At 45.7% G+C, this 288,358-nt stretch overlaps 1 protein-coding gene across 2 annotated transcripts; it reads left to right on the forward strand.

Annotated features, from left to right (window-relative positions):
• Positions 1-41,580: 41,580 nt before the first annotated feature.
• On the forward strand, positions 41,581-169,982 carry LOC146839071 (uncharacterized). Of its 2 annotated transcripts, XM_085603090.1 has the most exons (3): positions 41,581-41,797; positions 54,214-54,362; positions 166,288-169,982. In XM_085603090.1, exon 3 carries the CDS (start codon positions 167,206-167,208, stop codon positions 168,391-168,393), a length of 1,188 nt encoding a protein of 395 aa, XP_085459216.1. In that variant the 5' UTR covers positions 41,581-41,797; positions 54,214-54,362; positions 166,288-167,205; the 3' UTR covers positions 168,394-169,982. The 2 variants fall into 2 exon arrangements, with proteins under 2 accessions (XP_085459216.1, XP_085459217.1); XM_085603091.1 differs by lacking the exons at positions 41,581-41,797; positions 54,214-54,362 and adding an exon at positions 56,603-56,825.
• The last annotated feature ends 118,376 nt before the right edge of the window (positions 169,983-288,358 follow it).

The following is a 288,358-nucleotide window of genomic DNA, read 5'->3' on the forward strand; positions in this document are numbered from 1 at the left end:
CTCATATACCGTAAGACATCTGACCACACAAAGTTTCTCATTCAAAGGAAACGCATTGTAATCTATAGACCTGGAAAAAGTTTTAGTACGAGCAGTGATAACAAAGGACACTCCTTCAGGGGAAAAAATCCTACCCTCTAAATCAAGCACTCCAACATCCGACACCCTGCGGCAGGAAGATAAACATAACAAACATGGCTAGCTTAGCTGCCAATTGTTTACGAGATAATAATTCATTATTAGGCCATGCATCAAACAGATTCAAAACTTTTGAAACATCCCACAAGGAAGTATACTTAGCCTTAGGTGGATTGGAGACGCAAATTCCTTTCAAAAGCTTGCACACCACCGGATGCATGCTCACCAGCCTGCCATCCAGTTGCGAGTGCCTTGCTGAAATGGCTGAACGAAAGTTATTCACTGATCTATAAGATAAACCTTCGGCGGCCTTTTGAGAAGGAAAATTCAATATGTGAGAGATATCTGCTTCCACGGGATCCAGGTGTTTCTCCAAGCACCAACCCAACCAAGCCTTCCAGGCAGACCCGTATCTATTCCTGGTTGAAGGGGCCCAAGCTTGTTGAATAAAACTGGAAGCTTGCTCTGAAATTCCTGGCAACGACTACTGTTGCCGGAAAGCCTCCATGCCATCAGGGTTAGCTGACCCACTAGAACTAGCGGGTGGAGCTCTCCCTGAGGGTCCTGGAGCATCCGAGGGAAGCATGGGAGGCATGCCATTTCCAGAAGAACTGGGAACCACGGTTGCGATTTCCAAATCAGAGTAATCAGCACAATCTCCGCTTCTTCCCGAGAAACCTAATTCGCCACCCTGGGTATCAGAACAAAAGCGGGAAATGCGTAATGAAGACTCAGGGACCAATCCTGAGTGAATGCATCCGTTGCTCTCGCTAAGGGGTCCGGCCTCCAGCTGAAGAACGCCTCCAACTGAAAATTCAGTCTGGAGGCAAAAAGATCCCTGTGGAAGGGACCCCACAGAGATTGGATCTGGCGAAACAGGGGTGGATGAAGCTTCTAATCACTGTAATCCTTCAAATGGTGTGATTGCCAATCCGCCACCACATTGTCTCGCCTCGGAAGGTATTCCGCAATCACCGATATCTGATGCGCTAGGCAATAATGCCAAAAGTCTTTGGCGATCTCCGCCAACATCGGGGATCTGGTACCCCCCAGTTTGTTCAGATAGCATACAGCTGAAATGTTGTCCATTTGCAACAGAATATAGCATGAAACCTTCCTGGGGGAGAGGGTGCAAATGAGCCCGCCAGGAGCTCGAGACAATTGATATGAAGTTCCAACTCCTGGAGAGACCACCCGCCCCCAATAGTCACCTCTCCGCAGCGCGCTCCCCAGCCCGACCTGCTGGCATCCGACTCTATGATCACCTCGGGGTGAGATCCGAAGATCGCCCGACTGTTCTATGTCTCCACATGGGTCAACCACCATTGAATTTCCACTCGGGCTTCCTCCGTGAGTGGGACGAGGTCTGAATAAGAGAGGCCCTTCTGGAGATGTCTGATTTTTAGACACTGTAGGGCTCGATAGTGTAAAGGACCCGGGAATATCGCTTGTATGGATGATGCCAGTAGGCCCACCAGATGAGCGATCACCCTCAGTAACATCACCTGCGTGTCCAGAGTCTTTCTCAGTTCCTTCTTCAGGTCCCTGATTTTTTGTTTGGGCAGAAGCAATTGTCCTGACTGCGTATTGATCACAAACCCCAAGAACTCCAGGGATTGCGTCGGAGTGAGTACCGATTTCTCCTTGTTCACTACAAAGCCTAGACTCTCCAGTAGTGACATCGCTATCTGAAGATGAAGGGATGCTAGCTGCGCCGAGGGAGCCATAATCAGGATATCATCGAGATAGCTTATGAGACGAATACCCTGCTCACGGAGATGCGCTACCACCGGCTTCAGGAGTTTGGTGAAGCACCACGGAGCCGAGGAAAGACCAAAAGGTATCACCAAATATTCTAGGCGCCTGCCACGCCACAGAAATTGTAGAAATCTGCGATGGGGAGGAAAAATGGGCACTGTAAGGTATGCATACTTGAGGTCGAGGCAGACTAGCCAGTCCGCCTGCCTCAAGAGATCCGGCAGAAGATGGATACCCTCCATCTTGAAGTGACGGTAAAGAACAAAGCACGAGGAAGACGGTGCTGCAGAAGACCACCGGACCGTCGTCCTCGCAATAGGCCACCACGTGCTTCTGCAGCAACTCTTCTAATTCTTGATCTATAAAATGCACGTCTTGTTGGGAAAAATATAGAGGATGGGGAGGAGACTCTTGAAATGGAGTTTGGTAAAAGTCTATGTGAAAGCCCTGCACTGTTTGAAGAACCCAAGCGTCCTGAGTAATGGCCTGCCAATTGTGAAGGAAATGGCGAATCCGACCCCCCAGAGGATAAAGAGACAAAGGCATTGGGCTTACCTGATGTAATTTGAGGACGGGAGTTTCCTCTCTGGCCACCTCGGTGGAAACTACGACGGTTGGACCGTCTCGTGGGATAGAAGGTTCCGCCTCTGGTATAGTCCTGAAAGTCGCGTCGGCCGTAGCCACCTCTCGCGGGACCTTGGTGGTACTGGCAGCCTGGCGAGCGGCCCCTGCCTCGCCCGGCCCTTCCAAAAAGGCCAGTAGTGAATATTCTTTTGATATTCAATTGGGTCTTGTCTAAGCTAGTGAAAGTCCAAACGTATTTGGAGACGTCTTTCACAAAACGGTCCCCGAACAGCAAGCCATCCGCCAGGGGACCAGGTTCAGCCCCAGCCAACTCTGTCAGGTTAGTGTCCATGCGCATCAGGAGAGATTTCCTGCGCTCGGCTGAAATGGCGCAATTTGCATTGCCTAAGAAACAGATAGCGCATTGGGTCCAACCTGCGAGGATGTCAGGGTCAATCAATGCTCCAGACTCTTTGACCAGCAGAGCCATCTCCAAGATCTTAGACAACTGGCCGATGGTGTCTAATAACTTATCTTGGCACCCGCGCCAAGCGCGATCGATGCCTTTCTTAGGATCCTTCTGAAACTTTTTCAAGAAAGCCAACATATTGGCTTTCTGGTGGAGTCCGTTTCCGTGTCGGTATCTGTATCCGTGACCACCTTGGGCGCAGCGGGTAGAGGATTAGGAGCCCCTGAATATGGGTGATTTCTGGCCGACGGGGGGGGGGGTGGTTTAGTGTGGTGATAGTTTGGGCATGCGGCCAATTGGAAGCTTTAGAAGACTTAGATTTACCCCCAGAGGAAGTAGAAGCATGTGCGGTATCTTGCTGCAATAAGCCATGGCGCTTCGCAAAAGTTTCTAGCTGAGCCGTAATAGGCTTCAGAGCCGCAGCCAATGCTTTATTTATGGTCTTAGGGACCGCCACTTCCACCGCCTTCGTGACGGAGTCCTGGACAGAGGCGTCTAAAGCCTGCACTAGGTTGCCCTCGAGGAGGGGTGCATGCTCCTCCTCATAGTACCCATATTCGTCCTCCTCAAAGTAGGCCCAGTCTTCCAGGAGAAGGTGGCACATCAAGACCAATAAATATATATATATGAATCCCAAGGGGATTAGTCAAGGGGGAGCAACCCTGGTGCAAAATCACTTTCAAAGTAGAAACAACTGTGCTCCTCAGCAATGCTGTAATCAGAAAACCCCTAGGGCAATCAGAGCCTCAAAACTTTCCTACCAGCCTGAACACAGCTAGGGGCCTGCACTTTCTACAGCCTGGGCAAGGCGTCTGGCGAAGGGTAATGTGGAGGAACAACCTGTAGCTCTGACGCACGAGGTTATAAGCGCGCGGAGCGAGGAGGAAACGAAGTAGGCGTCGCGTAGCCCAAAAGAAGCCCAAAAGGAGCCCAATTGGGCAACGCGACGTGAGGCTCACTGGAATGCGGGCTTGAATGAGGAAAAGCACCGCCCGCCACCGGTAATGCGGCGAAACTGACCGGGCAGAGGGGAGACGGCAATCGGAAGGTGAGGAGCGTCTTATAAATGGAACCGCCACCTTCCGATCGGCCGCATAGGCGTGCGAGCGCAGCGCGCTGCATAAACCTAATCGAGCGCGCTGAATCAAGCCACAGAGGCAAAATGCAAAGTAGTACACAATAAAGGCGGCAAATATCAAAACACAAAAACACACTGAGCAAGAGACAAAGCAAGATATAAATCGAGCACTTATCTCTGTGAGGAGCAGCAAAGAAAGAGGAGGTGTTCCGGTTTGAGGACTGTTATATAGAGCTAGTCTCTATGGTTACTGTTTTCTTTCATACTAAGCATTCTGGGTATGTTGCGTTATGTTGTTATAATGGATCTGATTGGCTGCTATTTGTTTGTAGTAAATGAAAGAGAAGCATAATCTGAAGCCTTCGGTCCTGTGATAGAATTTGCATTCACGCGTCCTCTGCAGTTGCTGTGTGTGTTTATTCTTTTGAATATTCATGAGACCAACTGTCTCTTGGACACAAACTCGTGCACAACGTGTGAGAAAAGGTAATGAATAATCATAAGACTCACATTACCACAATAATTAGAATACAGGTGCAATGTAACTGTCAGTCTTATTGCTTTTTTTACATCCTTTTTAGACATGGTGCAATATACATGTACATGATTCCAGTTACAAGTTGTATTTACAAACCATACAAGCAATATTTAGAAATCAAATCAGATTATTCTGCACCATATTACTCTGGATTACCATGAAGGAGTCAAATCAAGGCGGACAAGGAAGGGGGCGGGCATGGGAAAGAATAACCATAACAGACACCAAAAAGGTTTCTAGGGACGCTCCTGAGAGGAAAAGAAACCCAGATGTAAGAGGCGCTGGGCCCTAGATCCAAACGATGCTGAGAAAGTGACAGGCTGCAGGGCTAGACCCTCAGGGCCGTGCCCTGTCTCTATTCAGGGGTATCCCCAGCTCTACTAGATCTGTGCCACACACACAAGGACTCCTCGGCCTGCCCTGTCTCTATTCAGGGTCATCCCCAGCTCTACTAGATCTGTGCCACACACAAGGACTCCACGGCCTGCCCTGTCTCTATTCAGGGTCATCCTGAGCTCTGCAAGATCTGTGCCACACACACAAGGACTCCTCGGCCTGCCCTATCTCTATTCAGGGGCATCCTGAGCTCTACTAGATCTGTGCCACACACACAAGGGCTCCTCGGACTGCCCTATCTCTATTCAGGGGCATCCTGAGCTCTACTAGATCTGTGCCACACACACAAGGGCTCCTCGGACTGCCCTATCTCTATTCAGGGGTATCCTGAGCTCGACTAGATCTGTGCCACACACACAAGGACTCCTCGGCCTGCCCTGTCTCTATTCAGGGGCATCCCCAGCTCTACTAGATCTGTGCCACACACAAGGGCTCCTCGGCCTGCCCTGTCTCTATTCAGGGGCATCCTGAGCTCTGCTAGATCGGTGCCACACTCACAAGGACTCCTCGGCCTGCCCAATCTCCATTCAGGGTCATCCTGAGCTCTACTAGATCTGTGCCACACGCAAGGGCTCCTCGGCCTGCCCTGTCTCTATTCAGGGTCATCCTGAGCTCTACTAGATCTGTGCCACACACACAAGGGCTCCTCGGACTGCCCTAGCTCTATTCAGGGGTATCCTGAGCTCGACTAGATCTGTGCCACACACACAAGGACTCCTCGGCCTGCCCTGTCTCTATTCAGGGGCATCCTGAGCTCTGCTAGATCTGTGCCACACACAAGGGCTCCTCGGCCTGCCCTGTCTCTATTCAGGGTCATCCTGAGCTCTACTAGATCTGTGCCACACACACAAGGGCTCCTCGGACTGCCCTATCTCTATTCAGGGGTATCCTGAGCTCTACTAGATCTGTGCCACACACAAGGGCTCCTCGGCCTGCCCTGTCTCTATTCAGGGTCATCCTGAGCTCTACTAGATCTGTGCCACACACACAAGGGCTCCTCGGACTGCCCTATCTCTATTCAGGGGTATCCTGAGCTCGACTAGATCTGTGCCACACACAAGGGCTCCTCGGCCTGCCCTGTCTCTATTCAGGGGCATCCTGAGCTCTGCTAGATCGGTGCCACACTCACAAGGACTCCTCGGCCTGCCCTATCTCTATTCAGGGTCATCCTGAGCTCTACTAGATCTGTGCCACACACAAGGGCTCCTCGGCCTGCCCTGTCTCTATTCAGGGTCATCCTGAGCTCTACTAGATCTGTGCCACACACACAAGGGCTCCTCGGACTGCCCTATCTCTATTCAGGGGTATCCTGAGCTCCACTAGATCTGTGCCACACACAAGGGCTCCTCGGCCTGCCCTGTCTCTATTCAGGGGCATCCTGAGCTCTGCTAGATCGGTGCCACACTCACAAGGACTCCTCGGCCTGCCCTGTCTCTATTCAGGGTCATCCTGAGCTCTACTAGATCTGTGCCACACACACAAGAGCTCCTCGGCCTGCCCTGTTTCAATTCAAGGGCATCTTGAGTTCTACCATTAGCTGAAGGTCCCCAGTAGCCGTCATGTCCCCTTTAACATGCACATAAATGGATTTCCCCCAATTTACCTGTAACCCAGAAGCTTCTCCATAAACCTGAAGGATCTCCATTAATCTATGTATAGTAATGTCAGGGTCTGGAATGTATACAAGTAAGTAATCCGGGTAAAGCACCATTCTATGATTGTCTCCCCAGTCCATATCCCTGACCTGTGCGTCTAAGCGGATCCACTCCACCAGAGGCTCAATAATAGGGGCGAACAATAGGGGCGTGAGAGGGCAACCAAGTCTGGTGTCCTTCTGTGTCAAGAATGGGGCCAATAATGTGTCATTTCATCTCACTTGTGCCCAATGGGAGGTATAAAGGGTATTGAAAAAACAAATGAAGTGTTGCCCAAAATTCGTTTTGGTAGTACAGGTAGCACAAATGGCCACTGTACAAGTCAAAAGTCCTCTATATATCTAGCAAACGAAGGGCAGTTGGGCCGTGGAGATCGTGCTCCTGGGAGGGTGTAATGTGAGGGGCCGGAGGCAATGACGACTGCTCTTATTAGCCATAAAGCCATGTTGTGCATCGTGCACTAGTGTTCGGACAACATTATTTAGTCTCAAGGCTATTACTTTTGTACGGGCTTTAGTTTTGATATCATTAATTACGGACATTGCATTATAAGAGGTACAGTGTTGTGGGGGCTTGTGCGGCTTTGGGGTACCTGAAACAGCTGCCCCTCGTAAGAAGTTAGAAAGCATGCAATTCACAAAGGCCTCTTGAAACATCAACTTTAAATGCAGAGTAACCAGGGAGGCCAATGCCTTGAAGAATTCAATAGGATACCCTTAGGGGCCTGGGTCCTCCTTCACGGTGCCCACCTTGGAAGATCTCTTAGGATGGGATTCTGAGGTTCAGCAGGAGGGGGATGTACACAAGAGAAGATGCTGAGACCTACAGTGACGGGCGGATCATGAAAGGCTGCGCCTTTGAGGAAATATGAATTTTGTGATCAGTTATGTCCCCTATCGTAGACCCCAACGGCTCCATGTACATGCTATACGTACATGTATGTTCCCTCCTGCTCCAGTTTTGAAGACGCAAATATATGTGCGTCCACCGTCAACATGTCCTCTTTCAGATCCACTATGAATGGGTCAGATATTCCTTTCCTAAGTATGAAAGGCCACCGACTTTATGTGGTTCACTTTCCACATTTTACAGATTCAGGCGAGTAGGCCCGAATTCTGTCATCAAGCCTTTTCCTGTCTTCTGCCTCTGAAAGCTCCAGTCTGAGCCTGCATCTGTGACCATGAACTTTGTCTTACTCCCTGCGCGGCTAACGGTGCCTGATCCAGCCCGTAGCCTGCCAAAAACTGTATTTCACCTTCAAGATTATCTCCTCCGCCCCTCATCCGATGCATTCCTGTCTAGCAGTTTAGGTAAACATTCCTCCAGCTACCGTGCAAAGGGCCAGGCCTCGCTGTCCTCATGCAAGTAATTCATAGCCCTGTTACCATGGAATATTCCTACCCCCTCGCATCTAGTGTAGACACTTAGACGCTTGTACACGCACTAACAGTCAGTATAGTCAGTATAGAATAAGATTCTATCCTAAGAGACCTCTCTTTTTGGATAACACAGTTCTTTAAACATAGGATATTAGATATGATTTGGGATTAGGTTGACATAACCTCAGACTTCTGTCTCCACATGTAGAGCTAAATGTCAAGTCCCTTTCTCCCTCTAGTTGCACGTCAATCACACGTCATGCGGCTGCGCACGCATCTCTGCCAAATATTTCTGCTGACATTGCAGGATTCTCTTATGAATCCACCCACTTATGACATCATGTATAAATGACGTTTTCTAGTTACGCCTATTCTAGTTACGCATGCATAGTTTATTCTGTCTTATCAGTTGTTACGCCTACTGCATCTGTTTCACTGTAATGCCTTTTCTATAAAAATGATTACCTGTCAATAATATATGCTTTTTCCTTCCTGAGCTTTCGTGGTGATGGAATAGAACGCCTACAATTCGAATTGTATTCCTTTGTATAGGAATAAAGCCTTTTTAAACCCTCTAATACCACGGATTCTGCCTCTCATTTTACTGAGTTATTCTTAATAGACTTTACCGCATAAAAAATAGTACCGGTAACGAAATATTTACCACATAAATTGGCGCCCGAACAGGGACACTTTCTCATCTCACGCGCCGGCGGTGCGTTGCAGGCCCGGTCTCCTGCCACAGCTGAACGGACAAAAACGCGTACCTGCAGGATTTCCTGTATCTCCCTCCGGCCAAGCGGGGACGACTGAGGCTGCGATCAACACCCAGACGAGGCGGTGAGAAGTGCGAAGTATCCCGACCAGAGCCTAGCTGAGAGAGCAAGATCCGAGGTATACAGAGACCCGCCAGGTTCCGAAGTTCCGAGTCCAGTCCGGTCCAGTCCAGTTTCAGTTCCGTTCCGAGGCCTTCCGTTCCGAGCTACCCGGTGAGTACCATTACCGGGGAGGCATTTAACGTGCACATAGTCTGTGCCGGTCAAGACGGGTTTGGGTACACAAATCCGGTCTGCACTGTTTTAGCAGTGTATCTGTACTGTTTAGCAGTATATATAGTATGTTTTGCACATAAATAAATATAAATAAGTATTATCTAGTGTCAGTATTATGTCAGTAACTAGTTTTCTATTAGTTATCATTGTTCGTAAAACTGTTAAGTGTTAAATGTTTTGAAATACGTTCTATATACTGTGGTGTGAATGACTGTTCATTATTGTGTTTTTATAAAGTGTGTTCTAGTAATAAGGTTTAAAAATGCCGCTCTTTTCGAAACTAAGACAGATCAAAACTAGAAAAGGTGTACTTGAAGAAGCTGTTCCCATCCCACCGAGGGACACTCCAGGGTACTTTATGTATCATAAGCATGGCCTAGATGCCGTATTATTTCTTGATTTATGGGTAGACTACACCAAAGAATTACCAGAGAGTCAGAGATGGCCCGCAGCGGGGACCTGGGATGCAGATTGCATCATGAGAGTAGAAGAAGAATTATGGAAAAAGAAAGCCAGACAGTCACAGAAAGATGCCATTGAATTATGGCGTAAAGAATCATATAGACGCACGGAAAAAGCACTCAGACAGGAAGAGAAAGGTAGAGAGAATTCAAATAAAACCCGAGAAAATCTATTACTTGAGGAAGGTACCCGAGTAAAATCAGAACAAATAGACAGACAAAGAAACGCCCTTATGAATGGTATGTATCCACTTCTGGCCGAAGGGTTACCTAAGGCTACTCCGGAAATACCAAAAGACTTGCCACCTCCATTGTTTCCGATAAAAGCACATCCCAAGGGGCATCCCAGAACCGCAGAAGATGTTTTCCTTTCCTCTTATTTAGATGACGCAGCTCCCGAGTATGCAAATACCGTACCACATAGACCGCTTGCCGACGATGCTCATCACCAAGATTCTCCGTCTGTACCTCCACAACAACAAGCTCTGACACACATTCCGACAAGCACATCTGTTTCTACAGCTTTTCCCGCAACGACGGTTGCTGTCTCGCCTTCAACAAATCCTTTCACGTCCAGCACCCTAGACGGTGCTACAGGAGGTACGACAGACATTTTTTCTACGCCACCCAGAGGAAATAAATTTTCCCTTAGAGAATTAGCACACCAACGTACGCCCAAACTAGCAACTCCCGACATGCTCAAGGAACTTCTAGTAGATTGTAGATATGATCCTGTGCCCGGTAAACGGGACGAAATGCTGCTGTCATCATTACGTATTCGACGAGCTGCAATATATTTAACGAAGCTACCAGGAATGGCTACACATTTAGAAAATATATATCACTTTGTCCAGTCAGGACGAGGTCCTGAAAGTATTAGCAGAGCTATGGAGTACCAGAAAGCGGAGGTACAGGGACAACTGTTACGTTTCCTCATAAACTGTGTAATCAGAAATCAAGACCGGCCTGGGGTAAATCCGGAAGAAATGCAAAAATTTGTCACTTGGGGCCAGAATATATCAGACGGAAGACATGATAAACAGTTATGTATAGTAGCTATGTACCGAAAGATCCGCAAAGAAGTAGAACGAATACACGAAGAAAGATTAGAGGTAGACGCCACTGACTTAAACAGAGAGGAGGGGGAGCAAGAATCAGACCAAGTAGATACAATAGCTTATGTAGGTAGAGGAAGATCCCATAATAATACCAGAGGTTTTAACGACCCAATACGTCCAATACGTCCAGAATGTAATAGACATCTTCCAAACCCTATGCTAAATTCGAAATCCCCTGAACACTTATTCCAAGCCGCTGATAAATTACTCCGAGATCGAAGGGGGTACCACGTGCTTGATTCCATGGACGAACAAGAATTAGCCAGGTCAGCAGTACAATGGGCTGACAGTCCCGGCGAATACAATGACGATGTACTTGCACACACGTTTCTGAATCTAGACCCATATGAACAGCGTTTAGCTAGTATATACATGATTCAACACCTCCTTATATTATATAAAGGCCAACACTCCGATCCAGGACCCTTACCTGACATATTGACAGAACTGCTCACGAATATATGGAGAGGGTCAGGTACTGATTTGATTAAGGAAATTCTAGAATCCCGAAACCAATATTTAAATTTCGTATGCCCAGAACACGTTCCAGTTCCCATTATGGGAAGAAAAATGTATCACATAGATAGACAGAATCCGTTACGCGAAGTGCACCCAATCAGAGGTGCCGGTGATAATTTTACACGCGTGTTTGTGTACACGCCTATAACTAAACTGGAATTATTAGAAATGAAGAAAGTAGTACCTAGTCATGACAAGGACCCAGCAGGTTTCCACCGTGAGATAAAAGACATGTTACTCATGGGAGAGTATACCTACCCCGACATTATGAAAATATTGAAAGTCCTATTACCCGCCGGTGTTTATGAGAAACTCAAAGAAAAGGAATGGGAGGTGGGAGACCAAAAGATAGATTGGACAGCATTAGAAAACGAAGAAAAGGCCCGAGCTGCAGGAGCAGGGCTTGGGGAAAAGACTACAGCACTAGCAGGATTACTAATACAGGTACTGCCACGTTTATTAACTACGAAAAAGGAAGACTGGGGTGCGATCTCAGCCTGTAAACAAAAACCAGATGAAGACACTAGTGATTTCTATTCCCGATTTGAAAAATGTTTTAGTATAAACAGTGGCATAAAAGCCAGTAGTGAGTCATATCCACATCTGTTTGTGACAAAATTAGTTGAAAATTCTCTGCTACAAGTCAAGAATAGAGTATTGAAATTCGAAAGTACCTGGCAAGGTAATACCCCATCACAGATGCTACAGATGTTACAATATCACCACAATAGAATTAGAGAAGAACAAGAACACGAACAAAGACGTATGAAAGATACAAAAATAGTACCGGTAACGAAATATTTACCACATAAATTGGCGCCCGAACAGGCCTGCAGGAAAATGAAAATGCTTGTTGCACAGTCAGTTCCAGCCGATAATCATCAAAAGGGTGATTCCGCAGGTCCTGCGAAAGGGACATGCAACTATTGTAAACAACCAGGTCATTATATACACGATTGTCCAGTCCTGAAACATAATATTGCCACAGGTAGAACGCATGAGAGACCACGTCCACCTAGACAGGATCAGAATCAACAACAGATCCCTCAGAATGCACAACCTAGGTTAGCTCCGCAACAATTAGCTCCGCAACAGGCAGCTCCACAACAGATCGTAGCACCACCACAAGCGCAGCCTGTTGCTGCAACTCAAGCAACAACACAACAGATGTATCAGTACGCACAAACAGATTATCCCGATTATCAGCGATACTCATGAGATAGCCTAGAGAGGGAAGTTGGCTTACCCCTTATAGAGGTTCCAGTAGACCAAGAGGGACCTTATGTACATAGTGAACTATTAGGGGAAGACAGAAAGTTTTTACTTGATACAGGGGCAAGCATAACAACTATAAGACGCAGTGAAGTTCCAGGGGCACCCCTCTCAGGCTCACAAAATATTTCTCTTGGATTTTCAGGAAAACCTATAATAAATGACGTAACACAACCTCTTCCACTTACAGTCGGTCCATTAACACGTACTACAGATTTATTGCTTACTAAATCATGTCCAGAAAACTTGTTAGGTATAAAAACATTGAAAGCTCTAGGAGCCATAATATGTTGTTCTCCGGAAGGAGTACGACTATTTTTACGTGACTTTAAAGGTCACTACGTATCCAGAGACATGGATCACCGACTGCAGAATTTACCTACACATTTATGGGCACAAGGCCCCACTGATGTTGGTTGCATGAACATTACACCATATCGAGTCACACTAAAGACAGGAGTGGTACTACCACGAATGCGACAATACAAGTTACCTCCAGATGCTGTAACGGCTTTACTGCAAATCATTGACGAGCTCATTGCACAAGGAGTGGTTGTCGAAACTGACTCCAATGTATGTAATTCCCCGATAATTCCGATTCTTAAAAGAACGGATCCAAAAGCTCCGCCAGTATACCGATTAGTTATTGATCTGCGCGAATTAAATAAATGCATTGTACCACAATACCCCGTGGTCCCAGACATCTCTTCATTATTGACAGCTATTGACTCAGAAGCAACGTTTTTCACTGTAATTGATCTCAAGAATGCTTTCTTTAGTGTCCCAATTGATCCAGAAAGTCAATATTTATTCGGTTTTAGTTTAAATGGACGAAGTTTTAAATTCACACGCGCACCTCAAGGATTTACAGAAAGCCCCAGCATCTATAGCCAAGCACTGAAACGAGAACTTGACAGTATCCACATGCCAGTTAACACTGCCTTGCTTCAATATGTCGATGATCTGCTGATCACCGCCCGAAGCGAACCTGAATGTGAAAAAGCGTCACTGACGGTTTTAAAATTTCTGGCCGACAAGGGGCACAAGGTGTCCCCTTCTAAGCTGCAATTCTGTGTCCCGCGAGTTGTTTACCTTGGGCACTCGCTGTCCAAGGAGGGAAGGCAGCTTACACCCGATCGCATCCAGTTAATTGCTAACATGCCACCACCCAAAACACAAAAGGAGGTGCGGGCTTTTATAGGCCTCACTTCATACTGTAGGCAGTGGATCCCTCAATATGCATTTCTAGCAAAACCACTCATCCAGTTGACAACACAGGAGGCAGCCACATCGACTGTCCTCCCTTGGACTCCAGAACATACACATGCCTTTGAAAGCTTAAAGAAAGCTTTATGCCAAGCACCTGTCCTAGCAACACCATGTTACAGTAAACAGTTTACACTCTTTGTTACAGAACGCGAAGGTACTGCTTTGTCAGTACTCACTCAGGAACAAGCAGGATCACACAAACCATGTGCTTATTTCTCTAGTACATTAGATCCAGTAGCTCAGGCACTTCCAGCGTGCCTGAAATCAGTGGCAGCAACAGCTTTAGCAATTAGACAAAGCGATGCCATAGTGTTAGGACATCAATTGACAGTACAAGTACCACACGCAGTAGAGGTTCTCTTGAACCGCACACAAACACAACACTTGACTATAGCAAGACTCACCGGTTACGAATTAACATTGTTTCAGCCACACATAGAAATCAGACGTTGTAATACGTTAAATCCTGCCACACTGTTACCAGTAGACGGAACAGATCCATTGGCACATGATTGTGTCGAAGTCATTACTATTACGACGAAACCCAGACAAGACTTGACAGATATCCCTTTGACAGATCCAGACTTGACATTATATGTAGATGGGTCATGTATGAGAACAAGTACAGGAGAGTTAGTGGCCGCTTACGCAGTCACAACAGACACTGAAGTCATTGAAACAAATTGTATTAGCACGTTGTCAGCTCAAGCAGCAGAGCTCACCGCTCTGACACAAGCCTGTATTCAAGCCACAAATAAAAAAGTCAACATATACACAGATTCACGTTATGCATTCGGAGTCGTCCATGACTTCGGCGTACTGTGGCGAGAGAGAGGTTAATTAACTTCTCACGGTGCCCACATCCAACACGGACCCCTCATTCAAGCTCTATTAGACGCCATTCATTTACCTACTGCAATATCGATTATGAAATGCAAAGCCCACACAAAAGTTACCGATATCATTTCTCAGGGTAATGACCTAGCTGACAGAACAGCTAAACAGACTGCTCAGAATCAGACTCACACAACTGACCTGACAAAGACAATAGTCCCGACACCAACAAATTGCATGACAGTTAAGGATCCCGCCCTTGATGTAATTGACATACAGACACATGCTACACCAGAAGAAATAAAGAAATGGACTGAATTAGGAGGGATCCAAACAGATCAAGGATGGATGACGAAGGAGAAATCTATATGGTTTCTTCCCGACTCAATGGTCCAAGTCATCATTAACACTATACATAGTCCAGCGCACCTAGGAGAAAAAGCTATGCTAGACAGCATTCAACACATTTGGTTTAACAAACACTTGCGAGTCGCAGCTAAACAAAAAGTTCGTACCTGTATGATATGTTGTCAGTTTAATCCAGGTAAAAGCATCCCCGTAGAGCAGGGTGGATTCCAAACTCCCAATCATGCTTTTGAAGTCCTCCAGATGGATTATATCCAGATGGAACGATGTCGAGGATTCAAATATGTTCTCGTAGTTGTCTGTGCTCTTTCCCGTTGGACAGAAGCATACCCGGTTTCAGATTACACTGCCCCGACTACTGCCAAACAGTTAGTTCGAGAATTCTTCCCACGGTACGGTTTACCACGTGTTGTCTACTCAGATAACGGCCAGCCGTTCTCGTCCGAACTAATGAAACACGTTTCCCTTCTATTAGGATACCAATGGAAATTCCACTGTGTCCGACATCCCGAGGCGGCAGGTCTCGTGGAACGTCATAATCAAACTCTGAAAATTAGATTGTCCAAAATATGTAGAGAGAAAGGAGTCGATTGGATAGTAGCCTTACCAGTTGCGCTCTTTTACATGAGAATGGTAGCACATTCTCGAACAGGGCTATCCCCGTATGAGGTGATCTTTGGTAGACCACCAAATATGTGGGGGACGCCTATACCTCGTAAAATCACTGATGTTGACTGTAATATGCTGACAGATTACCTGGCTTCCTTGATGTCTGCACTACAATTGTCGTTCACAGGTATCCGCAGCTTTTCCCGACAATACTGAGGTGAAACCCCATGACGTGGTTCCTGGGGACTTGGTGTTGGTCAGGAATTTTGACCGGAAGACCCAACTGGATCCTAGGTGGAAGTCACCGAAGTTGGTTCTACTTACCACAAGGACCGCTGTGAAAATCGAGGGAAGGAAAGGGTGGTTGCACTCGAGTCATATCAAGAAATTTTATGGACTACCATCCAGCGTAGAGACTCAACCCTGTATTCCCTCACAAACAGACTCAAAGCTCCCCTTGGCTGAATTAACACAACCAGAACTGTATAAACTAAAATTGAGATCCAGTTAGTCAGACAATTTGATTGTTTAAGTCCTCTCCAAGGTGAATCGGTTGAATTTGTCTCTGACATGTATCCTCTGGACCGGAATAGAGAAAGAAATAATCAAATGCTGCTCAAGAAGCATGCGTATTGTAAATCATTTCGTAGTCATTGTACAGTAACATTATTAATTTTGTTTTTTCTAAGTCTTCTGATCATCATTGTCAGCATCCTATTGCACATGTATTACCCTATTCCTAAGCGTGCTTATAATATAACTGCAGAACATTCTTTTAGTGAATTACCTCCACATGAATTGTCCTATAGATTTGCGCTGCGCAATAACACTTTCATTAGTATGCTACATCATTCCCATCAAACCAGCAATGCCACAAATTGTTGGAAATGTGGCCGACTCCCTCCCTATCAGAACTATAAAGGAGTTTTGCCCCTCTTTCCCTATCCGTTCACACACAATGGCTCCTGTGGAGCATGGTTTAGTTTGATTAATTCCCTAGATTCGAATTCTGCAGTTTATCAAGACAACTGGGTATGGGGAAACCTGAACTTAGTTTTGCTTAAAGTCTGCTACCCTAACAAGGAGGGACTTCCCAAAAGAACAGGAACTGATCTAGAAAATGAAGTATATGGATTAGGTAATTTTACACTTAACCTCATGATCCTGAACGTTGAATCTGAAGCTACACCAATCTTGCCCGCCATGTCCGTATTCCCAGTAAAAGGGGAACTATGTATAAGAAAGAATGGCTCCATACACATGGGCCATAGTAAATGCACCACTGTAATAAAATTCAGTGATCAAGGCAAGTCTACATTTAGAGCTTCTCGTCATTCCTACTTTATATGTGGCCAGACCGCATATATACGCCTACCTTTAGATTGGGATGGTACCTGTTACATAGCATTCCTCCTACCACCTGTTTTCCTAGCTCCTCCTGATTATCATAGAAATACTCATTTAGTACACAATAGACAGCAGAGAGATCTCCCAATTGTCGATTACACTGAAACAGCATGGGAAAAATACACAGATTTCAATAAAGGTTTCTTTCCCTATATAGGTACAGTCACTAATAGTAAACTGATACGTAGATTAACCAGAACCCTCGAAGCAGTAGTGAACGAAACTATTTCCGCCTTAGGCAATTTAACAGAAGAGCAGTCTGCTATGCGGATTGTTGTGCTTCAAAATCGTCTTGTCCTTGACGTCATCTTGGCCGATAGGGGCGGAGCTTGTAGGGTCATCGGATCAAGTTGCTGCATTTTCATACCAGAAAATTCGCCGTCAGTATATAAAGCCATAACTCGCCTTCATAAGATTGTAAGCCAGATACACCAGAGTCCAGGCACCTGGACTTGGTCCGGTTGGTTCTGGGGCGTGTTGTCAGCCTGGGGATGGAGAATGCTCTCCTTCCTAGGTATTGGCTTTCTCATACTATTCAGTTGCTGCTTATGTCTACAATGTGGGCCAGCGATTTGTGGTCTGTGTGCCACCTCGTGTATCCCACATCCAAGTTTTCGTTCGAGATCCCGGAAGAAGAAAGAAGAGCAAATGATGCTATATGAACAGATCGATGGATTGATGAAGATCGATATCTCCTAAGGGTCCGAAGGGGACAAGGAGGGAATGAGGAAATATGAATTTTGTGATCAGTTATGTCCCCTATCGTAGACCCCAACGGCTCCATGTACATGCTATACGTACATGTATGTTCCCTCCTGCTCCAGTTTTGAAGACGCAAATATATGTGCGTCCACCGTCAACATGTCCTCTTTCAGATCCACTATGAATGGGTCAGATATTCCTTTCCTAAGTATGAAAGGCCACCGACTTTATGTGGTTCACTTTCCACATTTTACAGATTCAGGCGAGTAGGCCCGAATTCTGTCATCAAGCCTTTTCCTGTCTTCTGCCTCTGAAAGCTCCAGTCTGAGCCTGCATCTGTGACCATGAACTTTGTCTTACTCCCTGCGCGGCTAACGGTGCCTGATCCAGCCCGTAGCCTGCCAAAAACTGTATTTCACCTTCAAGATTATCTCCTCCGCCCCTCATCCGATGCATTCCTGTCTAGCAGTTTAGGTAAACATTCCTCCAGCTACCGTGCAAAGGGCCAGGCCTCGCTGTCCTCATGCAAGTAATTCATAGCCCTGTTACCATGGAATATTCCTACCCCCTCCCATCTAGTGTAGACACTTAGACGCTTGTACACGCACTAACAGTCAGTATAGTCAGTATAGAATAAGATTCTATCCTAAGAGACCTCTCTTTTTGGATAACACAGTTCTTTAAACATAGGATATTAGATATGATTTGGGATTAGGTTGACATAACCTCAGACTTCTGTCTCCACATGTAGAGCTAAATGTCAAGTCCCTTTCTCCCTCTAGTTGCACGTCAATCACACGTCATGCGGCTGCGCACGCATCTCTGCCAAATATTTCTGCTGACATTGCAGGATTCTCTTATGAATCCACCCACTTATGACATCATGTATAAATGACGTTTTCTAGTTACGCCTATTCTAGTTACGCATGCATAGTTTATTCTGTCTTATCAGTTGTTACGCCTACTGCATCTGTTTCACTGTAATGCCTTTTCTATAAAAATGATTACCTGTCAATAATATATGCTTTTTCCTTCCTGAGCTTTCGTGGTGATGGAATAGAACGCCTACAATTCGAATTGTATTCCTTTGTATAGGAATAAAGCCTTTTTAAACCCTCTAATACCACGGATTCTGCCTCTCATTTTACTGAGTTATTCTTAATAGACTTTACCGCATAAAAAATAGTACCGGTAACGAAATATTTACCACACCTTCATCGAGTGCTTCACGGGAGTGAGTACCTGATGATCTCTTGATCCACCTCGGGTGAACTACAGTCATTCCTCTCACGGTTGGAGAGCGCATGGTGGATCTGACCTCACTAACCTTGGACAGAAGCTTAACTTTCCAAAGCACTTCAAGGTGCGACTTTGTGGGGACCTCACATGCACATCACAGTGGCGACGAGGCTGTGGATGACAATAGATGCCCGAACACCGATTGAAAGACAAAAAACGCTGCCTCCGCTTGCTTTTGCCGTCCTTGCCGCCAGTTGGGGGGAGTACCTTGCCCACAATCCTGTGCTCTCCCAGGAGGGAGGAGCAAGCCAGCATCAACGCGCTTCAAAGTGTGCCCATGACCCCGCAGCGTGGGGCGCGCACGGGCCGCGCCCGCGAAGCCTGGGCCAAGGGCGGACATGTCTGTCCTTGCCCGTCATTGACAGGAAGAGGCAGGGCAGGGCCACCCCCCTTGAAGTTGACTCTTTCTCTATATGGATCCGTGAGTAAGACCTTCTGAGTCCTTTAACTGCCCCTTCTGTGTTGTAAACTACTTTTTATCAGTACTGTACTCCTGCTATTACCCATCTTTACACACCCGGGGCCTCAGGGAACCACATGTAGAACTTGGCAGGAGTACTGGGGTCACTTTCGATTACCAAGGACTACTGTGCAAGTTGGCACACAATTTTACCGAACTGGGGACTTAAAGTGATAGCTTGTATTTTGCTATTGGCCATTGAACATTTCATCCTTTTTGTCAAGTGTGCTGTCTTGTTCTTTGCTGGTTTTCCACTTTTTCATTGTTTCCATAATCTTTACTGTTTTAAGTTTACATAGGCTTTTTTGCTTGATCCTCAATGGGGTGGATTTTTCTGTAGTCTGATAGTAGGATTTTAAAATGGGGAAATGAACATGCATTGCCAAACTACAGCCTCGTCGCCAATCGCTCATTCCACTCTCATTTCCACAAACCTCAAAGGATAGGGCGCTTCAGAGGGCTATAGGGGTGGTATCAAATTAAATAGAATTGAGAGGTGCGTTCAATTACCCTAGACCTTTTCCCTCCGGTGCCTGAGATCTCCACTTTCCCAGTTGTCTCTCCCGTATCCACTACCAGTATCGTAGAGTCCTCTCCATCACCTCGCCAAGAAGAGCCACCTAAGCGTGGAACTTGAAACGGTGGATTTGTTCGCAGTAATTCAAAGAAAGGAAAGTAAAAGCTAACTAGTGGATCTGGACCCAATCAAATGAAAAATGTTGAGTTAATTCCTAGTGATGACGAGCTCGACAACCAAGAGACTTCAGCAGGATTCCCTAATAATCCCCAGTCTGACGCTCTCTGTCCATCCTGGGTGCAGAATCTGTTAGTGGACCTTCAAATCCAATTGAGTGCAATTGTAAAGGAAGAACTTGTATCCATTGTTGACTGTATAGATAAAGTGGCCCGGGAGAGAGCTAATAGTTCCACCAACATTAGCACTAACAATTCCCAGGGACTAGGGCGGGGGATAGACTGCAGCTCTCAGACAGACAGCGTTTGCCCGATTTTCTTAGACAAGCGCAATGCTTCAGGGGAGGTAGCCCCTAATTTCATCCTGGGTCCCAGTAAGGCAGATCATCATAATAATAAGGCAGTCAATTCTACTCTCCCTCCTTTGGATAAGACAGCCAATCAGCAGCCCCAAGAACCCAGGGCTTCCATTGACCCCAGGAGATTAGGTAACAGCACCGGAAATAACAATCCGGCTCCTCTGTTGAGGGGTCAGAATAAAATGAACCCTACTCAGTTAGGGCCTAGGGAAAGCTGCAAAGGGTTGGGCACCGTGGAGGGCGTCTGAGGTGGGATGAAGCAATGACTCTCCCAATTATAAATGTACCCCCAGCATCACTTCCATATGTCAACGTACTGACCGGAGTGCCAGGAATTAACAATGGACAGACGGAAACTCAATTGAACCTTAGGAACAAATGCCTTTTCTGGCGGGCCAGGCACAGGCAGTTCAGTTATGATAGGGTAGGAGAGATCATAATGGTCCGTAGAGTTGGCTGGGCGGGTAAGAGACAAAAATCCACGCAAGAGGATTGTGTAGTTATCAACTTTAGTAACCCCCTGACTGTGCATTTCTTATTAGCCCAAACCCCTTACCTTCAGGCACCATACACCAGAGTTAGGGCATACCCATTGAAGTACTTTTATTCCCACTATCATAGTGACCCTAGGGCTTATAATGGTAACACCCCAGTAAATTGGCCTTTGGAATGTCTCACAATGGGTCCTTCCACCAGACCCCTGTTATTCAACCTTCCAGTACCGATTATATTTGGGGCTCTAGAAGAGGTGCATTGACTGGCAATGACCGGGCGCCCATCCCCTGGTCCTATGTGCTACGGGTCTCGAAGGGATACTAGTGAGCTTAATAGTGCCCAGCCGAGCCAGTCCACTTATAGTGGGGTTGGGGAGGTTTTGCTGGACGCAGAAAGTGTAATGCAATCAGCGAATAGTGGCGCAGGTGGGGAGCGAGACCAGCTACTTGATACTCCACTCGCTGCGCTGCCTCCCCTTCTGGTTGCATCAAGTCCAGGCTCGGTGCCCCTTTGGAAGCATGTGTACCCACTCCCCTGGACCAGCTGGAGGCACGTCAACCCCCTAACATCCATATGATCAATGACCCTTCTGACAACTGTAACACAGAAAATAGGCTGAGGGTGTTATCCTGGAACATTGCCCTCTTAAAAAACAAACTCCACTGCCCTGATTGGGGACTTTTTGTGGAATAATTTGAAGTGTGCATGTTTCAGGAAACGTGGGCAAGGGAAGATATTGCGAGGTTGGGGTATCTTATGTTCAATCTCCAGTGAAGAGGATCTCTCATGGCTAATTCCCGACCCTCAAATTTCACCGATTAAGGCTTGGTCCCCGTTGGCACTGCAGATTTACTCTGTCACTCTGACCTACTCATTGAGAGCATGTAATGGCCGCACGAACTCAGACAGACCAGGGAAGGAAACATTTAACAGAATAGGCCAATCCTTAGAGACAAGACTTAGGAAAAGGGTTGTTGACTTCACGGTTCTGCCGCGACAGGACAGTGATCATAACGCCTTGGCCCTGGTAATGGAACTCCCGGACCTTATTAATCCAATGAGCAGCGATATCCCCGCAGCCAATAATCTAACACTTTCTAATAATAGAAGGAAAATAAGGTGGGGGTATTTGGGCACTCACCATATAAGCTAGCCACACTGTATTCTGTAGCTATCCCGTTTTTATCAGAACTGGGGGAGGTTGCAAGTCAATGGATTCTTCCATTGACAATGACATAATAGCGACATTGCACGCAGAATTGACTTCAATCTGACCAACATATTTATCTCAGGGCACCTGTTAAGGTGAAAAAGAGGGCCAAACAAACCTGGTTTAATGATTCTTGTCAAAAGTCTAAACGAGCCTTGTTAGAAGCTATCAAACTTAAGGATAGGCAATTAATAAAACAAACAAGGCTGCTTTACTGAGCTAACATCCAAAGAGCCAAGAAGAGCTGGGAATTGGAAAGATGGGAGGCCCTCAAAATTGTCCTAGCCAACAAGGACATGAAGGTGTTCTGGGCAATAGTCTGTACAGAAAGCTCTGAAGGGAAACCAGCAGTAGATCAGAACATTGCAGCAGCAGTGTGGAAGACTCATTTCCATGCCTTATACACCACAGAGGATGCCCCACCCCCAATGAATGTAACACCTTTAATATTCTCTGCGACCACCTACGAAGAGCCCCACGAGTATTCTGACAGAAGTTCTTAACACCATCAGAAAGCTTCCCTTTGGAAAAGCCTGGACAAGTTACCAGGTGACTTATTCCGGTCAGAACTAGAAATATGGGGTCCTTATTTATGGGTAATATTCAATGCCATTATGAGAGGCATGGCAATCCCGGAAACTTGGGCTGGGGCAGAAATCTTCCCAGTATTCAAAAAGGGTTCACCCCTCTTGCCTACCAATTACGGGCCGATCAGTTTGATCGATGTTATCCAGAAACTGTTTGCTAGGATCCTCCTCGACCGCATGCTTGTGTGGATGGAGGAGTTTGAAATTCTGAGTCCATTTCAAGTAGGTTTCAGAAAAAAACATCTCTACCATCGACCAATCTTCAGACTCCAAGTGTCAGGTCGGTTTGGGATGTGCACCAAACCACAGAACTTCCACAGAAGTGAAGACCTCGTCCCCCAAACTTCCAGAAAACAACCCTCGGAGAAGAGCAGAAAACCTCCTCCTGAGTGACTGTTCCCTAAAAGTGAGGGGAATAACCAAATGAGTGACCACCACTCTTCCCCTGAGGTTTGTGTCAGGAAGCGTTGATTGTGGATCAGTAGATTGCTAAAACAAAAAATGCATACGATGGTTATAACTGTTCTTAAGAAGTGCACAGAGAGTCTCTACCATTAATGCATGTCCACCTTTTCTCATGACGTTCACTTACCAATAGCGCGTATTAGAGTGGCCCAATAATGTCTCTTCCGTAGAAGGTAGCACCGGTCAGGAAACCTTCTCTGGAGGCCAGGAGTTGAAGTGCCTCTACTGACAGAGTTTCTTAAGGAAGGGCGAGGAATGACACACTCACACCTGCAATCATACCGGGTCACAGAACTGAATGCGAGGGAAGACTAAGGAACGTGACAGAGCATAGTGCTTCAGGGACCCAGGAATGAAAGGAAACGTGTCGTGTTGGCCGTCTCAAAGGGGGGGAACGATGTGAGCGGAGCAATCACGAACACGGTTGTGTCCAAGGAGGCTAAATGAGGGACGTCGTGCTGGCCGGCTCTTAGGGAATTGTGGAGAGCCGAGCAGCCACGAACATACCCTGGGCTAGGACAATATGAGAGGTACCGTGCTGGCCGGCTCTTGAGGGGAGTGAAGAGAGCGGAGCAGACACGGATTCTCATTAACTAATTTTAGGAAGGTTGTTCAGCGCTGGCCGACTCTCGAAAAGAGGAAATGAGCGGAGCAGCAACAATGTCCTCTTCAACCTAGCAACGCGCCGCGCTGGCCGGCTCCGGGTTGTGGAAAGGAGCGGAGCAGCAACGGTCGCTTGCCTTTTGAAAGAGGGCGTGTCCCGCTGACCGGCTCCGGTTTTGGAGAATGGAGGCAGCAGAACAAACACTCACGTTTAGCCGGTTCCGAATTAACGGAAGGGAGCGGAGCAGCGACGACCAATCCCTTAGAAGACAGGTGTGCCGCGCTGGCCGGCTCCGGGGAAGGGAAGGAGCAGAGCAACGCCGGTCACAACTCAAGGCGTCTAAGGTATACGATCGTGAAAGGCAGCAGGTACAAGACAAGGGCAAATCGTAGATTCAGGATTCAAAGTTAGTCACTAGGAATGGGGCGTGGTCACCAGTCGGAAGCAAGATCAGTAAGCCAAGCATTGATTTGTGAATGAGACGTCCACTTATACACGGAAGGGGATGTCTCTAAAGTGCCTTGTACCTTGCTTCTTAGGGATCGTCTAAAAAGTATGCGTTTTCATGAACGAGCATGAGGGTGGATCATGTCTTAAGGTTTCGACTTCCTATTCATGATGTTTTGCTGAGAAAAGGGATCTTAACACCAAGTACTATATTGGAAAACGGTGCTATTAGAGGATGGCAGCCTCTACCTAATTTTTGTAGAAGATGGCTTTTGATTTGGTCCCTAGAGAAAAACTGTGGGCTGTTCTTAAAGATCTGGCCATTACTGCCTACCTCTTGAGTCTGCTCATGAGACTGCACAAGGGTAATTCTGCCCAAGTAAGATTTGGAAAGTTTGGTGAACTAACCCCCGCTTACCTGTAAACAGAGGAGTAAGGCAGGGGTGCATGCTTGCACCTACCCTGTTTTGCCTCCTTATTAATGCTCTGGTTGCCCACGTTAACGAGGCCGATAACAACGATGCCCCAAAGCTGGCACGTACTAAGGTACCAGCAATGATGTTTGCAGATGACACATTGTTACTCTCTAAGTCGCCCATGGGCATCCAGAGGGTTCTTGACAGTTTCGCCACCTTCTGCAAAATCAGGGGGCTGGAAATAAATACCCTAAAGAACAAATTTATGGTCTTCAACCCAGCCAAAGCATCCTGCCCAAATCCCTCCCTAAACGGCACTCTGCTTGAGAGGGTGTCAGTCTTTGATTACCTAGGTGTCACACTGTCAGAAATGTTTGAATGGGGCACGCAGATGGCCAAAGCAAGCCTGAAGTTAGCCCAGATAGTGGGAGGAAACGCAAAAATGTATAGGAACTCCTCTTACAAACCAGTTGGCCCTGTAGTGGAGATATACAAGGTCCAAGCAAGGGGTGCTACATTGTATGGGGCTGAGTTATGGGGTCATCGTCCCTCGGATAGACTGACCAAAATAGAGAATACCTTTATTAGGCAAATGCTAGGTCTCCCGATTAATACCCCTCTCTTCTCTTTATGCATGCACTTAGGAATTAGACCAATAGTGGATGAGACTGGACTGTGGGCGACCCTGGAGCTAGCAGCTTACCAAAAAGAACTAAAGGAGCTACTGAGTCTTCCGGGTCTGGACAAAATATCTTGGCTCATGTATATTAAGGACCTATGTTGCAGACTGGGTAAATCTAGCTTATGGAGTAACCCTTAAGATTCGTGCCCCACAACATCACGTCTAGAGCTAGTCAAAGCCTACAGGTTGTCCAAGCTAGCAGATGTTCAGGGGGATGCGGCCTTAGGACATCTGACAGCTGACTTCCTAAGGATTAAAGATTATTACCGGACCGAGCCCTTTCTGGATGATATACAGCCCTTCTCTGCAAGGAAAACTATACATCCAGTTCAGACTGGGGTCTTTGCCGCATTGTGCTTTTACTAATAAATGGATAAAAGTTACTCCACTTGGGTGCCCAGCTTGTAGTTGTGGGGATGAGTCAGAGCTCCATGTCTTCTTTTCTGTCTTGGTTATAAGCCAGCCAGACAGCGTTGGCTCATCACACTCTGCTGGAACTTAGGGTTCAAGCACTGTGTGGAGGCGTTTAGAGTCCTGAAATATGCCCCCCACCCACCCATTGTCTTTGCCGTATCCCGTTTTCTTAATTCAATGTGGCATACCTGCAGGAGGTTGATTAACTTGGCTCCTCAGTTTTAAAAAAAAAGTTAATAGTGCACGCAGCCTCTCTCTTTTTTTAACCTTTTAAACTCTTTTAACGTTTTTCCATGTTTTAACAATCAAGAATAGCGATGAATCGTAAATATGTATTGATAACACTCTATATGTAGTGTTTATGGCTCTAATGGCTTTTTAAAGGGAAATTGGCAGGGTTGCTGCATGAGGTTGGGTTGAAGGGCTGGACCCCTTGTTTCTCCCACCCGTGTCTATTTTGATATATTTTAATGTTGCTAAGTTTCCAAATCTCATCTGCATGTTTTTCCCGTATTTCTTTTATTTTATGTGTTTTTATCTGTGCAAACCATCTTTTATCTTGTACTTTTTATGGACTATACTGACCGAAATAAAGTTTGCTGGAATGGAATGGAATATTTCATAGTAGAGGGCGAATGTCTCTGTAATATCTGTGTTCGCCATTTGGACTTGATCCTCAGCAGGTAAAAGTGTAGGGACAATTCTTGAGATATGGCCTTTGCTTGGACGCCAGTACAAAGTTTCCCAGCGTTGCCACCCAATTCATATACTCTGCTTTGTGAATATAACAGACCTGTGCATCCAGTAATGGGAGTATTCTACTCTCGTGTGATTCTGGGATGTTGAAGGAGTCGAGCTGTGTCGGTATGATGTGCATTCACCTCCCTCTTTTCAAGCTGAATATTCTGGTCTTGGTCAGTAATCTCTCTGTTAGAAATGGGGGTCTCTAGGTGGCAACAGTTTGCACCTTTGTCCAAGTAGGGACCCTTCTTCCTAGTCATGGTAAGGGGGTACACTCCTGAAATAACCCGTGCTCACCCCTTTGGTCGCTTGGCACGAGCAGACAGGCTTATCTCAGCAGCAGTGTGTAAAGCATTTGTGCACACATACAGTAATACAGTGAAGACACTTCAAATGGACACCACTCCCGCTTAGGAAAAGAAGTAATGTTTATCTAAACCAAACAAGACCAAAACGACCAAAATCCACAATACAGTAATACAAATATGACTCTCGAAAGGTAGAAATAGTTCTGTTCAAAGCAAATTGCAGAGGCGACACTTTTCACACGCGTACAAACTAAAACTGTCACTGGGAAGGTGATGCGTCGGTTCCTTACTCCAGGGGAGGTGATGCATCAGTGCCTTACTCCAGGGAAGGTGATGCGTCGGTGCCTTACTCCAGGGGAGGTGATGCATCAGTGCCTTACTGCCACGCAGGGGCGGTGATGCATCTGTTTCTTACTGTGCAGGGAGGTGATGCATCTGTTTCTTACTGTGCTGGGAGGTGATGCGTCGGTTTCTTATTGCGGCCCCGGTGTTCTTGCAGGTGTTACTCCCAGATGTGATGCGTGAGGATCGGGTAGGAGTCATTTCTCCCTGCAGCGATGACACTGCATTGCTTTCTCCAGCAGCGGTCCCACGATGTGTTGGTTCATGCAGCCGCACAGCAGGGCCTGCGTCAGAATCGGTGCGGTGATCTCGGACTTCGGAGATCGGTGCATGGGATTCGTCGTGTGGTGATTTCTCGAGCCTGGGGCAGGCGCTGTGTCAGTTTCTTCGGCGATGCGTCCGAAACAGGTGCGGATGCGTCGCGCTTCTTGAAGTTGCACTACTTTTCCAGCTCCAAGTGGCAAAACAACCTCCAGAGGCCCAATACAGCCACAGGCACCTCTTGGCAGGCCGGAACTTCCAGCAAGGAAGTTCAGGGAAGCTAGTGGTGAAGTCTTTGTATCCCTGAGACTTCAAAACAGGAGGCAAGCTCTACTTCAAGCCCTTGGAGATCGTCCTCAAGCAGGAAACACAGCAAAGTCTTTATCCTCGCCTTGGCAGAAACAGCCACTGCAGGCCAACCCCAGACAGCTCACAGCAAAGGGGCAGTACTTCTCCTTCAGTCTTCTCAGCTCTTTTCCTTGGCAGAGGTTCCTCTTGAATTCCAGAAATGATCTAAAGATCTGGGATCTCAGCCCCACTTCTTATAGCACAAAGTCCTTTGTTCTCTGGTGGCAGAGAAGCTCTTCGCCCAGCCAAAACCAGTTCTGTCCTCGCTGGTGCAGCTTCCTGGCAGGAGGTGGCGACAGCATTGTCCAAGGCAGACCACGCCCATTCAGGTGTGAAAGAAATCTCCTCCCCCTACTCTGAATGCAGCCCAGGTCTATTCAGCCCAGCTCTGACTCACCCTGGAATGGAAGGACACACCTGACCCCCCCCCCCCCAAGTGGCTGTCTGAACAGAATACACATTCAAAGCCCTGTCACTCCAAAGCCAGACAGCCAATACAGAAACCTAGAGGAGGCACACTGGATGGCTAAGCAAAAAAATATCCACCTTCTAAAAGTGGTATTTCAAACCCAGTATTCAAAATCATACTTACTAAAAGATGCATCTTTATATTCAGTTCAGGCATACCAAACTCTATTTTCCTATCTTGTTCCCATAGGCAGTTATACTTATAAGGCATTATAAGTAAACTCCCCATTCTATCCTTTGAGACAGATAGCCTTTCAATAGTAAAAAACAAAATTGGCAGTATTTCATTATCAGGACATGCCACACACACCAGGGCATGTCCTACCCTTCACATACACTGCACCCTGCCCACAGGGGTACCTTGGGCCTACCTTAAGGGTGACTCACATGTAAGAAAAGGGAAGGTTAGGGCCTGGCAAGTGGGTGCACATGCGGGGTTGACATGGCAGCACTAGCCTGCACACAGGCAATGCAATTGCAGTCCTGAGACCCTTTTGCAAAGCTGCTTGTGTGGGTGGCACAATCAGTGCTGCAAACCTACTAGCAGCATTTGGTTTACAGGCCCTGGACACACACAGCACTGTACCAGGGACTAAACAGTAAACCAAATAAACCAAATATGAAAACATTAATCCATTATAATTTACAGAGGGAGCACTTGCACTTTGGCACTGAAAAGCAGTGACAAAGTCCCAAAGCATCTAGACCAGCAAAAACAAAATCCAACACACAGTAAAAGACAGGAGACAAAGGCAAAAAAATGCCTTTGTTCGGTCATCCCAGTGGAGCCCGATGATGAAGCATGTCACCAACCAGGTTGGCGAGTGAGGGCTTTTATACCAAATGGGTAATATTCATTGAGGTCTACACTCTTCTCAACAACATATCGGCTTGTTCGGAATTTGTGGACCAGTGCTCCTCTTATTAGTAGTGCCCCCTTTATTGACTTGATTTACACTGACTTTGTTGTTTTTGGTCTAGGCCCTCCTCATTTTGTTGTGAGAGCACAGCTCCCACGCCATACTCTGAAGCATCTGACCAAGAATTCCTGTGAGAAGTTGGGTGCCTTGAGCATTGGCGCCGTGCACATGGCAGATTTCAGGGCATCAAAAGCTTCCTGACAGGCGTCAGTCCAGTTCACTTTCCTGGGCAGCTTCCTGGAAGTCACCTAGGTCAAGGGAGCAACAATGGTGCCATAATTCTTGACAAATCTCTTTTAATACCCGGTGAGTCCTAAGAAGACTCTAACCTCTGTCTGGGTCTTGGGGGGTTCCCAAGCCAGAATGGTATTAATCTTGGGTTGTAGGGGCGCCACCTGGCCTTTCCCTATCTGGTGTCCCAAGTACACCACTGATCCCTACCCGATCTGGCACTTGTTGGCCTTGATCGTGAGGTCTGCCCTCTGCAGAGCATTCAACACTTCCCAGAGGTGACGCAGATATTCCTCCCAAGGGGCACTGAACACTGCGATGTCATCCAGGTAGGCGGCACTGAAATTCTCCAGCCCTGCCAACACCTGATTGACCAGTCTCTGAAAGGTGGCAGGGGCATTCTTTAACCCAAAGCGCATTACTCGGAACTGGTAGTGCCCCTCTGGTGTTGAAAATGCAGACCTCTCCTTTGCCCTATCAGTAAGGCAATCTACCAGACGTTAAGTCAAACGTACTGAGGTACTTGGCAGCTCCTAACTGATCTATGAGCTCATCAACTCTGGGGATGGGGTGTGCGTCAGTCCTGGTGAAGGCATTGGGCCCTCTAAAGTCCACACAGAACCGTAGTTCTGGTGTGGCACCGGGTGTGGCAACCTTTGGGAACAAGACCACTGGGCTGGACCAAGGGCTGTTGGAGGGCTCAATAACCCCTTGAGCCAACATCTTAGAGACTTCCTCCTTGATGCTAGCTTTGACCATGTCAGTCAATCTGTAAATGTTGTGCTTTACAGGAGGACTGTCCCCAGTGTCAACATCATGGACACACCACTGAGTGATACCAGGGGTCAAGAACATTGCAGCAAACTGTCCCAACAGTTAGTGGCAGCCACTCTGCTATTCATGAGTCAGGACAGGGGTGAGGTTTACACTGTCCACTGACCCATTGTGCTCCTTAGCTGACAGGAGGTTAGGGAGAGGCTCAGCCTCCTCTTGCATTCCATCATCTGTCGCTAGGAGCATGCCCACTTCAGACCTCTCCAAGTGGGGCTGGAGGCGGTTCACATGTAGGACCCGCAAAGGGTTCCTGGGAGACCTCAAGTTTACCAGATGGGTGACTTTACTCTTGCGCTCCACCACCTCAAATGGTCCAGTCCATTTATCCTGGAGCGCACAAGGATCCACTGGGGCCATGACCCACACTTTCTGGCCAGACTGAAACTCGATCTAAGTGGCATTCTGATTGTACCACTGCTTCATCTCTTCCTGGCTGGCTTCCAGATTCGCCTGAGCGAGTTGTCTGAAGTGCTTAGTCTGGTTCCTGAAGGCCAGCATGTAGCTATATACATCTTGGGGAGGTTTACCGGGAGCTTTTTCCCAGCCTTCTTTGACCAGACTCAGGGTCCTCTTACATGATGCCCATAGAGGAGTTCAAAGGGACTGAACCCTAAGGCCTTCTGCAGTACCTCCCTGTAAAAGACATGGTAAGAGGACATCCCACTTACGCCTCATGGATTCACCAGGACCCATAATCATGCCCTTCAAGGTCCGTTTGAATCTCTCAGCCAGCCCATTTCTCTGGGGTGGGGGTGGTAAGGCGGGCTAAACTTATAGGTAACACTGCACTCCTGCCACAGAGATTTCATATGCCTAGATATGAAATTGGTCCCCCAGTCAGACACCACCTCTCTGGGGAATCCCACACGGGAGAAGATCGCCATCAATGCCTGACTGACCACAGGGCTGTCACAGTCCGGAGGAGGATGGCTTCCAGGTACAGGGTGGCATGGTCCACCGAGACCAGGATGTACATGTTGCCCATGTCCTGAGGCCCCACAATATCAATACCCACCATCTCAAAGGGTGTGCTGACGACAGGGAGAGGTTGTAGAGGAGCCTTACACTTCCTCTCACTCTTACCACTTGCCTGGCAAGTCTGACAGGTCCTGCAATGAATATCTGAACTCTTGTACATTTAGGGCCAGAAAAAGTGGGTGACAAGCCTCTCAAAGGTCTTGTCCTGCCCCAAATGTCCTGCTAAAGGCACATCATGAGCCAAACCCAGTAGGAAGGCTCTGAAGCGCTTGGGTACCTCCAGCACACGGGCTGACCCAGGATCAGTAACCTTAGGCTCGCTATACAGGAGACCATTCTCCCAGTAAATCCAGTGTGACCAAGACTGATCACCTGCTGCCTGGTTTGCAGCCTGCTGCCACAAACCAACAAGACAGGGGCATTCCTGCTGCTCCTTGCAGAAATCCTCCCTGGAGGGGCCCCCTTCCCGCTGCCAATGGGTCAGCTCAGGCAGGTCCCCCAGTTCGGCCACTTGCTCCCCTGTAGGAACCAGGCCATTCTCCTCAGGTTCTGCCTACTTCTGGACCGTGGAAACATCGGGCCGGTTTCCTGCACCCCCTGCCTCCTCTCTTTTTGGCAGGCACCTGGGCCATTCTTCCAGGCTCCTGGTCCTCTTGATTGCCCTTACCAGTTGCCGTAGACCGAGTGGTCACACACGCCCACTCAGGCAAACCCGACATCTCCAAATTAGACCTATGTTTCACCTTCTCCCAAGGAGAACTCTCCAGATCGTTTCCTAGCAGACAGTCACCAGGCATGGCTGGCCTCATAACTACTTTCAAGGTACCTGAGACCTCCCCCACTCAAAGGGAACCAATGCCACTTTGCTGAGGTACTCTGAGTTGTCAGCTGTAACTACTAGATAGAGTACATTGGGGACCACCTGCTCTTCAGACACTGGCCAACAACTGACAGCTGTCACACTAGCTTCAGTGTCTCTCAGAGCCTGCACCCTATGTTCATTGATGGTTACCCACTGTCTGTATTTCTTGGTGTTAGCGGGCAGATGGGTTCTAGGGACAATCTCATTGTCTCCTAGTGAGTAAGCCTGGGCAAAGCACTATGCTACGCTCGCGTAGTTTGCGAAGTTTGTGCTACTTCGCACTACGCGAATTGCACGTAGCACAGTGCAAACACGCGTAGCGTAGCGTAGTGCAGTGGTCATTTTTTGCTTGCTCGCAGTCCTCAACGTCAAGTTGGCGACTGCGAGCAAGCAAAATGACATCCCGGCGAGACTTTTTCCTCGTTCGCGATCAGCAACATCAAGTTGCCGATCGCGAGCGTGGAAAATAAACCTCCCGGTGAGATTCTCAATGCAGGGAGGTCAGGTTTCTCATTGCGAGTGGTCGCGTATGCTCGCGACCGCTCGTGATGAGAAACCACCAGTTCGTGTTGAGAAAGCTGCCGCTCGAGTAAAAATCTACTCGAGCGGCAGAAAACTACAGCTCGCACTGTGCAAGATGCCGTTTTCAATGATTGCACAGTGCCCGATGCTTGTCCGCACTGTGCAATCATTGAAAACGGCATCTTGCACAGTGCGAACAAGGTACTACGCAGTTCGCGAAGTGCTGCGCGTAGCTCGCGTAGTGCGAAGTGCACTTTGCGTAGCTACGCATAGCGCTACTTCGCGAACCACGCCCAGGGTTACTAGTGAGGCCAAGGTCAACTCTGCGGGCTGCCACTGCACCTGGGACTCCAACTCCTCCCCAAGGCTACACCAGTCAACCCACGGGGTGGTGCACCAGTGGGTTCAGGGGTCGATTGGGGACAACTGGAATCCCCTCTATAGTGACCCACCTGATTGCACGCATAACAATGGTGGGGACCCTTTTCTGTAGGCTTACCTGAAGGGCCCCCTTGTTTCTTATCACATGGAGGCTGGGAACCTTTCCCTTGGTTCCCTTGGGAATTACTTTGGGGCCCTTTTTGAAACTCCTTCTGTCTAACCTTGTCCCCCCACTCTCCTGCTGGGGACCCTGCCCACACTTGGCAGAGTCTCCCACATGACCTTTGTGGACCCTGGTACTGACCCAGCGGTCCACCTCCACAGCAAGCTTCCTGAGGTCAGTCAGCTTGCTGACAATCAAATGCTGGCATAACTACCAGACAAGTGCTCCCATGCCATTAAATCATAGAGCCCCCAAAAAGGATTTATCTGGGTACCCCTTACTCAACCATCCAGTGCTCTGGCAAAATAAGGCACATACTCCACCCAAGTGCTTGACTCAAGCTTCGTACAGGCCCTAAACGTCTGCCTGTACAGTTCTGGGGTTAAGCCATATCTCCTAACTAAGGCTTCCTTCATAGGAGCATAACCCATTTGCTCCTCACTAGGTAAGGCTAGCAAGGTCTTCCTCCCTTAAATCGGCTCCACAGCCCCACCTCCCAATCTCTCTCAGGGATTCTGTGGGACCTCATTGCTACCTCATCCCCCTGAACCACTGCCCAATGTCATCACTTTTAACGTAATCCTTGATTACCTCCATGGGGATGTACACTCTCCCTTCTCCAGGCACTGATGACAAGCTGCCACTATTGGAACTGGACTCCACACTCTTGGCTTTTATGTCCAGCTCCTTCAAACCTCGTTCATGCTCTAAGAGCATCCTATTTTCTTCTAGAGCCAGTTACTGCCTCTCTAACTCTAATCTCTAATCCTTCATGTCACCCTCTTTCCCCAGCTTGAGCTTTGCAAGCTTCAATTCACGCACTCTGCTTCTCTCCCTGTCCTCCAGCTCCTCTGGAGACAGACCTCTTGAAGATACTCTGCTGCCCTCCCTGGAAAGCACCCTCTATCCAGGCAGAACCAATGGCCCACCCTGCTGCCCATCTAAATTATCTGCCTCCTCCATAGGCTTGTCAGTATGCCCACTGGCATTCTTTGATTACAACCAGTCCCTCAGCACCTTTTGGTATTCCTCCTTCCTGGAGAGGCCTCTTACTGAGATTTTAAATTTCTTGCAGATGGATTTCAGTTGTGGCACAGTGTAGGTTTCCACCCTATCCTCTTCAAACTCAATATCCACCGATGCAAGTGATGCTGGTTTTGTCACGGTGAAAAACAGCAGTTCTCAAGTAGCAAATAGAAAGTCCAAAAGAAAAAGTTCCATCAATTGTATGTGGTTGTGTAATGACCTACACTACACTAGTAATGTACACCAATCACTGTATGTAAGGCACAAATGTAAGTCCAGATCCTCACCGCTGACCACCAATGTTAGAAATGAGGGTCTCTAGTTGGCAATGGTTTGCACCTTTGTCCAAGTAGGGACCCTTCTTCCCAGTCAGGGTAAGGGAGATACACTTCTAAAATAACCCCTGCTCACCCCCTTGGTAGTGAAAACCAGTGCTTGATTTTTAAAATATTAAGTGCCAGGACCCTGACCAGGAGGCCACTGCAGCTTGCTCCACCCACCGCCCTTGTCATCTCTGCCAAAACAACTACTAACCATCTCTCTCGCATGTAAATGCAACAGTTCAGATTATTCCAGGTCCCCAAAGCTAAAGGAATGGCTGGGGAGGCAGGGATTCGTAATTTTTTTTAATGTATATTGTATTCCTAAACAACCATTATACTGCTCATCTCTAAATTACATGAGCAGCGCCACCTTGTGACAGACTGCCCTAAGTGTGGTGTTGACAATTAGGTGCTGGTGCCGAGCACCGGAAACCAATTAAGTGCCGGTGCTCAGCACCGGAAAGCTCGGGCTCAAATTAAGCACTGGGGAAAACCCTACAAATGGACACCACACCAGTTTAGAAAAATAAGTATTCTTTATCTAAACCAAACAAGACCAAAATGACAAAAATCCACAATACAGTAATAAAAATATGACTCTCAAAAGGGTAGAAATAGTTCTGTTCAAAACAAATTTCAGATGCAACACTTTTCACACAAAGTACCTTTGGTACGTCACGCACACAAACAAAAACTGTTGCAGGGAAGGTGAAGCATCGATTCCTTATGGCCAGGTAACGTGATGCATTGGTTCGTTACTCCAGGGGAGTTGATGCGTCGCTGCCTTATTACCACGCAGGGGCGGTGATGCGTTGGTTCCTTACTGAAGGCGAGGTGATGCATTGGTTTCTTACTGTGCGGGGAGTTGATGCATCGGTTTCTTACTGCGGCCCGGCGTTTGGCGTGGCGCCGAGATGCGATGTGTGAGGATCAGGGATGCATCGGCTCTTGCTGCGGCGGCGGTGACAGCACTGCGTTGCCTTCTTCAGCCGCGGTCCCACGATGCGTTTGTTCTTGCAGCCGCACAGCAGGGCCTGCGTCGGAATTGGTGTGGTGATCTCGGACTTCAGAGATTGGTGCACGGGATTCGGCGTGTGGTGATTTCTCGAGCCGTGGGCATGCGCTGTGCCAGTTTCTTCAGCGATGCATCGGAAACAGGTGCGGATGAGTCACGCTTCTTGAAGTTGCATTACTTTTCCAGCTCCCATCGGCAAAACAACCTCCAGAGGCCCAAAACAACCACAGGCACCTCTTGGCAGGTCAGAACTCCCAGCAAGGAAGTTCAGGTGAGCTGGTGGTGAAGTATTTGTATCCCTGTGACTTCACAACACGAGGCAAGCTCTACTTCAAGTCCTTGGAGATCTTCCTCAAGCAGGAGACACAGCACACAGCAAATTCTTTATCTTCCCCTTGGCAGAAACAGCCACTGCAGGCCAACCACAGACAGCACACAGCAAAGGGGCAGAACTTCTCTTTCAGTCTTCTCAGCTCTTCTCCTTGGCAGAGGTTCCTCTTGAATTACAGAAGTGATCTGAAAGTCTCAGGTCTCAGCCCCACTTCTTACAGCACAAATTCCTTTGCTCTCTGGTGCTTTGCCCATCCCAAACTAGTTATGTCCTCTCTGGTACAGCTTTCTGGCAGGAGGCGAAAACAGCATTGCCCAAGGCAGACCATGCCCATTCAGGTGTGAAAGAAATCTTCTCCCCCACTCTGAATGCAGCCAGTCAGGCATACCAAAATATTTCCTATCTTGTTTCCATGGGCGGTTATACTTATGAAGTGTTATAAGTAAACTTCCCATTCCATCCTATGGGACAGATAGCCTTTCAATAGTGAAAAACTAAATTGGCAGTATTTCACTATCAGGACATGCCACACACATCAGGGCATGTCCTACCTTTCACATACACTGCACCCTACCCACAGGGGTACCTTGGGCCTACTGAGGGGTGATTCAAATGTAAGAAAAGGGAAAATTAGGGCCTGGCAAGTGGGTGCATTTGCGGGGTTGATATGGCAGTAAAAGACTGCACACAAGCACTGCAATGGCAGGCCTGAGACACTTTTGCAAAGCTGCTTGTGTGGGTGGCACAATCAGTGCTGTAAACCTACTAGCAGCATTTGGTTTACAGGCCCTGGGCACACACAGTGCACTGTACTAGGGACTTAACAGTAAACCAAATATGGAAACACTAATCCATGATAACAATTTACAGAGGGTGCACTTGCACTTTGGCACTGAACAGCAGTGGCAAAGTGCCCAAAACATCTAGACTAGCAAAAACAAAATCCAACACACAGTAAAACACAGGAGGCAAAGGCAAAAAATGCAGGGGAAACCCACGCTAAGGATGCCAGGTCTAACACTCCCTCTTCCAATTTTCGAGCTTGCTCCTAATCTGAGCCATGGTATATCCTCTAGGTACTACCTTGAATGCTTCCCAGACTGTAACTGCTGAGGAGGCTGAATGAATGACTGGATGAAAGAGCATTTATAGAGGGCAGAGCCACTCAGAATGAGTGTCCTGGCGCTGAAAAGACTCTATCAGATCCACTACTGCCCCACGGGGCGAGAGACCAGGAGTTAGTTATGGAAAACCCAGGTTTTAAGCATTTTCCTGAAAATGGTTACATTGGACAGCTTTCTGAGAGTCAAAGGTAGGAGGTGCCAGGCACGAGCTCCATGCAACCGAAAGGAACGGCCGCCGGAACGGGCGCAGTGTATCCCGGGGACGGATGCCAGGTTCAGCGTGGAGTACCTCAGTGTTCTTGGAGGCACATAGTGTGTGACTCTTCTTCTGAGATACTCCGCCCTGTTTCCCTCAAGGGCCTTGAAGAAGAGTACCAAGGCCTTAAAACTGATCCTTTTTTTTTTGCAGGAAGCCAGTGTAAGGCCTTGAGGTGAGTAGAGATATGAGTCCTGGGCTTGAGCAAAAGGACCGCTCTTGCGGCTGCATTCTGGACCACCTGTAAGCGGTTAAGCGAATATTCAGGGAGGCCTAGGTACAGGACGTTGACGTAGTCCAGTCTGGAAATGAGTAATGCCTGGACTACGGTCTTCCTATGTTCAAGAGGCAAGAGGGGGAGAAATTTTCTAAGCATTCGTAGAAGTACAAAACAGGAGCCTGCAACAGACTGGACCTGAGATCTCATTGAGAGGGTGCTGTCCATCATGATGCGCAGATTTTTGACAGTGCTTAGAGCGAAGGGAGGCGGTGACATATCCGATGGCCACCAGAGTTTCCACTGCGCGTGGGGGAGCCAAAGAAGATGACCTCAGATTTCTCAGGATCACATTTTAACTGGTTCTTTCTCAACAAAGAGAACACCTTTGAGAGACAGGAGTTAATCTATTCACCTTCATAGTCAGCTCCCTTGTCGCAGTTAAACAGGAGCTGCGTGTCATCCGCGTAAGAGATAATTTTAGCTCCCCACGCTTCTGCCAGTGGAGACAGGGGGGACATATATAGTTTGAAAAGAGTGGGACTCAGTATAGAGCCCTGAGGAACTCCCACTTTCAGGCTGGGGATGGGGGTCATGAATGGGGGGATCCAGACTTCCTGGCATCTATCCTCAAGGAAGGAGGAAAACCAATTCAGAACGGTGACGCCTATTCCACATTCCTGTAGCCTGTTCAGGAATCTAGAGTGTGGCACGGTATCAAAGGCCGCAGAAAGGTTTAATAAAATCAGAATGGCTTTCCCCCCCTGATCTAGCTTCTCCATAATAAAGTCAGAAACTTCGAGTACGGCAGTCTCTGTACTATAGTTGGTTCTGAAACCCGACTGGCTCTGGTGTAGGAGATAATTTTTTTCAGCGTAGTCAGAGATCACTGAATTGACATATTTCTCAAGGGCCTTGGAGAAAAATGGTAATAGTGAGATAGGTCTGTAATTTGCTGACACTGAGGGGTCAGCAGAGGGCTTCTTGAGTGTTTCCAAATACCAGGCACGTGGCCGGCCGTAAGGGAGGAATTAAGTACCTTGTTTGCCACAGGGTTTACAGACGTGAACCCGCAATAATGTAAAGAATAATGTAAAAATAGTCTATGATCTCATCCTGCAGATGTCTCACAAGAGTATTATCTAACAGCCACCAGGCCTTCAAACACAATATACCCTTCAACTCCCATTGTCGAGGTCAGAGGGTTAATTGGACTGGCGAATGATTGGAAAGCCCTTGGGAGAGAATGACATTTCTACCTATGTCATCTACATGAACTGTCTGTACTGAAAATGGGAAGGACCTACGGAGGCAAATTGAGAATGGGGACCCCTGTGGACCACTGAGTAAATACTGCATGATAGAAACAGGTGTATATGTACGACCCAGGAACATACATTTGTTACCTAGTAAATGAGTCTCTTGAAGTAACAGGATATCAGGGGTGTGATGTTCAACAAACAACATAACTGCCCCCTCTTAATTTTAGTATTCAAACTGTTATCAGTCCATGACTTTATACTATATCCCATCTCACTCTCTGACAACAATTCGTTAGTTATTAGAAACAAAGCGATCCTGTACAACTTGCAGGAGCATGTGTCTGGTAAACCGAACAAAATTAAACCTTAAAGAATCTAAACTAAAATCCATCCCCCAAACATCCCCACCCTATATTTCCATCCTAGAAGCATCAGTCACCCCAAATCATATGTAATAATCAACTGTGAAACTCAATGGCAAAAAGTGAAAAAAGAAACAAGCAAGCAAAAGGAGTGATGCACTCTGAATGAAGAGTCCTTTTTCTTTTCTCTTTCAGGGGCTTTGTATTGTGCAGAAAAGCTGAACATGAAGTCAGTCTTTTCATAAATGGTCTCTGCTGCCACATGCGTGTTATTTCCCCTGAACCCATGGGTATGGTGAAGACTGTCTTCAGCAGGAGCAACTGCTACCCTCCAATGACTTACGGTATGCTAGATTTATTTATTTATTTATTTAGAAGGTTTTATATAGAGCTGGCTAGACCCAGAGGTATCAGAGCACTTTACAAGATAAGGATAGTATAAGGCACATAGGGTATAAAAACACATGAAAGGTAGTGCAAGAGAAATTTGAAATATTCAATGTACAAACAACATGAGTCTTTGATGTCTCCTCGGTTTATGTAGTGTTGTTTGTGGGATGTAAATATTTCATCAGACACCCTTTCAATCTGCCTTATGTGTCGGTGTTAACTGAAGGAAGTTCAAAGGCAATATCTTGTGTGCCAGACACAGCCCAGTGGAGCAGAGGTCCTATCCTCCATATCTTAGCCAAGGCACTGAGAGCGTCAATGTAAATTTGGAAGGGCTTCTCTTAGTGAACCCACCTCAACACAGAATTTGTAACTCACTTTAATCAAATCCAGGAATAAGCAGAAAGGTAGACAGTGCCTTTAACCACTTTCTCTAGGAAACATAAGTTTCACTTCTCTCTCAGAAAAGACAGTATGCTCTTTAAGGGACAATTTCAAGCAGAAACAGCACAGTGTGAAAGTCAGGAGACTGAAGGTACTCATAGGAACTCAAGCAAGGGACCACTTTGTGACCCTTGTAAAGTTGACCAACACTGACATGAAGTGCAATTAAACTGAAACATACATTTCATATCTTTTTGCTGAGATCATCAGTCTTCTGGTCTGAATGCTGATAGCATAGCTTGGCAGGAACGTGTCAGGGTAGCGCCTGCACTGCTTCCAGACGCTTTCGTCTCTGAGCAAAGAGCATGCTCCTCCCCCTTACTCCAGATGAGTGCACATGTATGTGCATCAGAGAGCTCAAGGTTTTGAGATTCTTAGGCGCCAAAATAAACTATCCTACTGATGACCTCACAGGAAGTGATGTCACATAACATTTGACTTTGATAATGTCGGAGGAAGAGACATTAGTGAAATTATAGGAATGATGAGTACACATGTAACATCCAAATCATTAACACAGACATCAAAATTAACATTACACCGAAAGTATAATCTGTGCAGCCGTCAAGGTGAAAGTGGGTTTGCTGAACTCTATGAAATAAATAGTATCTCTCTTTTTGGCTGTAGAAGGCTACTCTGCACACAGTAGAAGTGCGGGCTAAGTCACATATGGAGTTCTAGTTCTAGCCCTCCCCCATCTCGGAGTTATAAGATTCAGCTAGGTGTGAGTGAGACTGCTGCACCGTTCTCTAAATGTGTGATTGTCACTCATGATGAGTGAGACTTGAAGGCTCTGTGTGTGGATGTCGGATCGGATGTCACTGCCAAGGCAAGGAATGCAACTTGCCTGACAGTGCTACGATGCCCTCCTGAACTTGTACATCGATGGTGTGCCGGAGTGTCTTATGATAGGAGAGAGGGTTACCACCTGGCCAGTCTTTTATAGGCATGGCCAGTATTTTAATGTTCCTGGCAGTACAAAAGTAGGAATATTACTTAAAGCTGGTATTGTTTCCTCCAATCAGTGCAAATTTAAAATATCAAATATAAGCAGAAATCACTTTAAAATGTGTTCTGGAGCTCCCTTAATGAATCACGGCTGATTGTTAAAGTAAACAAAGACAGCAAAGCCATGTTAAAAATGAATACAAACACTTTTATACAAAGTCTTATTGAAGAATAATATCCGGGCCATTGCAAAATCTTAAAACATGACCAAAAGGTGGCAACTCTAATAAGAGCCTGTATGAAGGAGTCCGACATTTGTTAGTGCTGGAATACCCTTCAGACCCGGCACCGTTCACTCATTGCCATGGTACCATCCACTGAGAGAGAAATCTGTGTGAGTCAAACCTGATTGTTCTGTCTAATGAATTTATTGATACTGCAATCTACTTTATTTTGTTTTGTAAGTGAAACTTTGGGGGGAGTGAGCGGGTAAAAAATGCAGACAAATGCAAAACTTAATTTGGAGCAAATCGTTGGAAAGTTGTTCGAAAATACACAGCCCTATCAAATATAAAGAATTGAACACAGAGAGAGGAAAAATAGAAAAACGCTGTCCAGTTTAATTCTAGGAGTTTCTTACATTTTCATATATTTAATGAAATACAGGCTGTCATTTCCAATTCACTCTTAGAGACGGGAGGCGGCGGTTGCGTCAGTGGCCAGTAGAGGGCGCCCCTCGCCTGCTGATGAAACCCACGGGGAACGCTTTGTATGAAAAGAGAAGGGTTTCCTCTTCCGGGTCAGCGGCGGCAGAGACAGCAGCAGCAGCGGCTGCTGACATCACTTCCAGCCTCTCCTGGTGTGTCCAGCCTGCTGCAGAGGAGGAAGGACCCCTGTCTGCTGGGCAGTTACCTTCATCTTTAGACACTCACAGACCCCTCCTTCCCACCTCAGGCCCCAGATCTGCCCCCACAGCCCCAGGAGGAGAAGAGAGCCTGGACATGTCTGCACAGGTTTCTGCTCAGGTCGGAGATTGTCAGCACCTTCTGCTGTGTTTGTAGAAATAGAATGAATAATCCTGGAGGGAATCTCTGCAGGAGCCGGGCTGGGCTCTTCTATCCGGGGGGCTCTGGGGGGCTTTCCTTCCGGGCCTGGGGGTGTTTGTGGGCATCATGTGTGTTAAAGAGGGGATCTGTGCACTGCTTCTAACTGCATTGTGAGAAATCTGTGCACACTGCACCTCATCATACTGCACTGTGAGGGATCTTTGCACTGCACCTTACTGCACTATGAGATATGCACTATAAGATAGATGTGCACTGCACTGCAACTTACTGCACTATGAGATAACCACTGCATCTTACTGCACTGTGAGGAGTCTGTGCACTGCATAATACTGCACTGTGAGGAATCTGTGCACTGCATCTTACTGCACTATATGGGATCTGTGCATTGCATCTTACTGCACTGTGAGGAATCTGTGCACTGCATTTTACTGCACTATGAGGAATCTGTACACACTGGCTGGATCTTACTGCACTATGAGGAATTTGTGCACTGCACTGTAACATACTGCGCTGTAAGGAATCTTTGTCACTGCACTGCATCTTATGGAACTATGATAAGTTACTGCCAGGAGCTGGACTGAGCTGGGCTCATCTTTCTGGGGACCTCTGGGAGGGAGTGGGGGCTTTCCTTCTGGCCCTGGTGGTCTTTGTGGTCATCATTTGTGTTTAAGGGGGAATCTATGCACACTGCACTGCATCTTACTGCACTACGAGAAACCTGTGCACACCACTGCATCTTACTGCACCATGAGAAACCTGTCCCACTGTACTGCTTTTAACTGCACTGTGAAAAATCTGCACACTGCACTTTATCTTACTGCTCTCTGAGGAATTTGTGCACACTGCACTGCATTTTACTGCACTACGAAGAATCTGTTCACACTACCCTGCATCGTACTGCACTATGAGTAATCTGTGAACACTGCCATGCATCGTACCTCACTATGAGGACTCTGTACACATTGCTCATCTTTTTACTGCACTTTGTGGGACATTGACAGAAGAGGGTGTCTGTGAAAATGGCACTGCTTTTTGCTACTTTGTGAGAAATTTGTGCTCTGCTATATTACTAATCTCTGTGAACCGTTTATCAGAGAAAATCTGAATGTTGCATTGCTTTTCCCTGCTCTATGAGGGCTGTTGACAGGAAAGCTAATGTGTGCAAACTGCACTGCTTTTTGTTACACTGTGAGGGGGGTTTAAAATAAAAGAGGAAATCTGTGTAGACTCCTCTGCCTTTGACTATTCTGTGAAGGGTGTTTAGAGCACATCTGTAGTCTGCAAACGGAATCACTTTTTATAACCGTTCGAGGGGTGTTTAATAAAGAGAAAATCTGGGCTCACTGCACTGCTCCTTTCTCTTCACTGTGAAAAATCTGTCCATACTGCACTTTCTTTTACTACACTTAGGGGCACATTTATTAAAAAGACATGCAGCGCAGAAAGTCACTTTGCTGCACTGCATGATAGGGAGAGAGCAGGAATGCGCCGTATCTAACATTCTACAGCGCATTCCTGTTTTTCTCTGCGCTGGCGTACAATGTGCTACCTAGCGCCAAAGCAGCTACCTTTGCAACATGGTGCAAGCGTGCGTGCGTTGTAAACAGGATTGTTTTTGGACTGCTGTGTGAAAAATTATTTACAGTGAAAAATCTGCCAAAAAGTATATATAATGGGGGAGAGGAACGAGTTTATTAAAGAGGCCAATCCGTTTGATGCCTCAAGGATCCCGGGAGGGGGGTGGGAGTAAAATGGCACACCGCCCTTGCTGCTCAGCACCCGTGTGTCACCTATACAGCCTCTAGCTGCCGGTGGCGGATTTTTCACTGTAAATAATTTTTCACACAGCAGTCCACGGTAGGGTGAACCTTAGCGCGTTCATACCACCGGGGCTCCGCACATCCACTCTGGTCCTGATGAAAGCCTGACGAACACTCACAGAGGCAGAAACATGTTGACCGCCGTGGAGTGAAACAGGTCTTCTATTTTTTGACCTTCACTCCCTTTTAGTCTTTTCCAATTAGCAAAATTATTAAAGTTTTATTTTTGACTTAATTGGATATTTTAAATTCACTATCACCACACAAGAACCCCGCTCTGCAGTAACCTGGCGTTGTAGCACACTGGGATGACATTCGGTCATCCCAGTGGAGCCCGATGATGAAGCATGTCACCAACCAGGTTGGCGAGTGAGGGCTTTTATACCAAATGGGTAATATTCATTGAGGTCTACACTCTTCTCAACAACATATCGGCTTGTTCGGAATTTGTGGACCAGTGCTCCTCTTATTAGTAGTGCCCCCTTTATTGACTTGATTTACACTGACTTTGTTGTTTTTGGTCTAGGCCCTCCTCATTTTGTTGTGAGAGCACAGCTCCCACGCCATACTCTGAAGCATCTGACCAAGAATTCCTGTGAGAAGTTGGGTGCCTTGAGCATTGGCGCCGTGCACATGGCAGATTTCAGGGCATCAAAAGCTTCCTGACAGGCGTCAGTCCAGTTCACTTTCCTGGGCAGCTTCCTGGAAGTCACCTAGGTCAAGGGAGCAACAATGGTGCCATAATTCTTGACAAATCTCTTTTAATACCCGGTGAGTCCTAAGAAGACTCTAACCTCTGTCTGGGTCTTGGGGGGTTCCCAAGCCAGAATGGTATTAATCTTGGGTTGTAGGGGCGCCACCTGGCCTTTCCCTATCTGGTGTCCCAAGTACACCACTGATCCCTACCCGATCTGGCACTTGTTGGCCTTGATCGTGAGGTCTGCCCTCTGCAGAGCATTCAACACTTCCCAGAGGTGACGCAGATATTCCTCCCAAGGGGCACTGAACACTGCGATGTCATCCAGGTAGGCGGCACTGAAATTCTCCAGCCCTGCCAACACCTGATTGACCAGTCTCTGAAAGGTGGCAGGGGCATTCTTTAACCCAAAGCGCATTACTCGGAACTGGTAGTGCCCCTCTGGTGTTGAAAATGCAGACCTCTCCTTTGCCCTATCAGTAAGGCAATCTACCAGACGTTAAGTCAAACGTACTGAGGTACTTGGCAGCTCCTAACTGATCTATGAGCTCATCAACTCTGGGGATGGGGTGTGCGTCAGTCCTGGTGAAGGCATTGGGCCCTCTAAAGTCCACACAGAACCGTAGTTCTGGTGTGGCACCGGGTGTGGCAACCTTTGGGAACAAGACCACTGGGCTGGACCAAGGGCTGTTGGAGGGCTCAATAACCCCTTGAGCCAACATCTTAGAGACTTCCTCCTTGATGCTAGCTTTGACCATGTCAGTCAATCTGTAAATGTTGTGCTTTACAGGAGGACTGTCCCCAGTGTCAACATCATGGACACACCACTGAGTGATACCAGGGGTCAAGAACATTGCAGCAAACTGTCCCAACAGTTGGTGGCAGCCACTCTGCTGTTCATGAGTCAGGACAGGGGTGAGGTTTACACTGTCCACTGACCCATTGTGCTCCTTAGCTGACAGGAGGTTAGGGAGAGGCTCAGCCTCCTCTTGCATTCCATCATCTGTCGCTAGGAGCATGCCCACTTCAGACCTCTCCAAGTGGGGCTGGAGGCGGTTCACATGTAGGACCCGCAAAGGGTTCCTGGGAGACCTCAAGTTTACCAGATGGGTGACTTTACTCTTGCGCTCCACCACCTCAAATGGTCCAGTCCATTTATCCTGGAGCGCACAAGGATCCACTGGGGCCATGACCCACACTTTCTGGCCAGACTGAAACTCGATCTAAGTGGCATTCTGATTGTACCACTGCTTCATCTCTTCCTGGCTGGCTTCCAGATTCGCCTGAGCGAGTTGTCTGAAGTGCTTAGTCTGGTTCCTGAAGGCCAGCATGTAGCTATATACATCTCGGGGAGGTTTACCGGGAGCTTTTTCCCAGCCTTCTTTGACCAGACTCAGGGTCCTCTTACATGATGCCCATAGAGGAGTTCAAAGGGACTGAACCCTAAGGCCTTCTGCAGTACCTCCCTGTAAAAAACAAAAGACATGGTAAGAGGACATCCCACTTACGCCTCATGGGTTCACCAGGACCCATAATCATGCCCTTCAAGGTCCGTTTGAATCTCTCAGCCAGCCCATTTCTCTGGGGTGGGGGTGGTAAGGCGGGCTAAACTTATAGGTAACACTGCACTCCTGCCACAGAGATTTCATATGCCTAGATATGAAATTGGTCCCCCAGTCAGACACCACCTCTCTGGGGAATCCCACACGGGAGAAGATCGCCATCAATGCCTGACTGACCACAGGGCTGTCACAGTCCGGAGGAGGATGGCTTCCAGGTACAGGGTGGCATGGTCCACCGAGACCAGGATGTACATGTTGCCCATGTCCTGAGGCCCCACAATATCAATACCCACCATCTCAAAGGGTGTGCTGACGACAGGGAGAGGTTGTAGAGGAGCCTTACACTTCCTCTCACTCTTACCACTTGCCTGGCAAGTCTGACAGGTCCTGCAATGAATATCTGAACTCTTGTACATTTAGGGCCAGAAAAAGTGGGTGACAAGCCTCTCAAAGGTCTTGTCCTGCCCCAAATGTCCTGCTAAAGGCACATCATGAGCCAAACCCAGTAGGAAGGCTCTGAAGCGCTTGGGTACCTCCAGCACACGGGCTGACCCAGGATCAGTAACCTTAGGCTCGCTATACAGGAGACCATTCTCCCAGTAAATCCAGTGTGACCAAGACTGATCACCTGCTGCCTGGTTTGCAGCCTGCTGCCACAAACCAACAAGACAGGGGCATTCCTGCTGCTCCTTGCAGAAATCCTCCCTGGAGGGGCCCCCTTCCCGCTGCCAATGGGTCAGCTCAGGCAGGTCCCCCAGTTCGGCCACTTGCTCCCCTGTAGGAACCAGGCCATTCTCCTCAGGTTCTGCCTACTTCTGGACCGTGGAAACATCGGGCCGGTTTCCTGCACCCCCTGCCTCCTCTCTTTTTGGCAGGCACCTGGGCCATTCTTCCAGGCTCCTGGTCCTCTTGATTGCCCTTACCAGTTGCCGTAGACCGAGTGGTCACACACGCCCACTCAGGCAAACCCGACATCTCCAAATTAGACCTATGTTTCACCTTCTCCCAAGGAGAACTCTCCAGATCGTTTTCTAGCAGACAGTCACCAGGTATGGCTGGCCTCATAACTACTTTCAAGGTACCTGAGACCTCCCCCACTCAAAGGGAACCAATGCCACTTTGCTGAGGCACTCTGAGTTGTCAGCTGTAACTACTAGATAGAGTACATTGGGGACCACCTGCTCTTCAGACACTGGCCAACAACTGACAGCTGTCACACTAGCTTCAGTGTCTCTCAGAGCCTGCACCCTATGTTCATTGATGGTTACCCACTGTCTGTATTTCTTGGTGTTAGCGGGCAGATGGGTCCTAGGGACCATCTCATTGTCTCCTAGTGAGTAAGCCTGGGCAAAGCACTACGCTACGCTCGCGTAGTTTGCGAAGTTTGTGCTACTTCGCACTACGCGAATTGCACGTAGCACAGTGCAAACACGCGTAGCGTAGCGTAGTGCAGTGGTCATTTTTTGCTTGCTCGCAGTCCTCAACGTCAAGTTGGCGACTGCGAGCAAGCAAAATGACATCCCGGCGAGACTTTTTCCTCGTTCGCGATCAGCAACATCAAGTTGCCGATCGCGAGCGTGGAAAATAAACCTCCCGGTGAGATTCTCAATGCAGGGAGGTCAGGTTTCTCATTGCGAGTGGTCGCGTATGCTCGCGACCGCTCGTGATGAGAAACCACCAGTTCGTGTTGAGAAAGCTGCCGCTCGAGTAAAAATCTACTCGAGCGGCAGAAAACTACAGCTCGCACTGTGCAAGATGCTGTTTTCAATGATTGCACAGTGCCCGATGCTTGTCCGCACTGTGCAATCATTGAAAACGGCATCTTGCACAGTGCGAACAAGGTACTACGCAGTTCGCGAAGTGCTGCGCGTAGCTCGCGTAGTGCGAAGTGCACTTTGCGTAGCTACGCATAGCGCTACTTCGCGAACCACGCCCAGGGTTACTAATGAGGCCAAGGTCAACTCTGCGGGCTCCCACTGCACCTGGGACTCCAACTCCTCCCCAAGGCTACACCAGTCAACCCACGGGGTGGTGCACCAGTGGGTTCAGGGGTCGATTGGGGACAACTGGAATCCCCTCTATAGTGACCCACCTGATTGCACGCATAACAATGGTGGGGACCCTTTTCTGTAGGCTTACCTGAAGGGCCCCCTTGTTTCTTATCACATGGAGGCTGGGAACCTTTCCCTTGGTTCCCTTGGGAATTACTTTGGGGCCCTTTTTGAAACTCCTTCTGTCTAACCTTGTCCCCCCACTCTCCTGCTGGGGACCCTGCCCACACTTGGCAGAGTCTCCCACATGACCTTTGTGGACCCTGGTACTGACCCAGCGGTCCACCTCCACAGCAAGCTTCCTGAGGTCATTCAGCTTGCTGACAATCAAATGCTGGCATAACTACCAGACAAGTGCTCCCATGCCATTAAATCATAGAGCCCCCAAAAAGGATTTATCTGGGTACCCCTTACTCAACCATCCAGTGCTCTGGCAAAATAAGGCACATACTCCACCCAAGTGCTTGACTCAAGCTTCGTACAGGCCCTAAACGTCTGCCTGTACAGTTCTGGGGTTAAGCCATATCTCCTAACTAAGGCTTCCTTCATAGGAGCATAACCCATTTGCTCCTCACTAGGTAAGGCTAGCAAGGTCTTCCTCCCTTAAATCGGCTCCACAGCCCCACCTCCCAATCTCTCTCAGGGATTCTGTGGGACCTCATTGCTACCTCATCCCCCTGAACCACTGCCCAATGTCATCACTTTTAACGTAATCCTTGATTACCTCCATGGGGATGTACACTCTCCCTTCTCCAGGCACTGATGACAAGCTGCCACTATTGGAACTGGACTCCACACTCTTGGCTTTTATGTCCAGCTCCTTCAAACCTCATTCATGCTCTAAGAGCATCCTATTTTCTTCTAGAGCCAGTTACTGCCTCTCTAACTCCAATCTCTAATCCTTCATGTCACCCTCTTTCCCCAGCTTGAGCTTTGCAAGCTTCAATTCACGCACTCTGCTTCTCTCCCTGTCCTCCAGCTCCTCTGGAGACAGACCTCTTGAAGATACTCTGCTGCCCTCCCTGGAAAGCACCCTCTATCCAGGCAGAACCAATGGCCCACCCTGCTGCCCATCTAAATTATCTGCCTCCTCCATAGGCTTGTCAGTATGCCCACTGGCATTCTTTGATTACAACCAGTCCCTCAGCACCTTTTGGTATTCCTCCTTCCTGGAGAGGCCTCTTACTGAGATTTTAAATTTCTTGCAGATGGATTTCAATTGTGGCACAGTGTAGGTTTCCACCCTATCCTCTTCAAACTCAATATCCACAGATGCAAGTGATGCTGGTTTTGTCACGGTGAAAAACAGCAGTTCTCAAGTAGCAAATAGAAAGTCCAAAAGAAAAAGTTCCATCAATTGTATGTGGTTGTGTAATGACCTACACTACACTAGTAATGTACACCAATCACTGTATGTAAGGCACAAATGTAAGTCCAGATCCTCACCGCTGACCACCAATGTTAGAAATGGGGGTCTCTAGTTGGCAATGGTTTGCACCTTTGTCCAAGTAGGGACCCTTCTTCCCAGTCAGGGTAAGGGAGATACACTTCTAAAATAACCCCTGCTCACCCCCTTGGTAGTGAAAACCAGTGCTTGATTTTTAAAATATTAAGTGCCAGGGCCCTGACCAGGAGGCCACTGCAGCTTGCTCCACCCACCGCCCTTGTCATCTCTGCCAAAACAACTACTAACCATCTCTCTCGCATGTAAATGCAACAGTTCAGATTATTCCAGGTCCCCAAAGCTAAAGGAATGGCTGGGGAGGCAGGGATTCGTAATTTTTTTTAATGTATATTGTATTCCTAAACAACCATTATACTGCTCATCTCTAAATTACATGAGCAGCGCCACCTTGTGACAGACTGCCCTAAGTGTGGTGTTGACAATTAGGTGCTGGTGCCGAGCACCGGAAACCAATTAAGTGCCGGTGCTCAGCACCGGAAAGCTCGGGCTCAAATTAAGCACTGGGGAAAACCCTACAAATGGACACCACACCAGTTTAGAAAAATAAGTATTCTTTATCTAAACCAAACAAGACCAAAATGACAAAAATCCACAATACAGTAATAAAAATATGACTCTCAAAAGGGTAGAAATAGTTCTGTTCAAAACAAATTTCAGATGCAACACTTTTCACACAAAGTACCTTTGGTACGTCACGCACACAAACAAAAACTGTTGCAGGGAAGGTGAAGCATCGATTCCTTATGGCCAGGTAACGTGATGCATTGGTTCGTTACTCCAGGGGAGTTGATGCGTCGATGCCTTATTACCACGCAGGGGCGGTGATGCGTTGGTTCCTTACTGAAGGCGAGGTGATGCATTGGTTTCTTACTGTGCGGGGAGTTGATGCATCGGTTTCTTACTGCGGCCCGGCGTTTGGCGTGGCGCCGAGATGCGATGTGTGAGGATCAGGGATGCATCGGCTCTTGCTGCGGCGGCGGTGACGGCACTGCGTTGCCTTCTTCAGCCGCGGTCCCACGATGCGTTTGTTCTTGCAGCCGCACAGCAGGGCCTGCGTCGGAATTGGTGTGGTGATCTCGGACTTCAGAGATTGGTGCACGGGATTCGGCGTGTGGTGATTTCTCGAGCCGTGGGCATGCGCTGTGCCAGTTTCTTCAGCGATGCATCGGAAACAGGTGCGGATGAGTCACGCTTCTTGAAGTTGCATTACTTTTCCAGCTCCCATCGGCAAAACAACCTCCAGAGGCCCAAAACAACCACAGGCAACTCTTGGCAGGTCAGAACTCCCAGCAAGGAAGTTCAGGTGAGCTGGTGGTGAAGTATTTGTATCCCTGTGACTTCACAACACGAGGCAAGCTCTACTTCAAGTCCTTGGAGATCTTCCTCAAGCAGGAGACACAGCACACAGCAAATTCTTTATCTTCCCCTTGGCAGAAACAGCCACTGCAGGCCAACCACAGACAGCACACAGCAAAGGGGCAGAACTTCTCTTTCAGTCTTCTCAGCTCTTCTCCTTGGCAGAGGTTCCTCTTGAATTACAGAAGTGATCTGAAAGTCTCAGGTCTCAGCCCCACTTCTTACAGCACAAATTCCTTTGCTCTCTGGTGCTTTGCCCATCCCAAACTAGTTATGTCCTCTCTGGTACAGCTTTCTGGCAGGAGGCGAAAACAGCATTGCCCAAGGCAGACCATGCCCATTCAGGTGTGAAAGAAATCTTCTCCCCCACTCTGAATGCAGCCAGTCAGGCATACCAAAATATTTCCTATCTTGTTTCCATGGGCGGTTATACTTATGAAGTGTTATAAGTAAACTTCCCATTCCATCCTATGGGACAGATAGCCTTTCAATAGTGAAAAACTAAATTGGCAGTATTTCACTATCAGGACATGCCACACACATCAGGGCATGTCCTACCTTTCACATACACTGCACCCTACCCACAGGGGTACCTTGGGCCTACTGAGGGGTGATTCAAATGTAAGAAAAGGGAAAATTAGGGCCTGGCAAGTGGGTGCATTTGCGGGGTTGACATGGCAGTAAAAGACTGCACACAAGCACTGCAATGGCAGGCCTGAGACACTTTTGCAAAGCTGCTTGTGTGGGTGGCACAATCAGTGCTGTAAACCTACTAGCAGCATTTGGTTTACAGGCCCTGGGCACACACAGTGCACTGTACTAGGGACTTAACAGTAAACCAAATATGGAAACACTAATCCATGATAACAATTTACAGAGGGTGCACTTGCACTTTGGCACTGAACAGCAGTGGCAAAGTGCCCAAAACATCTAGACTAGCAAAAACAAAATCCAACACACAGTAAAACACAGGAGGCAAAGGCAAAAAATGCAGGGGAAACCCACGCTAAGGCTGCCAGGTCTAACACTCCCTCTTCCAATTTTCGAGCTTGCTTCTAATCTGATCCATGGTATATCCTCTAGGTACTACCTTGAATGCTTCCCAGACTGTAACTGCTGAGGAGGCAGAATGAATGACTGGATGAAAGAGCATTTATAGAGCGCACAGCCACTCAGAAAGAGTGTCCTGGCGCTGAAAAGACTCTATCAGATCCACTACTGCCCCACGGGGCGAGAGACCAGGAGTTAGTTACGGAAAAGCCAGGTTTTAAGCATTTTCCTGAAAATGGTTACATTGGACAGCTTTCTGAGAGTCAAAGGTAGGAGGTGCCAGGCACGAGCTCCATGCAACCGAAAGGAACGGCCGCCGGAACGGGCGCAGTGTATCCCGGGGACGGATGCCAGGTTCAGCGTGGAGTACCTCAGTGTTCTTGGAGGCACATAGTGTGTGACTCTTCTTCTGAGATACTCCGCCCTGTTTCCCTCAAGGGCCTTGAAGAAGAGTACCAAGGCCTTAAAACTGATCCTTTTTTTTTTGCAGGAAGCCAGTGTAAGGCCTTGAGGTGAGTAGAGATATGAGTCCTGGGCTTGAGCAGAAGGACCGCTCTTGCGGCTGCATTCTGGACCACCTGTAAGCGGTTATGCGAATATTCAGGGAGGCCTAGGTACAGGACGTTGACGTAGTCCAGTCTGGAAATGAGTAATGCCTGGACTACGGTCTTCCTATGTTCAAGAGGCAAGAGGGGGAGAAATTTTCTAAGCATTCGTAGAAGTACAAAACAGGAGCCTGCAACAGACTGGACCTGAGATCTCATTGAGAGGGTGCTGTCCATCATGATGCGCAGATTTTTGACAGTGCTTAGAGCGAAGGGAGGCGGTGACATATCCGATGGCCACCAGAGTTTCCACTGCGCGTGGGGGAGCCAAAGAAGATGACCTCAGATTTCTCAGGATCACATTTTAACTGGTTCTTTCTCAACAAAGAGAACACCTTTGAGAGACAGGAGTTAATCTATTCACCTTCATAGTCAGCTCCCTTGTCGCAGTTAAACAGGAGCTGCGTGTCATCCGCGTAAGAGATAATTTTAGCTCCCCACGCTTCTGCCAGTGGAGACAGGGGGGACATATATAGTTTGAAAAGAGTGGGACTCAGTATAGAGCCCTGAGGAACTCCCACTTTCAGGCTGGGGATGGGGGTCATGAATGGGGGGATCCAGACTATCTGGCATCTATCCTCAAGGAAGGAGGAAAACCAATTCAGAACGGTGACGCCTATTCCACATTCCTGTAGCCTGTTCAGGAATCTAGAGTGTGGCACGGTATCAAAGGCCGCAGAAAGGTTTAATAAAATCAGAATGGCGTTCCCCCCCTGATCTAGCTTCTCCTTAATAAGGTCAGAAACTTCGAGTACGGCAGTCTCTGTACTATAGTTGGTTCTGAAACCCGACTGGCTCTGGTGTAGGAGATAATTTTTTTCAGCGTAGTCAGAGATCACTGAATTGACATATTTCTCAAGGGCCTTGGAGAAAAATGGTAATAGTGAGATAGGTCTGTAATTTGCTGACACTGAGGGGTCAGCAGAGGGCTTCTTGAGTGTTTCCAAATACCAGGCACGTGGCCGGCCGTAAGGGAGGAATTAAGTACCTTGTTTGCCACAGGGTTTACAGACGTGAACCCGCAATAATGTAAAGAATAATGTAAAAATAGTCTATGATCTCATCCTGCAGATGTCTCACAAGAGTATTATCTAACAGCCACCAGGCCTTCAAACACAATATACCCTTCAACTCCCATTGTCGAGGTCAGAGGGTTAATTGGACTGGCGAATGATTGGAAAGCCCTTTGGAGAGAATGACATTTCTACCTATGTCATCTACATGAACTGTCTGTACTGAAAATGGGAAGGACCTACGGAGGCAAATTGAGAATGGGGACCCCTGTGGACCACTGAGTAAATACTGCATGATAGAAACAGGTGTATATGTACGACCCAGGAACATACATTTGTTACCTAGTAAATGAGTCTCTTGAAGTAACAGGATATCAGGGGTGTGATGTTCAACAAACAACATAACTGCCCCCTCTTAATTTTAGTATTCAAACTGTTATCAGTCCATGACTTTATACTATATCCCATCTCACTCTCTGACAACAATTCGTTAGTTATTAGAAACAAAGCGATCCTGTACAACTTGCAGGAGCATGTGTCTGGTAAACCGAACAAAATTAAACCTTAAAGAATCTAAACTAAAATCCATCCCCCAAACATCCCCACCCTATATTTCCATCCTAGAAGCATCAGTCACCCCAAATCATATGTAATAATCAACTGTGAAACTCAATGGCAAAAAGTGAAAAAAGAAACAAGCAAGCAAAAGGAGTGATGCACTCTGAATGAAGAGTCCTTTTTCTTTTCTCTTTCAGGGGCTTTGTATTGTGCAGAAAAGCTGAACATGAAGTCAGTCTTTTCATAAATGGTCTCTGCTGCCACATGCGTGTTATTTCCCCTGAACCCATGGGTATGGTGAAGACTGTCTTCAGCAGGAGCAACTGCTACCCTCCAATGACTTACGGTATGCTAGATTTATTTATTTATTTATTTAGAAGGTTTTATATAGAGCTGGCTAGACCCAGAGGTATCAGAGCACTTTACAAGATAAGGATAGTATAAGGCACATAGGGTATAAAAACACATGAAAGGTAGTGCAAGAGAAATTTGAAATATTCAATGTACAAACAACATGAGTCTTTGATGTCTCCTCGGTTTATGTAGTGTTGTTTGTGGGATGTAAATATTTCATCAGACACCCTTTCAATCTGCCTTATGTGTCGGTGTTAACTGAAGGAAGTTCAAAGGCAATATCTTGTGTGCCAGACACAGCCCAGTGGAGCAGAGGTCCTATCCTCCATATCTTAGCCAAGGCACTGAGAGCGTCAATGTAAATTTGGAAGGGCTTCTCTTAGTGAACCCACCTCAACACAGAATTTGTAACTCACTTTAATCAAATCCAGGAATAAGCAGAAAGGTAGACAGTGCCTTTAACCACTTTCTCTAGGAAACATAAGTTTCACTTCTCTCTCAGAAAAGACAGTATGCTCTTTAAGGGACAATTTCAAGCAGAAACAGCACAGTGTGAAAGTCAGGAGACTGAAGGTACTCATAGGAACTCAAGCAAGGGACCACTTTGTGACCCTTGTAAAGTTGACCAACACTGACATGAAGTGCAATTAAACTGAAACATACATTTCATATCTTTTTGCTGAGATCATCAGTCTTCTGGTCTGAATGCTGATAGCATAGCTTGGCAGGAACGTGTCAGGGTAGCGCCTGCACTGCTTCCAGACGCTTTCGTCTCTGAGCAAAGAGCATGCTCCTCCCCCTTACTCCAGATGAGTGCACATGTATGTGCATCAGAGAGCTCAAGGTTTTGAGATTCTTAGGCGCCAAAATAAACTATCCTACTGATGACCTCACAGGAAGTGATGTCACATAACATTTGACTTTGATAATGTCGGAGGAAGAGACATTAGTGAAATTATAGGAATGATGAGTACACATGTAACATCCAAATCATTAACACAGACATCCAAATTAACATTACACCGAAAGTATAATCTGTGCAGCCGTCAAGGTGAAAGTGGGTTTGCTGAACTCTATGAAATAAATAGTATCTCTCTTTTTGGCTGTAGAAGGCTACTCTGCACACAGTAGAAGTGCGGGCTAAGTCACATATGGAGTTCTAGTTCTAGCCCTCCCCCATCTCGGAGTTATAAGATTCAGCTAGGTGTGAGTGAGACTGCTGCACCGTTCTCTAAATGTGTGATTGTCACTCATGATGAGTGAGACTTGAAGGCTCTGTGTGTGGATGTCGGATCGGATGTCACTGCCAAGGCAAGGAATGCAACTTGCCTGACAGTGCTACGATGCCCTCCTGAACTTGTACATCGATGGTGTGCCGGAGTGTCTTATGATAGGAGAGAGGGTTACCACCTGGCCAGTCTTTTATAGGCATGGCCAGTATTTTAATGTTCCTGGCAGTACAAAAGTAGGAATATTACTTAAAGCTGGTATTGTTTCCTCCAATCAGTGCAAATTTAAAATATCAAATATAAGCAGAAATCACTTTAAAATGTGTTCTGGAGCTCCCTTAATGAATCACGGCTGATTGTTAAAGTAAACAAAGACAGCAAAGCCATGTTAAAAATGAATACAAACACTTTTATACAAAGTCTTATTGAAGAATAATATCCGGGCCATTGCAAAATCTTAAAACATGACCAAAAGGTGGCAACTCTAATAAGAGCCTGTATGAAGGAGTCCGACATTTGTTAGTGCTGGAATACCCTTCAGACCCGGCACCGTTCACTCATTGCCATGGTACCATCCACTGAGAGAGAAATCTGTGTGAGTCAAACCTGATTGTTCTGTCTAATGGATTTATTGATACTGCAATCTACTTTATTTTGTTTTGTAAGTGAAACTTTGGGGGGAGTGAGCGGGTAAAAAATGCAGACAAATGCAAAACTTAATTTGGAGCAAATCGTTGGAAAGTTGTTCGAAAATACACAGCCCTATCAAATATAAAGAATTGAACCCAGAGAGAGGAAAAATAGAAAAACGCTGTCCAGTTTAATTCTAGGAGTTTCTTACATTTTCATATATTTAATGAAATACAGGCTGTCATTTCCAATTCACTCTTAGAGACGGGAGGCGGCGGTTGCGTCAGTGGCCAGTAGAGGGCGCCCCTCGCCTGCTGATGAAACCCACGGGGAACGCTTTGTATGAAAAGAGAAGGGTTTCCTCTTCCGGGTCAGCGGCGGCAGAGACAGCAGCAGCAGCGGCTGCTGACATCACTTCCAGCCTCTCCTGGTGTGTCCAGCCTGCTGCAGAGGAGGAAGGACCCCTGTCTGCTGGGCAGTTACCTTCATCTTTAGACACTCACAGACCCCTCCTTCCCACCTCAGGCCCCAGATCTGCCCCCACAGCCCCAGGAGGAGAAGAGAGCCTGGACATGTCTGCACAGGTTTCTGCTCAGGTCGGAGATTGTCAGCACCTTCTGCTGTGTTTGTAGAAATAGAATGAATAATCCTGGAGGGAATCTCTGCAGGAGCCGGGCTGGGCTCTTCTATCCGGGGGGCTCTGGGGGGCTTTCCTTCCGGGCCTGGGGGTGTTTGTGGGCATCATGTGTGTTAAAGAGGGGATCTGTGCACTGCTTCTAACTGCATTGTGAGAAATCTGTGCACACTGCACCTCATCATACTGCACTGTGAGGGATCTTTGCACTGCACCTTACTGCACTATGAGATATGCACTATAAGATAGATGTGCACTGCACTGCAACTTACTGCACTATGAGATAACCACTGCATCTTACTGCACTGTGAGGAGTCTGTGCACTGCATAATACTGCACTGTGAGGAATCTGTGCACTGCATCTTACTGCACTATATGGGATCTGTGCATTGCATCTTACTGCACTGTGAGGAATCTGTGCACTGCATTTTACTGCACTATGAGGAATCTGTACACACTGACTGGATCTTACTGCACTATGAGGAATTTGTGCACTGCACTGTAACATACTGCGCTGTAAGGAATCTTTGTCACTGCACTGCATCTTATGGAACTATGATAAGTTACTGCCAGGAGCTGGACTGAGCTGGGCTCATCTTTCTGGGGACCTCTGGGAGGGAGTGGGGGCTTTCCTTCTGGCCCTGGTGGTCTTTGTGGTCATCATTTGTGTTTAAGGGGGAATCTATGCACACTGCACTGCATCTTACTGCACTACGAGAAACCTGTGCACACCACTGCATCTTACTGCACCATGAGAAACCTGTCCCACTGTACTGCTTTTAACTGCACTGTGAAAAATCTGCACACTGCACTTTATCTTACTGCTCTCTGAGGAATTTGTGCACACTGCACTGCATTTTACTGCACTACGAAGAATCTGTTCACACTACCCTGCATCGTACTGCACTATGAGTAATCTGTGAACACTGCCATGCATCGTACCTCACTATGAGGACTCTGTACACATTGCTCATCTTTTTACTGCACTTTGTGGGACATTGACAGAAGAGGGTGTCTGTGAAAATGGCACTGCTTTTTGCTACTTTGTGAGAAATTTGTGCTCTGCTATATTACTAATCTCTGTGAACCGTTTATCAGAGAAAATCTGAATGTTGCATTGCTTTTCCCTGCTCTATGAGGGCTGTTGACAGGAAAGCTAATGTGTGCAAACTGCACTGCTTTTTGTTACACTGTGAGGGGGGTTTAAAATAAAAGAGGAAATCTGTGTAGACTCCTCTGCCTTTGACTATTCTGTGAAGGGTGTTTAGAGCACATCTGTAATCTGCAAACGGAATCACTTTTTATAACCGTTCGAGGGGTGTTTAATAAAGAGAAAATCTGGGCTCACTGCACTGCTCCTTTCTCTTCGCTGTGAAAAATCTGTCCATACTGCACTTTCTTTTACTACACTTAGGGGCACATTTATTAAAAAGACATGCAGCGCAGAAAGTCACTTTGCTGCACTGCATGATAGGGAGAGAGCAGGAATGCGCCGTATCTAACATTCTACAGCGCATTCCTGTTTTTCACTGCGCTGGCGTACAATGTGCTACCTAGCGCCAAAGCAGCTACCTTTGCAACATGGTGCAAGCGTGCGTGCAATGTAAACAGGATTGTTTTTGTGCAACAAGGGGCACCTTCTTGCACAAAAGCAATCCCCTGAAGAATTTTCCTCTTTCCATGTGTGCTGCAGAATCCAGCAAACGTAGAAAGGAAGGAACAGGGAGAAATAAAGATATTTATCCTCGTTACACCTTTCATGGGGATGCATACCATTTTGACGCACTCCCAGGTCTACCAATGTTGGTAAATCTGGGAATGCGCCAAAATCTATGGGGTGATGCTTGGGAACACCGCTGCCCCATGCAACACCTCACTAGGCCAGATTAACGCAACGCAGCGATTTGCTCTGCTTTGCTTACTGTAGATTTATCAGGCCACACAGGGCCATGCAAGGTGGGCTTGCGTGGCATGATAAATCTAACTTAAGAGTTGTGTTGCTCTTGCGCTTCATTGTGTGGCTCAAGGGCGGCGCAACTCTTTGATATGCCCCTAAGTGTGGTATTTTCAGAAGAGATGATCTGTGCGCATTGCTTTGTTCTTTACTACATCACCAGGGGCGTTTACAGAAGAGGAAATCTGAGCACTGCACTATTTTCTAACTGCACTAGAAGCAGTGTTAGGACTACAGGAAGAAATCTATTTTACAACAGAATGAGGGGTGGTTATAAAAGAGTTAATCTCTTCACACTGAACTGCTGTTTACTACATTACGAGGGGGTTTACAAAAGAGAAAAGTTGCACTATGCTGTCTTTTAACTGCTCTAGAAGCAGTGTTTACTGCTAAAGGATGAAATCTATTTTACTACAGAATGAGGGGTGTATAGAGAAGTGTAAATCTGTACACTCTGTACTGCTGTTTACGAACACTTTGAGGTGCTTTTACAGAGCGAATCTGTAAGTACTGCACTGCTTTTACCTATACTATGAGGGTCAGTAACAGTAGGAAAAATGTGTACAGTGCATTGCTGTTTATTACAATGTCAGGGACATTTACAGAGAAAAACACAATGAGGGGTGTTTTAAAAAGAGGAAATCTGTGTTCAAAGCACTGCTTTTCACTATATTATGAGGGGTACTTATCGATCTGTAAGGTGCATGAATGTTTATTTACACTTCGAGAAGTGTTTAGAGTAGAGAATATCTGTGCGCTGCTTTTTACTAACCCTGGAAGTAGTTTGCGTGCGAGTACAGCTGATAGCACTGTGTGTTTCTCTGCTCTGAGCAGTAATTGCAAACAGCATCTTGCACACTGCAAGGTATGATTCAATAAGAATTTCTGTCTTTATATGCTAAAATGCATATAGTCATTTCACAAAAGTGAAAATGATAAATTAGCAAGCAGTGAGAGAGGTGATGATTTTGGGATCCTCCCTAACCTAGGGAGAGAACCAAGCAGATGCCTTGAAAACAAAAAGCATATCTTCAACGATTCGGTGGTGGTCCCATCCTCTGAGGACCACCCCAAGCACAGTTATTGGCAAAAATACAATCCCAACCAAAGGCCCTGCAAAATTTGCAGCGGGCAGTGAATATTATAGTATCCAATATCAAAATAATTCTACAAAGAGCTGCAGTTACTAGATGTCCCTCATGAGTCAAATGCAAAAGCATTGAAATTATTGTTACATCAGCTGCAGTTCCACTCGTCGTTACTAGATGTCCCTCACGAGTCAAATGCAAAAGCTTCATGAACGGGTTTCAATGCTTTTGCATTTGACTCGTGAGGGACATCTAGTAATGACTAGTGGAACTGCAGCTTGATGTAATAATAATTTCAATGCTTTTGCATTTGACTCGTGAGGGACATATAGTAACAACTAGTTGAACTGCAGCTCTTTGTAGAATTATTTTGATATTGAACACTATAATATTCACTGCCCACTGCTAATCTCGTCCCATAATGCTTTGCAGGGCCTTTGGTTGGGATTGTATTTTTGCCCATAACTGTGCTTGGGGTGGTCCTAGGAGGAAGGGACCACCATGGAATCGTTCACCAGCATGATATGCTCTTTGTGTTCAAGGCATCTGCTTGGTCCTCCCCCTAGGTTAGGGGGGACCCCAAAATCATCACCTCTCTCATTGCCTAAAATTTTCATTCAGTTCATGTTTGTGAATTGGTTATAAGCTTCTTAGCATGTAAAATCGCTTTATCAAAGCATTTGTGGGTATTGTTGATATTGCTGCTACGCTACGTGTTGTAGCACAGTTTTTACACTGTGCTATGTGCATTTAGTGTACTGCGTACTCCTTAGTACTATGTCCAGGGTTACTTTTTACTCGCACTACAAGGGACATTTACTGTGGAAACCTTTATAAACTGCACCACTTATTACTGACACTCATGGGCTTTAAACAAACAAGTGAATCTGTGCACATTGCACTGCATTTTACTCACACTGTAAGGATTGCAGAAGTCAATATTGCTACACTGCACTACTTTTTACTTTACTTCACGGAGGCATTTGCAGAAGTAATCTTTCCACCTCGCGCTGCTTTTTACTGTGACAGTGGATGAGAAATAAGGACATGAATAATCTCTGTTAGATCTAGATTTATTCTGATATCCAGTCTTTCTGTTACACAGACTATTACCAAACTGCTTGTTTCTGGAGATTCACTTTGTATATATTCCCTTCTATAAACACTAGGCTGATTCACTATAATTCCACCAAAGGTTTCCAGACTCACCTGTGCTGAATGCTTCAATCTGTGTGACTCAGAACCTCGTTTATCTTGTGAACGTCTGAGAGGAAGAGGACAGTAGATTAGTTCCCTACTTAAGGGTCTGTCTCTGTTTATGTGGCCTGCTTCAGAGCAACCCCTGGTAGCTTCCCTGAGGAACCCCCTTGTTGTTTACTAGATGTCTGGTGTAGGGTGTGGAATACACATCCGGCCTCCTGTAGCCTGTTCCAACCCATTTGCCTCCACGTCAGAGCCGAAAGCCCAGCAGAAGTGAAACAAAAATATCCTCTTTTCTTATTGGCGACTGCTCCAAATTACAAAAAAGCTCCCTTGCTGATTGGAAACTGGTTGAAAGGCAAATTCAAGAAAGGCCCTCTGGTTTAGCTTATTGTAGAATCCTGCCTGTTGCACCTTGTGTGACGATGGGAGAGGGTGTGACGGACATAATTTCACAGAAGAGCTCAGATCGGCAAGTCCAGTGCTTGGTATCTGAAGAACCCATTTGAGCCCTGAGCAGAGGCATCCTTTTTGACGCAGTGAACTAGTGCCATGTCTCACCTAATGCCCATCACAATAGAGTCTGTAAGACCTACAGTCGAGTGGAGCAGAAAACTTGGTGGCTTAAACTATGTAAAAATACGATGACTTGGTTTGAATCTGTACCTATAATATACAGTGCTAGCCTCTGCACCGGAAATTACATTGTTTGCGTCAGTTCCTCCTAGTGCCTGGGCTGTGTTATTGCATTGTCTGTATCAGTTTCTCCCAGTACACGGCCTGTGTTATTGCATTGTTTGCATCAGATTCTCCTAGTAAACGGCCTGTGTTATTGCATTGTTTGCCTCAGATTCTCCTAGTGCCTGACCTGTGTTATTGCATTATTTTCATATTTTTCTCCTAGTACCTGGCCTGTGTTATAGCATTGTTTGTATCAGTTTCTCCTAGGACACAGCCTGTGTTATTGCATTGTTTGCGTCAGATTCTCCTAGTGGCTGGCCTGTGTTATTGCATTGTTTGCATCAGATTCTCCTAGTAAAAGGCCCTTGTTATTGCATTGTTTGTGTCAGATTTTCCTAGTACCTGGTTTGTGTTTTTGCATTGTTCGCATGAAATTCTCCTAGTGTCTGGCCTGTGTTATTGCATTGTTTGCATCAGATTGTCCTAGTACACGGCCTGTGTTATTGCATTTTTTGCATCAGATTCTTCTAGTACATGGCCCCTGTTATTGCATTGTTGCGTCAGATTCTCCTAGTGCCTGGCCTGTGTTATTGCATTGTTTACGTTAGAGTCTATGGCAGGACCAGAGACTTGGATTATGCTCAACTCTTTCCATTTCTTTTGCTCAGCAGCTTTATACAGTAAGACAACAGAAAAAGACTACAAATCCCATGAGTCTTTTCACAAACAAGTGACCATAGAGGAAGTCCCATATAAACAGAATCAGGGAACAGCACTTCCTCTTTCTTCGCTGCTCAGCAGCCAGATAAGTGCCTTTCCTTGATTCTGTTTATGTGTAGAGCATCATTTAAGGCTTCTGGTATTAGAGTTCGCTGATTTACTTACTCTGTATGGAACGGTAATAGACGTTCAATTGTGGGTCCTCGACTCGCCTGGGGTGGTTCGGCGATCCTGGGGAATTCTAATTTCACTTATAATGTATTTCTTTCACCTGAGGTGAGCGCATGGGTTTGCCATGTTGGTTGTTGTGCCGTTCTTTCAGCTCTTCCGCGCCCTGTGAAGCTTCTACATTACTGCAGTCTTACGTGCGACAGAGCTGCTCTCGGCCAGTGTGGTGCTCCATTCACTCCGTTCACCACCTCAGCCTGGGACGACTCCTGGTGGCCGACCGCGCTGGGAGCAGCACCAACACCCACCGACCACACATGCAACCTGGAGTTCATCCTCGACTCAACACTCTCCATGACCAAGCAAGTCAATGCCCTCTGATCCTCCTGCTTCAACACCCTCCGCATGGTCCGCAAGATCTACATGTGGATCCCCACCGAAACAAGAAGAACGGTCACCCAGGCACTCGTCAGCAGCAGGCTGGACTACGGAAACGCCCTCTATGCAGGAGCCTCGGCCAAACTCCTGAAACGACTTTAACGCATACAGAACCCCTCTGCACGCCTGATCCTCGACATCCCTCGCTATAGCCACATCACACCCCACCTGAGAGACCTGCACTGGCTACCCGTCAACAAGAGGATCACCTTCAAGCTTCTCACCCACGCACAGAAGGCCTTCCACAACACCGGACTGGCATACCTCAACAGACGACTCACCTTCTACACCCAGAACCGCCAGCTCCTCTCCGCCGACCTCGCCCTCGCCACCGTCCCCCGCATCCGAAGAGCGACCACCGGTGGCAGATCGTTCTCCCGCATCGCCGCCAAGACCTGGAACACCCTCCCCATCCTCCCACGGACCCAGGACCTGCTAACTTTCAGGAGGCTACTCAAGACCTGACTATTCGATCAGTAGCAGCTTGCCCCCCCCCACCTCCAGCGCCTTGAGACCCTCACGGGTGAGTAGTGCGCTTTACAAATGTTCTGATTGATTGATTGATTGATTGAGGGCGTGGCGTGTGTGCGCTTGCTGAAGGAGGGAGGAGACGCTCCTCTGCATTCTTGACATCCCTCGGTGCGCGATGACCGCTTCCTGCTGAGAAGTCAGTTCCTCGCGCTCGAGAGATTCAAATCCTTGGCAGTTTTTGAGCTTTAGTCCTCGCAAGTTCTCATATTTGGAGAGCTTCAGGTCCTTGGCTGTTCTTTCAGTTTTAGTCCTTTCGTCCTTGGCAGTTCTCATATTTTGGTGATTTGCTCCAGCAGTGCGGTTTTCCCTGCGCAGCCTTGTGTTCAGGTTGTCTGTGTTTAACAAGCATTAGCACAACCAATTGCTCTCAGGGACCGTTTGTAGTTCGTCCCAGAGCTCTAGTACTTTCCTTTTCCGCATTGGCCATTTGGTTTCACAAGTCTGATATGGCAGGTGAATTTCATCCATGGGAGCCGGAGGAGGAAGACCAGTCACTGCTCCCCACTGCTCCCCATTCACTTGGGGCTGGTGGATTCAATAGATGCATCACTGGAAAGGGCGATTTCATCAGCCCTTGAACCCCTGTGCCGCCATATTTTCGAACTTCCAGTCTGGCGCAGGGTGGTTTACTCTACTGAGGATGACTGGTTGGAGGCTGTTCCTCCCAATACTAGGGAACCGTCCAAGGATAAGGACAAGGCTAAAGCCCCGGGTAAGGCTACCCAGGGTCACACCTTTTCCGACGCCTTTGAGAGGTTGTGCCAGGCTGTCCTTAAGGGACCACTGGATGCTTTGGAACAGCCTGAGGATTCCCAACCGGAGGGGACCCTCAATGACGATTCCTGCTCCTCTGCTGGGGCAGATGGAGATACCTGGGACGACTCAGACGCCCCTAACGGTGAGTCAGATGAGGAACCGGGTCAAGAGCAGACCCTGGCATCCGGAAGGGGGCGCAAAGAAATCCCGGTTGGCGGATTCATAAGCCGATGGACCAGGAGGTCCAAGGCCGTGTTAAAGGGGAATTTCCCCAGCCTTCCCTCCCAAGTAAGGTGGTGTGTACTCCTGAAATTGAAGCCAAGATGGCCACCTTCATTGGCAAGTTTATTAAGGACCCTAAAAAGGGTCTGGACCGATCCTGGCATTCCTGCCAGGATGAGATCCTAGATATTTTAGGCCCGCTTACCAAGATCATGGATATGGCGGAGGATGCCAAAGTGAAAGGGCACATGATAGATCCCGAGAACCTCTCGAGCTGGGTGCAGAGAGCCCTTTGTTTTCTTGGCAATGCCAATTGTGCATTACCGACTGAGCAGAGACGCTCATTGCTCATAAAAATTGAATCAAGACTGGGCGAACCGTGACCAATGGGGGTGTCTTTGAAGAACCTATTATTAAAGAGTTATCCCATTTTGTCAACACTGTTTCTTCGCTGGATAAAGCACAACAGTCTATCAAAATGGTATTCAGCCAGCATATTTTTGGAGAGGCCGGAAGAGGGAGGAGAGTTCGTCCGGCCGTCCGTATACCAACAACCCCCATAAGCTCCAGACCAAAAGATCCATGCAGTGGCAGGACCAAAAGTAGTTTGGAGGGTTCTACCCCTCAAGAGGACGCGGCAAAGGCCATGGGGGAAAGGCGAACCCCGAGGCAGCAAACAAAGCACCTTGTGGACCCACCGGTAAGGCCTATCCCTTTTTTCCAACCAGAGGTGGGGAGAAGGTTGCAATGGTTTTGTCACAACTGGGCGGCAATTACAGGGGACACTTGGGTGGTGCAAACGGTGGGAGGTTTCCACATCGAGTGTCATGGGGTTCCCCAGCAAATCTCTCGTTCCAGGCCACTGACCTCTCACGAGAGCACCCAGAAATAGATGAGGAGGTTCGCAAACTCCTAAACAAAAAGGCCATTGTCCAAACTTCTCTAAATCCCCACGGGTTCTTGAGCAATATCTTCCTCGTCGAAAAGAAAGACAAAGGGTTCCATACGGTTATCAATCTCTGAGATTTCAATCAATGGGTGGTATACCTTCATTTCTAGATGGAAGGCATCCATCTTCTCAGAGATGTGTTACTCTCCAACGATTGGCTCGTACCGCTCGACGTAAAGCATGCCTACCTTACCATACCCATCTTTCCACCCCACAGACGGTTTCTATAATTCCAGTGGGGTAGCCTCATCTACAAGTTTACGTGCCTGCTCTTCAGGCTATCTTCAGCTCCTTGGTGTTTTACCAAGGTCTTACGTCCAGCCATGAAATGGCTCAGTGCGTGAGGGTTTTGTCTCATCGTGTACCTGGACGACATCCTTTTGATGCACCAGGAGAAGCACACCCTGATCTCGCAACTTGGTATGGCCTAGAATGTTCTGCAGAATCTGGGGTTTGTCTTGAACGATCAGAAATCAGTTTATACTCTAGCCCAACAAATGTCTTTTTTGGGTTTCGAGGTCGATACGGTCCGGCAGTGCCTCCGTTTACCCCAACAGAAAATGCGCATGATACGCAGGGAGCTATGCCTGACTCTAGAGAGCGAGAAATTCTCGTTTCGTCATCTAGCCTGGATCGTCGGGCTTCTTTTGTCCTCAATACAAGCGATCTTCCCAGGTCCATTGCACTATCGGGCTTTACAAAGCCTGAAGACCCAACACCTGCATTGCGGTCTCTCGTATTTGCAGGAGATCTCCCTCTCGCAAGAGGCATGCACAGAGCTCCTTTGGCGGCTTGAACACATGGAAGCCTGGAATGGGAGGGCCATATTCGGATCAGCTCCGGACTTAGTGATCGAGTCAGACGTCAGTCGTCTCGGCTGGAGCGCCCGCTGTGGAGACATTACTACAGGCAGGCATTGGTCTGAGCACGAGCAATCGTTGCACATCAATTGGTTTGAGCTTCTGGCTGGATCCTTTGCGATTCGCAGCCTAGCGGCTGACAATGTCACCTGCGCCATCTTACTAAAGATGGACAATATCTCGGCGGTGAGATATATCAATCGTCTAGGGGGCACTCGTTCCAAACCTTTGGCGGACTTGGCCAAAGAATGCTGGGAACACTGCCTGACTCACAATCTGTCGGTCACGGCAGATTACCTGCCGGGTTCCCTGAACCAGACGGCGGACTGGTTTTTCAGGCATCTACAGGACTACAGTGCTTGGAAGCTGGATCTGGCCGTCTTCCGCAGGCTGATGGCTCGGTGGGGCCCATGTCAAGTGGATCTTTTTGGGTCACATCTCAACTTTCAGATTCCCCGCTTCTTCAGCTGGTGCCCAGATCCTCTGGCGGAGGCGACGGATGCCTTCTTACAAGATTGGACCCTGTTATGTGGTTATGCCTTTCCCCCATTCGCCATGATCCCCAGGCTCACGGCTTTAATCCGTAGGCAGAAGGCGGAAGTAATTTTAGTGACATCGCACTGGAGATCTCAAGTCTGATATCCAGTTCTTCTGGAACTTTCTATGGATTCTCCAATCCTACTTCCCCAGATGCCTCTTCTTCTGACAGATGCTCAGGGCAACTTGCACCCTCTAGTTGTAGAGGGAAGCCTTCATCTCATGGGCTGGAGGATTACAGGGGACGCTGGGATGTCCCGGGCCTATCGGCAAGAGCGTCGTCCCTTATGAGGAAGGCATGGGCAGAATCTACGGTCAAACGCTCCCGATCATCGTGGAGAAAGTGGCTTCGCTAGTGTGTGCGAAGGGGGTTGGATCCTGTGGGAGATGATGTGATTCACGTAGTAAACTATCTATTGGAGTTAGTGGATCAATGCTTAGCCTACCGCTCGATTAATGCGAGTAGATCTGCCATTTCGGTGAGCCACCTGCCCATTCACCAGGTCCCAGTAGGGAAATACCCCTCAGTTTCCAGATTACTGAGAGGCGTACGCCTGTCGTTTCCTCCTCGTCAGAAGTATTCCTTGTTGTGGGATGTTGATACGGTACTCCGTTTCTTACAATCTTAGCAGGATAATCAATACTTTTCCCGTAAGGAGCTGACAGGTAAGTTGGCGATGTTGCTCTGCCTGATCTCTGGTAAGCAAATATCGGATGGCCGAGCTTTGGAGGTATCGGCGCACGTGTTCACACCGGATGGGGTGTCGTTCACGGTGGCGCAACATACTAAGTCTATCAGCAGAGTGGTTCATTATCCGGCCTTCCCCGGCCATTCCAAGTTGTGTGTCGTGCGATGCCTGAGGGCATATGAGATGATGACGGAGAAATACAGACCTTCTAGAGTATCACAACTTTTTTTGTCTCTCAAGAAACTGTTCAAAGCAGTGAAAGCCACCACCATTGCCCATCGGGTAAGATGGGTGCTCCAGGAAGCAGGAGTTGATACCTTGGCTTTTAGAACCCATTCAGCAAGGGGAGCCATGGCTTTGAAAGCCTTTGCCCTTGGAGGGCGCTTGAAGGGCATGCTTAGAGCTGCTGATTGGTCCTCGGATTCCACCTTCAAAACATTCTATTTTAAACCTATATCTATGGTTGTCGATCAGCTTTGAACTAGCATAATCCGAGCCTCCTGTCCTGCCATAGAATGAAAGATTTCCTAGCTACCGTGAAGGAAAGTTTCAATTCTATTAAGGACGCGGAGGCGAGGATTATCCCACCCAGCGTACTGTCTTACTCCTACCCTCCCTTGTTGTGGTAAAAGGCTTTGAGTTGGCTTAATATTGATTCTTTAGAGCGTTCTGTGGAAATGCTGGTGGTGGTATTGTATGTGACTTTTTTATTATTGATTTTGATTGGCATGTTTAATACACCTGTTGCAGGGATAATGTTAGTTTTTGAATGGGCTGACACTGTTCCTTTTATTTCAGGATTGGATCAGAAACGAGAATATTGATGCACGCTGAATCATGTGGTTCGCCCAAAGAAAGAGGAAGTGCTTTTCCCTGATTCTGTTTATATGGGACTGCCTCTATGGTCACATGTTTGTGAAAAGACTCATGGGATTTGTAGTCTTTTTCTGTTGTCTTACTGTTTAAAGCTGCTGAGCAATAAAAATGGAAAGAGTTGAGCATAATCCTCGCCTCCGCGTCCTTAATAGAATTGAAACTTTCCTTCACGGTAGCTAGGAAATTTTTCATTCTCCTAGTGTATGAAACTGGCTCTATATATACTACGCCAAAATGAGGTATAGTGTGTATAGAGTCCAGGTGACCCCAGAGATGGGCAGAGGTCAAAGTTAGATAGAGCCTTACTCTCTATTTGTGGTAGAGTGGTCAAGCAGTAAGGCAGTATCAGAGGACAGTGTTAAGCATTTGATGTACACACTCAGTCAGCAAATGAATTTACACACTCAAAAACTGAACTCTAGGCCAATTGTTTCTGTATAAAAAATATACTGTTGTTTATTTTTAGAACCAAGCAAGCCTGGTACAGGTAAGCATAAAATACTTTTCAGTTATAAGTTGCTGAATATAGAACAGTTTGAAAATGCAATAGAACTTGTACTTTGATTCATTTACAGGGAATGCAGTAGGTTGCAACTCTTAGCAAATACAGTACATTGGAATGAATAGGCTTCTTCAGTAAATTACAGGTAAGTTTCTTTTTACGTTGCTTTTCTAACTCAGTGCTGGATACCTAGATTCAGCACTGGGACATTTCCTGTAAACACGTTAGTAATTACGTTTTGGTTCTTCGCATGATTTTTAAAGAATATCTTTAGATTTCAAACCTCCACACTTAAAAACTTTTTGGAAGAAAATTGTCAATGTTATCCTATAGAGGAAAACAGGTTATCGGTTCACATGTTAGTAATCGACTGTGGGAGTTAAGGTTCTGGGGTTAGACTCAGGGGTCCCCCAGGGTCAGTGATGTAATCTTGTTACACCCTCAGCAGCACTAGGGCAGCCGGGTGCAGAGTGTTGAGGCCCAATGTTATCTAATGGGGGATAGGGGGCCTCCGGTTGGTGGCTGCTGGCAAGCAGGCCACTGGGTTGTAGGAGCAAAGCTCCTAGGGTTAAGGTCAGGTCAGATGGGGAAAGGAAGTAGCACAAAAGGTGCACCCTCAGCGGCACTGGGGCGGCCGGGTGCAAAGTGCTGTTTCGACGACGGGCGCCCTGTTATTTTCTAAAGAGAACCTCCGGTTTGCAAGAGCACTACAGGAACGGAGACGAAGGACTTCTGTATGCGACCACCACTTGGAGAGGTAAGTTGGGAAGTTAAGGGTTGGTTAGGCACCGTAGGTTTGGGCACACAAGGCCGTGGGGCGTTGGGTGCAGGGGTGCCTTTTGGGTTCGGATCTTCTTTCCAGCTCCTGGTCGCAGTTAGGGGGGGCCTTCTGGATTTAGGCTGTAATCATCAGCTGGAGGATTGAGGCAGGTCAGGGGTCACCGTATCTCGGGTCAGGATCACCAGGGTGACCACCTCGTGGTGTTTTTCCACACCAGCTCGGGCCGGTATTGGCGGGTGCAGAGTGGGCTGGATTTGCGGTCTCTGGCTGCTGCCAGAGGTTGCAGTTGAACAAATCCGGTGTTCACGGGAGAAGCAGTCTTTGGAAGTGAAGGCAGGCAGGTCCTCCGGGGTTTTTGAGGTTGCTGGCTGCAGGACATACCGGGATTTCGCAGGGGCAGGTTCGAGGGGAGACAGGCAGGTAGGGCTGGGGCCAAGTCAGTGGGCGTCTTCCTCTTGTTAGCTGGCTGCACGGCTGTTCGGTCCTTCTTCTATCATTCTTCTTGTTGTCAGGCTGGATCTGAGGAAGCAAGGTTCAGGGTGCCCCCTAAATTCTAGATTTAGGGGTGTTACAGGTAGGTAAAGGGCAGTGACCTCCAGTGGGAAGGGCGCAGGAGCCTGTCCCTGGTTGGTTGGGTCTCCCATCCTCAAGATGGCAGGGACTCAGAGTTGTGCTTCACCTCGCCTCCCCCACCTGAGGGATGGAGATGGCAGAGGTGGGCACACCTCTTTCTCTCACTTGTTTTTCCCGCCGGCTCTACTGCACAATGTGGGGGGTAGAACTAGTGGGGACCATTTGCTGAAAGCAGCAGATGGTCTGGGGAGGCTCACGAAGGCGGCATGCCTTTGAAGCTTCCCGTTCGTGAACCCTGCCCATCCTGGTGGAGGAGGCGTGGCACCTCGTCTCAGGCTATGCATTGTTTCAGGCACCCAAGAGCAGCAGGCCCTCGACCCAGGGGTCTAGAAACATGTCTGGTGGTGGCAGCTGCAAGCAGCCACTCAGCCTGGACTCTAGTGGTGGGTTAGATTTCAGGGGGCATCTCTGAGATGCCCTCTGTGTACATTTTTCATTAAATCCCACACTGGCATCAGTGTGGATTTAATGTGCTGAGAAGTTTGATACCAAACTTCTCAGTTTTCAGTGTAGCCATTATGGTGGTGGGGAGTTCGTAATGACAAGCTCCCAGCACCATATACTCTTAATGGCAGCAAAACACTTACAATGTCTAAGAATGGACTTAGCCACTGTAGGGGTACAGAGCTCATGCACCTGTACCCTCACCACTGGCATAGGGCACCCAGCTAGAGGGGTGACTGATCTATACCAGGGCAGTGGGTTGTAGGCATGACACACAGGGATATGTGCCATGTCGACTCTTTACTTTGTTCTGCACCAAAACACGCAGCCTGCAATGGCAGTGTGTGTGTGTGTGTGTGTGTGTGTGTGTAAAGGTACCGGGCCTCTAAGGTTGGCACAATAAGTGCTGCAGCCCTTTGAGGTCTTCCCTGGTCACAGTGCCATGGGTACCTGTGGTACCATTTGCCAGGGGCTGACCTGTGACCAGAGATGCCAATTGGGTTTGTTTTGGGTAAATAACTCAGGCCCTGGGGATCTGATTGTCAGGGACCCAGGGCACACCAAGAACATGCATTAAAAATGCAACAGGTCTCGGCTTTGTAAAAGTTAAAGCAATTCTGTTTGTAATTAGGTAGCTTTTTAGCTTTGGTTTTATTAGTGTTTTTCAAACTTTCATGTACATAACATGCATATGTATGCATATATGTATATGTATGCATGCATTTATATTTGTATTTATATAGCTATGCAGATTATATATGTTTATATATGTATGAATGTATGTATATATACATACATACATATATAAATGCATATGCATATATATACATATATATATTTGCATATGTGTGCGGGTAGAGTCAGGTAGAGGTGTAGAGAGGTGGAGTGAGAGGTATAGAGAGGCAGAGAGAGAGGTGTAGAGAGGTACAGAGTAGGGAGTGAGTAGTAGAGAGTAGTAGTGAGTGAGTAGAGAGTAGTAGAGAGAGAGTAGGAGAGAGTACTAGAGAGTAGTAGAGAGTGAGTAGTAGAGAGTGAGTAGTAGAGAGTGAGTAGTAGTAGAGAGTAGCAGAGAGCATAGTAGTGAGTGTAGCAAAGAGTAGTAGAGAGAGAAGTAGTGAGTAGTAGAGAGTGAGTAGTAGAGTAGTAGAGAGTGAGTAGAGAGTGAGTAGAGACTAGTAGAGAGTGAGTAGTAGAGAGTGAGTAGTAGAGAGTGTTTAGTAGAGAGTGAGTAGTAGAGAGTAGCAGAGAGAGTAGTAGAGAGAGTAGTAGAGAGAGTAGTAGAGAGTGAGTAGTAAAGAGTAGTAGAGAGAGAGTAGTAGAGAGAGTATTAGAGAGTAGTAAAGAGAGAGTAGTAGAGAGTGAGTAGTACAGAGTAGAGATTATGAGAGAGTAGTAGAGAGTGAGTAGTAGAGAGTGAGTGAGTAGTAGAGTAGTAGAGATTGAGTAGTAGAGTAGTAGAGAGTAGTAGTGAGTGAGTAGTACAGAGTAGAGAGTAGTAGAGAGTAGGAGAGAGTAGTAGAGAGTGAGTAGTAGAGAGTGAGTAGTAGATTAGTAGAGAGTGAGTAGTAGAGAGTGAGTAGAAAGTGAGTAGAGACTAGTAGAGAGTGAGTAGTAGCAAATAGAGAGTGAGTAGTAGAGAAAGTAGGTAGAGAGTAGCAGAGAGAGTAGAGAGAGTAGTAGAGAGAGTAGTAGAGAGAGTAGTAGAGAGAGAGTAGTAGAGAGAGAGAGTAGTAGAGAGTAGTAGAGAGAGAGAGTAGTAGAGAGAGTATTAGAGAGTAGTAAAGAGAGAGTAGTAGACAGTGAGTAGTACAGAGTAGAGATTATGAGAGAGTAGTAGAGAGTGAGTAGTAGAGTAGTAGAGAGTGAGTAGTAGAGTAGTAGAGAGTAGAAGTGAGTGAGTAGTTCAGAGTAGAGAGTAGGAGTGAGTAATAGAGAGTAGTAGAGAGTGAGTAGTAGAGTAGTAGTGAGTAGAGAGTAGTGGAGAGTATCAGAGAGTAGTAGAGAGTGTAGCAAAGAGTGTAGCAAAGAGTAGTAGAGAGAGAGTAGTAGTGAGTAGTAGAGTGAGTAGAGACTAGTAGAGAGTGAGTATTAGCAAATAGAGTGAATAGTTGAGTAGTAGAGAGAGTAGTAGAGAGAGAGTAGTACAGAGTAGAGAGTATGAGAGAGTAGTAGAGAGTGAGTAGTAGAGAGTAGTAGAGAGTGAGGAGTAGAGAGTAGTAGAGAGTGAGTAGAGAGTAGTATAGAACGAGTAGTAGAGAGTTAGTAGAGAGTGAGTAGAAGAGAGAGTAGGAGAGTAGAAGAGTAGGAGAGTAGGAGAGTAGGACAGAGTAGGAGAGAGTAGTAGAGAGTGAGTAGTAGAGAGTAGTAGTGAGTGAATAGTACAGAGTAGAGTAGTAGAGAGCGAGTAGTAGAGAGTGTAGTAGTAAAGAGAGTAGTATAGTAGAGAGTAGTATAGTAGAAAGTAGTAGCGAGTAGTAGAGAGTGAGTAGTAGAGAGAGAGTAGAGTAGAGAGTAGTAGAGAGAGAGTAGTAGAGAGAGTAGTCCAGAGGAGTAGAAAGTAGTAGAGAGAGTAGTATGTCGTTTTTTTCTTTATTGTGTTTCACTGTGCGCTATATATAGTAGAGAGAGAGAGAGTAGTAGAGAGAGAGTAGTAGAGAGAGTATTAGAGAGTAGTAAAGAGAGAGTAGTAGACAGTGAGTAGTACAGAGGAGAGATTATGAGAGAGTAGTAGAGAGTGAGTAGTAGAGTAGTAGAGTAGTAGAGAGTGAGTAGTAGAGTAGTAGAGAGTAGTAGTGAGTGAGTAGTTCAGAGTAGAGAGTAGGAGTGAGTAATAGAGAGTAGTAGAGCAGTAGTGAGTAGAGAGTAGTGGAGAGTAGCAAAGAGTAGCAGAGAGTGTAGCAAAGAGTGTAGCAAAGAGTAGTAGAGAGAGAGTAGTAGTTAGTAGAGACTAGTAGAGAGTGAGTAGTAGCAAATAGAGTGAATAGTTGAGTAGTAGAGAGAGTAGTAGAGAGAGAGTAGTACAGAGTAGAGAGTATGAGAGAGTAGTAGAGAGTTAGTAGTAGAGAGTAGTAGAGAGTGAGGAGTAGAGCGTAGTAGAGAGTAGTAGTGAGTGAGTAGAGAGCGAGTAGTAGAGAGTTAGTAGAGAGTGAGTAGAAGAGAGAGTTGGGGAGTAGGAGAGTAGTAGAGAGAGAGTAGGAGAGTAGGACAGAGTAGGAGAGAGTAGTAGAGAGTGAGTAGTAGAGAGTAGTAGTGAGTGAATAGTATAGAGTAGAGTAGTAGAGAGCGAGTAGTAGAGAGTGTAGTAGAGAGTGTAGTAGAGAGTAGTATAGTAGAGAGTAGTATAGTAGAAAGTAGTAGAGAGTAGAAGTGAGTAGAGAGTAGTAGAGTAGTAGAGAGTGAGTAGTAGCGGGTAGTAGAGAGAGAGTAGAGAGAGAGTAGTAGATAGAGAGTAGTAGAGAGAGTAGTCCAGAGTAGTAGAAAGTAGTAGAGAGAGTAGTAGAGAGTAGAAGTGAGTAGAGAGTAGTAGAGTAGTAGAGAGTGAGTAGTAGCGAGTAGTAGAGAGAGAGTAGTAGAGAGTAGTAGAGAGTAGAGAGAGAGTAGTAGATAGAGAGTAGTAGAGAGAGTAGTTCAGAGTAGTAGAAAGTAGTAGAGAGAGTAGTATGTCGTTTTTTTCTTTATTGTGTTTCACTGTGCGCTATATGATTAGGTGGGATGTGTGTGCCTCGTAGAGGTTTTAAAGGGCTGTGGGATGGTTGGTGTTATCTAAATTGTGTATCTGACATGCTGTATTTACCCCATGTTGTGTGATGTCTCTGTGGGCTGAAGGGCATCCTATATTTTTTGACTGTGCCATCTGAATTTACAGTGCGTAGTGTGGCTTTTCTGACCGGTCTGCGTTTCGTCGCGCGGTAAGTGTTCTTATAGTGTCACTGGACCAAGAAGATCTTGCTGCAGAACTCCTGGAAGTCCCTCTCCATGAACTGCTCACTTTCCAGAACATCGTCTTCGGAGGGGAAATACTGCATGCTGCTGTCCTCCTGCATGAGCAGCTCAGGCACCAGGAAGCTTCCAAAGCAGAGGTCAATCTGCTGGTCCGTAGTCCTGTGGGGGCTAGGTGGCACCTCCTCCTCGCGCTGCCGCCTTCTGCCCTGCCGGGGAGGAGAGTCCTCGCCCAGCAGGGCCCCGTGCGTGTCCTCCAGCACGTACAGGTACTGGTCCATGTCCAGCGGGTCCATCTCGCAGTCTGAGCCGTCGCCGCTCTCAGTGCTGCCCACCAAGTCGGATCGCAGGTGCATGAGCTGGTACTTCTCCTTCATCAGGAACTGGTTGGTGTTGAGCGACGCCTGCATGTCCTGCAGATTGATGGGGCGCAGGTGGGGCACCCGTCACAAAGGGCCGGACACCATTGCAGGGTACGGCTGGTGCGGTGGCATGGACCGGCCCCCACCCCATTTGCGGCCTCCGACTCTCCTCTGACAGCGGAAGCCTCGACCGGTCCCCCTGGGCGGCAGCTTCGCCCACTGTGTACCCTGCGCCTCCAGCGGTGCGACCTCCCACAGGCAGAGCGCTGCAATGCCGCGCCCGCACATGATGGGCTCCACTCCTCAGCATGAGCCGATGCGCCTCTCGCGCTCGGCCTCCCTGGCAGGGGTCCACGCCCCCTTGCTCCTTTGTTCAGGTCTACCTTTCCCGCTCTGTGGGTCACAACACATGGTAGCAGCTAAACTCACTAGGCGCTATGCTCGAGCTGTTACTTGTAATTTCTGCAACCCTCGGCAATGTAGGTTGATACTGGCTGACGCTATACAGGCTCCCAGCACCTAGTCCTGGTTTGTTGGGAAACAGAGCTCAGCATTCTGGGCCTTGTAGCTTCATTTTCCATTCCAACTATTGATCAAACACCTGCCAGCATTCAGACCAATATGGAATAAAACAACTGGCTAAAAGTCACTCATGATGGTTAGAGGCTATGCTACGCATGGTGGGTGCTATGCACGGCACAGCACAGGTGACACGTCTGTATTCATAGCACTGTCGACTTAGGTAACTGAGGCACAGGGGTTCATTTACTCAGGACCAACCAACACGTAAACATCATGTAAAGCGATCCAATATTTTTGGGTCGAGTTCGCGCTATATAAATCTGCACAAAAAAAACACCCTGGTGGGTAAGCCGGGATCATGACCCAGGCCTACCAGGTTCCATGACCCAAGTTTTTACATTTTTAGACCTCCGTGAACAAGAGGGGAAGGCTTTACTAATGCTATGCTGTGTATGTGTCCAAGTAAGCAAAGAAGGTCAAAGGGCATACTGGGTAAGAAAGAAATTGTTTAATCCAAATGAGGACTGTCTCGCATTTACTGGAACGCTTCTGGTCTCCTTGGGGTACTCTCTGTGACCCAAGACAGGAATGTCCGAACCACTGAGGGGGTAAAACCACCGCCAGCCGCTTCCCGCCTCCAGAGCTCGAGCGCCGGAGGTTTCTGACAGGGGGATGGATCTCTGTTCCTGCCCAGGTCGGTTCAACAATTAACAGAGACTGTGATCTTATCTCTTCTCCTGGTTACCCTTTCACTTCAAGATCGAGCCCTCGGCTTTAAAGCGCTTTGCCGACTCCTTCCTCATGAGAGAAAGGCGCTGGACGTGCTCACGCGCCTTCTGCATTCTGTTGAGGCGTAAACCGCAAACTACAAACCCGTGGGAGAGGAGTGACGGCGCCAATATTACAAGTCCCTTGCTCCTCTGTTCGGGTCTACCCTTCCCGCTCTGTGGGCTCCCTTACCCCCGGTCTCCTCACCCTCTCTTGTTTCGGTTCCAGCGGCTCGGCCGCCTCAGCTCCCCGCCTCTACCTTCTCACAATGCGGTCAGTTTTTTTCTTGACCAGGGCTCCCGACCGCAGAGGCTGGGGGCTGCCAGTCTTCTGCAGCTGGCGGGTTAGCGGAGACGGTGGCTGGTACTAGTTGCTAAGAGCAAATAGCAAGCGGGTGGGTCTGGAGGGCTTGCGCGGTCCCGAAAGTGAAAGAAGACCGCGCTGACGGACGATCTCTTGTCTTTATGGGGCCGTGTGTTTAATCATGGCCCCATAAATATAAGGAACCATTTGCGACAAACGGAAATCAGGCGAGCCCGTCCAAGTGGGCCGTCTGAAAAATGGAAAAGTCTACGTCACAAAGTGCTCTTTCCCAATGGCTGGCCACCAATTAGCATAAACGGTGACGCCAGCCACTGGGAAAGAGGGGCGGGGCTTGAAGCCCTTTACAGAATTCCCTCAGAATCATTAAATCTCGCCAAGCGAGCTGTGCATGTGCGCAGCCACGCTAGCCGAGACCTAAAAAGTGCATCAGTAGTCTGGCAAAAAGTGGGGGGGGATTACAGCAACAGAAACCCACTTACCTACACCTAGTGCCTGGCCTGTGTTATTGCATTGTTTGTGTCAGATTCTCCTAGTGCCTGTGTTATTGCATTGTTTGCGTCCCATTCTCCTTGTGCCTGGCCTGTGTTATTGCATTGTTTGCATCAGATTGTCCTGGTTCACTGCCCATGTTATTGCATTGTTTGCGTTAGATTCTCTTAGTGCCTGGCCTGTGTTATTGCATTGTTTGCGTCCCATTCTCCTAGTTCCTGGCCTGTGTTATTGCATTGTTTGCATCAGATTCTCCTAGTGCCTGGCCTGTGTTATTGCATTGTTTGCGTCACATTCTCCTAGTGCCTGGCCTGTGTTATTCCACAGTCTGCGTCAGATTCTTCTAGTGCCTGGCCTGTGTTATTCCACCATCTGCGTCGGATTCTTCTAGTGCCTGGCCTGTGTTATTGCTTTGTTTGAATCAGATTCTTCTTGTGCCTGGCCTGTGTCATTGCATTGTTTGCATCAGATTCTCCTAGTGCCTGGCCTGTGTTATTGCATTGTTTGCGTCACATTCTCCTAGTGCCTGGCCTGTGTTATTCCACAGTCTGCGTCAGATTCTTCTAGTGCCTGGCCTGTGTTATTCCACCATCTGCGTCGGATTCTTCTAGTGCCTGGCCTGTGTTATTGCTTTGTTTGAATCAGATTCTTCTTGTGCCTGGCCTGTGTCATTGCATTGTTTGCATCAGATTCTCCTAGTGCCTGGCCTGTGTTATTGCATTGTTTGCATCACATTCTCCTAGTGCCTGGCCTGTGTTATTCCATAGTTTGCGTCACATTCTCCTAGTGCCTGGCATGTGTATTCCATAGTGTGGGACAGATTCTCCTAGTGCCTGGCCTGTGTTATTGCATTGTTTGCGTCAGATCCTTCTAGTGCTTGGGCTGTGGTATTGCATTGTTTGTGTCAGTTTCTCCTATTACTTGGCCTGTGTTATTGCATTGTTTGCATGAGATTCTCCTAGTTTCTGGCCTGTGCTATTGCATTGTTTGCGTCGGATTCTCCTAGTACACGGCCCTTGTTATTGCATTGTTCACGTCAGATTCTCCTAGTGCCTGGCCTGTGTTATTGCATTGTTTGCGTCAGATCCTTCTAGTGCTTGGGCTGTGGTATTGCATTGTTTGTGTCAGTTTCTCCTATTACTTGGCCTGTGTTATTGCATTGTTTGCATGAGATTCTCCTAGTTTCTGGCCTGTGCTATTGCATTGTTTGCGTCGGATTCTCCTAGTACACGGCCCTTGTTATTGCATTGTTCACGTCAGATTCTCCTAGTGCCTGGCCTGTGTTATTGCATTGTTTGCGTCAGATTCTCCTAGTACACGGCCTGTGTTTTAGCATTGTTTGCGTCGGATTCTCCTAGTACACGGCCCGTGTTATCGCAGTGTTCGCATCAGATTCGCCTAGTACACAGCCTGTGTTATTTCATTGCTTGCATCAGTTTCTCCTAGTGCCTTCCTGTGTTATTGAATTGTTTGTGTCACATTTTCCTAGTGCCTGGCCTGTGTTATTCTATATTTTGGGTCACATTCTCCTAGTGCCTGGCCTGTGTTATTCCATAGTTTGCATCAGATTTTTCTAGTGCCTGGCCTGTGTCACTGCATTGTGTGCATCAGATTCTCCTAGTACACAGCCCATGTTATTGCATTGTTTGCATCAGATTCTTCTAGTGCCTGGCCTGTGTTATTCCATAGTTTGCGTCACATTCTCCAATGCCTGGCCTGTGTTATTCCATAGTTTGCGTCACATTTTCCTAGTACCTGGCCTGTGTTATTGTTTAGTTTGTGTCAGATTCTCCTCGTGCCTGGCCTGTGTTATTGCATTGTTTGCATCAGATTCTCCTAGTACACTGCCTGTGTTATTGCATTGTTTGCATCAGATTCTCCTAGTACACAACCTGTGTTATTGCATTGTTTGTGTCACACTCTCCTAGTGCCTGGCCTGTGTTATTGCATTGTTTGCATCAGATTCTCCTAGTACCTGGTCTGTGTTGTTGCAGTGTGTGCTCTGCGTTTGTTATGTTAATATTCTAGTGGTTGCAGCGTTTCTAACAAAGTACCTTTTATACCAATAAAGTGTATCTCACTGCAAGGATACTGCATGGTTCCTGCAGCAGTAATCCATGACCTATTTATGTAGCAACAGGCAGCACAACATGTCTACAAGATATTTCTTAAGGTCAGAAACAGTAAAAAGCTAAGTAGGTGTGATGTAAAACAAACTGTTGAGTGAGGTTTCAAATAAAGAAGCTGTTGTGATAAACAGACAGCACAATGTCCATGTTGAAACAACAGAGAGTAAGACAATGGTACATGTAATGAAAAAATGGTTGATTAATATACAGTTCTGTGCGGTGTCTCATTATTTGTTCTTGTCTTCCAGTCTATTGGGATTTTACGAACTAACTTTGAGCGTGGAGCCTGTACGAATCTCACAGACAGGCAGTTTCAAAGATGGTAACAGAGAACGTTGAAAGATTTGAGTCTGGATGGTGGTAGATGGTTTTAAAGATTGGAGTCTGGATTGGATTACCAAGTGCTGGTAGATCGATTGGTAACTCCTGGAGGGTGTTTAGTTGGTCTGTGTGTTGACACAGCTGTCCAGGGGGTGTAAGATAATTTCAGCAATTTGCAGAGGGCTGGCTGAGGACTAAGACCACCCAGCTTTATGCAATATGGACTTGAGGGTGTGTGTCTGGGCAGGATTAGATTCTGATGGCAAAATGTATGACCCTGTCCTAAGAGGATAGATGTTACCAAGGATCACCATCTTCAGTTACAACAGATAGAAAAAGTCAATGTACCTCGAGGTTCTTGAAAAGCTCTCTGCACTGTGCTGGTACAGCCGGTATGTTCACTAGTTGCCATTTTCAAGGGACTGTTCAAAAAGGGTAGTTGAATTCATCCTTGGAATTGTATTTCTTTTTTTATTTTTTTATTTTTTTTTTAATCTTTTTATTTCATTAACCTTAACATCATCAAGGCGAAGCTCTTCCATATGACATATGTACATAGTGAAAATCAGCAGAGCACATTCCCAGTACATGCTACCATGGCCGTGTCCATATCCTTACACCATGCGGTGAGTGATGGTACTTCCGCCGCCCCCCATTTTTGCGCTATGTTGCGTTTAGCCACCATTATCCCCAGTGTAGCCCAGTCTTGCGCCGAATGTGTAAGGTCATTTGGTTCCCATACATTTAATAGGCATCTCTTGGGCTCTAGTAATAGGGACACCCCCTCTGTTTGCGAAATCGTTCTCATCACTTTCGCCCAGTAAGCCCAAATCTTCGGGCATTGCCACATGGTATGATAAAAGGTGCCCTCCTCCCCACAGCGCCTAAGACAATACGGGTGAGAAGTTCTACCTATCTTAAACATGGTATGTCTTGTGTAATAGGTTCGATGCAGAACTTTGAGCTGTACCAATTTAAGTCTCGAGGGTATACCCACCTCCCTCGGCGAGGGCAATGCCTCCTGCCACGCTGTATCATCCAGGTCCCCTACATCGCGAGTCCATTGGTCCCTGAGTGGCATCGTGGGGTCCGGCAGGTTGTTAACTAACTTCCGATAAGTGAATGACGTAGCCCGCTTATGCATGCAGTCTGTCAGTAACCTGTCCTCAAGGGGAGAAGCTTCCGGGACCATAGTACCAGGCGGTAGCGCCGCTGTGAGTGCATGTTTTATCTGCGTGTACCAATAGATTTCAGAGGCCGCTAACTCATACTGTTGCTGGAGGCGCTCAAAGGCAATTACTTCCCCCTTATTCCACATGTCCCCCACCGTGGATATGCCAATGGCTTCCCATTGATCAAAGCCCTTACTGTTCCTGAGTCTTCCCAGCTTCCTCGTGTCCCATAGAGGAGTGAGTTGGGTTATGATCCCGTGCCAGCCCAGTTTTACATGTGCTGCGTGCCATATGGTAACTGTATGTTTCGTAGGCCCAATTAATGTACGAGTTTGCTTCTTATTGTGGAGGGCAGACAGCATACTTCCTGTTCCTAATACAAATCTGTCAGCCTTAAATGCAGGGTCTGCTTGCGATACGTGTATCCACTGGTTAATCACCTTTAATTGCGCCGCCCAGTAATATAATTGTATATTCGGAAGCGCTATCCCCCCCATCGTACCACCCCCGAACCAGCTTGGCCTGCGCTATGCGTGCCGGTTTGTTTCCCCACAGTAGGTTGGAAATCTGGGCTGCAATTGCTTTAAAATAGCTTGGGAGTACCGGGAACGGGGCATTTTCCAGCACATATGAGAAGCGAGGAAGCGCCATCATTTTAAAAAGTGCTGCTTTTCCTAAAAGAGTCAACGGTAACAACCCCCAATGCACTGTATCCCTTTTTAGACGCTCCAGCGGGGGCAGCAGGTTTCTTTTGAAGAAGTCATCCGAGTTTGCCGTGACATAGATACCTAAATATTTAAACGTGTCGACGGTGATCTGAAGCGGACACTCTTTAGGAAGCTGTGGTGGGGGGCCGTACAGTACATATAGGGTAGGTTTGGACCAATTAATAGTGTCATTTATTGAGGAGAACCAGTATGGAGCGCCCGGGAGAGGCCATATATAATAAAATGTCGTCCGCGTACAGAGAGATGCGGTCTTCCCACCCTTCCGCCCATCTGAGTCCTCTTATCATTGGCTCCCATCTGATCCATGCCGCCAATGGCTCCCGCGCTAGAGGAAAGTCATTGGAGATGTGCCCATTAGCCGTAACATGCGCTACCGGTTTAGTATATAAAAGACGAACCCATGCACGGAATTGTATTTCTAGCATCAGCTCTCGGAGTCTTGCGGTATGTGGTGGATGCGGTAGAAATGTCTCAATTTTCCACGGAGCTCAGAAAATCCAGATTGTCCTTCATCTTACAGCTTGAGCTCTGAGGCTTGACCAGTAGAATTGCAATAAAGAAGGTGACCTAGACCAGTTGTACCTCACCCGACCTTTGAACTGATCATTGACGAAAGAAGCCCCTGTCTGGTAGAAAGATCTGCACAAGGCACAGCTGACAGAAGTCCTTGCTGGCGGTGGCCTCAAAGCAGTGAGTGACCCACAAACCACAAGATCCTTCAAGCCCAGCTGGCCACAGTCTCCAAAGCAACAACAAGCTTGATCTAGGGCCCTGGAGCTGTAGTAACACGTTACCAGCAGAGCGTACCTTTGTCAGAGTGGTCATGGCCCTGGGGGACCAAGAATAGACTGAAAGAATTAAAACAGGCAGACAAAGTACAAGCTAACAGAACATCACATCAGCGGAATAAATATGTTGTCAAGTCGTTCCTGAAGCCACTATGACTTTAATGAGGGAAGGGTTGAGTCGAGGGACAAAAAATAGAACATTCAGTTTGTGATACCAGCTCTCACGGAAGGTCCTCCACCCTCATCCAGTCCTTTGTAAGCGAGGACAATAGTTGAAGCCTCAGGTCACTGAAGGTCCTCCACACTCATCCAGCCCTCTGGAAGTGAGGACAATAGTTGAAGCCTCAGGTCACTGAAGGTCCTCTACCCTCATCCAGCCCTCTGGACACGAAGACAATAGGTGATGCCTCCGGTCACTGAAGGCCATCCACCCCCACCCAGCCCTCTGGAAGCAAGGACAATAGGTAATGCCTCTGCTCACTGAAGGTTCTCTACCCACATCCAGCCCTCTGGAAGCGAGGAATATGATTTAGGACCTAGGCGATGGGTCTTAGAAGTCATGTAGGAGTAGTGTGCGGGCACTAACACATCAGGCTAGGAGGTTGGACCACCTTTGTACTTTGTAAGACGTCTGATGAATAAGACAGAGGAGTTTGAAGTTGACCTGTTTTTCATCAAGGAGGCAGTGATAGGACATGATGATATTTCTGCACCCTAACTCTATAATTGCCAGCATATTCTGAACAGCATATTCTGAAAGTGCAGCTGTCTTCCCAGTGCAGCCTTCCACAAGCTGAGGTAAGTAGTCTAGCCAAGAGAGAAAAAGAAGCTCTTACCCCCTAAACTCTTTTAGGAGTGGGTAGTAGTTTTGTTGAATCATTCCAGTAATCCTGTTGTAAAACTCAAGAAGACCAACCGTTTTTGAATTTGAGGAAGAAACCAGACATTTCGGTCAAATGTACTTCCAAGGTTTTTAACCTATTCAGGCTCAACTGGTGTGGGACAAAGCTCTGGCTTTCCTGTTGAGAGTGCTCTAGCAATGAGAAGAACTTCCGTTTTAACTCTATCCATCTTTATACATTTAGTAGTCATCAGGAAGTACATGGCTGTCAAGCGTGCGCTGCTCTGCGAGGCATTTAGTAAGGGCTTTTGACCTCTGAACACACGGTCGTGCGTGTGCTTTTTTTTAATCAACCCGCAATTGACCTGTGCATGCGTCTTTCTAAAAAAGACAGCACGCAATTGGTCCAAGGTGGGTGCATGTTCCGCCTTCTTTGTTCCCTGGCCTATGGTGCTCGGGAGCGAGCATCAATGCCATCTGTTTCCAATTATCGCGTTCGCGTTAATTGAGAACACATGGCGGTCAGCACTGATCGCACTGGTTATCTTGCTTTATTTGATCATACAAACTTGTTTTAATTTGGACTTTCGCCGTCCCTCGCCAGTGCTTGTTTTTGGGTTGCAGGTGTGTTGGTGCATGTATGATTTTATTAGCACGGCGCCTGCATCATGGCTGCCGGGCTATACAATGTAGTTAAGTAAACTTTTAACTGTGTTTTAAAATCTGATGTTATGACCGTTATTTCACATACCTTGCCTCGGGCGGATTGTGCCCTTGAGCGGTTATTTCTTCAAATAAATTTGTTATTCACCATGAAATAGTTGGATATCCAAGAGCCCTGATGAAGTTCCCTTTTTGGCACTATTGGGAATGAAACGCGTTGGCTGTGTACCAGTTTTAAAGACTGATCGAATAAAGGAAATAATTTTGGAAATACTGCTTATGTGTCTGACTTCGCTACGAGTGCTCCTTCCGCTTTCTCTTAAAAAACTCCGACCACCTGAGCAACTGGGCACCCGTGAATGTGGTTTGTGGTTCTCCATGCGGCAACCCCACCAGGGGTAGCATTTCGCACTATGTTGTCGACCACTGCAGCATCTCCTCCATGCCAGGAAGGCAGTGTCCGGGAGTAGGGGGCTGGAGGGGATGGGGACGGCCGGTAGCAGGAGTTTTGAAATTATCAACCCACAACTCAGCACTGGGTCAGTCAGGCCAGGGCCGGACTGGCCGTAGCGTGCACCGGGCAATCCCCCGGTGCGCCGCATGGGTGGGGGCCGGTTTTGGGCCCCTGGGGGCCGTTTTTGCTACAGTGCCGTTTTTGCAGCATAGCTTCAAAATCGGCCCTGTAATAAAATCGGCCGAAAACCGGCCCTGGCAAAGAGCTCGGCGGCACCCCCAAGCCCCGGGGAGGCCGGACGAGAACTTTGCCAGGGCCGGTTTTGGTTCCCAGTCCGGCCCTGAGTCAGGCATGTTCCTTTCCCGTTTACCCCTTCCATCCACTGCGCTAACCATTGTAATTTGAGCGCCAGCATGTAATACTCAAAGTTAAGTACCCCGGGACCCCCCTCAGACATGGGGCGCTGTGAGGTTTGCAGGGCCACTCTCGGGCGTCCATCTCCCCAGACCAGGTGCAGCAGAAGCGAATGCAGGGGTCGGAACCAGCTTCTCGGCATAAAGACCGGCAGGTTTGTGAAGAAATACAGCAGCCGGGGCAGCATAACCATTTTGGAGAGTGTGATCCTGGCCATTATAGGTAGTTGCAATGTTCACCAGAACTGAACACAGGAGCAGAGAGAGCGCAATGCTTGACCCATGTTTCCGTCCCTCAGATCTTCCAGGTCGTGAACAATGTTAATGCACAAGTATTTGAAAGTGCTCTGCGCCGAGAGTGTATCATTCGGCAATGCCTCCGGCCTGGGAAGGGGTCCAGCGACAGGGAACAGGAAGGTTTTGGTTCTGTTAATCCTAAGGCCCGAGAGGAGGGTGAAATCGCCCAAAATCCACGGCCCTCTCGACAGCCTCCGCGAGATACAGCAGTAAATAATCCGCATATAATGAGATGTGGTGCTGCCGCCCGCCCAGCGCCAATACGTGCCCTCTCCCCCCCAAGCGAAACCATTCAGCCAATGGTTCCACCGCCAACGTGAAAAGGAGCAGGGAGAGGGGGCATCCCTGCCGGAATCCCCAGGAGATCTTTTATGCCCCAGATATGGTTCAGTCCGTCTTGACTCTCGCCGTAGGCGTAGCATAAAGGAGTCGCACACACTGCCCCCAGTCCTCTCCGAGCCCTAAGCGGTGCATCACTGCAAAGAGGTATTTCCAAGACACTGTGTTGAAAGCCTTCTCCAGGTCGACCGAGAGCACTGCCGCTTGCTGGAGCGCGGGCGCTTCCGTATGGTAGAGCACCGAGTAGAGCCTGCGAAGATTGGAAGAGGTGCTACGCGAGGGGATGAACCTGTTCTGATCTGGGTGGATCAGGGTCTTCATGTGCGGGGGTAGCCTGCCCGCCAACACTTTACTCAAGATCTTGAAATCCAGATTAAGCATGGAGAGGGGACGATAGTCCCTGACTCCCGTGTCAGGCTGCTTGGACTTGGGAAGCGTAATCACAAGTGCCAATTGGGTGGAATCCGGCAAGCCCCCACCCCCCTCAAACGCTTCCGCATAGAGAGTGACCAGATGTGGGGACAGTGTATCAGTAAATCGCTTGTAGAACTCAGCCGGTAGGCCATAGGGCCCAGGAGTCTTACCAGACGCCAATGCTGCTACTTGCGCCTTGACTTCATGAACAAAGATGGGGCCCCCTAGGGCTTCCCTTTCCTCTTCCTCCAGCGTACAGAGCTGCAGAGGGGCCAAGAAGCGCTGTATCTGTGGCAGGGGGGCCTCCATCGGGGCGCTATATAGTTGTTCATAGTAGCGTAGGGAGAGGTCATTAATGACCTCAGGGTCATGCATCACCTCGCCCGTGTCCAGGCCCAGCCGTGTGATAGGTGTTCCCCCGACTCAGGCTGAATAAGTTGTGCAAGCAATCGACCCGCCCACCCCTCCTCCCGCTGCACCCTGTCCAGGTAATCTTTGCAACTGTAGCACCGTAGTCTACCCAACACGTCATTGAATTAAGGTGCTCGGCCTGAGTCATCTATACCTTGCAAGTTGTCCAGCCTGCGGATTGTCCCTTCTATGTCCATAAGTTCATTATTCAGTTCCCTGTGTGCCCCACACACCTGGGACATACAGTGACCTCTCACCACCACTTTAAACGCCTCCCACTCTACCTGCACTGAGGAGGCGGTCCCGGCATTGGCAAGGAAATACGTCTCCGTTAACGAGGACAGAGAAGCGCGAAAGGGGCCGTCGTCAAGCAGTGCCGGGTTCAGCCTCCAAGTGGGTATCGGAGGGCGACGACCCATTGGTCGGAGTACGAGAAGCAAAGGGATGTGATCCAATAGCGTCCGCCCTAGGTATTCAGTGTGCGAGACCAGGCCGTTAATGGTGGGGGAGCAAAGGAACGTATCCAAATGAGTATGGACCTGGTGGACCGGTGAGAAAAAGGAATATTCACTATCTGCCCTGTGCTGCAGTCTCCAGGTGTCCTTCAATCCCCAATCAGATATCCAGGACTGAAAGCCAGATGCTGTGCGATGTGGCTGCATCCCCGGCAGGGGAGGGTATGAGTGATCCGCTGTGACGTCAGCCACGCAATTGAAGTCAGCCCCCAATATTAGGGAACCTGTGTGACATTGAGCCAAAGAGGCAGAGAACGTCTCCAGAAAGCCAATTTGATCCTGATTAGGAACATAGATAGTACCCAAGGTCACCTCCCGCCCTGCTAATCGCCCCTTGAGCAGGACGTACCGCCCAGCTGTATCAATCCATGAGCGGTCGAGGGTAAAGGGGAACCCCAGGCCTCACCCAAATCAGCACCCCCCTGGCGAAGGCCGAGTAGGTGGTTGCAAATATCTGGCACCACCACCGCTTCTTCAACCGCCCAGCCTCCCCCACATTCAAATGCGTCTCTTGGAGAAACGCAATGTGGACATCCCTGTGCCTCAGGTAGGAATATATATTGTGCCGTTTGGACATCGATCCCATCCCCCGGATGTTCCGTGTGAGGAGCCTCAGACCACTAGGTGTACCCTCCATTCCTGCAAAAATGCTCCCTGTGGCGCCCATAGGGTGTACTCACCATTCTCCGCCCGCACACACACTCGCCCTCCCCTGCAATCAAACAAAAAATAAAAAGGAAAAACAATTGAACCCCCAACGGCAAACAACTCCCCGAACCCAGGGCATCCTGACAACGGTCAGTCGCCCAAACAGCGTACAGAACATTTCTCATAGGGGAAACCCTACACTAGTAAGGTGCCCAGGTAGGGGTGGGCAAAAGAGCTAGACTAAGAAAGAAACCCAAATAGAAAAGACACACAAACTGTTCTGGGCGCGCCGGCCCCTTCGGATTCTGTCGGCCCAAGTCCCGGGTTGCGCATCCGCAGGCCAGCCACGACTGAGGCAACAGGCTGAGGTCCCAGCTGGATCAAATAACTTCATCCGCAGTACCTGGGGTCACCACCGGCATTTTCACGCTGCCACTGCCAGAGGAATCTGAGTTATTGTCCCCAGTGCCTCTCGACGTGCAGGACCCAGCCTCTGGGGAGGGGCTCCTGCTCCTCATAATTGCTGCCACAGCCTGCAGGGCATCCGCCCTCTCCCGTTCAGTTTGAGACACAGTCGGTTTCTTGGGGGCCCCTCTGCAAGTGCAGCGCCGCAATCGCCTCCTTGGTTCCACTTTGTGTTGCTCCTGAGGTCGAGGACCCACTGGACGGGAGGCTCCAGCCCTGTAGGTTTCGATCCAGTCCCAGGCTTCTTCCGGGCTATTACAGAAATGGATGCTGGCATCAAGCTCAATCCTCAACCGGGCCGGGAACATCAGTGAGTACTTAAGGCCCTCATCCCTCAACACTTTCTTGGCCTCTAGGAACGAGGCTAATTTTCGCTGGACCTCCAAGGTATAGTCAGGATATAGGGAGACCTTGCTGTTGTCTACGGAGTAGGGGCCATCCATCCGCGCTCTCCGCAGGAGTAGGTCCCTAACCCTGAAGTGTAGTAGGCGGGCCACCACCGGGCACGGTTGACGCCCCGGTGCCGGAGGCCTGGCCGGTGCCCAGTGGGCTCTCTCCAAAGTGTAGAAGGCGGACAAGCCTTCAGGCGCCACCACCTCTCGCAGCCAGCGCTCCAGGTAGGACACCATGTCGTTATCTTCAACTCCTTCCGGTAGGCCCAGGACTCGGACGTTGTTCCCCCGATTAGGGCCTTCTGCATCTTTGGCCCGCCTTTCCAGCACTCCCACCCTATCCGCGAGGGTTCCCATCAGCTGCGCCAGGGCTATTTGGGTAGGGGCTATGGTTTCGATGGTGGTCTCGGTCTCCTTTACCCGCTCTGACAGCTTCTTATGGTCCTCTCGCAGGAGACCCAGCCCTACCGCCACTGTGGTGATGTCCTGATGGAGGGTGGACTTTGTATCTGCTATGGCTGCCAGGATCTTGCCCACCTGTTGTTGCAGCGAAGCCTCCGGCGCGAGCTGCAATTGTTCTTGGACACCATCCTCAGGGTCGTGAGAGGCACCAGCCTGCCGGCCCCATGATTTGCCCATGCTAAGTAGCGGCCCACCAGTTATCGGTACGTGTCCGGGAAGGGGGTCAGGCCGGCAGCCGATGCCCCAAAACCGCCACTCACTCCAAGGCTCCTGGGTGGGGGCCCAACACTCCAGTCACGGCGCCTATTCCCCCGCCGCTGGACTCACAGCGGTGTAATCAAGTGTGCACACTCCGCGACTGGGAACAACCTGCAATGCTGGGAAGCGCCTGGCGGAGTACAGCCTCCTGACGTCTAGGGCCGCCAGGGCTATGCGTGCCTTGTTCTCCACCAACGTAGTCCAGTCCTACATGTGCAGGGCCGCAATGATATACACGGTTCTATGCCAGTGCACTCAGGCGATGAGGGAGGGGGGAGGAACGGTCCAGCAAGCCGCGAGCCGTCTGTCGTCGTCACTGCAACCCCCTCACCTCCACACGCCCTCTCCTCTTTAGTGTCACCGCTGCATGTCCCAGCTCGCTCCGATTTGAACAAGCTTACTGGGGTCCACAGCGCCACATGCAGCACCTGGCAGGCACAGGCGGAGGCACTGTGTCGACCGCGACCACACAGTCCAGACAGCTCCCACACCTCACCTCCGCCCGCTGCGGGCCTCCGTGGACGTGCTCCCAGGCTCCGCACAAGCCACAGAAGAGGTTGGGGCTCCTCACTGCGCAGCTAGATAAAAACACCCCGGGCCGCCATCTTGGATCGGCTCCGTTACCAACGGCCGGCATGGATTTGGCTGCCTCGCCACCTTTCCACCACCGGCGCGGGCGTCAGGAGCAGCCTCCAGGAATACTGGTAACGCCCGGTCCTCGCTGGCGCTTTCCCGGACTCGGGCACCTCCAGGGAAGGCTAATAAGTGTTGGGCCGGCGCGGAGCTCCTAGCTCACACGTCCACCATGCAGGAAGGTTTTGGTTCTGTTAATCCTAAGGCCCGAGAGGAGGGTGAAATCGCCCAAAATCCACGGCCCTCTCGACAGCCTCCGCGAGATACAGCAGTAAATAATCCGCATATAATGAGATGTGGTGCTGCCGCCCGCCCAGCGCCAATACGTGCCCTCTCCCCCCCAAGCGAAACCATTCAGCCAATGGTTCCACCGCCAACGTGAAAAGGAGCAGGGAGAGGGGGCATCCCTGCCGGAATCCCCAGGAGATCTTTTATGCCCCAGATATGGTTCAGTCCGTCTTGACTCTCGCCGTAGGCGTAGCATAAAGGAGTCGCACACACTGCCCCCAGTCCTCTCCGAGCCCTAAGCGGTGCATCACTGCAAAGAGGTATTTCCAAGACACTGTGTTGAAAGCCTTCTCCAGGTCGACCGAGAGCACTGCCGCTTGCTGGAGCGCGGGCGCTTCCGTATGGTAGAGCACCGAGTAGAGCCTGCGAAGATTGGAAGAGGTGCTACGCGAGGGGATGAACCTGTTCTGATCTGGGTGGATCAGGGTCTTCATGTGCGGGGGTAGCCTGCCCGCCAACACTTTACTCAAGATCTTGAAATCCAGATTAAGCATGGAGAGGGGACGATAGTCCCTGACTCCCGTGTCAGGCTGCTTGGACTTGGGAAGCGTAATCACAAGTGCCAATTGGGTGGAATCCGGCAAGCCCCCACCCCCCTCAAACGCTTCCGCATAGAGAGTGACCAGATGTGGGGACAGTGTATCAGTAAATCGCTTGTAGAACTCAGCCGGTAGGCCATAGGGCCCAGGAGTCTTACCAGACGCCAATGCTGCTACTTGCGCCTTGACTTCATGAACAAAGATGGGGCCCCCTAGGGCTTCCCTTTCCTCTTCCTCCAGCGTACAGAGCTGCAGAGGGGCCAAGAAGCGCTGTATCTGTGGCAGGGGGGCCTCCATCGGGGCGCTATATAGTTGTTCATAGTAGCGTAGGGAGAGGTCATTAATGACCTCAGGGTCATGCATCACCTCGCCCGTGTCCAGGCCCAGCCGTGTGATAGGTGTTCCCCCGACTCAGGCTGAATAAGTTGTGCAAGCAATCGACCCGCCCACCCCTCCTCCCGCTGCACCCTGTCCAGGTAATCTTTGCAACTGTAGCACCGTAGTCTACCCAACACGTCATTGAATTAAGGTGCTCGGCCTGAGTCATCTATACCTTGCAAGTTGTCCAGCCTGCGGATTGTCCCTTCTATGTCCATAAGTTCATTATTCAGTTCCCTGTGTGCCCCACACACCTGGGACATACAGTGACCTCTCACCACCACTTTAAACGCCTCCCACTCTACCTGCACTGAGGAGGCGGTCCCGGCATTGGCAAGGAAATACGTCTCCGTTAACGAGGACAGAGAAGCGCGAAAGGGGCCGTCGTCAAGCAGTGCCGGGTTCAGCCTCCAAGTGGGTATCGGAGGGCGACGACCCATTGGTCGGAGTACGAGAAGCAAAGGGATGTGATCCAATAGCGTCCGCCCTAGGTATTCAGTGTGCGAGACCAGGCCGTTAATGGTGGGGGAGCAAAGGAACGTATCCAAATGAGTATGGACCTGGTGGACCGGTGAGAAAAAGGAATATTCACTATCTGCCCTGTGCTGCAGTCTCCAGGTGTCCTTCAATCCCCAATCAGATATCCAGGACTGAAAGCCAGATGCTGTGCGATGTGGCTGCATCCCCGGCAGGGGAGGGTATGAGTGATCCGCTGTGACGTCAGCCACGCAATTGAAGTCAGCCCCCAATATTAGGGAACCTGTGTGACATTGAGCCAAAGAGGCAGAGAACGTCTCCAGAAAGCCAATTTGATCCTGATTAGGAACATAGATAGTACCCAAGGTCACCTCCCGCCCTGCTAATCGCCCCTTGAGCAGGACGTACCGCCCAGCTGTATCAATCCATGAGCGGTCGAGGGTAAAGGGGAACCCCAGGCCTCACCCAAATCAGCACCCCCCTGGCGAAGGCCGAGTAGGTGGTTGCAAATATCTGGCACCACCACCGCTTCTTCAACCGCCCAGCCTCCCCCACATTCAAATGCGTCTCTTGGAGAAACGCAATGTGGACATCCCTGTGCCTCAGGTAGGAATATATATTGTGCCGTTTGGACATCGATCCCATCCCCCGGATGTTCCGTGTGAGGAGCCTCAGACCACTAGGTGTACCCTCCATTCCTGCAAAAATGCTCCCTGTGGCGCCCATAGGGTGTACTCACCATTCTCCGCCCGCACACACACTCGCCCTCCCCTGCAATCAAACAAAAAATAAAAAGGAAAAACAATTGAACCCCCAACGGCAAACAACTCCCCGAACCCAGGGCATCCTGACAACGGTCAGTCGCCCAAACAGCGTACAGAACATTTCTCATAGGGGAAACCCTACACTAGTAAGGTGCCCAGGTAGGGGTGGGCAAAAGAGCTAGACTAAGAAAGAAACCCAAATAGAAAAGACACACAAACTGTTCTGGGCGCGCCGGCCCCTTCGGATTCTGTCGGCCCAAGTCCCGGGTTGCGCATCCGCAGGCCAGCCACGACTGAGGCAACAGGCTGAGGTCCCAGCTGGATCAAATAACTTCATCCGCAGTACCTGGGGTCACCACCGGCATTTTCACGCTGCCACTGCCAGAGGAATCTGAGTTATTGTCCCCAGTGCCTCTCGACGTGCAGGACCCAGCCTCTGGGGAGGGGCTCCTGCTCCTCATAATTGCTGCCACAGCCTGCAGGGCATCCGCCCTCTCCCGTTCAGTTTGAGACACAGTCGGTTTCTTGGGGGCCCCTCTGCAAGTGCAGCGCCGCAATCGCCTCCTTGGTTCCACTTTGTGTTGCTCCTGAGGTCGAGGACCCACTGGACGGGAGGCTCCAGCCCTGTAGGTTTCGATCCAGTCCCAGGCTTCTTCCGGGCTATTACAGAAATGGGTGCTGGCATCAAGCTCAATCCTCAACCGGGCCGGGAACATCAGTGAGTACTTAAGGCCCTCATCCCTCAACACTTTCTTGGCCTCTAGGAACGAGGCTAATTTTCGCTGGACCTCCAAGGTATAGTCAGGATAAAGGGAGACCTTGCTGTTGTCTACGGAGTAGGGGCCATCCATCCGCGCTCTCCGCAGGAGTAGGTCCCTAACCCTGAAGTGTAGTAGGCGGGCCACCACCGGGCACGGTTGACGCCCCGGTGCCGGAGGCCTGGCCGGTGCCCAGTGGGCTCTCTCCAAAGTGTAGAAGGCGGACAAGCCTTCAGGCGCCACCACCTCTCGCAGCCAGCGCTCCAGGTAGGACACCATGTCGTTATCTTCAACTCCTTCCGGTAGGCCCAGGACTCGGACGTTGTTCCCCCGATTAGGGCCTTCTGCATCTTTGGCCCGCCTTTCCAGCACTCCCACCCTATCCGCGAGGGTTCCCATCAGCTGCGCCAGGGCTATTTGGGTAGGGGCTATGGTTTCGATGGTGGTCTCGGTCTCCTTTACCCGCTCTGACAGCTTCTTATGGTCCTCTCGCAGGAGACCCAGCCCTACCGCCACTGTGGTGATGTCCTGATGGAGGGTGGACTTTGTATCTGCTATGGCTGCCAGGATCTTGCCCACCTGTTGTTGCAGCGAAGCCTCCGGCGCGAGCTGCAATTGTTCTTGGACACCATCCTCAGGGTCGTGAGAGGCACCAGCCTGCCGGCCCCATGATTTGCCCATGCTAAGTAGCGGCCCACCAGTTATCGGTACGTGTCCGGGAAGGGGGTCAGGCCGGCAGCCGATGCCCCAAAACCGCCACTCACTCCAAGGCTCCTGGGTGGGGGCCCAACACTCCAGTCACGGCGCCTATTCCCCCGCCGCTGGACTCACAGCGGTGTAATCAAGTGTGCACACTCCGCGACTGGGAACAACCTGCAATGCTGGGAAGCGCCTGGCGGAGTACAGCCTCCTGACGTCTAGGGCCGCCAGGGCTATGCGTGCCTTGTTCTCCACCAACGTAGTCCAGTCCTACATGTGCAGGGCCGCAATGATATACACGGTTCTATGCCAGTGCACTCAGGCGATGAGGGAGGGGGGAGGAACGGTCCAGCAAGCCGCGAGCCGTCTGTCGTCGTCACTGCAACCCCCTCACCTCCACACGCCCTCTCCTCTTTAGTGTCACCGCTGCATGTCCCAGCTCGCTCCGATTTGAACAAGCTTACTGGGGTCCACAGTGCCACATGCAGCACCTGGCAGGCACAGGCGGAGGCACTGTGTCGACCGCGACCACACAGTCCAGACAGCTCCCACACCTCACCTCCGCCCGCTGCGGGCCTCCGTGGACGTGCTCCCAGGCTCCGCGCAAGCCACAGAAGAGGTTGGGGCTCCTCACTGCGCAGCTAGATAAAAACACCCCGGGCCGCCATCTTGGATCGGCTCCGTTACCAACGGCCGGCATGGATTTGGCTGCCTCGCCACCTTTCCACCACCGGCGCGGGCGTCAGGAGCAGCCTCCAGGAATACTGGTAACGCCCGGTCCTCGCTGGCGCTTTCCCGGACTCGGGCACCTCCAGGGAAGGCTAATAAGTGTTGGGCCGGCGCGGAGCTCCTAGCTCACACGTCCACCATGCACGGCTCTTTAGCCACGCCCCCAGGCTATTGTAACGTTTTTAACCATCCCGGCACACATTAGGAGCACTGCAACTCACTCTGCAGGCTCGTATAGCGCAAACTCAACCCAAAGGTATTACTGTGCCTTACACTCAGCCTAATCGCTCTACAGGCTATTGTAGCGCTTTTAACCATCCCGGCACACATTAGGAGCGCTACAGCTCACACTGCAGGCTCGTATAGCGCAAACTCAAGCCAACGGTATTACTGTGCCTTACACTAAGCCTAATCGCTCTACAGGCTATTGTAGCGCTTTTAGCCATCCCAGCACACATTAGGAGTGCTGCAGCTCACTCTGCAGGCTCGTATAGCGAAAACTCAACCCAAAGGTATTTCTGTGCCTTACACTCAGCCTAATCGCTCTACAGGCTATTGTAGCGCTTTTAACTATCCCGGCACACATTAGGAGCGCTGCAGCTCACACTGCAGGCTCGTATAGCGCAAACTCAACCCACAGGTATTACTGTGCCTTACACTCAGCCTAATCGCTCTACAGGCTATTGTAGCGCTTTTAACCATCCCGGCACACATTAGGAGTGCTGCAGCTCACTCTGCAGGCTCGTATAGCGAAAACTCAACCCAAAGGTATTTCTGTGCCTTACACTCAGCCTAATCGCTCTACAGGCTATTGTAGCGCTTTTAACTATCCCGGCACACATTAGGAGCGCTGCAGCTCACACTGCAGGCTCGTATAGCGCAAACTCAACCCACAGGTATTACTGTGCCTTACACTCAGCCTAATCGCTCTACAGGCTATTGTAGCGCTTTTAACCATCCCGGCACACATTAGGAGTGCTGCAGCTCACTCTGCAGGCTCGTATATCGCAAACTCAACCCAAAGGTATTACTGTGCCTTACACTCAGCCTAATTTCTGTACAGGCTATTGTAGCATTTTTAACCGTCCCGGCACATATTAGGAGCGCTGCAGCTCACTCTGCAGGCTCGTATAGTGCAAACTCAACCCAAAGGTATTTCTGTGCCTTACACTCAGCCTAATTTCTGTACAGGCTATTGTAGCGCTTTTAACTATCCCGGCACACATTAGGAGCGCTGCAGCTCACACTGCAGGCTCGTATATCGCAAACTCAACCCAAAGGTATTACTGTGCCTTACACTCAGCCTAATTGCTCTACAGGCTATTGTTGCATTTTTAACCGTCCCGGCACATATTAGGAGCGCTGCAGCTCACACTGCAGGCTCGTATATCGCAAACTCAACCCAAAGGTATTACTGTGCCTTACACTCAGCCTAATTTCTGTACAGGCTATTGTAGCGCTTTTAACTATCCCGGCACACATTAGGAGCGCTGCAGCTCACACTGCAGGCTCGTATATCGCAAACTCAACCCAAAGGTATTACTGTGCCTTACACTCAGCCTAATTTCTGTACAGGCTATTGTAGCATTTTTAACCGTCCCGGCACATATTAGGAGCGCTGCAGCTCACGCTGCAGGCTCGAATAGCGCAAACTCAACCCAAAGGTATTACTGTGCCTTACACTCAGCCTATTCGCTCTACAGGCTATTGTAGCGCTTTTAACCATCCCGGCACACATTAGGAGCGCTGCAGCTCATGCTGCAGGCTCGTATAGCAGAAACTCAACCCAAAGGTATTACTGTGCCTTACACTCAGCCTAATCGCTCTACAGGCTCTTTTTGCTTCATTTTTATTTACATGTTTTTCTATTTTAACCATATGCAGCAGGCCATTGCGTGGTAGTTTCAGGACTCTTGTAATGTATGCTAGCCTCTCCATTTGGACAGATATGCTGTTTAACGTAATGCACAACACCACCACCCGGTCAAAAATCTTGAGATCAGGAGGCCCCTCCTGCCCGACTCACTTTATTACACCCTCTAGTATCATTTGAACAGCACTGAACACACACATGATTTTCTGTTGCAGGGTAGTTGTAGAAATGCACGCAGGGTTTTGTGTGTTGTAGTTATTGCAATAAGTATGAGTTTGGGTAAACAGAATAATTTTACGAGTTCACATAATATTTTTATGAAAAGAACAAATCAAAGCTCTTCATTTTTCAACTTGATTACTATTGAATTTGCAAGGAACGGTTTAGTCAGTCAACCTTTTGAAAATATTATTTAGTCCTAAACCTTCAAGCTACAGAAGTGCAGCTTTAATAACACAAGCATTTGCAATGCAATAGGTCTCACATTTGTGAGAGTTTAAGCATTGTAAATGACCATGCCTTTTTATTTATGATTTTTTAAAACAAACACATAAATAAAAGACTGCCAATACCTCAAACTCACGTAAATGCGAGACCTAATGCATTGCAAATGCTTGTTTTGTTAGTCACCTTCAGATAAAACCTGGTAGCGATGGACAAAAAAGAAAATAATGATCCACACTCCCTGTGAAAAAACTCCCAGTGTGTTTTTCAGAAACAAACTCCCACTTTGTAAACATTTGGTGGATGGCCATCAAAATCTAATGTGGGCGTCCACCACATTTGTGTGCCCTGAAAAGAACCCCTGTCAATCTACAAAGATGACCACTGAGTCAGCAGTCTTCTCTAAATTTAAATTTGAAGTTTCAACTGGACTGGTCAAGCCTTTCGTTCGATGGTGAACCAAATACCAAAACTGCCTCAGCACTAAAAAAAAGCGTAAGTGCTACTGGATGCTTTCAAGACACTGGTAGCAAAGGCCCATTGAAGTGAACTCCGTAGATGGCATTGACTCAGTATTAGTTTTATGTCCCATTGAGTACAATGATGCTATGAGACCAATTGGGGTCTTAATTAGTCTAATCCTGCACTATCTCTTGATGTGATACTAAATCCTAGGCCTAGGCCTTGATAAACTGGACTTAGAGGGAAATAGTATTTACAATGCACCATTTAACAAACAATGCCTTTACCACGCATGCCTTTACAACAAAATGGCAAGTATATATCAGATGTGTGTGCGTGTGTGCGTTATATTACCTACTGGCGGTCGCCAGTAGGTAGTTATAGTTAGGACCTATTATCCATAGGAAATCCGCAACATTCTATTTAGAATAACTTTGGTGCCGGATAACAAATCTTCGCGAAATTTTCAAAACTCGTGGCCCGCTCCGGTCTGCTCCTATCCTGAAAGTCTCAGGGTAATTTGTCAAGCGGGGGCCGAGAAAAAAGGGGGGTCCCAAAACGTTTTTTCCCCATGCAATTTTCCATAGGGACCTTTAGTCGCAGCTACAGCCCGAACTGCCGAACGGAATTACACCATATGTGGCAGAAAGGTAGACCTTGGTTCAGAGTCATGCCTTTTGCATAAATGGTGTAAATCCGTTCAGTAGTTCCAGAGAAAATCAAAAGTAAAATCACATATATATCTGGGCGGAGCCTAACCACACATCTCATCGTAAGATCTGATTGGCTGTCAGCACTTCATCCAAGAAGTGTTGGCAGCCATTTTGGAACCAATATACATGATAGCACCTCATTAAAAAGCATTGCAGTTAATGGAAGGTTTTAAGACTTTAGTTACATTATAAATCCTTTGTTGATGGTACCATACTCATTTTAGGAATTGTGGTATGTTCTAAGGTGATTTTACCATGTGAAAAAGCCTTCTGCTGGGATATCATGAATCATGTTTGAGAGAAAACTATTTTCACATGCTTTTCCCACAGAGGTTTGGAAGGTGATCTATAAGCTAAACTGAGAGCATATTTTCTGTAAATTCACATTATCTTTCTCAGTCATGTGAGAATGAAGTCTGGCATTCTAAGTAAAACATGTACATCCAACAAGGGCAGTCTCTGTCAGTTGATTCCTTTGTGTTCTACTGCAGCTTCCCAGAGTGTTCCAAAGAACAACTAGAGCGCTAACAGTCCTAGTTATGACAAACGTATGGCACACCTGAAGCCATCTTGATTGGAATAAAGTGGTAACTCTTAAAACATTTAATTTAAAAAGGAACAAAATGAGGGGGTTCGTTTTGCCATAGAAAGTATGATTAGTGCTGCAGAAAGAAAAATTATGGCACATTTTGAGTGACTTCTCAAATCCTCTTCTATTTCATTAAAAAATGTTGACATGCAGACTGAAACATGCACTTTCAATACCAGCAGCAGACTTCCCTGGTGAGCAGTAGCTTTACTACAGTGATCTAATGAGCAACTAGAGTGCTAACATTCTGAATTTATGGCAAATGTGTGACACATCTGAATGCCTTCCTGGAATCAAAGTCAAAAACTGAAAGTATTCCTACTGAGGACACTGTAGTAAATAAGGAAATTAAGAAACTTCATAACAAATAATTCTCTCAAGATGGCCACCAGAGACAAAAGAGCCAAAATGTAGCACAACTATCACCCAGATGTAGCCCAAGTATAGCCCAATGACAGAATGTTCCAGAGTGTTCTAAAGAACAACTAGAGCACTAACAGTCTTACTTATGACAAAACTATGGCACACCTGAAGCCATCTTGATTGGAATAAAGGGGTAACACTTAAAACATTTAATTTGCAAAGGAACTAAATGAGGGCGTTCATTTTGCCATTGAAATTATGATTAGTGCTGCAGAAAGGAAAATTAGGGCACATTTTGACTTCTCAAATCCTCTTCTATTTCATAAAAAAATTCTGACATGCCGACTGAAACATGCACTTTGAATACCAGCAGCAGACTTCCCTGGTGAGCACTAGCTTTACTTCAGTGATCTAATGAGCAACTAGAGTGCTACCATTCAGAATTTATGGCAAATGTGTGACACATCTGAATGCCTTCTTGATGGAACCAAAGTAAACAAGCATTGAAAATGCAATAGGTCTCGCCCTCGTTTAAGTTAAAGCAATTCTGTTTGTAATTAGGTGGCTTTTTAGCTTTGCTTTTATTAGTGTTTTTCAAACATTCATGTACATAACATGCATATGCATGCATATATGTATGCATGCATTTATATTTGTATTTATATAGATATGCAGATTATATATATATGTTTATATATGTATGTATATATTACCTACTGGCGGTCGCCAGTAGGTAGTTATAGTTAGGACCACGTTTCCATAGGAAATCCGCAACATTCTATTTTGAATAACTTTGGCGCCGGTCGACGAATCCTCGCAAATTTTTCAAAATAGGTGGGGCGCTACGCTACGCTCCTACCCTGAAAGTCTCGGGGGGATTCGTCAAGCGGGGGCTGAGATAAAAGGGGGGTCCCAAAACGCGTTTTTCCCATGCATTTTTCCATAGGACCTTTAGACAGGGCTACAGCCCGAACGGCTGAACAGAATTTAATGAAATTTGGCAGAGAGGTAGTCCCCAGGTCAAGGAAGTGCCTTTTGTAGGTTTGGTGTAAATCTGTTCAGTAGATTCTGAGAAAATAGCCTTTAAATCAATATATATATCTGTGGCAGCTTACGGTGCGCTTACCGTGCGCTTACCGTAAGCTTACCGTACGCGTACGGTGGCGTGCGCGAGCGCGATTCTGATTGGCTCTTAGATCTTAGTAAACATTCGAGTCGGTCGAAACCAGGAAGCGGCGGCCGAACTGCGTTAACTGGGCGCGCACGCCACGAATGGCGTAAAGTAACTTAGCATTTAAAAAACCTTGCAAATTCACTGAAAAAACCATAGGTTTCACACATGTTATAGTTAGCTGGACATTTTACTGATAAAAAACCAATGAAATTCCCCCGTTATAGTTACTGCAGGCAACTATAACTCACGCGACCGCAATCTTCTGCTGATGACATATGTGTCTTTATGAAAAAAAAATATTGGTAATATATGTAAAGCTAAAATTTAATGGAAGAAGACATGGGCAAATAAGTGTCTAAATACAGTATTAGCATCAGCAGAGGATTGCGGTCGCGTGAGTTATAGTTGCCTGCAGTAACTATAACGGGGGAATTTCATTGGTTTTTTATCAGTAAAATGTCCAGCTAACTATAACATGTGTGAAACCTATGGTTTTTTCAGTGAATTTGCATATATACACACACATACATATATAAATGCATATGCATATATATATGTGCATATGTGTGCGTGTAGAGAGAGGTGTAGAGGTAGAGAGGTAGAAAGGTAGAGAGAGAGGTAGAGAGTAGAGAGTGTATAATAGAGAGTAGAGTGAGTAGTAGAGAGTAGTAGAGAGAGTAGCAGAGAGTAAGTAGTAGAGAGTAGTAGAGAGTGAGTAGTAGAGAGTGAGTAGTAGCGTGAGTAGTAGAGAGTGAGTAGTAGAGAGTGAGAAGTAGAGAGTGAGTAGCAAAGAGTGAGTAGTAGAGAGTAGTAGAGAGTGAGTAGTAGAGTGAGTAATAGAGAGTAGTAGAGAGTAGTAGAGTGAGTAGTAGAGAGTAGTAGAGAGAGAGTAGTAGGGAGTAGTAGAGGAGTAGAGAGTGAGAAGTAGACAGTAGTGAAGTAGTAGAGAGAGAGAGTAGTAGAGAGTGAGTAGTAGAGAGAAAGTAGTAGAGTGTGTAGTAGAGTGTGAGTAGTTGAGAGTAATAGAGAGTGAGTAGTAGAGAGAGGAGTAGAGAGTAGTAGAGTAGTAGAGAGTGAGTAGTAGAGAGTAGTAGAGAGTGAGTAGTGGAGAGTGAGTAGTAGCGAGTAATAGAGTGAGTAGTAGAGAGTGAGTAGTAGAGAGTAGTAGAGAGTGAGTAGTAGAGAGTAGTAGAGTGAGTAGTAGAGAGAGTAGTAGCGAGTGAGTAGTAGAGTAGTAGAGAGTGAGTGGTAGAGAGTAGTAGAGTGAGTAGTAGAGAGAGTAGTAGAGAGTAGTAGAGAGTGAGTAGTAGAGAGTGGGTAGTAGAGAGAGTAGTAGAGAGTAGTAGAGTAGTAGAGAGTGAGTAGTGGAGAGTGAGTAGTAGAGAGTCGTAGAGAGTGAGTAGTAGAGAGTAGTAGAGTGAGTAGTAGAGAGAGAGTAGTAGAGAATAGTAGAGAGTGAGTAGTAGAGTAGTAGAGAGTGAGTGGTAGAGAGTAGTAGAGAGAAGTAGAGTGAGTAGTAGAGAGTTAGTAATAGAGAGTGAGTAGTAGAGAGTAGTAGTAGAGAGCAGTAGAGAGTGAGTAGTAGAGAGTGAGTAGTTTAATTTAAAAGGAACACAATGAGGGGGTTCGTTTTGCCATAGAAATTATGATTAGTGCCGAAAAAAGAAAAATTAGGGCACATTTTGAGTGACTTCTCAAATCCTCTTCTATTTCATTAAAAAATTCTGACATGCAGACTGAAACATGCACTTTCAATACCAGCAGCAGACTTCCCTGGTGAGCAGTAGCTTTACTACAGTGATCTAATAAGCAACTAGAGTGCTAACATTCCGAATTGATTGCAAATGTGTGACACATCAGAATGCCTTCTTGATGGAATCAAAGTAAAAAACCTGAAAGAATTTCCTACTGAGGAGACTGTAGTAAATGAGGAAATTAGGAAACTGCATAACAAATAAGTCTCCCAAGATGGCCACCAGAGACAAAAGAGCCCAAATATAGCACAAATATCACCCAGATGTAGCCCAAGTATAGCCCAATGACAGAATGTCCCAGAGGGTTCTAAAGAACAACTAGAGCGCTAACAGTCTTACTTATGACAAAAGTATGGTACACCTGAAGCCATCTTGATTGGAATAAAGTGGTAACACTTAAAACATTTAATTTGCAAAGGAACAAAATGAGGGGGTTCATTTTGCCATTGAAATTATGATTAGTGCTGCAGAAAGGAAAATTAGGGCTCATTTTGACTTCTCAAATCCTCTTCTATTTCATAAAAAAATTCTGACATGCCAACTGAAACATGCACTTTGAATACCAGCAGCAGACTTCCCTGGTGAGCAGTAGCTTTACTACAGTGATCTAATGAGCAACTAGAGTGCTACCATTCAGAATTTATGGCAAATGTGTGACACATCTGAATGCCTTCTTGATGGAACCAAAGTAAACAAGCATTGAAAATGCAATAGGTCTCGCCCTCGTTTAAGTTAAAGCAATTCTGTTTGTAATTAGGTGGCTTTTTAGCTTTGCTTTTATTTATTTATTTATTTATTTATTTTTTTTAGAAAATTTTATTGAACAATAAATCAATTACAAGCATGGGCCTACAACCACCAGGGCCGGCCGCTAGATTCAGAAAGGATCATACAGTTGTTAAGGCAATAGTCGACTCCCGGGGCCCGGCCCCGTACATGGCTACGGATAGTCCTAGGGAAGCAGGATACATAGGTTTAACATAAATAACAAATAAAAAACAAAAGGCGAGGCATAGGGGCAAAAAGTGTGGGTCAGGCTACATCCGGGGGACTCTACTTCAGACCTTCAAATAGCTATCAAGAGGAAGGAGTACTGATAGGTCGGGGGGGGTCACGGGAGAGGAACGTCTATATTCGGTTATTCCAAAAGTCGCAAGGAACCATCAAGGGTCAGGGGGACAAAGCAATATCGGTGTCCACTAGGGGGGGAGTACAGATACCCCCACGATACGTGTTCCATTGCCCCCAGATTCTACCCCATGCCCCCGGTTTACCACGAGCCACATACACAGTCTTCTCCCTGAACATGCACCAGTCCATGTTCTCCTTCCATACGGACACGGTGGGAGGCCGCTGGGAACCCCAAAGCTGCGCTATATCTCTCTTGGCAATCATGTTCCCCAGGGCCGCCCACCGAGTCTGAGCCGCGTTATAATCATTGGGCTCCCACACATTCAGGACACAGCGACGCACCTCCGGCAGCAGTGCAACCCCGGTGACTTGTCCCATGACCACATGAACCCGGCGCCAGTATTCCGCCACCTCGCGGCACTCCCAAAGGATATGGAGAAAGGTGGCACTGAGCCCACATCCCCGCTTACAGAGCCCGTCTTCAGAAAATCCCATCGAGACCAAACGGGGACCCGTCACATACACCCGGTGGAGAATCTTAAGCTGGACCAGGCGGAGACGGGCTGGAATGGCCACTTCCTTGGGGGACGACAGTGCGGACTGCCAGTCCTCGTCGTCCAGTTCCACCCCATCCCCCGTCCACGCCTCCCGGAGGCGCACCAAGAGGTCAGCCCGATTATTGATAAGTTTTTTATAGATTAAAGAGATAGTACTGTCGGGGACATGACCATCGAGTATGCGGTCCTCGAGGGGCGAAGAAGCCGGGATCTTGGTCCCCTCTCCAAAAACAGAGAGCAGGGCATGCCGAACCTGGGCGTAGCGGAAGAACTCCCTTTCCGTAAGTTCGTATTCGCTCTGGAGCGCCGCGAATGTTTTAACCGCTCCCTTAGTCCATAAGTCTCCCACTCTACTAATACCAATCGTGTCCCAACGTTCAAACCCCTTCGTTGTCCAGAGGCTTCCCAGTCGGTCGGAGGCAAACAGGGGAGTAGCACATGTTAATCGCTCACTCCAGCCCATGGCTACATTGGCCGCCTTCCAGATCCGTACCGCAATTTTAGTAGGGCCCGTAAGGGCCCGTCCAGCCGAGCTGGAGTAAAGTGCCCTGTTATAGTTTCCGCCGGGAAGCAGGAATTTATCCATCTCATACGCCGGATTCAAGCCAGGCGCATACGTGGCATGGTTAATGGCCGATAGCTGTGAGGCCCAATAATACCTGCGAATGTCGGGAAGCGCGATGCCCCCGTCGTACCAGGGGAGAGTAAGCTTTGCCAGAGCGATACGCGCCCGTCCGTCCCACACCAGTCTCCTCTGCAGGCTCTCCACCTCCCGAAAGTAGGACACAGGAATGACATCGAAGGAGTTCTGAAGTGCATAGAGGAATCTGGGAAGGGACATCATTTTAAACAGTGCTGCCCGACCCAGCGGGGACAAGGGCAGCTTACACCACCGAGCCGTGTCCTCCCTCAAACGCCGAAGTGGAAGCAGGAGATTCTGCTCATAGCGAGCCACCGGGTCCATCGAGACGTATATTCCCAGGTATTTAAAGCCGGACAGAGATAATTGAATCGGAAGCCGAGGTGGCAAGAGAGGAGGGTCACCGGAGATAGGATAGACACAGGATTTAGACCAGTTGATCGTTAGACCCGAATTTCTCCCAAAGGAAGTCAGAACATCAAAGAGAACATTAAGCGACTGCCGCGGCGAGGTGAGATACAGGAGAATATCGTCCGCATACAACGAGACCCGATCCTCGAAGCCCGGGGCCCACCGGATCCCTCTGATCGAGGGCTCCCAGCGGAGCCAAGCAGCGAGCGGCTCCAGGGCAAGAGCAAAGAGCAGAGGGGACAACGGGCACCCCTGCCTCGTACCCCTACCGAGAGCGAAGGGCCGAGAGACCCGCCCATTAACCACCACCTGAGCCATGGGTCCCGTGTAAAGAAGCTTCACCCAGCCAAGAAATCCTTCCCCAAAGCCGAATTTGGTCAAGACAGCCCAGAGGAATGGCCATTCGATGGTGTCAAAGGCCATCGTGGCGTCTAAAGAAACCAGCACGTCTGGTTCGGAGAGGTACTCCGCCCTGGCGAGGGCGCCGTGAAGACGCCGCAAGTTAAGAGCGGTGTTACGGTGAGGGATGAAGCCGCATTGATCAGGATGAATCAGATCGCAGATGACGCTCAACAAACGATTGGCAAGGACTTTAGCCAGGATTTTAGGCTCTGCGTTTAGCAGTGAAATAGGCCTGTAGGAGGCACAGCGGTCTCGTGGCTTACCGTCCTTGGGGATCACGACTATCGTAGCCAGACGCTGGTCGTCAGGAAGGGAGCCTGCCTCAAGGGACTCCTGAAACATACGACGGAGGAAGGGCGCGAGTTGATCCGGGCGCAACTTATATAATTCAATAGGCAGACCGTTGGGACCCATCGCCTTGCCCGAACGAAGGGACCGAATCGCAGTTGCAATTTCATCTACAGACAAGGAGGCGTCCAGCTGCTCACGGTCTTCGACGGACAGGCAGGGCAAAGCAATATCCCTCAGCAGAAGGCAAGAGTCTTCTTCATCCCTATCAGTCACCGGGGAGTACACGGCCCGGAGGTGGTCAGCGAAACATTCCACAATCTCACCAGGCTCAGTCACACACACTCCATCCGAGACACGCAGCTCCGGGACCACACGATTCACTCTCTCCTTCTTATCCAGCCACGCAATCAACTTTCCCGCCTTGTCCCCGGCATCATACAATCGACCCTGCTGCTCCCTATACATCGTTTTGGCAGCGTCAGTGACAAGAGACCTGTATTCAAACTGTTTCAGGCTGAGGGCATGGAGCCCGTCCGGAGTGACACCCGTCTCCAAGGCCGACTCCAGCCCCGAGATGTCAGTCTCCAGCTTCACCACTGCCTCACTCTTGAGCTTCTTAGCCACCACTATCTGGGAGAGGGCGTGTCCGCGGATTACGGTTTTAAAGGCTTCCCACAGGGACATTGCGGATGACACCGACCCCTCGTTTTCAAGGAAGTATTGGTCCATAGCCTTAACCAGGCTGTCGCGAGTCGTAGGGTCTCGCAGGTACCACGGGTTAATGGGAGCGATCCGCCCTGCAGACCGCGACTCGGTGTCAAAGAGCAGCCACAGCGGGGAATGATCGGAGATACCCCGCGCCAGGTGCCTAACCTCTCGAATCCGACCAGTCTGTGCCGCGGGCATAAGGAAATAGTCTAACCTAGAAAGACTCCCATGCGCCCCAGAGTGAAAGGTGTACTGACATTGGGTCGGATGCATTAATCTCCAACTATCTACCAGGCCGAAGGTCTCCAGCAGTCCACCAAGCCATGCCTGGGCAGCGAGGAGGGCCCTGGGTGGGTGACGATCCAGGTCACCCGAAACCACCGAATTAAAGTCCCCGCCCATAAGCAAAAGACTATCCGGAAGTTCAAGCAGCATTCGACCCAAGTCCGCGAAGGTGGAGTTCTGGAGGCCCGGGGGGACGTAAACTGAGACCAGGGAAAGGGGCTGCCCCTCCCACCTCCCAGTCAGACACACATAGCGCCCTCTGTCATCCGAGACTACCCTAGTGATATCCAACGGAAGTGAGGATCGCAGGAGAATGCCCACCCCCCTGGAACCAGTTGTGAAACCAGAATGGGCCACGAGGCGGTATCCCCCCCTGTTCATTGCATGACAAACATTACCAACCAGATGCGTCTCCTGGATAAACACCACATCAGGAGTCAGACGACGCAAATACTGCAGTACTACACCCCGTTTGATACGGTCCCCCAACCCATTGACGTTCCATGACATCAGCCTCAACCCGCCCCCCCCCATCCCCTCCAATAGATCAAAGGCCCCCCAGTCAGTAGCACAGTTCCCGAATCTGGACAAAAATCAATACCTCGCCCTGCAAACAGAAAACACACAGCAAAACAACCCCTCCCTCCCCCCAACCCCCCCCCAAATCCAACTCCCCCCACCCTGCACCCCTGCGGGCCAAAAAACCCCCCCAACTTGCAGTGTGCCTGTCGCCCTACTAACCCCATTCTACGAAAAGACCCCGGAGGAGGAAAGGGACCCGTCCCCGCCCGCCCCCCACACAGGTCCTAGTGAGACAAAATGAACAAAAGAAGTAAAACCCAGCTGAACTGTGCAAAATGGCAAAATCAAGGACCAAAAGTCACTCCAAAGGGGACCCGTCGCCTTCGGTGCCTGCAGAGGGCCCGGGACGGCCACCTCTGTCCGGCAGCGAGTCCAGCCAGTCACTCACGGCCACAGGAGAGTCAAAAAAGGCAGTCCGATCCTCATGTTCCACTCGGAGTTTTGCAGGGTAGAGCATAGAGTACTTTAGGCCCAGTTCACGGAGACGACGCTTCACCCCCTGGAATCCCATCCGCTGTTTCTGGACAAGTTGGGTAAAGTCCGGATAAAAGTTAATGGATGAGTTCTCATGACGAACCGGGCCGTGGACCCGTGAGGCCTGCAGAATCGCATCTCCGTCTCTATAGTGGAACAGTTTGGCCACGATAGGCCTCGGGGGGGCCCCCGGCCGTGGCCGACCGCCCGGAACTCGATGGGCCCGCTCCACGGCAAAGAACTTACTTAGGCCTGCAGGGGTCAACTGTTGGAGGATGAGTTCCTCGACCAGGAGGTCAACCGGGCGGTTGTCGGAGGACTCCGGTACACCTATGACACGGATGTTGTTGCGTCGGGCCCGTCCCTCGAAGTCCTCCAGCCGCCGGGCCATCTGATCGTTGACCGCCTTGATGTCACCAAGCGCGGCCTGCAGGTCCGACACATCCGCACCAAGGGTGGTGGTCCGCGCATCGAGAGCCTGAACCCTCTCGTTAGTTTTGGAGAGATCTGCCCGAATTAAGGTGACATCGATTGCCACCATGTCGATTTTACGGGCCAGGGCCTCGTATTGCGTGGCGATGGTTTCCCTGATGCCATCAATGGCGCCCATGATGTCCTGCAGGGAAAGCTCCGGAGAGACGGTCGTGCCACCACCGGCGGCATCCAGGGGGGGGGGGCGGTCGCTCCAGGGGACCCTCTGCCCTGAGTGTAGCGGTCCATGTTGTTGGCCTGGACCGGCCCCCCGCGGAGGGAGGCCTTAGTCTTACGCCCCTCGGGGCCCCCCTTGCCCCCCATGTGGTCACGGACACCGAAGGGGACCGCCGATCAAGAGTCGTAGGGGCACCGGCACCGCAGACCAGCGCCTCACCAGGGACCACAATATAGCGGTGCGGGGGGACCCGAGGCGATGGGCACACTAGTGGCAGGTGGAGACAAGGCCTCGCGCAGAGGCCAAGGAAACATCCCGCCACATCAAGTGCGTTCGCAGGCCAGCCCCCTGAAGTCCGAAAGTGAAACCGAAAGTGGTAGAGCGGCCACTGGCACCGCACTGCAGCCGCTGTTGTTCAATTACGACACGGCTCCACGGTTCACCCTCGCCCCGGGCACCTCCGTCGGGTGGGTCCCAAAAGTTCGAACAACGACAACTCAGGATTCCCAGGTCCGATTCGAGTTCTGAAAAGAGATACGTGCTCAGCCGGTCTTCATCTGCCAGATTCCATAAACCACATCAGGATATTCTCAGGATAAATTCCGAGGAGCAGCAAGGGTCCGGGGAGCCCTGTGCTCACGCGACCATCTTGGATGCGCGCTAGGCTCCTCCCCAGCTTTGCTTTTATTAATGTTTTTCAAACGTTCATGTACATAACATGCATATGCATGCATATATGTATGCATGCATTTATATTTGTATTTATATAGATATGCAGATTATATATGTTTATATATGTATGTATATATATATACACACACATACATATATAAATGCATATGCATATATATGCATATATATATGTGCATATGTGTGCGTGTAGAGAGAGGTGTAGAGGTAGAGAGGTAGAAAGTTAGAGAGTAGTAGAGAGAGCGGTAGAGAGTAGAGAGTGAGTAATAGAGAGTAGAGTGAGTAGTAGAGAGTAGTAGAGAGTAGTAGAGAGAGTAGCAGAGAGTGAGTAGTAGAGAGTAGTAGAGAGAGAGTAGTTGAGTGAGTAGTAGAGTGAGTAGTAGAGAGTGAGTAGTAGAGAGTGAGTAGTAGAGTGAGTAGTGGAGAGTGAGTAGTAGAGAGTAGTAGAGAGTGAGTAGTAGAGAGTAGTAGAGTGAGTAGTAGAGAGAGAGTAGTAGAGAATAGTAGAGAGTGAGTAGTAGAGTAGTAGAGAGTGAGTGGTAGAGAGTAGTAGAGAGAAGTAGAGTGAGTAGTAGAGAGTTAGTAATAGAGAGTGAGTAGTAGAGAGTAGTAGTAGAGAGCAGTAGAGAGTGAGTAGTAGAGAGTGAGTAGTTTAATTTAAAAGGAACACAATGAGGGGGTTCGTTTTGCCATAGAAATTATGATTAGTGCCGAAAAAAGAAAAATTAGGGCACATTTTGAGTGACTTCTCAAATCCTCTTCTATTTCATTAAAAAATTCTGACATGCAGACTGAAACATGCACTTTCAATACCAGCAGCAGACTTCCCTGGTGAGCAGTAGCTTTACTACAGTGATCTAATAAGCAACTAGAGTGCTAACATTCCGAATTGATTGCAAATGTGTGACACATCAGAATGCCTTCTTGATGGAATCAAAGTAAAAAACCTGAAAGTATTTCCTACTGAGGAGACTGTAGTAAATGAGGAAATTAGGAAACTTCATAACAAATAAGTCTCCCAAGATGGCCACCAGAGACAAAAGAGCCCAAATATAGCACAAATATCATCCAGATGTAGCCCAAGTATAGCCCAATGACAGAATGTCCCAGAGGGTTCTAAAGAACAACTAGAGCGCTAACAGTCTTACTTATGACAAAAGTATGGTACACCTGAAGCCATCTTGATTGGAATAAAGTGGTAACACTTAAAACATTTAATTTGCAAAGGAACAAAATGAGGGGGTTCATTTTGCCATTGAAATTATGATTAGTGCTGCAGAAAGGAAAATTAGGGCTCATTTTGACTTCTCAAATCCTCTTCTATTTCATAAAAAAATTCTGACATGCCAACTGAAACATGCACTTTGAATACCAGCAGCAGACTTCCCTGGTGAGCAGTAGCTTTACTACAGTGATCTAATGAGCAACTAGAGTGCTACCATTCAGAATTTATGGCAAATGTGTGACACATCTGAATGCCTTCTTGATGGAACCAAAGTAAACAAGCATTGAAAATGCAATAGGTCTCGCCCTCGTTTAAGTTAAAGCAATTCTGTTTGTAATTAGGTGGCTTTTTAGCTTTGCTTTTATTAATGTTTTTCAAACGTTCATGTACATAACATGCATATGCATGCATATATGTATGCATGCATTTATATTTGTATTTATATAGATATGCAGATTATATATGTTTATATATGTATGTATATATATATACACACACATACATATATAAATGCATATGCATATATATGCATATATATATGTGCATATGTGTGCGTGTAGAGAGAGGTGTAGAGGTAGAGAGGTAGAAAGTTAGAGAGTAGTAGAGAGAGCGGTAGAGAGTAGAGAGTGAGTAATAGAGAGTAGAGTGAGTAGTAGAGAGTAGTAGAGAGTAGTAGAGAGAGTAGCAGAGAGTGAGTAGTAGAGAGTAGTAGAGAGTGAGTAGTAGAGAGTAGTTGAGAGTGAGTAGTAGAGTGAGTAGTAGAGTGAGTAGTAGAGAGTGAGTAGTAGAGTGAGTAGTAGAGAGTGAGTAGTAGAGAGAGTAGTAGAGAGTAAGTAGTGGAGTGAGTAGTAGAATGAGTAATAGAGAGTAGTAGAGAGTAGTAGAGAGAGTAGTAGAGTGAGTAGTAGAGAGTAGTAGAGAGTGAGTAGTAGCGAGTAGTAGAGAGAGAGTAGTAGGGAGTAGTAGAGTAGTAAAGAGTGAGTAGTAGAGAGTAGTGAAGTAGTAGAGAGAGAGTAGTAGAGAGTGAGTAGTAGAGTGAGTAGTAGGGAGTAGTAGAGAGTGAGTAGTAGAGAGAAAGTAGTAGAGAATGTGTAGTAGAGAGTGAGTAGTAGGGAGTAATAGAGAGTGAGTAGTAGAGAGAGTAGTAGAGAGTGAGTAGTTGAGAGAGTAGTAGAGTAGTAGTAGAGAGTGAGTGGTAGAGAGTAGTAGAGTGAGTAGTAGAGAGAGTAGTAGAGTAGTAGAGAGTGAGTAGTAGAGAGTGGGTAGTAGAGAGAGTAGTAGGGAGTAGTAGAGTAGTAGACAGTGAATAGTAGAGAGTGAGTAGTGGAGAGTGAGTAGAGAGTGAGTAGTAAAGAGAGTAGTAGAGAGTGAGTAGTAGAGTGAGTAGTAGAGAGAGAGTAGTAGAGAGTGAGTAGTAGAGTAGTAGAGAGTGAGTGGTAGAGAGTAGTAGAGAGAAGTAGAGTGAGTAGTAGAGAGTTAGTAATAGAGAGTGAGTAGTAGAGAGCAGTAGAGAGTGAGTAGTAGAGAGTGAGTAGTTTAATTTAAAAGGAACACAATGAGGGGGTTCGTTTTGCCATAGTAATTATGATTAGTGCCGGAAAAAGAAAAATTAGGGCACATTTTGAGTGACTTCTCAAATCCTTTTCTATTTCATTAAAAAATTCTGACATGCAGACTGAAACATGCACTTTCAATACCAGCAGCAGACTTCAATCAAAGTAAAAAACCTGAAAGTATTTTCCTACTGAGGAGTCTGTAGTAAATGAGGAAATTAGGAAACTTCATAACAAATAAGTCTCCCAAGACGGCCACCAAAGACAAAAGAGCCCAAATATAGCAGAAATATCACCCAGATGTAGCCCAAATATAGCCCAATGACAGAATGTCCCAGAGGGTTCTAAAGAACAACTAGAGCGCTAACAGTCTTACTTATGACAAAAGTATGGTACACCTGAAGCCATCTTGATTGGAATAAAGTGGTAACACTTAAAACATTTAATTTGCAAAGGAACAAAATGAGGGGGTTCATTTTGCCATAGAAATTATGATTAGTGCTGCAGAAAGAAAAATTAGGGCACATTTTGACTTCTCAAATCCTCTTCTATTTCATTAAAAAATTCTGACATGCAGACTGAAACATTCACTTTGAATACCAGCAGCAGACTTCCCTGGTGAGCAATAGCTTTACTACAGTGATCTAATGAGCAACTAGAGTGCTACCATTCAGAATTTATGGCAAATGTGTGACACATCTGAATGCCTTCTTGATGGAACCAAAGTAAACAAGCATTGAAAATGCAATAGTTCTCTCCCTCATGTAAGTGAAAGCAATTCTGTTTGCAATTAGGTGGCTTTTTAGCTTTGCTTGTATTAGTGTTTTTCAAGCTTTCATGTACATAACATGCATATGTATGCATATATGTATATGTATGCATGCATTTATATTTGTATTTATATAGATATGCAGATTATATATATGTTTATATATGTATGTATGTATATATATATATATATATATATATATATCACAGAAAAAAACATAGGTTTCAGAGACGTTATAGTTAGAAATTAGCATTTGAAAAATCTTAGAAATTCACAGAAAAAAACATAGGTTTCAGGGGTGTTATAGTTAGCTGGCTATTTCACTCGTACAAAACCATAGAAATTCCTCTGTTCTAGTTAGTTTTGCTAACTATAACTCGCGCGCCCGCAATGCACTGCTGATGATGTCACATATTGCATCATTCATGACATGGTCAGTGACATCACTGATGACATGATTGATGACATCGCAAATGACATCACTGATGACATCTCTGATGACATAATCCAGTGAATGTGGTTTAGTTAGAAATTTAAATATGTATTATATATATACCAATCTTTATTGAAGATTGAGTGGATATATAACTGTCTGGATGGAGGATTTAGTAGCTGTCTGACTGTCTGTTTAAGTGAGTAATTAAAAGTGTCTCGCTTAATACATGGATTAGAACTAAACTGTGTGAATATGTGCAGCACTGTCTCTGTTGTTGTATAACATGCTGCATCAGTTGGTCACTAACTACATGAGTGTGTATGTTAGTTATTGATCAGTTGGGTGAGTATTTGTATGGTACACTGAGTTTGTGTGTGGTTGATGGGTGTGTGTAACTCTATGCATAGATGTGTGAATGGTTGATTGACTAGGTGTATAGGTTTAAGAGTGCATGTGGAAACAGTTGTTTGGGTGACGGAGTATATTTATTTGTGTGTTGGTGAGCAAATATATGTTTTAGTTGTACATCTTCAGCAAAGTAACAAAAGTAAAAGGTATTGAATGTGAGAGTTGGTGTATATAAATAAGTATGTGTAAGTCAGTGATTATGAGAGTAACTATATAAATGAGTGTATAATTGTAATGGTGATTTTTTAACATATTAACTATGAGTTACTATGTGTTTGAATAAATGAGGTGTTGGATAATTGTGTAAGTGAGTAAATGTAAGTGTGATATAGTTTTTTTCATGAGTGAGTAGGATGACTGCATAACCGACTAAGATGACTGCTGATGTGTCAATGTCTATATATGTGTATAAGTGCATTTGATAGTGTTCTATTAATTTGTGACTGCATGTATAAATGATTCTGTTGTTGAATGGGTAGTTGTGTGTGTAGACTTAGGAATCAGTGAGTGGGTATGTAGTAACTCGTATTGGTGTGTCAATGGTTTCAAATATGGTACTCTGTATTTTACAGTGAGTGATGAAAGGTTATACTAGTGTATGATGAGGTGTATCAGATTGTCACGTGGATGATGTCATTTGAGATGTCATCATTGATGTCATCAGTGATGTCACTGACCATGTCATGAATGATGCAATATTTGACATCATCAGCAGTGCATTGCGGGCGCACGAGTTATAGTTAGCAGAACTAACTATAACGGAGGAATTTCTATGGCTTTGTACGAGTGAAATGGCCAGCTAACTATAACACCCCTGAAAGCTATGTTTTTTTCTGTGAAAATATATATATTATCTACTGACGGTCGCCAGTAGATAGTTATAGTTAGGACCGTGTTTCCATAGGAAATCCGCAACATTCTATTTGGAATAACTTTGGCGCCGATTGACGAATCCTCGCGAAATTTTCAAAATAGGTGGGGCGCTCCGCTCCGCTCCTTCCCTGAAAGTCTCGGGGGGATTCGTCAATCGGGGGCTGAGAAAAAGGGGGGGTCCCAAAACGCGTTTTCCCCATGCATTTTTCCATAGGACCTTTAGTCCAAGCTACAGCCCGAACGGCTGAACAGAATTACTTGAAATTTGGCAGAGAGGTAGTCCTCAGTTCAGGGATGTGCCTTTTGCAGGTCTGGTGTAAATCTGTTCATTAGTTCCTGAGAAAATTGCAGTTAAAAGCATATATATATCTATAGGCGCGCACCGTGCGCGTACGGTAAGCATACCGTACGCGCACGGTGACGTGCGCGAGCGCAATTCTGATTGGTTGTTAGATGTCAGTAAACATTCGAATCGGTCGAAATCAGGAAGTGTCGGCCGCCATTTTGTCTCTCGCAATCTGAGGCAATGAAAAACAAAGGGGGAAAACGTGAGAAGGGGGCAGGATGGACAGGTCCTGACCCCCTAGCCTTTGTCAGGGGGTCACTGAAGGACCCCCAAGGGTAAAAAAATAAATATTTTTTTTTGCGAAAAATCACGGGGTGCGCGCACCGTACGCGCACGGCACGAACAACGCATCGTGGGCGCGCACGGTGAAAAAACTTTAAAAAAAAAAAAAATACATAACTTAGCATTTAAAAAACCATACAAATTCACTGAAAAAGCCATAGGTTTCACACACGTTATAGTTAGGAATTAGCATTTAAAAAACCTTGCAAATTCACTTAAAAAACCATAGGTTTCACACATGTTATAGTTAGCTGGACATTTCACTCGTGAAAAACCATTGAAATTCCCCCGTTATAGTTAGTGCAGGCAACTATAACTCACGCGACCGCAATCCTCTGCTGATGATGTCAGATATTACATCACTGTATTTAGACATTTATTTACCCATGTCTTCTTCCATTAAGTTTTAGCTATACATATATTACAAATATTTTTTTTTCAGAAAGACACATATGTCATCAGTGATGTAATATCTGACGTCATCAGCAGAGGATTGCGGTCGCGTGAGTTATAGTTGCATGCTTTGTCAATCTGCGGACAAAATTGGTTGGACCAGTTCCACTTTTGCCTTTGGCATATGTTAGAATATACAAAGGCAGTTTGTGGAAAAAGCGTCATCAATTGCACAAAGGTGTCCTTAATAAGCATTTCCAGACCTACCCCAGTTAAAGTGCCTAGGTCATTACCACCACAGTGCACAATAATAAGGTTAGGCTGTGGGAGATGTAGAAAGGTTTTCACCAAAGGCATTAATTGGTGCCACTTTAACCCTCTCTGACCAATCCATTTAATGTCTACATTTGGCAAAGCAAGGTCTCTCACCATACCTCTTTTTTCTGCAAATTTTTCACTCCAGAAGACATAGCTGTGACCTACAATCCACACTGTGAACATCTTCCAAGGAGATGTGGATGCACTCAGGAGGTGTCTTTCAGTAGAAAGGCAATATGAAATGAAAGACAGTTGAAAAATGGAGGCAAACATAGTTTTTTTAATAAAAAGAACTCATTGGCTATTTCAAACCATTCTACACTAAAAACTAGGCTGTATGTTTAAATTTTAAAAAGCATGTTTTGTATTGGTTCAGAAAAATGTGTTACCAAAGAACATTACTATGGATTTGCTGTTAGGTTTGAAAAGTCAAGCCCTCTTGCTCTTTGGATATGAAACATTGTCTGCTGAACTTCTGACCTCTCTCCTCACAGCAGTGTTCCATGACCTGTTGCTATGGTAGCAGGCAGGAGACAAGTTGGGGGAAGGGTACATTTGGAAAGGGGTTGAAGTTTTCAACCAATAGAAATGTGTGATTTCATTTGAAAAAAAGTGGGAAGCACTGAGATTTGAAATTAACATGTATATGTGTGAAAAAAGAGAGGGAAACATTGCCATTTACTGGTTCTGGAGAGAGGAGAGAGGTGTGGAGCTCTGATATTCTGACTCTGATAGTCTGCTGTTTGAGTGGCACATTTCTTTCTCAACTAACTATTTTAAAAGGTGAGTTATGAGTTTGAGAGGGGATGTATGTGGTGATTTTTGAGATAAATATTAGAATTGTGAATCTTCTTCAAAAGTTATGTTTTACATTTTGAGGTTTGCGAGATATTTAACTGTTTTGAACTTGTAAGATATTATGGAGTATGTTTTCACAATAAGTTTATGTGTACTGGTAAGAATGAGGAATACTGTTTTGTGCCTACCATCAAACCATGAGTCTGTGTGCAGAGAAGAATTGTTGACAGAGATTTAATTTGCGTTGCTGTTGAAAAGTAAGACTTGCAGTTGAAAGGAAAGGACAGCTTGTTTTTAATTGTGATGGTTAGGATTTATCAGAAATCACTTTGAAAGAAAAGAGAGGAAAATGTCAGCACATTTGAAATTAGCATTAGTTCTGTAAGAATTGCTGACCCAGGAAAGGGGCAGCCTGTGTTTTGTGCCTACCAACACAGCATGAGTCTGTGTGCATATAGGAATTGTTGTCTGAGATTTAATTTGTGAAGTTGTTGTTCTGTAAGGATTGCAGACCCAGGAAAGGGGCAGCCTGTGTTTTGTGCCTACCAACACAGCATGAGTCTGTGTGAATATAGGAATTGTGGCCAGAGATGTATTTTGTGTTGCAGTTGTTTTGTAAAACATGCACTTGCAGGAAAGGGACAGCTTGTTTTCTTCAAATGTGGTGGTTAGCAGTCAGCAGAAATCACTTAATCGCAAATGAGAGGCAAAAGCTAAAACATTTGAAACCAACAGGGTAGATTTCCCTTTCAAAATAGCAAAGGCACAGGTAGTTGCCATATGTTCAAAACTGAAAATAACCCTTAGCACACATGCACTGTTACATACATCCCAGCAGTCTTCATGCAGTTTTGGAAGTCTCTTTGCTCATCTGTCTTGCACCAGACAATACACAGTCTCCAGAAACACACTCTTGGCACACACGCAGCAGCTTCTCCCACACTCCCATGTGTAGTACTCAGGTCTGTGTGGTGTTTCAGATAGCACTGTGTAACTCAAACACATTCAACGTTATCAAGGCACATTTCCTTTGCTCTAGTGTAGTCACTCACCCAGATTGCACATTCTCATGGTTTGATGTAGCTGTTAGGACATGTGGTCTTTTCTGCCTCTGTGATCTAGAAGGAAAATGTGTCAGGCTGTAACAGTAATTATCACTTGCTCTACCACAGTAGTAAATGTGCTTTGAAATTGCAAATCAAATTCTGTTTTCTGCTTAGAAGCACACTATGAGGCTGTGTGCGCACAGGAATTGTGGCCAGAGATGTAATTTGTGTTGCAGTTGTTTTGTAAAACATGCACTTGCAGGAAAGGGACAGCTTGTTTTCTTCAAATGTGGTGGTTAGCAGTTAGCAGAAATCACTTAATCGCAAATGAGAGGCAAAAGCTAAAACATTTGAAACCAACAGGGTAGATTTCCCTTTCAAAATAGCAAAGGCACAGGTAGTTGCCATATGTTCAAAACTGAAAATAACCCTTAGCACACATGCACTGTTACATACATCCCAGCAGTCTTCATGCAGTTTTGGAAGTCTCTTTGCTCATCTGTCTTGCACCAGACAATACACAGTCTCCAGAAACACACTCTTGGCACATACGCAGCAGCTTCTCCCACACTCCCATGTGTAGTACTCAGGTCTGTGTGGTGTTTCAGATAGCACTGTGTAACGCAAACACATTCAACGTCAACAAGGCTCATTTCCTTTGCTCTAGTGTAGTCACTCACCCAGAATGCACATGCTCATGGTCTCAAGGAGCTGTTAGGACATGTGCTCTTTTCTGCCTCTGTGATCTAGAAGGAAAATGTGTCAGGCTGTAACACTAATTATCACTTGCTCTACCATAGTAGTAAATGTGCTTTGAAATTGCACATCAAATTCTGTTTTCTGCTTAGAAGCACACTATGAGGCTGTGTGCATATAGGAATTGTGGCCAGAGATGTAATTTGTGTTGCAGTTGTTCTGTAAAACATGCACTTGCAGGAAAGGGACAGCTTGTTTTCTTCAAATGTGGTGGTTAGCACTCAGCAGAAATCACTTAATCGCAAATGAGAGGCAAAAGCTAAAACATTTGAAACCAAAAGGGTAGATTTCTCTTTCTAAATAGCAAAGGCACAGGTAGTTGCCATATGTTCAAAACTGAAACTAACCTTTCGCACACATGCACTGTTACATACATCCCAGCAGTCTTCATGCAGTTTTGAAGTCTCTTTGCTCATCTGTCTTGCACCAGACAATACACAGTCTCCAGAAACACACTCTTGGCACACACGCAGCAGCTTCTCCAACACTCTCATGTGTAGTACTCAGCTCTGTGTGATGTTTCAGATAGCATTGTGTAATGCAAACACATTCAACGTCACCAAGGCCTCATTTTCATTGATCTAGTCTAATCACTCACCCTGTAACACATGGTCATGGTCTCAAGGAGCTGTTAGGACATGTGCTGTTTTCTGCCTCTGTAAATGATAAGGAAAATGTGTCAGGCTGTAACAGTAATTTGGTACTATTCAGGAACACTGTTTTGTTCAAAAAAACATAGCATGAGTCTGTGTGTATACAGGAATTGTGGGCAGAGATTTAATTTGTGAAGTTGTTGTTCTGAAAGAAATGCAGTCCCAGGAAAGGGGCAGCCTGTGTTATGTGCCTAAAATGACGATATGAGTCTGTGTGCACACAGGAATTGTGGGCAGAGATTTAATTTATGAAGTTGTTGTTCAGTAAGAATTGCAGTCCCAGGAAAGGGGCAGCCTGTGTTATGTTCCTAAAATGATGGCATGAGTCTGTGTGCGCACAGGAATTGTGGGCAGAGATGTAATTTGTGAAGTTGTTGTTCAGTAAGAATTGCAGTCCCAGGAAAGGGGCAGCCTGTTGTCTTTACACAAATTATCCCTTAGCTCACATGCACTGTTACAAACATCCCTGCAGTCTTCATGCAGTTCTGGAAGTCTCCTTGCTCATCTCTCTTGCAGCTGACAATACATAGTCTCCAGAAACACACTCTTGGCACACATGCAGCAGCTTCTCCAACACTCCCATGCGTAGTACTTAGCTCTGTGTGATGTTTCAGAAAGCAGTGTATAACGCAAACACATAAAAACATCATCAAGGCCTCATTTTCTTTGCTCTACTCTAATCACTCACCCAGGTTGCAGATGCTTATGGTATGAAGTAGCTGTTAGGAAATGTGCTCTTTTCTGTCTCTGTAAGCTATAAGGAAAATGTGTCAGGCTGTAACAGCAATTATCAGTTGCTCTACCACAGTAGTAAATGTGCATTTAAATTGCCAATCAAATATTGTTTTCTGCCTAGAATCACACCTTGAGGCTGTGTGCACACAGGAATTGTGGGCAGAGATTTAAAGTCTGTTGCAGTTGTTCTGAAAGACTTGCAGTTGTAGGAAAGGGGCAGCTTGTTTTTTTTCAACTGTGGTGGTTAGCACTCTGCACAAATTAGTAAATTACAAATGAGAGGCAAATGGTAAAACATTTGAAATTAATGAAAAGCTTAAAAAATATTTTAATGAATTATAATTACAAAAAAGATTTTTTTTTAAGTTTCTTGCACGTATTGCTGAGCAACAGTGTAAAAATTAAAAAATGCCTTTAAGGACAAGAAAGAGGAAAGAAAAGCAACAACAAGTATATCTGGACAAAACTGGGAAAAAAAAAATAGGAGGAGAAGCATGTGATGGAAAAAAGAAAAACTCTACTGGTAAGAAAACTAAAGTTTTCTTTAAAAATATCTTCAAAAAAAAAGAAAATGGCAAAAATAAATGTAAAACAAACAGTGTTTTATGTACAAAGCAACAACAGAGTCAACAGCAAAAAACAAAAGCTAATGTACAATCAGAAGTATGTAAAACTGATTTAACACGAAAATTAGATTTTAAAAACATTCGTCGAAAAATGTTTCAGAGAAGAGTGATGTTAAATTTGCTAAAGGATGTGAAAAAATATAAGAAAAAATCAAAATTTATTAAGAAAAAAAATTTTATAGAAAATATTGTAAGTAAGGCTTTGGAAATAAAAAGAAAACTTTTTATTCTAATTTTGAATAGGATGCGTAGATTAGATAAATTAGTCAATGCAATGAAGTCACAAAGCAAAAGGAAAAGAGAAGTGAAAAAAAGTAACTTTTGTAAAGTGTTTTTGGGAGAATGGAAACACAGTTCAAGTACTGAACCATTTTTTAATGAAGAGAGTTATCTTCAAAGTAATAGTTTGTTGCATGCAGTTGACACCAATGGTAGAGCATATGAAGTTAAGGATGGTTGTGTGATGGAAAAAGAGAAAATGGTCCCAAGAAATGAGGAAGAAGTAATGGCTGCTGAGGCTATGGGGAGACGTCCAAAAGCCCCAGTGTACACTTGGAACTGTAGTAGTATTTGTACTGTGCGTCAGGAATCTATTGATAAATTACGTGACTTTCTAAGAGAATATAGTAAAAAGAGTGTAAAACAGAAGATGAAGGTGCTTCAAACACTAGATCCATGCAGAGTGAGAGAGAATACTGGTTTGCAAGGACATTCTCTGGCTTGTCTATCTAGAAAAGTGTGTAAAAGTGTTTTTCATCATTTTAGGATGCTGGCTGTTCATCATACTGAAATGAGAAAGTTTGTGAGAACATTGTATTTTGCTAAAAGTCCAGCAGTAAAGTTGAATGAGTTGAATAATGCTCTGTTCCGTGGATCTGTATCAGATGTAGTGAAGGTTACTGATGAGATTCGGTTTTGTTACTTTGGTCCAGAACAAGAAAGTGCAGAAAAGGACACAGTTAATGAGGAAAATGAGGAACAGAATGTAGAACTCATTATTACTAAAAATTTTGAGGATGAAATGACAAAATTTACTATCATCTCTAATGTAAGACCAAATATTACTTGTATTTGTTGCCGCAGAAGCCATTATAAAATTCAAACAAGGAATGTTGATCTGTATAAAAAAAGTGAAAATGAAGATAATTATAAGTGGAAGGATTTTGCAACATATATATTTCTGGAAAATTGTTTTGAATTGGGTGAAGATCAGCGTATTTGTAAATACTGTTATAACAAGTTAGAAGAAAATAGAATGCCGACCAGAGCTGTACATAATAATTTAGAATTGGATGCTATTCCTGCCGAACTTTCTGATTTAAATACATATGAGTCTATACTCATTCAATGTGTTCATCCGTTCCAGACCATAGTACGTATGGAGCCCAAAACTGGTAAATTACCTCCTTCAGATTTACTGAGAGGTTTAAAAGAAAGAGTGGTGTATTTGCCCTTGGATTTGAAAAAAAATATGGAAACTATTGATGCAGATACTTTGGAAACTGAACCATTAGTTATTCTGGTTAATGGTGTACCTACAAAGAATAAGAAGATTTGGCAGGAGCTGGTAGATGTACGGAAAGTACAAAGAGCAAATTTATATTTGAAAAGGAATAATAAATGGTATGAATCAATTTATATAGATGAAGAAGAAGAAGATTTACAAGAAGACACAGAAACACCAACTGGACAAATTGAAAAAGTGGACAAGTCAAAGGAAGAAGAAATTTATGAACATTTTAGCATACATCCTCTTCATTCAAAAGAAGTTATGGGAGACACTATTGATCTGTTTCAGATGAAGAAAGCAAAAGGAACTCCCGTGAGTGTATGGGAGAAGAGCTTGGAAGCTCAATGTTTTCCTCAGCTGTTTCCTACAGGAAAAGGTGGACGATACGATGAACGCCCAGAACAGATTCCAGCTTCTGAGTATCGGACTACAAGACTATATGCTGAAGATTCAAGATTTCGTCAAAGTATTCCTTGTTTGTTTCATCTTTTATTTGAAAGCGACTTGTCTGCATTATCTTATGCAGTAAATCACATTTTAAAAAGTGGAGTACATCTACATAATGTGTCTGCTAAGGATTTTATGGAGAAAGTGCAGCACCGAGATGATCATTTGGAAACACAACTGATCAATCTGATGGCTTGTCAGCGTGGGACAAATTAATATTGGTACCGACGCCATGGTGAATTAAAATGCATGTTACGGAATTTAGGAACTCCTACATGGTTTGTAACCCTAAACTGTGCCGAGTACGCTTGGGATGATTGATTGGATTTTCTATGAGAGGCAAATTAAAAACATTGAATACAAGACAGCAGGAGAACTGTGCTCATTGGATCCGGTTAATGTTTGCAGATGTTTCAATCATAGATTTGAGGCTATGATGTCCTTCATCTGCAATAAAAAAAATCCACCTCTTGGAGAAGTAGTGGATTTCTTTTGGAGAAAAGAGTACCAGGCAAGAGGTGCTCCTCATATTCATATGCTGTTGTGGATCAAGGATGCCCCAAAATTTGGAACAGATGCTGATGAAGCAGTGTTATCTTTCATTGAAGAATATGCAACATGTGCTATACCAAAAAGCACAGAAGAGAAAAAGTTAAAAGAACAAGTTTTACGTTTCCAAAGTCATCGGTGTGGAAAATACTGTCGACGGAAGTACAAGACCAAAGATAAATTCTACACAAAGTGTCGATTTGGATTTCCTAGACCTGTTCTTTCAAAAGGAAGAGTCAACAGTTTTATGTCAGCTGTGCGACATACTATAACCAGAAAATCTCCCAAAAATACATACAACCTAAGAAGAAAAGCAGAGTCAAAATTTATAAATGACTTCAACCCAGTCATTTTATCCATGTGGAATGCTAACATGGATATTCAGTATGTGGCAGACAATTCTATTGCTGTTGCTCGGTATGTCACATCTTACATCACTAAATCTGAGAAAACAGAATTGAAGGAAATGTGGGAAGAGATTTCTCACGAGAAGACTGTCAGTAAGAAGCTGTACAGTTTCAGTTTAAAGATGTTATCGCATCGAGAAATTGGATCCTACGAATGCTCAGATAGGTTATCATCTGCAAGTCTTTACTCGAAATCCAGAAGAATAATTTGGGTAAGCTTAGGCCTTGCAGGAATGAGAAATCGGGTACTGAAATCTGTTGGAGAAATTGAATATTTGGCCGAGAATGTACCAGAAAGTACAGATATTTTGACAACAAACATGTTGGACACATATTACCCAAAAAGAAGTCATCATCTTGAGAACATGTGTCTCTATGAAGTGCTGCAGAACTACATTTTTTCACGGAAAGCCACAGAAGACATCAACAATGGAAAATATAAAGTCATTGGTGAGGAAGGATGTTTGGTGAAGCAAACATAAGGAAGTTTGATAAATCACAGGAAGCTGAGTTGCGACACTACTGACAAAAAGGAATTTTACTACTTGGCTCTTTTACAGCTGTTTAAACCATGGCGTTCAGAGGACGAACTACTGGGAGAATTTCAAAGCTATGAAGATTCTTTTAATGCTAGCAAAGATAGCATAGAATGCAGTACTTTCACAACTTATGTCCAAATGTTAAATGAAGAAAATGAACAGGAAGCAAAAATTGCAGCTGAAGTAGCTAGAGACAGTTCTCAAGACAGCCAAAGTTCAGGAACACTTAGTCAAGATCCCCTAGGACAACCAATCATAGAAAATGAAGCTGCAGAAGCCATGACTGAAGTAGAAACGGCTATGAATCAAGCACAGGAAGATTCAATCGACTTACTAAATCTGGAACAACAACTGAATGAAGAACAAAAACAAATTTATGAAGAAGTCACCAAAAAAATTGATCATGGATTACTACATGAAAAACAACAGTGCTCATGCACATCATTTGAACCAATCAGGATGTATGTGAGTGGACAAGCTGGAACTGGTAAAAGTTTCTTAATAAAAATCATCAGAAGCTACCTACAGCAAAAACAGCTTCAAATTTGTCTTGTGTGGTAACTGCTCCAACTGGGTTAGCAGCCTATAACATAAAAGGAATTACCTTACATCGCTTGCTAATGTTACCAGTGGAGCATGAGAACAAAATAGAATACCACAAGCTAACTGGAGAAGCATGCTTCGAGGTTTCAAGAGTGTTGAAGAAGATGCAAGTTCTCATTATTGATGAGGTGAGCATGGTTTCAAACTTAATGCTTGCCTTTGTGCATTTAAGAATGCAACAAATTCTTAAGAGAGACTATGACGTGTTATTTGGAGGTAAACATGTCATAGTTTTTGGAGATCTTTTACAGCTCACTCCAGTTAAAGGACAACCAGTGTTTAATACTGTGACACATGAAGACACGAAGAAGTCATTAGGAAGCATTGGTAATGCGAATATTTGGTCGTTCTTTGAGTACAAAGAACTCACTACCAATATGAGACAAGCAAACGACGAAGATTATGCAAGTATTCTGAAAGATATCAGAATTGGACTACTCACAGAAGTTGGCAAAAAAGCATTACAGAGTAGGATGCTACATAATTTATTTCCAAATGAAGAAATAGTTGCAGAGAAAATATACAAGAACATTGCTGAAAAAAATACTGTAATCTGCTTAATGCCAACACTACGTGAGTGCTCAATATTCAATTAGGAACTTTTGAAATTGGAAAAGGAAGAGATTAAGAAAATGGAAGCAGAGGACAAAATTCAGCATGAAAGAATTACTTTTACATTAACAGGCAAACTGAAAAATAAATTGGATTCACTAGAGAAGAACATTTCCAAAACAGCTGGATTAGAAAAAAATCTATATGTTTGCATGAATTGTCGAGTGATTTTAAGGAGAAATTTGGATGTAGAAAAAGGTTTAGTGAATGGAGCTATGGGAAGAGTTGTGGGTTTTATTAATTATCAGAAAAAAGAAGGAATTGAATGTTTAAAAATAAAATTTGATCAGATAGAAGAAGTTAAAGACATTTGTCGTTGTTCAGTTCGTTTCATGCTTGTGAAAGACTTATATGTGCGTAGAAAGCAGTTTCCATTTTCTCTAGCATATGCTGTAACTATTCACAAGTCTCAAGGATTGACTGTAGATAGTGCTTTTGTAAACATTGGTTCTACTGTGTTCAAAGAAGGTATGGCATATGTTGCTCTGTCACGAGTAAAAACATTATCTGGTTTATTTATGATAGACTTTGATGACTCAAAAGTTAGTGCTGATACAAACTGTGTAAAGGAGTATAATAGATTAAGAAGAACCTATGCTCCTCATTTAGGACAGTATCCTGTGATTGAAAAACATGTTGTTTCTCGGAAAAGGAGATTTGAAAATATCTGTAATGTGGATGAACAGAACAAAAAAAAAAAGGACAGTGATGTGATAGCAAGGAAAAAGAAAAAGGACAGTGTTGAAGAGGTTGTTGGTTGCCATTTTGAAAATAGCTCTGGTGTCAACTGCTATGCAAATGTAGTGCTGAATGTTGTATTTTATCTTGAAAAGTTGCTAGAACAGATAATAGTAAATCATGGAAAAAGATTGTGTTCTCTGCTGAGTCTCCTTTATGAGAAGCTGAGTACTGATAAAACTGAAATAGAAAGTGCTACTGATGTTAGAAATCTTTTAGATGTATGTTGTGGTTCTACACAGTTTAAAGAAAATGTCCAGCAAGATGCACAGGAATTCTTAATATATATTTTGAGTGTACTTGAAGATGAAGGAGTAGAAGTAGAAAACTTATTTGGTGTCTCTTACAAATGGGAACATTGCTGTGAAAACTGTATGAACACATGTAGTAGTAATGTTGATTCAGAAAGGTTCATATTTTTACCATTACCACAAAGTAAATCAGTGACTTTTAGTAAATTAGTTAAAGATGCCAATCACAACATGGAATGTTCTGAATGTAAATCTGACATGTTTTCCACGTTATTTTTACAGAAATATGGTCAGTATGTAATTTTAATGATGCAATGTTGCAGAGCTGATGGTTCAAAATTGGATACTTTAATAAAGAAGTTTACAGGACAACAATTATCAATTTCTGGAAAAACTTTTGTTACAGTTGCAATAATTTTTCATGAAGGACCTACTGTAACTTCTGGACATTACACAGTTTATCTTAAATGTGAAAAAGGCTGGACACTGTGTAATGATTCCCAATTGATTTTCAAGCAACGTTTGCCTTATGATTTACCCAATTCTTACTTAATCTTTCTGAAACCTAAATTTTGAAAAATAAAAACTGCATCTGAAGAAAGCATTTTTTGTAATTTTAAAGGATTATAATTGAAGATATCACTTAAAAAGAATTTTGAAATTACTATTTGGCCTAAAGGAAAAGTAATAAAAACAATTGTGGACTCCTTTGACAGAAATTATTTTGGCATGTGTGCTTTTGCGACAAGGTTTAAAGACGGTTTATGTGAAAATTTTTATTCATCTAGAAAAGTACTTGTAATATATATGTAATATTTCTAACAAGATATATTTTAGTGAGGATAGTTTTTGGGCTTTTTTTAAACAATCTTTTAGATTGTTTTTTTTTGCCCGCTGTTAAATGATGAATACAATTGTTTTCACTATTTTAAGTGAAAATTAAAAAATTCTGAAAACAGCAAAAAAAGGGCAAAAAATTGCTTTGTAAAATATGTAAAAACATGTAATGCTTTTTGTAATGTATGATTAAATATTAATACCTTTTTCTTTTTTTGCACAACTAGAAAGAAAAAAATTCTGTTTCCTTGCAAAATACAAAAAAATTATTTTTTACTAATAAGTTATTTTTTTTAAAAGATAAGTGAAAAATATTTGTATTTCTCAATCCTCCCTTTTCATGCTTCCATTTCTTGACCTCTTTTTGTACATTAAATTTTTAAAAAATTTTTTTTAAAAAACATCCTTGGGTGCGCGCACCCCAAAAAAAAAATTTTTTGAAAAAATCCCCCAAAAAATTTTGGGGGTTTAGTTTTTAAGTGGCTCTTAAAAGAGCCCTTGAGTTAATGGAGGGAAACAGGAAGAGAAAAACGAAAAAAAATTAAAAACATCTATGGCCTACTGCACTCATGCGCATCAAATTTTCTCTGAATGAGATCAAGACTGGTCTCACCCACAGAAATAAGTCGACCGCAATCAGTGCAGCGTGTGGACAACCTCGCAAAACAAGGTGGTCCAAAAAGAGGTGTGGAAGAAGGCAAAGGCACCACTGCAGAAGAAGTGCTCGCCTGAGCTGCCGAAGATGTGCTCGGCTGAGCTGCTGCAGATGTCGTCGGTTGAGCAGGTGGAGGGTTTGCTCCAGAAGCTCGACGAAAAGTCACTGGATGCATTTTGTCAACATGCCTCAACATAGTGTGAATGCTAAAAGAATACTTCTTGTTAGGATTCCCACGTGACAAGACTTTTTGACAAAGTACACAAGTAACTTTAGGTGCATTTACCTTTTTTTGTCCCTCTGGAAAAGTGAAAAACTGCCATATAAAGCTGTCTTTCTGCTTCCTGTTCCTCTGCCTCTCAAGAGTGTCCTGGTCACTGTCTGAAGATGGTTGCTGTTGAGCCATTGTCTCTCAACAACAGAATAGCTCCTTCTCCAAAGGAATCAGAACTAATAATGAGGGGAGTAGGTGTGGTTTGGGAAGAATCTAGAACTGAAAGTACTTCAAACCAATCAAAAGTGATGATTCATGATCACATGACTTGCCATGAGGGGATTGGGTGTGGTGTTGAAACAATCAGAAACTGAAAGTAATGATAACCAATTAGAAGTGTTGTTTTATTAAGCATATAACCCGAGGTGCGCGCACTGCGCAAGCTCCGAGCGCGCACCTTGTGATTACGCATGCGCGAACGCGTAGGACCGCATGTGCATACGTCATATGCGCGTACGTAACGCGCATACGTTGAACACGCGTATACGCGAACGTTAATGCGTGTAATTTAAGCGTATGCGGAAGTGAACCGCGTGGAGCTCGTACGACGCACGCACGCATGCGTACGTACGTACGCATACGTACTGGGTGCGCGCTCCCAGCGCGCACTATAACGTATGTATGCATACGTAAATAACGTCCGACGGTATTCATAAAAAACTTACGAAAACGTACTAGGTGCGCGCTCAGAGCGCGCACCCCAAGAATTTATATAAAAAAAAAAAAGTGGAGAAAAATTAATTGCAAAAATAAAATAAACTGTTCAACTTTATCCTAATTGAAAGTTAAAAAAAAGAGCAAAAACAAATAAAAGGATACAGATAATATATAAATGAATACATAGGAATTTTATTTTAATAAAAAAAAAAAATATTTAATTTAATAATTCAAAAATTAGCATTTAAAAAACCGTACAAATTCACTGAAAAAACCAAAGGTTTCACACACGTTATAGTTAGGAATTAGCATTTAAAAAACCTTGCAAATTCACTGAAAAAACCATAGGTTTCACACACGTTATAGTTAGCTGGACATTTCTCTCATACAAAACCAATGAAATTCCCCCGTTATAGTTAGTTCAGCTAACTATAACTCGCGCGCCCGCAATGCACTGCTGATGACGTCACATATTACATCACTCATGACATCGTCAGTGACATCACTCATGACATCACTGATGACATCTCAAATGACATCACTCATGACATCACTGATGACATCATCTTTGTGATAGAGTGGCAGACCTCCTCTCACCCTAATATAACCTTTGATACACACATTCAAAAATAGAGACTAAAATTTTCAAAACAATGGACATACCAATACCAGTTACAACAACCTCTTCAGTAATTCTAAGATCCACATACACATCCCCTCATTCACCAACAGTCCTATACAGTCACTCATACATGTACTCACTCATCATATGTACTCATACACCTATACATCCTGTTACACAATGCCACTCATCCATAGAGTTACTCACACACATAGTCACTCATGCTAATAAAGAATCAAACATACATTTACTTGCATATACAGTTATACACACACCACCACACTTACTTCTACAGAAACTTACACATACTTAGTCTTTTAAACAATCACTTATAGAAACACATACTTATTCATACAGGAACTCTTTCAATCTCTCACTCTCACATATACTTACTTATATACACCAATAGTCACATATACTAGTTTAAAACATATGTAGTTACTCATAAAGACACTATTGAGACAGTCATTGACTCACTAACACACCCATGCACACACTCATCCACCCATACAGTCCTGCACACATGCTGTCTTCAACACATACAAACAGTGAGTCACTCATTCATGCACCTATGCACTACGTAATACCCCCACCGAACCATACAGACAATCAGACACTCATACTGATACTCAAAAAACCAACTAATAACCTATATAACACTCATGTAGCTACTCACCAACCCATGCAGCCACTTATACACAAAGTGAGAGACTGATACAGATATTTACATATTTAAACATTACTCACTAAGCCATGTATTCACTAAGATACACTTAATCAGTCAGTTATACAATCAATTTTTCAAAAACAAATCATCCATTTAGACACTTATATACCCATTTATTCTTCCATCGACCTTGAGATATACATATATAAAACAAATTTAATTTTCAGAAAAACAGACATTCACTGGATGATGTCATCAGTGATGTCATCAGTGATGTAATTTGAGATGTCATCAGTGATGTCATGAGTGATGTCACTGACCATGTCATGAGTGATGTAATATGTGACGTCATCAGCAGTGCATGAGGGGAACAGGGCAAACCAAACTACCAAGCCAATTCTTATACTGGGAAGGAAACAAGCTTGGTAAGAGTATTCTGCATCATTCAGAAACTCTGTCCATCACCACCCCCTTTTTCCCAAATCGTTTTTAACCACACTCAGTGTGGGAGGGTATGCTCAGACGTGAGTCCCTTGCTCATTGCACCATCAGGATTCAGGCAAGCCGGGCCGATGAAGGCTGTGATGCCAGAAACCGGTCCCCGGAAGCTTGTTTCCTTCCCAGTATAAGAATTGGCTTGGTAGTTTGGTTTGCCCTGTTCCCATCATGCACTGGGACAGGTACAGACTAATTTGCATGTGGCCAGGTTCTGAGCTGGGATGGTGCAGTGAGCTAAAAAACAGTGATGGATTAAAACCATGATCTCTTGACTTGGTAAGAGTATTCTGCATCATTCAGAAACTCTGTCCATCACCACCCCCTTTTTCCCAAATCGTGATCTTAGCTAACGACAGCTTGAAGCCAACCAAATTAAGACGTCACTTTGAAACGAAACATGGGTCTCTAGCAGGAAAAAGCAGAGATTTTTTGTTGCCAGGAAGTTGCAAGAGATAACTCGGCAGAAAGAAGCGGTGAAACATGTGGCAAATACTCCTACAAATGCATTAAAAGCCTCATACCAAGTAGCATACCACATTGCCAAAAACAAAAGGCCCTTTGTAGATGGAGAAAGGGTGATTCTCCCAGCATTTCTCGACATAGCTAGGACAATGCTTGGTGAAAAAGCAGCAGAGAAGTTCAAAAGTATACCCCTTTCAGACAGAACAGCTCGCCGCCGCATCTTTGACATGTCAGAAGATATCCAGGGACAGCTCATAGCCCGGCTGAAATCAAGTTTGTTTGCTTTGCAGCTGGATGAAGCAACTGATGTGTCAAAGGATGCCTATTTAATTGCTTATGTTCGTTACTGTCATGAAACACTAGTATTAGAAGATTTTTTATTTTGCAAGCCAATCAAGGGGCGGGCAACAGGATCCGATTTGTTTGCCATTTTCAATGACTTCCTGAATATCCATGGCTTAACATGGGAAAACTGTGTTGGAATTTGCACAGATGGTGCTCCTTCAATGTGTGGTGCTAGGGCTGGCCTAAAAGCTAACGTATTGAGAGTGGCTCCACATATTCTGTGGACTCACTGTATGATACACCGGGAAGCCCTTGCTGTTTGAAACATGGACAGCGAACTAGAGGATGTGCTGAATTCTGCTATAAAAATAGTAAATTTTATAAAGACCCATCCCACAAGAGCTCGTCTATTTGCAATTTTATGTGCAGAAATGGAAGCTGAGCATGATGGCTTGCTGTTTCATACAGAAGTGCGGTGGTTATCCCGGGGGAAAGTGCTGTCTCGCATCTTTGAATTAAGGAATGAAGTACGGCAGTTTCTTCTGTGTTTGGACCCCTGCAAAGCAGAACAACTATGCAATCCCCACTGGCTTGTGCTTTTAGCATACCTTGCTGACATTTTTGAGAAATTAAATTCCCTGAATCTGTCGCTGTAAGGAGCGGATGTCTTCTTTTACCATGAATAAAAGAATAACTGCATTCAAGAAGAAGCTTGAATTATGGAGAAGACTAGTTGAAGGTGGGCTGTTTGAGCAGTTTCCATGTTTAGTAGATGCTCTTGCAGAGACTGAATATGAACTTCCAAGTGTTGCTGAGATACTAAAAAATCACCTGACGTCTCTCAGGGAGAGTTTGCAAAAGTATTTTCCTGAGGACAACGATCACTTCAATGACTGGGTCTTTCAACCATTTCTGGCAGAGGTGGCAAGCAATCTCCTGATTCGTATGCAGGAAGAACTCGTTGATCTCCAAAGTGACCACACTCTGTAGATGCATTTCAGCAAAGTCTCACTGGGAGAGTTTTGGCTGAAAATGTCTGCAGAATATTCAGCTTTGAGAGAAACTGCTATCAAAACTCTCTTGCCTTTCAGCTCGTCGTATTTATGTGAGATTGGGTTCTCAGCAATTGCGGTATTAAAGACTAAGTACCGTTCAAGACTGGATGTGGAGCACAACCTGAGGATGGCAGTAGCAAATATCCATCCACAGATTGACCGTCTCTGTGGCGAAAAACAGGCACACCCGTCACATTAATGTCGGTGGTGTTAGTATCAATCTGTCATGTGTAAAACAAAGCATCCTAGTAAAAACAATTTGCACACATTTTATCTTGGAACATTTTGTTTTGAACTGTGTAATAAGCCTCTGTCATTAACCACACCCACTCACAAACCTACAGTTTACTAAACTCCTATTGCGTTGAACATTATTTGCTGGATATGGCCCGGGATATACGGGTGGCGGTCAATTATGTAGTGTATCAGGTGGTGGGGGGGCCCGACATTTCAATAAATTCAGTTGGGGGGCTCATCCTACAAAAGTTTGAAGACCTCTGGTCTATAGTCTCATGCTGCTAAGCTGAGCTGCTGCCGGACTCGCGGATGAAAGCGTGAGTCCAAACTGTGTGTCATATGCTGTGAAGTCATGTGCTCTGGCTGCTGTGCCACCTCTGTGCAAGTAGTGTCAGCATGTAGTTATACCTACTCGGAGGAACTTTTGTTTCGAATATTGTAAGTTGTGTATGATGTTTAGGGGGTGTTATACAGTGAGTGTGAAGGTAAATTTGCACGTATCAAATCAATTCGGTATTTGGAAAGTGCAAATTACTCACTTGTACGGGTCTGATGGCGCTGGGGGCATAAGCTGAGCTACTGCCGGACTCGGGGATAAAGGCGCTGAACTACTGAACCCAACCGGTCTGTAAGTGCGGGGTACGGAAATTAAGTCAGGTATTGCCTAGAGTGTTATGCTGCTAAATTGAGCTGTCGCTAGACTCTGGGTTGAAACTGTGATCCCAAACTGTGTGTCCTATGCTGTGAAGTCATGTACTCTGGGCGCTGTGCCACACCTGTCCAAGTAGTGTCAGCAATATTTTATACGTAGTAGGAGGAAGTTTTGTTTGGAACAGGGTAACTTGTATATGGTGCTGGTAAGTGATCCGCAGCACTTGCAAAGGCAGTGCACCCAGGACATGCAGCAGACGTGCAAGGTATAGGTGGACGTGAATGGAGTCGACCATGTGTTCGGGATGCCCTGCTGTGCGTCAGTGGCTCTGCTTGTAGCTGCACTGGCTTGCCGTGTACCAGTCTTGTGGATGAAATGGCACAGCTTGGTGCAATGAGCCAGGTCTGTGTGCAATGGGTGCAGGGCAGGGTTGTGGTGGGAGTACGTGTGAAGGCTATTTCACGCACGCTAACTACGACGAAGGACTTTTGAGTGTGGGATGTCCACTCGTTGTTCTCAAATCGGGCAGTGGGTAGTGTGGGAGACAGATGCAAATATTATCGTATATGTCAGGGGGGCTGGCTACTTGCAAGTTCCTTCTCGGAGCAGCAGATGTGTTAGCGCAAGATAGCTCAGACAAAGAACCTTTCATCCTTACAGTAACTTCTCCAGGTGCATTCATACAGGATTTGTAAAAAGGCCGGTCGTGGGTGTTGTGGGATGTCTGCGACCCTGGTCATCATGGATGAGATGCCCAGTACCTGGCACATGGGCGGGTTCACTGTGTGTTACCTTGCCAAACAGCTGCTCCTCCCTCCTACGAGCCCCCACACTTTTGTGCGCTGTGCTGTTGTATCCCGTGCACTCCTACGGCACACCTTTGTAATGCCTATTGGTGCATGTCCTGCGGCATTCCAATCACACCATGACACTGCCGTTTGGAGGTGGTGCATGCCACTTTACAACATCGACTGCTGCGGCCCTTGAGACACACTTACCGCACTTCTTGGACAGGGACATGTGTGAGACACCCCGTTCTCTTTGCCGCTTGTGCATGCAGGAGGATGCGTGCGTAGCTACATCCCCAGGCTCACTGCCAACGCTGAGGTGACATGGTAACGTCCGCAGAAGAAAGCACACTGTGATGTTGCAGGGCCGGTGCCTATCATGCTAACACAATGACCGCACGGACATACTTGCTCAGATGCGAGTTTGGGGGGCGTTGGTGGTCCTGGGGTTGTTGCGAGGAGTGTTATGGCCCACATGGGTATCCGTGTATCATGCTCATTGACTCTATAGCTCCTGTGGGTGTTCACGTGTGGCTCTTGGCTGTGTTCCTTTTCATGCTGCAGGTAGACGTCCTGCTTAACACCAGCAGAAAGCAGGTGTAAAATCTCTGGTGCTAACGCGGCTTATCGCCGGAATTTGTTTCTCTTCGTACTTTTTGGCTTTCGTTCTGAAAGTTGTTATGTGGTTTTTTCGTGTACAGAAAAATAAACGAACTGGGCAGTGTATCCTGTCAAGATTCAGCACCTGACCCACTATTCCCAATCAATATAAATACAATGAGATTTCTTTATTGATTTTTTGTGTACACTGTAAATGTACCCACCACCACAGTACAATTCAATACAGGATTTTAGTAATTAGAATAGATCGCAAAGGTGCACCTCGTATGTTTTTGCACGGGAACACCTACTCTACATCTCATTATCAGCACTTTAATGCAACTAAAGTTGAGATAAATCCCTATTCAGAAGCTGGTGCAAATTGCAGACATCACCAGTATTCCCGCGATAACTGCCCCAAAATTTATCAACAAGGTGAACACCACCAAATAACAGTAATAAGAACGAGAAAGAGTGACACAGCACTTAAGTAACAACCAAAAACTTTATTGAAATTAAAAAAACTCAACACAAAACCACAAGGCGGAAGACTCCTGTGGGGTCCATCAATGTCGACGACACAGCCTGGAAAATAAAGCACAAAGTAAGGACGTGTGTAATGTGCATATCAGAGGAGTGAGACACAGAGAAAGAGAGAAGGAAAAAAAAGCCAGACAGAAAAAGAGAGGGAAGGAAAGAAAGGGAGTGAGAAAGTGGGAAGAGAGAGAGAGAGATAGAAGGAAAGGAAGGAAGAGAGTGAGAGAGAGTGTGAAGAGAGGGAAGTGAGAGAGAGAGAGAGAGAGAGACACTGCCACCCCTGCGCAGCCATGACCAAATAATTACCTGCTGCCACCGGAGTGTCTACCAGTGGGCACTCCACATGCCCGTCAAAACTCCGCGGCCCGGCAGATCTCACAGATGTCGCTGAGTCATGAATAGCGGAGACCACATCAGCTTCTCCGCAGCCCAGCAGATCTCACACATGTCGCTGAGTCCTGAGTCATCAATGGCGGAGACCACATCAGCTTTTGTGGCCGCTAACCCTGTGCAACGCAAGTCAGCGCCACGTGGTGGTAGGCTGCTGACGGCCATACAACTTAGGGTGCGACTAACCCTCTGAGCAACTCTTCATGGACTCTTCATGATTCAGACCCGTGGAGCGTCCACCAACCAGTCACCACCAGCAATAAAGGATGTGACGTCGATGCATTATATTTGCATGGTCACATGGCCTGTGACGCATGTGCCGGATGGGTGTAGTGTGTGTGCAAACCTGCCCTCAGGGAGTGGCCGTGACATGTTGACAACTAGAGCACTGACCTGCACACCAACAGCGAGTACGCCTGCGTCAGGTCGCTATGTGGGGGTGTGAAAACGTGTTTTCTCAATAGATTTTCCATAGGAAACTTTAGACAAGGCTACAGGTCAAACTGCTGAACGGAATTACGCCAAATTTGGCAGGGAGCAAGGTCTTGGTCCAGAAAGCGGGCTTTCTCGCATCGAGTGAAAATATAAAAGAAAAGGTCTCGGGGCAATTTAGTATACCGGAGCTCTGTTTCTGCAAGATAACTCTTTCATGCTGCCTCTGCCCAACATCACCACTTTGCAGCTATGCCGGGAGAATGCAAGTCCGTCGGCTTCTAGCTCTCTATACCTTTGCGAGCTAGTACGCTACTGTACCTATACCTCTGCGAAGCTACTACGGTGCTGTTTCTTTGGGAGCAGACGGCTCGTAATACTGCGTCTGTTAGTCGAGTCGACGGACCGCAGTTGTCCCTCTGTGAGTCTGGGTGCGAACTGTTCATAACTCGCACTACATAAGCATTGAAAAACCATTTTGTGATTCAGTCTGTCAGCTGGTATCTGTCTGAGTCATTTCTGAAAACATATCGGAGTTCTTTCTGTGAGAGATACCCCTTTCATGCTGCCTCTCCCCACATCAGCAGGTTACGCACCCTCTTCCCACATTACCAACATACGCCCAACAACCTTCTTGGGCCCGGAAATGTCCCTGTGCGATTGTATACGTTTACATATGAAACATTTTATTTAAAGAAAACAACAAATAAAACTGAAGGGATTCTGGTGCTGTGGTCGCTGCCACGAAGTTGAGGTCACAGCCATTCAGGACTCAGGACACAGGTCCACATGTGAAATTGGCTTGTGTTGAAGAGGGTTAGTGGCACCACGTGTCGCCGGCTTGTGTTGAACAGGGTTAGTGGCACCTCGTGTCGCCGGCCTTGCATATGGAAATATGCTAAATAGATCGAAGGGAGTCTGGTGCTGTGGTCGCTGCCACGGACTTGGGGTCACTGCCATTCAGGACTCAGGACACAGTTGCACATGTGGGATCAGCTTGTGTTGAACAGGGTTAGTGGCACCACGTGTCGAGGCTTGTGTTGAACAGGGTTAGTGGCACCATGTGTCAAAATTTCTAATTGCAAGCTCTGTTGCCCGTAGTCTTCCTGTTGTTGAGTGTTTGTTTGCACTTGAAGATGAATTTGTTGATTGTACTAAAGGTATAACTGATATAAAAGAAGTTCTTGAAGCAAGGATACTAAAAGGATATTGTGTAGGTTTTAGGCCTGTGATAGTTATTTGCCTAGTGGACTCTGTAATTAATGAATCAAGATTTAATTTTAATTGTGAGCCCTACTGACCGCAGTGTAGGCGTATCATAAAAAGATGAAATATGCATAGAATACACTGTCGAAGTGTATGAGCCTTTGATGCTGCTTGGTGCGGACTTGGGGTCACTGCCATTCAGGACACAGTTACACATGTGGGATCGGCTTGTGTTGAACAGGGTTAGTGGCACCACGTGTCGCCGGCCTTGCATATGGAAATATGCCTAACTGATCAAAGGGAGTATGCTGCTTTGGTTGCTGCCACGGACTTGGGGTCACTGCCATTCAGTACTCAGGACACAGTTACACATGTGGGATTGGCTTGTGTTGAACAGGGTTAGTGGCACCACGTGCCGCTGGCCTAGCATATGGAAATATGCCTAACTGATCAAAGGGAGTATGCTGCTGTGGTCGCTGCCACGACTTGGGGTCACTGCCATTCAGGACTCAGGACACAGTTACACATGTGGGATCAGCTGGTGTTGAACATGGTTAGTGGCACCACGTGTCGCTGGCCTTGCATATGGAAATATGCCTAACTGAGCAAAGGGAGTATGCTGCTGTGATCGATGCCACGGACTTGGGGTCACTGCCATTCAGGAATCAGGACACAGTTACACATGTGGGATCGTCTTGTGTTGAACAGGATTAGTGGCTCCACGTGCCGCCGGCCTTGCATATGAAAATATGCCTAACTGATCAAAGGGAGTATGCTGCTGTGGTCGCTGCCACAGACTTGGGGTCACTGCCATTCAGGACTCAGGACACAGCTACACATGTGGGATCGGCTTGGGTTGAACAGGGTTAGTGACACCATGTGTCGCTGGCCTTGCATATGGGAATAAGCGTAACTGATCAAAGGGAGTATGCTGCTGTGGTCGCTGCCACGGACTTGGGGTCACTGCCATTCAGGACACAGTTACACTTGTGAGATCGGCTTGTGTTGAACAGGGCTAGTGGCACCACGTGTCGCTGGCCTTGCATATGGAAATATGCCTAACTGATCAAAGGGAGTATGCTGCTTTGGTCGCTGCCACGGACTCGGGGTCACTGCCATTCAGGACACAGTTACACATGTGGGATCGGCTTGTGTTGAACAGGGTTGGTGGCACCACATGCCGCCGGCCTTGCATATGGAAATATGCCTAACTGATCAAAGGGAGTATGCTGCTGTGGTCGCTGCCACGGACTTGGGGTCACTGCCATTCAGGACTCAGGACACAGTTACACATGTGGGATCGGCTTGTGTTGAACATGTTTAGTAGCACCACGTGTCGCTGGCCTTGCATATGGAAATATGCCTAACTGATCAAAGGGAGTATGCTGCTGTGGTCGCTGCCACGGACTTGGGGTCACTGACATTCAGGACTCAGGACACAGTTACACATGTGGGATCGGCTTGTGTTAAACAGGGTTAGTGGCACCAAGTGTCGCCGGCCTTGCATATGGAAATATGCCTAACTGATCAAAGGGAGTATGCTGCTTTGGTCGCTGCCACGGACTTGGGGTCACTGCCATTCAGGACTCAGGACACAGTTACACATGTGGGATCAGCTGGTGTTGAACATGGTTAGTGGCACCACGTGTCGCTGGCCTTGCATATGGAAATATGCCTAACTGAGCAAAGGGAGTATGCTGCTGTGATCGATGCCACGGACTTGGGGTCACTGCCATTCAGGAATCAGGACACAGTTACACATGTGGGATCGTCTTGTGTTGAACAGGATTAGTGGCACCACGTGCCGCCGGCCTTGCATATGAAAATATGCCTAACTGATCAAAGGGAGTATGCTGCTGTGGTCGCTGCCACAGACTTGGGGTCACTGCCATTCAGGACTCAGGACACAGCTACACATGTGGGATCGGCTTGGGTTGAACAGGGTTAGTGTCACCATGTGTCGCTGGCCTTGCATATGGGAATAAGCGTAACTGATCAAAGGGAGTATGCTGCTGTGGTCGCTGCCACGGACTTGGGGTCACTGCCATTCAGGACACAGTTACACTTGTGAGATCGGCTTGTGTTGAACAGGGCTAGTGGCACCACGTGTCGCTGGCCTTGCATATGGAAATATGCCTAACTGATCAAAGGGAGTATGCTGCTTTGGTCGCTGCCACGGACTCGGGGTCACTGCCATTCAGGACACAGTTACACATGTGGGATCGGCTTGTGTTGAACAGGATTACTGGCACCACATGCCGCCGGCCTTGCATATGAAAATATGCCTAACTGATCAAAGGGAGTATGCTGCTGTGGTCGCTGCCACAGACTTGGGGTCACTGCCTTTCAGGACTCAGGACACAGTTACACATGTGGGATCGTCTTGTGTTGAACAGAATTAGTGGCACCACATGCCGCCGGCCTTGCATATGAAAATATGCCTAACTGATCAAAGGGAGTATGCTGCTGTGGTCGCTGCCACAGACTTGGGGTCACTGCCATTCAGGACTCAGGACACAGTTACACATGTGGAATCAGCTTGTGTTGAACAGGGTTAGTGACACCAAGTGTCGTGCCTTGTGTTGTACGGGGTTAGTGGCACCACGTGTCGCCGGCCTTGCATATGGAAATATGCCTAACTAATCAGAGGGAGTCTGGTGCTGTGGTCCTGCCAGGGACTTGGGGTCACTGCCATTCAGGACTCAGGACACAGTTACACATGTGTGATCGTTCGGCTTGTGTTGAACAGGGTTAGTGGCACCACGTGTCACTGGCTTGTGTTGAAAAGGGTTAGTGGAACCATGTGTTGCGGCTTGCGTTGAATTCTGCCTGAATAAGTCCAGGTGGTGATAACTCGTGGTGCAGTGAGTTCGTGGCACCTGAAGCACTCAGCGTGTGCACACACTGCGATGATGCGTGGTCCGGGCGGGCCTGGTAGCAATGTCTTTACATGCTTTGAAAGAATCTTCATAGCAGTTAAAATCTCCAAGTAATTCCATTTCAGTCCTCCAAGGTTTGAAGAGTTGGAGAAGAGCTAAATAGAAAAACTCTCTCTTATCTGGAGTATCACAACTTAATTTCCTGTGATTAATCAAATTTCCTTTGGCATTCTTTAAGAAACATCCATCAGATCCAATTACAGCATATTTCACTTTATTTATTTTCTCTGTAACATTTTTTCTAAAACTATAATGTTGCTGTATTTCATATAGACATATGTTTTCCAGGTATGGACTTCTATTTGGATAGTATGCGAGGAACAGGAATTGAGTTATCTGCAACATATTGTATGTCGATATTTGCATTCCACATCTTCAAAATTACTGGATTGTAATCATTAATGTAGTTTGATTCTTCTGTTCTTTTCATATTATCATATTATAAGTATTTTTGGGTGATTATCGAGTGATAGTATGCCTCACTGCTGACATAAAACTGTTCACTCTTCCTTGCGATGACTTATGGTGCACTGAGTTAGTAGTACCTTTGGCGCTCAGCGTATACGTACCCTGAGATGATGCATTGTCCGGGATGGCCGCATTCGGAGCAATGTCTTTTGTCTATTGAATTCTGCCTCAGTAAGGCAACGAGTTGATGTCTTGTGGTGTACTGAGTTAGTAGTACCTTTTGCACTCACAGCGTGTACGTACCCTGCGATGATGCATTGTCCAGGAGGGCCGCATTCGGAGCAATGTCTTTTGTCTATTGTATTCTGCCTCAGTAAGGCGACGTGTCGATGTCTTGTAGTGCACTGAGTTTGTAGTACCTTTGGCGCTCAGCGTGTACGTACCCTGCGATGATGCGTTGTCCGGGGGTCTGCACTTGGACCAATGTCTTTTGTCTATTGAATTCTGCCCCAGTAAGGCCACTTGGCGATGGCTTGTGGTGCACTGAGTTAGTGGCATCTGAAGTACTCAGCGTGGGCGCACCCTGCGATGATGCGTGGTCTGAGAGGGCCGCACTGGTAGCAATGTATTTGCGTACTGCACTGCGTCATCTGCAATCGCTACTCCATCTGAAATGTGAGGCCTGCTGTCCGCAGTGTAGATCGAAGACAGTAGTCTGTACAGACATAAGTCTGCGGTGCTGTGCTACTGGGTTCACAGGGGGCCTGTGTCGAGGAGGCAGGATGAGGCCCGCCGCTCTGGCTCAGTCGTTGGTCTTCACAGTTCACAAGTGAACCACGCCCAGAGCCCCGGCCTATTTATTCACACTCCTATGCTGAAGTGGCGTACGTCGGACCAGCCCACTCCGGTTACCCTTATGCTTACAGGGGGGGACGATACAGCTACATGACTGAGATCGTCCCTAGTGTTTGACGTAACATGGTTGGGTCCACTGTCCACAACACTACAAGCACCAGTAGTATTTGTGCACATGGAGAGGTGTGTGTTCTGCATACTGAGATGTGTCCAGCACATCACCGCTACACTTTGCATTGTGTGCATTGTTATTCATGAGTGAATTGCTTCCTTCACATATAGTTTGTTCACACCTGTCCCAATATTCAGCTATTGTGTGGCTGAGGGGCCATGCCATTTCCGGAAAGTTCGCTGTCTTGTTCTGCGCTGCCTCGGTGGTAGGGGGGGGTGTCCTGGGGGTGGTGGTGGGTGTTGTGGCGTTCTTGGGTGTCGGAGCTGCTTCATCAGTAGGTCTATGACATGTGGGTCTTCAGATGTGGCTCTGGGCTGGGCTCCCTTTCATACTGTATGTAGTTGTTCAATATGTAAAAAAACAAGAAGACATTAAATAATAAATACAAAAACAATTTTTAGGATATTAAAGTTACAAAATATCACTTTTTTTCAAAATTACTGAGAAAAACATAGGTTTTATGAACATTATAATTAGAAATTAGCATTTAAAAAACTTTTGAAATTCACTGAAAAAAACCATAGGTTTCAGGCACGTTATAGTTAGAAATTAGCATTTAAAAAACCTTAGAAATTCACTGACCATGTCATGAGTGATGTAATATGTGACGACGTCAACAGTGCATTGCGGGCGCGCGAGCTATAGTTAGCTCAACTAACTATAACTGGCGAATTTCTATGGTTTTATATGAGTCAAATGGCCAACTAACTACAACGTCCCTGAAACCTATGGTTTTTTCTGTGAATTTCTAAGGTTTTTTAAATGCTAATTCCTAACTATAACGTCTGTAAAACCTATGGTTTTTTTCAGTGAATTTCAAAGGTTTTTCAAATGTTAATTTCATATTTTAATATTAATAAAACCTATATTTTTTCTAATTGTTTTTTAATATTTAGCAAATCTATTATCCTTTTTTTAACTTTAAAAATTATGTAATGTTTTATATCTTCCCCAAAAAATATGCATATCAAACTTTTTATTTTCTTGAGAAAACTATAGTCCCGTACCGGTACTCTACCAACCTCGATCAGCACGCGAATCCTATCCATCACATTTAAATGATGCGCATTTCGTATCCAACAGGTTTGTGACACCACGTCCCGCGTAACAACATGTACATATGAGGTCGCACCAGCTGCTACTTTATTATGTGACGGTTACGCACTACCAAGCCGTGCGTTACGTCATGTACGTATGGGGTCGTGTCCGCTGCGCATTGCGAATGCGACGAGTGCACACTGCCACACCCTGTGTTACATCATAAACGTACGGTGTTGTGCCGCGTACGCCATTCCCTCATTTTTTTTGTCTCAAAACTATATCTAAATAACTTTAAAGTGTATATGAGAGCAAGCGATAATCTAACATATTTTAAACATTTATATATTTCTAACTGTAATAAACTTATATTTTACCAATTATATTTTCTCAAAATCACGTTGGGTGTGGTCTCCTTGCGCACTAGGTGCGCAATTGCCATGTGACCCTTAAAAAAAGCACTTCATTAGTTCATAACATTTCCCATTGTAACAGTTGGAAAACGCCACCCATTTTAGCCAATCACTGTACTGCATTTGATGAGAGACACCTCTTCTGCTTAGAGAGTATTTTTCTAAACTTTTTGCAATGTACACATATCTTACACTACACACAACATGCAGCCATCATCTTCATCAATATTCATGGTCTGTAAAGTAGCCTTCCACCTGTGATAGCCATACACCTACAAGTTACATAACCAAAGTTTTCCCCACTACCAGAGGTAACATAGTTACATACACTGCCCACAGCACAATATAATATCATGCGGCCCAGGGGCACTATCATGCATAGATAATGAACACACGGACACAGATAGATAGTGGAAGTGGGTATGAGCACATGCGCTCAACACCTTTTTATTACCAGGATCACATATCCAGTAACGTCTGTGGTGGATGCGTGTGGAGTCAGTGTAAACCATTCCTCAAGGAATAGTTGCTGTTATCATCTACTACAACAGTAATCATTGGATCACACACAGACATTCAATAATAAAAGAATCAATAGTTTGTACTGCAGTAAGGTAGGGACGGTAGATGTGAAGTAATATAGAAACATATTCTATCGTAAAAGAAAGACAACTTATGGTATACTGAGATACAATTAATACATCAGAAATATTACACAAAAAGATTTTATCATAAAGGGTCCATCAGTTTTAGTGCACTCAGAAAGCCACATTCAGCATGTCAACAACCAGCAATGATGTGTGCTGTAGACGGGCAGGCCGTACTTGGAGTAATATCTGTTGCCATCAACAGAACATCATCAGCAATAGCAACTCAATCTAAATTGTGAACACTGCTGTCTACAGTGTAGGCCAGAGAGAGCGGTCAGCAAGGGCCCACAGCTACGTAAGGTGGAATTCAGCTGCACAGTTTGTCGTACGTGAAGCAACAAAAGCGTGTCTGGAGCCTGTAATAATACGTATTCATGGTGTAGACAGAGCACACTGGAGCAATGTCTTTTCCGACAGCCCTGCGTCATCTACAAGACCAACTCGATCCGAATTGTGAACACTGCTATCTGCAGTGTTAATTGTAAACAGTACTCACACAGACATTCATGAATACTTTATCTCACTTCCTCTTAACAAAAGACAACATCAATTGCAGAAAAATCTGCAATAAATAAAACAAAACAATTCAAATACCATTTCTGCTGTCTACAGTGTAGACTATTCAGTATTCCTTTGCACTTGCAAATTACATTTGGTCATTGTACTAAACCTATAAGTCATTTCAAAAAATGTCTTCAGAGAAGTATACTAAAAACATAATATGTATATTCCAATAGACGTTGTAGTTACTTGACTACTGGATTCTATAATTAAACAATCAGCACTCGATCTGAATTGGGAACACTTCTGTCTGCATTGTAGGCCAGACTCACTATTCATTAACACCTGACATCCATGTGCCATTTAATTCGGAAGCATGGACTTGCTTGCAGCAGATCAGAAGGGGTACACAGAAATAATATCAAACTTCAACTTCTGACATCCTCAATCATACAAGCAGGACCCCATTTCACTGTTCGGACCTGCTGTACCACAGTGTACTCCACCGACTAGTGTCAACCAAGCACAATAATAATGTGCAACAGTTAGCTACGGAAACACTGAGTCTGATGCACCTCAACAGAGGGAGTTCTATGAAAACCAAGCAACAAGTAATATCGGACATCTCCCACTGTGAAATCAAGACAACGTTCCACTGTTGGGACCTACAGTTGCTTGCACCTGGTCGAAGGAAGTACCTTCATCTCCACTCTCAGATGAAGTTCTAATATCCTCCATTGTCAAATCAAGACACCGTTCCACTGTGGGACCTAGAGTTTGATGCACCTCATCAGAGGGGATACCACAAATCATCACAAACTGTAACTTCTGACATCCTCAATTATAGAATCAAGACCCCGTTCCACTGTTCGGACCTGCTGTACCGTGGTGTACTCCACCAACTACAGTCAACCAAGGCCATTAATCATGTGCAGCAGTTAACTACGGAAGCACAAAGTCTGATGCACCTCAACAGAAGAACCTCTGAAAATTCACCTGCACGTTATATCGGACATCATCCATTGTGGGATCAAGACACCGTTCCACTGTTGGGACCTTGAGTTGGTTGCTCCTGGTCAAAAGGAGTACCTTTATCTCCACTCTCAGATGCAGTTCTAACACCATCCATTGTGGGATCAAAAGACCGTTCCACTGTTGGAACCTACAGTTCGTTGCACCTGATCAGAGGGGGTACACAAAAATCATCACACACTTTAAATTCTCACATTCTTAATCACAGAATCAAGACCCCGTTTCACTGTTCGAACCTGCTGTACCACGGTGTACTCCACTGACTGGTGTAAACTAAGCACAATAATCATGTGCAACAGTTAACTACGGAAGCACAGTGTCTGATGCACCTCAACGGAGGAAGTTCTATGAAAACCAAGCAACAAGTAATATTGGACATCTTCCATTCTGGGATCAAGACACCGTTCCACTATTAGGACCTAGAGCTGGTTGCACCTGGTCGAAGGTGTTACACAGAAATAAACACAGACTTTAACTTCTGACATCCTCATTAATAGAATCAAGACCCCGTTTCAGTATTCGGACCTGCTGTACCGCGGTGTACTCCAGTGACTACACTCAACCAACCCCAATAATCCAGTACAGCAGTTAGCTACGGAAGCACAGAGTCTGATGCACCTCAACAGAGTGAGTTCTGAGAAATACAAGCAGCAGGTAATATCGGACATCATCCATGGTGGAATCAAGAGACCGTTCCACTGTTGGGACCTAGAGTTAGTTGCACCTGCTCGAAGGGAGTCCCTTCATCTCCACTCTCAGATACAGTTGTAACATTGTCCATTGTGGGATAAAGACGCTATTCCACTGTTGGGACCTAGAGATGATTGCACCTGGTCAGAGGGGGTACACAGAAATTATCACAGACTTTAACTTCCGACATCCTCAATCATAGAATCAAGACCCCGTTTCACTGTTTGGACCTGCTGTACCGCATTGCAATTTCAACTTCATGCGTAGCACTGGCTGATTCATTTTCCAGTATTGCTCGTCCAAGAAGATCGTGACTACATGGACCACTACTTTCACTATCTTGAGAACTTTCATTACTAATTCCAGCTGTAATATTTTTTTCTGTTCAACTTCATCATTCAACATTTTTAAATATATAGCAAAAATTGTACATGCAACGCTACTTTTACATGTATTACAAGAATCTTCGTAACAGTCAAAGACTCCAAATAATTCACTTTCACTACACCATGAATTAAACAGTTGCAGAAGTGCTAAATAGTAAAATTCTCCCTTATCTAAACTTTCACAACTATCTTTCTTGTGGTTTATGAGATTACAATTTTTCATGTTTTACTAAACAACTATGACATCCAACTACTGCATATTTTCCTTCTTTTACATTCTCTTTAACATTTCAAGCTGTAATGTTGAAGTACTTCATACAGACATAGCTGTTCCAGATGTTGACTCCTTTTCGGTTAGTACGTGTCCAACATATTAGTTTTAAGATTGCCTGTACTGTCTGCTTCATTTACTGCTAATTCTTCAATTTCTTCAAATCATTTCAAGACTCCATTTCGTTTGCAGGCAAGACCTAAATTTACCCAAATGATTCCTCGTGACTTTGAATTTAAACTTGAAGAGCACAATCAATCTGAACATCCATACAATCCAATTTCTCACTGGGAAAGCATTTTCAAAGTAAAACTGTACAATTCTTTACTAAGGCTTTTCTCTTGTGTAATTTCTTCCCACAGTTCTGTTATGTACGATGTAACGTAGCATGCAACAGCAATTGAGTTATCTGCAACATACTGAATGTCCATGTTCGCATTCCACATTTTTAAAATGACTGGATTGTAATCATTGATATACTTTGACACTTCTCTTCTTTTTAACTTGTAGTTATTCTTTTGATATTTCCGAGTTATTGTGTGCCTTACAGAAGGAAAAAAAATGTACTCTTCTTTTACAAATGACTGGACAGGAGAAACCAAACCAACATCTGGTGTAAAATTTTCCTTTAAAGTTGTAGTTTCTTCTGCAATACTTTCAACAACTGTGACTTTGGAAACGTAAAACTTGCTATCTCAAGCTTCTATCTCCTTCTTCTCTTTGTATCTCACATGTCACATACTAGTCAATGAAAGACAATACTGTTTCATCAGAATTATTTCCAAATTTAGGTTCATCCTTGATCCATAGTAGCATATGTATATGAGGTGCACCTCTTGCTTGATACTCCTTTCTCCAAAAGAAATTGGTAACCTCTCCAAGAGCTGTATTCTTTTTATTGCAGATAAAAGACATTATAGGTTGAAACCTATCATTACAATATCTGCACACATATACAGGATCCAATGAACACAGTTCACCACAAGACTTTATTTCAAAAAAATTTATATTGGAATTTGCTTCTCTTAGAAAGTCAAACAAATCTTCCCATGCATACTTTGCACAGCTAAGTGAGACAAACCATGTTCTTGTACCTACGTTCTGTAACATACACTTGAGTTCTTCATGACGACAATATCAGTACTCATTTGTTCCACGTTGACATGCCATCAAATTGATTGAGTGTCCTTGTAAGTTTTCATCTCTTTCTTGAAGTTTCTCCACAAATTCTTTCGCAGAAAGAACTTATTGATGAACTTTAGTTTTAAGTATGTGGTTCACTGCATACAACAAAGAAAACAGATCACTTTCAAACAAAAAGGTGAAATATGTATAAAATGCACTGTCGAAATCTAGGAGCTTCAGAATATAATCTGAAATTTCAAATGGTCAAGTAGAGAAAGTGGACAAGTCAAGGAATGAAGATATTTATGAAAATTACACAATATGTCCTTTGCATTCAAAAGAAGTAATAGGAAACAGCATTGAGTTATTTGAAATGCAAAAATCACAGGGAACTCCAATAAGTGTATGGGAGAAAACCTTGGAAGGTCATTATTTTCCACAGCTGTTTCCTACAGGAGAAGGTGGACGGTATAATGATCCACCTGTACCGATTGCAGCTTCAGAATATCGATCAACAAGATTCATCTTCAAATCGTATTACTTGTTCACCCACATTTACAGTTTTGTAATAAATTTTGTTCTCTACAAGATATAAGGTAGCCTTTTCAACTTTATTAACACCCACAAAATCTTTCCATATTTTCCGACTTTTTGTTACTACAACATTTACTAGAATGACTACTGCCTAATTTTCCTCTTTCACTCTAGAAATAGTTTCAATATTTTTCTTAAAATCCAAAGGTAAGTACACCACTCTTCCTTCAAACCTCTTTGCAAGTCTGTTGGTGACAGTTTACATGTTTTAGGCTCCATCCGAATTATAGTTTGAAAAGAATTAACACATTGAATTAGAACAGACTCATATGCATTAAATTCTGCCAGTTCCTCCGGAATAGCTACTAATTCTAAGTTATTATGTACTGCTCTAAAAGGCATTTTGTTCTCTTCTAATTTGTTATAACAATATTTATATATACGTTGATCACTACCTAACTCAAATTGACCTTCCACCAACAAGTAAATTGTAAATTCTACCCACTTACCATTGTTCTCCTGTTCACTTTTCAAATGCATATCAACATTCCTACTTTGACTTTTATATTCAGTACGTCGACAACAAACGCAAACATAGTCTCGTATTTCACACCACGCTACATTAAACTTTCCAATTTCTTCTTCAAACTGATCAGTGCTAATCACTTTCCCATTCTATGAACTGCTCCTCTGAACCAAAATATCGCATTTCAATATCATCACACGTTTTTTGACCAACTGATAAAGAAGCATATAAAAGACTTGTACTCAGTTCACTTAAAAATAATGCAGAACTTTTTACATAGTACACTTTCCTCACAAACTTCCGCATTTCTGAATAACATACTGCTAACATCATCAACTGATAAAAAACACTTTTACAAACTTTTCTTCAAAGACAAGCCAGAGAATGACCATACTTCTCAGTATATTTTCTTACGTGACATAGATCTTGTCTTTGTAACAACTTAACATTTTGTTTAATACTTTCTCTTCAAAATCACAATGAATAACTTCTGTTTTAAATTGAAAGCACTATCCGCTATACTTTCAATACGCTGTTTCTCTTTCAATTCAAAAACATTCTTTTTATTTTTAAAGCATTCTTTCATTGAATTCTGAATCACTCTAGATCGAAAAAGTCTCTGACGATTTTCATGAAACTCCTTTTGTCTCCGAGTAACAGATACTATTTCTTTATCATCTTTCCTTTTCCTGGTATTTGAAATTGAACTCTGCTTCACCTTTCTTGAAAAATTCCTATTTTTCTTCTTGTGTGATCCTTTTTTCATCTTGTACTTATAGTAGAACAAAGTTTTTCTGAACTACTCCCATTTTTTTCCAAATACAAACCTTTGCCTTTTGCACAAATATATATTTTTCTTCTCTTCTCTTTTCTTTTTTTTTTTTTACTTCTTGGCATTCCAAATTTTAATCCAAACAAAATAATTTTCTGAAAAAAAATAAATAGATTCAATTATTTTTCACATTTGTTCACTGTGTTAAAATTATAACATGCAATTACAAAACTTCCACTAATGACTCCCACACCCAGTGCTGCAACGTGATTGAACACAACAGAGCAGCACAAACATGACAAGAAGTGCCATAGAACATACAGCAAGTATTTATTTAATTATTTACAAACACTTTTACAATTTATATGTAACTGCACTACCTCGTACTTTTCACCTCTCCGCCGCACCCCACACCCCACACCACTCTCTCTGCAACCCACCACAGACAACTTTTCTAGATAGTATTTTTTTTCATTTTAATCTATGTACTTATGATGATATTATCAACCAAAAAGCACACACAAAAATTACCATTATTAGCCTACAATTTTATCTACAACTTTCCAAACATAACACTGCCCCCCACCCCGGTTTTAAGTGCGGGGGAGGGGTGTCTGTGGGTGTCTGAGCAACAGCACTTTATTTTAGGTGGCCTCGAAACAGGTCTTTATGGGGGTCTACTTTCGGGCCTCGCAAACCTCATCCTTTTTTTTTTCTTTATTGCAATGCAGTGAGACTGTGAGAGCCTGCACATTCCTCACTACTTAGAAGTGCAGACATCATGCCAGGTGACTCGCATTGTAGGAGAAGGGAAATCCTTTAAAAAGACACTTTTTCTCTCAGAATTTCCCTTCTCATTTTGCAATGCAGGAGCAACATCATCGTGGGGTAATTAGCAAACACACCACCAGGCACGCATCGCCCATTGCCCCGGACTCTCTCAAACAGCTTCCCGAGCGCACACACAGCCGCACCCGAGTACTTCACAGGTTTTCAAAAGATCATTTTTTGGTAAAGAAGACTGTTCTTTTTCACCCCTTTTTACAGCCCCTACATCCTCACTCTGCCTATTGCTGAAAAAATTAGGCTCCCCCGAAATTTTGCTCTGGTTGCGCCTCTTGAAACGATCACAAGCAAGCAACTCCAGCACAAACCTGCTCTGACCTTACACATTCTCTTGTTTTAGGGCTACAAAAACACACGCTTTGCCTGCCTCACTTAGTTCTCACACCCCCTCTTTAATATGAACATAAAAGCTTTCCACTTACTTTTATATTCCAATACTGTACTTCACATGGAAATATAGAAATCAAGGTTCTCACCACCCCAAATTACCTCTCTGGTATACTTTCTCAAATGTAAGAAATACAGGTATTCAGTATCTGTCAGTCACTGCCACTTTTAAACAGAGGACCTATATACAACTAGACAAAACGTTATGTTTCTAAATTAACGTCTTACACTTAAAAGCTCCTTTAACATTTCTTTCGCCATATGTACCTTTCTTTAAAACACCACCAGAGAAGGAGGGTGAAGTATGCTCCACAAAGAGCAACTCAAAGCTTTGTTATTCTTTATAAAATAATCTGCCTATCAATGCTTTTCGCAAACCTTTTCGACCCCTTAACAGGCTAGATGGATGAGTATAATACGTCCTATTTAGGTTCGGGGGGGCGGTCGATGCCCGAAAATAAGAACGTATAGTTGAATAAAAGGCGAGTGGATGCATGGCCAGATGCATCAATGCATATATACATAGATGGATGTATCAATGTATGAATGGAAGGATAAATTAATACAGGGACCAGTACTTACGATAGACTGGTGGACTAATAGATGCTTAGGATTGGTTATGGGACAGATGTATCTATGGATATGTAGGTGTATGGCTGCATGAATGGCACAGTGCTTACAATAGGCGAGTGCGCTCATAGATGCTTAAGATAAGTGAAGGAACAGATGTATGTATGTATATAAGTAGGAATGCATGCATCAATTAAAAGATGGTTGGATGGCGCAGTGCTTAGGATAGATGAATGCTGGGTTTTAATTGGGCCGGGTCTGAGGACCAGCACTTATTTTCAAGGAGCCTCCAAAAGGGTCTATATCAGGCTCTATTTTTAGCCCTCGCAAACATAGTCAATTTTATTTTCGGCCCTCGCAAATATAGTCAATTTTTGATTTTTTTTTTATTGCACTGCAGTGAGAGCATGCACTTCGATGTACGCATGCTTATTTTGCTCACTTCTGAGAACTGGAGACATTGCGCTACGTTACCCTCTTTGTAGAAGGAAGGGAAATCCTTTACAGAATGTTTTTTTCCAAACGTAGGATAATTGGAGAGGACTTTCTAAAGCACACAATGATACGTTTCTTAATTTAGACCCCGGCCCAACTTGCATAGCCCACACCGCTTTAAGAGCTTTGCCCCCCGCCCTTTTAGAGCACCCCCACTTTCTGAGACGCTCATAAGCAAAGCGTATTAAAACATGCAAATTTGCAAGTAAAACATATACCATGCCTTAGGGCACTTTTAAGTGCTCCCAGTGGTACTACATCACCTTTATTAGCTCGACATCTGCACGTTACTATATTCTGTGTTTTAATCAGAAACATACCCACCTCCCCCACACCCACAACCACCCACGCCCTTCCTTAACTGTACAAAATAAAAAAGAAACCCCCACCATTCCTAGTAGCGCCACTATACCCAAACACAGGCATAATTGTAACAGGTGTGTGCCGGAACACTTATCAACAAAAAGTATTCAAACATGCAAATTTGCGGGAAAAACATAAACAATACCATAGCACGTTAATAAATGGGCCCAGTGAAACTACATTACCTTTAATAACAACACATACCCACGTTACAAATGTCCGTCTTATAATCAGCAACATACGCACATCCCCCACCCCCAACCATACCATGTTTAACCTTACGAAATCAAACCACGAGCCCCTGCACTCCCGTTACCGCCACTGTAGCCATAGATAGACTTAATGTCAACAGGCTTCTGCCGGAACGCTCATCAGCAAAAGCTATTAAAACTTACAATTTTGCAACTCAAACATACACCATACCATAAGACGGTTTATAAATAGTCACAGTACCACTACACCACCTCCACACCCGCCCTTCCTTAACTTTACGCAATAAAAGAAAGAGCCCAAGCAAACGTAGAAGCGCCACTATAGCCATACACAGCCTTAACTTCAACAGATGTCTCCTGGAAAGCTCATCAGCAAACCGTATTAAAACATGCAAATTTGCGGGTAAACCATATACCATGCCATAGGGCGCTTTATAAGTGCTCCCAGTGGTACTACATCACCTTTAGTAGCTCCACATCTCCACGTTACTATATTCTGTATTTCAAACAGCAACATAACTACCTCCCCCACACCCACCCCCGCCATTGGTTAACAGTACGAAATCAAACAGAAACCCCCCATTCCTAGCAGCGCCACTATACCCATACACAGGCTTAATTTTAACATGTGTCTACCGGAACACTTATCAGCAAAAACTATTAAAACGTGCAAATTTGCGGGTAAAACATAAATCATCCCATAGCACTGTTTATAAACGGGCCCAGTGAAACTACATTACCTTTAGTAACTACACATGCCCACGTTACAAATATTCATTTTATAATCAGCAACATACGCACTTCCCCCACCCCACCCATCCCTTGCTTAACCTTACGAAATCAAACAACGAGCCCCAGCAGTCATACCGTCACTATAGCCATTCATGGACTTAATGACAACAGGTGTCTGCCGGAACGCTCATCAGCAAAAGCTATTAAAACCTGCAATTTTGCAACTCACACATACACCATACCATAAGACGGTTTGCAAATAGGCACAGTAACACTACACCACCTCAACACCCGCCCTTGCTTAACTTTACGCAATAAAAGAAAGAGCCCCACAAACGTAGAAGCGCCACTATATCCATGCAGAGGCTTAATTTCAACAGATGTCTCCTGAAAAGCTGATCAGCAAAACGTATTAAAACATGCAAATTTGAGGGTAAAACATATACCATGCCATATGGCACTTTATAAGTGCTCCCAGTGGTACTACATCACCTATAGTACCTCCACATCTCCACGTTATTATATTCTGTGTTTCAAACAGCAACACAACTACCTCCCCCACACCCACCCCCGCCCTTGCTTAACCGTACAAAATCAAACAGAAACCCCCACCATTCCCAGTAGCGCCACTTTACCCATATATGACGTTAATTTTAACAGGTGTCTGCCGGAACACTTATCAGCAAAAAGTATGCAAACATGCAAATTGGCGGGTAAAACATAAACCATCCCATAGCATGGTTTATAAATGGGCCCAGTCGAACTACACCACCTTTACTCGCTAGACATCTATATGTTACGAAAGTCGTTTAAACACTCTGTACAGTGTATAGCAGGGAATGGGAAGAGTAAACAAAGTTCTAGTTCCCAAACTTTTGATATACAGTCCCTTTACTGTATCTACATTAAAGATATTAAATGGAATGAATACATTGACGAGTGTCTCAAAAGGGATAGTGAAGCTCGCCATCAGTAAAACACGAACCACTTCAACACCTACATATATCCGCCACAGCGACACAGCCTGACAAATAGTATCACTTATAATCACATGTAGTTCTCTAATGTCAACAAAGTCATACAGAAAATATACCGCACATTAAAAAGATTTTTTATCTCTCACACATTTATAAAACATCTCTTCTAAAGAAGCACTCCCCAACTACTTCTCTTCCATAAGAACAGACAATAATTAATACGTTTACTACCATATATTTTAGTATATCTACCTTTTTATTATTCACTAGTCAGAAACTACAAAAACTATTCACTATACCCAAATGCAAACCAGAAACCATATTCATATTTAACTCAACTAAGGATCACATGATTCAAACTATGCGTACATATAAAAGGAACGTATCACTTTTCCTATCTCCATCTCCTCTCCATGTAATCTCAAAACACTATACACGGCCCCACTGTACAACAACCTACCCTCACTTACATTCAAACCTACCTCTCAGTGTCAAAAACAAGACCACAACCTGCCCACATAACATTTCTGCATTTCGTTTTATCGCTTTTAACTTAATAACACAAACGTCTCCTACCACCACCCTCACACCCCACTATTTCCACAAAAAGTATCAGTTGCAAATGTGCAACAATTTTCTTTATCTCCCCAAATACATTACAAACTCAAATTAACGCTGTACCTCATTTTCAAAACAATGCAGTCCTATAAAGATGACAAACTACACTTCTTCTCTGTGAAAAATTCCTAAACATATATAAAATACTTATATAACAACAACTCAAATTTTATGCGTATTTCATAACCAATATCAAACACCACACTTTACTAACACTATATTACTTTGAAATAAAAAATACTTTCAAAATTAAAAACATCACCTCAAATACTTAATCAATACTATAAAACACATAACACACCTTGTTCATTTCTAACTCACCTGTAGTTGTTATCCAGATTTCAAATGACACACGCATACAATTCTCTCTTTCTCACATAGTACATGTAAAGCGCCGACTTCATCAAGAATAAAATCAGGAATGGCACAATTTCTCTGTCGCTCCACACATAACTACATATAAAGAACAAATCAGAATACTTCATTCCTTCAACGACATTCCAAAACTTACCTCCACTGGTTAATTTAGAATTTTCCTTCCGAAAAGCTACTTATTATTCCGCGCCACATACAGGTAACAAGTTCAACCTATTTTATCACCACACTTTCTGGAACCTTCTGCGACACCTGCAGGTTAAAAGTTCATCTTTTTTTTTTTAACCTAACGGTATACTTTTGCAACATTTTATCGAACATTCAACGGCACATGCATGTTAAAACTTCACAATAGGGGTCAGTAGTTCATCAGCTTTATTCCCAACTCCAGCAGCACCTCACCTTATGCCCCGGGCACCATCAAACCCATAGGAGTCAGTGCTTTCCACTTTCCAAATACCAAATTCATTTCATACACACGAATTTACCTTCGCACTCCCTAAAATACTTGCACAGATGTGGCACAGCGCCCAGAGCACATGACTTCACAGCATTTGACACACAACTTGGGCTCATGCTTTCATCCCCGAGTCCGGCAGCAGCTCAGTTTAGCAGCATGAGACTCTACACACTACCTCACATATTTTCCGTACCCCCGAACTTTCAGACCAGTACGGGTCAGTAGTTCGTCCTAGTAGTTATAAACACATGCTGACACTACTTCCACAGCTGTACTGCAGCGGCCACGGCACATTACTTCACAGCATAAGACACACAATTTAGACTTGCGCTCTAATCCCCGAGTCCCGCACCACCTCACCTTAGCAGCATCACACTCTAGGCAATACCTCACTTAATTTTCGTAGCCTAGCACTTTCACACCAGTAGGTATGATTAGTTCACTTCGCACCCCCTCTATAGCACACCTTAAACACCCCACAGAGGCTACAGTGCTCCTACCCTCCTATTTCCCACTTTTTTCGCCCTTTTTTCCCCTTACTCGCTTCAACGGAATCACAAAATGGCGGCCAACACTTCCTCCTTCCATGAGACTCTAGACAATACCTCACATATTTTCCGTACCCAGGACTTTCACACCACTACGGGTCAGTAGTTCATCCTAGTAGGTATAAACACATGCTGACACTACTTCCACAACTGTACTGCAGCGGCCAGGGCAAATGACTTCACAGCATAAGACACACAGTGTGGGCTCACGCTTTAATCCTCGAGTTGCGCACAAGCTCACCTTAGAAACATCACACACTAGCCAATACCTCACTTAATTTTCATAGCCTAGAACTTTCACACTGGTAGGTATGATTAGTTCACTTCGCACCCCCTCTATAGCACACCCTAAACACCCCACAAAGGTTACAGTGCTCCTACCCTCCTCTTTCCCACATTTTTCGCCCTTTTTCCCCCTTACTCGCTTCAACGGAATCACAAAATGGCGGCCAACACTTCCTAGTTGCAAACGCTCGCAGCGCTCGCAGCCAATCAGCAACAAGCTCGTGCTCGTAACGCCTCAGCCAATCAGATGGCAGAATTTCCAGATATCGATATCTGTAAATTTCGATATTTCTCCAAAACTACTGAATGGATTTACACCAAATTAACAAAAGCGTGCTTTCTAGACCAAGGGCCATATGTATGAAGCCAAATTGCGATCGCAAATGCTGAAATTCACAGAAAGCGTTTGCATTTAAGGAATCCCAAATTGCGATTCCTTAAATGCAATGTTGGAAGCACCCAAGTTGTGCGATTTTGGCTTAAGGAATCGCAAATTACCACTAACTTCAGGTTGGTGGTAATTTGCGATTTTTTTGAAAAATGCACTTTTTTGCATTTTTCAAAGTGCCATGTGGCGCACATACATGCCCTTAGCGCATGGATGTGCGCCACATGTGCACACATGTTTATTTCAGGGGTGCAAAAGGGTGTCCTATTGACACCCTTGCACCCTTGAAATTTCATTCTCAATTTGCGATTCTCTAATTGGGAATCGCAAATTGAGAATGTCTTCCCATTCATTCCTATGGGCATTCTAGCCCATAGGAATGAATGGCAAGGTATTCCTTATTTGCGAATCTCAATTTGCGATTCGCAAATAAGGAATATGTGGGATTCGCTACATTGCGTTTTGCGATTCTCTAATTACGATTCCCTAAAAATCGCAATTTGAGAATCGCAAAACACGTTTTACCTACATATGGCCCCAAGACCCTTCTCCCTGCCAAATTTGGGGTAATTCCGTTCACCCGTTCCACCTGTAGCCTTGTCTAAAGTTTCCTATGGAAATTAACATTGAAAAAACACGTTTTGGGACCCCCCTTTTTTATCGGCCCCCCCTTGACGAATCAAACTTTCAACATAGGAGCTGATCTCAACAAAGAATTAGTTTTGAAACTTTCACGAGGATTAATCAATCGGCGCCAAAGTTATTACGAATAGAATGTTGCCATTTTCCTATAGTAACTAGGTCCTAACTATAACTACCTACTGGCGACCGCCAGTAGGTAATATATATATATATATATATATATATATATATATATATATATATATACATATAAAAGTAGAGTGACTTGATCTTTGACTTTACATTGATGCTGAATGACTCTACCGTAAATGAAATTGTATCCTGTGAAAGCACGTTATTGGTATGTTGGTTTATAGAACCAAAAAGAGATTGAGTAACTGGACATTTTACTCAGACAATCGCAAAGCATTATGGTTGTTGTGGTCTCTGAAAAACCAGCTTAACATGTGAAGTGAATACAGTGAAAAAAACTGTTGAGAGTGAAGAAATATTTTGTCATTGGATTAACAACTACATAAAATATTGAAAAGTTGACACTTTTCACGCTGAAATTCATATGTAATATTTTAACAACTGATCCACTACCACTCTAACATTGACGTGGAATGCTGGAACATCGAAGTTCTACCTCAATGTTTGGTTAAATTACGTTTAAAAATAGCAAACGGATATACACACTTACTAGCTGTATGTGATTAAAACTCGCAAGAGTCGAAACGCGTTATGCCAGGAGACTTGCCTAAATCAAGGATTATCGCTTATGCACGTTTGGATATGCCTGTTTGCACGGACAGAGGAGTACATGTTTTCTTTGTGGAATATATGGGTGTGACGTGCCCTATATGCCCCGACCCAAGAGGCTGGGTGTCCCTAACGTTGCTGGCTTTTGGATATAAATGTATATATTTTACCAAGTGGCGGTCACCAGTAAGTAGTATAGTTAGGACCTAGTTTCCATAAAAAAATCATTTTTGGTTTTGTTAATAACTTTGGCTCCATTTGACAAATCTTTATGAAAGGTTCAAAACTATTTTGCCACTCACTTCAGCTGCTCTGTGGTAAGTTTTAGGGGGCGTCTAGCGTGGGCCAAGAAACAGGGAGTTCCCAAAACACTTTTTCCCCCATGCAATTTCTCATAGGGATTTTAGACACGACTACAGCCCGAACCGCTGAACGGATTTCCACCACATTTAGCAAAAAACTAGACCTTAGTCCAGAAAGATCTTTTTGAAATTTGTTGTATCTGTTCAGTAGTTATGGAGTTATTAAGATTTATCTATATCTAGGGAGGCATAGGGTCCGCAGATCGGACAGATCTCTTGCTGCGATTTGATTGGTTGCCACCACTTCAACTAGGAAGTGGTGACACCCATTTTGGGACTCGACCCGAGCTCCAAAAAAACACCATGTAGCAGGGTAGCAATACCCCGCCACCCTAGGCCTGGTGTGGGGTCCAGTAGGGACCCACCTAAAGCCAAAAATGATTTTCTTTTTGATTTTGCAGCAAATTTGCGGATGACCCAGGACAAAATGTTAAAAAAACTCGGGCTCCCATGCTTGGTTTTTTTAATTATGCTCCCGGGTGGGCCACGTCCTGGGGGGATTAATGGAGTAATCTAAATATTTGGGGGAGAGGGTTCGTGTGGCCTCACTTCCCCATCCCCCAGGAGACGGGCATGCAGGCATTTTGGTCCCGGGGTGACCAGCCGTAGTTGAAAAGAGGGAAGGGAGCATGCAGCCTTCCTCCCACTATATTTATGGAGGAGGGGAGCACGCACCCACCCTCCCTGGGCTGAGTTTGGCCCCGGGGACCCCATCACCTGTAGCTTGACCATATTAGTAAAGGGGAGAGGTGCCGGAGGGGGGCTGCATGCCCCGTCTCAATTTTAAAATGTGTTGGGCCCCGGGATGGGATCCCGGGGCTGAAAACAGACCAGAGGGGTGTGTTGCATGCCCTCTCCCCCTTTAGAAAATCAGCCCAGGGAGGGGTCTATGTGCCCCCCTCCTCCATAAATATAGTGGTGGGCCACCAGGGATGGAGTATCTGGGGGCAAAACCGGCCCAGGCAGGGGTCCACATAACCTTCTCCCTTGCTAAAAAAACACTGAGCCCTGGGGGATGGGGTCCCTAGGGCCAAAGTTGGCCCAAGGAGAGGGACATGTGCCACCCCTCCCTCAAAAAATATGTTGGGCTCCAGGTGATGGGGTCCCCGGGCACAATTTTGGCCCAGGCAGGGGAGCTGCGTTCCTCCTCCCCATTAAATATAGTGCTGGGCCCCCGTGGATGGGGACCCCTGGGCCAAATCGGCCTGGGGAAGCGGGCCGTGTGCACACACACACTTTTCTCATTGTATTTTGAAAGTCTTCAACAATGTTGGTTGGATTACAAAGTAATGTGTTTTCTCTCACTCTGTGTTTGTCTTCCTTTCCATTGCCTCTTTAGAGCCCCTCTCATGCGCCCTGCTTGTGGTATAATGTGTTTTAACATTAAATGTCAGCACCATTCTTGGAAAATCTGCAGCTCAGCCCCCCCAATCTTACGGACCAAGCTACGATCCTGCATGCCAGTGTCTCATTATTACCTATTTACTTCAGTGTTAATGAGGTGTGTGTTTGCTTATGTATGCATTTTTGTGTGCGTCTATTTGAATATCTGTTAGTAGTTATGTGTTTATATGCACCATTGTGGGTGGTTAGTTGCCTGTGTGTTCCTATTTTGTGTGTGTGTTTGTATGTGTTTGCGGATCTGTGCATCTCTTTGTATGTGTATTTCTTTGTGGGCGTATAATCAAGGGGGGGACGAAAGAGCTGGTTATTTAAAGAGGTCCTGTTCCTGTGCTCCTAGAAGTATACTTGGTTCACATGAAGGAGACAGTTCCTCTCCTAAGGCTGAGGTGATGAGGATCACTAACTGCCTGCAATTTTGTGGTCTCGGTGGATCTGTATTTCAGATCTTAATGCCCTCACACACCTGTTAGGGTGTCATGCTTCATCATTGGGCGCTCCTCGTCGGACCGGCGCTGCAATGTCCAACGGGCCTGGTGGCATCTTTCGCTGAGATCTTCTGATCTGAGAACGCCATTTGTGAAGGGTTACAGAGACGTGCCCGCACCCGCACTAGGTGGGCCCGTTCCAGTGGTCGGGTCATCTTTCCTTCAACTATGAGGCCTCCAGTCCTACTTTTCTGAGGTGGAGCCTCTCTATCACAACCCTGAATTAGGGTATTGTGCTTATTTTGGGGTAGATCCCATTTCTTAACCGACCGACAGAGGTTGTTACATATATAGATCTACCTTTGGTCCTGATGAAGTGTCGCTCTATCTCGGAGCAACATAGACACGAAACATGTTGACCTCAGTCAACGATAGGCTACCCAGATACCTTGACTCATTGCAGTAGCCCCTCTGATTTTACTTAGTCCCAGCCCCGACGCCTTTATTAAAGAATCAACAGGGCCAGGGCCTATTTTAATCACCTTCATACACAAACTAGGAACCACTGACCTCCTTCACTCACACACACCCTTCACAAACGGCGTTCTCAGATCAGAAGATCTCCGCTAAAGATGCCACCAGGCCCGTTGGACATTGCAGCGCCGGTCCGACGAGGAGCACCCAATGATGAAGCATGACACCCTAACAGGTGTGTGAGGGCATTAAGATCTGAAATACAGATCCCCCCCCCCCCCCCCCCCCGAGACCACAAAACTGCAGGCAGTTAGTGATCCTCATCACCTCGGCCTTAAGAGAGGAACTGTCTCCTTCATGTGAATCAAGTATATTTCTTTGTGGATACACCCTTTTCTGCCTTGGAAGATAGAAAGCCTCTTTTAATTAGGTATTCCCCAAGCCTGCCCTACAAATTAAAAAACATATTAAATGACATTAGCACACCCGCAATTTTCTATGTATTCACAATCACATTTATCCCAAACATGGATTGTTTATCCTCCACTCCTACTTTCAAACACAATGCGTAAACTAGAGGCGTGGCTTTCATTGGCGCCACAGGTGCAGTGGCACCAGGGCCCACTAAATTCTAATTATTGCTGCATTTCACAGTTTAACACGCGCCAAAGAGGGAATTTCTTTCTTGGACTAGAGCACTTGACACACTGGCTACTGCTGTAACCTAGCCTTGCTGGAGAACACATGTTATTTGCGAGAGGGATGCTGTATGAAAGAGTAAAGACTCGTTGGATATTGTTCTACTCGTGAAATACATCTGCTTTAGAGTTGGAAATGATTATCAGCCCGTCAGTGGCGGGAAGTTCCATCGGGGAGCATGGCAGTGCTTAACAGGACTGAATGTGAACACAGCTAAGTACGGAAGGCTGCCCAGCGCATTACCTTCGCTTGTGTTCTAGGCCTTGTCATAAAGTTTGGACAACTTAATTAGATATGGTGAACTCCTGTATGTGCTTTAAGCAAGTAAACCATCCCGCCGAGATATTAAGGCGTTAAGAGCCCTGTTCGTTGGGGAAGGTTACTTGCGAACCATAGATACTCAAAGGTGGAGCAGTCATAAAGACACGCCCCAGGGCACTCTGGAGGTCAGCCAGCCTGTAATCCTCGTTACGTATAATCTCTTTAGTTCGGATGGGGCTGGTAAAAGCAGTTATCTGCCCCACCGTAAATATGAAATCTGGAAATACAGAGAATCTATTTACTTTAACACTGAAAACTGAAAACTTTTCTGTGTGAAAATGTAGGCGAAATGAGGAATTACAAGGGGAATTGAAACAGTATATCACAAAACGTGTAATAGGTGATTAGGTGACAGCTGCGTTGGAGACCGTAAATGTGTAGTGATCATGTGTTGTTTGTTTTAAAAACACTGTGGTTCTGGGACACTGGGTTGCTCGGTTGAAGGCGCAAGCCGAAACATGTAGGCATCCTGTGTTGGGTGTTGCTGCATTATAGAATTAATAAAACAGTAGTGAGCGCTTGGACAATGGTGTGTCGTGTTTGTTGGACACGAAGTGAGAGTGCGGCTGATCATCCTTTGAATGAAGGCATTTTGAGGTGGTTTATGGCAGGGCCATTGTTGTAAATCATTATGCGTGGTTAATGCATATGCATGGTAAAGACTTGCGTGGTAAAGTTGGTGCATGGTAAAGGCATTGCGTGGTAAAGGCATTTGTTGGAATGAATGATATTATAATTAGTCTAATCCTGCACTATCTCTTGACTTGAAACTAAACCCTGGGCCTTGATAAACTGGACACAGACAGCCCAAAAAAAAAGTGTAAAAGCAAGTGTAGTGGAAATGTCATGTCACATTGTCATCACATGTTATTTTCCCAGTGCATTGTACCATTTCCCCAGTTTTGCCTGGAGAAATGGTACTATGTTCTTTATAGCACTACTCGCCAGCAAGTTTAGAGGGTGATCCATTTCTCCTCCTACCCTGGAAAGAGAGTTACTCCCGCATTTTGTTGAAGTAAAACTCTAACTGTTTCCAGTGTCAGAAAGTGTCAGATTGGAGTCTGTGAATGCTCACTTACTCACAAGTAAGTAGTCATTCACAAACTGACAAGGCGAAGCATGCGTGCGCTACATTTACTAGGGTGATTCTACACATGCAAAACATTTGCACCTGGCAGCTATGATCTGACTAGTTTTCTATTCAAACATTGTAAAAAGAGTTGCTGAATCCTCAAAACTCCAACTCTTTGTGCATAAATAAGATGAGCTATAAACAACTCTTCTGGGGACACAGACAAGCTCACTGACACCAAGAGAGAAACAGTAATAACAGTTATGGGAAAACCCCTAGTCCTGCTCATCATACAGACCCGTCTCCCTCCTAAACGTTCATGCTAAACTATTCACAGGCATTCTGGACAAAAACGTAGACCGTTCATAATTGCCTTATGACTGCAAGCCACAGCAGTGGTGAGATAATACTATGCCGTTAATAAAATGGATTCTTTCCGACACTGAAAAGACACTGGACACAATGTCTGCCAATGGCCCGATTTATATTGGATGGTTTATTCTGTCATAAATGTGGCAGGTATCCCGTCCACCCTATTAAAAGTGCATTATATCCTGTGGCAATTGTAATAGGATCTGTCATGTTTGAGGCAATAGCCTGTCCGATAAACTCTAAATCAGGCCCCATGTCTGCTGCAAGTGTTGTAGAAGGAGCAAGAGCCAGCATTATAGGAAGAGGGCCTACAAGCAGATATAGTCCCAGAGTCACTGAAGCACCTACCTGTTCACTTCCTCTGTTTATACCTCATAAGCACCTACCAGTGCACCTGCTCCGTTTGTACCTCATAGGTGCCTATATGTGCACCTCATCTGTTTATACTGCACAAGCACACACCTGTGCAACTTCTCTGTTTATAGCTAATAGGTCCCTTCCGGTGCACCTCCTCAGTTTGTACCTCTCAGGCGAGCTTCTGAAATGAAGCTTGTGAGCCCCGTACTGCCAACCATGGCCTCTTCACTATCAGGCCATTATCTGACATCTGCTGTGTGCATGCCTCAAGTGTGTCCCCCTGCCACATCTAACAGTGAACCCTGTGGAGTGAGTACACAGGCAGAGGGGCATAGGGGAGCTGAAGGACATGGTATGAGGTAATCCTGGATAAAAGAAATATGGGAAGGGAGAAATGTTACTTCACCTGTGGACAACAGATACCTCCTCCTGCTCTACCAAAGCCCTGTTGAGTCACAAAGTAGCATCCTGGCCTTCAGACAGACCACAATAAGTCAAATATCATGGAAAACAGGAACATGGAAAGCAATTATTAATATGCACACATCTGTTGGATGCTTGATATTTCAGATAAATTATTGCTTGTGATGGATTCTCTATAAGGAATACATGACTGATATCGTTGAATAATAAATTTCATGAATTAATATTTGTTTGCTTTATCTGTGTGCACAATATAGAGATGCCATTGTAATAAATCCCTCATTCTGTTTTATAGAAAACCATGGAAGGAGCTAAGGATTGAAATACAACAGGATCTTAACTTTAAATACTATAGGAAGAACTAAAGTCTTACTTTTTAGGTCAAGCCTAGCGCAGCGCACATGCGCTGCACTATGAGAGGCATCTTGTGAGCACTTTAAACTTCTCCATGTGGGTCTGACCTCCCACAAATTGGATTGGCCTTTGCGTGTGTCTCTCAATAATGAAAGCACGCAAATGGCCAAAGGCGGGTGCATTTCCCGCCTCTTCTCCAAAGGTTCACTCTCATGGCGTTTTGCTCTCGTGAGCGAGCAGCGGAGCGCAGGGTGGCAGCTGCATTCCTCGTCGTGGATCAGGTTACTAATTAAACCCAGCGCGGTCACTTTCACTTTAGCCGCAGTGCTTGTTTAATTTCCTGTTGCTTTGCTCCCGCCCCCACCCGTTGTCTTTGTTCACAATGCAGGTCCGCATTCCCTTTGTACCCACCCCTACCCCCTTGCGGCAACCCATGAGGTAACCACCCTCCCCCTCCCGTTGTCTATGTTCACCAGGCTCCCGCCACCCCCGCTGTCTGCATACCCTTTGCTCCCACCCCCCTCCATTGTCCGTGTTAGACATGCTCCCGCCCTCCTCCCGTTGTCTGTATTTTTTTTGTTTCTGTCCCCTCCCCACTTGTGGTGGCCCGTGAGGTGCTTCCCCACCCCTGCCCCCTGCGGCACACCACTGTTTGATAAAAGGCTGAACAGAGTCAGCAAAAAGCATTGGCATAGCCAAAAGGCGGGACCTATTGGCTTTGCCAGTGTTTGTCTGCCAAGCCGATACACGAGGGGCGTCAGTGGTGGGGTAACAGAGCCGGTGAGCAGCAGGAGGTGGGAGGGGAAGGACTGGGAAAAGGGATGTCAGAAATTGCCGACTCTTCTGCAGGACCCATCTCTCTCTTTCTTCCCTTAAGGGAGACCGGGCCTCTTTGTTTCAGCACGAGATTTGTCACCGTTGCTGTAAAAGCCTTCCCATGACGTGCCTGGCATGGCGATCTCTCCCCGGCATAGGCACTGGTTGCCAGTTTAGCAATTTGCAACATTCATTTAAAAAAGAAAAAAAAAAGTCAAGCTGGAACAAAATCTTGCCAATTCTTGTCTTTCTCATCACAACAACGCCCAACCCCTCACTAAAGCCCAGATTGTCATGTCCAGTGCCCCCCTGCCCTTCACCCTTGAACATTAGGACACGGCTGGCATTCTGTTAAACCCGGCAACAAAACACACTGCCTGGGGACCTACATTGTCTTCCCAGTTGGCACCTTTTTAAAAATATTTTTCTTTTTGTATCTTTTTTTGTTGTTTTTGTTTAAAGAGACGTGCTTTTTTAAAAAAAGCTTTATTTATTATTTTCCACCAGTAACATTACAATTAACAGTGCCACAGTGCTTGCTGTCACAGTATCCATGATATCTTCGATTTAGACACTCCGGATAATAAGAGACGTGCCTACGGCATCTGGTGAAGTGTGCGGGGGGCTCTGCTTGGGCATCAAGAGAAGCTGGGGACAGACTCTGGCTGGCAGATCAGGTGCCCGTATGCTCCTTCTTCACTGCCTACTTGCATGAGTGTGTAGGCTTGTACGTGTGCGTGGATATGCTTGGTTCTGTTTGTGTTTTGCACCAGCATGACCTCACATACGGTATCTTCAAAGATTAGTGCTAGTCTAAGCAAACCCACCCCCTGCCCCAAACCCTTTTCTCCTGCATGGCTAAACACTTATTTGGTCCCGTCGGCAAGACCTATTGGCTATGCCAATGCTTTTTTAAGTTGTCATTCAGTTCAGAATCAGGCACTAGTTTAAGGGAGATTGATATATATTATGCCGATAGAAAATCCACCACCTCAACTCAGGATAATGCTTTAGTCTTCCAGGTTAGAATGATCCAGGAATGCTTGAACCAGGAGGGCTGTGGAAAGTGTTGAAGGTGACTTAAGGCCTAATTACAAGTTTGGCGGTCTTCCAATGGGACAGGAAGATCGCCAAGCCCTTGTTGAGCCCACCCATCAGATTATGACTTTAATCCAGGGCGGGTGGTGCAGCGGCAGTCTCATGGCAGCGGCTGTGTTAGGTTCATAGGAGAGCCTAAACAGCATACCACAGCCTAGAGAGGGCCTGCAGCACGTTCCTGCACTGTATGGCATGCACCATGTTGTGCATGCTACACCATGCAGCAACGAGGGTGCAGTTCCGGGAAGGCACAACATGTGCACCCAGCATGCAACCCCAGGCTCAGAATTGTCAGGAGGCCCTGCTAGGGCCCCTTTACCTGCATATCTGCCGCTATTTTCAAGGCGGTGTCCTCACCATGAAAAGGGCAGTTGATATGCAGGTCGTAATAGGCTCAACAGTGCCGGCATCTGTACCGCCCGCATATTCAGGCCATTTGCAGACCACCGCAGATGCAGGATACTTCATTCAGGCGGAGGTAGGGGTCTTGTTGCGGTTCCACCACCACACTCATATTACGGCAGTCAGACCACCAGGGTGGTGTCAGTCAGACCGCCACCGCGAGTAAGGCAGTCCTGAGGACCCTTTGGTAGATACTTCCTGAAACTGACGTAACTGCAATGCTTCCTGCTTCCTCTCTTTTTCAAAATCTGATCTTGTTTAACTTAAATGTTGTCCATGTGTATCTAGCTAAAACTGCATCTGTAGTACATGAGTGCTCAGTGGCTGCCCTTTCATTAGTAAGTTGCTCTGTGAACAATGGTAAATCGCTGTCTTTTCAGAAGTAAATAAGCTGTGACCTGCTCAACAAAACCTTTAGTGAAATATCCATGTATGGTGAAATATTCCTTGCTAAGTTTCAAATATGGTAAAGAAGAGATGTCTTTCTTCTACAGCCAGATAAATATTGTGTATTCACATTCCATTACATTTGCATTTAGTAATTTTAAATTTCTTTACATCCAACAGAAACTAAGCCTTAAATGCACGGATTGATTATGAATAATGAAGATAACACAGCAAATCAGCAAAAATAGTCAAAAATAAGGAGATCAAAAAATATCAGTGAAATCAGAGACAGAGGACATATCCAGGAAGAAACAGTCAAAGACAATTCAGTGAATGTACGAGTCTGAGCTCTGCTCTTCCACACCACAAGACGAAGAAATTTCCTCTACAAAATTAAGGCAACAACACTGACAAACCACCTCCTGTATAAACATACGTCCAACACCAGCTTTGATCATGAGGTCGGTATGAGAGTTGGAGGAAGGTCTCGTGTCTATTTGGGATCCATAGCTTGGAACAAACTCCCTCTTGAGCTTTGCGCTGTTGCCAACATGACAATGTTTAAAAAAAGATTGAAAACTTGGCTATTTGTCCATGTTTGAAACAACTAGATTTACTTTCTCTTCAGACCTGTGCTTGGCCCCGGGACACTCTTCGGAGTAGCTGTACACATTACAAGTTGCTTCATCATCATGATATGGCTAGACCAGTGATCCGCTATCTAAACTGGCAACAGACCACCATTTAGTGCTCTAGGTGTATTGTAAACTCTTTCTAGCCAAACCACAGGAACCAGGGAAAAGCACAACGAAGTGGCGCCAAACAACTGAAGGCAAAGGAAAGAGGGGTTCTACTCTCTAAAATACAGCGTATTGTCCCAATTTGTACCGACCAGAAGGAAGACGAATCTTTACCCACAAGCTCGCAAAGCCATTATCCAATGTATGGACGCAGTCACCCAAAAAGACGCCTTACTTATATTATGAATGTGATAGGTATTTAGTGAGTGTTGTATTTTATTGTTAAATCAGAAATCAAGCATCCAAAATACCACACACATAAAGGGAATGAGAGAATAACAAAAGTGGTTTATCAACCATGTTGGCCCTTCAGGAAACACGGTCATGTGATGTAGACAAATATATATCCATCCCAAAGACACTAAGCAAGAAAAAAGAATCATGCACATACAGCGAGAACTTGAGTTTGTCATCACTACCAAGGCACCATCAGCAAACACACACAGGAGAAAAATCATGCAATTGCACTGAATGTGTGAAGAACTTTAATCAGTTAGCAATCCTAAAAGAGCATCAGCGAACACACACAGGGGAAAAAACATACCATTGCACTGAATGTGTGAAGAGCTTTAGTCAATCATCAGTCCTACATAGACATCAGCGAACACACACAGGGGAAAAACCATACCATTGCACTGAATGTGTAAATAGCTTCAGTCAATTATCAAATCTCCAAATACATCAGAAAACACATACAGGGGAAAAACCATACCGCTGCACTGAATGTGTGAAGAGCTTCAGTCGGTTATCACACCTCCAAACACATCAGCGAACACACACAGGGGAAAAACCATACGATTGCAGTGAATGTGTAGAGAGCTTCAGTCAATTAACACAACTCCACAGACATCAGAGAATACACACAGGGGAAAAACCATACCATTGCAATGAATGTGTAGAGAGCTTCAGTCAATTATCACACCTCCGCAGACATCATAGAATACACACAGGGGAAAAACCATACCATTGTAGTGAATGTATGAAGAGCTTCAGTCGGTTAGCAAACCTCAGAAGACATCAGCGAACACACACAGGGGAAAAACCATACAATTGTAGCGAATGTGTGAAGAGCTTCCGTCAGTTATCACACCTCCAAACACATCAGCGAACACACACAGGGGAAAAACCTTTTCATTGTAATGAATGTGTAGAGAGCTTCAGTCAATTATCATACCTCCGCAGACATCAGAGAATACACACAGGAGAAAAACCATACCATTGTAGTGAATGTGTGAAGAGCTTCAATCGGTTAGCAGACCTCCAAACACATCAGCGAACACACACAGGGGAAAAACCATACAATTGCGGTGAATGTGTGAAGAGCTTCAGTCGGTTAGCAGACCTCCAAACACATCAGCGAACACACACAGGGGAAAAAGTATACAATTGCAGTGAATGTGTGAAGAGCTTCAGTCGGTTATCACATCTCCAAACACATCCGCGAACACATACAGGAAAAAAACGTGCCATTGTAGTGAATGTGTGAAGAGCTTCAGTCGGTTAGCAAACCTCCGACGACATCAGTGAATACACTCAGGGGGCGAAACCATACCATTGCAGTGAATGTGTGAAGAGCTTCAGTTGTTTCTCACACCTCCATACACATCGGCGAACACACACAGGGGAAATACCATACGATTGCAGTGAATGTGTAGTGAGCATCAGCCAATTATCACAGCTCCACAGACATCAGCGAACACACACAGGGGAAATACCATACCATTGTAGTGAATGTGTGAAGAGCTTCAGTCGGTTAGCAGACCTCCGAAGACATCAGCGAACACACACAGGGGAAATACCATACCAATGTAGTGAATGTGTGAAGAGCTTCAGTCGGTTAGCAAACCTTCAAAGACATCAGTGAATGTGGAAGTAGATTTAGTGATTCCTCAAATATCATGATTCATCAACAAACACACACACAGGAAAAAAACATTCAAGTACAATGAATGTGGGACGAGCTTTAGTCAATTATCAAATCTCCGAAGACATCAGCAAACAATCACAAGGGAAAAAACATACAAGTGCAGTGAATGTTGAAATAGTTTTAGGCTATTTTCAAACCTACAAAGCCATCAGCAAACACACACGGGGAAAAACCATTTAAGTGCATTGAATGTGGAAGTAGATTTAGTGATTCTTCAAATCTCATGATTCATCAACAAACACACAGGCGAAAACTCATTCAAGTGCAGTGAATGTGTGAAGAGCTTTAGTCAATTATCAAACCTACAAAGACAGTGAACACACACAGGAGAAAAACCATACAATTGCAATGAATGTAGCAGTAGTTTTACTGACTCTTCAGCATTAAGGAATCATCAGCGAGCTCAGAAGTGGGATAACCTTTTAAATGCACTGAATGTGTGAAAAGCTTTAGTCAATTATCAATCATACACATCCATCATCGAACACACACAGGACAAAAGCCTTTCAAGTGCAGTGAATGTGTGAAGAGCTTCAGTCAATTATCAAGCCCATATAGACATCAGCGTACACACATTCGGTAAAAACCATACAACTGTAGTGAATGTAGAACAATCTTAAGTGCATCTTCTGGATTCATCAGTTAACACACACAGAGGAAAAGCCTTTCAGTTGCTGTGAATGTGTGAATATCTTTTGTCAGTTGTTAAACCTACGAATACATCAACTAACACACACAGAGGAAAAATGATATTGCATTAAATGTCTTAAGAGATTTTGTCAATTATCAGGTCTCCAGAGTCATCAGCAAAAACACAAGGGGAGGACCTTACAAGTGCACTGAAAGTGTGACGAGCGTTTGTCAATTTTCAATCCTACACAGCCCTCCGTGAACACACACCTTCATTTAACTCACTTAGAAATAATCCTAGAGATGCAGTGAATCCTAAAAGCACTTGATTAAATTAACAATATTAGTGACCCATCTAAGGACATAGACAGGAGCAAAACATTGCAGTTATTGTGAGATGAAGGAATTACAGAAAAGAGATAATTATAATTATGAGGTATATTCAAATTCCTGATGATGGAAGACTCGACTAAAAGGAAATAAATAAAACAAATAGCAATATTTGTAGAATTATAAAACTGTCTTTTCCCAGTGATTGCTCACTTTTGTACACACAGCAAAACAACATGATATATTAGGAAATCCACTGGGAGACTAGCACAATGTGGCATTAAAGAAAAGAAACACTTGTGGTTTTTATTTGATGAAGAAGAAAAACATCCAAGGGTTCCTGTTCATGCTATAACAACAGTACATTTTGAACGGAGGGTCAAAGGGAAATTTATTTACCGACCCTGTGGTTACCAATCCCTTTACCTTAATGCAATATCAACAAACGGAAACCAGGGTCAAAATTCAGGAGCCAATGCTTTCTATATAAGCATCGCCTAAGTTAGGAATAAAGCACAAATGTGAGCAGTATCATTGATATTGAATCCCATCAGCCACTAAAAGTAGCGCATATCATCATTTAGGATTCAGCCACTCAACGCCAATTCAGGAGAACCATGTGGTGTATGAAACCAGAGGAAGCAATGAAATTCACAACCCCGGGTCTACTATGATGTCGCTAAAGTACAATTAGATGTGGTAGATGGTGTTGAAGCAGTGCAGAAAAACAAAATTAGTGAGTGCAAAGGTTAAAAACAACTACTGGGTCAGTAGAACCATTTTATTCATAACTGACCGAGTGATGCAACTAAAAACAGTGCAAAAGCAGTTTGAAAGAATAACTGCTATTGTCCTAAAGCTGGTCTACATGTTTCATCCTATCGATTGAGTGCCAATCAGGCTTTCGTCAGGACCAGATTAAACATGCTACTGCTGTATGGTGCTAGTATCCAGAAAGAAATGAAAATACAAAACCTACTTGAGTGCAGGTTCTGAAGCACTCCCGAGTATTCGTGAAGTAATACTCAAATCCCCTCAATGTAGGGGGTCTCGCCTCACCCCACCTGGCATCCGCTCAGATGAATGAGGCCCCGCTCTATCCGTCGGTACCTCCGGCTGTGTAGAGGTGGACGGGGAGGCATCACTCGGTCATCACTAGTTGCATCACTCGGTCAGTTATGAATAAAATGGTTGTACTGACCCAGTAGTTGTTTTTAACCTTTGCACTCACTAATTTTGTTTTTCTGCACTGCTTCAACACCATCTACCACATCTAATTGTACTTTAGCGACATCATAGTAGACCCGGGGTTGTGAATTTCATTGCTTCCTCTGGTTTCATACACCACATGGTTCTCCTGAACTGGAGTTGAGTGTATGGCTGAATCCTAAATGATGATATGCGCTACTTTTAGTGGCTGATGGGATTCAATATCAATGATACTGCTCACATTTGTGCTTTATTCCTAACTTAGGCGATGCTTATATAGAAAGCATTGGCTCCTGAATTTTGACCCTGGTTTCCGTTTGTTGATATTCCTGTTCATGCTACCTATAAAAGCAGCACTAGGAACAATGCTTGGACTAAGAAGGGTATTTTCAGGTAACTGGAAGAATTAGTGCTAAAACCTATAATCTCAACACACTCGGACTGACTCCCTGCAGGAAGAACTAATTTAATAAGCACACTGCTGAATATTCACAGCTGATTGTGGTGTTTGGTTGTTTCATACAACAGTGATGATTCAGTGACAGCGACCAGAAAACAGTGTTCAAAAGCACAGAAGTGAAAGGAGCATAATGTGAGCTCTAACTCTCAGGGTTAACGCTATGTAAACGATTCACGGTTAGATTAATTGTATAAATATATGTTATGAGTTTCTTATTTACAGAGAATCATTAAACCAAATCCTAAGTGGTTATCGGACAGATTCAGTGCATGACAGCAAAATTATTGTTAGGAATTATTGTGTAATGGAAGAGCCTAGTACAAAGAGTTTGTCATAAAACTACAAGCACCATGTAAGGGTGAAGGGTCAGCAGTTATAAAGTAAGGTATTTGAGGTTTTGATTTTTGTTGAAACGCTCCTGCCAAGGTCATATCCAGAATGTTGGTCTAACTAAGTCTCAGACTAACTCAGCGTTTACCTTTTTTCTCATAATATGGGAGGCTGTTCTTCTGAGCCCCTGTAGGTACGTACAGTGTTAAAAGTCTAGCAAAGGCAATCTATGGAGCTACTCTACTGGCATACTGAATAGGACCTGCTTAAGCTGTTGCCGTTTGTTACCTGTAAAAGAGAATTTTTTGGGTTAGTCTGCAGGCTAGTAATTCCATAGTCCTATAGGTGCTTAACTATATATATATATATATATATATATATATTTTATAGCGCCAGGACACCTACGGGTAACAGTAGCACTTTATAAATGTTGTAATAATAATAATAATATATATATAATATCATATATTTATATGTATATGTACATATATGATACTGAAGGTGTAGGCTGCCAGACTGCCGCGGGTGCATGTTGGCATCTGTCCCTGGACGTATAATATAAAACTGCTCCTGAAATTTTTTCCCAGATATGGCATTCCCGTGGTGTGTAATCAAGGCTAGTGTAGCCGAAACGTGTAAACGTTGTCTGCGTTATTTGTAATTTTGAATAATTTTTCCGCACCATGGCAGTGCGTCTCTGGGATATTTGTTCAGGAGCATTTATTATTATATATATATATTACCTACTGGCGGTCGCCAGTAGGTAGTTATAGTTAGGACCTATTTTCCATAGGAAATCCGCAACATTCTATTCCCAATAACTCTGGTGCCGATTGACGTATCTTCGCAAAATTTTCCAAGCTGTTGGCCAGCTCCGGTCCGCTCCTATCCTGAAAGTTTCGTGGTGATTTGTAAAGCGGGGGCTGAGAAAAAAGGGGGGTCCCAAAATGCTTTTTCCCCATGCAATTTCCCATAGGATCTGTTGACGCAACTACAACCCGAACTGCTGAACGGAATTACACCAAATTTGGCAGAAAAGTAGACCTTGTTTCAGAGTCGTGCCTTTTGCTTAAATGGTGTAAATCCGTTCAGCAGTTCCTGAGAAAATCAAAAGTAAAATCAAATATATATCTGGGCGGAGCCTAACCACACATCTCATCGTGAGATCTGATTGGCTGTCAGCACTTCATCCAAGAAGTGTTGGCAGCCATCTTGGGACCAATATACATGATAGCACCTCATTAAAAAGCATTACAGTTAATAGAAGGTTTTAAGACTTTAGTTACATTATAAATCATTTATTGATGGTACCATACTCATTTTAGGAATTGTGGTATGTTCTAAGGTGATTTTACCATGTGAAAAAGCCTTCTGCTGGGATATCATGAATCATGTTTGAGAGAAAACTATTTTCACATGCTTTTCCCACAGAGGTTTGGAAGGTGATCTATAAGCTAAACTGAGAGCATATTTTCTGTAAATTCACATTATCTTTCTTAGTCATGTGAGAATGAAGTCTGACATTCTCAGTAAAACATGTACATCCAACAAGGGCAGAGACTGTCAGTTGATTCCTTTTTGTTCTACTGCAGCTTCCCAGAGTGTTCCAAAGAACAACTAGAGTGCTAACACTCCTACTTATGATAAACTTATGGCACACCTGAAGCCATCTTGATTGGAATAAAGTGGTAACTCTTAAAACATTTAATTTAAAAAGGAACAAAATGAGGGGGTTCATTTTGCCATAGAATGTATGATTAGTGCTGTAGAAAGAAAATATATGGCACATTTTGAGAGACTTCTCAAATCCTCTTCTATTTCATTAAAGAATTCTGACATGCAGACTGAAACATGCACTTTCAATACCAGCAGCAGACTTCCGTGGTGAGCAGTAGCTTTACTACAGTGATCTAATGAGCAACTAGAGTGCTAACATTCTGAATTTATGGCAAATGTGTGACACATCTGAATGCCTTCTTCATTGAATCAAAGTTATAAAACTGACAGTATGCCTACTGAGGAGACTGTAGTAAATGAGGAAATTAGGAAAATTCATAACCAGTCTCCCAAGATGGCCACCAAAGGCAAAAGAGCCCAATTGTGCCACAAATATCACCGAGATGTAGCCCAAGTATAACCCAATGACATAAATCCCAGAGTGTTTTAAAGAACAACTAGAGCGCTAACTGACTTACTTATGACAAAAGTATGGCACACCTGAAGCCATCTTGATTGGAATAAAGTGGTAACACTTAAAACATTTAATTTGCAAAGGAACACAATGAGGGGGTTCATTTTGCCATAGAAATTATGATTAGTGCTGCAGAAAGAAAGATTAGGGCACATTTTGACTTCTCAAATCCTCTTCCATTTCATTAAAAAATTCTGACATGCAGACTGAAATATGCACTTTGAATACCAGCAGCAGACTTCCCTGGTGAGCAGTAGCTTTACTACAGTGATCTAATGAGGAACTAGAGTGCTACCATTCAGAATTTATGGCAAATGTGTCACATCTGAATGCCTTCTTGATGGAACTAAAGTAAACAAGCATTGAAAATGCAATAGGTCTCGCCCTCGTTTAAGTTAAAGCAATTCTGTTTGTAATTAGGTGGCTTTTTAGCTTTGCTTTTATTAGTGTTTTTCAAAATTTCATGTACATAACATGCATATATGTATGCATGCATTTATATTTGTATTTATATATATATGCAGATTATATATATGTTTATATATGTATGTATATATATACTCACATACATATATATAAATGCATATGCATTTATGTGCATATGTGTGCGTGTAGAGAGAGGTAGAGAGGTAGAGGTGTAGAGGTAGAGACGTAGAGGTAGAGAGGTAGAGGTAGAGAGTACTAGAGAGAGAGGTAGAGAGAGGTAGAGAGTAGAGGATGAGTAATAGAGAGTAGAGAGTAGAGAGAGAGTAGTAGATAGTAGAGAGAGTAGCAGAGAGTGAGTAGGAGAGAGTAGTTGAGTAGTAGAGAGTGAGTAGTAGAGAGTAATAGAGAGTGAGAAGTAGAGAGTAGTAGAGAGTAGTAAAGAGTGAGTAGTAGAGTGAGTAGTAGAGAGTAGTAGAGAGTGAGTAGTAGAGAGTAGTAGAGAGTGAGTATTAGAGAGTGAGTAGTAGAGAGTGAGTAGTAGAGAGTAGTAGAGAGTGAGTAGTGGAGACTGAGTAGCAGAGAGAGAGTAGTAGAGAATGAGTAGTAGAGTGAGTAGTAGAGAGTAGTAGAGAGAGAGTAGTAGAGAGTGAGTAGTAGAGAGTAGTAGAGAGTGAGTAGTAGAGAGTAGTAGAGAGAGATTAGTAGAGAGTGAGTACTAGAGAGTGAGTAGTAGAGAGAGAGTAGTAGAGAGTGAGTAGTAGAGAGTAGTAGAGAGTGAGTAGTAGAGAGTGATTAGTAGAGAGTAGTGGAGTAGTAGAGAGTGAGTAGTAGGGAGTAGTAGAGAGTGAGTAGTAGAGTGAGTAGTAGAGTGAGTAGTAGAGAGCAAGTAGTAGAGGGTGTGTAGTAGAGAGAGAGTAGTGGAGAGTAGTAGAGCGTGAGTAGTAGAGAGTGAGTAGTAGAGAGAGTAGTAGAGAGTAGTAGAGTAGTAGAGAGTGAGTCGCAGAGAGAATAGTAGAGAGTAGTAGAGTAGTAGAGAGTGAGTAGTAGAGAGATAGTAGAGAGTGAGTAGTAGAGAGCGAGTAGTAGAGAGTGAGTAGTAGAGAGATAGTAGAGAGTAGTAGAGAGTAGTAGAGAGTGAGTAGTAGAGTAGTAGAGAGTGAGTGGTAGAGAGTAGTAGAGTGAGTAGTAGAGAGAGTAGTAGTTGAGAGTGAGTAGTAGAGAGTATCAGAGAGTAGTAGAGTAGTAGAGAGTAGTAGAGTGAGTAGTAGAGAGGGAGTAGTAGAGAGAGAGTAGTAGAGAGTGAGTAGTAGAGTAGTAGAGAGTGAGTGGTAGAGAGTAGTAGAGAGCAGTAGAGAGTAGTAGAGAGTGAGTAGTAGAGAGTAGTGGAGAGTGAGTAGCAGAGAGAGAGTAGTAGAGAGTAGTACAGTGAGTAGTAGAGAGTGAGTAGTAGAGTGGTAGAAAGTAGCAGAGTGAGTAGTAGAGAGTGAGTAGTTGAGAGTGAGTAGTAGAGAGGGAGTAGTAGAAAGTAGTAGAGAGTTGTAGAGAGAGGATAGTAGAGAGTGAGTAGTAGATAGTAGTAGCGAGTGAGTAGTAGAGAGTGAGTAGTTTAATTTAAAAGGAACACAATGAGGAGGTTCATTTTGCCATAGAAATTATGATTAGTGCGGAAAAAAGAAAATTAGGGCACATTTTGAGTGACTTCTCAAATCCTCTTCTATTTCATTAAAGAATTCTGACATGCAGACTGAAACATGCACTTTCAATACCAGCAGCAGACTTCCGTGGTGAGCAGTAGCTTTACTACAGTGATCTAATGAGCAACTAGAGTGCTAACATTCTGAATTTATGGCAAATGTGTGACACATCTGAATGCCTTCTTCATTGAATCAAAGTTATAAAACTGACAGTATGCCTACTGAGGAGACTGTAGTAAATGAGGAAATTAGGAAAATTCATAACTAGTCTCCCAAGATGGCCACCAAAGGCAAAAGAGCCCAAATGTGCCACAAATATCACCGAGATGTAGCCCAAGTATAACCCAATGACATAAATCCCAGAGTGTTTTAAAGAACAACTAGAGCGCTAACTGTCTTACTTATGACAAAAGTATGGCACACCTGAAGCCATCTTGATTGGAATAAAGTGGTAACACTTAAAACATTTAATTTGCAAAGGAACACAATGAGGGGGTTCATTTTGCCATAGAAATTATGATTAGTGCTGCAGAAAGAAAGATTAGGGCACATTTTGACTTCTCAAATCCTCTTCCATTTCATTAAAAAATTCTGACATGCAGACTGAAATATGCACTTTGAATACCAGCAGCAGACTTCCCTGGTGAGCAGTAGCTTTACTACAGTGATCTAATGAGGAACTAGAGTGCTACCATTCAGAATTTATGGCAAATGTGTCACATCTGAATGCCTTCTTGATGGAACTAAAGTAAACAAGCATTGAAAATGCAATAGGTCTCGCCCTCGTTTAAGTTAAAGCAATTCTGTTTGTAATTAGGTGGCTTTTTAGCTTTGCTTTTATTAGTGTTTTTCAAAATTTCATGTACATAACATGCATATATGTATGCATGCATTTATATTTGTATTTATATATATATGCAGATTATATATATGTTTATATATGTATGTATATATACACACATACATATATATAAATGCATATGCATTTATGTGCATATGTGTGCGTGTAGAGAGAGGTAGAGAGGTAGAGGTGTAGAGGTAGAGACGTAGAGGTAGAGAGGTAGAGGTAGAGAGAGGTAGAGAGTAGAGGATGAGTAATAGAGAGTAGAGAGAGAGTAGTAGATAGTAGAGAGAGTAGCAGAGAGTGAGTAGGAGAGAGTAGTTGAGTAGTAGAGAGTGAGTAGTAGAGAGTAATAGAGAGTGAGAAGTAGAGAGTAGTAAAGAGTGAGTAGTAGAGTTAGTAGTAGAGAGTAGTAGAGAGTGAGTAGTAGAGAGTATTAGAGAGTGAGTAGTAGAGAGTAGTAGAGAGTGAGTAGTGGAGACTGAGTAGCAGAGAGAGAGTAGTAGAGAATGAGTAGTAGAGTGAGTAGTAGAGAGTAGTAGAGAGAGAGTAGTAGAGAGTGAGTAGTAGAGAGTAGTAGAGAGTGAGTAGTAGAGAGTAGTAGAGAGAGATTAGTAGAGAGTGAGTACTAGAGAGTGAGTAGTAGAGAGAGAGTAGTAGAGAGTGAGTAGTAGAGAGTAGTAGAGAGTGAGTAGTAGAGAGTGATTAGTAGAGAGTAGTGGAGTAGTAGAGAGTGAGTAGTAGAGAGTAGTAAAGAGTGAGTAGTAGAGAGAGAGTAGTGGAGAGTAGTAGAGAGTGAGTAGTAGAGAGTGAGTAGTAGAGAGAGTAGTAGAGAGTAGTAGAGTAGTAGAGAGTGAGTAGTAGAGAGTGAGTCGCAGAGAGAGTAGTAGAGAGTAGTAGAGTAGTAGAGAGTGAGTAGTAGAGAGATAGTAGAGAGTAGTAGAGAGCGAGTAGTAGAGAGTGAGTAGTAGAGAGATAGTAGAGAGTAGTAGAGAGTGAGTAGTAGAGTAGTAGAGAGTGAGTGGTAGAGAGTAGTAGAGTGAGTAGTAGAGAGAGTAGTTGAGAGTGAGTAGTAGAGAGTATCAGAGAGTAGTAGAGTAGTAGAGAGTAGTAGAGTGAGTAGTAGAGAGGGAGTAGTGGAGAGAGAGTAGTAGAGAGTGAGTAGTAGAGTAGTAGAGAGTGAGTGGTAGAGAGTAGTAGAGAGCAGTAGAGAGTAGTAGAGAGTGAGTAGTAGAGAGTAGTGGAGAGTGAGTAGCAGAGAGTAGTAGAGAGTGAGTAGTAGAGAGAGAGTAGTAGAGAGTAGTACAGTGAGTAGTAGAGAGTGAGTAGTAGAGTAGTAGAGAGTGAGTGGTAGAAAGTAGCAGAGTGAGTAGTAGAGAGTGAGTAGTTGAGAGTGAGTAGTAGAGAGGGAGTAGTAGAGCGTAGTATTAGAGAGTAGTAGAGAGTTGTAGAGAGAGAGTAGTAGAGAGTGAGTAGTAGAAAGTAGTAGCGAGTGAGTAGTAGAGAGTGAGTAGTTTAATTTAAAAGGAACACAATGAGGAGGTTAATTTTGCCATAGAAAATATGATTAGTGCGGAAAAAAGAAAATTAGGGCACATTTTGAGTGACTTCTCAAATCCTCTTCTATTTCATTAAAAAATTCTGACATGCAGACTGAAACATGCACTTTCAATACCAGCAGCAGACTTCCCTGGTGAGCAGTAGCTTTACTACAGTGATCTAATAAGCAAATAGAGTGCTAACATTCCGAATTTATGGCAAATGTGTGACACATCTGAATGCCTTCTTGATGGAATGAAAGTAAAAAACCTGAAAGTATCTCCTACAGAGGAGACTGTTGTAAATGAGAAAATTAGGAAACTTCAAAACAAATAAGTCTCTCAAGATGGCCACCAGAGACAAAAGAGCCCAAATGTAGCACAAATATCACCGAGATCTAGCCCAATTATAGCCCAATGACAGAATGTCCCAGAGTGTTTTAAAGAACAACTAGAGCGCTAACAGTCTTACTTAAGACAAAAGTATGGCACACCTGATGCCATCTTGATTGGAATAAAGTGGTAACGCTTAAAACATTTAATTTGCAAAGGAACAAAATGAGGGGGTTCATTTTGCCATAGAAATTATGATTAGTGCTGCAGAAAGAAATATTAGGGCACATTTTGACTTCTCAAATCCTCTTCCATTTCATTAAAAAATTCTGACATGCAGACTGAAACATGCACTTTGAATACCAGCAGCAGACTTCCCTGGTGAGCAGTAGCTTTACTACAGTGATCTAATGAGCAACTAGAGTGCTACCATTCAGAATTTATGGAGAATGTGTGACACATCTGAATGCCTTCTTGATGGAATCAAAGTAAACAAGCATTGAAAATGCAATAGGTCTTGCCCTCGTTTAAGTTAAAGCAATTCTGTTTGTAATTAGGTGGCTTTTTAGCTTTGCTTGTATTAGAGTTTTTCAAACTTTCATGTATATACCATGCATATGTATGCATATATGTATATGTTTGCATGCATTTATATTTATATAGATATGCAGATTATATTTATATGTTTATATATGTATATATTCACTGGAAAAAACCATAGGTTTCAGGCACGTTATAGTTAGGAATTAGCATTTAAAAAACCTTAGAAATTCACGGAAAAACCCATAGGTTTCAGGGGCGTTATAGTTAGCTGGACATTTCACTCGTACAAAACCATTGAAATTCCCCCGTTATAGTTAGTTCAGCTAACTATAACTCGCGCGCCCGCAATGCACTGCTGATGATGTCGCATATTACATCACTCATGACATGGTCAGTGACATCACTCATGACATCACTGATGACCTCTCAAATGACATCACTCATGACATCACTGATGACATCATCCAGTGAATGTGTGTTTTTCTGAAAATTACATACGTTTTATATATGTATATCTCAAGGTCGATGGAAGAATAAATGGGTATATAAGTGTCTAAATGGATGATTTGTTTTTGAAAAATTGATTGTATAACTGACTGATTAAGTGTATCTTAGTGAATACATGGCTTAGTGAGTAATGTTTAAATATGTAAATATCTGTATCAGTCTCTCACTTTGTGTATAAGTGGCTGCATGGGTTGGTGAGTAGCTACATGAGTGTTATATAGGTTATTAGTTGGTTTTTTGAGTATCAGTATGAGTGTCTGATTGTCTGTATGGTTCGGTGGGGGTATTACGTAGTGCATAGGTGCATGAATGAGTGACTCACTGTTTGTATGTGTTGAAGACAGCATGTGTGCAGGACTGTATGGGTGGATGAGTGTGTGCATGGGTGTGTTAGTGAGTCAATGACTGTCTCAATAGTGTCTTTATGAGTAACTACATATGTTTTAAACTAGTATATGTGACTATTGGTGTATATAAGTAAGTATATGTGAGAGTGAGAGATTGAAAGAGTTCCTGTATGAATAAGTATGTGTTTCTATAAGTGATTGTTTAAAAGACTAAGTATGTGTAAGTTTCTGTAGAAGTAAGTGTGGTGGTGTGTGTATAACTGTATATGCACGTAAATGGATGTTTGATTCTTTATTAGCATGAGTGACTATGTGTGCGAGTAACTCTATGGATGAGTGGCGTTGTGTAACAGGATGTATAGGTGTATGAGTACATCTGATGAGTGAGTACATGTATGAGTGACTGTATAGGACTGTTGGTGAATGAGTGGATGTGTATGTGGATCTTAGAATTAATGAATAGGTTGTTGTAACTGATATTGGTATGTCCATTGTTTTGAAAATTTTAGTTTCTACTTTTGAATGTGTGTATCAAAGGTTATATTAGATCAGGGGGAGGATAGGTAGATGGGGGCACACTGACATGGGTTGAGGGAGGGAGAGGGTGGGGGAGCCCAGGCGGGAAGGGTGACTTTTCTTATGCACAACTAGTTGCAATGTCATGTGTAACACTCTCCGGTGGCGGGCTGGGGCTGTTGTGGAATTGTATCGGGATGTTGGTACGAAAATAATAAAAAATGTTTCCACAAAAAAAAAAAATCAAAGGTTATATTAGGGGGAGAGGAGGTCTGCCACTCTATCACAAGGATGTTGTCATCAGTGATGTCATTTGAGATGTCATGAGTGATGTCACTGATCATGTCATGAGTGATGTAATATGTGACGTCATCAGCAGTGCATTGCGGGCGCGCGAGTTATAGTTAGCTGAACTAACTATAACGAGGGAATTTCAATGGTTTCGTACGAGTGAAAAGTCCAGCTAACTATAACGCCCCTGAAACCTATGGTTTTTTCAGTGACTATATATACATATATATTCACAGAAAAATAAGGTTATAGGGACGTTATAGGTAGGAAATAGAAATTTAAAAACCTGAGAAATTCACTAAAAATAAAAAAAGGTTACAGGGGCGTTATAGTTAGGTTCGCAATTCATACACACAAACCCATAGAAATTCAGCAGTTATAGTTAGAATTATCTCAAGAAACTATAACTTGTGGCCGAATTAACTATAACTTGTGTGCCCACTGTGCATAGTTTTCTCATTCATTTCACTGCAAATTATATAATCAATGATGTCATAGAAGATGTCATGAGTGATGTAATATGTGGGGTAATTAGTAGTGCATGCCCAGGACGCGAGTTATAGTTACTGTAGGGCACAGCCCTAGCTGGCTCCCCGCCTCCAGCATGAACGGACATTGCTCCCGCTCGCAGGGAGCAGCTAAAAATGCTGCTCCTTGCATGCAGGAACAATTCTTTCATCTGTTTCTCTGCCCATTATGCATTTTTAATGCTCCTGCCTCCTGGAAGGAGCTTTTAAATTGCTTGAGCCAAGCGAGAGCAAACAGGTTTCATGTTTCCCTGTCCTCACCAGTGCGGACAGGGAAACTGCTATGCCCTTGGGAGCACCCTAGGGCATAACTGAGGCTGCCCTGGGGATGGGCACCCTAGGGCATATGTGGGCAGTGTGGCCCCCTTTCCTTTTATGGACGTGTTTTTGATTCGTGCCCTGAATATGGGCCCCCCAGAGCTGAAATCAGCCCAGAGAGGGGGGCTGCGTGGCTCCCCTCTTCATTACAGTTAAAACTGGGACCTGGGTTATGGGGTCCACGGGGATGAAATCGGCCCGGAATGTGGGCCTCATGCCCCCCTTCCCTCCAGTTTGGATAGCCAGGCCCCAGGGGTGGCAGTCTCCTGAGTTTAAAACAGCCCTGGAGTGGGGCTGCATGCCTCCTCCCTTTCACTTACGATGGCCGGTTCCCTGGGGAGTGGTGGTCCCCAAGACCAAAGCCGGTCTGTGGAGGGGGGCCATGCATGCCCCCCTCCTAATTATGAAGTTAATTATCCCTAGGGACCTGGCCCACCCAGGTGGCATTATAAAAAACAAGCAGGCTTCTCATTTCAGCTTCTTCCTGGAAGGATTTGAGGTGATCCATCAAGCCGAGCCGACAAAAATAGGGCATTTTCCATAGACTTCTTTAAACAAGGCTGTAGCAAAAACTGCTGAACGGCATTGCACCAAATGTGGCAGGAAGTTAGATCTTGGCCCACAAATTTAGCGTTTTGTGATTTGGTGTAAATCCGTTCAGTAGTTTTTGAGAAAAGAAGTGTCAAAAATAATTGTATATTTGGGGGCGCTAGGTGGCGCGCGACCTAGATGACCGCACACCAGTAAGGCTTTCGCCAGCCGGGAGGAAAAATATCCTCCAGAACCATCCTGAGTCGACTTAAGGGCTCTAATTCGAGCCGAATCGCTGCCGGAACTCCCAGGGGTCCTATCGACGAGGCACACCCTGTACCAGTGCTGTGGGTGAAGGGGATAAGACCACGCTAGAGATCTGGAGCGGGGAGGTGGAGCTGCGACATACGCGAGTCCGCGCCCTGAGGCGGGAAAGTAGGCCCAGGCCACGGTACAGCTGCAGTGTGAGGCACGGCCGGCAGTGCTACTACAATATCGGAATACGCCACGATCCGCAGCTGCCTTCCTGAGGTGAGGAGTCGCGGAGGGGGAGACTAACACGCGGCCGCTGTGCCCACTGCATCGGGCTGCGGACCCCTTCAAAATTGCCTCTGGCCTGAGCCAAAATATTTGTGGTCCGAAGCCGGAACCTTAAGGAGCTCTGTTGCGCGCCCTGCCACTCGTTAATGGTGTAGAGGCGGTGAGGAGTTGCCGGCTCTCTCCGCGACTGATACTGCGCTGAGGGCCTGATGCGAGGGGACGGAGCCATAACCACATGCATGTCGAGGCCTAGGGTGGTGGAGTAGGCTCCGATACCACCAGAGCAAACAGTATTGCCAGTGGCACGGCCCAGAAGAAAGTAAACACCCTTGCATGCCTGGTGCGGGGGGAAGGCAGCAGATCTACCATCTACCCTCACACTGACTGATCACAAGGTCCGGCCTTGTGACAGGTGCTATACCCTTCCCCGCAGCGAAGGTGAGATTGCGTGGTACAGAACAGCAGCGGCCATTTTGCAACAAGCTTCCGGCGCCCAAATTGCCCTATTTCCAAAGGGCCTGAGAGCCATTACATTCCTGCCGGGGGGCTCCGCTGTACCGCAGAGAACGCGATGGGCAGAACCGACACGAAGCAAACTAAAATCCCTTTTGAATCATGCACGGCATCCAAGCCTGGCTCCGCGGACCATGCTGACTCGGACACAGCAGAGAGCCAAGATGAAGACTAGAAGGCGCTACTGCTTAGCATGAAAAACAGTCTGACATCCATTGACATGAAAATAGACACCATGAATGCGAGACTGGACTCTGGTGCATAAACTAGATCAGCATGACTACAGACTCAAGGAGGCGGAAACCAGGATCTCTGACCTGGAGGACGGGGCCACGGAGAACAGAGAGCGGGTCTTGCAAATGGACAAACTCCTCAAGGTCATCGCAGACAAAAACGAGGATTTGAAGGCCCGCACCAGGCGGAATAATGTTTGCATCCTAGGCCTTACAGAGACGGCCAATACGGGCCGAATGGAGGACCTCATTTAACAGCTTGTAGTCGATTTGTTTGGGAAAGAATCCTTCTCGGCCCACCTGACGGTAGAAAGAGCACATAGGACTCTGAATGCGGGCCCACCTCCAGGAGCACCTCCACGCCCGGTGATAGTCTGGTTCCTCAACTACCGGGATCGCAACACAGTGCTGCGTCTAGCCCGTGAGAAGAAGCAAGTCCACTACAAAAATACTACCCTCGCCTTCTATCCAGACTTCACACAAAATATACAGGAGGCAAGACGCAATTATGCCGCTGTCAAGAAGAAGCTGCAAACCCAAGACATTCCATACGAGATGCTGTACCCAGCGAAACTTCGTATTACTCACTTTGCCATAGAATGTATGATTAGTGCTGTAGAAAGAAAAATTATGGCACATTTTGAGAGACTTCTCAAATCCTCTTCTATTTCATTAAAGAATTCTGACATGCAGACTGAAACATGCACTTTCAATACCAGCAGCAGACTTCCGTGGTGAGCAGTAGCTTTACTACAGTGATCTAATGAGCAACTAGAGTGCTAACATTCTGAATTTATGGCAAATGTGTGACACATCTGAATGCCTTCTTCATTGAATCAAAGTTATAAAACTGACAGTATGCCTACTGAGGAGACTGTAGTAAATGAGGAAATTAGGAAAATTCATAACCAGTCTCCCAAGATGGCCACCAAAGGCAAAAGAGCCCAATTGTGCCACAAATATCACCGAGATGTAGCCCAAGTATAACCCAATGACATAAATCCCAGAGTGTTTTAAAGAACAACTAGAGCGCTAACTGTCTTACTTATGACAAAAGTATGGCACACCTGAAGCCATCTTGATTGGAATAAAGTGGTAACACTTAAAACATTTAATTTGCAAAGGAACACAATGAGGGGGTTCATTTTGCCATAGAAATTATGATTAGTGCTGCAGAAAGAAAGATTAGGGCACATTTTGACTTCTCAAATCCTCTTCCATTTCATTAAAAAATTCTGACATGCAGACTGAAATATGCACTTTGAATACCAGCAGCAGACTTCCCTGGTGAGCAGTAGCTTTACTACAGTGATCTAATGAGGAACTAGAGTGCTACCATTCAGAATTTATGGCAAATGTGTCACATCTGAATGCCTTCTTGATGGAACTAAAGTAAACAAGCATTGAAAATGCAATAGGTCTCGCCCTCGTTTAAGTTAAAGCAATTCTGTTTGTAATTAGGTGGCTTTTTAGCTTTGCTTTTATTAGTGTTTTTCAAAATTTCATGTACATAACATGCATATATGTATGCATGCATTTATATTTGTATTTATATATATATATGCAGATTATACATATGTTTATATATGTATGTATATATATACTCACATACATATATATAAATGCATATGCATTTATGTGCATATGTGTGCGTGTAGAGAGAGGTAGAGAGGTAGAGGTGTAGAGGTAGAGACGTAGAGGTAGAGAGGTAGAGGTAGAGAGTACTAGAGAGAGAGGTAGAGAGAGGTAGAGAGTAGAGGATGAGTAATAGAGAGTAGAGAGTAGAGAGAGAGTAGTAGATAGTAGAGAGAGTAGCAGAGAGTGAGTAGGAGAGAGTAGTTGAGTAGTAGAGAGTGAGTAGTAGAGAGTAATAGAGAGTGAGAAGTAGAGAGTAGTAGAGAGTAGTAAAGAGTGAGTAGTAGAGTGAGTAGTAGAGAGTAGTAGAGAGTGAGTAGTAGAGAGTAGTAGAGAGTTTGTAGTGGAGACTGAGTAGCAGAGAGAGAGTAGTAGAGAATGAGTAGTAGAGTGAGTAGTAGAGAGTAGTAGAGAGAGAGTAGTAGAGAGTGAGTAGTAGAGAGTAGTAGAGAGTGAGTAGTAGAGAGTAGTAGAGAGAGATTAGTAGAGAGTGAGTACTAGAGAGTGAGTAGTAGAGAGAGAGTAGTAGAGAGTGAGTAGTAGAGAGTAGTAGAGAGTGAGCAGTAGAGAGTGATTAGTAGAGAGTAGTGGAGTAGTAGAGAGTGAGTAGTAGAGAGTAGTAAAGAGTGAGTAGTAGGGAGTAGTAGAGAGTGAGTAGTAGAGTGAGTAGTAGAGTGAGTAGTAGAGAGCAAGTAGTAGAGGGTGTGTAGTAGAGAGAGAGTAGTGGAGAGTAGTAGAGCGTGAGTAGTAGAGAGTGAGTAGTAGAGAGAGTAGTAGAGAGTAGTAGAGTAGTAGAGAGTGAGTAGTAGAGAGTGAGTCGCAGAGAGAATAGTAGAGAGTAGTAGAGTAATAGAGAGTGAGTAGTAGAGAGATAGTAGAGAGTGAGTAGTAGAGAGCGAGTAGTAGAGAGTGAGTAGTAGAGAGATAGTAGAGAGTAGTAGAGAGTAGTAGAGAGTGAGTAGTAGAGTAGTAGAGAGTGAGTGGTAGAGAGTAGTAGAGTGAGTAGTAGAGAGAGTAGTAGTTGAGAGTGAGTAGTAGAGAGTATCAGAGAGTAGTAGAGTAGTAGAGAGTAGTAGAGTGAGTAGTAGAGAGGGAGTAGTAGAGAGAGAGTAGTAGAGAGTGAGTAGTAGAGTAGTAGAGAGTGAGTGGTAGAGAGTAGTAGAGAGCAGTAGAGAGTAGTAGAGAGTGAGTAGTAGAGAGTAGTGGAGAGTGAGTAGCAGAGAGTAGTAGAGAGTGAGTAGTAGAGAGAGAGTAGTAGAGAGTAGTACAGTGAGTAGTAGAGAGTGAGTAGTAGAGTGGTAGAAAGTAGCAGAGTGAGTAGTAGAGAGTGAGTAGTTGAGAGTGAGTAGTAGAGAGGGAGTAGTAGAGAGTAGTAGAGAGTTGTAGAGAGAGGATAGTAGAGAGTGAGTAGTAGATAGTAGTAGCGAGTGAGTAGTAGAGAGTGAGTAGTTTAATTTAAAAGGAACACAATGAGGAGGTTCATTTTGCCATAGAAATTATGATTAGTGCGGAAAAAAGAAAATTAGGGCACATTTTGAGTGACTTCTCAAATCCTCTTCTATTTCATTAAAGAATTCTGACATGCAGACTGAAACATGCACTTTCAATACCAGCAGCAGACTTCCGTGGTGAGCAGTAGCTTTACTACAGTGATCTAATGAGCAACTAGAGTGCTAACATTCTGAATTTATGGCAAATGTGTGACACATCTGAATGCCTTCTTTATTGAATCAAAGTTATAAAACTGACAGTATGCCTACTGAGGAGACTGTAGTAAATGAGGAAATTAGGAAAATTCATAACTAGTCTCCCAAGATGGCCACCAAAGGCAAAAGAGCCCAAATGTGCCACAAATATCACCGAGATGTAGCCCAAGTATAACCCAATGACATAAATCCCAGAGTGTTTTAAAGAACAACTAGAGCGCTAACTGTCTTACTTATGACAAAAGTATGGCACACCTGAAGCCATCTTGATTGGAATAAAGTGGTAACACTTAAAACATTTAATTTGCAAAGGAACACAATGAGGGGGTTCATTTTGCCATAGAAATTATGATTAGTGCTGCAGAAAGAAAGATTAGGGCACATTTTGACTTCTCAAATCCTCTTCCATTTCATTAAAAAATTCTGACATGCAGACTGAAATATGCACTTTGAATACCAGCAGCAGACTTCCCTGGTGAGCAGTAGCTTTACTACAGTGATCTAATGAGGAACTAGAGTGCTACCATTCAGAATTTATGGCAAATGTGTCACATCTGAATGCCTTCTTGATGGAACTAAAGTAAACAAGCATTGAAAATGCAATAGGTCTCGCCCTCGTTTAAGTTAAAGCAATTCTGTTTGTAATTAGGTGGCTTTTTAGCTTTGCTTTTATTAGTGTTTTTCAAAATTTCATGTACATAACATGCATATATGTATGCATGCATTTATATTTGTATTTATATATATATGCAGATTATATATATGTTTATATATGTATGTATATATACACACATACATATATATAAATGCATATGCATTTATGTGCATATGTGTGCGTGTAGAGAGAGGTAGAGAGGTAGAGGTGTAGAGGTAGAGACGTAGAGGTAGAGAGGTAGAGGTAGAGAGTACTAGAGAGAGAGGTAGAGAGAGGTAGAGAGTAGAGGATGAGTAATAGAGAGTAGAGAGAGAGTAGTAGATAGTAGAGAGAGTAGCAGAGAGTGAGTAGGAGAGAGTAGTTGAGTAGTAGAGAGTGAGTAGTAGAGAGTAATAGAGAGTGAGAAGTAGAGAGTAGTAAAGAGTGAGTAGTAGAGTGAATAGTAGAGAGTAGTAGAGAGTGAGTAGTAGAGAGTATTAGAGAGTGAGTAGTAGAGAGTAGTAGAGAGTGAGTAGTGGAGACTGAGTAGCAGAGAGAGAGTAGTAGAGAATGAGTAGTAGAGTGAGTAGTAGAGAGTAGTAGAGAGAGAGTAGTAGAGAGTGAGTAGTAGAGAGTAGTAGAGAGTGAGTAGTAGAGAGTAGTAGAGAGAGATTAGTAGAGAGTGAGTACTAGAGAGTGAGTAGTAGAGAGAGAGTAGTAGAGAGTGAGTAGTAGAGAGTAGTAGAGAGTGAGTAGTAGAGAGTGATTAGTAGAGAGTAGTGGAGTAGTAGAGAGTGAGTAGTAGAGAGTAGTAAAAAGTGAGTAGTAGAGAGAGAGTAGTGGAGAGTAGTAGAGAGTGAGTAGTAGAGAGTGAGTAGTAGAGAGAGTAGTAGAGAGTAGTAGAGTAGTAGAGAGTGAGTAGTAGAGAGTGAGTCGCAGAGAGAGTAGTAGAGAGTAGTAGAGTAGTAGAGAGTGAGTAGTAGAGAGATAGTAGAGAGTAGTAGAGAGCGAGTAATAGAGAGTGAGTAGTAGAGAGATAGTAGAGAGTAGTAGAGAGTAGTAGAGAGTGAGTAGTAGAGAGTGAGTGGTAGAGAGTAGTAGAGTGAGTAGTAGAGAGAGTAGTTGAGAGTGAGTAGTAGAGAGTATCAGAGAGTAGTAGAGTAGTAGAGAGTAGTAGAGTGAGTAGTAGAGAGGGAGTAGTGGAGAGAGAGTAGTAGAGAGTGAGTAGTAGAGTAGTAGAGAGTGAGTGGTAGAGAGTAGTAGAGAGCAGTAGAGAGTAGTAGAGAGTGAGTAGTAGAGAGTAGTGGAGAGTGAGTAGCAGAGAGTAGTAGAGAGTGAGTAGTAGAGAGAGAGTAGTAGAGAGTAGTACAGTGAGTAGTAGAGAGTGAGTAGTAGAGTAGTAGAGAGTGAGTGGTAGAAAGTAGCAGAGTGAGTAGTAGAGAGTGAGTAGTTGAGAGTGAGTAGTAGAGAGGGAGTAGTAGAGCGTAGTAGTAGAGAGTAGTAGAGAGTTGTAGAGAGAGAGTAGTAGAGAGTGAGTAGTAGAAAGTAGTAGCGAGTGAGTAGTAGAGAGTGAGTAGTTTAATTTAAAAGGAACACAATGAGGAGGTTAATTTTGCCATAGAAAATATGATTAGTGTGGAAAAAAGAAAATTAGGGCACATTTTGAGTGACTTCTCAAATCCTCTTCTATTTCATTAAAAAATTCTGACATGCAGACTGAAACATGCACTTTCAATACCAGCAGCAGACTTCCCTGGTGAGCAGTAGCTTTACTACAGTGATCTAATAAGCAAATAGAGTGCTAACATTCCGAATTTATGGCAAATGTGTGACACATCTGAATGCCTTCTTGATGGAATGAAAGTAAAAAACCTGAAAGTATCTCCTACAGAGGAGACTGTTGTAAATGAGAAAATTAGGAAACTTCAAAACAAATAAGTCTCTCAAGATGGCCACCAGAGACAAAAGAGCCCAAATGTAGCACAAATATCACCGAGATCTAGCCCAATTATAGCCCAATGACAGAATGTCCCAGAGTGTTTTAAAGAACAACTAGAGCGCTAACAGTCTTACTTAAGACAAAAGTATGGCACACCTGATGCCATCTTGATTGGAATAAAGTGGTAACGCTTAAAACATTTAATTTGCAAAGGAACAAAATGAGGGGGTTCATTTTGCCATAGAAATTATGATTAGTGCTGCAGAAAGAAATATTAGGGCACATTTTGACTTCTCAAATCCTCTTCCATTTCATTAAAAAATTCTGACATGCAGACTGAAACATGCACTTTGAATACCAGCAGCAGACTTCCCTGGTGAGCAGTAGCTTTACTACAGTGATCTAATGAGCAACTAGAGTGCTACCATTCAGAATTTATGGAGAATGTGTGACACATCTGAATGCCTTCTTGATGGAATCAAAGTAAACAAGCATTGAAAATGCAATAGGTCTTGCCCTCGTTTAAGTTAAAGCAATTCTGTTTGTAATTAGGTGGCTTTTTAGCTTTGCTTGTATTAGAGTTTTTCAAACTTTCATGTATATACCATGCATATGTATGCATATATGTATATGTTTGCATGCATTTATATTTATATAGATATGCAGATTATATTTATATGTTTATATATGTATATATTCACTGGAAAAAACCATAGGTTTCAGGCACGTTATAGTTAGGAATTAGCATTTAAAAAACCTTAGAAATTCACGGAAAAACCCATAGGTTTCAGGGGCGTTATAGTTAGCTGGACATTTCACTCGTACAAAACCATTGAAATTCCCCCGTTATAGTTAGTTCAGCTAACTATAACTCGCGCGCCCGCAATGCACTGCTGATGATGTCGCATATTACATCACTCATGACATGGTCAGTGACATCACTCATGACATCACTGATGACATCTCAAATGACATCACTCATGACATCACTGATGACATCATCCAGTGAATGTGTGTTTTTCTGAAAATTACATACGTTTTATATATGTATATCTCAAGGTCGATGGAAGAATAAATGGGTATATAAGTGTCTAAATGGATGATTTGTTTTTGAAAAATTGATTGTATAACTGACTGATTAAGTGTATCTTAGTGAATACATGGCTTAGTGAGTAATGTTTAAATATGTAAATATCTGTATCAGTCTCTCACTTTGTGTATAAGTGGCTGCATGGGTTGGTGAGTAGCTACATGAGTGTTATATAGGTGTTTAGTTGGTTTTTTGAGTATCAGTATGAGTGTCTGATTGTCTGTATGGTTCGGTGGGGGTATTACGTAGTGCATAGGTGCATGAATGAGTGACTCACTGTTTGTATGTGTTGAAGACAGCATGTGTGCAGGACTGTATGGGTGGATGAGTGTGTGCATGGGTGTGTTAGTGAGTCAATGACTGTCTCAATAGTGTCTTTATGAGTAACTACATATGTTTTAAACTAGTATATGTGACTATTGGTGTATATAAGTAAGTATATGTGAGAGTGAGAGATTGAAAGAGTTCCTGTATGAATAAGTATGTGTTTCTATAAGTGATTGTTTAAAAGACTAAGTATGTGTAAGTTTCTGTAGAAGTAAGTGTGGTGGTGTGTGTATAACTGTATATGCACGTAAATGGATGTTTGATTCTTTATTAGCATGAGTGACTATGTGTGCGAGTAACTCTATGGATGAGTGGCGTTGTGTAACAGGATGTATAGGTGTATGAGTACATCTGATGAGTGAGTACATGTATGAGTGACTGTATAGGACTGTTGGTGAATGAGTGGATGTGTATGTGGATCTTAGAATAATGAATAGGTTGTTGTAACTGATATTGGTATGTCCATTGTTTTGAAAATTTTAGTTTCTCCTTTTAATGTGTGTATCAAAGGTTATATTAGATCAGGGGGAGGATAGGTAGATGGGGGCACACTGACATGGGTTGAGGGAGGGAGAGGGTGGGGGAGCCCAGGCGGGAAGGGTGACTTTTCTTATGCACAACTAGTTGCAATGTCATGTGTAACACTCTCCGGTGGCGGGCTGGGGCTGTTGTGGAATTGTATCGGGATGTTGGTACGAAAATAATAAAAAATGTTTCCACAAAAAAAAAAATCAAAGGTTATATTAGGGGGAGAGGAGGTCTGCCACTCTATCACAAGGATGTTGTCATCAGTGATGTCATTTGAGATGTCATGAGTGATGTCACTGATCATGTCATGAGTGATGTAATATGTGACGTCATCAGCAGTGCATTGCGGGCGCGCGAGTTATAGTTAGCTGAACTAACTATAACGAGGGAATTTCAATGGTTTCGTACGAGTGAAAAGTCCAGCTAACTATAACGCCCCTGAAACCTATGGTTTTTTCAGTGACTATATATACATATATATTCACAGAAAAATAAGGTTATAGGGACGTTATAGGTAGGAAATAGAAATTAAAAAACCTGAGAAATTCACTAAAAATAAAAAAAGGTTACAGGGGCGTTATAGTTAGGTTCGCAATTCATACACACAAACCCATAGAAATTCAGCAGTTATAGTTAGAATTATCTCAAGAAACTATAACTTGTGGCCGAATTAACTATAACTTGTGTGCCCACTGTGCATAGTTTTCTCATTCATTTCACTGCAAATTATATAATCAATGATGTCATAGAAGATGTCATGAGTGATGTAATATGTGGGGTAATTAGTAGTGCATGCCCAGGACGCGAGTTATAGTTACTGTAGGGCACAGCCCCAGCTGGCTCCCCGCCTCCAGCATGAACGGACATTGCTCCCGCTCGCAGGGAGCAGCTAAAAATGCTGCTCCTTGCATGCAGGAACAATTCTTTCATCTGTTTCTCTGCCCATTATGCATTTTTAATGCTCCTGCCTCCTGGAAGGAGCTTTTAAATTGCTTGAGCCAAGCGAGAGCAAACAGGTTTCATGTTTCCCTGTCCTCACCAGTGCGGACAGGGAAACTGCTATGCCCTTGGGAGCACCCTAGGGCATAACTGAGGCTGCCCTGGGGATGGGCACCCTAGGGCATATGTGGGCAGTGTGGCCCCCTTTCCTTTTATGGACGTGTTTTTGATTCGTGCCCCGAATATGGGCCCCCCAGCGCTGAAATCAGCCCAGAGAGGGGGGCTGCGTGGCTCCCCTCTTCATTACAGTTAAAACTGGGACCTGGGTTATGGGGTCCACGGGGATGAAATCGGCCCGGAATGTGGGCCTCATGCCCCCCTTCCCTCCAGTTTGGATAGCCAGGCCCCAGGGGTGGCAGTCTCCTGAGTTTAAAACAGCCCTGGAGTGGGGCTGCATGCCTCCTCCCTTTCACTTACGATGGCCGGTTCCCTGGGGAGTGGTGGTCCCCAAGACCAAAGCCGGTCTGTGGAGGGGGGCCATGCATGCCCCCCTCCTAATTATGAAGTTAATTATCCCTAGGGACCTGGCCCACCCAGGTGGCATTATAAAAAACAAGCAGGCTTCTCATTTCAGCTTCTTCCTGGAAGGATTTGAGGTGATCCATCAAGCCGAGCCGACAAAAATAGGGCATTTTCCATAGACTTCTTTAAACAAGGCTGTAGCAAAAACTGCTGAACGGCATTGCACCAAATGTGGCAGGAAGTTAGATCTTGGCCCACAAATTTAGCTTTTTGTGATTTGGTGTAAATCCGTTCAGTAGTTTTTGAGAAAAGAAGTGTCAAAAATAATTGTATATTTGGGGGCGCTAGGTGGCGCGCGACCTAGATGACCGCACACCAGTAAGGCTTTCGCCAGCCGGGCGGAAAAATATCCTCCAGAACCATCCTGAGTCGACTTAAGGGCTCTAATTCGAGCCGAATCGCTGCCGGAACTCCCAGGGGTCCTATCGACGAGGCACACCCTGTACCAGTGCTGTGGGTGAAGGGGATAAGACCACGCTAGAGATCTGGAGCGGGGAGGTGGAGCTGCGACATACGCGAGTCCGCGCCCTGAGGCGGGAAAGTAGGCCCAGGCCACGGTACAGCTGCAGTGTGAGGCACGGCCGGCAGTGCTACTACAATATCGGAATACGCCACGATCCGCAGCTGCCTTCCTGAGGTGAGGAGTCGCGGAGGGGGAGACTAACACGCGGCCGCTGTGCCCACTGCATCGGGCTGCGGACCCCTTCAAAATTGCCTCTGGCCTGAGCCAAAATATTTGTGGTCCGAAGCCGGAACCTTAAGGAGCTCTGTTGCGCGCCCTGCCACTCGTTAATGGTGTAGAGGCGGTGAGGAGTTGCCGGCTCTCTCCGCGACTGATACTGCGCTGAGGGCCTGATGCGAGGGGACGGAGCCATAACCACATGCATGTCGAGGCCTAGGGTGGTGGAGTAGGCTCCGATACCACCAGAGCAAACAGTATTGCCAGTGGCACGGCCCAGAAGAAAGTAAACACCCTTGCATGCCTGGTGCGGGGGGAAGGCAGCAGATCTACCATCTACCCCCACACTGACTGATCACAAGGTCCGGCCTTGTGACAGGTGCTATACCCTTCCCCGCAGCGAAGGTGAGATTGCGTGGTACAGAACAGCAGCGGCCATTTTGCAACAAGCTTCCGGCGCCCAAATTGCCCTATTTCCAAAGGGCCTGAGAGCCATTACATTCCTGCCGGGGGGCTCCGCTGTACCGCAGAGAACGCGATGGGCAGAACCGAAACGAAGCAAACTAAAATCCCTTTTGAATCATGCACGGCATCCAAGCCTGGCTCCGCGGACCATGCTGACTCGGACACAGCAGAGAGCCAAGATGAAGACTAGAAGGCGCTACTGCTTAGCATGAAAAACAGTCTGACATCCATTGACATGAAAATAGACACCATGAATGCGAGACTGGACTCTGGTGCATAAACTAGATCAGCATGACTACAGACTCAAGGAGGCGGAAACCAGGATCTCTGACCTGGAGGACGGGGCCACGGAGAACAGAGAGCGGGTCTTGCAAATGGACAAACTCCTCAAGGTCATCGCAGACAAAAACGAGGATTTGAAGGCCCGCACCAGGCGGAATAATGTTTGCATCCTAGGCCTTACAGAGACGGCCAATACGGGCCGAATGGAGGACTTCATTTAACAGCTTGTAGTCGATTTGTTTGGGAAAGAATCCTTCTCGGCCCACCTGACGGTAGAAAGAGCACATAGGACTCTGAATGCGGGCCCACCTCCAGGAGCACCTCCACGCCCGGTGATAGTCTGGTTCCTCAACTACCGGGATCGCAACACAGTGCTGCGTCTAGCCCGTGAGAAGAAGCAAGTCCACTACAAAAATACTACCCTCGCCTTCTATCCAGACTTCACACAAAATATACAGGAGGCAAGACGCAATTATGCCGCTGTCAAGAAGAAGCTGCAAACCCAAGACATTCCATACGAGATGCTGTACCCAGCGAAACTTCGTATTACTCACTGAGGAAAACAGCATTTTTTCCAAATTCCTCAACAAGCTGAATATTACCTCAAACATTGCCGCCAGATGTCCCCTACAGAGACAGCCGCCCGTTCACGTTCCAGATCCCAATCTCCATCGTCCCTGGACTGATGACGCACTACCCACTTAGTTGATCTGATGCTTTGTTCTACTTGGACCCCTAATAGTACTTTTACTTGATTTTAGCGAGTGATCCCTTGCATACGAAGAGACTCTGACCAGTGGACTGCCCGGGCACTCACCTTCCTCCCATAAATGCTGCTAGTTTGACGAAGACTTGGTGGCACTTGGGTGTAACACAGGAAGGGAGATGGCAAGCCGTGGGCCCCTAGTGTCTTCCCCATGTGGGCGATCCCCCATTTTTTTTGTGATCTGTTGAAAGTTACTTTAGTCTGTAGTTGACCAGGGAGGGATACTATGCCCGACAAGTTGGGGATGTCGGTGTGGGAGAGGGAGGAATGCTATGCCCTGTAATGCCTGATTTTATTAAGCAGCTCAGCCTTCAAAGCACAAGTGCACTGCAACTCTATTTAAGGTGGGGAAATGACAGACACTCCAGACATCAATAACAAGATGCTCATCCTATCCTGGAACGTCCGGGGTTTAACCTCTTCAGTGCCCATGACGAGATAGTCTCGTCATGGAGCACGGTCGCGCTGTGCCCATGACTAGACTATCTCGTCATGAAACCCGCCCACTAATGTAACGCCCGGCACAGGAGGGGGAAAGGGCGTGGCACAGAAGGGGTTAAATAACCCACAAAAGAAGCGACAGGTCACAGGATAACTAGAGAGACACCACATACATATAGCCCTCTTGCAGGAAACCCACCTAGACCCTGCAACCACACCTGTGTTTGCTGCTAGATGGGCCTCACACCGCTGCTTCTCGTCCTATTCCACGTATTCCAGAGAGGTTGCAGTCCTTATCAGACGTAATATAGCTTTTGTTCTGGGAGGAACTGATGTTGATCCTCAGGGTGAATATTGCTTGATTTGGGAATGACTGGCTTCACAAGACATCACAATAGAAAACTATTATGGTCCCAATGCAGATGACCCCCAGACCCTAAATTTACTATGTAGTATTATTCAGATGCTTGGCTCCACTTACCTGTAATGGTAACCTCAAAAACTGCTAGCGGACCTTGTGACTACCAACTATCTCCTTGATACATGGCACTACACGCATCCCACACAAAAAGAGGGTATGCACTACTCCGAAGTCCTCTCTACATGGTCCAGGCTTGACTATCTATTAATCTCAGTGGGCATGGCACACTGGGTGGATGCGGTCACTCACCTAGCACGTACATACTCGGATCACTCACCCGTCAAGTTCGTATTAAAACTTCCGGTAGACCAGACCCCCTATGCCCGATGGCGCCTTAACCCCACGCACCTCCTAGATATGGTTCCTAAAAGACATTCAGAGGGAACTTAGCCGGCTGGAAAATGACATTAAAACACTCGAGCAGAACCTTGCTTTCACAGGGGAGGAGGAGGAGACCCGCGCGAAGTTGCGCGACAAACTGACAGAGGCCACAGCGGAACGAGAATGTAAATTCAGGGGTAAATACCACGTAGCGCGAGTGTATGGAGAAGGGGACCGCCCGGGGATGGTTCTGGCAAACTTAGTTTGCCCACACAAGTTCTCCAACTATATAGCTGAAATCAAGGACTCGAATGGGGAGATCCACAAAAACCTTCCAGACCAATTACACACATTTGTGAGGTTCTACAAAGCATTATATACCTCTCAGAGAGGGCAGCCGCTTGACCTCCCTCAGTATTTTGAGGATACGGCCTTAGTGTGGCTCGGTAATACCGAACGGGAATTCTCGAGTGCCGAACTACGGCCATAATGCAAATGAAGTCAGGGCTTACGCCAGGGTCGGACGGCCTTCCTATAGAAATTTACAAGGCATTCTCGACGCTATTGGCCCCTATATTGAAAGAGGTCTTTTGTGAAGCCAGAGAGGAGGGTTGCCTTCCGAGAATCATGAGAGAAGCCCAGATAGTCTCACTACTCAAACCAGACAAGTCTCCAATTCACTGCAAATCCTATCCCCCCCTTTCGGTACTGAACTGCGATACTAAAATACTGGCGAAGGTACTCTCTAACGGACTTAACCTCCTGATGGAGCGACTGCTTCTGCCGGATCAGTCAGGGTTCATCCCCAATCGCGCAACATCGCATAATCTTAGGACGCTTCTAGCAGTCCTACAAGACATAGATCCCAATAGCTCTGCGGTGGCGGTGTTCCTCGACGCCACCAAAGCATTTGATTCGGTGGAGTGGGATTACCTTTTTGGCACCCTGCGGTACAAGTGAAGGCCCCCTGCTTTTCTGGGTTTGTTGGAGTTGTTGTACAGACAGACGATTGCCACTGCGCTCTTAAATGGGGCCCGATCCACTAGCGGTAAACAGACATAATATCGAATTAAAAATATCGACAGGACAGAATATTGAGTTTTTAATATAGAATGGACATAATATCGGATTGCCAAAATATAGTGGTGAAGAATATCGAAAATCAGGTACGAAATATCGGTTTAAATAATATAGAAGTAAGTAATATCGACAGTCATAATATAGTTGTTAAAAATATCGAATTTTTTTATAGTGTTTTAAGTGTTAATATATGTGTTAAAAGTATGTATTAATTTTGGAATGTATGTTTGAATATTTTTAAAGTAATGAATTTTATGTTATTTAATTTTTGTGCAATTTAATTCCGTAGCGGGTTGTGGGTTTATAGGGGATTAGGGTGGGAAGTAATTTATTTATAGTACATTAAATAATAATTTTTAGGAATTATTAATTATTTTTTATTTAATTTTGCGTTTTACTTCTGTAGCGGGTTGTGGGTTTATAGGGGAATAGGGTGGGAAGTAATGTAATTGTTATTAGGTAATTAATAAATGGTATTGAAAATTAATTATTAATTGGTAAATAATTTGTATTAATTGGTAATTAATTTGTATTAATTGTTTAATTGATAATTATGTTAATTGTATTAATGTATTATTTGTAGCGGGTTGTGGGTTTATAGGAGAATATGGTGGGAAGTAATTTAATTGTAAATAATTAATTATTGAAATAATGTTTGTATATTGATAATTCATATATTAATAAATTATTAATTGGTATTAATTGTATTTATTAATTTTTGGTATTGAAAATTAATTGGTTGTTAATTAATTATTAACAGGTAATTAATTAAAAAAAAATATTGGTATTTATAATTAATTAATTAGTAAATATTGTGTAATTGGTAATTAATTTTAATACTTTTTAAATAAAATATTACATTATTATTTTCCCTCCTATTGCACTCACTGGAGTGGGAATAGTAATTTTTACCCCTATGCTATCCAACGCTTTCCCTACTATTGCACTCACTGGAGTGGGAATAATAATTTTTACCCCTACGCTATCCAACGCTTTCCCTACTGTTGCACTCTTTGGAGTGGGAATAGTAATTTTTACCCCTACGCAATCCAACGCTTTCCCTACTGTTGCACTCTTTGGAGTGGGAATAGTAATTTTTACCCCTACGCTATCCAACGCTTTCCCTACAGTTGCACTCACTGGAGTGGGAATAGTAAATTTTACCCTCCCGCTATCCAACGCTTTCCCTACTGTTGCACTCTCTGGAGTGGGGATAGTCATTTTTACCCCTACGCTATCCAACGCGTTCCCTACTGTTGCACTCTTTGGAGTGGGAATAGTAATTTTTACCCCTTTGCTATCTAACGCTTTCCCTACTGTTGCACTCACTGGAGTGGGAATAGTAAATTTTACCCTCCCGCTACCCAAAGCTTTTCCTACTGTTGCACTCTCTGGAGTGGGAATAGTAATTTTTACCCTCCCGCTATCCAACGCTTTCCCTACTATTGCACTTACTGGAGCGGTAATAGTAAATTTTACCCGCCCGCTATCATACGCAAAAAATATTGAATATTTTAATTTAATATTACGTTAATATATATGTATTCATTATTTTTTTTACTTACATTAATTATTTATTAATGTTAAAGTTATTTAAGTATTTTTAAGTATGTTTCAGTTAATTATATGTATTATTTCATCAATTTTACATTACTTTTAAGACATTTAAAAAATTCGATATTTTGACTAACTATATTTTTTACAACGATATTTTGGATTCTATATTTTTGTACTTACCTGTTTAGAGATAGGCATTCGATATTTTGGCATTCTATATTTTTTCCTCTATATTTTGGTAGGTCGATATTCTCCTTCTCGATATTTTGTCAGTGATCCCCACTAGCTTCGCCATTTCTAGAGGCATGAGGCAGGGCGTAGCAGTAGAACCCCTGGCCGCGAAAATTAGACAGCTGAGAATGTCAGACTTTATTCTCACATGGCTGAGAAAGACAGTGTGAATTTACAGGAATTATGCTCTCATTTTTGCTTTTGGAGCACCCTCTATAACCCCTATGAGAAAATCACGAGGAAACTGTTTTCTCTCAAACATGATTTGTTAAATAGCAGCAGAGGGTCAGCATTTTTCACAGGGTGAAATCACCTTAGAACAGACAACAATTCCTAAAATTAGTAAGGTACCATCCACAAATAATTTATTTTGTAACTGTTATCATCTTTTCATTGCATTTGGGTCCATGTCCAAGAGTCCTGTAACGGCTGCCACGGCAGGTTGTCCATGTTGTGGCCATCCAATAAAGGGGAAGGGGGGTTCCTTTTGGGTGTGCCCACTCTGCCCCCTTACATATTTTTTTTATTTATATACAGGACTCCGGGATTATGTCCATGAGTCTGAGAAAGGCTACCAAAACATATTGTCTAGGTTGAACCAACCAATCAGGATTGACTACTGCCTCCTAAATTGGCCAATCAGAGCATATCTGGACACCAACTATCTAAATATACAATTATTATTATTTTTTGTTGTGGTCTTTATTGAGTTACCAAAGTATACATCACAAGGTTGTCATTATGTAGAAAACGAAATTGCAGTACTTGTCAAACAACCCCCACATGGGGATCAGGTAAAAACAAACCCCCCTCCCAGCCCCATTAGCCTGTGCTGTCTTAACAAGTATACATTGCATCACTTCCAAGCCTTTAGTGTAGAGGATTATGTCACCCAGAACATATAGGAAACATCCAGCCATCGAGGAACAGGCCCAACATTAGCCCAGTATGTAGAGTCCGGAAACCACTTTTCCTAGTATAGTCATCCGTACATTCCCTCGTAAGCCCGCCTCCCAAATTTCGTACGTCCCACCAATGCCCGGGGGGGGTGGGGGTGGGGGGAGAGTATAGTATGTTACACTCCTCAAGATGTGAGTAGGTCATCCCCCTCCTCCTGTTCTGTCTCCGTGGCAGCCACCTGAGAGAGGAGATATGTGGTTAGTGGGCCCCATATGTCTTTTGGTCGTGACGAGAGTGGAAGCAACTCGGCATAACAGAGCGATTGTTCCTGCCAGGTAGCCAGGTCCTGTATCCATTTCTTGAATTTAGGGGCACGCCCCCGTCCCCATTTGGAAGCCACTCTGCGCTTGGCTATGAGGAATCCCAATGCAGGGAACTATCTATGTACAGTATCTATGTCTTGTGTGCATCCCAGCAGTGCTATCAGGGTCGGCTGTAGCTGTATTTCTAGTATACGTGACATGCCCTCAAACACCTGTTGCCAGTAGTCGTATATCTGCTGACATAGCCATGCCAGGTGGTATAAATCCGCCCCCTCCCTCCCGCACCTCGCACACCTGTCCTCCTCTTGTGGAAATGTGGATTCTCCTGACCAGTTATGTCCCCTATCTTGGACCCCAACGATTCTATGTGCATGTCACAAGTACATGTATGTTCCCTCCAGTTCCAGTTTCCAAGACGCAAACATATGTGTGTCTACCGTCGACATGTTCTCTGTCAGATCCGCCATCAATGGGCTGGATATTCAATTCCTAAGTATGAAAAGCCACCGACTTTATATGGCTAAGGTACTCCATTTTTACAGTTCAGGCAAGTAGGCCCGATTCTTTCCTCAAAGCCTTTCCCTGCTCTCTGTCTCTGACAGTTTCAGCTTGAGCTCGCATCTGTATCCATGAACTTTGTCCTACTCCCTGTGCAGCTAACGGTGCCTGCCTCGGCCAGTTTTCGCCTGCCTGCCAAGAAGCTGTATTTCACCTTCGAATTATCTAGTTTGCTCTTCAGCCGATGCATTCCTGTCCAGTGATTTAGGTAAACATTTCCTTTAGCTCACAGGCAAAGGACTCAGCCTTTCCGTCCTCCTGCAAGTGATTCATAGCCCTGTTGCCATGGAAAGTTTTCTGCCCCTCGCTTCTCATATAGACACTTAGACGCTTGTACACGCACATACAGTTAGTATAGAATAGATTCTGTCCGAGAGTCCTTCCTTGTGGATAACATAGTTCTCTAAACATAGGATGTTAGATATGATTTGGGATTAGGTTGACATGACCCCCTAGACTTCTCGTCTCCACATGTAGAGCTAAATGTCAAGTCCCCTTCACCCCCTAGTTGCACGTCAATCACACGTCATGCTGCTGCGCACGCATCCATGTTAAGTATTATCGTATAGATCCACCTATGTAAGATAATGAGAGCCAATCATGTTTCTTTTTGCTCCTTATTACGCCTAGTTTCAATTACGTATCACTATGTTAATTTATCTTATCAATTGTTACGCCTTTCTGCACTTGTTTCATTGTAAATGTATGACCTATAAAAGTTACTTCTTGTCAATAAAGTATTGTACTTCACTTCCTGAACCCTCGTGGTGACGGAACCTGAAGGCCGCGACTCGAGTCGGCCATTTTGAATGGAATAAAGCCCATTTAGAAAACCTCTTATACCACGGATTCTGCCTCTTGTTATTCTGAGCTATTTTACTTTATTTTAAAGATTCCGCATGAAATTCAGTTTCGGTAAAAAGAATATTTACCACATAATGGCGCCCGAACAGGGACACTTTCTCATCTCACGCGCCGGCGGTGCGTTGCAGGCCCGGTCTCCTGCCACAGCTGGACGGACCATAAACGCGTACCAGCAGGATTTCCTGTAAGCTCCCTCCGGTCAAGCGGGGGCGACTGAGGCTGCGATCAACCCAGACGAGGCGGTGAGAAGTGCGAAGTATCCCGACCAGAGCCTAGCTGAGAGAGCAAGATCCGAGGTATACAGAAGCCCACCAGGTTTTTCGAAATCCCGATGTCCAGAGGGTCCGCTGTCCGCAGTCATCGAGTCCTGTCCATTCTCTGAGGCCTTCCGTTTCAAGGAGCTACTCGGTGAGTACCATCGCCGAGGAGGCGTGTTGACGCGCACATAGGTTGTGCCGGTCAAGACGGATTTGGGTACACAAATCCGGTCTGCACTGTTTAGCAGTGTATATGTACTGTTTAGCAGTATATCAAGTATTCCGAAGTATTCAGTTATTGTCAAGAATTCAGCGTGGTGATTAGTTAGGCAGACTGTCATCATTGTCGGTTATTGTCAAAATGATTAATGTTTAATGTTTAAAGTGTTCAAATGTCTTGCATATTGTGGTATGAATGATTGTTCTTTGTTCACTGTTCATTATTGTGTTTTTCGTATTAAGTGAATTCAAGAGTAAGTATCAGATCAGTTGTCAATATGCCGCTCTTCTCGAAGTTAAGACAGATTACTACCAGAAAAGGGGTGCTTGAAGAAGCAGTTCCTATTCCTCCTAGGGACACTCCAGGGCATTTTATGTACCACAAGCATGGCTTAGATGCCATATTGTTTCTTGATCTATGGGTAGATTATACCAAGGGATTGCCGGAAAGTCAAAGGTGGCCCGCAGCGGGAACCTGGGATGCAGAGTGCATCATGAAAGTGGAGGAAGAGTTATGGAAAAGAAAGGTCAGACAGTCACAGAAAGACGCTGTTGAGTTATGGCGTAAAGAATCTCATAGACGTACAGAAAAAGCACGTAGACAAGAAGAGAGGAGTAAAGAAAGTTCAAATAAAGTTCAAGAAAATCTATTAATTGAGGAAGGTATCAGAGTGAAGTCAGAACAAGTAAATAGACAAAGAAATGCTCTTATGAATGGTATGTATCCCCTTCTAGCCGAAGGACTACCAAAGGCTGTTCCAGGGATGCCAAAAGACTTGCCACCCCCGTTATTTCCAATTAAGGTACATCAAAAAGGGCATCCCAGAACCGCAGAAGATGTTTTTCTTTCCTCATATCTAGACGACACAGCTCCCGAGTATGCTAACGCCACACTACATAGACCGTCTGGCGGAGGGGTTCAACGTCAGGATCAGGTATCCGACCCCGTGCAACAGCAAGTCCCGATACAAGCTTCGGCAAGCACATCTGTCCCCGCAGTCGATTCTACAGTGGTATCGACACCCATAGTTGCTGTGTCACGTTCAACGAACCCATTCACACCCGACGCCCCAGATGGGGCCACGGGAGGTGCTAGCAATACCTTTACACCACCCAGAATAAATAAACTTGTCTTTCAAGAATCAGCGCATTCACGTACACCTAAATTCGTAAATGAATGTACGCTTAAGGAACTCCTTGTAAATTGTAGATATGACCCGGTGGTTGGTAAAGAGGACGAAATGGTCCTGGCATCATTACGCATCAGGCGAGCCGCAGAGTATTTAGCAAGGTTACCAGGAATGACTACGCATCTAGATAACATATACCATTTTGTTCAAACAGGACGAGATCCAGGATGTATTAACAGAGCTATGGAATTCCAGAAAGTAGAGATACAGGGGGAACTGTTACGTTTCCTCATAAACTGTGTGATCAGAAATCAAGACCGTCCGGGGGTAGACCCGAATGCAATGCTTATTCTTACAAGATGGAGCCAGAATATATCAGAAGGGAGACACGATAAGCAAAATTGTATAATAGCCATGTGCCGAAAAATCCGTAGAGAAATAGAGCGTATTCATGAAGAAAGATTGGGAACAGACGAGTTCGAGCAAGATGAAGTGTCCGAATCAGGGAATTCCGCAAGACAGTCAGAGACCATAGCCTATGTAGGCAGAGGAAGATCCTGTGATAATGCTAGATGTTTTTCTGATCCCATACACTCTGTATGCCCAAATAATAGCAGAACGTATCCGACGCCTGTAATAAATCTGAAGTCTCCTGAACATTTGTTTCAAGCCGCAGATAAAATACTACGAGAACGAAGGGGTTACCACCTCCTCGATTCCATGGATGAGCAAGAATTAGCCAGATCAGCTGTTCACTGGATTGACAGTCCTGAAAAATACGGTGATGAGACCGTAGCTCACACGTTTTTTAATCTCAGTGCAGATGAACAACGTTTAGCTGGAATCTATATGATTCAGCAACTCCTTATATTATATAAGAGCCAACATGCTGACCCTGGTCCTTTACCTGATATATTAACGGAACTACTCACGAACAGATGGAGAGGTTCTAGTAACAAGCTAATTAAAGAGATATTAGTGTCACGTAAACAGTATGTCCTTTTTGTAAATCCGGATTCTCTCTCGCTGCCCCACAGAGAAAGAACGCCGTACTATATGGATAGACAAAATCCTTTACGAGAAGTGCACCCAATAAAAGGCGAAGACAATGAGTTTCACCGCGTATTTGTTTACACACCCATATCAAAAATGGAATTATTAGAAATGAAGAAAGTAGTACCTAGTCATGACAAAGACCCAGCGGGTTTCCACCGAGAAATTAAAGACATGTTACTAATGGGAGAGTACACCTTTCCTGATATTATGACGATATTAAAGGTGCTTTTGCCTGCTGGCATCTATGAAAAACTGAAAGAAAAAGAGTGGGAAGTGGGAGACCAAAAGATAGACTGGACAGCATTAGCAGAGGAAGAAAGGGCCCGAACTGCAGGTTCAGGGCTCGGGGATAAAGTTAAACTGTTACCAGGTTTACTAGTACAGGTACTGCCACGTCTATTAACTACAAAAAAGGAAGATTGGGGTGCAATCACAGCCTGCAAACAAAAGCAAGATGAAGACACAAGCGATTATTATGCTCGATTTGAAAAATGTTTTGGTATAAACAGTGGTATAAAAGCAAGTAGTGACTCATATCCACATTTATTTGTGACAAAATTAGTGGAAAATGCATTGCCTCCAGTGAAGAATAGAATATTGAAATTCGAGAGTACCTGGCAAAGTAACACTCCGTCACAAATGCTACAAATGTTACAGTATCATCACAATAGAATTAGGGATGAACAAGAACACGAGCATAGACGCATGAAGGATACAAAAATGAAAATGCTAGTTTCTCAGACAGTACCAGCAGAGGGTCACAAAAAGGGTGTGACACATTCTGGTGATTCTGCAGCTCCTGTAAAAGGAACCTGCAATTACTGTAAGCAACTAGGCCATTATGTACACGATTGTCCAGTCCTGAAACGTAATATAGCTACAGGTATTGCAAAAGAGAGACCACGATTAGTTAGACAAGATCAGAATGAACAAGGAGCTATGCAGCATGGACAGTCCATGCCAGTTCAGCAACAGTCCATGCCAGTTCAGCAACAGTCCTTGCCAGCCTCACAGCAGCCCATACAGTTTGTGCCAGCTGCACCACCGTTGCCTGCTACTGCCACACAAACCACAACACGACAAATGTATCAGACTGCACAATATGAATATCCTGAGTATCAGCGTTACGCATGAACAAGCCTAGAGAGGGAAGTTGACTTACCGCTCATCGAGATTCCTGTAGATCAAGAAGGACCGTATGTACATAGTGAATTGTTAGGTCAAGATAGAAAATTCTTACTCGATACAGGGGCAAGTCGAACAACTATAAAACGTAGTGAAGTTCCAGGGGCACCCCTCTCAGGCTCTCAAAATGTTTCCCTTGGTTTTTCAGGAAAACCTATTGTTAATGAAGTATCACAGCCTCTCCCACTTACGATAGGACCTTTGACACGAACTACAGATTTATTGCTTACTAAATCATGCCCAGAAAATCTGTTAGGAATTAAAACTCTGAAAGCACTAGGAGCCATAATATGTTGTTCTCCGGAAGGAGTAAGGTTGTTTCTACGTGATTTTAAAGGTCACTATGTGTCTAGGGACATGGATCCCCGACTACAGACTTTACCAGTACATCTATGGGCACAAGGCCCTACGGATGTTGGCTGCATGAACATTACACCATACCGAGTCACATTGAAAGCAGGAGTGGTACTACCACGAATGCGACAATACAAGTTACCACATGATGCTGTAGTGGCTTTGCTGAAAATCATTGATGAGCTAATTGCCCAGGGAGTAGTTGTAGAAACAGACTCCAATGTATGTAATTCACCGATAATTCCGATTCTTAAACGAACTGATCCTACTGCCCCACCAGTATACCGATTGGTTATTGATTTGCGTGAACTAAACAAGTGCATTGTACCACAATTTCCTGTGGTCCCTGATATATCATCATTATTGACAGCAATTGATTCCGAAGCAACATTCTTTACTGTAATTGATCTCAAGAATGCCTTTTTCAGCGTCCCAATAGATCCGGAAAGCCAATATTTGTTCGGATTCAGTTTAAATGGGCGCAGCTTTAAATTCTCACGCGCTCCCCAAGGATTCACAGAAAGCCCCAGCATCTACAGCCAAACACTGAAACGAGAACTTGACAGTATCCACATGCCAGTCAATACTGCACTGCTTCAATATGTCGATGATCTGCTGATCACCGCGAGAAGCGAACCTGAATGTGAAAAGGCTTCTCTGACAGTTTTACATTTTCTAGCCGACAAGGGGCACAAGGTGTCTCCTTCTAAGCTGCAATTCTGTGTCCAGCGAGTTATTTATCTTGGTCACTCGCTGTCCAAGGAGGGAAGGCAGCTTACACCCGACCGCATTCAGTTAATTGCTAACATGTCAATACCCCAGACACAAAAGGAAGTGCGGGCTTTTATAGGCCTCACTTCATATTGTAGGCAGTGGATCCCTCAGTACGCATTTCTAGCAAAACCACTCATTCAGTTAACCACACAGGAGGCAGCCACATCGACTGTTCTCCCTTGGACTCAGGAACATACACAAGCTTTTGAAAGCCTAAAGGAAGCTTTATGTCAAGCACCTGTTTTAGCAACACCATGTTATAGCAAACATTTTACACTTTTTGTTACAGAACGTGAAGGTACTGCCTTGTCAGTACTCACTCAGGATCAAGCAGGATCACGCAAGCCATGTGCTTATTTTTCCAGTACATTAGATCCCGTAGCTCAGGCTTTGCCTGCATGCCTGAAATCAGTGGCGGCGACAGCTTTAGCAATCAGACAAAGCGATGCCATAGTATTAGGACATCCATTGACAGTACAAGTACCACATGCAGTAGAGGTTCTTGTGAACCGAACACAAACACAACACTTGACCATAGCAAGACTTACCGGTTATGAACTGACATTGTTTCAACCACACATAGAGATCCGACGGTGTAATACATTGAATCCTGCTACACTATTACCTGTAATTGGAACAGACCCACTAGCTCATGATTGTGTTGAAATCATTGAAATAAAGACGAAACCTAGACAAGACTTGACAGACGTTCCATTGTTAGATCCAGACCTGACGTTGTATGTAGACGGATCGTGCATGAGAACAAGTACAGGAGATTTAGTGGCCGCGTATGCAGTCACAACAGACACTGAAGTTATTGAGACAAATTGTATAGATACTTTGTCAGCCCAAGCAGCAGAACTTATTGCTCTAACACAAGCCTGTATTCAAGCCACAAATAAGAAAGTTAATGTATACACTGACTCACGTTATGCATTCGGAGTTGTACACGACTTCGGCGTACTGTGGCGAGAGAGAGGTTATTTAACCTCCCATGGTGCCCACATTCAGCACGGACCCCTCATTCATGCCTTGTTAGACGCAATACATTTACCCACTGCTATATCGATTATGAAATGTAAAGCACACACGAAGGTTACTGATATCATTTCTCAAGGCAATGATTTAGCTGACAGAACAGCTAAACAGACTGCTCAGAATCGCACATTAGACATGACAAAGCCAATAGTTCAGACACCAACACAGTGTATGACAATTAAGGATCCCGCACTTGACGTAATTGACATACAGACACATGCTACTGCAGAAGAATTAAAGAAATGGACTGAACTAGGAGGGATCCAGACAGATCAGGGATGGATGACGAAGGAGAAATCTGTATGGTTTCTTCCTGACTCTATGGTCCAAGCCATTATAGCTACAATTCACAGCCCGGCGCATTTAGGAGAAAAAGCTATGCTAGATAGCATTCAACACATTTGGTTCAATAAACATTTACGAGCAGCAGCTAAACAAAAGGTCCGTACCTGTATGATATGTTGTCAGTTCAACCCGGGAAAAAGTGTTCCCGTAGAACAGGGTGGATTCCAGACTCCTGATCATCCTTTTGAAGTGCTCCAAATGGATTATATCCAGATGGAACGATGTCGAGGATTCAAATATGTTCTTGTAGTTGTCTGCGCTCTCTCCCGATGGACTGAGGCGTGCCCAGTATCAGATTACACGGCCCCGACTACTGCCAAACAGTTAGTTCGAGAATTCTTCCCACGGTACGGGCTACCACGTGTTGTATATTCAGATAACGGCCAGCCTTTCTCATCCGAATTAATGAAACATGTCTCACTTTTGTTGGGATATCAGTGGAAGTTCCACTGTGTCCGACACCCCGAGGCAGCAGGTCTCGTGGAACGACATAATCAAATTTTGAAAATCAGATTGTCTAAAATATGTAAGGAGAAAGGTGTTGACTGGATAGTAGCCTTACCAGTGGCACTATTTTACATAAGAATGGTAGCACACTCTCGAACAGGGCTATCCCCGTATGAGGTGATCTTCGGAAGGCCACCAAATATGTGGGGGACGCCTGTACCACGTAAAATAACTGATGTTAATTGTAATATGCTGACAGATTACCTGGCTTCCTTGATGTCTGCACTACAATCTTGTCGTTCACAGGTAGCTGCAGCTTTTCCTGACAACACTGAGGTGAAACCCCATGACGTTGCTCCGGGGGATCTGGTGTTTGTGAGGAATTTCGATCGGAAAACCCAATTGGAGCCCAGGTGGACAACACCGAAGCTAGTCCTGCTGACCACAAGAACAGCCGTGAAAGTGGAGGGCCGCAAAGGATGGATACATTCCAGTCACGTTAAGAAATTTCATGGACTATCCTCGGATATAGACACTGTGCCCTGCACTCCCTCACAGACTGATTCAAAACTTCCCTTTGTTGAAAGGAATGACTCTCAGAACTATAAATTAAAACTTAGGCCCAAACAGTCGAGCAATTTGATTGTTTAAGTCCTCTCCAAGGTGAAGCGGTTGAATTGTCTCTGACATGTATCCCTTGGACCTGAGTAGAGAAAATACCAGAGAAATGTTGAAACGACAGGCGTATTGTAAATCACTGCGTAGCTACTGTGTGAGGACATTATTAATTCTGTTTTTATTGAGTGTTTTAATAATCATTACGAGTGTGATTTTGCACATATATCATCCTATTTCTAGACATGTTTATAATATTACTGCTGAACATTCTTTTAGTGACCTACCGCCACATGAATTATCTTATAGACTTGCGCTGCGCAATAACACCTTCATTAGTATGTTACATCATTCCCATCAGACTAGTAATGCCACCAATTGTTGGGTGTGTGGCCGACTCCCTCCCTATCAGAATAACAAAGGAGTTCTGCCTTTCTTTCCACATCCGTTCACACACAATGGCTCCTGTGGAGCATGGTTTAGTTTACTAAATTCCATAGACCCAGACACAGCAGTTTATCAACAACATTGGATATGGGGAAATCTGAATCTAGTTTTATTCAAAGTCTGTCACCCTAATAAGGAGGGTCACCCCAGTAGAACAGGAACTGATTTAGAAAATGAAGTGTATACATTAGGTAATTTTACGCCTAACCTCATGATTTTGAACGTCAAATCCGAAGTTGAATTAATTCTGCCCACTATGTCAGTATTTCCAGTTAAGGGTGAATTATGTGTGAGAAAAGTTGGTTCCATACACATGGGCCATAGCAAATGCGTTACTACAGTAGAATATAGTGATCAAGGGAAATCTTCATTTAGAGCTTCTCGCCATTCTTACTTTATATGTGGTCAGACGGCATATATGCGTCTGCCTCTAGATTGGGATGGTACCTGTTACATAGCATTCCTTTTGCCACCTGTTTTCCTAGCTCCCCCTGATTATTATCGAAATGTTCATTTAGTACACAAAAGAGAGCGTAGAGATCTCCCAGTTGTCGATTATACTGAAACGGCATGGGACAAGTATGTAGATTTCAATAAAGGTATCTTTCCCTATATAGGTACAATATCAAATAGTAAGCTGATACGCAGACTCACCAAAACTCTTGAAGTAAACGAGACTATAGCCGCCCTAGGCAATCTGACAGAGGAACAATCAGTGATGAGAATTGTTGTTCTCCAGAATCGTCTTGTCCTTGACGTCATCCTGGCCGATAGGGGCGGAGCTTGCAGGGTCATCGGATCCAGCTGCTGCATATTCATACCAGAAAATTCGCCATCTGTATATAAAGCTATAACACGCCTTCATAAGATTGTAAGCCAGATACACCAGAATCCAGGCACCTGGACTTGGTCCGGTTGGTTTTGGAGTGTATTATCTACCTTTGGATGGAGGGTCCTATCCTTCCTAGGTATTGGCCTTCTCATACTATTCAGTTGCTGTCTATGTCTACAATGTGGACCAGCGATCTGTGGTCTGTGTGCCACATCGTGTATTCCACCACCAAGATTTCATTCAAGATCACGGAAGAAGAAAGAAGAACAAATGATGCTATATGAACAGATCAATGGATTGATGAAGATTGATATCTCTTGAAGGGCAAGTAGGGGACAAGGAGGGAATGTGGAAATGTGGATTCTCCTGACCAGTTATGTCCCCTATCTTGGACCCCAACGATTCTATGTGCATGTCACAAGTACATGTATGTTCCCTCCAGTTCCAGTTTCCAAGACGCAAACATATGTGTGTCTACCGTCGACATGTTCTCTGTCAGATCCGCCATCAATGGGCTGGATATTCAATTCCTAAGTATGAAAAGCCACCGACTTTATATGGCTAAGGTACTCCATTTTTACAGTTCAGGCAAGTAGGCCCGATTCTTTCCTCAAAGCCTTTCCCTGCTCTCTGTCTCTGACAGTTTCAGCTTGAGCTCGCATCTGTATCCATGAACTTTGTCCTACTCCCTGTGCAGCTAACGGTGCCTGCCTCGGCCAGTTTTCGCCTGCCTGCCAAGAAGCTGTATTTCACCTTCGAATTATCTAGTTTGCTCTTCAGCCGATGCATTCCTGTCCAGTGATTTAGGTAAACATTTCCTTTAGCTCACAGGCAAAGGACTCAGCCTTTCCGTCCTCCTGCAAGTGATTCATAGCCCTGTTGCCATGGAAAGTTTTCTGCCCCTCGCTTCTCATATAGACACTTAGACGCTTGTACACGCACATACAGTTAGTATAGAATAGATTCTGTCCGAGAGTCCTTCCTTGTGGATAACATAGTTCTCTAAACATAGGATGTTAGATATGATTTGGGATTAGGTTGACATGACCCCCTAGACTTCTCGTCTCCACATGTAGAGCTAAATGTCAAGTCCCCTTCACCCCCTAGTTGCACGTCAATCACACGTCATGCTGCTGCGCACGCATCCATGTTAAGTATTATCGTATAGATCCACCTATGTAAGATAATGAGAGCCAATCATGTTTCTTTTTGCTCCTTATTACGCCTAGTTTCAATTACGTATCACTATGTTAATTTATCTTATCAATTGTTACGCCTTTCTGCACTTGTTTCATTGTAAATGTATGACCTATAAAAGTTACTTCTTGTCAATAAAGTATTGTACTTCACTTCCTGAACCCTCGTGGTGACGGAACCTGAAGGCCGCGACTCGAGTCGGCCATTTTGAATGGAATAAAGCCCATTTAGAAAACCTCTTATACCACGGATTCTGCCTCTTGTTATTCTGAGCTATTTTACTTTATTTTAAAGATTCCGCATGAAATTCAGTTTCGGTAAAAAGAATATTTACCACACTCTCGTAGCTTGAATTTGTGAAGTTTAGCCGGGGTGTAGTATAATCTATGCAGAAACTTATAATGAATGAGTCTCAGCCGACTACTAGCAGTGAGAGCTTCTGTCTGCTTACAGCTGAATTCCCACTGGTCATCTGTTAAGGGTGTCTCTAGGTCTTTGTCCCATTCTACCCGGGCAATTGGGGTGTAAGGTAGCGGGGCCTTTTGTATGTGCTTATACAAGAGCGAGGTTAGTGTCTAGGAGGTTCCGATTGCAAAAGCGCGTGTAGCGGTGGCAGTGCGAGTGGCTCTGAGGGGTATGCTGGTGTGGCAGCTGTCACGCTCTGCCGAAGTCTAATGTACATAAAGAGGTCCATGGTGGTAGGGTGATGAGTGCTAAAAAATTGTTATCTAGTTCGGAAAATGCCTCCTATATAGAGGTCTCCCCATGTAGTGTATTTAAGCTTTTCTAACATCTGACGGCATAGCCCCTCGTAGGTAACTTGTAGTGATGGGTGATATACCAAGGGCATCTTAGGTGAATACATCATTGGGACCTCCAGTTTGGCTGCTATCTTCCTCCAGGCCATGTTAGTGCAGTCAACCGTGGACGGGTCCTGTTCCCGGTCCCCTCCTAAGCTCGAACTACCCGGGGGGATGGGAGAGGGTAGGGGCCATGTGGCTGTCCTCGACCGCCGAATGCGGCATAAAGGGAGGCGGGTGATACCGATACACTGCAAAATGTGCCTGTGCACAGTAGTAATAGAATTCGAAATTGGGGACATCGAACCCCCCTAGTGTGTATGGCAGCATCAGTGTTGTTAGGCGGAGTCCCTCCTGTCGTCCCCACAAATTAGTCGGGTGACCTGCGTTTTTAGTGTCTTAAAAAAGAACCTCCCAGGATTGTATAGAATGTTAGTAAAAAGGTATAGAAATTTGGGTAAGAGAATCATTTTAACTAATGAAATCCTCCCAGCCATAGAGAGGGGTAGGGATAGCCACGGGGTAATGGTGTCCATCACTTTGTCTATTGTGACTCCATAGTTATTGCGCATCAGCTCCTCTTTGTCCCTAGTGTCTCGGATACCCAGATATTTAACCTCATCGTATTTCCATACTAAGGGGTAGTCTAATTGGTGTGGCTTGGTCGAATCAGTAAGTGGGAAGACCGCTAATTTGGCCCAGTTAATATGTATGCCTGAGATGACCCCAAATTTAGTGATTTCTCGCAGAAAGGGGTTAATATTGTCCTGGGGGTTCTTAATGTACAGCGTAACATCGTCCGCGTATAGCGAGACTAAAAGCTGTCTAGAGGGATACACCAATGCCCGTTCTTTGTGATGCTGTCAGCTAACGCCCGTTTGCGAGCCGCCGCAGCTGAAGCGCGTACGAAAAATCATCGCGCTGCTGCCGTTGAGTGCTCGCTACTGGAGATCATCGCATCACACGTTTGCGGGCTGCCAAATGCTCGCTGACCTCAAGATTATCGCATCGCTCGTTTGCGGGCTGCCAAAGGCTCGCTAACCCAAAGATCATCGCACGTTTGCGGGCCTCCAAGTACTCGCTAACCAAAGATCATCGCATTGAGTTCATCGCTTCACGACATCGCAGCGCGGACGCCGGATGTCTGCCATTTTCATCGCATCGCACCCAGATCGTCGCTCCCTCGCGGAGCGCCATTTCTTCTCATCACAACAGGGTCACACACGCAACAGGCTCGGCGCATCATCCTCCCTTGCAGCAAGGATTCAACGCATCGCTGGTCTCGCGTGAGGAAAATCATCGCTACAACTCCTTAGCGATATTTTGGTTGTTTTGCTACAGAATCCAGGTACTTTGTAAGAAAAAAGGGTTGCAGAGACCACTGCTTTGAACTGAACTCCTCTTTGCACACTTTGCAGCATTTCAAGAATAATCCTATTTTGCAGTATTGTGGCTTTTTACCGTTATTGGTCTTGTGATAAGTCTATATATAGATACTTATTTTTCTATAATTACTTGTGTGGTGTCTCTTTGTAGTGTTCTTCACTGTGTTACTGTGTATGGTGATAAATGCTTCACACACTGCCTCTAATATAAGACTAGCTGCTCGTGCTATGTTACCACAGGGTTGAGCAGGGGATATCAAAGGGTGTAGCCTGCTTACTCTGACTTAGGAAGAAGGGTCCCTATTTGGACAGTGGCCAGCCATTGCCAACTAGAGACCCCCATTTCTAACAGTGACCCACGTTATCCTGTTCATTACAATGACTTCTCACACCAACAGTTGAATCTTTGCATGAATTTATCCATTATCAAGTTTGCAGCCGACAACTATGAATGTTAAACATTAGACCAAGGCGATATTACGTTTCCAAAGTCAATGAAACCATTTATCAGCATTACTTCCTGTCAAACGAATCATCTTGGGGAGAGCAAGGAGGTCTCTCCTTGATGTATCCGCATGCGATAATCCTCGCCTCCGTGTCCTTAATAGAATCAAAACTCCTTCCCGTTAGCTAGGAAATATTTCATTCTGTGTCACAACCGGATCAGAGGATTATGCATGTTTAAAGCTTACTTACCACCAAAACTGCAGCATCTGAAATAGGTTTGAAATAAAACTTTTTAAAAGTCAATTCTGATGACCAATCGCAGCAATCATAATGTCTTTTAATCTACCAGCTACTTGGATGGCATTAGACGCTTTGTACATCGATTCCGGCTTCCGCCATGATCCATTTTCTGATTCAAGTGTGCCTGTCCCTGAAAGCTGAGAAGATGGTGATTTTTTGCACCGCAATCCCTTTGTTGATGCTATTTGCACGCAAAAAGACAGGCGCTTTCATCTGGAGCACTTTGTTCCCTTTTTTCCCCCAAAACACCAAAATGTAGCTATTGTGGCTAATTTCTCAGTCCCCTGCAGGGGAATCTACAAATCCGGGGTACCTTTGGAATCCCTATAATGTTGGAAAAAAGGATGCAAATTTGGTATTGATAGCTTATGTGGACAAAACATTATGGAAACCTAAGCTCGAATTACCCGAAATAGCCAAAAACAAATTAGCACGTGGTGGCCTAGCAGTGAAGGGGTTAATGGGAATACTGATAGTAACCTGAAAACACTTCTTAGGCAAAGAATAGATTGGTTAGTTTGTGTTAGGCCTGTGGTCCTTTGTTCATCTCCAACTCAGCGTGTGCACTGAACTGAGTCCCTGAACACTGCTGTTCCTAAGTTCAGCCTTCGGGTGGTCGTTATTTCTCACATCTGACCCACAAACTTTGGAATACTCTTTCCACTGAACTGTGTCAGCTCCCCAATGAACTTTCCTTACTGAGGGCCTTGAAGATCTACTTTTCTGTAAAGTAGTTTAGGTGAACTGTTGATACTGTAGAATGTTCTAACCCTGGGGTGCCTTTGGGTAACCACACGCTTTACAAGTCCCACAGACTAGAAATAGAATCAATGTCTGGTGTTCATTGAGGCTGTTTTGGGTCTGCCAAATGTCCTTTCCACTGATAAAACAACATGGAGGCCAAGCGGGAAGGAGTGGGCAGACACTTCCTGTTCTGGTCAGTTGTAGGGAAGTTACCCTCTGTGCAGGAGTTTACTCCATAGAGAACTATTATCGAACCGCTTACCCACCTCCTTCTCTATTGAAACACCATGGTGATATGGTGTACGAAATCCCTCCCAGAGGGATTACTGAGGAGGGTGGCTAGGCTTTTATGGAGGCTTAGTCTACAGGCTCTTATTTGCAGTGGTGGATGCTCTCTGCTCTTCCAGCCATTCTGTGTTTTATTTAACATATACTCCTCATTGTAGGGCTGTGTGTACTGGGGTTGTTAATCATGCTTGACTTTGACCTCCCATATATGCTTATTTATTTTAATAGTCACTGTTGTGTGTCTTTTACTTGTTAGGGTTATAAGTACAAAACATATTCTCCAGAAACCCAGTGCCTGTGGTCAGGAGACCTCACATGAGGGTTGTGCATTGCAAACACCCATTGCTTTCAAGTTCTGTGTCACAGAAAGTTCACTGGGGCCTTTTCTCCAAGCCAATGCCATTTTTTAGGTGTTGATCTGGCCAGGTCACTGGTGAGCTGAAACTGGTGTAGTATCAGTCCATTGAAATCAATAGTCCTTCCTCCCTTGTTATGATATAAGCCAGAGTGTACAAAGGGTTACAGAAGGAGGGGTGAATCGAAGAAGCAATGCAGTGGGAGTAGGGAATCCAAGGAGCAGCATCAAGCAATGCAGAGGAAGTAGGGAATCCAAGGAACCGCAATGAGCAGCACAGAGGGAATAGGAGAATCCTAGGAACAGCATTGAACAGCGCAGAAGGAATAGGAATTCAAGGAGTGGCATCGAACAGTGCAGAGGGAGTAGATATTCAAGGAGCGTCATAGAGCAGCACAGAATGAGTAGGCAATCCAAGAAGGGGCATTGAGCAGGACAGAGGAAGTAGGGAATCCAAGGAGCAGCATTGAACAGTGCAGAGGGAGAATGTTTTCCAGGGAGCGGCATCGAGCAGCGCAGAATGAGTAGGGAATCCAAGGAGCCCATCGAGCAGCACAGAGGGAGTAGAGAATCCAAGGAGCAGCATCGCACAACGCAGAGGGAGTAGGAATTCAAGGATCAGCAGCCAGCAGCGCAGAGGGAGTAGAGAATACAAGGAGCGGCATCAAACAGTGTTGAGGGAGAATGTTTTCCTGGGAGCGGCATCGAGCAGCGCAGAATGAGTAGGGAATCCAAGAAGCCCATTGAGCAGCACAGAGGGAGTAGAGAATCCAAGGAGCAGCATCGCACAACGCAGAGGGAGTTGAAATTCAAGGATCGGCAACCAGCAGCGCAGAGGGAGTAGAGATTCCAAGGAGCGGGATCGAGCAGTGCAGAGGGAATAGGGAATCCAAGAAAAGGCATCGAGCAGCGCAGAGGGAGCAGGGAATCCAAGGAGCAGCATCAAGCATGCAGAGAGAGCAGGGAATCAAAGGAGCAGCATCGAACAGTGCAGCGGGAGTAGGTAATCCAAGGAGCAGCTTCAAACAGCGCAGAGGGTGTAGGAATTCAAGGAGCGACATTGAGCAGCACAGAGAGAGAAGAGAATCCAAGAGCTACATCGAGCAGCGCAGAGGTAGTAGAGAATCCAAGGAGCAGTATCGAGCAGTGCAGAGGGAGGAGGGAATCCAAGGCACAGCATCGAGCAGTGCAGAGGGAGTAGGGAATCCAAGAAGAGGCATCAAGTAGTGCAGACGGAGCAGGGAATCCAGGTAGCAGTATCAGGCAACACAGAGGGAGTAGAGCATCCAAGGAGTGTCATCGAGCAGCTCAGTAAAAGTAGAGAATCCAAGGAGCAGCATCAAGAGTGCAGAGGGAGTAGGGAGGGGCATTGAACAGTGCAGAGGGAGAATGTATTCCTAGGAGCAGCATCAAGCAGCGCAGAATGAGTGGGGAATTCAAGGAGCGGCGTCAAGCAGCACAGAGGGAGTAGAGAATCCAAGGAGCAGCATTGAACAGTGCAGAGGGAGTAGGCATCGAGCAGCATGGAGGGAGTAGGGACTCCAAGGAGCGGCATCGAGCAGCGTCAGGGCAGTAGGGAATCCAAGACAAGGCATCGAGTAGTGCAGAGAGAACAAGGAATCTAAGGAGCGGCATCAAGCATGCAGAGAGAGCAAGGAATCAAAGGAGTGGCATCGAACAGTGCAGAGGAAGTAGGTATTCAAGGAAAGGCATCGAGCAGCCCAGAGAGAGAAGATAATCCAAGGAGCAGCATCGAACATCGTAGAGGGTATAGGAACTCAAGGAGTGGCATCGAGCAGCACCGAGGGAGTAGAGAATACAAGGAGTGGCATCAAGCAGTGCAGTGGAAGTATAGAATCCAAGGAGCAGCATCGAGCAGCGCAGATGGAGGAGGTATCCAAGGAGCATCATCGAGCAACGCAGAGGGAGTTGGGAATCCAAGAAGAGTCATTGAGCAGAGCAGAGGGAGCAGGGAATCCAGACAGCGGCATCAAGCGTGCAGAAGGAGCATGGAATCCAAGGAGTGGCATCGAGCTGCGCAGAGGGAGCAAGGAATCCAAGGAGTGGCATCGAGCTGCGCAGAGGGAGCAGGGAAGCCAAGGAGCGGCATCAAGCAGTGCAGGGAGAATAGGGTATCTTAGGAGCAGAATCAAGCTGCGCAGAGGGAGTACAGAATCCAAGGATCTGCAACCAGCAGCGCAGAGGGAGTAGAGATTCCAAGGAGCAGCATCGAACAGAGCAGAGGGAGTAGGTTTTTAAGGAGAAGCATCGAACAGCGCAGAGGGAGTAGGTATTCAAGGATCAGCAACCAGCAGCGCAGAGTGGCATCAAACAGTGCAAAGGGAATGGGGGATCCAAGAAAAGACATCGAGCAGTGCAGAGAGAGCAGGGAATCCGAGAAGCGGCATGAAGCATGCAGCGAGAGCAGGGAATCAAAGGAGCAGCATCGAACAGTGCAGAGGGAGTAGGTAGTCCAAGGAGCAGTATAGAACAGCTCATAGGGTGTAGGAATTCAAGGAGCGGCATTGAGCAGCACAGAGGGAGTAGAGAATCCAAGTAGCGACATTGAGCAGCGCAGAGGAAGTAGATAATCCAAGGAGCGGCATTGAACAGTGCAGAGGGAGAATGTATTCCTAGGAGCGGCATCGAGCAGCGCAGAATGAGTTGGGAATCCAATGAGTGGCATCAAGCAGCACAGAGGGAGTAAAGAATCCAAGGAGCAGCATCGAGCATTGTAGGGGAGGAGGGAATTCAAGGAACAGCATCAAGCAACACAGAGGGTGTAGGAATTCAAGGAGCGGCATCGAGCAGCACACAGAGAGTAGAGAATCCAAGGAACGACATCGAGCAATGCAGAAGCAGTATAGAATCCAAGGAGATGTATCAAGCAGCGCAGAGGGAGGAAGGAATCCAAGGCGCTGCATCGAACAGTGCAGTGGGAGTAGGGAATCCAAGAAGAGGCATCAAACAGAGCAGAGGGTGTAAGAATTCAAGGTGCAATATGGAGCAGCACAGAGCGAGTAGAAAATCCAAGGAGTGGCATCGGGCAGCGCAGGGGAAGTAGAGAATCCAAGGAGCGGCATTGAGCAGCGCAGCGGAAGTAGAGAATCCAAGGAGCAGCATCAAGCGGGCAGAGGGAGTAGGGAATCCAAGGAGCAGCATCGAACAATGCAGAGGGAGAATGTATTCCTAGGAACGGCATCGAGCAGCGAGAATAAGTAGGGAATCCAAGGATCGGCATCAAGCAGCACATAGGGAGTAGAGAATCCAAGGAGCAGCATCGAGCAGTGCCGTGGAAGTAGAGAATCCAAGGAGCGGAATTGAGCAGCGAAGAGGGATGAGGGAATCCAAGGAGCAGCATCGATCAATGCAGAGGTAGTAGGGAATCCAAGAAGACGCATCGAGCAGTGCAGAGGGAGCCGGGAAGGCAGGGAGCGGCATCAAGAAGCGCAGAGGGAACAGGGAATCCAAGAAGTGGCATCGAGCAGCACATAGGGAGCAGGTAATCCAAGGTGCCGCATTGATTAGCTCAGGGAGAATAGGGAATCCTAGAAGTGGCATGAAGCAGCGCAGAGGGAGTACAGAATCCAAGAATCAGCAACCAGCAGCGCAGAGGGAGTAGAGATTCCAAGGAGCAGCATCGAACAGAGGAGAGTGAGTATGTATTCAAGGAGCAGCATCGAACAGCGCAGAGGGACTAAGAATTCAAGGATCAGCATCCAGCAGCGCAGAGAGAGCAGAAATTCCAAGGAGTGACATGAAGCGTGCAGAGAGATCAGGGAATCAAAGGAGCAGCACCGAACAGTTCAGAGAGAAGGTAATCCAAGGAGAAACATCGAACAGCGCAGAGGGTGTAGGAATTCAAGGAGCGGCATCGAGCAGCACAGAGAGAGTGAAGAATCCAAGGAGCTACATCGAGCAGCGAAAAGGGAGTAGGGAATCCAAGGAGTGGTATCGAGCAGAGCAGAGGGAGGGGGGAATCCAAGAAGAGGCATCGAACAGCGCAGAGGGTGTAAGAATTCAAGGAGCAGTATCGAGCAGCACAGAGAGAGTAGAGAATCTAAGGAGCGGCATCAAGCAGCACAGAGGAAGTAGGGAATCCAAGGAGCGACATCAAGCGTGCAGAGGGAGTAGGGAATCCAAGGCACAGCATCGAGCAGTGCAGAGGGAGTAGGGAATCCAATAAGAGGCATCGAACAGCACAGAAGTTGTTAGTATTCAAGGAGCAGTATCGAGCAACACAGAGAGAGTAGAGAAGCAGCATCGAACAGTGCAGAGTGAGAATGTATTGCTTGGAGCGGCATCGAGCAGTGCAGAATAAGTAGGGAATCCAAGGAGCGGCATCGAGCAGCACAGAGGGATTAGGGAATCCAAGGAGCGGCATCAGGCAGTGCAGAGGGAATAGTGAATCCAAGAAAAGGCATGGAACAGTGCAGAGGAAGCCAGGAATCCAAGGAGCGGCTTCAAGCGTGCAGAGAGCAGGGAATTAAAGGAGCGGCATGGAACAGTGCAGAGGGAGTACATATTCAAGTAGCAGCATCGAACAGCACAGAAGGTGTAGGAATTCAAGGTGCGGCATCGAGCAGCACAGAGGGAGTGGAGAATCCAAAGAGGGGCATCAAGCAGCACAGAGGAAGTAGAGGATCAAAGGAACAGCATTGAGCAGCGCAGAGGGAGGAGGGAATCCAAGGAGCACCATCGAGCAAAGCAGAGAGAGTTTGGAATCCAAGAAGAGGCAATGAGCAGCGCAGCGGGAGCAGTGAATCCAAGGAGTGGCATCGAGCAGCTCAGTGGAAGTTGAGAATCCTGCTGAGCTCTCTCCAGCGCGTTGATGCATACACTTCCTCACCAGTACTATTACTACTAACCAACAGCCTGAGGTTCGCTCGGACCCAATCAGCTGTAGTTGCAGTCATCCACCTCTTGGTTGTGGTGATCCCCGTGTAGTAAGTGAAACGCAGTGAAACAGAGACCCAGGTTCGGGCTCGGGCTTGTAAGCTTCTGCTGCTCGGAGGGTAAAAAAAAGCACCAGGCGTCTGGAGCTCTGTTTCGGATGCCGCCGATGCGGACATCTGCCAGGAGGAGAAAGGCTGTGGGTCTGTCACAGGTCAGCAAGTCGATTGCCGACTTCTAAGTATCCCACATGCAGCATGTGGCGTGGCGTGGCGACTGGAAGGAGGGTTGCTCACACTAGCGCCTGTGAGAAGTTGGCCTGATATATGCTGTCCACTAATTATAGTGGGCACCTTGTATCAGTCCAAACAACTCCTTATGGTGAATAGGTTAAAGACAACCTTTCTTGAAAGCTATCCTAGTGGTAGCTATGGAGAGCAGCCTTAAGGCTAAGTCTTGAAGGAATGTAAATCAGCTTGTTTTACCAGTCTATAATCTCTTGAATGACCAAATGAAAGGACAACCACGCCGGGTATATATTTAAAATATATGTATTTAAGATAAAACACACCCCTCTAGTCTCTTTATGAGACTGGAGTTCGAAGTACTTAATTTACAAGTTAGCAATCAACAGTAATAGCACAACTACACGTTTGGGCCCTAGGGGCGTACCAAACCATATACCAATTAAGTGGTATAAGAACCACGACTGAACTAGACTCAAGGCCTAGTGCCTGTGGAATCGCTGGGACCCCAAGTAACCACCCAAGGTAGTGACACAGGGGACCCACGGGGACCGTGTGCAGTGTGTGAACACAGCCGCGGGTTCCTGTTAGCTTCTATGGGCGATGTCTCGGTTGGAAATTTAAAGATTAGGGACACTTAGAAAGGAGTCAGGAGCAAACCCTTTTGGACTTAGGAAGTCCTAGAGCTAGCACCCACAGGAGCACCAGAGTACTCCTGTTACCTCACCCAGGGAAGCCGGGTACATAGGTGTCTTTTGGTGTTGGGTCGGGTCATGTCGTCGATCTCAATGGAAGCTGGCGAAGAAGTGCTGCTGCCTGTGTCCAAAGTGATCCAAGCCTGGATCTAGGATGGAAGGAACCTGAAAGCAGAGGGGACAGAGTCTGGGTCACTTGCCAGTGACCAGGGGCACGATGGACCAATGTCCACAGATGTTGGGTGTTCAGGTGAGTTGACGGGTGTCTTGACTCTTCAGCCACGAGGTCCAGTAGGTGCTGATGATGACCAGGAGCTGCATTCGAGCTGTCCCACGAAGTCTATCGAGTGCTGCGGTGTCGGCGACCAGATTGGACCCAACAAGCCTTGACAGCTGCAAGTCACTTGGAATCAGAGAAAGGACGGCGGTGCAGACCAGCAAGGTCTGGGGGACTCACCCAGCAAGGGTAAGTCGGGGAACGTCTGGAGATAGGGAGAGGTCTTATGACCATAGAAACCTAAGTAAGATTCTCCCTCCCTACCAGAGTGGGGATGACATCTACAAATGGATAACTACCTTGGAGATGGCCTGTAAAGTACAGAAGGTCCCTCAAGGTCAGTGGGCAGCAATCTTATGGCTCTCCTTTGCAGACAAAGGTGAGATAAGCTCCTCACTGTAAGAGAAGAGGATGCTTATGATTACCAGGTCTTAAAAAGTGCCCTAATAGATGGGTTTGGCCTAACCGCCTAACCACTGAGCAATACAGGTTAAAGTTCAGAGATACCCAAAAAGCACACAATCAAGACTAGGTTGACTTTGTTGACTGTGCTGCTAAGGCTCTGGAAGGTTGGTTATTGGGCAGTAAAGTGTGTGACTTCATAGGATTGTACAATCTGATAATGAGGGAACAGATTCTTAATAACTGTCAAAATCAGCTGTTGCACCAGTACCTGGTAGACTCTGTTCTGACCTCTCCCCAAGAATTGGGAAAGAAGGCAGACAAATGGGTCAGAACCAGGGTGAGGCAGAAGGTACAGAACCAAGGTGGTGACCCAAAGAAGCAGGATTCTAAAAACTCTGACAAGGGTGGGGACAAGGGTAAAGACCAGAAGTCTTCTCAAGGGCCCCAAAAATCTTCTTCAAATGGGGAGTCACAGTCTAACAAGGGAAAAGGCCAAAAGAAACCTTGGTGCAAAACCTGTAAACAGACAACTCACTGGACCAGTGACTGCAACAAGTACAAATAATCCACTCCAGCCACCATTGCCCCTAAGGCAACTGTTCCCCCTAGTACAGCTACATTAGGCGGTGGCAATGTCCAGAATAAGGTTATAGTAGGGTTGACCCTGGGTTCTGAGATGGACTCTGGCCTAGTCAGAGTTCCAACTCAGGCTGTGCTTGTCTGTGATGGGGGCATGGATATGTCCCCCTTTGTGAGTCCCAATAATCTGGGCAAATACAGACAACAGCCTTTAATAAATGGAGTAGAGGCTTGGGCATTAAGGGACACAGGAGCAAGTGTCACAATGGTGACATAAGATCTTGTGGAGCCTGGGCAGATTATACTTGGTGAAATGTACCAAGTGACCAATGCTAGCAATGTCAGAACAGACCATTCTCTGGCAGTTGTTAACTTCTCCTGGGGAGGGGTAACTGGCCTTAAGAAGGTTGTGGTAAGTGCAGACCTACCAGTACAGTGCTTGCTTGGAAATGATCTAGAGACTTCAGGTTGGGCTTGAAGTGGAGCTCAGGACACATGCAGAAATGTTAGGGATCCCTGCTCATGTCTTTGCTGTGACTAGGTCACAGGCCAAAATGTCTAAAGCTGGACAGGCCCTGGATTCTGGAAAAAGGGACCAGGTGCCTCACAAGAGGAGGAGCAGTAGAGTTCAGGCAGAGCCTTCCCACCTGACTCGGAATGCTGATCAGTCTCCTCAGGGAGATGATCTTGAGCCTGAAGAAGGAACCGTCCCAGAGGAGCTTGAACCTGACCAGGCTGAGTTCTTGGGGACAGGGGGGCCTTTCAGGTCTGATCTGAGCCAGGAGCAGAAAACCTGCCCCTCTCTTGAACCCCTCAGAATGCAAGCTGCTGATGAGGCTGCTGGGAATGCTAGTGGCACCCATAAAGTTTATTGGGATGATGGACTCCTTTACTCAGAGAGTAGAGACCCCAAGCCTGGTGCATCCAGGAGGTTGGTTATACCTCTGAAGTTTAGGGGCTTCCTATTGACACTAGCCCATGATATTCCCTTAGCAAGACACCTTGGCCAGAACAAGACTTGGGACAGAATTGTCCCTCACAATCACTGGCCCCACATGTCTGAAGACACTAAGGAGTTTTGTCGCTCCTGTGTGACCTGCCAAGCCAGTGGCAAGGCAGGTGGCACTGCAAAGGCCCCCCTGATACCACTACCTGTGGTGGGGGTGCCCTTTGAAAGGGTAGGGATTGACATTGTTGGTCCCATGGATCCCTAAACAGCATCTGGGCACAGATTTATACTGGTGGTGGTGGATCATGCCACCAAGTACCCAGAGGCAATTCCCCTAAGGACCACTACAGCACCTGTGGTGGCAAGAGCTCTCCTGAGTGTATTCTCAAGAATAGGCTTTCCTAAGGAGGTAGTATCTGACAGGGATGCAAACTTCATGTCTAGTTACTTATCTGCTATGTGGAAGGAGTGTGGAGTGAACTACAAGTTCACCACACCCTATCACCCACAATGCAATGGTTTAGTTGAAAGGTTCAACAAAACCTTAAAGGGCATGATTAAAAGAATTCCAGAAAAGCTTAGGCGAAGATGGGACATACTCGTGCCCTGCCTTTTATTTGCATACAGGGAGGTGCCTCAAAAAGGGGTTGTCTACAGCCCTTTTGAACTTTTGTTTGGTCACCCTGTCAGGGGTCCATTGTGTCTGGTTAAGGAAGGATGGGAGTTACCTCTCAAGCCCCCCAAACAGGACATAGTGGACTATGTACTTGGTATCCACTCCAGGATGGCTGAGTATATGAAAAAGGCAACCAAAAACCTTGAGGCTAGCCAGGAACTGCAAAAAGCCTGGCATGACCAAAAGGCTGTACTGACTGTTTACCAGCCAGGACATAAAGTGTGGGTGTTGGAGCCTGTGGCCCCAGCAGCCCTCCCGGACAAATGGAGTGGCCCCCATACAATTGTTGAACAGAAAGGGGAGGTTACCTACTTGGTAGACCTTGGAACCCCTAGGAGTTCCCACAGGGTACTTCATGTCAACAGACTTAAACTCTATGTTGACAGGGCAGGCATGGGCTTGCTCATGGCTACTGATGAAGGACAGGAGGAAGAGAGTGACCCACTCCCTGACCTGCTTTCTCAGAACCCTGATGATGGGTCAGTTGAAGGTGTAGCCTTGGCAGGCAGCCTCACTGCCCAGCAGCAAACTGACTGCAGAAACCTTCTCAGCCAGTTCAGACATATGTTTTCTCTTACTCCAAGTCAGACCACCTGGTGCACTCATGAAGTGGACACTGGGGACAGTCTACCTGGGAAGAATAAGATCTACAGGCAACCTGGCCATGTCAGGGACTGTATAAGAACAGAAGTCCAAAAGATGTTGGATTTGGGAGTGATTGAACCCTCAGTTAGCCCTTGGACTAGTCCAGTAGTCCTGGTACCTAAATCACACACCACAGATGGAAAGAGAGAAATGAGGTGTTGTGTAGACTACAGGGGTCTCAATGCAGTCACTAGGACTGATGCCCATCCCATCCCCAGGGCAGATGAGCTAATAGATACTTTGGCCTCAGCGAAGTTGAATGAATGAATGAAATTGGATTTGTATAGCGCTTAGCTACCCTGAGGCCTCCTAGTGCTTGTGGAGCGGAGAGACTGATAGTTATGTCCTGCTAGTGAGAAGTGATGAAGAGATGTGTTTTGAGAAGTTTCCGGAAGACCAACAGGTTAGGTTTCCCTCGGAGAGTAGGGGGGAGGGAATTCCATAGATTGGAGGCATTCAGGGAGAAAGAGCGTCCACCCCATCTGGATCTTCATACTTTCAATGGAGTGGCAAGAAAAGCGGAACTGGAACGAAGACTCCTAGAGGGTTGATAGGGGGTGACCAAGGACTGAATGATGGGTGGGCCTGATTTCCACATAGCTCTATGGGCCAGGCACATAGCCTTCAAATGTATCCTGGCCCGGATTGAAAGCCAATGAAGATTCCTCAAGGCAGGTTTCGCTGTTTGTCTCTGGGGAATCTGGAGCAGTTGGCGAGCCGCACAATTCTGGATTACTTATAATCTCTGGATTGTGGACTGAGGAGCACCCAGATACAATGTGTTCCCATAATCCAGGTGGGACAGTATGAGGGCCTGCACCATAATCTTCCTTGCCTGGAAAGGGAGCAAGGGAAGGACTTTTCAGAGCATTCTCATTAGGCCAAAACAAGAAGCAGAGAGCTTAGTGGCTTGATGATTAAAACAGAGAGAGCTGTCAAGCCACATGCCTAGGCTCTTAATCTGCTGCTTTGGAGTGGGCATGGGGCCAAGACAGATCGCCCATCTAAGTGCCGAGGAGGGTGATGGAGATTTGCCCATAAACATTAGTTCGGTCTTGTCCCCATTTAGCTTGAGGTGAGAGTGATCCAGCCATTCAGCTACCGCCTGTAGGCAGGCACCTAGAGCGCAAGATGATCCCTCATGGTGGTTTAGTGCCACCACTGTTGAAAGAGACCTCAGCTAGGCCTACCAGTGCAATACAGAAGGATAAATGCTGTGACATTTTGTATCTGAATTTAATCTATTGTAAAACACACAATTTCGGTTTTTTTTTTGTTTGAGGCCTTTTATCCCCATACAAAGAATATGAAAAAGGAAACCTGATTTCCTTTAAGGAATCAAAGGCATACTTATATACTTCCAAGGAAACAAAACAGGATTTAGCTAGTGCGATATTTCGAAAAATTCAGGTCACCTTTTTGCAGGGGCTACAAATCATAATGGTTCCATAATATCCAATCTGGAAACATATGACCGACGGCTGCCTGTCTATAAGAGAAGGGCAGTCATGGCTTAACCACAGGTGACACATATTTTAGTCTTGCATAACTTTTTTTTTTTTTTATTCATCTCCAATACCAATTAGACATACACTGATAACGTGTTGTCTGCCATTTTGACAGCATGATAATGATAATATCATATCTGTGGAATTTAGTAATTTTGAACAAGTTCCAGCCAACTGCTGCGCAAAGATAGACGTCGTCACGACCATCTCCTTACCGCACAGGAGAACTTGTACTAGTATTAAAATAGAATTGTCAATACGACACAAAAACAAAACATATATAAAATAAAAATACATATGCCAAGCCATCAGTATACCAAGCACAGAAAGCATAGACAAATTACAATAACATATATAAATGAGCAGTGATGCGGAATTACTGAACCTACAGCTCAGAGTCGAATATTCTGGCCTGCTTAATTTGTCAGGCTTAAAATCAATAACTGATTTCCTTGCTTTACTCACCCCCATCTGACAGTAGTTCATCTTTATGATGACCAGCTGTCAGCTGAACTGACTGTGTCGCTTCTGACACACAGGTCATCTTAATTTTAACTTTCTAAAAGTAAAATTACTTCACTGATATTCCATGTTAGCTTTGGGCCACAATTTCCACTGTGAAAATTAATTCTTAATTGGAAAATCGTTTTTATATAGGCATATAGCCCTTAAAATTTCAAGCAAGAGCATCATTTAACTTTTTGTGTAGGATGCAACAGTTTAAAAAAAATAAAACAGTCTTCTATGGACATGGGACTGCACGGCTCCCCGAGTTTCGTTTCTCGGCTGCCCTGTCTTATCAGAGAAGCTAAAAATAGCTAGGGGTGGGCGGAATTTGCGAAATTAACTTTCGCAAATTATCGCGAAAATGCAGAAAATCTCCGCAAACACGCCAGAAATATCGCGAAGACGTGGAAATTTTTTTGCCGCCTGTTCGCGGTATTTTTTGCGTGATCGCGGGTCGCCAACTTACCCATGCGGTTGCTCACGGGCGCGGCCATCTTGTTTTCACTTGTCCCGCCCTCTCGCGATGCTTACTTCCTGTTCCGGGTCGCGCAATGCATGTTCGCGCCTGTTCGCGGTCGATATTTCCTGTTCGCGACCGCTTTTACTTGATCGCGTTGCTTTTTGCTTGCTCGGGGAGAAAATATCGCGCGAACTTGCGCACGTGGTCGCAATGGGCGCGGCCATCTTGTTTTTCACTCTATTGCATGGTTCTGGGGCCTGATTTTCAATCCTCCCTAAATTTTTTCAATCCTTTGTTTATAGCCACTTTTTTTGGATCTTTATTACTTAATATTTCTCTAACTATTTTCCTGCTTCTATATTTTTGGTTTTTGTCTACTTTTTTTTGTTTTTTAGCTACTTTTTCTCTTTCTATTGCCTGCTATTTATTTCCTTTACTCCTTTATTTATTTTACCTTTTCTTTCCCGCCCCGTCCCCAGAACCATGTCCAAGGGTAGGGCTGTTCGCCGGCGCAGCCAGAGCCGCGACCGCCTTCCTTGCGGAAGGCGGCGCCCACAAGGGGTGCAGGCACGGGCCTTATTTGGGGAGGTGGAGTTGGCTGCACTAATTTTCTTTGTGCAGCGCCACCTCCCCTCAACCCTGGCAGCAGGTGGCAGGCCTGGGTCCGGGTACGGCCTCCGGGAGCGTCGGCAGCGGTGGGGGAAGGTGCGCCGGGCAGTGTCGCGCATCTCTGGGGTCCGGCGCACACAGGCACAGCTGACACACCGGTGGTCCGACATCCTGGACCGTGAGCAGGACCTGCTGGACCTGCTAGGAGTGGAGGTCCCGGGGCTTGGTGAGTACCTATTTAATTATTACAACTTTGTGTCTGTTCTTCTGCTCTATGTTATATATTGCGAATATCTTTTTTTCCTTCCAACCATCTAGAATGTTGCTGCTTACAATATATTCCAGGTTAATAACGTTTAAAAGTCTTCTGTGATTATGACACAGGTGCTCTTCTGCGCTACTACTAATCTTACTTGTTTGCAGCTTTGCGTTTGCGCTTGCTTAGCGTGATTCTTTACGAGATTATTTTAGAGAAATTAAGTTACGTAATGCTACAGTGACTCACATCCACGCCTTACTTTGTCCTGTCACTAATAGATAGGGGCGGATTGATACTTAGGTTTAGGTACTTTGTATGAGCTTCTAATTGGTTAGTGGTATGCGTGATGCCCCCCCTCACTCAGTTACGTGACGTGCTGCTAGTACGGCAGTCTTTAGAACCTTTTCTAGTTTGTTCAATGAGTGGAGGTAGGCTTAGCAGTTACTTAGCAGTAGCAGATCAGCATCAATCAAACCAAAATTTGGTGTATACAAAAAATGTAGTCATGTTCATGTGTCCTCCATGATTGGACCATACGCATTGTTGAGGAATACAGTGGAAATGCATACTTAATGTACAATTGGCATGCCTGGAATAGGTGGGCTAGGTTGGGTGGTACGTTGTACTACTACTTAGGCTTAGTTGTAACTTAGTTTTCTGGAATCAGAATGGAAGACTGGATTACTGTTGATAAATAGTAACTTAAGTAGTCGAACTGCGAATCCCCCGATATTACATGTTGACCAGATGAGATCGGTCAATGTAGGTATTGCAATTGTTGTTTACATAAGTGTTTTTTGACCGTTGTTGAAAAATATTGTATTTGTTTGACACCATCCATCAATGTTTGTCTCTTTCTTATATCTTTCCTGTTCATCAGCACCCAGGGGCAGACCGACAGGGACTGGGCAGTCGGCGGGACAGGAACACCACCAGGAGGACACCGCTGAGGGCTCCTCTGCTGGCCCCAGTAAGTCTTCTTGTTTTTAATAATATTTCTTATTCCATAACTTTTACTGCCCCATTTTTCCCAAACTATAGTGTGTTTCCAAATGCTATTTTTTTACCACCAATTATCCTTCGATCTGTACGGTTTCAAAAATCTTATCCCTGCCTCCGCTATGATGACTCTGAGTACTACTACTACTACATACTATCAGTCTGTCTGTACTGTAGTAGCTAGTCTTGCCCAGTTGGCCAGTGCCACTCTTTGTGAAAGGTTGTAATATAAAACTCATATTCACCAGTAGCTCGTACAATCCGTTGGGTTGTTGTCTTGTACTACTTTTACTCTTATTGATGTTGAGGCTTTGAAAATTCACAGCAACAACAGCCCTACCAGATTTCTTAATATTTTGATATGATACCCTATAGGACATACCACTGTTGTAAGGACCTTGCACATACATTTGCACCAGAAAATAGGATGTTGGTGATGGTAGGTTGGACCTTCCTTGCACACCTCAATCAGAAATTCCGCACCCACCACAATTCCACTGCTTGACTATAGTACTGTCTTGTCATACCTATTAGGTCTCGGAACCCTCCCCCCAAGATACCCAACAAGTACACAACCCAGAACATAACACACCCAACCTCTGTCGTGGAAGCAATTCACATGCACACCCTTACTTTAATTTGCTCACTCGTGTAAGTTAGTCCACACCAAATACCACCAAGTCTATGTAAGTTTAAAATGTTTATTTCAATTTGAGAAGGTCTGTACACTGTTTTCTTAGCAGCACCAACCGGCAAATCAATAACATTAAAACAATATACATTGTTACACTTATACAGTTGGGAATTAAATCATGATAACTGAACAGTGGTGGAAGGCAGCACCACCATCCCATAGCAATTTAGTTTATATAAATTTATAAATGAAGATGTGAGTGAAGGGACCCCTCACCTCAGAAGAACCTAGTACTGGTAGTTGGTGCATCGTTCAGAAGCTCTGGTTCGTAGAAGGGAATCTTGCGTCTGTAATGCGAAAAAAGAAATGGTGTGCGTTAGTATATTGCAACTTGCAAGCATTTCTCAGCCGTGCCAAAAAGTGTAGCATCTATGGATAAGCAATATGGACTAACAGTAACAGTAGTACACCAGTTCTTCCTAAAAAAGTGGCTTGTTAATGTTTGTTGACCGCTTGTACGCAGCGCGTAGACTAGACAGTAGCAGTGTGAGGCAGGTCATGTGGGCTCAAAGGTGTCTAAAGAAGCTGCAAGGTAAAGGTAAAGTCACATGTGCATGGCTAGGGCTAATCAAGCAAAGGCTACAATGATCATATAACTATTAGTGTCTACTCTACTACTACCTGATTTGTACTAGTGATGTATGTTAGTATTAACTCATTTTTCAACCTTGCTACTGATCAATAGGGGGGAGGTGTATATGACGCCTAATAAATGTGTAATGTTTTCTAGGCGCACTACCGACCACCATTGCCGGGGCCAGCGAAGGCGACGCGGAGGGCGAGGATGCGGCAGTTGCAGATAGCAACGGAGCGGTAGGGGGAGTGGCAGCACGAGTGGCAGGCGGTGGTAAGTTAGATTCATAATCCTTAACTATTGTTGAACTTGACAGCACATTCACTGCAAGGGTGTACTGTATGTATATGTATACTGTACAGTTGTGACTTAGGGCCCCATTAGGATGGTGGGCGTATTGCCCCCGCCGGGCCGGCTGGAATTCACTGCCGTCACCGCAGGGGCAAACCTCCCGCCATCCCTGTAGAAAATATTCAGACATGTCCAGGCGGCAATATGGCGGTGGTGTCTCTCTCAGCACACCGCCAGCCATATAATCTGCATTTTGGAATGCCTTTGCGTGGCGGCATTGCCGTCCGCCACGGAAAGGCATGCACACATTGAAGAGTATGCTTGGGGGCCCCCATGGAGGGTACCTACCTATGCTATGGTACCCCCCCGTCTTTCAAAGCAAAACGTGACAGGCTCCGTGCGGGGCCCGTCATGTTGTGCTTGGAAAAGCAGCACAACATTTTAGCATTGCTTTCAGCGAAGCCAACCAGAATTTAAATTTAAAAAAACAGGGTGCGCCCGCCACTGTGCCGGGCGCATCATCCTAATTAATTGTCCCCACGGGACCCCCACCCTTTTTAGCAGTCGGATGGCGGGCGGACAAAGTCCGCCCGCTATCCGATGTCGTAAGTAAGTATGAGTTGTTGGGGACGTTTGAAGAGTGAACTAGAAGACTAGAATTCCCTTTAATTGGTATAGGACTAGGAGCCGGAGTATTCAGTAACCAATGGCCTCATCTATCTGATTTCAACTCCGCGTTGAAAGTTTTATGGAGAAGAGCACCTGGTGCACTGTTCAACTAAAAAGTGTAAGACAGGTGGAAGGAAGAAGGACGGGCGACATTTAAAATGTTATGTACTACTGTGCTTTATTTTATAGTGCTACTCTACCATGCCACTATGTGTATAAATAATTACCTTGTCCTACTGTTTTATTAAGACTATATTTTACAATTGTCTTGTTTTTTTCTTTTTGATATGCAGCTACTCCGAAAATCAACCGGAAGGAGTTGGCCGCCAAGGCACGGCGCCGGAAGCTGGAGGCAATCCAGCAGGAATACCGGCGGCTGGTGGTCCTAGCCGAGGAGGAGTCTGCAGCAGCAATTCAAGCCTCCTCCAGTGCCCCGGGCCCCAGCCACCGCCCTCCAGCGGTACGGCGCCACCGTCTGGCGGCTGCCCGCCGCCACCGTGCCATCTCCGGTGCCCCCCCCCCACTGTGGCTGCAACTGCCGCGGCCTTAGACGCCGCGTCGCCCATTTAGAGGACGAGATGCGCCAGATGCGTGTCCTCCTCCAGTCCCGCCCCACCAGTTAGTCCCTGTCACTGCCCCTTTTTTAATTCCTGTTCTTGTTCTTTACTCGTTTGGCCGTTAAGACTTTTTTCTACTGTGGACAGTGGTTGGGGTTAGGGAGGGGGGTGGGTCAGCTTTTGTGGGTTTAGTTTATTTTTGTTAGGGTAAATTAAATATATTTTTCTATGTTACATGCAATGTTGTTAATGTTTTGTAGGTGGGGTAACTGTTTTACATCACACTGTTTCCTTGCTGGTGCATGGCCGCCCATAACCCGTGTTTGATTTCAATAATTTGCTGACTGTATAAGACACAAACAGATAGATGCGACACACCTCACTCATTGACTGGTCCTTCTAGTACTTTCAGTCTGTCCTCTAGTCTATGCATTCTTTGGAGTGGTGTGTGAAAATGAAATCATTGACAACATGTCCATTATTAATTCTGCCTCCCCCAAACTTCTCTTACCGGTGCATGATGTTTATGTTCAACTGTGCCACAGCACTGGCTGCATGGTGAAGATGGTTTCCTTTTTCATACATGCCATGATTGGGGTGGTGGTGGTGGTAGTATAGTAGTAGTAGTAGACACTGGCAGGGTGGCAGCATTTCAAAAAAAAAGAAAAGGAGACAGTCAATCGCCTTTGAGAGACTGTTAGAGGAGTAGTTGAATGAAGTACATTACAGAACTTACCGAGCAACAATTATATGCTCAAATATTTGACAAAAAAACTGAATGGTGGTTATGAGGATAGTCTACTAGACAGAGTTACAAACTATAGTTGTGTCGACTCGAGTCACTTGACTATGCCTACAGTCTAACAGTTAGTGCTGTATATGAGGAATGACAACAAACAAATCCAATCAATGCCGGCAATTCATGCTGAGGTATATGTTCCTTTGTTAAATAAAATAACCTCTGAAATATCCGACTCATGGGTGGGCAAGCAGAAGAAGATCACCGCTCTGCATTGAAATTGAAGTAGTGTTGCTTTCACCACATCCGCCCCAGCAAGTGTGTGATTAAGTATTGGTGTAAATTTAATTTAGTTACACCTCGACAATAAGTCACACAGCCCGGGGGAAGAGGGTTAGGGTTTGTTGAATGGATGGGAAGGGGGATTTTGGGAAAGGTTTGACATAGAAAAACAGTATGCATACATAGACAAACAAACGACAATCATTGAAGACTACCATATCCATATGTTAAGGGAGAAAAAGGCAATGCTTGCATGATGATGAGAGACCCGGATTACATACACTTCTATTTCTTGTTCTGTTCCGGCCTTAATACTTTAACAGATAGCAAATAGAAATTTTAAATATTGGTAGTGAAGAATCGTAAACACAGAGCAAACCTAATGATGATTGATAATAACAACAATTTCAAGAACACACTGTTGTAAAGATTGTATACAAGATATTAATCAAATTATTTAAAAGAAGTTAAAAGTGGATACTGTTACTGTCTTATCCTGGTCAAAAATGTGGACTGCATTTTTGCATCTCGGCATTCCTCTTGCTCCTCTCGTCCATCAATCTTGGGTGTGTCGCCTCGCCACTCGCCACTGCCCGGCTGGAAAAAAAGGTGATTGATTGGTAAGGTAATTAATTAATATGCATTGTAATGTTTTACAAAGTTTTGGCCAAGGCCCGGACTGTAATTTTAGATTGAAAACCAAAGGAGATATTGATAAATCAAGTGAAAACAAATGCACAAGTGATGGTGTAGTGCAACAAGAACACTTTCCGAGGTGGCATGTATGCATATGCATCATCTCTACTCTAGTCTGTTTCCAGCATTGACCTTCAACAGTAACAGGAGAGATCAGGCCCACCCTTACCATTAGCACATCCTACGTTAACACTTTAGAGTCCTTTTTTTTTTCTCTCAAAGAGTTGGACAAACGCAAAGCACATTATCCATTCCAAACATAGCATTTTACAGTTTAAGTTAGTAAAATCAATGCACTGCAGTCATCCCACCGCTACACTCAATTCAACTTCTACACAGACATTTGGGTCTGCTGTGGTTGTTGTTGACGTGTTTACCTTTAGGCTTTTCCGTTTTATGCCACTCCTGAAACATCCTCCTCCTGACTTCATCATCATCACTGATACTTTTACTGACTGAAGATCGGCCTGCAGTATAAGTATAATTTTTATGACACAACAAGAGTAGAAATACAAATATTACTGACTTGAATCATTCTTTATTGTGTACAGAAAGATAGATTACTACTAGTACACTTTGACATCACTTTGTGCACAACAAACAAACAACAAACAAACAACGCAAACACAAAGACCAATAGCTCAGAGTCAGGTGTCCAATGCATGCCATTAATTGTCATCATTCATTACCTGTTCCTTCTCATCTTAAGTTAACGGGCCGTCTCTTTCGCCATCATCATGATGGACGGTGCTGTTAAGTCACAGTCATTTGCATTGCGCAGATTGAGTGAGTCCCCTTCCTGTATTGAATTAAAAGCAATGTATCACCAAGATGCAGGAGAAGTACACATTTCTTGTTTGCAAGAAGGGGAAAATTAGTGTGTTCTGTAGAAAGTTGATTAGTGGCAGTGCACAATTACATCAATTCATGCGCAACACACACAACAAAATCTACATCATTCAGTCTGCGATTCTGCGGCCAATCCAGTCTCTCTCGGCTCTGAAAGGAGGATAGCTATAGTAGTCATCTGATTCATGGTCCACTTGTTTTGGAAGGACGAGGAAAGTTTGAATTTGTTGTTACCATCATCCAATCATCATTCATGAGGGAAATGGAATTGAGCAGGAGATTCAGTATGATCGAGCGGAGGAGCTGGATTCTGAGGACTGTAGTGTCAAATGGCAGACACCTGAAACTTGTATCTTAAATTAGAAGAGTAGAAGACGGTGAGAATGGATTTGTTGCGATTCACAAGTTTATAACCGGAACGACAGACACATAAACAAAGGGGGAAAAAGGGAGGAAGACAGTAAGTGCGAGCCAAATTGTCAGGGAAGTATAGCTCGTCCTCAAACTCTGGGGGTTCTTCCAGTAGTAGGTAATCATCTGACACAATACTTCCGTCACCTGAGCCGCTGTCCTCATCTTCCTCTGTTGATTCATGCATTGTGTAATTCGGTGGTATGAAGTGCTGATTCATTTTGATCATTGTTAACCTCTCCACGTTTTTTGGAGATAGACTGGTCCTTCTCAAGGTTACAATGGAACCAGCAGCACTGAAAACACGTTCGGAAGAGACACTTGCAACAGGGCAAGCCAGATAGCTTATCGCCAGCCTGCTGAGCTGTGGCCATTCAGACCTTTTCCTATACCAATACTGCATTGGGTTTTGATCAACGTACACCTCTGTTGGGTCGTCCTGATAGGCCTGGACCATCCGCTCAATGTTCAGGGTTGCTGCTGGTAAGCTTTTGTGCTGTTTTTTCTGTGCATCAGCACTATGCTTACAATAGCCCATCTTTACATACCATTCTGATAATGATTGTACTCGGCCTAATGATCCAGTTATTGTTTCTGTAGTCGATGGTGATGGTGAGTGTTGTGATTGTGAGCCAACCGCACTGCCCTCAGCCGACGAAGTTGCACTTGATTCTGCATGGCCTGCTTCAGTATCAGTACTTGTTGTGGGTTGATGTGGCGGGCTTTTAATTAGCAGCCCTTCCTTTTTAAACTTAATGGCTGCTTCAGCTATACAACTTTTGTAGCGGGCAACATCATTGTCGGAAAAAGCAAGGAATGTCTTCACTAGTCCTAATTTTGCACGTGGATCCAGAATTGTGGCACAAATGTAATGTTTTTGTGACAAAATTTTATTTTGTATCCTTACATTTTCAGTTAAGCGCCTGGATAAGCTCTCCACCAAGTCATGGGCTTGCCTTCTGTCCTCTACACCTTTGTAGGATTCAGACACATTATTCAGCTCCTGCTCTAGCATTTGCAACAATGGGATAGCTTGGCCCATTGTACAGTCCTCCTTGCTGACTTCACGTGTGAAGACCTCAAAAGGAGACAGCATCTCAGTCAGGCATTTAATTAGGGTCCATTGCTCCCTCTGAAGGGTCATGCCTTTAACACTAGCATCACTGCTTCTGTACCAGACATATTCATGGAGTGACCTGTGCTGTTCGTACAGACGATCAAGCATGTAATACGTTGAGTTCCAACGTGTTGCCACCTCCTGGATGAGTGCCTTGACTGGCATCCTAAATTCACGTTGGATGATCCTTAGCTGCTTCCGAGCTTTAAAAGAATGGCTGAAATGAGTGCATATTCTTCAGCAGATGGCCAGTAAATTGCTGACTATGGGTTCTTTTTTCAGAAAGTCTTGCACTATAATGTTTATGCAGTGTGCCAAACATGGAACCCTGAAATAGAACCAAGTTCCATGGCCTTAAGTACATTACTGCCATTGTCTGTGGCAACAAAACCAATACCAAGCCCTCTGGGCCGCAGCCATTCCAAAACCTTGGTGCGAAACTCTTCTAAAATGTTTTCAGCCGTATGAGATTCTTCCATGGCGAACATGGCTACAGTTGCATGTTTCCGAGTACCTTCAAAAATCGCAGCTGTGTCAACAACACCTCGTGCAGATAGTTGATCTCTAACCCCCACAAAAGAGATCCAGTGTGCAGTGATGCACATGTAATCTGTGGCTTGGCAACTGCTCCACATGTCTGTTGTCAGGTGGATATTGTGCACAGCACTCTGCTGCAAACCTTGACCAACCAATTCCAGCACATCATGATGTAGTGCCGGAACAGCAATTCGTGCAAAATAGGACCGGCTGGGAACCTTCCATTTAGGGCAGATGGCAGACACAAATTCAAGGAAACCCACCCCTTCCACAAATGAAAAAGGAAGAAGGTCCAGCGCTAACATTTTAGCCAGCTTCGCATTGTACAATCGTGCCGTTGGGTGGTTGCGTTGGAACTGCCCCTCCAACCTAAACATGCTTTCAATGGTAGGCTGGCTTACTTTCCTTAGTGGTGCTGTTTTCATTAACCCACTAAGGCTCAACGACACAGATTGTCTCATTGAGGTAGTCGCCGGTCGCCTTGGTGTCTCAGCCTGACTCTGAGTATGGCTTTTACTGCGGTGCCACTCTGATGTTACTGAGGAGGATGTGGGCGTTACCACTGCAGTACTGGGGACAGGGCTAGAAATGCCTCCCTCTTCTTCACCTTCCACCACAATAATATCGCTCCCTGATTCACCTTGACCAACTTCAATGGGTTGAGATTTTCTACTTTCTTTTAACTTAAGTAGGTGAGCCTCCCACACGATATTGTGGTGTATTTTGAGATGACTTGCTTGTCCTCCGGTACCATAGTTTGTACCAAGCTTACCACGCCGAACACCTTGGCGACAAATTGAGCATATAGCAACGTTCTCCTCCTTGGCGCTAACAGAAAAGAAGTCCCAAACTGGGGAGGAGAACTTTCTGGCACTGCTGGATGTGCCACTTTCAACACCAGATGAACTTGAGGGGGTGCTTGAAAATATGTGACCCTGTCCACCTACACTGTGACTTTTACTACCACTACCTACTGAGATGGTTGAGCTGGATGTAGGTCCCTGCCGGGCCTTGGAAAATATGGCAGCTGGAGGTAGTGGTGGTGTAACCTGTGTTGGTGAGATCCGTGCTACATCCCGCTCAGTAGCAGCCTTTCTGGATAGGGTGAGAATGTCGGTCTCCAATCCCTTTGGGGCGGGAGTAATGTGCGTGATGACTGGCTCGTCTTCATCAACATCATCACCCCCCTCTTCTACATCTACCTCCATAACTCTAAGTTTTTCTGGGACCTTCCTTTTCAGAAGCAATGTCTTGTGGCGTACATCACTCTCAGACCGAGCTGGTGGGACCCAAGTGTCATCACGATCATCAGAAGCGGGGCTTGAAGAAGAAGATGATGGACTAAGCCTCACTTTCCTTGCTGGTGGTCTGGAAGACAATTGATCTTCTGAAACAGTGGTTTGACTTCGCTCCACTTTGTCTGCAGGAAGCTCGATTTCCTGAAATGCCCCTACGTCAGGAGCAACAACTACTATGGTGGGCTGTTGCGGCGGCTGCTGCTGTTCTGGTTGCGGCGGCTGCTGCTGTTCTGGTTGCGGCGGCTGCTGCTGTTCTGGTTGCGGCGGCTGCTGCTGTTCTGGTTGCGGCGGCTGCTGCTGTTGTGGTTGCGGCGGCTTGACACTGATCTGCTGAGTTTGCGCCTGCGTTGAACTTGATTGTGTACTACTTTGCGGTAATGACATTTCTTGAACATCGCTGCTCGTTAGTAGACTGGCTACCTCTGCGACACTAAAGCCCTTGGGCCTAGGTTGGTGGGTTTGGACCGCTGTGCTGCTCCCAGCTTGGTTCCCGGACAATGCTTTGGTGCCAAAAAAAACATTGGCCGGCACACCACCAGTCGTGGTTAATGGCACTTCCTTTTTCTGTTCCTTCTTCTCACCGGCAACTTTCTTGGTACTGGACCTGGTACCTTTCTTTGGGGCCATCTTCTTCAGATGTCAGGCAGGAGGCAGATGCACAACAAGTTCTGGTCACACGTGGGCGTGATGCGCAGCAGGACTTCTGTCTGGCTGGCAGTACAACGGGTAGCCAGGTGATGCCGATGACACCTCCTACTCTGTCTTTTGTGCACCTAAAAGCAAAGAAGACAGGAGAAGAACATCAGTGAAATGTTGCATTTTTTGTTGTGGTTCAGTACTGTACTAGTGCAAACAAAAGATAGTCTAGCCATTTATGACTATTGTTTTTAACTAGAGCTATGTTATACTACTAGTACTGTGTACAGCCACACAGTACACTCTCAGGAAGGATAGGAAAGTTAATAATAAACAACAAAATAAAAATCTAATGGAAGTGGGGTGGACCATTGCATTATTTGAGCATCTCAGCATCCATGGAGCTGCTGCTGGCAAAGGGGGTGGATGGATGGAAGCAGTAAGCCAAAGAGCCAATAGGAAAACCATGCAGGCCTATGGCAAAAGCAGGACACTAATACTCACAGTCCGAACACCCAAAAAGGCCACCACCCACATGGACACACACAAATCACAAAGAAGCCGGGGCCTGGGAAACACCAGGAGCTGACAAAAGGCCTATAAAAGCCAAGTAAAGGATGCCTGCTAAAGCACACTGCTCTGACTTTTTAATGCAACAAAATGTAGGAACATTCACAGGCCCCAAAAAGCTCTGCAGGGTGCATGCATTGCACACCAACACACCAGTGACCAGACACATAAAAAAAGCATGGATTGTCTTTAAGACAACCAACATCAGCAAGGCCACCCCCCAAAAAGCACACTTCCCCAACTCAATCCAATGCCATCCATGCCCTAAATGAAGTCTAAATTCAACAGATCGCATAGAAAACACTTGATCAATAAAGCTGTGGCTACCTGCTCTGATCCTAGTGGATGAAAAAGCAGGCCTGTTGGCAGACAAGGCCAGGCAAGCTTGCAGGCCTAGGCCTCAAAATGGCCACCAGCCACATGGCCAGGCCCAACAACATCAGCAAGGCCACCCCCAAAAACACACTTCCCCAACTCAATCCAATGCCATCCATGCCCTAAATGATGTCTAAATTCAACAGATCACATAGAAAATAGTAATAAAGCTGTGGCTACCTGCTCTGGTCCTAGTGGATGAAAGCAGGCCTGTTGGCAGACAAGGCCAGGCAAGCTTGCAGGCCTAGGCCTCAAAATGGCCACCAGCCACATGGCCAGGCCCAACAACATCAGCAAGGCCACCCCCAAAAACACACTTCCTAAACTCAATCCAATGCCATCCATGCCCTAAATGGTGTCTAAATTCAACAGATCACATAGAAAACAGTAGATTAATAAAGCTGTGGCTACCTGCTCTGGTCCTAGTGGATGAAAGCAGGCCTGTTGGCAGACAAGGCCAGGCAAGCTTGCAGGCCTAGGCCTCAAAATGGCCACCAGCCACATGGCCAAGCCCAACAACATCAGCAAGGCCACCCCCAAAAACACACTTCCCCAACTCAATCCAATGCCATCCATGCCCTAAATGATGTCTAAATTCAACAGATCACATAGAAAACACTTGATCAATAAAGCTGTGGCTACCTGCTCTGATCCTAGTGGATGAAAAAGCAGGCCTGTTGGCAGACAAGGCCAGGCAAGCTTGCAGGCCTAGGCCTCAAAATGGCCACCAGCCACATGGCCAGGCCCAACAACATCAGCAAGGCCACCCCCAAAAACACACTTCCTAAACTCAATCCAATACCATCCATGCCCTAAATGATGTCTAAATTCAACAGATCACATAGAAAACAGTAGATTAATAAAGCTGTGGCTACCTGCTCTGGTCCTAGTGGATGAAAGTAGGCCTGTTGGCAGACAAGGCCAGGCAAGCTTGCAGGCCTAGGCCTCAAAATGGCCACCAGCCACATGGCCAGGCCCAACAACATCAGCAAGGCCACCCCCAAAAACACACTGCCTAAACTCAATCCAATGCCATCCATGCCCTAAATGATGTCTAAATTCAACAGATCACATAGAAAACACTTGATCAATAAAGCTGTGGCTACCTGCTCTGGTCCTAGTGGATGAAAGCAGGCCTGTTGGCAGACAAGGCCAGGCAAGCTTGCAGGCCTAGGCCTCAAAATGGCCACCAGCCACATGGCCAGGCCCAACAACATCACAAAGGCCACCCCAAAAAACACACTTCCCCAACTCAATCCAATGCCATCCATGCCCTAAATGTGCTTGAAAATGAAATACATTAAAAAAACAAAAGGAACAGTTGCTTCATCATGCACACGCCATGCCCATGGCTAGCTCGGGCCTACTACTACAACCCACAACATTTAAAAAAAAAAAAAAGGAATGATGATAATTAATTAATTATCAAAAATAAATTGTAGTTACAACAACTGCAATGCCCACAATCAAACACAACAACCACTTACTTGTAAAATATCCTATTCCAAAAATCCTGAAATCCAATTGCAATGATGCAGCAGACAAAAAGAGTGATCTTTCCAGCTCCAAATCCAAAGGCAGAATGAGCAGGAGATGGACAAAGCACTGGGAGGAGCCTGCTGGACAGGAACAGGAAGTTGGAGATTCTGTGTCACTTCCTCCCTCTCTCCACCTTTTAAAAAAATGACTCCTTGCACAAAAAAGGAAAGCCAAATGTCAATGTAAGGAGTTCTTTTCATCCAAAATCAGCATTTGCAGATGGTTTCATGCTGCTAGAGCCGATATTCCTCTCCAAATTGTAAATTTTACGTTGTTGAGTTCTCGAGCTTCACATTACTTCCGCCGGCGTGTCGAAAACGATATGATCGCGTTCTCTTCTTTGTCCCTGTCGCGTTGGATATGATGTGTTCGCGGTCTCTTTCTCCTGTTCGCGTTCGATTACACGTCCCCGCGTCCTCATCCTCTGGCTCGCGATGTAGAATGACATGTTCGAGATCTCAATCTTCTCATACTCGCGCGGTGCATGATCGCGAGAAGAAAGACGTGATCGCGCGACAAATGACGTGATCGCGTGACAAATGACGTTAATGCAGCCGCGAACTCTCGCGAGACAGCGCAAAATGGCTACCAAAATCCAACATCTCGTGGAGAACGCGACCGGGTCAAGGAAACTTGTCAGAGAACGCAGGGATTCAGGTAAGGCGATCGCGTGCGCGAGAGAATGTATTATTTTACAGCGTGAGCAAGAAACAAATTATCGCTAAGCTGCGGAATGCGGAAATTTTGACATTTGCGCGCTTTTCGCGGAACGCGAAAATGCCAAAATATCGCAATTTCCGCGAACGGAACGGAATTTTGGCCCAGGCCTAAAAATAGCCCCTGAGCGCAGAACCAGCCACCACGAGCACTCCTGGCCCCCACCTCTTTCCAAGGCTCTCCTGCTGCAAGCATTACACATTTTCATGTCAGAGAACCTTTCTAAGCAGTGATTTCACCTCCTGGTTCACTCGCTCCTATTTCTAGCCCCCACCTTACAGGCTGCAATGTCAAAATCTGCCTCGCACAGCCCTGAAGCTGTCAAAGACAAAAAGCCTTCCTAATTCTAAACTGCAATAATTTGCCCTATGGAAAAATTAATTTTGATATACAATTTCTTTTCAGGGGGTCATTAATTTATTTTTTCAATTCTCAGATTAGCAGGTTCAGCTTGAATCAGAACCTACAACCATCTGGACCCAGCACATTGGCTCACTGAACCACCAAGAACACAAAGCTGCATAGGAACAATTTGCAAATTCGAAATACCCACAATTTTCTCAAGCTAAACTTTTAACCGGTCCCTAATTACTCTTCATTAATACTTTTGTACATTAAGGGTATCATCAAATCACAGAGGTTGCTCTTTCTCTAGCTACACCCCTCTCAATTTCCTTTTTGCGACGCATTGATGGTGATGAGACCAAATTAAACTTACTCCTTAACAATTTCACTTCTCAGAATTTTTTCATATATTCACAGTCATTCAATCACACGCTTTTTCCAGTGCTAGCAACATCCAAAACACAATTTACCACACCACAACATTTAAACACACATTTAACCCACAGATCAACACTTAAGACAGAAACAAAAGACAGCCCACAGACTGTACTTAAACCAAACCATTTGTAAATACTAGTTGCAAGTCATATTCACTAGATTTGGCTGGCAGAACACCAGAAAAAACGCTCTGCATCTCACCACTTATGAATGTTATTAAGTGCACAGACCAGGATCCTTTCTATGTACATATTTAGTTCCTCGGGGTACTAATCACCAAAGAATAAATACTTCTTTATACCTAAACCTAGTTAAGTATCCCCTCTAGGGGTGAGCAGCCAAAATATCGAAACTAAAATATCTACCTACACAAATATCGAGTTTTAAATATCGAAGGGACAGAATATCGATGTCAATAATATCTATGGACAGAATATCGATCCTAAGGTAAGTATTTTAATATCGATGTTAGTAATATCGAAGTTAGTAATATCGACATCAAATATATCGATTTTACTAATATTGATGTTATTAATATCGATATTTATATTATTGGTATGTATTTTATTGTGTATTTAATATGTATGTGTTATATGTTTTTAGTTAAGTGTTCTACTGGTTTTAACATATATGTATACAATTTTTATATGTTAACAATGGTTTTTTAAGTCAATTTTGTGTTTTAGTACCGTAGCGGGTTATGGGTTTATAGGGGAATAGGGTGGGAAGTAATTTAATTATATGGAATTAATTATACATTTTTAGGAATTATAAATTAATTTTAATTATTTTTTGCGTTTAAGTTCTGTAGCGGGTTGTGGGTTTATAGGGGAATAGGGTGGGAAGTAATTTAATTATATGGAATTAATTATACATTTTTAGGAATTATAAATTGATATTAATAAATTTTTGCGTTTAAGTTCTGTAGCGGGTTGTGGGTTTATAGGGGAATAGGGTGGGAAGTAATTTAATTGTAATTCATTGATATTTCTAATTAATATATTAATTGGTAATTAATGTGTAATATTTATTATTTTGGCGTATGAAAAATATTTAATAGTTCAATATTTTTTAATTGGTAATTAATGTATCATAATTATTATTTTGCGGTATATATTTTTTTAAATGGTTAAATATATTTTAATTGGTATTTACTTTTTAATAATTCATATGTTTTTGGTTATGGAAAATATTTTATCGTTTAATATTTATTATTTGGTAATTAATATTTATTAATTATTACTTATTGGTATTTATTATTAATGTATTGTTAATTAATTATTCTTTGGTAGTTATGTTTGTAATAATTATTTATTGGTATTTGTAAATAATTTTGAGTTATTTAATAATTAAATCACTAATTATTTTAAATAATTATTTTATTTATAACTATGTTATTTTTAACTTCTACGCTATCCAACACTTTCCCTACTGCTGCACCCTCTGGAGTTGGAATAGTAAATTTTATCCCTACGCTATCCAACACTTTCCGTACTGTTGCATTCTCTGGAGTTGGAATAGTCATTTTTACCCCTACGCTATCCAACACTTTCCCTACTGTTGCGCTCTCTGGAGTGGGAATAGTAATTTTTACCCCTACGCTATCCAACACTTTCCCTTCTGTTGCACTCTTTGGAGTTGGAATAGTAATTTTTACCCCGTCGCTATCCAACACTTTCCCTACTGTTGCACTCTGTGGAGTTGGAATAGTAATTTTTACCCCTACACTATCCAACACTTTCCCTACTGTTGCACTCTCTGGAGTGGGAATAGTAATTTTTACCCCTATGCTATCCAACACTTTCCCTACTGTTGCACTCTCTGGAGTTGGAATAGTAATTTTTACCCTTACGCTATCCAACACTTTCCCTACTGTTGCACTCTCTGGAGTTGGAATAGTAATTTGTACCCCTACGCTATCCAACACTTTCCCTACTGTTGCACTCTCTAGAGTGGGAATAGTAATTTTTTCCCCTTCGCTATCCAACATTTTCCCTCCTGTTGCACTCTCTGGAGTTGGAATAGTAATTTTTACCCCTACACTATCCAACACTTTCCCTACTGTTGCACTCTCTGGAGTGGGAATAGTAATTTTTACCCCTGCGCTATCCAACACTTTCCCTACTGTTGCACTCTGTGGAGTTGGAATAGTAATTTTTACTCCTACGCTATCCAACACTTTCCCTACTGTTGCACTCTCTGGAGTTGGAATAGTAATTTTTACCCCTCCGCTATCCAACACTTTCCCTACTGTTGCACTCTCTGGAGTGGGAATAGTAATTTTTAGCTCTACGCTATCCAACTTTTTCTTTACTGTTTTTTTTTGGAGCTGGAGTAGTAGTTTTATTGTCGGTGCTATTTAATATTTTTTGTATTATTTTAGCTAATGTAATATATAATTAATTTTAACAATATTCAAATTAAATGTAATTTTTTAAATGTGTTATATATAATTATTTAATTTATATTCATGTTATTGTTTTATGTGTATGATGTATTTGTAATTTATAATAATTTTTAACAAGTTATAGGTTATTAAAACAATTATTACAATTTATTATTAAGTAAGTATATATATTATATATTATATGTATATGTTTAATTAATGTTTTATTACATTATATATATTAATTATTAATTTTAAACATTATAACATATATTTAATTATGTTTATTTTATTTATAAGTATTATTTGGTTTATTTTACATATTTTGTTTTAACTAAAAAATACTTTATATTTTTAATAACAATATTTTTGACATTCTATATTTTATTTTCGATATTTTTGTACTTACCATGTTGTAGATAAGATCTCGATATTCTTGTCATCGATATTTTTGTGTCGATATTTTTGTAGGTCGATTTTCTGTCCGTCGATATTATGTCAGACATTCCCCTCTAGGGGAGCCGGCTAATAATATACAAAAGAAATGGTACATCCAAGAAAGCAACACATTCATTCATTCACGCACCTTTTCTCCCACATTCGTACACAATCAAACATCTATTTGCCTAGTCTTTTGCTGAAACATACATTGTTCCACATACTCAATCTTTCGTAAATCAAATGACCCATACATTGGCCAACGCAACTCAGGATCCTTACGAGTGTATTTATTCCATAATGCGCTGTACATTATAGAAGAAAAAAACATACTTAATATACATATCCCTATTAGGCGTCCACTCCGGGGGCCTGGTTGTGCTTCATCTAGTTTCAAATTCAAATTGGTACCACTACCAGAGCTACACCTCCAATGAAGTGTGCTAAAAACAGGCATGCCAAAAATAGTGCAGAATATGCAGTATTATAATCAAAGTAGCACTTAAGGTACCTTTAGTACGATGTGCCGTTCAAATCAATTCAGATAGAGAAAATTCTCCTCATTACCTGCCTATATAGATTGCAACCCATATATCAATATATCATTACAAACCAAGTTGGCTAACACAAATCTCCAAATCCAAAAGCCACAGTAAGCGTTACTAAACTACCTTACCAATCCCAGGCATCAAAACCAACAGCAAGCGCCACAGAAGGACACTTACCAATCACTTGGTGTCCAGGTTCCAACTGCCAAGTTCTAAAATTGACCAAATGGTCACTGCACGGTGAATCAACAGAAGAGATCTCAGTCGAGGACCGGCACCACCTGGATGGTCAGATCAAAAGGAAAGGAAAAACGCTGTGGTTGCCAAGACTCGGGTCTCATCGGGCAGCGATCGCGTCCAGAGCGAGATTCCAATCCTTTGTCGCGACCAATCCTTTGGTCATCCGAGTCACCGATGAGTCCCACGTTGAGGCGCCAATTTGTTGAAAGAGACCTCAGCTAGGCCTACCAGTGCAAGGGGTTCGCCCTTCTCTGCACAGAGTCCTCAGACTATTGGGAAGAAGTTGGCACAGAAACTGGAATAGAAAATACAAAGTTTAATAAACCTTCATGAAGTGGAACCACATTCACCCAGCACCCTGTGGTGCTGAATGAAGGTAGCACACAGAGTAGAAGAACCATGGGTCTTTTATACCCACACAGGGGCTCAGAAAGAGGGTGGTACAAGCATACATGAGAAGAGTTACATACATAGATGGTCATACAGAAATGCACAGTCAACAGTAAAGGAGGAGCTAGCATTTGCTGACTCTGGTAGAAACAACCTGATAGTTACAGACTAAAAACAGATGTATGGACAGTTAGATATTCCTGCGCATGTGCAGGGTAGCAGAGTCTAAGTATAGCCAGTCCTTTAAACAGAGCACAAGGGTAAACAAAATGGCTGCCAGAAATACAAAATGGATTCCATAAAATGTACAGGATAGCCTCTAAATACCAGATGGATTCCGCTAACGCTAATTTAATCGCAGCCAATTTACGACACCACCAGTTGGGTATCATCTGCGTAGGTAATGATCTTTATGCTGAATGGAAGGTCTATCTCTGCCAGTGGGGCCACATAGGTGTTAAAAAGCGTGGGGTTCAGGGATGAACCCTGTGGGACCCCACAGCTGAGAGGCCATCGGTTTGATGTGGCAGTTCCCTCAAAAACTCTGAAGAACCGATCTTTTAGGAAGGACTGGAACCAGGTAAGTGCCATATTTGTCACTCCCATATTTTTTAGCCGCTCAAGCAGGATGTTATGAGCAACAGTGTCGAAGGCGGCACTGAGATCTAGAAGTTTCTAAGCACATTTGAACTGACAGCTGGCTACTGGCAGATCAGACTAGCTGATGATAAAAAGCCAAATACAGCATTTTCTACCCCTAGTGGGCACTATCAGTATGTGGTAATTCCCTTTGGTTTGAAGAATGCACCTGCCACTTTCCAAAGGTTGGTGAATCAAGTCCTTACAGGCCTGGAAGACTTTAGTGCAGATTATCTAGATGATATTGCTGTCTTTAGCTCCACCTGCATTGGCATGGTTACTCCCAGGTCTATGTTCCACTGTAAAGTCCATCCCCTGTACGGAAATGGACCACCTAAGCAGTTTGGGGTTTTCACCCTTTATTTGTTTTAGCCATAAGAGGGGCTTATGGTCTGTCTGAACAAGGAAGTGAGTACCAAACAAGTATGGCCTCAACTTCTTCAGAGTCCAAACCACAGCAAAGGCCTCTCTCTCAATGGCTGACCAACGTTTCTCTCTAGGGGTCAGCCTTCTGATTATGAAAGCTACTGGCTGATCCTGACCTTCATCATTCAATTGTGACAGTACAACCCCTACCCCCAATTCAGATGCATTTGTTTGGACAATGAACTTCTTGGAGTAGTCAGGACTCTGCAGAAAGGGAGCAGTGAACATGGCCTGCTTCAGGTCATCAAATGCCTTTTGACAGCTAGCTGTCCACTGAACCTTTTTGGGCATCTTTTTAGAAGTTAAGTCATTCAGGGGTGTCACTATTGATCCATACCCCTTGACAAATCTCCTATAGTACCCAGTCAGGCCTAAGAAGACTCTCACCTGAGGCTGGGTAGTTGGAGCAACCCAGTCCATGATGGTCAGGATTTTGCTCTGTAGTGTTTGAACCTGGCCTCCATGTAAAAGGTGGCCCAGGTACACAACTTGACTCTACCCTATCTGGCACTTAGTAGCCTTGATAGTTAGGCCTGCCTTTTGCAGGGCCTTCAAAACATTCCTCAGGTGGACCAGGTGATCCTCCGAGGTGGAGCTAAAGACAGCAATACCATCTAGATATGCTGCACTAAAATCTTCCAGCCCTGTAAGGACTTGATTCACCAACCTTTGGAAAGTGGCAGGTGCATTCTTCAAACCAAAGGGCATTACCACAAACTGATAGTGCCCACTAGGGGTAGAAAATGATGTATTTGGCTTTACATGATTAGCTAGTCTGATCTGCCAGTAGCCAGCTGTCAGGTCAAATGTGCTTCAAAACTTGGCTGAGGCCAAAGTATCTATTAGCTCATCTGCCCTGGGGATGAGATGGCTATCAGTCCTAGTAACTGTATTGAGACCCCTGTAGTCTACACAAAACCTAATTTCTCTCTTGCCATCTGTGGTGTGAGGTTTAGGTACCAGGACTACTGGACTAGCCCAACGGCTAACTGAGGGTTAAATCACTCCCAAATCCAACATCTTTTGGACTTCTGTCCTTATACAGTCCCTGACATGGTCAGGTTGCCTGTAGATCTTATTCTACGCAGACAGACTGTCCCCAGTGTCCACTTCATGAGTGCACCAGGTGGTCTCACTTGGAGGCAGAGAAAACATATGTCTGAACTGGCTGAGAAGTTTTCTGCAGTCAGTTTGCTGCTGGGCAGTGAGGCTGCCTGCCAAGGCTACACCATCAACTGACCCATCATCAGGGTTCTGAGACAGCAGGTCAGGGAGTGGGTCACTCTCTTCCTCCTGTCCTTTATCAGTAGCCATGAGCAAGCCCATGTCTGCCCTGTAAACATATGGTTTAAGTCTGTTGACATGAAGTACCCTGTGGGGACTCCTAGGGGTTCCAAGGTCTACCAAGTAGGTAACCTCCCCTTTCTGTTCAACAATTGTACGGGGGCCACTCCATTTGTCCTGGAGGGCTGCTGGGGACACAGGCCCCAACACCCACACTTTCTGTCCTGGCTGGTAAACAGTCAGTACAGCCTTTTGGTCATGCCAGGCTTTTTGCAGTTCCTGGCTAGCTTCAAGGTTTTTGGTTGCTTTTTTCATATACTCAGCCATCCTGGAGCGGAGAACAAGTACATAGTCCACTATGTCCTGTTTGGGGGGCTTGAGAGGTAACTCCCATCCTTCCTTAACCAGACACAATGGACCCCTGACAGGGTGACCAAACAAAAGTTCAAAAGGGCTGTAACCAACCCCCTTTTGAGGCACCTCCCTGTATGCAAATAAAAGGCAGGGCAAGAGTATGTCCCATCTTCGCCTAAGCTTTTCTGAGAGTCCTTTAATCATGCCCTTTAAGGTTTTGTTGAACCTTTCAACTAAACCATTGCATTGTGGGTGATAGGGTGTGGTGAACTTGTAGTTCACTCCACACTCCTTCCACATAGCAGTCAAGTAACTAGACATTTACGGGCATATTATCAACGGCATGCGTTGAATATCGCAAATCGTGCTTAGCGCGAATTTGATTATCGCCGTCTATCGCTGGATTACATCGCCATGTAAGCGGCGTATTAGCAACGCTTAGCTCACAGGCGATGTACAAACCAGCGATAGACGGCGATAATCGTCATTAGCGTGTGAAATCAAGCGATGATTTCACAGCGCTAATGAAAAGCTTGTTAATATGGGAGTGTGAACTTAACCTGTCAATCCACCTTCCATACTAAATATGCTTAAGTCAGGTTTTGACCAGACGTTAGGATCCTGCGATAACCGCGGTTAGCAGGACTTTTAATATCGCTTCGCAAGACCGAGGCTGTCTTGTTAATACAGCGCTGTTGTGTTAGCGCCCTCTTTCATGTTGTATTTTTGAAGGAACGCCTACTTTGCATCTCATTAGCGATGTTTATCGCTGGCATGAGATGCGTTACAAAATCGGCTGCTAATATGCGCTAATGCATGTTAGCGACTTCTTGTAAATAGGGCGATAAAAATATTGCTGCTTTAGCGGCAACAAGTGCCGATAAAGCAACGATACTGCCCTTGATAATATGCCCGAAGTTTACACCCCTGTCAGAAACTACCTCCTTAGGAAAGCCTACTCTTGAGAATACACCCAAGAGAGATCTTGCCACCACAAGTGCTGTGGTGGTCCTTAGGGGAATTGCCTCTGGGTACCTGGTGGCATGATCCACCAGTATAAATCTGTGCCCAGATGCTGTTTGAGGATCCATGGGACCAACAATGTCAATCCCCACCTTCTCAAAGGGAACCCCCACCACAGATAGTGGTATCAGGGGGGCCTTTGTGGTTCCACCTACCTTGCCACTGGCTTGGCAGGTCACACAGGAGCGACAAAACTCCTTAGTGTCTTCAGACATGTGGGGCCAGTGAAAGTGAGGGACAATTCTGTCCCAAGTCTTGTTCTGGCCCAGGTGTCCTGCTAGGGGAATATCATGGGCTAGTGTCAATAGGAAGCCCCTAAACTTCAGAGGTATAACCAACCTCCTGGATGCACCATGCTTGGGATATCTACTCTCTGAGTAAAGGAGTCCATCATCCCACTACACTTTATGGGTGCCACTAGCATTCCCAGCAGCCTCATCAGCAACTTGCTTTCTGAGGGGTTCAAGAGAGGGGAAGGTTTTCTGCTCCTGGCTCAGATCAGACCTGGAAGGGCCCCCTGTCCCCAAGAACTCAACCTGATCAGGTTCAAGCTCCTCTGGGACAGCTCCTTCTTCAGGCTCAAGATCATCTCCCTGAGGAGACTGATCAGCATTCCGAGTCAGGTGGGAAGGCTCTGCCTTAACCCTACTGCTCCTCCTCTTGTGAGGCACCTGGTCCATTTTTCCAGAATCCAGGGCCTGTCCAGCTTTAGACATTTTGGCCTGTGACCTAGTCACAGCAAAGACATGAGCAGGGATCCCTAACATTTCTGCATGTGTCCTGAGCTCCACTTCAAGCCCAACCTGAAGTCTCTAGATCATTGCCAAGCAAGCACTGTACTGGTAGGTCTGCCCTTACTACAACCTTCTTAAGGCCAGTTACCCCTCCCCAGGAAAAGTTAACGACTGCCAGAAAATGGTCTGTTCTGACATTGCTAGCATTGGTCACTTGGTACATTTCACAAAGTATAATCTGCCCAGGATCCACAAGATCTTTTGTCATCATTGTGACACTTGCTCCTGTGTCCCTGAATGACCAAGCCTCTACTTCATTTATTAAAGGCTGTTTTCTGTATTTGCCCAGATTACTGGGACTCACAAAGGGGGACATATCCATGCCCCCATCACAGACAAGCACAGCCTGAGTTGGAACTCTGACTAGGCCAGAGTCCATCTAAGAACCCAGGGTCAACCCTACTATAACCTTATTCTGGACATTGCCACCACCTATTGTAGCTGTACTAGTGGGAACAGTTGCCTTAGGGGCAATGGTGGCTGGAGTAGATTCTTTGGACTTGGTGCAGTCACTGGTCCAGTGAGGTTTGTGTTTACAGATTTTGCACCAAGGTTTCTTTTGGCCTTTTCCCTTGTTAGACTGTGACTCCCCATTTGAAGAAGATTTTTGGGGACCTTGAGAAGACTTCTGGTCTTTGCCCTTGTCCCCACCCTTGTCAGAGTTCTTAGAATCTTGCTTCTTTGGGTCACCACCTTTGTTCTGACCCATTTGTAGGAGAGTAGGATCTGCTTCACATTGGTACCCCCACTTTTTGCTGGTGTTTCACTTTTTTTCGACCTTAATCTGGCTGTGGCCCTGCTAATCAGGACCACAGCCTAGCTTTTTCCTCTCTAAAATGGTTTCCATGTACATTAGGTACATATCCAATTGGATTCTGGAGTGCCTTATAAGCCCCTAGTATATGGTATACTATGTACCTAGGGCATAGGTACCTCAAAGGCCTACCAGGGACTGCAGCATGTATTATGCCACCCATGGAAAGCACTCCGAAATGACACCACAGGTCTGCTACTGCAGCCTGGGTAAGGGTGTGCTTGCACCCCTTACTGTGGTATAGATTACATACTACCTTATACAGACACATATAAACCTATAAGCCACTCCTATGGCAGGCCTTGACAATCCTGAAGGAAGAGTGCTTGGTTTTATGTGAGAGGGTGCCCAAGCATGAGCTGAGCCCCTCTGCAGCTTTCGGAAATACTTCCTTATGGCTGTTCTGTGATACAGCCATTCCATATACTCTTAAGTGCATTATAACCTCGTGGTAAATGCTAGCTTTGGAATGGCTGCATCAAAACATGTCGTGTTTGGTGTCAAACGCTTTGGAATACTACCCCCCCGCCAGTCCTGGCGGCGGGGGTAGCATTCCACCCTTCAAGAGGGAGAGACATGTTCACACTGGCTAATCCCGGTAGGACTTTCCTGAGCCCTGGCATCACAAAATGGATGCCTCTGCCACAGACACGGGTCTGGCCTCCTGCTGCTGACCGAAACTCCGGCAGGGGAGGCTTGGACATTAGGTTTCCTATCGAGGGGAGGTGTACCCACCTCCCCAGACAGGCTGATGGCTATTGGGGCTGGGCAGGAGCACTCTCTGGTGCTTTGAAGTCCTGCACTAGGGGCACACTTGGTGTCCAAGTGGATACTCCAGTTCAAACCGGTTGCAGGGGCTACCTGCCCCTGCTCTGGCACGAATCTGGACAAAGGAAATGGGTGTAACCACCCCTCTTTCCTGGCCCACCCATAGGTGGGGTCATAGAGTTAGTCCATCCCCTAAACTTAGTATAACTATAGGAATCCAGTCCCTATGACTTTAGATTACCCTGGACGAAACTCTGCAACGTACATCCTGGACCTTCGATGTTCTATCCTGACTAGAAGACTGAAGAAACCTCCCTTGGTGTCAAAGAGAGACTCCCCTGCTTGGCAGGCACCAAAGAAGCAACTGACCTGTCTGCAATTCTGAAGCTCCTGCCGGACGCCGAAGTCTCTGCATCCCCAGATATGGATTTCCATACTTCGCCGAGGCTACCCTGAGTCCACAACAAAGCTGAGGCCCGTGGCTATCGTAGGTGATGTGGAACCATGACCCCTGGACACCGTGAACTTTTGCAGCAACACTATCTTCCTGGTCCTCCTCGAAGTTGTGCTTTGGGCTCCGAGAAGCCCCAGCCTTGAGCACCTCCTGCACCGAAGATTGTTGGCCTCCACTCCACGAGTGACCCGTGGGCCAGCTTCAAGTGCGATCGCTTGAGGCTCCTTCGCGATCACTAGCCTGTTGGCTAGCAGGTCCCCATGAAGGCGACTCCTTTTCTGATTGGGCTTACCTGGTTGCTCCAGACATGGCTTGACTTACCTTCGCTGGGTGAGTCCCTCAGACCTTGCTGGTCTGCACCGCAGTCCTTTCTCTGAATTCCAGTGACTTGCTGTTGCCAAGGCTTGTTGGGTCCATTCTGGTCGCCGACACCGCAGCACTCGACAGACTTCGTGGCAGAGCTCGAATCTGGCCCATGGACTTCGTCAACGCCTCCTGGACCTCGTGGCTGAAGAGTCCAGACACCCATCAACTCACCTGAAACACTCGACATCTGTGGGCATTGGTCCATCCTGCCCTAGGTCACTGGCAAGTGACCCAGACTCTGTCCCCTCTGCTTTCAGGTTCCTTACATCCTAGATCCAGGCTTGGATCTCTTTGGACACTTCTCCTCTTCACGGCAGCAGCAGTTCTTTGAAGCCTTCCATTGAAATCGACGATGCGACCCGACACCAAAAGACACCTATGCACCCGGCTTCCCTGGGTGAGGTAACTCGAGTACTCCAGTGCTCTCATGGGTGCTAGACCTAGAACTTCTTAAGTCCAAAAGGGTTTGGTCCAGACTCGATTAGAAGTGTCCCTAATCTTTACATTTCCAATCGCGACATTGCCCATAGAAGATAATAGGAACCCGCGGCTGTGTTCACACACTGCACACTGCCCCGTGGGTACCCTGTGTCACTACCTTGGGTGGTTCCTTGGGGTCCCAGCGATTCTACAGGCTCTAGGCCTTATGTCTAGTTCAGTCGTGGTTCTTATACCACTTTATTGGTATATGGTTTGGTACACCCCTAGGGCCCAAACATGTATTTGTGCTATTACTGTCGATTGCTAACTTGTAACTTAAGTACTTCGAACTCCAGTCTCATAAAGAGACTAGAGGGGTGTGTTTTATCCTAAATACATATATTTTAAATATATACCTGGTGTGGTTGTCCTTTCATTTGATCATTCAAGAGATTATAGACTGGTAAAAACAAGCTGTTTTATATTCCTTCAAGACTTAGCCTGAAGGCTGCTCTCCACAGCTACCACTAGGATAGCTTTCATAAGGTTGTCTTTAACCATTCACCATAAGGGGTTGTTTGAACTGATACAGGGTGTCCACTAGAACTAGTGGACAGCATATATCAGGCCACCTTCTCACATTGGTGTGCAGCGTGTGAGATTCCAGCTTGCTATTGTTTTACCAGATAATCTCAATTGAATTGATCAACTGAAAACCATTAAAGGTACCTGAGGTACATATAATATCAAGTTTAGCTACAGTAAGTTCTACTGAACTTAGAGTTGTGTGTTAAGGGATAGCACACCCTTTCTACAACTCAAGAGAGTTTAGTAGGCCACACTAGTGTAGGTAGTGCAATACACTACACCATATTAGTAATGTCTAACCAGCCAGGAACCAGTGTGTCCCTACCAAAAACCAGTGAGCTCCTTCCCTATAAATATGAGGATCTCTCCTTTGCTCAGCTTAGGGCCTTATGTACCATTATGAAGCTGAAGAAAGGCAAATGTCCATCCACACAGCATCTCATAAAGATACTGAAACTGGATGATATTACAAGTCCTAGTGGGCCTGATGATGTAGACAGTGTGGGTGGGGCAGCACCTGAGGGTGGGTCCAGGGGTGGAAACTCCCCTGACCCTAACTCTAATGCTGACCAGACTGGTGACAATGACCAGACTCTGGTGAACATAGACCACCAGGATGAGGATGAGAAGGATGACAATAATTCCACTTCCTTTATTCCTCCTGGTAGGCCTGACAACAAGGCTAGAAGGGATAGATCTCTGTCAAGGGGATCTATCCAGTCTATCTCCTCTATTGGAACCTCTGTTCCTTCTCACAGAGGGAGGGAAACCTCCCAGGAGAGGAGAGAGAGACTGCTGAAGTATGAGCAAGACATGTTCAACCTCAGAAAGCAGCAGATGGCCTTAGATAGGGAAGCCCTGGAGCTCTGCAGAGCTAGTAAAAAGGAGGGACTAGAGTCCCTTGGTGGCAGCAATTTCCCTACAGATAGGGAGCGGTCTTATGACCATAGAAACCTAAGTAAGATTGTCCCTCCCGACCAGAGTGGGGATGACATCCACAAATGGATAACTGCCTTGGAGAGGGCCTGTAAAGTATAGAAGGTCACTCGGGGTCTGTGGGCAGCAATCTTATGGCTCTCCTTTGCAGACAAAGGTAGAGACAAGCTCCTCACTATAAGAGAAGAGGATGCTGATGACTACAAAGTCTTGAATAGTGCTATAATAGATGGGTTTGGCCTAACCACTAAACAATACAGGTTGAAGTGCAGAGATATCCAAAAGGCACTAAATCAGGACTGAGTTGACTTTGTTGACTGTGCTGCTAAGGCTCTGGAAGGTTGGTTATTGGGCAGTAAAGTGTGTGACTTCATAGGATTGTACAATCTGATAATGAGGGAGCAGATTCTTAATAACTATCAAAATCAGCTGTTGCACCAGTACCTGGTGGACTCTGATCTGACCTCTCCCCAAGAATTGGGAAAGAAGGCAGACAAATGGGTCAGAACCAGGGTGAGGCAGAAAGTACAGTACCAAGGTGGTGACCCTAAGAAGCAAGATTCCCAAAACTTTGATAAGGGTGGGGAGAAGGGTAAAGACCAGAAGTCTTCACAAGGGCCCCAAAAATCTTCTTCGGTGGGGATTCACAGGCTAACAAAGGGAAAGGCCAAAAGAAGCCCTGGTGCAAAATCTGTAAGCAGAGAACTCACTGGACTAGTGACTGCACCAAGGCTAAAGGAAATACTCCAGCCCCCACCAATGCCCCTAAGGCACCTGCTCCCCCTAGTGCAGTTACAATTGGTGGTGGGAATACACAGAATAAGGGTGTATTAGGGTTGACCCTGGGTTCTGAGATGGACTCTGGGCTAGTCAGAGTACCAACTCAGGCTGTGCTTGTCAGTGATGGGGGCATGAATATATCCCCCTTTGTGAGCCCCAGTAACCTGGGCAAATACAGACAGCGGCCTTTAATTAATGGAGTAGAAGCATGGGCATTCAGGGACACTGGAGCAAGTGTTACAATGGTGACAAAAGATCTTGTGGATCCTGGGCAGATTATACTTGGTGAAATGTACCAAGTGACCAATGCTAGCAATGTCAGAACAGACCATTCTCTGGCAGTTGTTAACTTCTCCTGGGGAGGGGTAACTGGCCTTAGGAAGGTTGTGGTAAGTGCGGACCTACCAGTACAGTGCTTGCTTGGCAATGATCTGGAAATTTCAGCTTGGGCTGAAGTGGAGCTCAGGACAGATGCAGAAATGTTAGGGATCCCTGCACAGGTCTTTTGCTGTGACTAGCTCACAGGCTAAAATGTCAAAAGTTGGACAGACCCTGGATGCTGGAATAATGGACCAGGTGCCTCACAAGGGGAGGAGCCAGAGCCCCCCCCTCCCCCGTCTCAGGATGCTGATCAGTCTCCTCAGGGAGATGATCTTGAACCTGAAGAAGGAACTGTCCTAGAGGAGCTTGAACCTGACCAGGTTGAGTTCTTGGGGACAGGGGGCCCTTCCAGGTCTGATTTGAGCCAGGAGCAGAAAACCTGCCCTTCACTTGAAACCCTCTGACAGCAAGCTGCTGATGAGGCTGCTGGGTATGCTAGTGGCACCCATAAAGTTTATTGGGATGATGGACTCCTATACTCAGAGAGTGGAGACCCCAAGCCTGGTGCATCCAGGAGGTTGGTTATACCTCTGAAGTTTAGGGGTTTCCTATTGACACTAGCCCATGATATTCCCCTAGCAGGACACCTAGGCCAGAACAAGACTTGGGACAGAATTGTTCCTCGCTTTCACTGGCCCCACATGTCTGAAGACACAAAGGAGTTTTGTCGCTCCTGTGTAACCTGCCAAGCCAGTGGCAAAGCAGGTGTCACTACAAAGGCCCACCTGATACCACTACCTGTGGTGGGGGTTCCCTTTGAGAGGGTTGGGATTGACATTGGTGGTCCCATGGATCCTCAAACAGCATCTGGGCACACATTTATACTGGTGGTAGTGGATCATGCCACCAGGTATCCACAAGCAATTCCCCTAAGGACCACTACAGCACCTGTAGTGGCAAGAGCTTTCTTGAGTGTGTTCTCAAGAGTAGGCTTTCCTAAGGAGGTAGTATCTGACAGAGCTGCAAACTTGATGTCAAGTTACTTAACTGCCATGTGGAAGGAGTGTGGAGTGAATTACAAATTCACCACACCCTATCACACACAATGCAATGGTTTAGTTGAGAGATTCAACAAAACCTTGAAGGGCATGATCAAAGGACTCCCAGAGACGCTTAGGCAAAAATGGGACCTGCTCTTGCCCTGCCTTTTATTTGCATACAGGGAGGTGCCTCACAAGGGGGTTGGCTACAACCCATTTGAACTTCTGTGTGGTCACCCTGTCAGGGGTCCTTTGTGTTTGGTGAAGGAAGGATGGGAGTTACCTCTCAAGCCACCAAAGCAAGAGATAGTGGACTATCAGGCACATGCATCAAAAAGAGAGTTTGCGAGTCCTTATTTGCGAATTTTAAGGAATCGCAAATAAAGACTCGCAAAACACGATGCAACAAAAACATTGCGAGAATATTGCGAATCGCTAAAAATCGCTAAATAAATTGCGATTTCGGCATTTGCGAACTCGCTATTAGCGATTTCGCAATTAGCGAAATCGCTAATACCGAAGTCGCTTTTTGATGCATCCTGATGACATCACAACCAGGAAGTGAGCAGCACCAGCCTCATTTCCAGTGCACAGTGTCAGGGAGAGGAGGGAGCTGGCTCTGGGAGCAGAACAGGAGTGTGACAGAGACAGAAGAAAAACTTGTGATATCAAATGGAAGCCTCACAAACAGCAGAGGAGAGCCAAACAGGCAGGAAACGCAAAATTAAATTTGCAGAAAAAGAAATTGACACCCTCATTGAGGGAGTAGTCCACAGCCATGACAAGCTGTTTGGAAAGGCATCATTGAAAGTGGCAGAGCAGGAGAAAAGGAAAATCTGGCTCCGGATCCAAAACAGGGTCAATGCCATTGGGGTGACACACCGCACCATTGAAGAACTCAAAAAACGATGGTACGACTTGCGCAGTCGGGCTAAGGTGCGCATAGCTGACCGCCTGAAGGAGGCAAAGAAGACAGGAGGGGGAACACCAACAGACACTGGGAACACTCCCATGGAGGACTTGATTGAATCCACCATCCAGCCAGAAGCTGTTGTTGGTGTGACCCAGCTGGACACGTCCGGAGCAGCAAACACATCTGAAGGTAAGATGAATGTATGTTTTCTTAGTGTTACAAAATGTAAAGGTAGAACTCGACCATAGCACAGCCCAAGTGCAGACCCTGAACATCCAGTACACAATGCATTCAGTAGGTGAGGGGCATTATGGGAGATGTAGTCAGGTCAAGCAGTTAAAATGTCAAATCTCAGAGTAACAACCCAAAAAAGCTGAATAGAGTATAAAATCATTTACAAAGGCAGAAATTTATTACTGTGCAATTAATATCACAGACATGAAATAATACAGTGTCGCACTGTTTCACCTCACAGATGCACAACGTGTAGAAGACGTGGATAGCGATTCCCCAGACATGCAGGACACCAGCGCAGGTGAACAGATGGACACACCTGTGGTGCAAATAAATCCCTCACGTCCAACAAAGTCACGCAGGGCTACTGTTACATCCCTAGTCACCATGGAGTGTGAAGATGATGAGGCTGATGCAACACCAGGTGGCAGCCATGGCCAGACAACTTCCATCACACAAACACAACCACAGGTCCCCAGAACTAATCACAGAGCCCGGCGTAGGAGAGGAAGAGCACTCAGGACACAGCAGGAGGAGCAACCAAGTGATGTCTGGGGTGGTCTTGAGGGACAGATGCTCCGTATGCAGCGCCTGCAGACAAAAAACACACGATTAGTACAATTGCAAGTTGGCAAGATGGCTAGCAACATAGCAGTACTGTCAGAAAGTGTGCAGCAACTGAGCAAGGTGATGCATGAGGGAAATGTATCCCAGAAGAGACAGCATCGTCAACTAATGCTGCAATTGAAAATGTTTGCTAAATCAAACAATAGATTGGCCACGACAACTGCACTGCTGGCACGTAGGTCTGTGACCATGCAAACTGAAATGTGCCATTGGAGCGGCGATGTGGCTAAAGCACTGGACCAGGTCACAAATGCAGTTGATTTGCTAAATGCTTCCACAATTGCGGCCAACAATTCCACGCCCGAAGAGGGTAGTGAGGGTGGCTCAAGCCTAAGTAGTGTGGCAGTTCCAGTCCGCACTGCAGGAAGACGCAACACACGCAGCAGTACCCCCGCCGCTTCCAACATAACGGATGACAATGCTGGGTCTGACAGGCGTCTGGGTGTTCGTGGGAAAAAGCGCTAGACTGGCATGTACAAGTGCATTCCACTATGGTGACGTAACCATTTATTTGGATTTGACTTTTCACAGAGTGACAAGTGAATTGACATTTGCAAACCACTTATGTCCATTGCACTGGTCAGATTACAAGTGTGCTTGAACACTCATGGCAATTTTATTTAATTAAAGAATACTCTGATAGCAATAGTCAGTTTCTGTGTCATCATTACTCACCTCAGAAATAATTTTGTGTGATGTCAAATCTTCTCCTACGCCCTTCTGCTGCGCCTGCCCCTTGTGCTGCATGGTGTTGTGGCACTTGCTGGTTCCCATCCTCCGAATCGCTGTCAGACACCTCGATGTCCATTCCTCCCCTTGTCGCTATGTTGTGCAGCATGGCACATGCCGCTACTATCTTGCAGCATTGTTCAGGGTTGTACTTCAGTGCTCCACCGGTCTTATGTAGACATCTGAATCGGCTCTTCAACAGCCCAAATGTGCGCTCTATGATGTTCCTTGTCGAAATATGTGCTGCATTGTACCTCTGTTGATTGGCAGTTGTGGGATTGAGGTAAGGCGTCATTAGGTAATTACGCAAGGCGTATGCGCTGTCACCTACATGTAATGGAGCAAAGAGTCAGTGGCAGCTTCACATTGACATACGTACAATGACAGTGATAAACTATAACACATATTTACCAAGCAGATGTCCCTCTCCAAATTCTCCCCTGACAAGACGGGTGTGTATGCCACTTTGCCTGAAGATATAAGAGTCATGTGCACTCCCTGGAAATTGCGCAACAATGTCAGTGATAATGTTTTTGGCATTGCAAACAACCTGAATATTGAGGGAATGGTAAGATTTCCTATTTCTATATATATATTCCTGTGTTGCAGGGGGACATATTGCAACGTGGGTGCAATCAATACAACCCAAAACATGTGGGAAACGAGCTATCTGGTAGAACTCCTGTTTGGTTTTTGCAAGGTCAAGCGCGGTGGTAGGGAACTTGATATGAGACCCGATCACGGCCATCATGGCATCAAGGAATGCTTTCAATATTCTTGAAAGTGCGCTTTGTGACACACCTCCCGCAACAGCAATGACCCCCTGAAAACTGCCTGACGCCAGAAGGTGTAGGCAACATAGGACCTGCACATGCGTTGGGATGGCATTGGTCCTACGTGTCTGTCGTTGCATTATGGGGTCCAATTCATTGATTAGGTCATGGATCATTGCTGCATTGAGCCTATACTTGTCGTATATCTCATCCTCTTGCTGGCCTAGCAAAGTTATGCGGACTCTGAAGATGCGCTCATTCATTCGCCTCCGTCTCTGTGCGGCAGCCTGCAGCCTCATCCTCCTCGCCATCAGGTAAATCCCTGCCATTGTGAACAGTGCTGGCTCATTCTGGGTGTGTTTAAATGGGTTTCAGTTGGTTTTCACCTGTCTGTGATTTGCACTCATGATTACCACCTGGTTGTGATCCTTCTTATTTAGCGATCGCTAATTTGCGATTTTCATGGAAATCGCTATTTGCGATTTGTCATGCATACATTTTGCGATTCGTTGTTTGCGATTCGGTAATTGGGACACGCTAATACCGATTCGCTATTTGATTCGCAGAATGTTTTGCGATTCCTTATATTTGCGAAAAAATGGATTTTCGCAAATATACAGTTGATGCATTTCAACACTGACTTTTGCGATCGCAAACGGCCTATTTTTGCGATTCGCACCCTTTGCGATCGCAAAAAGGTTTGATGCATGTGCCTGTTAGTACTTGGTCTCCGCTCCAGGATGGCTGAGTACATGAAAAAAGGCAAACAAAAACCTTGAGGCGAGCCAGGAACTGCAAAAAGCCTGGCATGACCAAAAGGCTGTACTGACTGTTTACCAGCCAGGACAGAAAGTGTGGGTGTTGGAGCCTGTGGCCCCAGAAGCCCTCCAGGACAAGTGGAGTGGACCCCACACTATTGTTGAACAGAAGGGAGAGGTTACTTTTTTAGCAGACCTAGGAAATCCCAGGAGTCCCCATAGGGTTCTCCATGTCAACAGGCTGAAGCCATATGTGGACAGGGCTGACATGGGCTTGCTCATGGCAACTGATGAGGGGCAGGAGGAAGAGAGTGACCCACTCCCTGACCTCCTCTTACAGAACCCTGATGATGGGTCAGTTGATGGTGTAGCCTTGGCAGGCAGCCTCACTGCCCTGCAGCAAACTGATTGCAGACAGGTTCTCAATGAGTTCAAACACTTGTTCTCACTGACTCCAAGACAGACTACCTGGTGCACTCATGAAGTGGACACTGGGGACAGTCTGCCTATTAAAAATAAGATTTCTAGGCAACCTGACCATGTCAGGGACTGTATCAGGACAGAAGTCCAGAAAATTTTGGATTTGGGTGTGATTGAACCCTCAGATAGCCCTTGGGCTAGTCCAGTGGTCCTTGTATCAAAATCTCACACCAGTGGTGGGAAAAGAGTGATGAGGTTTTGTGTTGACTACAGGGGTCTCAATGCAGTCACTAGGACTGATGCCCATCCAATACCAAGGGCAGATGAGCTTATAGATACTTTGGCCTCAGCCAAGTACCTTAGCACATTTGACTTGACAGCTGGCTACTGGCAGATGAGACTAGCTGATGATGCAAAGTCAAAGACAGCATTTTCTACCCCTAGTGGGCACTATCAATTTGTGGTAATGCCCTTTGGTTTGAAGAATGCACCTGCCACTTTCCAAAGGTTGGTGAATACAATTCTCACAGGCCTGGAAGCCTTTCATGCAGCATATCTAGATGCTATTGCTGTCTTTAGCTCCACCTGGGAGGATCACCTGGTCCACCTAAGGAATGTTTTGGAGGCCCTGCAAAAAGCAGGTCTAACTATCAAGGCTACTAAGTGCTGGATAGGGCAGAGACAGGTTGTGTACCTGGGTCACCTTGTATGTGGAGGCCAGGTTCAACCATTGCAGAGCAAGATCCAGATCATAATGGGATGGACTGCTCCAACTACCCAGACTCAGGTGAGAACCTTCTTAGGCCTGACTGGGTACTATAGGAGATTTGTCAAAGAGTATGGATCAATAGTGACACCCTTGAATGACTTAACTTCGAAGAAAATGCCCAAAAAGGTTCAGTGGACAGCTAGCTGTCAAAAGGTATTTGATGTCCTGAAGCAGGCCATGTGTACTGCTCCCATTCTGCAGAGTCCCGACTACTCCAAAAAGTGAATTGTTCAAAACTGATGCATCTGAATTGGGGGTTGGGGCTGTACTGTCACAATTGAATGAAGAAGGTCAGGATCAGCCAGTAGCTTTCATAAGCAGAAGGCTGACCCCTAGAGAGAAACGTTGGTCAGCCATTGAGAGGGAGGCCTTTGCTGTGGTTTGGGATCTGAAGAAGTTGAGGCCATATAAGTTTGGTACTCACTTCCTTGTTCAGACAGATCATAAGCCCCTCTTATGGCTAAAACAAATGAAGGGTGAAAACCCCAAACTGCTTAGGTGGTCCATTTCCCTACAGGGGATGGACTTTACAGTGGAACATAGACCTGGGAGTAACCATGCCAAGGCAGATGGACTCTCTAGGTATTTCCACTTAGAACATGAAGACTCAACTGGTCAAGGTTAGTTTAATGTCCCTGCGTTTGGGGGGGGGGTGGGGGTTGTGTAGGAGAGTAGGATCTGGTTCACATGGGTACCCCCACTTTTTGCTGGTGTTTCACTGTTTTTCGACCTTAGTCTGGCTGTGGCCCTGCTAATCAGGACCACAGCCTAGCTGCTTCCTCTCAAAAATGGTTTCCATGTACATTAGGTACATATCCAATTGGATTCTGGAGTGCCTTATAAGCCCCTAGTATATGGTATACTATGTACCTAGGGCATAGGTACCTCAGAGGCCTACCAGGGGCTGCAGCATGTATTATGCCAACCCTGGGAAGCACTACAAAATGACACCACAGGTCTGCTACTGCAGCCTGGGTAAGGGTGTGCTTGCACCCCTTACTGTGGTATAGGCTACCTATATCACTACCTTATACAGACACATATAAACCTATAAGCCACTCCTATGGCAGGCCTTGACAATCCTGAAGGCAGAGTGAATGGTTTTATGTGAGAGGATGTCCAAGCATGCGCTGAGCCCCTCTGCAGCTTTCGGAAATACTTCCTTATGGCTGTTCTGTGATACAGCCATACCATATACTCCTAATTGTATTATAACCTCGCGGTAAATGCTAACTTTGGAATGGCTGCATCAAAACATGTCGTGTTTGGTGTCAAACGCTTTGGAATACTATCCCCCCCCCCGCCAGTCCTGGCGGCGGGGGTAGCATTCCACCCTTCTAGAGGAAGAGACATGTTCACACTGGCAAAACCCGGACTTTCCTGAGCCCTGGCATCACAAAATGGATGCCTCTGCCACAGACACAGGTCTGGCCTCCTGCTGCTGACCGAAACTTCGGCAGGGGAGGCCTGGACAATAGGTTTCCTGTCGAGGGGAGGTGTCCCCACCTCCCCAGACAGGCTGATGTGTATTGGGGCTGGGCGGGAGCACTCTCTGGTGCTTTGAAGTCTTGCACTGGGGGGCACACTTGGTGTCCCTGTTCATACTCCAGTTCAAACCGGTTGCAGGGGCTAAAGGAAATGGGTGTAACCACCCCACTTTCCTGGCCCACCCATAGGTGGGGCCTTAGAGTTAGTCCAGCCCCTAAACCTAGTATATCATCTTTCTGGTCCTCCTTGAAGTTGTGCTTTGGGCTCCAAGTAGCCCCAGCCTTGAGCACCTCCTGCACCGAAGATTGTTGGCCTCCACTCCACGAGTGACCCGTGGGCCAGCTTCAAGTGCGATCGCTCGAGGCTCCTTCACGATCACTAGCCCATTGGCTAGCAGGTCCCCATGAAGGCGACTCCTTTTCTGATTGTGCTTACCTAGTTGCTCCAGATGTGCCCCGAGTTACCCTCACTGGGTGAGTCCCCCAGACCTTGCTGGTCTGCACCGACGTCCTTTCTCTGATTCCAAGTGACTTGCCATTGCCAAGGCTTGTTGGGTCCAATCTGGTCGCCGACACCGCTGCACTCGACAGACTTCGTGGCACAGCTCGAATCCAGCTCCTGGTCATCATCGGTGCCTCCTGGACCTCGTGGCTGAAGAGTCAAGACACCCATCAACTCACCTGAAGCACACGACATCTGTGGGCATTGGTCTATCGTGCCCTTGGTCACTGGTAAGTGACCCAGACTCTGTCCCCTCTGCTTACAGGTTCCTTCCATCCTAGATCCAGGCTTGGATCGCTTCGGACACTTCTCCTCTTCACGACAGCAGCACTTCTTCGCCAGCTCCCATTGAAATCGACGATGCGACCCGACACCAAAAGACACCTATGCACCCGGCTTCCCTGGGTGAGGTAACATGAGTACTCCAGAGCTCCTGTGGGTGCTAGCCCTAGAACTTCCTAAGTCCAAAAGGGTTTGGTCCTGACTCATTTCTAAGTGTCTCTAATCTTTAAATTTCCAACCGCGACGTTGCCCATAGAAGCTAACGGGAACCCACGGCTGTGTTCACACACTGCACACGGCCCCCATGGGTCCCCTGTGTCTCAACCTTGGGTGGTTCCTTGGGGTCCCAGTGATTCTACAGGCTCTAGGCCTTGTGTCTAGTTCAGTCGTGGTTCTTATACCACTTTATTGGAATATGGTTTAGTACGCCCCTAGGGCCCAAACGTGTATTTGTGCTAACACTGTTGACTACTGACTTGTAACTTAAGTACTTCAAACTCCAGTCTCATAAAGAGACTAGAGGGGTGTGTTTTATCTTAAATACATATATTTCAAATATATACCTGGTGTGGTTGTCCTTTCATTTGATCATTCAAGAGATTATAGACTGGTAAAATAAGCTGCTTTACATTCCTTCAAGACTTAGCCTGAAGGCTGCTCTCCATAGCTACCAGTAGGATAGCTTTCAATAAAGGCTGTCTTTAACCTATCACCATAAGGGGTTGTTTGGACTGATACAAGGTGTCCACTATAACTAGTGGACAGCAGATATCAGGCCAACTTCTCACAACATCGAGCAGCATAGAGTGAATAGGGAATCCAAGAAGCAGCATCAAGCAGTGTGGAGGGAGTAGGGACTCCAAGGAGCAGCATCGAGCAGCGCAGAGGGCGTAGGGAATCCAAGAAGTGGCATCGAGTAGCGTGGACGAAGTAGGGAAACCAAGGAGTGTTATCGAGAAGCACAGATGGGGGTAGGGAATCCAATGAGCAGCATCGAGCGGTGCAGGAGGAGCAGGGAATCCAAGGACCAGCATCGAACAGTGCAGAGGGAGTAGAGAATCAACGGAGGGGCATTGAACAGCGCAGAGGGAGTAGTGAATTCAAGGAGTGGCATTAAGCAGTGCAGAGGGTGTAGGTATGATAAGTTGGCCTGGTATATGCTGTCCACTAGTTATAGTGGGCACCCTGCACCAGTTCAAACAGCCCCTTATTGATGATAGGTTAAAGACAACCTTTATTGAAAGCTATCCTAGTGGTAGCTATGGAGAGCAGCCTTCAGGCTAAGTCTTGAAGGAATGTAAAGCAGCGTGTTTTACCAGTCTATTATCTCTTGAATGGCTAAATGAAAGGCAACCACACCAGGTATATATAAAATATATGTATTTATTTCTAAACACACCCTACTAGTCTCTTTATGAGGCTAGAGGACCAAACACATAAGTTACACTTCAAATATTACAGTAAAATAGCACAAATACACGTCAGACCCTAGGGGCGAGCCAAACCATATACTGAAATAGTGGTATAAGAACCACGACTTAACTAGACACAAGGCCTAGCGACTGTAGAATCGCTGGGACCCCAAGGAACCACCCAAGGTAGTGACACAGGGGACCCACGGGGGCCGTGTGCAGTGTGAGAACACAGCCGCGAGCTCCCGTTAGCTTCTATGGGGAAAGTCGCGGTTAGATTTTTAAGGATAGGGACACTTAGAGATAAGTCAGGACCAAACCCTTCTAGGGTCAACACCCATGGGAGCACCGGAGTACTCGAGGTACCTCATCCGGGGCAGCCGGGTGCATAGGTGTCAAATGGTGTTGGGTCGCGTTGTCATTTTCAATGGGAGCTGGCAGAGAAGTGCTGCTGCCGGGAAGATGCGAAGTGTCCGAAGAGATCCAAGCCTGGATCGAAGTCGAGTAGAACCTGAAAGCAGAGGGGACAGAGTCTGGGTCACTAGCCAGTGACCAGGGGCACGATAGGCGAATTCCCACAGATGTCGGGTGATTTCAGGTGAAGGAGGTGAAGCTTGATTCTTCAGCCACAAGGACCAGGAGGCGTCGAGGATGACCAGGAGCTGGATTCAAGCTGTCCCACGAAGGATGTCGGGTGCTGCAGTGTTGGTGCCCGGATTGGACACAACAAGCCTTGGCAACAGCAACCCACGCAGAAAGGAGAAAGATGCTTCGGTGCAGACCAGCAAGGTCTGAGGGACTCACCACTTGATGGGGAGTTAGGGCACGTCTAGAGCAACCAGAGAAGCCAAAGGAAAATCAAAGTTGCCTTCACAGGGACCCACTAGTCGACGGACCAGGGATCACGAAGGAGACTTGAGGGGAAATCCAAGAAGCGTGCTCACGGAACACTCGTGGAGTGTAGGCCCACAATCTTCGGTGCAGATGGTGCTCAAGGCTTGGGCTACAAGTACCCCAAAGCACAACTTCAAGAGACGTCAAGAAGTCAATGCACTTGCAAATGTGCACAGTGACCAGGAGTTCCGGTTCCACATTACTCACGAGGGCTGCGGGTCTCATCTTTGCTGGGGACTCGGGTCAGCATCTGAGAAGTCTGGAAATGCTCTTCCTGGGCTGCAAATACGTCGGAGTCCGATGGGAGCTTCGGAGATGCCGACCAGCAATTGCTTCATTGGTGCCTGCCAAGCAGAGGAGTCACTCCTTGACCCCAAGGGAGATTTCTTCTGTCCTCTAGTCTTGAGTAGAGCATTGAAGTTCCAGGATTCAGTTGCAGAGTCATCCAGGGATATCTTAAGTCCTGTTGCCAGGGGTTCCTTACTTATACCTAAGAAAGGGGTTGGACTAACTCAGGGGACCCACCTATGGGATGGTTTGGAAAGAGGGGTAGCTACACCCATTTCCTTTGTCCAGTTTCGCGCCAGAGCAGGGACTGGAAGCCCCTGAACCGGTTTCAGCTGGACTATGCACAGGGACACCAAATGTAAACCCAGTACAGGACTTCAAAGCAGTCTGAGAGTGCTCCCACCCAGCCCCAATACACATCAGACTGTCTGGGAGGTGGTTACACCTCCCTGTGACAGGAAACCTATTGTCCAGGCCTCCCCTGCCGGAGTTTTGGTCAGCAGCAGGAGACCAGACCCGTGTCTGTGGCTGCAGCATCCATTTTGTGATGCCAGGGCTCTTTTAAGTTGGTACCGGGTATACCGGTGCTGTCATGTCTCTCCCTCTAGAAGGGTGGGATCATACTCCCACACCAGTTACTGGTGTGGGGGTATGATTCCAAGGTGTTTGACACCAAACACAACATGTTTCCGTGCATCCAGTCCAAAGTTAGCATTTATCGATTGGTTATAATGCACTTAAGAGTATATGGTCAGGCTGCACCACTGACAAACCCGGAGAAGAGATTCCGAAGGCTGCAGAGGGGCTCACCTCATGCCTGGGCACCCTCTCACATATAACCATGCACCCTGCCTTCAGGATTGATAAGGCTTGCCATAGTGGTGACTGATAGGTTTCTATGTGCAGTGATAGGTGAGATATAGTGAACCTATATCTCAGTAAGGGGTGCATGCACCACCTTAACCAGGCTGCAGTAGCAGACCTGTGGTGTCATTTTGGAGGGCGTTCCGGGGTGGCATAATACATGATTCAGCCCCTGGTAGGCCTCTGGGGTACCTATGCCCTGGGTACATAGTATACCATATACTAGGGATTCACAAGGGTACCCCAGAAATCAATCTGGAGTGTACCTAAAGCAGGGGTCTCCAACCGGTCGATCGCGAGCTACCGGTAGCTCGCTGACCACCCGGGAGTAGCTCGCGCCCGGCATCCAATTATTGCTTCTTTCTAAGATCCGGTATCTATTTATTTTCCCTTCGTTATTTTTTTAGGCGTGTTATGAGCGCTTGCCCGCCCTCACCCAAACCAGCTGCTCAGATTGGCTGAACTGAGCTTTATCTGGGGCGGGGCGGGGCGGGCGGAAGAACGTGATGTTCTTCCTGAACTCCGTCACAAACAGGAATCGCGCCACCGGCCTTTACCAGGCTTTATATCCTGTGCGACATGTGCGCAAAGCATCAGGACGGAAAGCCTGATAGCTGTAGTGCAGGTGGCACAAGCACTGTTGAGCTATCTACCTTACCGGAAACCTTGCCACGTGCCTTTCGATCCTGCGAAGAGTGGAGCACGTTAGCAGATTGGTAAGTGAGCCCCTGGCTCATTAGCTTCATATTAAGCAAAAGCAACTCAGTGCGTGTAAGACTCTGATTCGAACGTGTGTACCCGTTCATGCAATACTGCCCCCGCCCCAAATAAAAATCGGAGTGAAATGCTGCCTAATTTGAAGGATTCTACTACAATAGTTAATCAGCATACTGATAATATCAAGATCGAACATGCGCCACGGGAAGCACCGTCCTGCTCTTCATTTTAAAAATGCGTGCAGCTGAAAAACATTCACTATTAACTTTAAAGATAACATTTCAGTAAATGTGCTGTTTTATGTTCAATAACGCTGCCGCCTATTTAAGCAAAGGCCTACTTACAAGTGCCGTGGATTATCTTATTCAAAGATAAATATTTGAAATTCAAGAAACAAGCAGACAGGAAAAAAGTACTATGAATACAAGTCAAAATGCTCTTACGATACCTATTCCCGTTTCTGGTTACCAAGTTACCAAGGGCAGGCCAGCCCCAGGGACAAGCAGTCTTTGAGTGCATGTGAAGCAGAAGGTAAGATATGCATTCTCAGAGTTGGCAGTTAACCTGCTTTCTCTGTCAGCAAACCGATTAACGAAAAGATGATCAGCCTGTACACAGAGGGATGGGCATAGAGGAGGCAGGAAGTGGGGGAAGTCACTTGTAAAATGTGACCTCGAGGGCTTCGCAACAGGTGCATTAAGCCCCTGATCTATCCTAGTTTAATTGGAACCAATGAGACATTGGTTAATGCAGATTAGTGAAGGAGGAGGTGCATTGACCTCCGATGTATATTCTAATCTAGAACAGGAAACTATTATCTGTAGGGAGAGGTCCTGCGTTAACCTATTCAACTATATTATTGGGGCTAGAATTAGTAACCTGCGGGTTGGAGCTCTGCATCAATCACATTTACCCCCTGAGCTTTCGTACTGGGTTTGAATCTGCGACCTTCAGTTTGCATGCCTATCTCTGCAGCAGGCGCATTAACACATATACACATTTCTGCAGCAGGTATATGTCATTAAGCCACTGAGTTCACTGCTATGGAACCATAATTTGACCAGCATGGAAAACGCGGCTCTCATTAAAAAGATACTAGTCAGCATTTTTTTGCTTGACAGAAGCTGACAGATACTTGCCTAAGTAATCAAATGGTCAGCTTAAGTAGTATTTGAAACCTCTCACATTAACGATTAATCATTAGGTGCAGCTATCTCAAAACCAGGTGCCAAATTCAAGGGGAAGAATGTGAGAACATTACTCTGTTATTTTATGGGTTTTTTTTCTGTAAAGCTGGAGGGGTGAAAAACAATGTCGATATATGTACACAGTAGTTACAACCTTTCCAAATACCAGTCATTTGTTGTTGTTTAAATAGTCTGCAAACGCCTGGACATTAAAGAAAATCATATGTATTAATTTGTGGCATAACTTTTCTCCCTTTGTTTATTTGATAACGAAGAAAGGAGAGGCATTTTGCTTCAGCATTTTTATAGCGCTTACTAACCCAATGTATGGCACTGTAGTACTTACCTACATGGTGAGCAAGTGTGTAAGGTAGGTGGTTGGAAGTGTTTTCTTTGGTTTTTGTTCCTTTGTGGGAAGCGTTTCCATGTCTTGCCTGATGAACACCAAGGTGCGGTTATCATGTTATGGGACGCAGCGCTTAGCAGTATGGTGGGTGATGAGGTGTGAGACAGCCTTAAAGTCAATGAAGCTGGGCGTGGAGGTCTCTCGGAAAAAAATTGTGAGCTGTTTAACCTTTTAGGTAGCTCACTACAGTTTTCACCGATCAGAAGTAGCTCTCACTACAGAAAAGGTTGGAGACCCCTGACCTAAAGTACATGGAATCAATTTATCAGTGAAAGCAGATAGGCTGGGGACCTGAATAGCTGGTTCCCAGCCAAACTAAGTCAAAAACCATCAAAACACCAGGGAACAAAATTGGGGGCAACCATGTAGTCAGATTCCACCTTCCTACAGTAGGGAATCCAAAGAGCGACTTGGAGCAGCGCAAAGGAAGTAGGGAATCCAAGGAGCGACATTGAGCAGTGCATAGGGATTAGGGAATCCAAAGAGCGTCATCAAGCAGCACAGAGGGAGTAGGGAATACAATCAGCAGCATTGAGCATCCCAGAGGGAGTAGGGAATCCAAGAAGCGGCATAGAGCAGTGCAGAAGGGAGTAGGGAATCCAAGGAGCGGCATCGAGAACCCCAGAGGGAGTAGGGAATCCAAGGAGCAGCATCAAGCAACTCAGAATGAGTAGGATATCCAAGGAGCTGCATCAAGCAGCGCAGAGGGAGTAGGGAATCGAAGGAGAGGCACAGAACAGTGCGAAAGGAGTAGGGAATCGAAGGACTGGCATCGAGCAGCTCAGTGGAAGTAGAGAATCCAAGGAGCAGCATCAAGCGTGCAGAGGGAGTAGGGAATCCAAGGAGCGGCATCGAACAGTGCAGAGAATGAATGTATTCATAGGAGCGGCATTGAGGAGCGCAGAATGTGTAGGGAATCCAAGGAGCGGCATCAAGCAGCACAGAGGGAGTAGAGAATCTAAGGAGCAGCATCGAACAGCACAGAGGAAGTAGGAATTCAAGGAGCGGCACCGAGCAGCACAGAGTGAGTAGGGAATCCAAGAAACAGCATCGAGCAGCTTGGAGGGAGTAGGGACTCCAAGGAGCAGCATCGAGTAACGCAGATGGAGCAGGGAATCCAAGGGTTGGCATCGAGCAGTGTAGATGCAGCAGGGATCCCAAGGAGCAGCATCGAGCAGTACAGAGGGAGTAGGGAATCCATGTAGCAGCATCGAGCAGCGCAGATGGAGTAGGGAAACCAAGGAGCGGCATTGAGCAGCACATAATGAGTAGGTAATCTAAAACGCGGCATAAAGCAGTGCAGAGGGAATAGTGAATCCAAGCTGCGGCATCAAGCAGTGCAGAGGAAATGGGGAATCCAAGGGGCAGCATCGAGTAGTGCAGAGGGAGTAGGGAATCCAAAGAGATGCATCACGCAATGCAGAGGGAGTAGAGAATACAAGGGGCATCATCTAGCAGTGCAGAATGAGTAGAGACTCCAAGAAGCGGCATCGAGCAGCGCAGAGGGAGTAGGGAATCCAAGAAGTGGCATCGGGCAACGTGGACAAAGTAGGGAAACCAAGGAGCAGTATCAAGCAGCACAGATGGCGGTAGGGAATCCAAGAAGCAACACTGGGCAGCGCGGAGGGAGGAGGGAATCCAAATGGTGGCATCGAGCAGTGCAGAGGGAGTAGTCAATTCAAGGAGTGGCATCAAGCAGTGCAGAGGAAGTAGGGAATCCAAAGAGCGGCTTGGAGCAGTGCAGAGGGAGTAGGGAATCCAAGGAGCGACATTGAGCAGTGCAGAGGGATTAGGTAATCCAAAGAGCGGCATCAATCAGCACAAAGGGAGTAGGGAATCCAAGTAGCAGCATTGAGCATCCCAGAGGAAGTAGGGAATCCAATAAGCTGCATCGAGCAGCGCAGAAGGGAGTAGGGAATCCAAAGAGCGTCATCAAGCACCCCAGAGGGAATGGGGTATCCAAGGAGCCGCATCGAGCAACTCAGAATGAGTAGGATATCCAACGAGCGGCATCAAGCAGTGCAGAGGGAGTAGGGAGTCAAAGGAGAGGCACAGAACAGTGCGAAAGGAGTAGGGAATCCAAGGAGTGGCATCGAGCAAGTCAGTGAAAGTAGAGAATCCAAGGAGCAGCATCAAGTGTGTAGAGGGAGTAGGGAATCCAAGGAGCAGCATTGAACAGTGCAGAGAGAGAATGTATTCATAGGAGCGGCATTGAGCAGCGCAAAATGTGTAGGGAATCCAAGGAGCGGCATCAAGCAGCCCAGAGGGAGTAGTAGAGAATCTAAGGAGAAGCATTGAACAGGGCAGAGGGAGTAGGAATTCAAGGAGCGGCATCGAGCAGCATAGAGTGAGTAGGGAATCCAAGAAGCAGCATCAAGCAGGGCAGATGGAGCAGGGAATCCAAGGGGTGGCATCGAGCAGTGCAGATGCAGCAGGGATCCCAAGGAGCAGCTTCGACCAGCACAGAGGAAGTATGGAATCCATTGAGCGGCATCAAGCAGCGTAGAGGGAGTAGGGAAACCAAGGAGCAGCATTGAGGAGCACAGAATGAGTAGGTAATCTAAGAAGCGGCATCGAGCAACGCAGAGGGAATAGGGAATCCAAGGAGTGACATTGAGCAGCACAGAGGGAACAGGGAATCCAAGGAGCGATTTTGATCAGTGCAGAGGGAATAGGGAATCCAAGGAGCGGCATTGAGCACCGCAGAGGGAGTAGAGAATCCAAGCTGTGGCAGCAATCAGCGCAGAGGGAATGGGGAATCCAAGGAGCAGCATCGAACAGTGCAGAGGGAGTAGGGAATCCAAAGAGCGGCATCACGCAATCCAGAGGGAGTAGAGAATACAAGGGGTTTCATCTAGCAGCGCAGAATGAGTAGAGACTCCAAGAAGCGGCATCGAGGAGCGCAGAGGGGGTAGGGAATCCAAGGAACAACACTGGGCAGCGCAGAGGGAGGAGGCAATCCAAATTGTGGCATCAAGCAGTGCAGAGGGAGCAGGGAATCCAATGAGCGGCATCGAGTGGTGCAGGGGGAGCAGGGAATCCAAGGATCAGCATTGAACAGCGCAGAGGGAGTAGAGAATCAATGGAGCGGCATTAAACAGCGCAGAGGGTGTAGTGAATTCAAGGAGTGGCATCAAGCAGTGCAGAGGGAGTACGGAATCCAAGGATCGACATTGAGCAGTGCAGAGGGATTAGGGAATCCAAAGACCGGCATCAAGCAGCACAGAGGGAGTAGGGAATCCAAGCAGCAGCATTGAGCATCGCAGAGGGAGTAGGGAATCCAAGAAGTGGCATCGAGCAGCCTAGAAGGGAGTAGGGAATCCAAGGATCGGCATCGAGCATCCCAGAGGGAGTAGGGAATCCAAGGAGTAGCATTGAGCAACTCAGAATGAGTAGGATATCCAAGGAGCGGCATCAAGCAGCGCATAGGGAGTAGGGAATCAAAGGAGAGGCACAGAACAGTGCGACAGGAGTAGGGAATCCAAGGAGTGGTATCGAGCAGCTCAGTGGAAGTAGAGAATCCAAGGGGCAGAATCAAGCGTGCAGAGGGAGTAGGAAATCCAAGGAGCGACATTGAGCAGTGCAGAGAGATTAGGGAATCCAAAGAGCTACCATAAGCTACAAAAAGCAGATCAGCCTTACGTATGCAGGCTGTTTTCTGCAAGTAGAATTTTATACATCTCTTTATGTCCAGGGAATGTAAAGACCTTTCCGCTGGTATCTGTGGATTTGGGAAGAGAGTCTTCAGTATGACTGGTTCTTTCAAGTGAAAGTCCGATGGGACCTTAGGTATAAATGAAGGATTTGTCCAAAGTATGACAGAATCTTTAGTAAACTGAAGGAAAGGATGATGAGTAGTTGTAGGAGAGTAGGGTCTGCTATCCTATGGTCACCCCAAATTTTTGCTTTTTGCTTCACTGGTTTTTGACATATTGAGGCTGTGGGCCTGCCAATCAGACCCCCAGCCTGCTGTTCTCTCTACTAAATTAAAACTATGCACCCTAGGTGCATAACCAATTGGAAGTGGATCACCCTGTCAGCCCCTGTACCAGTGTACACTAGGTACCCAGGGCATTGGTGTATCTAAGGCCTGCCAGGGGCTGAAGCATGTATTATGCCACCCCAGGCTTGGCCTAACAAATTTGACACAACTGGCTGATCACTCAGCTGGGGTAAGTTGGTGTAACCACCTCTTACTTAGGTGTAGTATACCTATACCTAACCTTAAATGGGACACCTGGTAACCTATAAGTCACTCCTATGGCAGGCCTTAACAATCCTGAAGGCAGAGTGCTTGGTTCCATGTGAGATGGTGCTCTGGCATGAGCTGAGCCTGTCTGCAGTGGTCGGAACAACTTCCTTCTACTGTTTCCAGATATCGTCATACCATATACTCTTAAGTGCATTATGAACCTCGCGGTTAAATGCTAACTTTGGTTTGGCTTTATCAAAACATGTCGAGTAAGGTGTCATACGAATTGGAATACTAACCCCTCGCCAATTCTGGCGACGGGGTTAGCATTCCACCCTTCTAGAGGGACACGACATGTACAGTACCTGAAACCCGGGTAAAATCAGACATAGCCTCAGCTCCACAAAATGGATGCTGCCACCACAGACACAAGTCTGCCCTCCTGCTGCTGGGAGTCCTTCCAGCTTGGGAGGTGTGGACAAAGGGTTTCCTGCCAGGGGAGGTGCATGCACCACCCCAGACAGGATTTTGTGTATTGGTCAGGTAGGGCTTGAAAGAAACCAGACATGCCTGAGGCTCACAAGGAGCCTCGGTGCATATGCCAGTTCAAACCGGTCCTGGGGCACACCAGTCCCGGGCCTGGGGTGAGCTGGACAAAGGATTGGGGGTGTAACCACCCCCCTTCCTGGTCCCACCCTTAGGGAGGGACCTAGCAGGTAGTCCGGCCCCTAGAATCCGCTTAAAGGTAGGAGCTGTGTCCTAAGACTTCAGACATCCTGGAATCAACTTGAAACTAAGAAGAAGACGGGAACTTCGACGCTCTGCCGCACAGAGGACTGAAGCCAATCTCCCCTGTGGTCAGGGAGTGACCACCTTGCTAACGCAAGCACCATCCAGCGAATCAACATCTGCTTTGCCGCCGCCTCCCGCCGGAGCCCGAGCCCAGAGACTGACAAGACCTGGACCTCCAGACCTCTCACCGCCCGATCCACAGTCCCTGAGAAGAGGAGACCCGTGGAGTCACCGAGACACGTGGAGCCAGCCATCTTGAAAAGACCACAACAAGCTGCAAGCGCAACAACCGAGGCTCCCTCCGAGTTGTGCTTTGGGATCTGAGAAGCCCAACACCCGAGCAGCATCTGCACCAAAGGTGAGCCCTCCAGCATCTCCACGATCTGCGTGGGGCCCTTCTGCATTTTGCCACTCAACGCGCCTAACCGGTTGCTGGCCCGCTGGCTAGAGGCCATCTTGGTGACGAACTTCACGAAATACATCACTGGTCTGGTTGCTCCAGACTGGCCCTTGCTCCCCTCCAAAGGAGCAATCCCTCTGACCTTGCTGGTCAGAACCATCAGCTTATTTCATCTCCTACAACAATTGCTTTTGCCAAGGCTTGTTTGCTTCGATCAAGTCACCGACACCGCCGACAGCGAGAGCCTGCGTGGCACAGCTCGTGACTCGACTCCTGGATGTCGTCGACCTTCAGGGACCACGTGGCTGCAGAGACAAGCTACACCTTTCTTCCTGTTTGCACCCGACATCGCCTGGTACCCACCTGGTGCCACGCTGGTCACTGGCTAGTGACTGTGAACACTGTCCCCTCTGCTTACAGGTCTTCAACATCTCCGATCCACCCTTGGATCCACTGCATCTCCTCCGGACCGGTCGCCTGCAGCATCTTTGTCTTCAGGCTCCACGGAACAGATAGAAGAAACCCGACGCACTTCGAGGCCTATGCACCCGCTTCCTGTGGGTGAGGTAAAGCTGGCACTCCTGTGCCCAAGTGTAGTATTACATCTCTAGTGCCTGTGTTCCAAATCTTGAGTTCCTAGTCCATCCGGAAGATCCTCTTTGCAGTAACTTTGTACTTTTTACGCACCCATTGAAAACCTATGGGAGCTCGCGTGTGACTATTTGCTCTGCACACGCAACCCGTGGACCTCCTGGTCACTAACCGAAGTTAGCTCCTTGTAGGCCCAGCGATTCTAGAGGCCCTAGGCCTTTTCCCTTTTCTGTTCGTGGTACTTATACCACTATTTTAGTATATGGTTTGAGCGGCCACCAGGGCCTATCCATATAAAGTGCAACTTCTGTGTATTCTGTTATAATCTTGTTTGACGATTTGTGCTCCTGTGCTCATAAAGAGACTAGGGGTTACTTTGAGAAATAAATACATATATATTTTGAATATATATCTGTGTGGTGTCCTTTCATTGGTATAAAAGGGGGTTACATTTGGTAAAACAGCTTGCTTAACACGTTTCACGAGTTTAGCCTCAAAGACTGCTTAGCCTACGCTACCACTAGGGCAGCTAGTCCGAAAAGGTTGACTTACAACCACACCATAAGGGTTGCTTGGCATGGTACAAGGTGGTCACTAGAACTAGTGAACAGCATATACCAGGCCAACTTCTCACATTGGTGAGCAGCGGTTGGATTTGAGCTTGCTGTGTTTTACCATTGTAATCTCTTGGTTACCAATTGAAAGATCACATAGGTACCTATAGGTACATATAAAACAAGATTAGATATACTTAAGTTCTACTGAACTTAGTTGTTGTAGAGCAAAGGGAGTAGCACACCCTGACTACAACTACTAGATAGGTTTAGTAGGTAAACCCAAGTGTAGGTAGATTGCAACACATCCACCCACACTTAGAAGCAATGGCTGGGGCAGAGGGGTCCACTGTACCCATCTCTGTTGAGAGTGACCCCCAGAGGGCACCATCCATCTTTGCTACCCTTAATCAGAATGAGCTCAGGCATTTGGCAACTCTTAGAGGCCTTAAACAGCCCAAGAACCCTACCTCTGCTGAGCTCAGAGAACTCTTGCAAAATGATGAAAATCAAAGAGAGCTCAAGAAAGCTTCCCAGTTAGCCCCCTTAGGGACAGGAACAGGAGGCCCCCCTTCTGAAGATGCTACCGAGGTACCCCTTCCCAATAGTAACCCCTTAGATGAGGTTCCTACCACAGAGGATGAAAGTGAGAAGGGTACTGATACAGAAGGTAGTGAGGATGAAGGGAGAACTAGCCCAGTGCCAAGTGTTATACTTGGCCCAGCTAAACTAAGGCTATTGGGGACTGACAGTGGGTTTACCCCATTGGATCTCCCCAGTGGACTTAACACAGGGCTTGGGAGGCAAAGGAATCGCTCTGGTGAATCCAATGCTTCCCATGGCTCTAGAGGCTCTCAAGGTCACTCCAGGAGAAGGATGACCACCCCTCAGAGGAGGGAACATGAGGCCAGAATGCAGGAAGCCCAGCTGAGGATCAGGAAGCAGGAGCTAGAAGTAGCCCTGATGGAAGAAAAGCTGAACAAAGCTAGGCAACCTAAAGAGAGTGGGTCTATACCCACTGGTGGCAGCATTGTCCCTAAGGACAAAGATAGGGTCTTTGATAATAGGAACCTGTCTAAGGTTGTGCCCCCCTACAAAAGTGGGGATGACATCCACAAATGGATAACTGCTCTTGAGAGAGCCTGCAAAGTGCAGCAGGTTCCTGAAGACCAGTGGGCAGCAATCCTCTGGCTCTCCTTTGAAGAAAGAGGCAGAGACAGACTCCTCACTGTTAGAGAAGAGGATGTCAGAAATTACAGAGTCCTGAAGAGTGTTCTGGTTGATGGGTTAGGCTTAACCACTGAACAGTACAGGTTAATGTTCAGAGACACCCAAAAGACACAGACTCAGGACTGGTCTGAATATGTTGAATGTGCCACTAAGGCTTTGGAGGGTTGGTTGCTAGGAAGTAAGGTATCTGATTTTACAGGATTGTATAATTTGATGATGAGAGAACAGATTTTAAATAACTGTCAAAACCAGCAACTGCATCAACACTTGGTTGACTCTGATCTGACCTCTCCCCAAGAATTGGGAAAGAAGGCAGACAAATGGGTCAGAACCAGGGTTAAGCAAAAGAACCAGAACCAGGGCCAAGGGGGTGATCAGAAGAAAACAGACCAAAAGGGTGGAGATCAGAAACCTAAAGACCAGAAGTCTTCAACAGGGCCCCAAACTACTGCTAAGGAGGGTGGGTCCCAACAGTCCAAAAAGAAGAAAGAAGGTCAAAAGAAACCCTGGTGCAATCATTGCAAAAATACAACTCACTGGACTAGTGATTGCAAAAAGGGTGGAGCCCCCAACACTGTTGCCCCTAAGGCACCTGCTCCCAGTACTACTGTTAGCAGTGTTGGTCCCCAGACAAAGGGTGTAGTGGGAATCACTATGGGAACTGAAGGAGATTCTGACTTAGACAGAACCCTGACACAGGCAGTCCTGATCTGTGATGGGGACATTGATTTGTCCCTGACTGTGAGCCCCAGTAACCTGGGCAAGTACAGACAGACTCCTTTAATAAACGAAAAAGTGGCTCAAGCCTACAGGGACACATGTGCCAGTGTCACTATGGTGACACCAGGCTTTGTGGACCCTGGACAGTACATACCAGGTGAGAACTACCTGGTGACCAATGCCAGCAATGCCACTACTTCACATAGTGTGGCAGTTGTTAACTTCTCATGGGGAGGGGTAACTGGCCTCAAAAGGGTTGTAGTTAGTGCAGACCTCCCTGTAGAATGTTTGTTGGGCAATAACCTAGAGAGTTCTCTATGGTCAGAAGTGGAGTACAGGACTCATGCAGAGATGTTAGGAATATCATCACATGTCCTTGCTGTGACCAGGTCACAGGCCAAAAAGTGCCTCACTGAACCACAGGTCTTGGATCCTGGAACAATGGACCAAGCACCTACCAAGAAGAAGAACAGGAGGGTCAAGGCTGTGCCTTCCCCCCTGCCTCAGAGTGATGATCAGCCTTCCCAGGAAGCTGATCTAGAGGACCCTGAAGGAACTGTCCCTGAAGAGCTTGAACCTGATCAGGTTGAGTTTCTGGGGACAGGGGGACCTTCAAGGGCTGACTTGAGGCAGGCTCAGTTATCCTGTCCCTCTCTTGAACCCCTCAGACAGCTGGCTGCTGCTGAGGCTGCTGGGAATGCTCAAGGTACCCATAAAGTGTATTGGGATGAAGGGCTCCTTTATTCAGAGGCTAGAGACCCCAAGCCTGGTGCAACCAGGAGGTTGGTTATACCTCTGCAATTTAGGGGCTTCCTTCTTACCTTGGCCCATGATATTCCTTTAGCAGGACACTTAGGCCAGAACAAGACTTGGGACAGGCTTGTCCCTCACTTCCACTGGCCTCACATGAATGAAGATACAAAGGAGTTTTGTCGCTCCTGTGTTACCTGCCAAGCCAGTGGCAAATCAGGTGGCACAACAAAGGCCCCCCTAATACCACTACCTGTGATGGGGGTCCCCTTTGAAAGAGTGGGAATAGACATAGTGGGTCCCATGGATCCTCCCACTGCATCTGGGCACAGATTTATACTGGTGGTAGTGGATCATGCCACCAGGTATCCAGAGGCAATTCCCCTTAGGACCACTACAGCACCTGTTGTGGCCAGGGCCCTGCTGGGAGTATTCTCCAGAGTGGGGTTTCCTAAGGAGGTAGTATCTGACAGAGGTACCAACTTTATGTCAGGATACTTGACAGCTATGTGGAAGGAATGTGGTGTCAACTACAAGTTCACCACTCCTTATCACCCACAATGCAATGGGCTTGTTGAGAGATTCAACAAGACCCTAAAGGGTATGATCAAAGGATTACCTGAAAAGCTCAGGCGAAGATGGGACATCCTTCTACCCTGCCTTCTGTTTGCTTACAGAGAGGTCCCACAAAAAGGAGTTGGCTACAGCCCCTTTGAATTGTTGTTTGGGCACCCTGTAAGAGGCCCACTGTGTTTAGTGAAGGAAGGATGGGAGTTACCTCTCAAAAAGCCTAAACAAGACATAGTGGACTATGTACTTGGTCTCCGCTCCAGGATGGCTGAGTATATGGAGAAGGCATCCATAAACCTTGAGGCAAGCCAGGCCTTACAGAAAGCTTGGCATGACCAAAAGGCTGTCTTGGTTGAGTTTCAGCCAGGAAAGAAGGTATGGGTGTTGGAGCCAGTGGCCCCAGCAGCACTCCAAGACAAATGGTCTGGACCCCATACAATCCTGGAAAAGAAGGGAGAGGTCACCTACTTGGTAGACCTAGGAACTCCCAGGAGTCCCCACAGGGTACTCCATGTTAACAGGCTTAAAGCATATGTTGACAGGGCAGACATGGGCTTGCTCATGGCTACAGATGAGGGACAGGAGGAAGAGAGTGACCCTCTCCCAGACCTGTTGTCTCAGAACCCTGAAGATGGCTCAGTTGAAGGAGTGACCCTTGGAGGCAACCTCACTGCCCATCAGCAGACTGAATGTAGACAGGTTCTACAATCATTTTCACATATGTTTTCCTTGATACCTAGTCAAACTGACTGGTGTACCCATGTGGTGGACACTGGTGACAGTCTGCCTGTAAAGAACAAGCTTTACAGACAACCTGACCACGTCAGGGACTGTATAAAGGCTGAGGTACATAAAATGCTGGAATTAGGTGTCATTGAACCCTCAGAGAGCCCCTGGGCTAGCCCAGTGGTTCTGGTCCCCAAACCTCACACCAAAGATGGAAAGAGAGAGATGAGGTTCTATGTGGACTACAGGGGTCTCAATGCTGTCACCAGGACAGACGCACACCCTATTCCAAGGGCAGATGAGCTCATAGACAAACTAGCTTCTGCTAAGTTTTTGAGCACATTTGACTTAACAGCTGGCTATTGGCAAATCAGATTAGCTGAGGAGTCTAAGGCCAAAACAGCATTCTCAACCCCAGGTGGGCATTATCAATTTGTGGTGATGCCCTTTGGTCTGAAGAATGCACCTGCCACCTTCCAAAGGCTGGTGAACCAAGTCCTTACTGGGTTGGATGACTTTTGTGCAGCATATCTGGATGACATTGCTGTCTTTAGCTCCACCTGGGAGGATCACCTGATCCACCTGAAGAAGGCTCTTGAGGCCCTGCAAAGGGCAGGCCTCACTATCAAGGCTACTAAGTGCCAGATAGGGCAGAGTAAGGTTGTATACTTGGACCACCTTGTAGGTGGAGGCCAAGTTCAACCACTGGAGAGTAAGATACAATCCATCAAGGACTGGTCCCCTCCAACCACCCAGACTCAAGTTCGAGCTTTCTTGGGCTTGACTGGGTACTACAGGAAGTTTGTTAAGAACTATGGGTCCATAGTGACTCCTCTTAATGATCTGACATCCAAGAAGATGCCCAAAAAGGTTCAGTGGACAGTAAGCTGTCAAAAGGCATTTGATGACCTGAAGGAGGCCATGTGCTCTGCACCTATCCTGAAAAGTCCTGACTACTCCAAAGAGTTTATTGTCCAAACAGATGCTTCTGAGTTGGGTGTGGGAGCTGTGCTGTCACAACTTAATGTAGATGGTCAAGACCAACCCATTGCTTTTATTAGCAGAAGGTTGACCCCCAGAGAGAAGAATTGGTCAGTTATTGAGAGGGAGGCCTTTGCTGTGGTGTGGGCCCTGAAGAAGCTGAGGCCATACTTGTTTGGCACTCACTTCAAGATTCAGACCGACCATAAGCCCCTCTTGTGGCTAAATCAGATGAAGGGTGAAAACCCCAAACTGCTTAGGTGGTCCATTTCCCTACAGGGTATGGACTTTACAGTGGAGCACCGGCCAGGTACTGACCATGGGAATGCAGATGGTCTCTCCAGGTACTTCCACTTAGGACATGAAGACGAGACTGGTCAAGGCTAGTTTAATGTCCCTGCGTTTGGGGGGGGGGTTGTGTAGGAGAGTAGGGTCTGCTATCCTATGGTCACCCCAAATTTTTGCTTTTTGCTTCACTGGTTTTTGACATATTGAGGCTGTGGGCCTGCCAATCAGACCCCCAGCCTGCTGTTCTCTCTACTAAATTAAAACTATGCACCCTAGGTGCATAACCAATTGGAAGTGGATCACCCTGTCAGCCCCTGTACCAGTGTACACTAGGTACCCAGGGCATTGGTGTATCTAAGGCCTGCCAGGGGCTGAAGCATGTATTATGCCACCCCAGGCTTGGCCTAACAAATTTGACACAACTGGCTGATCACTCAGCTGGGGTAAGTTGGTGTAACCACCTCTTACTTAGGTGTAGTATACCTATACCTAACCTTAAATGGGACACCTGGTAACCTATAAGTCACTCCTATGGCAGGCCTTAACAATCCTGAAGGCAGAGTGCTTGGTTCCATGTGAGATGGTGCTCTGGCATGAGCTGAGCCTGTCTGCAGTGGTCGGAACAACTTCCTTCTACTGTTTCCAGATATCGTCATACCATATACTCTTAAGTGCATTATGAACCTCGCGGTTAAATGCTAACTTTGGTTTGGCTTTATCAAAACATGTCGAGTAAGGTGTCATACGAATTGGAATACTAACCCCTCACCAATTCTGGCGACGGGGTTAGCATTCCACCCTTCTAGAGGGACACGACATGTACAGTACCTGAAACCCGGGTAAAATCAGACATAGCCTCAGCTCCACAAAATGGATGCTGCCACCACAGACACAAGTCTGCCCTCCTGCTGCTGGGAGTCCTTCCAGCTTGGGAGGTGTGGACAAAGGGTTTCCTGCCAGGGGAGGTGCATGCACCACCCCAGACAGGATTTTGTGTATTGGTCAGGTAGGGCTTGAAAGAAACCAGACATGCCTGAGGCTCACAAGGAGCCTCGGTGCATATGCCAGTTCAAACCGGTCCTGGGGCACACCAGTCCCTGGCCTGGGGCGAGCTGGACAAAGGATTGGGGGTGTAACCACCCCCCTTCCTGGTCCCACCCTTAGGGAGGGACCTAGCAGGTAGTCCGGCCCCTAGAATCCGCTTAAAGGTAGGAGCTGTGTCCTAAGACTTCAGACATCCTGTAATCAACTTGAAACTAAGAAGAAGACGGGAACTTCGACGCTCTGCCGCACAGAGGACTGAAGCCAATCTCCCCTGTGGTCAGGGAGTGACCACCTTGCTAACCCAAGCACCATCCAGCGAATCAACGTCTGCTTTGCCGCCGCCTCCCGCCGGAGCCCGAGCCCAGAGACTGACAAGACCTGGACCTCCAGACCTCTCACCGCCCGATCCACAGTCCCTGAGAAGAGGAGACCCGTGGAGGCACCGAGACACGTGGAGCCAGCCATCTTGAAAAGACCACGACAAGCTGCAAGCGCAACAACCGAGGCTCCCTCCGAGTTGTGCTTTGGGATCTGAGAAGCCCAACACCCGAGCAGCATCTGCACCAAAGGTGAGCCCTCCAGCATCTCCACGATCTGCGTGGGGCCCTTCTGCATTTTGCCACTCGACGCGCCTAACCGGTTGCTGGCCCGCTGGCTAGTGGCCATCTTGGCGACGAACTTCACGAAATACATCGCTGGTCTGGTTGCTCCAGACTGGCCCTTGCTCCCCTCCAAAGGAGCAATCCCTCTGACCTTGCTGGTCAGAACCATCAGCTTATTTCATCTCCTACAACAATTGCTTTTGCCAAGGCTTGTTTGCTTCGATCAAGTCGCCGACACCGCCGACAGCGAGAGCCTGCGTGGGACAGCTCGTGACTCGACTCCTGGACGTCGTCGACCTTCAGGGACCACGTGGCTGCAGAGACAAGCTACACCTTTCTTCCTGTTTGCACCCGACATCGCCTGGTACCCACCTGGTGCCACGCTGGTCACTGGCTAGTGACTGTGAACACTGTCCCCTCTGCTTACAGGTCTTCAACATCTCCGATCCACCCTTGGATCCACTGCATCTCCTCCGGACCGGTCGCCTGCAGCATCTTTGTCTTCAGGCTCCACGGAACAGATAGAAGAAACCCGACGCACTTCGAGGCCTATGCACCCGCTTCCTGTGGGTGAGGTAAAGCTGGCACTCCTGTGCCCAAGTGTAGTATTACATCTCTAGTGCCTGTGTTCCAAATCTTGAGTTCCTAGTCCATCCGGAAGATCCTCTTTGCAGTAACTTTGTACTTTTTACGCACCCATTGAAAACCTATGGGAGCTCGCGTGTGACTATTTGCTCTGCACACGCAACCCGTGGACCTCCTGGTCACTAACCGAAGTTAGCTCCTTGTAGGCCCAGCGATTCTAGAGGCCCTAGGCCTTTTCCCTTTTCTGTTCGTGGTACTTATACCACTATTTTAGTATATGGTTTGAGCGGCCACCAGGGCCTATCCATATAAAGTGCAACTTCTGTGTATTCTGTTATAATCTTGTTTGACGATTTGTGCTCCTGTGCTCATAAAGAGACTAGGGGTTACTTTGAGAAATAAATACATATATATTTTGAATATATATCTGTGTGGTGTCCTTTCATTGGTATAAAAGGGGGTTACATTTGGTAAAACAGCTTGCTTAACACGTTTCACGAGTTTAGCCTCAAAGACTGCTTAGCCTAGGCTACCACTAGGGCAGCTAGTCCGAAAAGGTTGACTTACAACCACACCATAAGGGTTGCTTGGCATGGTACACGGTGGTCACTAGAACTAGTGAACAGCATATACCAGGCCAACTTCTCACAGTAGTGAAACCCTGTATGCCGCTTACTCGTCTGGCTGAAGTAAGAGCCAGTAGAAGAGACGTTTTCCATGTAATGAATTTGAGGTCAGCCCTATGAATAGGCTCAAAGGGAGCTTTCATAGGTTGTGCTAGTACAATGTTGAGATGCCAAGGCTGTGGTGGACGCCTAATCGGAGGGAACATTCCAAACACGACGGGAATTACGGCGCTACGGACCTCCATTGGACTCTATGGTATGGGATAATCGAAATTTGATTAGCCAGAGCTTCTTGGGAATGTTTTTTTGACGCACTACGCCAGACGTAAATCCATTGCTCACATGCTACTTATTTAGCAAGACTCAATATTGGGTTAAGTTACCTTCGTTATATTTGTGAATATCTTGCTGTGCATCTACGTTCTATAAACCTTGCCTTGAAGAAGCCCATGTTTGGGCGAAACGCGTTGGCTGCGAATATGGTTGTACCACATCTTGGAATAAAGAACATTTGAATATTTCAATCTTTGTGGACTCAGCACTCAGTTTTCATACTGTATTAATACAGTGTATTTAGTTTTGTGTTGCCTCTCATACGTGTGTATATAACATTCCAAACAAACCTTAAAGAAATTGTTTTATTATTCTTGATGACCAAAGAGACTGTGATCCATTCTGCCATCAAAACCTGGAAATCGAGGCAAGGAGTACTTTAATAGAAGAATGAGAAAGGCCAGATTTAGCCAGTTGAAGGAAAAAAGGCAGTAATTGTTCCAGTGAAGACTAAATAGGGTGCACTTTTGAGCTTGCACACCAATGGCAGAATCTCTTCCACTTGAGTTTGTCTTGATATTGGAAGGCGCTCTGGCATTACCCAGGACCTCTCGACAGTCAGCAGGTATTACTAGGTCGGCGAACTCATAGTGTTCAGGAGCCAAGCTGCTAAACGCAGAGATGTTGGATCCGAATGGCAGACCTGTCCGCAATTCATTGTGAGCAAGTTCTGTACTGGGCGTAACAATCTGGGTTTGCACTCCGACAGGAGCAGAAGCTCTCTCAACCAGAATTGGCAAGGCCACCTGGGAGCTATGAGAAGTATTCGGCTGGGTTCCTTCCTCATCTTCCGAAGCACCCTTGAGACTAAAAGAATCGGAGAAAAAGTATAAGCATAAATCTTTGTTATCGAAAACGCATTCCCATACGATCCCTGTTGGGGTAGCCAACTGGTGAAGAATATGCATTTGAGGTTCAGACCGGTCGCAAATAGGTCTAACCTCGGTTTGCCCCACAACCGAATGATGTGATCCAGCGTTGGCTGGTGGAGCTCCCATTCGTGGTTGGTTGTAATTGACCTGCTCAATGAATCCGCCAGGATGTTGGCCACTCCTGCAACATGTACTGCTGTCAGTGTTATTTGGTATTGAATAGTCCAATCCTAAATTTGATAGGCCTGTAGGGATAACATAGCTGATCCTGCCCTCCCTTGTTTGTTTAAATAGTGCATGCTTGTTGTGGTGTCTGTCCGAATTAATACTGAAGCTCCTGATATCGAGGGGAATGATTTCAGGGCCAGGAATGTTGCTTTCAACTCTAAAAGGTTTATGTGCAATGTTCGTTGGTGACTGTCCCATTTTCCTTTCACCGTCAGTCCTTCTAGATGTGCTCCCCACCCCATGAGGGATGCATCGATTGTTATAGTGAAACTTGGTGAATATACAAGGAACGATAGGCCTGCGGCTAAGTTTGGGATGTGAGTCCACTATAATAGCGCTTCTTTCATTTGAGGTGTTATCTTGATACTATCGTTGAAGGACCCTGAGATTTGCATCCACTGACTGTCCAGCTCCTCTTGCAAGGGTCTCATCCACAGGCGACGGCTGGGAACGAGGGGAATGCAGGAGGACAGCATTCCCAGAAGAGATTTGAACTTGCGGACCGTAGTGGACTTTCTTGTGAGCAGTAAAGATGCCAACTTGTGAATCTTCTTTTGTTGTCTTACTTGTGAGGCAAAGGCCTTTGCCTTATGAGTGTCCAAGGTTGCCCCAAAGAATGTTCTAACTTTTGAGGGAATTAAGTGAGACTTTGGGAGATTTATTGTGAGACCCAAGGATTGGAAGAGAGAAAGACATCTTTGGGTATAACTGTTTGCCACTGTGAAAGATTTCGCCTTTATGAGGCAATCGTCCAGATAAGGGAAGATTTGAATTCCAGCCTGACGTAGATGAGCCGCC

Source organism: Triturus cristatus, chromosome 4_2 (assembly GCF_964204655.1).
Source record: "Triturus cristatus chromosome 4_2, aTriCri1.1, whole genome shotgun sequence".
NCBI lineage: Eukaryota > Metazoa > Chordata > Amphibia > Caudata > Salamandridae > Triturus > Triturus cristatus.

What these genes read in the sequence shown, in the direction of transcription:
- LOC146839071 (XM_085603090.1), top strand. Translation starts at nt 167,206, where the DNA reads ATGTTGGCCCTTCAGGAAACACGGTCATGTGATGTAGACAAATATATA.